The sequence below is a fragment of the Schistocerca gregaria genome, chromosome 11 (assembly GCF_023897955.1).
Source record: "Schistocerca gregaria isolate iqSchGreg1 chromosome 11, iqSchGreg1.2, whole genome shotgun sequence".
Taxonomy (NCBI): Eukaryota; Metazoa; Arthropoda; class Insecta; order Orthoptera; family Acrididae; genus Schistocerca; species Schistocerca gregaria.
In genome coordinates, this window is record NC_064930.1 from 150091735 (window position 1) to 150354701 (window position 262967).

General features: G+C 42.4%; 3 protein-coding genes across 11 annotated transcripts; 2 read left to right on the forward strand and 1 right to left on the reverse strand.

The window, feature by feature from the left end:
- Positions 1-7755: 7755 nt before the first annotated feature.
- Positions 7756-113766, reverse strand: LOC126295480 (protein AF-17-like). Its single transcript, XM_049988027.1, has 16 exons — positions 113588-113766; positions 113144-113480; positions 109377-109456; positions 101570-101734; positions 98844-99059; positions 92824-92935; positions 72264-72525; positions 68059-68354; positions 63671-64034; positions 50639-51025; positions 40116-40302; positions 37884-38046; positions 35405-35554; positions 31541-31793; positions 23725-23821; positions 7756-14126 (listed from the first exon to the last, which is right to left on the reverse strand). Exons 2-16 carry the CDS (start codon positions 113250-113252, stop codon positions 14067-14069), a joined length of 2901 nt encoding a protein of 966 aa, XP_049843984.1. The 5' UTR covers positions 113253-113480; positions 113588-113766; the 3' UTR covers positions 7756-14066.
- A 198-nt stretch (positions 113767-113964) lies between these two features.
- On the forward strand, positions 113965-166645 carry LOC126295486 (transcription initiation factor TFIID subunit 12-like). Of its 8 annotated transcripts, none has more exons than XM_049988045.1 (4): positions 114106-114719; positions 120034-120166; positions 143165-143229; positions 164565-166645. In XM_049988045.1, exon 4 carries the CDS (start codon positions 164611-164613, stop codon positions 165091-165093), a length of 483 nt encoding a protein of 160 aa, XP_049844002.1. In that variant the 5' UTR covers positions 114106-114719; positions 120034-120166; positions 143165-143229; positions 164565-164610; the 3' UTR covers positions 165094-166645. The 8 variants fall into 8 exon arrangements, with proteins under 8 accessions (XP_049843998.1, XP_049843999.1, XP_049844000.1 ...); XM_049988046.1 differs by having other exon boundaries at positions 114125-114719; positions 120091-120166; XM_049988044.1 differs by lacking the exon at positions 120034-120166 and having other exon boundaries at positions 114125-114431; positions 114511-114719.
- A 57331-nt stretch (positions 166646-223976) lies between these two features.
- LOC126295483 (uncharacterized) lies at positions 223977-260704 on the forward strand. Of its 2 annotated transcripts, none has more exons than XM_049988032.1 (3): positions 223977-225463; positions 233271-233379; positions 260415-260704. In XM_049988032.1, the coding sequence occupies exon 1, from the start codon at positions 224015-224017 to the stop codon at positions 225257-225259; it is 1245 nt and encodes a 414-aa protein (XP_049843989.1). In that variant the 5' UTR covers positions 223977-224014; the 3' UTR covers positions 225260-225463; positions 233271-233379; positions 260415-260704. The 2 variants fall into 2 exon arrangements, with proteins under 2 accessions (XP_049843989.1, XP_049843990.1); XM_049988033.1 differs by having other exon boundaries at positions 223977-225336; positions 260415-260698.
- Positions 260705-262967: the final 2263 nt, after the last annotated feature.

A 262967-nucleotide genomic window follows, 5' to 3' on the forward strand; every position in this document is an offset into this window, starting at 1 on the left:
CTGGTAATCTCTCAGCTCCTTCGTTATCCCAATCCCAGAAATACATTACAGTTCTGGAACTGTCGTCTGCTATGCTGATAACGAATCGATCGACACGGAATTCACGAAGGAACCCAGGCGCCACATCATCTCCTCTTTCATGACGTGAGCTCCTGTATCCCACCAGCATTCGGCAGTCACATGTGAAAAAGCTACTTGCGTTAGTTCCGGTCTGCCTGGCAGCTTTAACAGTCTTGTGCTTTCCCTGGCTCAGTCCCTTAACTTGGCTCCAGGTCAGCTCTGCTGGGTTCTCACTGTAACGGTGCAGTGGCAAATGTAAAAATGCAGCATTTGCATGGTGTGCTCATTGCTGTGAAAATGATTACGTTTCCTGTTTCTATGGCACTTATCACTCTGGTTCATGTGAGTCTACATCTGAGGTATAAAGCAATGGACATATTCCAAATAAAGAGTATTTGGTTTTTCATTTTTGCCCTAAAAAATTAAAATGTTATATTTTCATAGTTTAAGCAACACACTTTCATAAAATATCGATAATTAAGTATTTATATTTCAAATGAAACAGGAATTACACATGCAATATGTAATTGGAAAGAAGGAGACATGTATTATTCATAAAAAATGATGATGAATTTAATAATTATGAGATGTAGGTATTTAAAATTGAACGAAAAAAAGGATTACTTAAGGTGAGACCTGACCCAGTTATATAATGGATTGCACTAGGTTCTCAATATTCAACACTACCGAGTCCACTGTTCAGACATTGTGTGTTTGTATCAACTGTATCAAATACAGTCACTTGGAAATTTATGAAAAACATCAAAAACAACCTGTTTCTCGCCTCCTTTTTCATGTTCCACAGGCGTGTCTCACTACGGAGTGGGATTCGATTTCAGCCATTTTCATACTGAAACTTCCTGACAAATTAAAACTGTGTGCGGAATCTGGTAGAATTGAAGCTGTGAGGACAGAGTGACAACGGGTATTCTCCACAACAGATACGTAAGGCACTACAAATAAAACCTAAGGTGTCCGTAAGGAATGCAGAAGATGACGAGGAAATTTAAATCCATGGCTTTCCTGCCGTATGTGGGAAGCCTTTCATCCAAAATAGGAAGGATCCTCACTAAACATAAAGTAAAAGTGATTTTTCGTCCACCGGCGAAGACGGCTGCACTCCTGGGTTCCGTTAAAGATGACTTACTACTCCGCAAGCCTGGAGTTTACAAGATACCATGTGAATGTGGCCTTTCATATATCGGACAAACGAATCGTACAGTCCAAGAGAGGTGTACGGAACATCGCAGGTACACTCGGCTTTTACAACCCAGTAAATCGGCTGTGGCAGAGCATTGTATTGATTCTGGTCACTCTATGGTATATGAAAATGTCGAAATTCTGACTTCTGTTTCATCTTTCTGGGACTCCGTAGTAAAAGAGGCCATTGAAATCCGCTTGACGAACAATTTAATTAATAGAGACAGCGGTTTCACGTTAGATTAATCATGGAATCCGGCACTTTCAATATGGAACTTACAAAGACGTCGCTACAGTTCAGCTCCCAGTAATACATCGACCTCCCAGCATGGATCGAATGCGCAGCCACAGACGTAACTCATGCATATGTTGTACGTCTTTGACGCCGATTAACTTCACTGGCGCCTTGTTTATCTGTGGCCGCATGTGCAGTGGCGCGGTTCGCGAGTTTAAAAGGATGGAGCGAGCGCTGGAGCGTCAGTCGCACGGCTCTCTCTGAAGATGGCTGAAAGGTATACAGCCGAAATATTAGAAGTAGAAGCAGAATTCATGCGGCTGCATTCCCGAAACTTGCTGCAGTTACACTTGTACACATAATTATGAATAGAATGTAAACCCAGTAAGTACACTTACTGAATGAGAAAAGATATTCATAAAGGAATGAGATCTACTCAGGTTGCATTTGTTGTTAATTGTAAATTACAAGGTAAATCAACAACTAGTTAGTTATTTCACGGCAATATAATGAGAGGAGATAATAGCTATTGAGATCAGTAATGACATAGGTATGTAGCAGAATGAATGAGGATGTAAGAATGAATGATCAGTATGACTGAGTCAATATTTATGTTAATATGAGAAGGTCCGCTACTCGTGGTAGCGTTCTCGCTTCCCTAGCACGGGGTCCCGGGTTCAATTCCAGGCGGGGGCAGGGATTTTTGCTGCCTTGAGATGACTGGGTGTTGTTTTGTCATCTTCATCATCATCTTTGATCATTCATCGCAGGAAGGCAACGGCAGACCCCCTCCACCAGGACCTCGCCTGGTACGGCGGTGCGGGTCTCCCGCATCGTTCCCCAACGCTCTGTCACGGAGTATGGGACTTATCATCATCATCATCATCATATGAGAAGGTAAGTTACTGCAAAGTAGTCGATGGAGACACCTGTGTGTGTGTGTGTGTGTGTGTGTGTGTGTGTGTGTGTGTGTGTGTGTGTGTGTATCTCCTGTCCTTTTTTCCCCCTAAGGTAAGTCTTTCCGCTCCTGGGATTGGAATGACTCCTTACCCTCTCCCTTAAAACCCACATCCTTTCATCTTTCCTTTTCCTTCCGCCGGTTGCGAAAGCTCGAAATTCTGTGTGTGTGTTTTATTCATTGTGCCTATCTACTGGCGCTTTCCCGCTTGGTAAGTCTTGGAATCTTTGTTTATATACAAAGATTCCAAGACTTACCAAGCGGGAAAGCGCTGGTAGATAGGCACAATAAATAAAACACACAAACACACACACAGAATTTCTAGCTTTCGCAACCGACGGTTGCTGCTTCAGGAAAGAGGGAAGGAGAGGGAAAGACGAAAGGATGTGGGTTTTTCCAATCCCGGGAGCGGAAAGACATCCCTTAGGGGGAAAAAAGGATAGGTGTACACTCGCACACAGATGATGTTTAACCTTCACTAAGGTAGAAGAAAGTTCATGTTTGAACTCGTGAGAGGAAATTTGGTACGTTGTTATGTAATACACATTATGAGGGACATAATCTCTGTGAGATATATTTTCCATTTGTATAGACGGTATCCACAAGAAGTGGAGATATCGAGGAAGTACTGAGCAGCTATGTTGTTTACTCGTGCAAGGATTTGTTAATGTATAATACACTTAGTCATCTGAACAGTCAGAACACAAACTAAGAATCTGTCACGATGTTACACTACACAGACTTGACGTAAGGACACTTACATTTACCCATGATTTGGTAAATTGTAAGCACCTCCTTTCACACATCCCTTGAAGGTGATGCAGATGTTATAATGTATTATGTTCTCTTTTCATGTAGTAGTTGTAGGATTTGGTAGTTTATAGGTAGTGAATAGTCTCTTCCATTCTATCTTTCTCCATTATCCTACCACCTCCTGCAGCTGGGTATTGTTTGTTTCCGGAATGTGAGAGTATGTTGTGTGACAGTAAACTTTCACGTATGAATAAAAAGACATGAAGAAAATTAAGTATTTTGAAAAGGGATTATTGATGGCATCACAAGCCTGGCCAACCACTAGTCAGGTATGTAATCAAAAGAAAGAAATGAATAATAATTGAAGGAAAGCTCGTGCTTTAAATATTAAGTCTGATATCCCTTGGCACGCCCAAATCTGAATAAAGAAACATAAAATGACCATAAACCCCAATAAAAGAAAGCCAATGGGACTTAGTATAATTTTTTACTGTAAATATTTCACATGCATATTCTTGTAAATTTATATGCATTTGTATATGTGTTAAAACTTTGCATATTATTAACATATTTTGAAATGTGACCAACAAGAGTAAGCTTTCATAATTAACGATGTAAACATGCTGGGACACAGTGAACTTTGTTAAAATGTTAATATGGCAAAAAGTGTTGCGAACTGTGAACATTATAAAAACGACGAATTTTGTGTTATTTGTGAAACTTATGATGCATAAACCAAATAACTGTTCGTAAACCGATATAAACTGCAATTTACTTCGACGATAATGAGGATTTACACACTGCAAATGAACGTGTGTTGGCGAGTGTAAACGTGGTGAAACACCTACCTTTGCGAACTTCGACACCGTTGTTCCTGGCCGGCCTTCAGATCCTTTGGAGACAACAAATTCGGTACCTGTCTTAGGCGATGTGGAGGCTAAAAACTACCTCGACCACACATGCCCCGGGAACAATAGCCATGAAAACGCACAAGAACCTGGACTGTTGTGTCGTGTCGTAACAGAAGACACGGACATTGCTTCAGATCACGGACACGCTCAATCTTATGGTGTCACCGGACTTAACACGCCATTTATGCTGGAATAACAACTTGTAATGAACACTATGTGAAAGTGAATACTGTCACAACACGGCGAAATTGAAACTGCCGCACGCGAAATTCAGTGATTCTAATGCGCATGCGCCAAGACTACGTGCTGCCAGAGATGCATTGCGAAACCAATGCTGGAAGCGCACAATATTAACTGCGCTGATGAGCAGCTTGTTCAAACAAACTCTACGTAAATATATGTATATTAATTTTGTAAAAATGATCAAAACTGTGACAATTGTATTTAGTATATAGGTTTAGAAATTAAGTATTGACAAAGATTATCCCCTATGAACACATGGCCTCTCCTATGAAAATATGTATATATTGACATTTATGTATATCTATTGTATCGTTTGCTAGCCTGCCACGCTAAATGTTTTAGCGTGACAGTCGAGGGGGCGATGTAGCGGGACTTTGAATTTCGCGCGCTACACTCGTTCCATCAGATATATATTATACCGTCACAGATGTATGAGCGCTTGACGGCAGAGAAAATATATAAGAAAATGAAGATGCTAAAATTGTAACTCTCTTGTCTCTTGAGAGCGGAAGACGAAGAAACTTATTGATGTGCAGACGTATTGTGAAAGTTTGTATGAAATTTGGAGGATGGAAGCAGCAACATAAAATACATTGCATTTAATATGAAATCAATTTTGATTTGTATACATTAGTATATCCTGGACAGTGAAATTTATTGCAAAATTTCGGAGCAGCTAAGACTTTTCACGCAGAAATGAAGCAGGAGATTTTTGGAGAACAAGGCCTGGACGCCGCACGAGAGAAGACCTGTTAACATGGTAAAGGATGAACTCTTATCTACGTCATTTCCCCCTGTTAATCACATTTTGTTATTCTCTGTTCTCTTTCAAATAATTTTCTTAGTGGAAACTGGTTTGACTTTTGCTCAGAAATGCCAGAAGGACCACCCCAACAATAGCTTTTTCGAATCACAAAGTCCGATTTGCATTTCAATCTTCCCTTTGTCACGGTCATTAATGATTTTAAAACCCCTTTTCATTCACCATTTCTTCCCACATTTTCAACCTTTTCTTTTCGTCTCTTTTCCTTTTTTATTAACCGCTACAAGTTTCTGTGCCTTTCTGTGACGCTTTCCTGCGAGTCAGATGAGCCCGTGATCGTCCGCGGTGCCTTACTTCGAATACACTCTGAATTCCTTGTTGGTCACATGTCCCACAGACTCTAGCATTATTTGAAGTAGAACTGGAAGGATTTGCAAGCGAGTCTCCTTTGTAAGAATTCAGTATTACAGCTGTTACTCACTATATTATAATCGTAGGATACTATCGTCCAGTAGTTTGTGAAACACAGTGTTTCACATTTCTGTACATCTTAACCAGTAGTCAGTTGACCACTTTGAATTTCACATAACTGCAAAAAGTTTTACATTACTGTTAATATTGTCTGTCAGGTGACGAGCAAGGGTTCAATCACGTTTCCCAGGGGCACCTCGTAATTTGGCACACATGAGAACCACAAAATTCAAATGGCTCCGAGTGCTATGGCACTTAACTTCTGTGGTCATCAGTCCCAGAGAACTTTGAACTACTTAAACCTAATTAACCTAAGGACAGCACACACATCCGTGTCCGAGGCACGATTCGAACCTGCGACCCTAGCGGTCACGCAGTTCCGGACAGAAGTGCCTAGAACCGCTCGGCCACACCGACCGGCTCGAGAACCACACATTCGGTACCTAGCAATATGACAATATTTTGGTTTAACTGCACATTACAGTACCTATCTCACGTATTGTATCTACTCACTGTGAGTACTACTTAACTTTGTTTATTTATGTGTTTAGTACATAACTAATTCTGACTGACTCGTTAACTCGCAACTGAGTAATTTTCAATTAAGCAGTCAATACAGTCACTAAATCGTGTGACTATAAAACATATTTTCTGCTGTTGATATGTAAACAATGTCAGCTCACAGTTCTCTGCAGTAGAAGTCTTTGGATCTATAAAACACATTTTAAGTAACACTAAACTGTGTTCATATTGTACATCTCGCTATAATTATGTAGCAACTTAAATGTTAATTGGAAACGTGGTTAACAAATTTAACTTACAGGACTTCTAAGTGTTAGTGTTTGTGAAGTTATCATTGGAACCAGTACTTTGCACCACACCGGTACTTTTACTGTACTCACATACACTGAATCTCCGAAGTTTCACATATAACGGGACACAGGAGAAGCCACACTGTCACAGTTCTCAGGGAGCCTTCGTACAAGGAGTATTCAAAAAGAAACAAGCCGCAGTCCAGAATGCGCACCACGGTGACAGGAGGGTCATATCGTGGCGTGTGTGCAGTTCCGACCAGAGCTCGGAAGTTCACAGCCCGTCGCTAGAGCGCGTGCGTGAGAGTCGCGTGATTATACAGAGCTAGCAGCCGCATCCGTCAGTCATCGAATTCTGCCAGTCGTATTGCAAACAGTGACACGGATGCACCAACAGAAGTGTCGTTTGTTTTCTGACAGTGGAAGGAGTAAGAGGAATGGACATTCGTCGACGAATGTCGCAAGTGTACGGTGAACGCTGCACGTCCCTCACAATCGTCGAGGCGGGGCACTTCGGGGAAGGACGGGTATTGTTAGCTGACGATGCACCGTCTGAACACCACACTGCACTACCGATGACATCGTCTAGCTAGAGGATGCACTCATTACCCGAGACCGCCGAGTGACAGTGAAAGCCGTAGCTGCTGCGATCGGATCGAGAGTCGGCAGTATTCGCACCGTCGTGAAGGAACGACTGCACGTGCACAAAGTGTGTGCCCGACGGGAGCACCGAAGTCTCTGACCACACCGAGAAGCGTGTCGAATGGCCCACTGTGCTCGGGAAGGGAATGCGTTCCTGGCACGAGTGGTGGCTGGAGACGAGTCACGTGTCATCATTTCGAACTGAAATCCAAACGACAAAGCGTCCGGGCTCACTACCACCAGAAAAAGCCAATGCCATCCTCACGAGTGCAGGAAAGGTTATGCCGACGTTCTTCTCTGACCGAGACGGCCCTCCCTCCTATTCACTTCCTTTAGCGTAGAACAACAGTGAAAGCCCAGCATTACTTGTAAACCTCAACCACCCTTCACCGAGCGATCGAATCGAAACACACAGGCAATCTCACCCGTAGGGTCATTCTGCTCCACGACAGTGCGAGCCTACACAGACGCGGCACACCTACAGAAATTCGACACCTGTCAGCGAGTCTCCATTTGAGATAACGTGCTGCATCGTCACTCCCGAGAAATCTTCAATCCGGTCACAAATTTTGTTCGGTACTCCGTACGTTCGTAGTTTTGTAAATAAATATTGGCCTCAGTAGATACGACCAGTTGTGATACGTAAAGAGAGTTTGCCTTAAACTGTGGAGACTTTCCCAACAGGTTAAATGAACACCAAAAATATATACTTTGTGGCACAATTTTTATTACATTTGTTTATAAAATGGAAGTAATTTGTAATAGAATATTCTCACTAAAGGACAAATTTGCTGTCCATATGTACAACTTAAAAAAAGATTATTTCACATCTCATATCAGAACACTGTTCAATGAATATTTACACCTAGTACCAAAGGACACAAAAATGACAAAAAATGAAACATTTTAAAACCTAGAAGAAAGTTCAAAGAACACATGTTCATCACAATTACATTTACCTAACTTTTCTAAAACAGACCATCAAACACACATTAGGCATAAGATCGAGAGATAAAAAAAGGTCACTAGCTACCACTCGACGGTAATAGTGTACACTCCATCGTCGACACAGTGAGCACGGAGAAATTCAGACTCGACACACGTGAAGGGCACAGAGAGAGATAGTGGGGGACATACGTACGTATATACACGTCTCGTATGAGGAGGCCACACACAAACATACTTCAATTGTACAATGCTATGCAGTTACTGTAACTGTAAAAAATAGCTGTACTGGCTTTAAAAATAATTTATTACATTGTTTAAAGATTTGTAAACATTTGCTGTCACATAAGAAAAATTGAGGCTATCCGAAAGTTCCTAAAACTCCCAGTAGAACTGCACGGTACAGAGGTCATCCAGTATTACAGGAGCGGTTGTCGCGTCAATTTTGAGATCGCAATTTCTGCTCACACCTATACTATCTCTGTCCGCAAAGGTTTAGTTTCACCTAATTTTAATGCGACAGGCTATTAAAATTTCAATCTCTGTTTACATGAAATTGAGTGTCTAATACCACACAAAACACTTCAGCCAAACTGATTCCCGTACAAGGAGCAGACCACAGCGGAGTTCACTTCCAAAAATTCTGCAGTCTTACAACAGTGGTGTACAAATTTATTCGACAAGTATCACAAACATTTAAAATACTGTCTTCCATTATTTAATAAGTGTGCATCAAAACTGATTGACTGGCGACTAAAATTTTGCTAAGACTGCATCAGTAATACAGCTGATTTCAAACGAGAGAAATTCGGATTACTGTAACAACTGGTTCACCCTTTTCTCTACTAATATTCTCTTCCTTTACCTGCATCACACTTACTTGCTCACCTATACGGAAGCCGTACTCACTCTCTCTCGTCCATTTTGTAGAACATTCTGCTGTAACACTCACTTCTATACTGTTTCTTTCTATCTTATTGAGCATTTATTATATATTGTCAGACTTTTGTGCACAAACTAATGGTTACATATTTAGTTATATTCAATCAAATATGCCTCCCATTTTGTACAAAATCGTCAGTACGGCATCTGCACAGGTATTACGAACAGAACAGTGAACAATTATCAAGTCAGTAAAGTAACCGTCATACGGTGAACATTTGGGCTTGCGGGTAAAAGCTGAGGATACAATTATACAACAGATCTGGAAACGAAAGTGACACCCGTCGACAGCCCATGCCTCGAAGTAATAGAATACGCTTCACAGAGAATGTCTTCGGAGCACATTGCGTTATTGTGTGTCTTTCATAGGCTTTCTAGAAATTCGTAATCAATTACACTGTGTTCTAGATGCTACAGTGTGCAAACCCAAAATGAATCTTTTCAATGACAGTTTCCTGTGACAGGCTAGGATTACTAACAAACAGTGTGTGAAGCCCACGAGCTCCACACACAATTTCATTTTTGTTCTGAACAGTACAGAGCGGTCCCAGCTCTGCTCAAAATACCTCCCTCGCCACAACTGGAGCGACACACCTGCCCCTTATTTACTGGACAACCTCCACTTCTTTAAAGCAGTCTTCTGCCAGGTAAAGAGAATGACAGGTGGAAACGAGAATAAAGGGGAACAGGGGCAGCAGATTTTGGCTTCTCACACGGCAGAAGAAAAGCGGCACTGGAATTGTGACCGAGAGGAATCCTACGTTGGGCCGCGATATTACACGTTACACCGGAACGTGTCGACGGGCGGAGTCGAGATCTTGACACTACACTGCCCCCCTACTTCACACATTCACACGACAGTACAATTACAATTAGACCGAGAAATGACATTACGGAACGCGTATGGCGACACGGTGCGCCATTCAACTGAGAGTTACTTCTGCGAGGTACAGCGTACTATCCTATCGCGTGTAGTCCCGAAATAAGAAAGTGGAGGGCGAGCAAAAATCCGACATTTCCGCATTACGAGAGAGATGGACGACTGTCGACAAAAATGCTTCCGCCCACCACGATTAAATGCGAGTGTATGGTAAAAATACGTAGACATATACCGAGGCCAAACTGAAAAAAAAATTACCATTTGTGGAGACGTAATTTTCAGGCAGAAAGCGGAACGAAATCTGTCAAAGAGTAAACAATAAGTTGTGCACTTTTAATAGAGAAAAGTAAACCCGTACCTTGGTTAACCTGTCGAGAGTCTGCGACCGGTAGCTCCGGGCCGCAAAGGATGGAACCGACTCGCAAATCCTTTTCTGTAAGGTAAATGCAGATACCACCACAGGAACCGGCAGCGGCTGCAAATGGCAGTCAAAGTAGAGCTCCAGCCGGCTAGCTAACTACCTGTCTGGCCAGTCACTCCAGCTCACTCGAGGCCGACTTTTCGAAGAGTCACCGAGCCACCATTTTTGTGGGGAGTTTGGGAACGGAAAGGCACGGCACGTTTTATTTTCGACCCGTGCTCCCTCGCCGACTTCACTACCTGTGAAGTGTACGCATTTTATTCCACAGTCGAGCTCAGCTCGCAGTTTTGGCACGCCGGCGAACACTCGGACGTCCGTAACTCGGTCACCTACTCGCCCCGATTAAAATGACTGCGAACGAATGTAATGTACCGTCATGCCTTCTTTTCCTCTGAGTAATGTATTTAGTATTTTTAATGACTCAGAAATTTAGAGCAAAGCCTTTCGTGCCCATTTTGGTCACTGTAAAATAGCACTCGTGCCGACTTCCCGATTCTCGTCCCTCCTGGCGCGTGCGACCTCGAACTCTGCTTTGGCAGAGTGAGGTATTGCAGTTTCTACGACCGGAAAAATCTCAATACGGTGAGGATTTCTGTTCGAGTTTACACCCTTGACAGAAGTAATACTGGATCAAAGTCGGAGGCAGGACGAACTACTCCTATACTGTAATTTGAGAAATACACTTCGCACAATGTCACCTCTAACCAGAAGGTACCGGCAGCGAACTATCGCGCAAATTGCCAGATAACAACCGCTGCCCGTTTACCACACCTGATCTACGCACGGACGACACGACGTGCCTCGGCCACTTCCGAGAGGTCCACATTTCGGACCGTTCTACCCCCCGTTCTGAAGTTGAGGCTCTACAGGCATTCCCTAAAATGGACGACAGCTAAGTAATCATCACTTTTACATTTTTTAAAAATAATCCCTGAAGTTTTCTGCCAACAAACACACCCGACTGTCGGCAAGATCCGTGAAGTCGGACCGTTCTACTCGTCATTACTTAACACTACTATTCGGGAGACCGAGATAGCGGACACGGATTCGTACACCTAATACTTCCGCGTAGAGTGACGCACGCGGCGCGATACAAGTACGTCATTTATCCCTGAGGTTTAAATCGTTTATCCTCCTCTCTCCTCCTCCTTGAAGAGACTCACCTTAACAGTACGTCCGATTACACAGTACAGCAAATAATGGAAATATACAAACACGGCAATCTCTCATTTAAACGCACATAGGCTCTCATAACAGTACCATGAGGGCACAAAAGAGTTACATTAGATTAATGTACTAATGGCCTTTTCCTGGGCCCAGTAAAGAATCAATTAGAGAAAAAAAAATACTTCTGAGTGAATTACCAAATAACAGACAGTCCGCAGCAGGGAGAGTGTCGAGTGGAAGAGGCGAGACTCACATTCGGTACGAGGAATACACGGCACGCAGTGCCTCACTCTGCCATTCTGTGGTGAGGAGAGGACCTGGGGAACAGGAGGATAGGATTGGGTGGGATTTCTACCCTCGGGTCACTGCACTGTGCCAGAGCTTCTCAGTCGAACACACAGTTAAATTTCTCGCTTTCAATCGTATACACTCGTACTGACCTAACATGGTAACCTACTACAAGTAATTGCTCGTTCCCGTGCCGATCTTTCCTTTTGCGACGTTTTGAGATTTGGCTACACCATATTTTCTGCGAGTTCATAAATATTTTCCGAAGTCGCTCAGAGTGACGTGGCTCGGTAAGAGATGCGAAGGTAAGATCGGACGGGGAACTGTGGTGTTCGGTACCTGCAATCTATTTCTCGTGTGCTCTGCAACTGACAACTCGTAATGCTCCCTCGGCACTAACTACCGAATCGAGTGCTCTGTCGCAATACCGAGTTCGAGTCCTTTCTTTCGTCTAGTGTAGCGCACTGTTTCCTTCGCACCCTTTACTACAGTACCACTTTTTTTACTCTGATACCTCGGCTGTGCCCAATGCGCAGTCACCTCTGGCATTCCATTTTATCAAATCCATTTTCTGACGCACGGCAACCCACCGTTAACGTTCCCGAGTGGTGGATTAACGAGGAAATCTCGAACAGTTGGCAACTGTGTGTGATACAGTGACAAGTATCACCCAGGTGTGAAGTGATGTGGAAGTTCCGTTTTCACCTCAGAACAAACTAACGACGGTAGGATGTGACTATTGTACAGGAAACACTAATCTGTGTGCATCCCTTACTCGACGTTTCCCTAAAAACAATACATCGGGCCTTCACTATTTTATTTATTTACTTCTTTGCACAGAATTTTCCATATACGAAGAAGAAATGTGTCATCCTACATTAAAAGAAGGAATAGTGAAGCTAGTTTGCCAGGTAAGTGCAAAAGCTACGAGGAACTCTATACAAAAGACACACAAATTACCTTTTTTCCTTTTAGTTGGATATTTTTCTGCAGTAGGGAAATTTGGATAACAAGAGCGAAGGACTATAGTACAGTCCAGACAGTGGAACTTACATTTCTGTAGAGAAGCTCAATACTTAACAAAACTTCAATCCATCAGAAGCGACTGAAGACACTTGTAAGCAGCAGCCCTCTCAAAAGTGGCAGCCCCAGAAAAATTTACGCATGCTCTCAAATATTGCTGACAGGGGTCACAACAAGAAAGAGAAGAAGAAAAGGGCAAATGAGGACCCGAGCTAAGGTGAAAGTGCGCAATGTGGTAACTCTGCAAAATATCCAACCAGTGCACAAATAATAACGATAAACAGAAAGAATGTCTAGAAATTTTTTTTTTTTTAGAACCAACACACGACTATTTAGCAGACTGGAAAAACATTAGTAGCTACAACATTCCAGATTTAAGCAACATCATTGCGCAATAAATGTGATACGTGCAGCTGAACACTGCTAGATGATGGAAAATGCATAGGTTCTTTCTAAAAAATAATGTGTTTAAAATGAACTTTTACATTTTTATCTTTGAATCTTTCAATTTTATATAATAAAAGGAAACTAGCTTATATTTTACAATAAAAGAAAAGACTTCATATCTTTAGCAGCCATAATGAAAACAACACTTAACTCTTCGTGATAGGCACATACGAAGTGTCTGTGCTTTAGTACAGATAAAACACTGTACAGTAACGAGTCTATTTCACGAGACCCGGCACATCCGATAAACATTTCACTTACTTCAGAAATGCGTGCCTGACAAATCGGCTTCCAAATTACGAGCCACGCCAAATGGGATGTCAGAATTAGGAGTGAATGGGCAGAGTGAGAATTCCACTTACGTCCGTGACACTCGTCTACTTTTCTCGAATCCCCGCAGAATAAAAAACTACACAAATGCAAAAGTTGGGCCCAGGAAAAGGAGAAAGCAGACCTCAGTCATTAGAAAAAGTACGAGGAACAGAAACAGAAAGAATACATATCGTAGTGAAAAAAATTACAGTGAGAATAACGTATCCGGACGTGACGAGGAAATTTCTGACACCATCCATGTTTAAGCATTCCTCTTTACACATTACAAAAGAATGCCGTCTACAAAAACGGGCTAGCAGAACTATACTATGGCACTAACGATAAGAAATGTTTGCACGTCATCTTCACTAGTTCGCTACCAGAGCAAAACATTGTACTGAATATTTAGTGACAGTTGCCGAAGTGAGTCGGCAGCGGCGGCGCCAGTGCGGACGACGGCGGCGAGTGCGCGCCGTCCCCGGTCACCAGTGCCCCGGGGGCGGGGACCGCGGCCCCGGCGGTGGCGGCGACGGCAGCAGCAGTGCGCCCCACACGCGCTTCTCCGCCCCCGGCTGCGCCGCCCACCGCTCGGACTATGGGGGCAGCGGGTGGTGGAGGTCGGGGAGGCTACCCCCGCTGTCGCGCCGCATCATCTGAAACGAGAAGAGAGGGCCGGTGAGCCGTGTGCTCGAAGGTCGGAGGACACGTGCGGGGGCCGTGAATTGCCGACGGGAGTCTCCAGTGGTAGTAACGCCGATTAATAGGCCGATCTACGTATTTCGTACAGCTGAGGGGGTACGGGATTCGGCAGAACTTAATTTTATGGAAATTTAATATCGAGTGAAAGGGACGACAACGTGCAAGTGGTCCGAGAACCACTCTTATTTACACACGGATAATATTTTTAGTACGTTCCGATGCTCATTTGTGTTTTACTATCCTGTCAGAGATATGCCTCGGGCGACACGAGGCAGACGGGGTCAGTCGGCTGAAATCCCGATGTCACGGCAGTGTCGAGGGGACAACAGAATGTATCTCGTGTTTCTGCTTACAGGATGTATATGTGGGGAGAGGGGGGAATTTACTTTGAAAATGAAGCTTTTTGGACAACAATTCACAATATTTTCCCGCAACCTGTTAGAAATAGATTCATTTGAGCAGTTGCCAGATAAGAGGCGTCACCCTGCTTGTGCAGCTACGTATGTTCATACGTGTAAAACATTAAAAGATCTTAAATTATGTCAGAAAAGAAACAAGACATCAGAGGATACTCCAAGAGTGTTGGAATTTCGTGAATCATACTAAAATGCATAGTTCGCTTTAAAGCGCACAATCGTATGTCCAGACTGCCAATGACGTAGGCCTCGACCTGATATTAAGCTTTTTGGTTTGGTTTTCGGGAAGTAAATTTTCTTGGAGTACCAGTACTGTATTAGCTCAGGTTTGGTACTTCATTATGGCTTAATGTCGTACATGCTAGATGATGAAAACGTGTACTTGAAATGCAGCGAATAGTTGAAAGTAGCCAATAGTGTGGAATTAAACACTTCGTTTCAAATAAATTGACTGCCTCAGCTGGAAAGCTTAATAAAAGCAAAATTTCTTTAGCAAACTAACAAAAATACCTTCATTGTTCTGCAAGGCAATTAATGCTAGACTGTCAGAAATGCGGAAATAAAATAAAATCTGAAGTGAGTAACGTATTTTAACCTTCCATAATTATCTGAATGTATTTTAATTCACTTGATAGCTCCCAGCCACAGAAATCCATCTTGTTTTCATTTGACGTTAGAGTAGTAAACGAAGAGGAAACAGAAAAATCACTAAATGTAAACACGGGTCACGTGCAGACTATCCCCCTCCCCGACCATAACTCAGACTGCTATGTGCACCAGAACATAAAAAACTGTTCAAAAATAAGTTCATTTTGTAGCGCACATTTCTGTGAAGAGTCTGATACATAAAACATATATCTTCGAGGAAGTGTAAGACGCGTTATTTGGTCCTAAGTGTGCAGTGCAGTGCCACGTCTCTTCAAACAACTATCTTATACCGCACGTCGCTCTGTGGAACTCAAATGTGTGTATTTTATGATGGATGCTATCAAACTATTTCAGGACAGTGGAAATTAAAATGTTCCATAGTGCCTCTCCTGCTCCCAGTCATCCGGTTTGACTCCTCACAATTAATACTGGATTGGTTTATTTGTAACCAGGAGAACAAGATCTCAGAAAGGTACCAGTTAGTTGAATGTGGTCAATTACAGTCATTGGAAAAGAAATGGACAAGGAACAGTGACACAGCACTACAAGTGGCTAAAGAATGTCTCGCAACAGTAGTGTGTAAAGGTAGGATGAAGCAAAGCTTGGTGGAATGACACACTCAAAGCAGATAGTAAAAGGAAGAAGAAGGCATATCATAAATGGCTACATACTAGAATTCAGGTAGACAGAGAAAGTTATGTTGAAGAAAGAAACAAAGCCAAACAGATAATTGCAACATCCAAGAAGAAATCTTGGGAAGACTTTGGAAATAGGTTGGAGACTTTGGGTCAAGCTGCTGGAAAACCATTCTGGAGTGTAATTAGCAGTCTTCGAAAGGGAGGTAAAAATAAAATGACAAGTATTTTGGACAGGTCAGGAAAACTGCTGGTCATTCCTCTCGATGCCTTGGGCAGTATAGAGGGAATATTTTGAAGAGTTGCTCAATGTAGGTGAAAATACGATCAGTAATGTTTCAGATTTCAATGTACAATGAGACAGGAATGATGATGGAAATAGGATCACATTTGAGGAAGTGGAGAAAATGGACAATAGATTGCAGTGCAACAAAGCAGCTGGGGTGGATGAAATTAAGTCGGAACTCATCAAATGCAGTGGAATGTCAGATCTTAAATCGATACACAGGATAATTGAAATGGCGTGGGAGTCGGGACAGGTTCCATCAGACTGGACGAAAGCAGTAATCACACCAATCTTTAAACATGGAAACAGAAAAAGAGTGTAACAACTACAGAGGTATCTCTTTAATCAGCGTTGTGGGTAAAATCTCTGCAGGTATTGTTGAAAGGAAAGTGCGAGTATTAGTTGAGGACAAATTGGAAGAAAATCAGTGTGGGTTTAGGCCTCTTAGAGGTTGTCAGGACCAGATCTTTAGCTTACAGCAAATAATGGAGAAGTGTTATGAGTGGAACAGGGAATTGTATCTATGCTTTATAGATCTAGAAAAGGCATATGACCAGGTTCCTAGGAGGAAGTTATTGTCTATTCTACGAGATTATGGAATAGGAGGCAAACTTTTTCAAGCAATTAAAGGTCTTTAGGCAGCAGTTAGAGTTGATGGTAAATTGAATTCACAGTCCACAGCAGTTTCAGGGGTAAGAAAAGGCTGCAACCTGTCTCCACTGTTGTTCATATTATTTATGGATCATATGTTGAAAACAATAGAGTGGCTGGGTGAGATTAAGATATGTGAACACAAAACAAGCAGTCTCGCATATGCGGATGACTTAGTTGTGATGGCAGATGCGATTGAAAGTTTGCAAAGTAATATTTCAGAGCTATATCAGAAATGTAAGGACTATGGTATGAAGATTAGCATCTCCAAAACGAAAGTAATGTCAGTGGGAAAGAAATATAAACGGATTGAGTGCCAAATAGGAGGAACAAAGTTAGAACAGGTGGACGGTTTCAAGTACTTGGGATGCATATTCTCACAGGATGGCAACATAGTGAAAGAACTGGAAGCGAGGTGTAGCAAAGCTAATGCAGTGAGCGCTCAGCTACGATCTACTCTCTTCTGCAAGAAGGAAGTCAGTACCGAGACTAAGTTATCTGTGCACCGTTCAATCTTTCAACCAACTTTTTGTATGGGAGCGAAAGCTGGGTGGATTCAGGTTACCTTATCAACAAGGTTGAGGTTACGGATATGAAAGTAGCTAGGATGATTGCAGGTACTAGTAGATGGGAGCAATGGCAGGATGGTGTCCACAATGAGGAAATCAAAGAAAAACTGGGAATGAACTCTATAGATGTAGCAGTCAGGGCGAACAGGCTTAGATGGTGGGGTCATGTTACACGCATGGGAGAAGCAAGGTTACCCAAGAGTCTCATGGGTTCAGCAGCAGAGGGTAGGAGGAGTCGGGGCAGACCAAGGAGATGCTACCCTGATTCGGTTAAGAATAATTTTGAAGTAATAGGCTTAATGTCAGAAGAGGCACCAATGTTAGCACTGAATAGGGGATCATGGAGGAATTTTAGAAGGGCTAATAACTTGTTCTTGTGTGTGACACAAAATTAAATATAGAATACCTAAAACCAGTAAAGACAAGAGACAGGCAAGAAGACAATACACACTTCTTCAATCCTTAGGTCCTAGCAATTTTTCTCTCTAATCTTGCTGCAGCTTTATATGGCGTGCATTCCTTTCTGCGAAAGAACTATTACCTTATCAAAGTTCGTCAATCGTTTTGCTACACGAATGATAGAAATGTCATCGTCTAATACTGAAAAAGCTGTTAATACAAATAGTAACCAAGACCGGTGTAGTTTTTCGATCTGATTACGTCTATTTTGTCACTGTGTGTCGAATAAAACAAAATAGACCTTTCTAACATTGCAGCAATTGCAACACACACCAAATAAGCGAGACTGTTTTGGCAATGATAATCATTTTTATAATAGAACAGAATATAATTCACGAAGTACCTATTTGGCCTACTACAAGCAAACAGTTTTATGTTAGGAAATAGTTCACATTTCAGTCATCTGCTCCAATTTCTCATGCAAGGAACCGAAAAGTAGTAGAACAAAGTTTTTGTATAAATTTGCAATCATCAGATTCTTCCGTAATTTGTGTAATACCCCCATTACTTCTCCTTCCTCGTTCTAACAAACAGTCTCGTCATTACTAATTCTGTAACTATCCCTACCACTGTCAAAACTCTTTCTCCAGTTAACTTTACCAACCCTGCGGTAATCACCGGTTTAATTATCCGGCAATTATTCTCTGGTTAGGTGTTCTTACACGTTCGTACAATGCATTTTCCACGCTACTCCCAGAATGGAGCTAGTCGGGGACTGCAACTGGCCCGGTCTAGTGTAGCGATCTGGCCAAAAATTTTCTATCAAAATTTCACTTTCTTGGATACACCGAGAAGATAATACGTAATCTTTCTTACCTGTTAGTCATTTATTTCCACTCTGTTAGTCCGAATCTAAGGATTTTACTAGTAATTGTAACAACGCTGAACATTCGTAAACCGAATGCACCACATAAACAAGCAGCAGGTGGCATTCACCACTTTGGCTTTATTCCGCTCAGCTCAGCTCGTATAGCCTCGTCCCGTTTTGTCTGTAGGAAAGTTTTTGTCTAGGTGTGCCAAGGATTCCCCTAGCAGGGACATCACATACATTAATCATGCATTCAAAAATCAACTTATTAGTTCATTCAGAAACCAATTTAGAATGTGTTCAAAAACCAGTAGAGGTGCGTTTCAAAATTGTACGCATAATCGATAGATTGACGTGCGCTGGATGCTAGGTGCTCTGTGAAACAAGGTTTTTTCCTCGAGAATATGAATTTGCCCCCTCCCCCTGAAATTGCTGCCCGGTTTGCTCTCACCCCCCACTAGGTCCGGGCCTGCTGCGCACGCGTCAATCTGGCAGCTTGGGTGTGCCGGTAAAACTTTCCAGGGTACCGTGTGGCCGGTCGCTGCTACTGCCGCTTACATGGTCGACAGCCATATTTCTGTAGCCAGAAGTGGGAGAAGGTACTACTCGTACGTGACTCTACTGTGCACGTGCACGAGCCCGCTCGTAACTGACCAAATGAGTCTAATGAAAACAGTTGCGACGTCACGCTCGTCGGAGGCAATTAGTTGTTACGAAGTATTGCACAGTCTTCCGAAAGCCTCCGACACATTTTGCTCTCGGCAGACGCTCGTACGGGCACCGTGTTATTTTATACGGCTCATTTCCTTTGCAACTTAAGTTTTGTTTTTGTTTTTTCTCCCGTTCATGTTTTAATGCTGCAGTATTCTGCAGTAGCGGGATACAATAATGTACTTTGTTAGAGTATTGTTTCTTACCAGTCGAAATTACAAAAAATTAACTGAAAACTAAAACAATGAAAAATTCCCAGAATTATAAAAAAATTCACAGGTTTCTCACGTATGGAAAAATCCCTGGGTTTTTCCCAAATCTCCCGGGTCGTATACACCCCGGTTTACTTCTTCGGGCATCGGAACAGACAATTACTTTAAACTGAAGGCGCTCATAGTTGTTCTCGACAGTCGAGTGAGGGATTAACTCGTGTCTGAACAAATGGCAGGTCGTGAACCGGAATGTGTAAACGGTCTGCACTTTGTCGCATTTTCCACTGACAAGAAATACTGTAACTCAAATCGTGTATGTACGCAGTCGACTATTTGAAGAGACCGGAAAGAGAAATTAGTTACAGCCCTCCTGCATATTATCATTTTCATTAGGTTACCAGACATACGGCTGTCTTTCACAACTGTACACATTTTTATCTGTGCTGTCAAAAGAATTTTGCACTGAAGAGAAAAGACAACAAACGAGAAGCATTTTCGTGCAAAGTCTCTATACAAAACGGAACGTACTTCACCATCAATTTTCTGTGTACAAATTAATTAAATAATTCAAACCTGACATCCACTCGTTTATCTGCTCTAAAACACTCAAAAGGAAATGAGAAAACTCTACCGTCAGTGCTGCTCTGGGGAAGTGTGATACTACCACTCCCGTTCTCTACACACACACACACACACACACACACACACACACACACACACACACACACACACACACACACCCTGACGGACGTGCGAGAGGCAACCTGCAACTGTTCTCTGGTGACGCCGTGTGTAGTGTACAGACAGTGTAGTCGTCGAGTGACTGAGGATATGGGACGACTCTGGCAGAATTTCTATTTGGTGCAATAAATGGCAGGGTGCTCGAAGTCACGAACTTTACAGAGGTGGTATTCCTAGTGGAGAATAACGCTTTACGAAATTGTAAATTTGTCATATTCTTTTGGGACGTAATCTTGAAAGTTAGGGGTCCGTATCAGCAATCTCATCCGTTCGAGCTACACATCCCGCTCACTATCAGACATATCCGTGTGGCAGCCATGCTCCCAGTGCCAGCTCACAAGTGTGGCGGCCCGGCCGCCGCTCCCGTTTTGTCCTCCGGCAGACTTCCGTCCGCAGATTTCGCCCCGAGAGACCGCACGGTCGACACGGGACGTGTGGCCGACTCGCAACTGCCGACCGAGGTCAGTGCGGGAAATCCGATAACAGGTGTCACCTTCTCTTTCTCAAATTGTGCAGGTGTATGCCATTTCCTCGCTAAATAAATGGACCTTCACATTATTTTCCGAGATAAGAGATTACTTCTTCGTCGCGCGAGAATTGCATACGTAAGTGATACTCTACGAGTCGAACGGCACAGACGAGAACGGTGTCTACAACACGGGGAAGTCCGGTGCTAAATGTGCAGTTAATGTTGAATGAATTTGCACGAGAAAGTAACTGACCAGATTCGGTAAAAAAACAAACCGGTTTAAGCCGAAGCGTTAAACACTCACGTCTCCTTTGTGTCCTAAATGCGTGCGGTGCCCGCGTTTGCTCTGCATTTCTGACCGTTCGGTTTCCCGTGTCTACAAATGACATCAGTCACTTCGGTGTATTTAGCTGCAGTACAAGGTTTATGTAAGAGTTGCCGGGCCTGTCACTCTCTATAAAACAAATGCTGACTGTGTGCACCTGTACCTACACGGGGTAACTTTGCTAAACAGGGAAAGACTTCAGGAAACAGGCCTTAACCCTTTCGCTGATACCGACGCGCTCTCTGCATTCTCTATTGCTCACCAAATACTGCTACTCGAGCTGGGAGGTGTCATTCTGGCTGCTACAAAATACTTATTGTCTAACTTGTTTAAGAAAAACTATTAGGTGAAAGAATTTGATTTTTTCGCTTGTTACAGTCCCATATTTTTGCTCGATACAGGACAATCTCTTTTCGTCGTACACCAGAATTACTGTGCTCCACCAAAATTAAGGAAACATTGCGTGAAATTTTAAAGGTTTCGCGTATGTAAAAATGCTCTTGTAAACTTTGCCTGTAGTCGATTTTAGTTTGTATATTGCAGTGTACGAAATGTGAATAAGATATCATTCACTAAGAATTGTAAATCGTACGGTCATAACAATCGCCACATTTCGTAAATGGTCGAAGATACCAAAACACAATTTCTTGCAAACGACAGCACAGAAAGATGCACTTGCATCGTACAATAAATACTCTTAACTTTTTTATCCACCGAGCTATCAATGTAAGTTGTACACAGCAGTGAGAAGCTGGTGGAACGGGACACACAAACGAGTCAGCAGCACCTCAGGAAACCACGGGGCTACGATCCTCGGTATCTGCAGAGTGGCGGAAGACGACGAGTTAACTCGTCCACAGTATTCAAAGGGTTAAGGTGTCAAAGAGGACTTACGGACATACGGGGTGCCCCAGAAGAAATGATCAATATTCAGGGACATAATATGATCATTTTGGAGTTGAAAAGTCCGTGAGCTTTGTAACGCACACCGTAAGAGATACGAGCACGACTTCATCTTTGATACTTTTAAACAAATCTCTTCTACTGCAAAATTTTTGCTTTGGAAGCACACTTCAGGAGCTATGAGCCTTTGTTCATCGGAAGATGTGTGTTTCACAGTAGCGAGATGGCCAAATCCTCAAAGGTATGCGCTTTAGAGCTCACGTAGACCTTTTTGGTCAGAATGCTCGTTCCTCTCATACCTGCAAATACGGAGCATTCCTCTCGGGACACCCCATACGATCAGTTCGTCTCGCAGAGCTCGTTCGGGACTGTGACCACTTTTCTAGTCGTGAAAGCCTTCGACGAGACCTCCGGTGTCAGAAAACGAAAGGTCGGGCAGAGAAGTAGGCCTCGGATCCGGCATTACACCCATGAAACAAATGTCGGCAATAACGTAAATATCGACTGCGAAAGCTCACGATCGCCGGTCGTAATGTTTTTCCTCCTCAGTATCGGCAAGCCTCCGGTGGTTGCGAGCAGATCCCACTGTTCACTGTCCCGAATCTCCGAATTCCTAATTTTGAAATTCGCATAAGCGAGTTGTACATTCTCCGTAACTGTAATGGCAATAAATATAAAAATGTAACCCACTGTAACATACCGGATGCCAGTTTGAGAAAAGTCGGCTATCACAAATATATGGCAGAAGTACACGAGCACTTTTAGGCGACATCTAATCGAACCGTTTGAGTTGTTTAATTTCCGTTACGAATCTGAATTAATGAATAAAACTTCATCAGTTGTTTACAAATAAAACTGGATCAACTGATTATAGTTTTCAACCTAACGTATGCCCGGGTAGAATTAGTTACTAAAATTTGACGCAGTCAAAAATTGTGACACAGATAAGAAGTGAGACGTCAGCAGCGCTTTACCTGTTCAAACCTCACCTTCAGAAGTGAAATAAGCTCCAATTACCGGTAAGCCGACACCAAAATAAGAATCCGACTGTAGTGTCCTCTGCTACACAGAGTGACACGATACGTGTGACGAGTGGTGAACGGAGAACTGCCAGCTGACGACACACTTTTTTCTCTGTTGACACATTCAGCAACTGCCGAACTACAGCCACGAACCAAAGCAGTTATAAATCGATAAATAACATTTCACAAATTGATTTTGTCGATAAAGTCGATGCGAGCTCCGAGATTACACAATTTCTGTGGTAACTGATGTAATTAGGAAATTTTTTAGTTTTAATAGCTGCTCACTTTCGCGTCACAGGTTGTTCTAATAATAGAATCCTATTTCTATCTTCAGTTTATTAATGAAAAAACAATTGAGAATTCAAAATTAACAGGAAGAATAATTTTATCATTTAAGATGTAGTGTAACACTGGAATGAGTCATTATATACACTCCAAGAAAATACACAATAAAATAACAAGACTCGAGGCACGACTCCGGTGGAGCACGTGCACCTGTCACAATAATGCACCAGTCAGCCGAGAGCCACACTCGAGTGTGGACGTGGGACAGAGCGCCCGCTGCAGCACCCCACTAGTGCGCCAGAGTACTTCACATTCACAGTACGTGCCGGGAAACACTGAAGACTCGGACTCTTCAGAGGTCGCCACCTGTACTGTCCCAAAAAATGAGAGGTCCCGTAACAGTGCTCACCTGGGAGGCGGCAGAGGCGGGGCTGGAGGTGGGCGGCGGGGGCGGTGCCGGCTGGTAGGCCGCGTACTGCGGGGGCGCCGCCTGGTGGACACTCGCCCTGCCGACAGAACGCACACGTGAGCACACCGCATCTGCAGCACTACGAGCGATGTCGCCGTCAAAAAATGTGGTACACTAAGTACAACCTCTTACTTCGACCGACGGTAAATACTGTCACTGCAGTAAGTAAGTTTTGCTTAATACTACAGGACTTCGGTGTTTTTGCACCGGTGGAGAGACCTTATCTCACATTGTGTAAACTTACTTTTGCCTCGAAAATGGCAGTGCGTGCTCCTGCTAAAATATCAGCAGTTGTCGATAATGTCACCCGGCTGCACTCCCCAAGTTATCAGAATGAGAATAATTTAATTCATTTTAATAACCGACCTGAGCCACAGAGACTACTGCTAGTTGCTGTGTGGCAATTGTGGAGTATCACCAGTTAGCATAGCAATACTATCAGTAACTGCAAAAATCTTACAAGACTTTGATGAAAACTTTTAATAGCAAAAAATCGGGAGCTATTGTGCCTCTAATGTACAAAAACTTCGTCAATACATGAAATGTCAATGCACGTTTTCACAGTTGTGAGTACAGACAACCGTCAGCCGTATAATCGTATGATGACAACGAAAATTTGTGCCGGACCGGCAGTCGAACTGGCTTTTCTGCTTATTTTGACAGATCACCTCACTCTCGGGATATCCGAGCATGACTCACAGCTGGGCTCAAACTTCCGAATGTCGTCGACAGTGTCTCAGCTACCTGCGCTAGTACATCAGTTATGTAGCTTGGAAAAATAATGCTGTGTCGAGCCACTATTATTTATTAATCCTACGACAATACACACACAAAAGTTGCAAAATTAGTACATGTCGATATTTAAACACTGCTCTCCAGCATAAAATGACACAAATAACCACTATATAGGGATATCAAGAACTTTCATTTATTTTCTCACACTCCTGAGCCACAGAATAGGGGCAAGCAAATTAGGCAGAAAATTTACGTAGAGGATGCAGCATTAAACGTATTTCCCTAGTTGGACCGAAAGGATGAAGGCATTCTACAAAATGAACACACACAGTGTACATAGCAATGTGTACAACCCGACCCCTTGCCTCGGGCCTACGACCTACCGATCAGAATTGCTCGGAACGCTTTGCACTTCAGCTCCAGTCTGCAGCGAACTGCAGTTCCCTCTCAGCAAGCGGATTCCTGCGGGCTGCTCGCGAAACTACGGCGGATGCGTTCGACGTCTGTGTCGGACACTCGGGGACGGCCCAGAGATTTGTCTTTACATGAGCAACTTGTATCTCGGAATTGTTCGTGCCACTGTCTAATGCTGTGTGAGGATGCACAGCATATCTAGTACAAAAGGCACGCTGAACAGTTATCACTGACCTGCACTGCACAAAACATAGAACACAAAATGCCTCCTGTTGCCCTGACACTATTTTTACTGGAACTGAAGTGGGCGCACACAGCTGCTGCCTAGCTGGAACCGTGGGAAACTCTAGAGTTTTCTGTCTCCGACAGTACGTCGTTCACGCACATATCTCAATTGACATAACAGTTACAATTTTTTTTACAACTGGCCGATTCTTTTTGACTCGCTCCCTATTTTTGACTGTGCTAATATATTCTCAATAGCTTGTCATCTGCATAGGACTTGTGTAAATTTTACACTGGCAGGAAAAGAAATACAACACTCTTTAAGTACTGCGTTCAGTGGCACCAAGGTATAATATAGGCTCACAGAGGGGCCGCAGTGTCAGTGATGGCGACCGTATGGCACTAGAGAGAGCTGTCTGTGCACCCTCCGTTTTGACACTGCAGGCAGTAACTGTACCGAGTTTGGAGGTGAACACTGTTTGCAACATTCACTCTGTGGCACAATCGTACCCTGACGACGACTACGTACTCCTGTCATACAATTTCGGCCGTTCAAATGGGGTCACACTGTGGACCCGCTTTAAGTCAGACAGACATACTGACGGACTACCGCAAGCATCAGGCACAATTTATTGGCAGCGTGCGACAGGTTTTGTTAGTTTTCTGTGGAATATTTCCACACCCGTAAACCAGATTACGTACATCCGCGTAGCACGGAGGCATGTCGAGACGTGCGAGCGGGGACGAGACCAGGGCACGTGCCGCACCTGTCGTGTCCCGGGGGACCACCGCGAATGGTCTGCTTGCAGCGGCACCGAAATCGTTTATGCCTCCGGCCGGGCTACCGCCGAGCACGACCGTTCCGGTGTTGCGAAAGTCGATCGGAGTGGCACTCCGTCGTCCCCGGTGATGGGAGAAGGTTCCTTACGTGTGGGAGCGACGGGCATACACTCGTACGGCCCGCATTTCTTTGGCTTTCCGCTAGCAGGAGGGAGAGATAATTTCGAAGCTCGCATCCCCGTGTTACGAGCCAGTAGCGAAACGAAAGTCCACCTCGACAGAGCACCACTCGACCAGATAAGCCCCAGACAACCGAGGTGCAGCGAGTGCCACTCGCCGACGACCGTACAACCTCGACAGCCACGTGTCTTGTCAGTGCGCAACACACCGCGAGATCGAGCGGCTTTATATCGAGGTCTTTACCGTCCGCGCGATCTGGGCGGTCGAACCGCGATTTCTGTTATCTGTGAAATGTGACGTACCTGTACCGCACCACAAAGTGTAACCGGAGCTTACGGTGACCGAGGACCGGTGGCACTTACTGGTCCCCAGCTCTGGAAGCCCGGGGTCGACGACCCCCTGCCCGGTAAACAATTGCCGAGCCCCCGAGTGCCACTTTACAGTTGGGTCGGTGGCCGAGCACTGGAAGCTCGACGGCCAGGGTATCGAGAAATTCGGCCGATATCTCGTGTTGAGAGTTACAGATTAACGTATGTAATCGAAATATCGACGGTACCGAGACGTACTTACTGGTGTAACAAAATTAGCACTGTTCGAAGACGAGCTAAAATTCCTAGCGCGACTGAAACTACCTAATACAATGGTGCTAATAAATAGCAGAGCAATTTAATGTTCACAGAATCTCAATAAAGTCTATTATTGACCACAAATCGTTAATAATTTCCAGAGATACAAAAACACAGAAGCGACATTAAAATTCGAGATAAAATTTTGTATTGCAAAATTAATGTGTCACTGGAAAACTCGGGTAACAGATAATCCAGAACAACTTCCACTTTCCACCAAAGTTGCTGGATTGACGGTTGTCCAAAATAAGTGCGAAATAAATTGCTCGATAAATAACATCTTCGAAACAACTGATTCATCTCGATGTTAACACCAAAACTTCAGGTGCGTTTTTATTTAAAGTCATTTAACACCACTGAAAAACTCACAACTTTCAGAAAACGAGATTAAAATCAAAATACACAAAAGGTATTCGCATCTGCAAGTACGGGCGACCGTCAGCTGCATAACGGAATGCGTGCACGTCCGAAGGAACGGGCACTGCGTCACGCGCAAAGGAACGTCGCACCGTATTTCTGAAAGACGCGGCCACTACAATATCTTATTTATTCCGCCGACACCGGACAAGGGACTTTCGGTTAAAATGTTTCCCCTGTACGGAAATATGCGTAACGGATGTACGAGTGCACACCGAAGACACACACACAGTCGACAACAGGTGAAAGTTTCAAGTCTGGCCATGGAGTGTGCCCAGATGGCCTACCGGTAAAGTAACCTCTCATGATAAGTGGGAAATCCAAACTGAGTCCGGATCTGGCACAAATTTTGACTGATGTAATTACAGCTGAAGGTTGTCGGTATTCGGAATTATGAATACGTTCTGCGTATCTCGTTATGGCTGTAGCTGCCGCAGTGCCTGCTCCTTCGACACGTGTGCACGTCAGAAGGACACTGCGTTACAATCACGAACAGCACAGGTACTGCAGTATCGTGAAATCTTAACATTATCGAGCTTGTTCAAAATTTCACTCTCTAGTAAAGTTACACGTACTCTTAACAAATGAAATCGTAAAAACATTTCCACAACCGAGCACTGATATAACACCATTTAATTTATGTGCAATACTAGTGAAACATTCGCAATGTATTCACTGGATGGCTATTAACCTACCAGTAAATGAAGACCTAGAGGACGCACGAGAACACGGTGGAAAATGGGAGTGAGAATATCTGTGGAAAGGAGAGGTGTGACCTGGCAGCAAGGAGAGGAAGAAAAGTGGTGGGAGGACCGAGCCAAATGGAGAGGACTTGTCAGCACCCAGACCCGGCAGTAGCTGCAGCGGGGTCCGAATATAGATAGATAGTAAATAATGGAGTATTTTGCAGCACAGAAGATCTCTCCATTTATTTGGGAGACGTCAGAGGAAATTAATACCTAAATTCTACTTATAACTTCCAACTTGGAAAACAAATTACACTCCTACAAGACTGAGTACAACAACATAATGAAAGCAAGGAAAAGAACTTTCACCCTTAACTCACTCAGCTAACCCAGCAGAAACAGAGTTCGTGGTGCAATTCACACGACCTATGAGAACACGCACGAGTTCCAGCCTAGAAAGTCGAGTGCCACTTACACTTGCTGAACGGGAGTGAGACGTGGGTCTGACGGCAGTGAGACAGCAGTGCCGTAAACCACTGCACCGTCATCGGCAGCTAAGGTGCCACACCCCCTGTCACAGGTGAGCAGAATGTGACTCGGATACGGTCCAGTTGTTTGCCTGCACGTTCGAGCCAGACAGTCCACGATTTACTCTCGTACCGATCAGACGACTCGTCTGTGAACCTATTCGGTCTTTCAGAATGTCCAGTTTGTCCATTTACTGTCGACGTCGACCGACTGTCAGATCGGCAGTGCAGTTCTACACCGAAAGAAATCCGGATTGTACCGAGCCTCCGCAAATATTATTAAAAAAAGTTTATAGGAACTGAAAATGTAATGAGCAAAACAGACTGCTCGATTTTGTCTCATTCTCATTTATTTCGAAGGAAAGTGGGATTTAGGTCGTGTTAATTTTATTTTTAATTGTACTGGGGATGCGTGATAGATGGTGGGTGAGTAGCTTCAGGTGGTTGTGATACACATTTCTGTATAATATTTTAGTGTTTTGTTTGTTAATGAATGGTGACACTTTGGCTAAACTGAGGTACTAGTATTGACAAAAGAAAAGCTGGCAGCACAGAGAGAGGACTGCAGTGGTGCCGCCTGCAAACTGCCGTCACAAACTGAAGGAAACAGCACCTCTCGCATTCAGTGTGCAAACTGACACAGAGGAAAAGTGAATGTGAAGGAATGACCTGCAGTGTAGTGCGAGTTCTAGACTATGTGGTCAGTGAAGCAAACGAATGCGAACGGAAAGAATACAGCTGTGCTGAAGGACGGATCCATATCGTAGTCGGATTCTAGGTTACGTCGGAACGTTACGGATCGGTCGTGGGTCAGAGAAGCACAAATATTGGCGGAAAAAAACTGGCTGCTGTATCGGATTGTACCACATCGTGAGGTGCAGTTTAACTTCGAATGCAACAATCTTGCTGCTCACTTATAGCAATCGCTATTAAAATGATTATTTTTAGAAACTCTGAGGGGTATTTTCAGAATGTTCTGGTTTCTTAGCTGGGTGTTCCACAGGTGCCTAAAAGTACTGCTTGGATTTTACAGAGCTTTGGGTTTTAATATAAAACATCCCACACCACTATATTTCATTATGTCACTGAGGTTTTTTACCCCCCTAGTCATGACGACACTGTCTTCTGACTGGTTTCGCAATCTTATCTAATTAGTCAACACCACCACCTATTGCCAACTACTATCCCATACTTGTCTAAAAATATAATTTTCGTCACATTTATGCAATTTTTATGATTAGTATTAGTAGATGTTCGCCGACAACATTGTAATTCTGCCAGAGACAGCAAAGGACCTAGAAGAGCAGTTGAACGGAATGGATTGTGTCTTGAAAGGAGGATATAAGATGAACATCAACAAAAGCAAAACGAGGATAATGGAATGTAGTCGAATTAAGCCAGGTGACGCTGAGGGAATTAGATTACGAAATGAGACACTTAAAGTAGTAAAGGAGTTTTGCTATTTGGGGAGCAAAATAACTGATGATGGCCGAAGTAGAGAGGATATATAACGTAGACTGGCAATGGCAAGGAAATCGTTTATGGAAAAGGAGAAATTTGTTAACATCGAGTATAGAGCTAAGTGTCAGGAAGTCGTTTCTGAAAGTATTTGTATGGAGTGTAGCCATGTATGGAAGTGAAACATGGACAATAAATAGTTTGGACAAGAAGAGAATAGAAGCTTTTGAAATGTGGTGCTACAGAAGAATGCTGAAGATTAGATGAGTAGATTGCATAACTAATGAGGAGGTATTGAATAGGATTGGGTAGAAGAGAAGTTTATGGCACAATTTGACTAGAAGAAGGGATCAGTTGGTAGGACATGTCCTGAGGTGTCAAGGGATCACAAATTTAGCATTGGAGGGCAGCGTGGAGGGTAAAAATCGTAGAGGGAGACCAAGAGATGAATACACTAAGCAGATTCAGAAGGATGTAGGTTGCAGTAGGTACTGGGAAATGAAGAAGCTTTCACAGGATAGAGAGCATGGAGAGCTGCATCCAACCAGTCTCAGGACTGAAGACAACAACAACAACAACAACAACAACAACATAGTAGATGTACGTTTCAGTGCTTTACATATGATTTTAATATGTACCAGTCTCTTTCAACTGGCTCTGGATGTGTTCTTAAGTTTTAGCTTTTTTTTCCTTTTGTAGTGCAGATTTTTCTGTATGAAGGTTGATTTTTCTTGGGGAGGGGAGGGGGTAAGCACATTTTTAATTTTTTGTTTGTTTCAAAAAGTATGTCATGTGTGTTTATTTTGTGTAGTGGCTTGTGATTTAGTTGTATATGAAAACTAATTTTAATGAAACTGCATACGGATTTGTGGATTGCTTTTTTCAGTTTGGTAGCTAAGAAGGTTTATTTACACTTGTCAGTTATTGTGGAGTTTGCTCTACTGACACAGGCGAAGTGATGTTTTCGGGACCAGTTTTTGCAGCAAGTTACAGCTTCCTAGTACCATAGATTTTCTTCTAGTAACGGAGGTCGGCTGAAGTTTCTGAGACAAAAATTTGTCAGCGAGACTTGGTTTTCTATGTCAGTGACTTTTCTAACAGCATTTTTGTAGGTCAACCATCTGTTAGTACAGTAAGGTTGAGTTAACCTAACAAGTCAATCGAAGGTGATAATATTGCATCTCGTGGCCTTTGTGTAACGATTTTTGCATATCTTTTTGCTTGGGTATTTTATGAAGCTAGGAAAATTAATTGTTTTCTTTCCTCCCAACCAAAATCCCTAATTCTCACAGGCAACCCTTTAGCTGCACTTTCTTCACCAAATTGTTTGGATTAACACTTTTTGTCGACTTTTTGACATTACAGCTACCATATCGGATACAGGAGAAGCACCCGTGTCCGTCATCTCGATGAAGTGACAGGTCAAAGCAGACAGTTGGTAACAGATTTTTCAGTATTTCCATTAGTAGGACCTCACAGATTCATAAGACTAGGAACCTGATAATATATACTGTCAGCTGCGCAACTCGTGGACAGACACCGTTACCTGATACTTTTATTACAGAGACAGCCACACACCTTCACACAGTTGGTAACGAGAGCTTTTTGTGACATTTTTAGGGTCAGCTTTGGTGACAATATGCCCTCATTAAACAGTGTAACAGTTTGTAATCACATAGCAGAGACACAGAAGCAGCAGACAGCCTACCTGACGCTGGGCGAGGGGTTCCTGTGCGGCTGCGCCTGCGGCTGCGGGTACGGCTCCGGCGGCAGACCGTTCTCCACGATGCCCGGGTGTGCCGGCGGCGGCCCCGGCGAAGGTCCGGGGGCGGGCGGTGGCCCGGCGTGCGCGTGCTGGTGGTGGTGCGAGTGCTGCGGCGCCAGGTAGCTGTTGTTGTGGCGGGGTGCCACCGCCGGCGTTGCCCCCGCCGCCCCGCCGTGCTGGGGGTGCACGTTGTTCACTGCGGACAGAAACAGCGGCGGTACAGTGCGAGCCGCCACGGTGCGGAGCCCGACCGCCACCTCCGGGATACAGTGAACTGGGTACTTCTGTGAATGCGCCCAGTACTGCGCGACTCGAGTTTACCCTCGCGTTTACAGTGCTCGAATAACTTCCGGGGATACGGCCGGGTGAGGTAGTAGACGACAGCCGACAATTCGAGAGGGGCACACCCTGTCATTTTCGAGGAAAAATTGTAAAGAGTACGGACCGTGCGAGTGAATTTAGCGCCTTGTCGTGATGGACCGTCCGTAGGGAACCTGCTCGCACCGACCCTTACATAAGGGCCGACGTCGACGGGTACTTCGGTGCGCGGGAGCTGGGTAATTTCAGAACTCTGGAGTGTGTCAGCCGTGTCACGCCTTCTCGAGTTCACCTCCCGTCAGAACGGATACGGTCGCCGACAGATCTGACGCGCGTCGCACTCTCGACCGATCGCGTACCGGGAGAGTGACGGGGATACCGAGTCGGCGACGAATTCTACAGACTTTTTGCCTTACGTATGGAGCACCTCGGAGGAGAAGTCAAATTTTGCAGAAATATGACGAGAAATGTTTTTCCGACCTACACATTTTAGATTCCTTCGAGGACAATCTCGATTTGTGTCTACCGTATCCCTCGCAGTCGTGACACGCCATCGTATCGGCCTGACTATCGGGAATGGGGAGGACCGGCGTACCGAGCCTGAGTGCCACGTACTTCTACGACAGCCGAGCAGACGGACTACCGAAGAGAACTGTCTCGACAAACTGTCGTCCTACGAAAAATAGCGACACGGAGACTCTGTCACGCACTTCCAGCTAACGAGAGAGTATCTCAGAACGCAGTAGAGATTGAACTAGCAAGTAAACCAGTAAATAGAGATATGTTTCTGCTCAAATTCTGTACGGAACACTGACTCGCTGCAGTTTTGCCTAAAAAATTACACGATGCATACCTGTTGAAATATTGGCATTTGTCACCCGGCCGCATTCCCATAAGTTATTCGAGCAGACAACACTTCACGATACGGGCCCATCCCTCTCGAGTGTCAGTTACTTCTTACGGGACCTGAGAGGGGTAGGTCAGAGCAGATTAAAAAGGAAGGGCAGGACACTTGAAGCTGAGGACGAGAGGAGAGAACGAGGGGAACGAGGTAAAATCTAGAAGTGTGTGCTGAAAAGTAATGCCTCCAAACTCTCTTGTAAAAACTCTTAAAGCGATTTAAATAATACAACTATCTTCATTAACATTCTGTATCTCCATTCTTCACATTTACATATTTATTTCTCGACACAGTCACACTGACGTCGAACTCGTTTCCCAACAGTGAGAGACCGGTCGACCGATACTGTCACCGTACGACATTTCACTCTGTCGAAGGAGACACGATCTCACCTCCGCTCGCACGACTCTGTTACTGTCGAAGTGAAGTCCTCGTAGGAGTTCTAAAATTTTTGCAGACAGGTGACAGGATGTGAGATGACAGTGACCCCGAGGTGTCGGATCGGTGCAGAGATCGTGTGCGGCCCGGCACTGTCGTACCGAAGGAGACAGCGCTCCGTGTGTGTACGAAGTTTACTGCAGTCGGAGACTCGATTACAGCACGTCACACCACACACTACAATTCGGACCCCGACTAGTGTTACGGGTTCGCAACTCGTGTCAGTGAAGCGGGAGAGTTGACCAAATAATTTGCGGCACGACCGATACCGACGACAGAAAAAAATTTCGGAAGCATTTCTATTGAGTGTGCCTTCGTAGTACACTGGTAAGCACTGAGCCTACTTCCACCCAGAGGAGATGAGGGCAGGCTGAAAAGTACAAGTAGGTTACAGGACGGGAATAGTGCAGTTAAAAACTACAAGAAAAGGAGGTGGAAGTAAAAATCCAATAGAGAAATAATAAATAAAAAATGTATAAAAATACAATGAAAGGAAAGAATATCTGTAGATATTAGGAAACAGAAGTACACAATTGTGTGCAAAAAATTAGAGAGAAAATTACAAAAAGAAGGATAGCATTCTACGGACACATCGAAGTGCCCGAGCAGTTTGAAAAATTATAAGCCAACCCGAAGTGGCTCAGTGAAGTTTTCGGGTGGGGTACCGTTTAAGGGGAGAAGGGGAGGAGAGTGTCGCACGAGGACGTGTCGGAGGGCGAGTCACGTCTTCGGAGTCCGGGGGAGCCGGTACGTGGTGGGAGGGCACGGCGACAAATGAAATGGTAGTTAACTAAAGTGCGGGGTAAGACTGATGCTGAACATCTGCACGTACATACCTTGTAAGGGTGCCAAACCTGAGCACCAACTTTCTTAACGAGCAACGGCGGCCAGCTGTCATTCCGATCCCGAATCGTTCACCAGTTTCAAAGTATACGTAATCTGTACACTGGCACGTACCACACATTTAGGCAGAAATTTACGTTATATATAACTGGTGCTTCCATCAGATCTAGTCTAGTTCAGTAATGGACAGTGCCGTCAATCGGAGTCGCCCATGACTGTAGGAAACTGTGTTGCGTACCATGTCGGATCTCCGACTACCTCTAGCCGATTTCCCGAAGTGAGGAGCACGTTCCACACCTTCATCTGTAGAGGTATTCTGCCACCTCTACGACTGGCACAATATCCTCATCTGTCACTGCGGATGTGACTCTTTCTGTACATCTGTTCGTCCCCTCCTTTTTCAGCTCACTGCGAGATCCGTTCAGGTTCTAAGGAATCGTCGTTTTTTACAAATTATTCGAAACTTGTGTCATTTCTCGGTGCAGTCTCACACACTTTATACAGAGTCGGTGCCACAATTCTGCAGTTGCTACAAACGTGCATTTAGTTAGGAAACCATTTTCACCACCGGAAGACTGCCGACGAGACAGTGGCACAACTCGAGGGCGTACTGCCGCGAACTTTGGTCCTGCCAGCAGGAGGAGCTGAAAGTTGCTCACGGCAGGTCTAGTATACGAGGAATTCCCGGACCGCATTTGCTCGACGTGCCACCGTACCGTTCGGAGGAAAGGGCAAACGAGCAGCTTCTCTCGGCTGTTTTGCTTGCTATGTCTTCTAAAAACTTTTCCTTGGAAATATTCCAGTATGTCGAAATGTGGCCCAGCTGCAGAACACAACTGAATCGACAGACAAGTGCGAGTGACAGTGACGCTTTTTCCGGTCCCCACCCACCCACAAACTGTGGGCACCACCGGCCCGGCAGTCGCAGTGACGACAGTCCTTGCGGTCGACCACTGTCGTACGCCGTCATCGGCCGAAACGGTCTCGGTACGCCGGGACTGTGGACTGCCGAAAGTGAGAGGAAACCGCAGCCGTCACTTTTTCTGAGGACTTGAAGCTCTACCGTGCGGATGACGGTATCCTCGAGGCTAAAATATTTCGGAAGTCGAATGGACTCCTGTCGGACCTCCGGATGGGGGACTACTCACAGGGAAAACGAGACTGGCATTCTTGACATCGGAGCTATCGATGTTATACCCGTCGGGTGGGTACGTAGTTCGGACGACAGTTCGCAGTCAGATACGGTGGAAATCGACGAGGACTCGCGGCGAGTTACCGTCTCTGTGACAGCGAGCGCGCATCCTCACCCTGTGCCGGCGGCTGCGAAGCGAGTGGGATGGCGAGGCGGGCGTTGACGGCCAGCAGGTGGTCGCGACGCTGCAGCAGCGAGCTCACGTGCTCCTCCAGGCGCAGGTTCTCGGCACGCAGCTGGTGCAGGCACGACAGCAGGCTGGCGACTGCAACACCACACAACACTCCCTGTCACATCTCCACGTAATCGGGCGCCGGAGGTTACGTGGCAGACAATTTTGTACCGTCGCCGAAGAAACGGTACGGCCCGACCCACTTTATTCTTTTACAGTTACGTGTTATTCGTGTCCTTTCCTTTACACTAAACCAGTTCTCTTATCTGAAACTACATTAGCATTTTGTAAGGTAGAATAATGGAAAATGAAAGGGATACAAAGAAATGACAAACTGTGATAGCAGATTTAATCTGCCAGGAAGTTTCATATCAGCGCACACTCCGCTGCAGAGTGAAAATCTCATTCTGGAAACATCCCCCAGGCTGTGGCTAAGCCATGTCTCCACAGTATCCTTTCTTTCAGGAGTGCTAGTTCTGCATGTCTCGCAGAAGAGCTTCTGTAAAGTTTGGAAGGTAGGAGACGGATACTGGCAGAAGTAAAGCTGTGAGTACCGGGCGTGAGTCGTGCTTCGGTAGCTCAGTTGGTAGAGCACTTGCCCGCGAAAGGCAAAGGTCCCGAGTTCGAGTCTCGGTCGGGCACACAGTTTTCATCTGCCAGGAAGTTTCAAAACAATTCTACTTCACAGACAGTTTCGTGTTTCAGTTACATCAGCTTGTAAACATAGTAGAAATTCAGGTAGTCATTATTGGATTACAAACAATATGATGACGAATATTTTGATGCCTATTCTATACATACATCATAAGTAAACTATGAAATTGCAGGAGGGGATAATATAAGGAAGCTTTACTGCTCAAAAAGCACACATTTTACATTCCCTGCCATATTACACAATTTTTCTGATGTTCCTAGAATAGCGTAAAAGCGGGTTTTTACCTTATACAGAAGCCAATTACAAGACACCTGCCCACTAGCGAGATCCGAGAGTAGCAAACTGGTGACCGGTGGTCGTACGTGCAGACGGCACGAAACACCCGACCTGCTATTAGGTAAGAGCAAACCTGCAAAGAGTGCAGCCCATACAATGCAAAAAGGGAAGAGACACAGTAATGTGTGACTCGAAAAAGGCTTTCCTGTGGAAACGGTTTTGTTCATTTAACAACTGTTGTCAGTATTTTTTAAAATTAGGAAAAAATTTCAAGCTCTTGAAGTGTATCAAAACTGGTTCCCTCAGGAACTTAATAACACATATCCAGATGTTGATCTGTGTGTCCAACTTCGTATCTGCACTATTTAAAATGAAAACCAAGAAATGTTTCGTTTAAGTGCCACAACCTATATTACAATCTGTGAAAGGCTTTTCCCCACAGTCAGTTGTAAGCCCCGAATATTTTGATATCGTATAACTGCGATTTGCAAGGTACCGAGCTCATACTATTGTGCAGCCAACTGTGTCCTTCAGTTCCACCGAGAGGAGCAGAGTTACATTTACACGAGTGCCCGTTCTGCCTACTCGATCGTACTTTGACGAGTCACTACGTTACATTTTCGACCGCATGTAGTCGAGTAGATATTGTAATATAATTTCCCCATGTTTTATTATCCCGCTCTTTCTTTCTCTTTCAAAAAAGATTATTCGACAGTGACCCTTGTAATGACCTATTCGAATACAGACGAAGTGAGCAGCAGTCGAAGTGTTGCACAACGGTTACACAAAAATAAACTATATACTTCTATCTTCAGAAACTAAATCAAAAGGTAAACGATGTGGATCTGAATACCAGGAGTGAGTCTGGACTCGCAGCTGATACGGGATGCACACAGAGAGCACTATCACGAGTGATTTACTCGCTACACAAATTGACTATTCTGTGTCGGTAAGAAACAATTTCACTCTTCGTATTAAGCTTTCTTCCACTCTACTTAACTTACAGAAATATATCACGATGCAACTCTTCGAGTGTGAAAACAGTGTTTTTCTGAAAAAAAAAAATGGTACACTGGCCACATTTCAAAGAATTAAAAATATTAATTGGTTCCCCTCAATGAAAAAATAGTCAAAGACATTAATTTTCAGAGATTCTAACAACGATTATGGAACAAAGAATAGAAATAATATATATTTAGAATATATTACACTAAGTAAGTCCCAAAATAAGTCGAAATAAACTGGCATAAAGCTCTACAATGAACTGTATCTGTCAGTGAAAGACATGCCATACAATTGCTTCGGGAGGTACGTAACGGGCCAGACGCATTTATGAGGTAGAAGAGTTCTATAATAGGGAGGTAAACTAGAATTAACATTTAATTTTTAATGCAAAATACAACTGCAATGTCTACTTATTTTTAATCTGAAATCGTAACAACGTATAAATACCAAACCTGTATTACATACACAATCTGTCGGACTACTCACTGTCGAAGTGCTGGGCCTGCTCCATGAGGAACTGGCTGCCCTGCTCCCACTGCCGCTCCAGCAGCTGGTCCAGGCTCTGCGGCACCGTGCCCGGAGCTGCCGATGACGACGCCCCGGCGCCGCCTCCCGGCTGCCCGTTTGCTGCCGCCGCCGCCGACCGCGCCTGCATTGGACAGAAGTAGCGCCACCATCACTCTCGTTGTCGAACTCCGTGCGCACGTTGAGGGTATCGGTTCGCAAATTCTATTCCCCGCCCACTGTTGCGTCCTCTGACGTCACACAGTAGTTCGCGGCCGGCTTTGGAATTGTCGTACCGAGACCTCGCGCGTGTGTCAGCGAAATGCCTACTTGAAGTTACGCGAGTGGCTCAAAGACTTATCAAGTAATTCGAACGAGTCCAGTTGTTGTCAGATGTAGGAATAACTTTTGGTGTGCCCCGGGGAGATGTGTCGGTACCCTCGGTGTAAATGTCTTATATTAATGGCCTCGCAGACAATATTAATAATGAAATCGGACTTCTTGCAGACAATGCAGTTACCTGCAGTGGTGTGCTGTCTGAAAGCAGCCCTTTAGTGGCGCCACTAAATTGACACCAGTCCCGTGACTGGCAGTACTGTGTAATACTGCTCAACTGTCAATTAAACGAGAAGTGGCAGCTGTAAGAGAGCTCTGAATGTGTGGTACTAGCCACAACTCTCTTTTGCAGAGCTAGCTACAGAACGTACCCGCCAGCAGACTTAAACCCGAGAAACCGCCCTTGCTGACAGGAGACTTGCCTCTTCTGTACGGTAGGAGTTGTAAACAGAGAGAGGTTTGGCAGAAACTACCCCCAGAAAACTCTTGCCTTATTACCAATACTACAAAATGGGTAAACAGTTTCAGTCTTCCGAGGAAACTACAGACGTACTGGAATCGATTCCGTGTGGGCACAGAAGGTGCGGTGACCGTCCGTACTGTCGGGGGGGTCCGATAACGTCCCGTCGTCGACTGCCGGGTCATTGTGCAAACTACAGAGCACTAGACCGAGGAGAGAATTTTGAAAATTTCCTGGTGGACTCTATGGACTGCGTTTAGTGAACAAGATCAGGGAACTATTTAAAACACCTAGATATTCCGTTATAAAGTATATGAGTGCGTGGTTTTTATAATATGTTTGTTTCTATACTACATATTTAATAAGAGTTAATATAAAAATGCAAAATCATGAGATAAACCAAATTAATAATAATAGAATGCAGTGTCTTCTTTTGGACATGTCCAAAACAGCAGACACCATTCTGATCCGGAAGTCATTACGAATTAAGAGACACAAAGAAATTGCAGATATTGGCCGAGCGCGGGCATCGTTTGGAATCGACGGGTAAAGCTGAGAAGTAGTGTTGAAGAACAATTCGAACCCGGGCCTCCCCCTTTCTGGATGGACGCGCTGACCTGAATGCCGTCCGGATTCGGTGGTCATCACAATTGCACAGACTACGCTAGCACGCCTCCCGTCAGACCCAAATTCACAACTGAAACAATGTCTGCCCTTTTGGACGTGGCCGAAAGAACAGACACCTTATATATACATAATTAAGACGAGACTGCCAACGGTCTCTTCAGTGCAGATGCACACCGGGCTTAAAGGCTTGCGAGAATTGGTGAAATGCCACAGGTAATAAGGATAACGGGCAACGGGTACTACGTTAGTAGCGAGCAGATAAGTCGGGAATTTGGATCTGACAGGAGGTGCAGTACAGTAGTCCGTGTAGTTGCGACAGCCACCGTGTCCGCACGGCTCAGTGGACAGAGCATCTACATTTTAAGCAAGAGACCCACGTTCGAATTACGGTGTGGCACTAATTTTCAACGTTTCACGCTTATTTCGACAGATGCCCACTTGAAGACATTAATTTCACAATATACTGAAGTATTTACAAGAGAGTAACACAATGTATGAAACCATAAAGGCTTTAAAGTATCACGGAAAATATTAACTGGCAGTACATTATTACGATGTAATATTTGGCAAGCGAATGCGCAAATAGCATTCCGAGTCGAGTAACGATTCCAAAATTCGAACTGTGACACGCTAAGTAAATAGTCTACTTAAACATAGAACCTGATGCAGGTATTTTCACTCGTACACTGTTAACTTTCTACTAGCATTTCAGAGCACCTCCGGCCTCCGTCTGTTTCCGCAGAATGACCAGTACGTGGCCACCGACGGAGAGGGGCGAGGCGAGTACTCACCGAAGCGATGACCCTCGAGTGCAGCGGCGGCCCCACCAGCGACGAGTTGCTCGAGTCGGCCGGTGCGTACGCGTTGCCGTGCGCCTCCAGCTCCGCCGACAGCGTGTCCGACATCTTCTGCGCCATCGTCGAAGCGGGGTTCAGCTGGTTGCCCAGCATGTGTGGCGCCGACACGCCGTTCTGGAAACTGTTACCGGTACGAGTCGTCAGAGTTCGACGTCTACTCGAAACGTCAAGAACACTCTGTGTCACAACGAGCCGAAATGCGAGGGTCGGCTGTACATTTGGCGAATCTCTGGTTCGAGAGTGGAAGTGGATAACGTTCCGGTGCCAATTCTCGATAAAATGCATTTTCGGTGCTCCCACGTTCTCGGTACGCTGTGGCGCGCCCCTGGGCCCATTCCAAGTGTCAAATCGGTGAGAAAGTGTTTCGAACATTGACCACTAGACGCTGCGCTGCGTCTGTACGGAGCGGAGCTTCCTGAAGGGATTGCGAGTGCCGCACATAGACATCTCCTGCTTTTAGCCCGGGACGTTTCAGTGAGGTGAAATTCGAGTATTCGCCGGTGGGCCCAGTTTTTTCCGCTTCGACAGAGATTTTGCGATCGTAGAGAAATGTAAGTGAGGCCTCTCGTCTGTGAGATTTACACGAGATTGTTTGTCCAGATACAGCTGTAAACTGGAAGTGTGTAATACCAGTGCCTACAACACACCTTTGAAAGTTGCTGCTGAAACATTGTTGTCAATGTAGGGGCACGAGATCTGCAAATGCAGTACGATCAAATTTACTCAGTCATATCTGAAATAGCTAAATAAAAAGCTGTACTCTGAAACACGAGGACGGAAAAATGTCGACGTATTCGCCACAGGAACAGACACGGCAGACGTCTACTGCGCCGTGTCTCGTCTGAGGACTGGTCGTGTTTGTCGGTTATAAAACGGGAAGACCTGTCGGTGGTGCTGCCATTTCTACTTGAACGGCACAGGTAGCTTTACAGCAAACTTTGCAACATATGATGCCAATAGTGGAGTTGTATACGAAACAGAAGTCAATAGCGAGACTTTTTTGTTCAATTTACTTGTGTTATCCTCTTGAAAATTGTTTGAAAGAAATGAGATGTGCTTTTTGTCGATTACAGTTGTACTAGAAGGTGCATTTCAAATGGTCTCACAAAGTAAATGAAATAAGAGCTAAAAACAAAATACCTTTACTAGTTTTCAAAGTAATCACTATTCACAACAACAAATTCCCAAAATCAGTTGTAAAATTGTCACAAAACGTTTCTCACAGAATCGCTGCGAACACAGAGATCCCGTGCTGTCGGATAACTGCGAGGACCGCACGCTCGACTTTCTCGCTCAGTGCGAGGTTGCCACTCTTTGACAACTTCCTTATTCTCCACATTTGGTGGCGGCAGACCCCTTTTTGTTTCCTGCTTCAAACTGCCCTCACACGTGACTGCAGTGCTTCTAGCAATTCTGTGAGGGGCATTTCCTGAAAAGTTCCAACAGCTTTGCAACCGATATTGGAAGCATGTTGTAGTTAATGGTGGTTACTTTTGACAGTAAAGTGTTTTGTTCGTACCTCTCGATTCCTTTATTTTCTGAGACCTCTAACCAGACTCTTCTCTGTACTTGTATTAGTAAAATTAACGTAAGGCCTCTGCGTTAATGGCATTTTAAATAGAAACTTTGTTATTGACATTTAGAACCAGTCCGTTCTCTGGTACGGCACTTAGAATGTTCTTAACGAATTATTTATTCTCTCATTTGTCTCATTATTTTTCCAGTGACGAGGTGGGTGACAGACTCTGAATTCTGGTTATTTTTTAAAATCAAGATTTAGCACTCAGAACCCTTTCTATTTCCACTCTTCAACTGTACTCACAGGAGTGTCGATTACACAGAGCAAACTTTAGTAAGGTAATAAAATGTTAAAAACTTTTAGTTTCCAGTGATTTACTGAAATATGTTTATTCTTTATAGCGGAGGTACAAATGACGTGACCACAAAAGAAGAATAAATAAATCCTCCTAAGAGACAGAAAAGCCATTCAAGTAAGCAGGGCACAATTGTCAGTTGTATGAGCGTAAATTAGAAGACAGATCACAGAAGACCTTTGAGACTTGTGTATGCGCACTGTATCGTTTGTGGGAATAATTAAATTGTTATCTATCTTCTGCAGTTACGCCATACAGGTCCCGAGGAACATTCTCCTTCCTGCCTCTCACATTAAGTGGTGGCAGGTTTGTTCAGAAGTCTCTTAACTTTGCATCAAACATAAGTTACTGCCACTGTGACACATTACTCATTTCACACTGGAGCAAAACACTGGGTACCAGTGAGGCAGGTATTACGAAGTTTCGAAGACCAGTATGTGCCGAACCCCTTCATATTGCCACAGTAACAATTAAGTACACAGAAAGAGGTTCATTACAGCACAGACAGAGGATTTAACCAGTCATTCTTACCTAACACTAAATCCAAATGGAAATTTTAATTTTTATTAATTTAAATAAAAATAAATTTTAATACGTGGTGCAACAGGGTATGCAACATATGTACTCTCAACTGCGATTCACGCAATACAGATGTCGAGTCTCATAACAATCCTGTCACGTACAGTTTCCGTGCGACTTTTGACTGAGACAGAGTGAAGGTAAGTATTTCGTTTACAATGTTTAATGGCAAATGTTCACATATTCTTACAGGAGGCATACGGGTCAAAACAAGAAGAAAAGTTCCTGTAATTATATGTCTGGAAAAGTATATAGACTGAGATATGGGCAATTGAGGATGTGCAATACACAGCCCGAACTTTATTTGCAGAAGAGGCAGGAGACGGCACAGTAAATTACCACTACACGCACGTGTGGGCAGACATAAATCCTCGTGTTGTCAATCGCAGTCGAGACGTCGCAAAAGCTTCGGCATCAATGTAGGGGACGAAATGTCAGCGAAGTGCTTCACTGAACAGATCGACAGGCACCGATTTCTGCACAACACATTACCAACGCTACCGGGGAAAATCACTCTCGCAGGAAGATGACAGCGGATGAAAGAGTGTCAACCCATCTGTGAGGGAATCTCTCACCACTCCATTCCAATAGTGACGGATCACTCGAAGTGATCCGGTAGCACGGCCTTCCAGTTTGCAAAGCTCTAACCTGTCAGATTACTGGATACAGAGACGTTTAAAGGCACCAATGTACGCACGACCTGTCGACAGATACCTTACGGGAGTGTGTGACCGGTGCGATCTGAACAGACTCGGACGTATATCGAAGAGTTCGCGTTCACGGAAAGCAAGGGCCAGTGGACGTGCGGCACTGCCTGTAGTGCCTCCTCTGTGTAAGACAAGTGGGAACGAGAGGACATAACAGCATACATCTCGACACTTATCAGTATGCAGACATATCGTTGTAGACTAATACTATCTCCTTTAGGAAAAGGTGAAAGTCTCTTTTAAACCATCTGTATACTCTATGTTGTTCTTGTTGTTGTCTTCAGTCCTGAGACTGGTTTGATGCAGCTCTCCATGCTAATCTATCCTGTGCAAGCTTCTTCATCTCCCAGTTCCTACTGCAACCTACATCCTTCTGAATCTGCCTGGTGTATTCATCTCTCGGTCTCCCTCTATGATTTTTACCCTCCACGCTGCCGTCCAATGCTAAATTGGTGATCCCTTGATGCCTCAGGACATGTCCTAACAACTGATCCCTCCTTCGGGTCAAGTTGTGCCACAAACTTCTCTTCTCCCCAATCCCATTCAATACCTACTCATTAGTTACGTGATCTACCATCTTAATCTTCAACATTCTTCTGTAGCACCACATTTCAAAAGCTTCTATTCTCTTCTTGTCCAAACTATGTATCGTCCACATTTCACTTCCATACATGGCTACACTCCGTACAAATACTTTCTGAATCGACCTCCTGACACTTAAATCAATACTCGATGTTAACAAGTTTCTCTTCTTCAGAAACGCTTTCCTTGCCATCGCCAGTCTACATTTTATATCCCCTCTACTTCAACCATCATCAGTTATTTTACTTCCTAAATAGCAAAACTCCTTTACTACTTTAAGTGTCTCATTTCCTAATCTAATTCCCTCAGCATCACCCGATTTAATTAGACTATATTCCATTATCCTCGTTATGCTTTTGTTGATGTTCATCTTATATCCTCCTTTCAAGTCACTGTCCATTCCGTTCAACTGCTCTTCCAAGTCCTCTGCTGTTCCTGACAGAATTACAATGTTATTGGCGAACCTCAAAGTTTTTATTTCTTCTCCCTGGATTTTAATACCTACTCCAAATTTTTCTTTTGTTTCCTTTATTGCTTGCTCAATATACAGATTGAATAACACCGGGGAGACGCTACAACCCTGCCTCACTCCCTTCCCAACCACTGCTTCCCTTTCATGTCCCTCGACTCTTCTAACTGCCATCTGGTTTCTGCACAAATTGTAAATAGCGTTTCGCTCCCTGTATTTTACCCCTGCCACCTTCAGAATTTGAGAGAGAGTATTCCAGTCAACATTGTCAAAAGCTTTCTCTAAGTCTACAAATGCTAGAAACATAGGTTTGCCTTTCCTTTATCTAGCTTCTAAGATAAGTCGTAGGGTCAGTATTGCCTCACGTGTTCCAACATTTCTACGGGATCTAAACTGATCTTCCCCGAGGTCGGCTTCTACCAGTTTTTCCATTCGTCTGTAAAGAATTCGCATTAGTATTTTGCAGCATTGACTTATTGAACTGATAGTTTGGTAATTTTCAGATCTGTCCACACCTGCTTTCTTTGGGATTGGAATTATTATATTATTCTTGAAGTATTTCACCTGTATCATACATCTTGCTCACCAGATGGTAGAGTTTTGTCAGGACTGGCTCTCCCACGGCTGCCAGTAGCTCTAATGGAATGTTGTCTGGTACGGGGGCCTATTCTATAGACCACTACAAAGAGCACGGAAGGGGTCGGTTGCTACTGCACAACGTATCGAGGTTTCCTTCCAATCTATTCACAGGAAGGAGGACTGCCTAATGTTCGCTGTAACGAGTCTCGTCCCACGTTCGCAATCTCTTTGGGAGTGATACACCCAGAGCTAAAGTACATTTCTAATTTCTCTTCAGTTTCGAAACTTCTTAAGCCGGCTTCTGCGGAACGGTCTGCACGTATCATTGAATGTCCTCCGATTCGGATGAAGCCCTCTCTCGAGTGTCAGATGCACTTCGCAACGTTCGTGTTGTCCCCCTCCTTATAAGATTGACCTCCCCCGACGGTCCTACTCGGTACAGGTTCCGCACGTTCAGGTAGCAATTTTCTGAGCTACCTCGCTCGTTCGGCACGGTGATTCCTCCCCACCTGTCGAGTTTCTGACTTAGGCTAATAATAGTTTTATTCCCTTTCTCTATTTTTTTGCCAGATTATCAATACTGTTATGCAAGTAATATGTGACGCACATTCTGAAATTTCAAAAATACGATTCAGCTTTCCCGCCATTTACATTTATTATTCAGTTATTCATTTCACGTATGCCACTTCTAAGAGTATTGCTAGTAGCTATTTTTGCTATAAATCGCTGTAACTAAAAGTTACAGCTAAATGAAGTTCGCACTTTGGTTCAATATGTGCTAAACTTTGTGACACAATCATCTTAATCCCGTATAGTGACACACTATTTGAAAACTAACAGTTCCAATGTCCCTTAAATGCATTTTAAATTACCTAAAATTAGTTACCTTTAAAATAATTAAACTTTTAAGTTCATACGAAGCCTAATTTTCTGTCACAGATTATGTCGTACCAATGTTACACTGCAAATCTGAACTACTTACCTTTGTTACCTTAATTTTCCAGTCAATATCACATACAGTAAAAATTCGTTAACAAACTAATACTTTTGCATAATTTAACCTAATTTGCAATACATATAAATGATAAGATTCACATCCTGTAAAAATGTTAGTGCCCACATATTTTTCTAAATTTCTCATCATCTACATTTTCTATCAGCCAAAACAACACTAGCTTTTGTAGTTCCTCTAAAATAGTAACGTCCAAGCTAGCTTATTTTTAAAGCATAATCTACTTTACGAAATAAGTGTTTTCAAGCCTGCCCGTAAGCACACGGATGTCACTCAAAACTGGGAGTTCTCAATCTGGAAGGTTACGAGTAAGAGCTGCATGCGGCGCGCTCCACGAGTGCACGCGGTTGTGCACATTCTTCAAGTAAAATACACCGACGGACAACTGTGTAGCTCTTCAATACTGACATTTAATAACTTTCGAGCCATTGCAATAATTCAATTGAACTGTGCGTGATCGATAGGAAGTGCGGAATGCTACCATCGTAAGAATTAGTGATTCCCGGACACAGCGCTTCTCCTAAGGGCTCAAACTAAATAAATTAATGATGTGTAATGCAGTATCATAAATGTGAACTGTGGTATTTTTTTGTAAATATGAGCTTCGTTTCGTGCCACAACGGAACAATTAACTTCACCACTGCAATTGTAAATTTCAGTCTGTCTGTGTGTGCTAAGGTATTTTCATAGTCGACAAGCTGGTCACCATTTCTAACAATTAAACTTAACGAAAAATAATTGTGCGTGTTAGTGCAAACTGAACTGAGGCGTCGTGTACATCCCACACTCATTCAGATTTTCAGGCTTGCAATTGTAACATTACAAGCAGCCGGTCTCACTGCCACAGAACTGACTGAATACGACAGATCGGTTACGGGCCGACGTGTTTGTCGGGGTGGCCAACTTTATCTGAACGTGGCTGCCGTTTACGTACCGTGCTCTCAAAAAACGAAAACAGTTTCGAGCGATGTTATTATCCTTCGGGATTTTGACCAACAGGTCCGACCTCGGTACATCTTTTATCAAACTGTTTGCTAATATTTCACCACTACTACGAGGTTTCGGTACTGACATTATTATGCTGTGTTGTCGGGATAAGGAGTAGAAGTGTACGGCAACGTCAGTGAGCCACATACGAAGTTAATGGCCGTACTGTGCCCACACCCCGGGGGAATGGGACAGTATGTCGTACGTCGACTGAGCGGTCCTGCCAAGAGAATGAGGTCCGTACCGTACCGTTACAGAATGACTGCATTTTCCCAATACTGTAGCAGTTCTGCAGTCTCCTTCACCTACAACTGAGCAGACGCGAACGAGTGTACAAACCGTGACAGCGATCACTTTAACTGACCGAACAGGGCGATCACGATGCAAACTGGCGTGAGTGGTGACGAGTGTGGTACGCTGCCAGATTCACAGATTCCTGCAGCCAGAGGGAGAGATCTGCGAGCAAACGGCGTAGACCAGCTCTCCGGACTGGGGGTTCGCCAAAATGGCCATATTGTACAAAAGCAACAGAGTTTTTGGCAAAAATAACTGGTAAAATATTCCTAAGAGAAAGTGAGATCAGTCCCAGTCGACTTTAAGAAAAACAGAACCCGAGTGAAGATCTCTATCGGCCAATGCTTTTTATGACGAGTCGTCAACTGAAATACGAGGATATACATTCTCAGCGTGTCAGACGGTATCGGGTGACACTTTTTTCGAAGCGGCAATATTTTTATGAGGGGCAATCAAATGTAAACTTAACACCCATAACAACGGTTACATTCAAAACTAATCACCACGCGTATCGAGGCGTTCATTCCACTGGGAGACGTGACGATCGATTCCCGTTTCGTAGAATGTGGTCGGTCGCTGACAGATCTACAATCGCACCCACTCTCGCACTTCCACGTCTGACCGAAACTCGCGTCTGTCCACATCTTTCTATAAATTGCCAAATACGTCACAATCACACGGTGAAACATCTGGGCTGTACGGTGACGGTGCAGTGTTTTCCGACCGAATCGTCGAAGCGTAGCATCCGAGAAAGAAGGCATCCTGCACTCGTAGAGTTCCTCGAGGGTGAACTGCGATCGGCGTGCACTAAAGCCAAAATCTGCGGTAATGCCGTCACTCACGATCGAATGACTGCTAAACTGCAGTGGTTTGAGTAACAAACACTAACATTCTCCGTACAGCCCTGATTGTTCACCGTGTGATTTTCACGTCTTCGGTAACTTGAAGAAATGTACGGGTCAATGCCGGTTCAGTCAGAAGAGGAACTGCAGACCGCTTTCCACGAAACAGGAATCGACTGTCTTATCCTGCAGTCCACAAAGCTTCTATAAGATATTCGTGTTTCTGCAGTTAGGTACACATGTATTTACTGTAACAATCAGAACACAATAACATATCTGAATATGCCTCATCAATTGCCTATCCACTAATAGCAAAATCTATTATATGTCGTGTACACAGGTGAGGCTTCAGTCGAGATAAGAGCAGTTGATCCAGTACGGAATTAATTACGTTAGTTACTACACCAGCAATTTGTAGAATGAGGAAGCAATAAATAAAATTGCGAACAAATCAGGAAAGTGGATTAAAAGTGCAGGGAGAAGAAAGAAAAATTTTACACATTTACTAATGACTTTTACACTGCGGGACAGGGGCAGGGGCAGAGGGGGGGAGGGGAGCAGTAGCGCAGCATCCTCGAGAAAAAGGTTCGGTGGCACCAGGTACAATACGTGCACACTAAGAGGTCGTAGTGTAGGAGATTAATCAGTCACAACTATCAGAGACCAAACGGTGCTCGGGAGGCCAGTCTGTGGTGCCTCCGTTTCGAATCTGCCGACAGTAACACTGCAGAGTTTAGAGGCAAAGAGTGTTTGCGACATCCGTTCCACAGTATGCCCGTGTCCTGCCTACGAGTACACTTTCCTGTCGGGCAGCTCCAGGCACTTAGCGGCGGTGCCTCACCACTTTCGACAGTGGAACATTCCCGCACCCTCAGACCGGGTACCGGACATCCGTGCAGTGCAGACGCACACAGAGTTCTACGTACCGCGCGAATGGCGACGGCCGACAGGACGTCGTCCGGGGACATAGCACGGGCACGTGTCGCAACTGTCGAGTCGGTAGAGATCGGTGGGAAGTGTCTGCTCGCGGCAGTATAGAGATCGTCCGTGCCTCCGGCAACAATACCACCGAGCACACCTACTCTGGCGCCACGAAACAGTCGACCAGAGCCCGGAACGGTGTTCTGTCATTTACAGATACGAGAACGGGTTATAACGGTACGCGACTGGCGGACGTACGCGTGTACAACGCAGACCTGGTGAGCGACCTATTCCGGACTGCATTCGCCCACGACACGCGGATCTGTCCAGGGCTTCACTGTGTGGGAAGCTGTCAGTTACAGCTCGTGGCCACATCAGGGGTTTTTCTAGTGCCCACTACCATACAGAGCTCCCGCTTCTGCCGCCACTGTCAGTTCTTCGAACGGAAGGTGACGAGCTCTACCGGTGGGCCGAGGAAGGTCTGCGTATGGCTGCCGAACCGTGACGTGCTCTCTGCGGTGTAAGACGACTGCCCGGCCGGCGAGATCGGCAGATCTCTCGCCGATAGCCTACGAGCTGCAGTGTAGCGAGAAGTTACTCGTACTCCGGGGCCCGAGAGAACTGTCACCGAATGGCGACGGGCGGTGTGACGGACTCCGGACGGACTATCGCGGTCTGCCGTTCGGGATTTTTGTGACCGTCTACGAACCTGCCTGGCTGCCGGAGGGGGTTACACTGTGCAGTGACTACACTGTTCGGGTACACTTTGCCGTGACGTGTGTTTCGACGGATCCAAATTTGCTACACTTCACTACTACAGTGATGTAACTACCCATTCCTTCACTTGTCAATAAAATGACTCTGTCCTCGAAGGTCTCACATTTTTTTTCCCCCCCCGACTGAGAAGAGAAGTCAAACAGAATGGGCAGCCCCGGAAACAGGTAACGAGTCTAATGAAAAGAGGTTATACAATTAACAATAACAGAAATGTACTCAAATTGAATCTAAGAAGTAGATTAGAAAATGAGGTGCTAGAAGTAGTAGAATTTTACAACTCGGCAGCTAAATTAGATGTGACAAGTACAAAACGCATGCTACAATTAGCGAGGAAAGCTCTTCTCGATAAGGTAATCTGTTACTGTTAAATATACATTTAATTGTTAGGAAGTCTCTTTTTGAAGGAATTTGTGTGGAATATAGTTTTGTACATGACTGAAATACGAACTGTAAGCAGCTGAAACAATAACAGAATAAAACCATTTGAAATGAAGAATACAGAACTACTCAATAAAGCTAAGCAAAAAATTGACAGCACAACTTCACTAAAAGAAGAGGTCGGGCAATGAGCAATGGTCAATTTGGCAATGAAATTCAGTCTCGTGGGGAGTGACAATTCTGAGGGGGAGACCGAGCCTCGACTGGGTACAAGTGGACGTGGGTCGGACTAGTTGTGCAGAGCTGAAGAGACACTCAAAGAATAGGTTAGCTGGGAGAGATGCACGGAATCACTCTATAGACCCTAATGACCGCCTGCCAGAAACTACCGCACGTCCCGCACTCCGGAGGCAGTGGCTCCTCCCCTCCCGCACACAGCAGCAGTGTCCTACTCACGGCTTGACGTCCCGCTCGTCCTTCTCCCGGCGGGCACGACCAACGCCGGTGACGGGAAGGGCTGCCTTGGCGCAGGCGGAGGCGGCGGCACTGCCGACGGTGCAGGACCTGCGCGACGACGACGAGGCGGCGGGCGCTGACTGCGCGCTTTCCGAGCCGGGGCTGCTCGGCGGGGACTCCTTGACGGGCAGAGGGGGAGGGGTGGGATCGCCGCCCCCTCGCCGGCTCTTGGTGACGGGGGCCACCGTGGGGGCGGACGGGAGACTGCTGCTCCCACCCGCCCCGCGACGCGGTTTCCCGCTGCGGTTTACGGCGACCGGTGCCACCGACTTCGTGTCCACCGGTGGGGTCGAGGCAGACGTCCCCGGCTTCTCCGTCGACTGCGACCTGCACGGGAGGTACGAATTTCGTTACACGTGCTCTACTGTGACGAGGTGTGGATAGGGACAAGAAAAAATAGTTTTATTTCGTGGGCAAGTTCAGTGTTACTTTTTACCAAATTTGGTATAAATTTTTGCGAAATTGGGTGTTAATTATTGCAGAGTTTGGTGCTATTTTTTGTCACATTAACCACCATTTTTGGCCAAATTCTCAGTTATTTTATTTAGTCCAATTCTGAGATACTTTTTCCTTTTTCCGTGTTATTTTTCACTGGTTTTAGTGCTTTTTTCAACTTCAGTGTCATTTTTTGCCAAATTCTGAGATATTTTTTGCCAAATTCTGAGTTATATTTTGCCAAATTCTGAGTTATATTTTGCCAAATTCTGAGTTATATTTTGCCAAATTCTGAGTTATATTTTGCCAAATTCTGAGTTATATTTTGCCAAATTCTGAGTTATATTTTGCCAAATTCTGAGTTATATTTTGCCAAATTCTGAGTTATATTTTGCCAAATTCTGAGTTTCTTTAATGTGTCAAATTCGATGCCCTTTTTTTCCTAATTCAGTGCTAAATTTTCCCTAACTCAGCATTATTCTTTGCCAAATTTTGTGTTACCTTATGTTGAATTTGGTGTGTTGTTAATTTTGTCAATTTTGGTGATTTTTTTCTCATTTCATTGCCTTTTTTTTTGTAACTTCAGATGCCACATCATACTTCGTTAGGCAGGCAATGAACTGTGGTTTTAAGATTATACACACACCTCAGCCTCGAGAGGAAAAAGAAGAGAAAATACAATTTTAGTTTTCAATAACTACCGGTTACGAATATTGTTTAATTGTCATCATCAGTTTTATAACATTTTTGTATGGGAAAAATGACAAATTTAACGATATTGTGAAAAAATCACTTATTTCGTGTTATTTCACTAAACACTATCAGTTTTGCATTATCTTTTTCACAAAATTTTTCTGTCCCTAAGTATCGGAGCGATTATATGCGAGACAATTGCGCAGCAATACAGTTTACATAATTTCCAATAGGCCACAGTGGCTATTCTCGATGTAACCTGAAACTTAATAGTATAATAACGAATGATATATAGTCGTGAGAGATGCTATCACGGTGTAATTTTTAAAATTTTCCTGTAGCAGTCTCGCACCAGAGGAAGTTGGTACCATCATATCTGTTCTCGTACCATTGTTGATATTATTCTAATTTTTTTTTCTTTCTTTATTTGATCTCGTTACACAAATGGCACATACATAACAGTTTCACACATTGGCCACCTTCCATTTGAGCAGGAATTCATAAAATATTATTGTTAACATTGTAATTTCCCAATTACAATAGTGTAATTTGTTTATCTTTAAGTAATTTTTTAAAAAGAGATACCAAGTATTTAAATTTGGTAAAGAAGACATATAGTTCAAATTTTAGTGAGCAAATAGTTATTTGTTTATAAAGTGATATAGCTTGGGGAAACAGCACTCATTCATCTCTTCTCAGTAAACATCTTACTTTTTACAAAAATGTCTGAGCCCCACACGTGACTCGTGTTCCCGCCATCACGTATTTTACACCCTGTTTTTAACATATTTTCACCTCACCACGTTAATTTAGATTACTACTGCCACCGAGCTGCTGCCTTGCCCGACTGTGAGCGGCACTAGCAGCGCGTATCCATATGCTCCCCCTCGTAGTGTCTTTGCTTGACTGCTGTTACTTGCCAGTTGTCGTCAGTCGTAAGCAAGTCAGGTCTGCCGCTCAGCTGGAAAGCGTCTGGAGCGCAGTCCGGAGAGTTGCAGTGTGGCACCGGTGCAGTCGGGTCGGAGCAGCAGTGAGGTCTGCGCCGACATGGCTCGCCCCACTATTGCTGCAATGCGTCACTCGAGACGGGCCACGGTATCGACGGACCTTCGGTCGGTCGCCCTATCAGACGACGCGTTTCAGCTCGCCGATCGTTATAGAGTCAGCAGTGTGTGTGTGTGTGTGTGTGTGTGTGTGTGTGTGTGTGTGTGTGTGTGTGTGTGCTTAGCTACTTTCGGGTATCGTTCAGGTCTTCGTGCAAGTGTCTGTCAGGTTCCAATGACAACCATTTTAGATGCTGTTGGCATTCTGAGCGAGTCGGTCGTTCGCTGTGGACCGGGGAAGTTCTCTCCGCACAGTGCAGTCGGTTGGGTCCGCCGGCAGTCCCCTCAGTGTCAGGGCGTGTGTCTCCGGGACGTCAAAGTCGAGTAGTGGTTTCGAGTACCCGAGTGACGTCCATTCACGTTGTGTGATTCGCTATTGGGGAGGTTTCCCTGTGAGCTACACCGAGTGTTTCTATTGCTGAAATTTAGTCGCAGTGCAGTGGAACTAACTGTATCGGTTGACTACAATTCGAGTGCACCGGCAGAATTTTCCGCCTTGTGGCCGTTAGTATTCCGGTTACCTGCCCTGGCCACTGACGTATTTTCAGGCAGTGTCCTTTCCTCACCAGTTGTCGCTGTCCGAACGGTGGGTAGTTCGATAGCATAATACGTATATGTATTTGATTGTGGATAATCGTGGCCGTATCATTTTGTGTTTCAATTCTAGCGTACCGATCGGTGGCAAGTAACTCGTTGTCGGTCGGTCCGTGGCTGTCACTCGGTTGTGTTCTGACAGATCACCACCTGTCTCACCGACGTGAACAAGGGCAGACCGACCCCCTGGAGGCTTCAGAGTTGTGTTGTCCCTACTGTCTTTCTCACCGGTGTTTAACTGTCTGTTTATAATATATCAGAGCCAATGATAAAAGAAAAATTCTCAGCTGTACTGTGTTTTATGGAAGTAAGTTTGAATTCCGTGACGTAGTATTTGCCGAAAGGGTATTGCCGTTGTGTTGTCTTTTCTTTTAGTCTGGTTTCATCTACTAAAAATTTGATGTTTATGGTCAAATTTTTTTAAAAAATTTTGTGAAATTAATTTTGAGCCTTCAAACTTGGAACTGTATTCTTAAAATTACCTTTCAAGATTAAACATTTCGAGTTTCTGCCTTTGAACGGTTATGGTAATTTACTTTAAAATCTTGCAAAATTTATTGTGGGCCTTCAGCCATGTTGTTTATGTTTGTCTAACCACCATTGCCTTGAGGCTTTCAACCTAGCTGTCATTAATAATGTTATTTTCCATTTTAACTGCATTTTTTTATCTTGTTAATTTTTTTGGATTTCTTGTTTGGAGGCCTTCCGCCATGAAAGAATTGCATTTTGAAACTCGTAGTTTTAAAGGCTCGGCTATGTGCCGCTTTGGTTGTAAATGTGTTATTAAATTACAATTTTAAGATGAAACTGCCCCCAACCTTATTTGGCCCTTTCCACAATCCTAATTACCTGTTCTGCCCAGTGGTTTAGCAGGCATACCAATGTCCTATTTCAAAAATTATTGTAACAAACATTCTCGTGTTCCAGAACCTTCGAATCTTAAATAAGGTTACTTCCAAAAATAAGTGCCATAGTTCTGTAGCCATTATTTTTGTGATTCCAAAAATGTCTACTTTCTTTAGAAGAACTTGTTATTTTACTTATCATTCAATTTAGAAAACTTCACTCATTTACTGAGAAGAGAAGAATGAGTGCTTTTCACTGAGCTATATCACTTTATAAACAAACAACTATGGACCCTGTGATCCCAAGCAGAAATTGTTTACATGAAGTTCTTATAATTTTCTCAATTTTTTCTTTATCCAAAGCACAGTTAAACAGACTTACTTACTTCCTAATTATAATTTTATTTTCACTAATTTTGGCTCTTTTAGGTTAATATTAAAAACATAATAATTCATTCTGCTTTTTATTATTATGCTTATTTGTAAGTATATGTGCACAACAATGCTTCTGTCAGTCGGAGGCGAGCACCGAATTTACGAACAATGCAGTCAGTCACAGGATATACTTTGTTATGTGGTCAAGACGTAGTTGGTATCAAGTTAACGTGTGTATTACAATTATTTGGCCGCAACCAGTAATAATGTTAAAATGTATGCAGCCACGACTCCGAAACGAACATTTAAACGTCAGAAACTCCACTCGACGTAACGTAGATGGGTTCCATTAACCAGTTTCCGATACATGTAAAGTGACTTGGTATGCACATAGTACCTTCCGTGTGTTATCTGTAACACATACTCGGTACCACTGTGCCACCTCGCTCGGTGCACATGGGTAGTTGTGGTCGGAAATTACTCTCGTGTACACAACCCCAAGAATGTTTATAGAACAAAGTTTGGAACATTCGATAATTTGGGATACTCGACATTATTGTATCTAGAACTGAAATGTTTATTACGTTGTAAAAAATTCCCACAATGTATTTCACAATCTGGTACATCTCATCACCTGTCGGGATGTGATAATGTCAATAGCTGGCTGTCCTGTCACTCGACAGGAAGCGGTTTCTCACACATTTAATAGGGAATTGCGTATATTGGTGGGCACAGTCACTCTCTGTCATGTTGCGAGGGCGGCTGATAAGATTTCTGAAATGTACGTACCTTCTAAATCGACTGGTAGATCAAGTACGCAAAACCGAGCTGACAGAGGACAGAAACTGTCTGTTCGGTAGGTACAGAAACAACAGACATGGCTGACGAAACTTTGCACAAATAAGAGTCAGATTTAGTTGACGACGACAGTGTGAAATGGGACACTGACAGTTCAAGTAACGATTCTGACTCTGTGCGAGTATAATTGTGTCGAACTTTGATTGAGTATTTCCCAGTCTGATTTTGTAAACTTTTGTCAAAACAATTGTTTACATTCATTTGTCAGAGATTTTTTATTTTCTAAACTATGGAACATTTGTTCTCTGTTATGCATTTGGAAAATAAAGTGTAAAATGGTTTTCTGCAAAGAGTCAGTTGCGCGCACACACACACACACACACACACACACACACACACACACACACACACACAGAGCGAGAGACACTCTACATGTGAAAACTGTTTGCACTAATTTATAATTGTGGTATCAATGTGTTAAGTTTTGAATTACTGAAAACAGAACAGTAGAGTCTTAGGACTAGAATGGTCATAATGACTTATTTTGACTTACATAAAATTTTAAGTGTTTTGCAAAACCTAACATTCATTAAATACAGTAAGGAAAAAAGTCAATTCAAAGAAGCTGGAAACGCACAATACAGTGGTAATGGTTTACACAGACAGCAGACGAAGTGTTAAAATGGCGTACAGTAAAATGTGTTACATATGCAGCACGTTTGCTGTTGCACATTGTGTATCTTACAGGTTCCATGGGCAACAAAAATTTGATTTTCAGTAATTAATACAATCCTCCCCCCCATGAATCATGGACCTTCTTGCCGTTGGTGGGTGGTGGGGAGGCTTGCGTGCCTCAACGATACAGATAGCCGTACCCTAGGTGCAACCACAACGGATTGGTATCTTTTGAGAGGCCAGACAAACATGTGGTTCCTGAAGAGGGGCAGCAGCCTTTTTAGTAGTTGCAGGGGCAACAGTCTGGATGATTGACTGACCTGGCCTTGTACCATTAACCAAAAAGCCTTGCTATTGTGGTACTGCGAACGGCTGAAAGCAAGCGGAAACTACAGCCGTAATTTTTCCCGAGGGCATGTTGCTTTACTGTATGGTTAAATGACGATGGCGGCCTCTTGGGTAAAATATTCCGAAGGTAAAATAGTCCCCCATTCAGATCTCCTGGCGGGGACTACTCAGGACGACGTCGTTATCAGGAGAAAGAAAACTGGCATTTTACAGATCGGAGCGTGGAATGTCAGATCCCTTAATCGGGCAGGTAGGTTAGAAAATTTAAAAAGGGAAATGGATAGGTTAAAGTTAGATATAGTGGGATTAGTGAAGTTCGGTGGTAGGAGGAACAAGACTTTTGGTCAGGTGAATACAGGGATATAAATACAAATTCAAATAGGGGTAATGCAGGAGTAGGTTTAATAATGAATAGGAAAAGCTAGAAATTTTGTGTGAGTGTTTGTGTGTTATTTTATTGTGCCTGTCTACCGGCACTTTCCCACTTGGAATCTTTGTTTTTAATATACAGGGTGTTTCAAAAATGACCGGTATATTTGAAACGGTAATAAAAACTAAACGAGCAGCAATAGAAATACACCGTTTGTTGCAATATGCTTGGGACAACAGTACATTTTCAGGCGGACAAACTTTCGAAATTACAGTAGTTACAATTTTCAACAACAGATGGCGCTGCAAGTGATGTGAAAGATATAGAAGACATCGCAGTCTGTGGTTGCGCCATTCTGTACGTCGTCTTTCTGCTGTAAGCGTGTGCTGTTCACAACGTGCAAGTGTGCTGTGGACAACATGGTTTATTCCTTAGAACAGAGGATTTTTCTGGTGTTGGAATTCCACCGCCTACAACACAGTGTTGGTGCAACAAGACAAAGTTTTCAACGGAGGTTTAATGTAACCAAAGGACCGAAAAGCGATACAATAAAGACTCTGTTTGAAAAATTTCAACGGGCTGGGAATGTGACGGATGAACGTGCTGGAAAGGTAGGGCGACCGCGTACGGCAACCACAGAGGGCAACGCGCAGCTAGTGCAGCAGGTGATCCAACAGCGGCCTCGGGTTTCCATTCGCCGTGTTGCAGCTGCGGTCCAAATGACGCCAACGTCCACGTATCGTCTCATGCGCCAAAGTTTACACCTCTATCCATACAAAATTCAAATGCGGCAACCCCTCAGCGCCGCTACCATTGCTACACGAGAGACATTCGCTAACGATATAGTGCACAGGATTGATGACGGCGATATGCATGTGGGCAGCATTTGGTTTACTGATGAAGCTTATTTTTACCTGGACGGCTTCGTCAATAAACAGAAAAGGTGCATATGGGGAACCGAAAAGCCCCATGTTGCAGTCCCATCATCCCTGCATCCTCAAAAAGTACTGGTCTGGGCCGCCATTTCTTCCAAAGGAATCATTGGCCCATTTTTCAGATCCGAAACGATTACTGCATCACGTTATCTGGACATTCTTCGTGAATTTGTGGTGGTACAAACTGCCTTAGACGACACAGCGAACACTTCGTGGCTTATGCAAGATGGTGCCCGGCCACATCGCACGGCCAATGTCTTTAATTTCCTGAATGAATATTTCGATGATCATGTGATTGCTTTGGGCTATCCGAAACATACTGGAGGCGGCGTGGATTGGCCTCCCTATTCGCCAGACATGAACCCCTGTGACTTCTTTTTGTGGGGACACTTGAAAGACCAGGTGTACCGCCAGAATCCAGAAACAATTGAACAGCTGAAGCAGTACATCTCATCTGCATGTGAAGCCATTCTGCCAGACACGTTGTCAAAGGTTTCGGGTAATTTCATTCAGAGACTACGCCATATTATTGCTACGCATGGTAGATATGTGGAAAATATCGTACTATAGAGTTTCCGAGACCGCAGCGACATCTGTTGTTGACAATTGTTACTACTGTAATTTTGAAAGTTTGTCTGCCTGAAAATGTACTGTTGTCCCAAGCATATTGCAACAAACGGTGTATTTCTATCACTGCTCGTTTAGTTTGTATTGCCGTTTCAAATATACCGGTCATTTTTGAAACACCCTGTAAATACAAAATCAAATAGGGGTAACACAGGAGTAGGTTTAATAATGAATAAAAAAATAGGAGTGCGGGTAAGCTACTACAAACAGCATAGTGAACGTATTACAGTGTCCAAGATAGACACGAAGCCCATGCCTACTACAGTAGTTCAAGTTTATATGCCAACTAGCTCTGCAGATGACAAAGAAATGATGAGATAAAAGAAATTATTCAGGTATTGAAGGGAGACGAAAATTTAATAGTCATGGGTGACTGGAATTCGAGAGCAGGAATAGGGAGAGAAGGAAACATAGTGGGTGAATATGGATTGAGGCTAAGAATTGAAAAAGGAAGCCGTCTGGTTGAATTTTGCACAGAGCATAACTTAATCATAGCTAACACTTGGTTCAAGAATCATAAAAGAAGGTTGTATACATGAAAGAATCCTGGAGATATTAAAATGTATCAGATAGACTATACAATGGTAAGACAGAGATTTAGGAACCAGGTTTTAAATTGTAGGACATTTGCAGGGGCAGATGTGGACTCTGACCACAATCTACTGGTCATGAACTGTAGACTAAAACTGAAGAAACTGCAATAAGGTGGGAATTTAAGGAGATGGGACCTGGATAAACTGAAAGAACCAGAGGTTGTGCAGAGTTTCAAGGAGAGTGTAAACGAACAATTGACAGGAATGGGGGAGAGAAATACAGTAGAAGACGAATGGGTAGCTCTGAGGGATGAAGTAGTGAAGGCAGCAGAGGATCAAGTAGGTAAAAAGACGAGGGCTAGTAGAAATCCTTGGGTAACAGAAGAATTACTGAATTTAATTGATGAAAGGAGAATATATAAAAACGCAGTAAATGAAGCAGGCAAAAAGGAATACAGACATCTCAAAAATGAGATCGACAGGAAGTGCAAAATGGCTAAGCAGGCATGGCTAGAGGACAAATGTAAGGATGTAGAGGCATATCTCACTAGGGGTAAGATAGATACAGCCTACAGGAAAATTAAAGAGACCTTCGGAGAATTGAAAGCCACTTGTATGAATATCAAGTGCTCAGATGGAAACCCAGTTCTAAGCAAAGAGGTGAAAGCAGAAAGTTGGAAGGAGTATATAGATGGTCTATACAAGGGCGATGTACTTGAGGACATTATTATGGAAATGGAGGAGGTTGTAGATGAAAATGAAATGGGAGATACGATACTGCGTGAACAGTTTGACAGAGCACTGGAAGACCTGAGTCGAAACAAGGGCCCGGCAGTAGACAACATTCCATTAGAATTACTGACAGCCTTGGGAGAGCCAGTCCTGACAAAACTCTACCATCTGGTGAGCAAGATGTACAAGACAGTCGAAGTACCCTCAGACTTCAAGATTTATATAATAATTTCAATCCCAGAGAAAGCAGGTGTTGACAGATGTGAAAATTGCTGAACTATGAGTTTAATAAGTTACGGCTGCAAAATACTAATTACAGACGAATGGAAAAACTAGTAGAAGCCGACCTCGGGGAAGATCAGTTCAAATTCCATAGAAATGTTGGAATAGGTGAGGCAATACTGACCTTACGACTTATCTTAGAAGCTAGATTAAGGAAGGGCAAACCTACGTTTCTAGCATTTGTAGACTTAGAGAAAGCTTTTGACTATGTTGACTGGAATACCCTCTTTCAAATTCTGAAGGTGGCAGGGGTAAAATACAGGGAGCGAAACGCTATTTACAATTAGTGCAGAAACCAGATGGCAGTTATAATAGTCGAGGGGCATGAAAGGGAAGCAGTGGTTGGGAAGGGAGTGAGACAGAGTTGTAGCCTCTCCCCGATGTTATTCAATCTGTATATTGAGCAAGCGGTGAAGGTAACAAAGGAAAAATTCGGAGTAGGTATTAAAATCCATGGAGAAGAAATAAAAACTTTGAGGTTCGCCAATAACATTGTAATTCTGTTAGAAACAGCAAAGAACTTGGAAGAGCAGTTGAACGGAATGGACAGTGTCTTGAAAGGAGGATATAAGATGAACATCAACAAAAGCATAACGAGGATAATGGGATGTAGGCGAATTAAGTCGGGTGATGCTGACGGAATTAGATTAGGAAATGAGACACTTAAAGTAGTGAAGGAGTTTTGCTATTCGGGGAGCAAAACAACTGATGATGGTCGATGTAGAGAGGATATAAAATATAGACTGGCAATGGCAAGGAAAGCATTTCTGAAGAAGAGAAATTTGTTAACATTGAGTATATATTTAAGTGTCAGAAGTCGTTTCAGAAAGTATTTGTATGGAGTGTAGCCATGTATGGAAGTGAAATGTGGACGATAAATAGTTTGTACAAGAAGAGAATAGAAGCTTTCGAAATTTGGTGCTACAGAAGAATGCTGAAGATTAGATGGGTAGATTACATAACTAAGGAGGAGGTATTGAATAGGATTGGGGAGGAGAGAAATTTGTGACACAACTTGACCAGAAGAAGGGATCGGTTGGTAGGACATGTTCTGAGGCATCAAGGGATCAAAAATTTAGTACTGGAGGGCAGTGTGGAGGGTAAAAATCATAGAGGGAGACTGAGAGATGAATACACTAAGCAGATTCAGAAGGATGTAGGCTGCAGTAGGTACTGGGAGATGAAGAAGCTCGCACAGGATAGAGTAGCATGAAGAGCTGCATCAAACCAGTCTCAGGACTGAAGACCACAACAACAATTAATACAATTATTAACAGAATTTTAAAGATATGAATGATGTCACAATCTACTCATGATGAGGTATAATATGATGTCAAACGTTTAACAAAGTAACACACGTATTGCTGCTAGAAACTGGGCCTACATCTCGAGGCAGTGTAACTGATGGTACACAAACTGCTCTCTTTGCAGGGCTAACCCAGCATTCGAGAATCAGAACACTCAGTGACCTCTAACAAACTTTATACATAATTTCAAAGTTTCACAAAAATTATTTTTCTTGCCAAATCCATCACCCAGAGAGAGGTGAAAAAAAAGTTTATACTTTACTACATGTTTGCTGTTCTCGCAGTAAAACTTTTGCACCAGGTGTGACGTTTTGATTTGTTACTTATTTACAGACAGTAACCACATCTATCACCGAATGCAGCTGCAAAATTAGATCACCGTGTGATGCGCGGTTCATGTGGTGTGACGTCACAGACATTTAGATGCGTGCCAAACCAGCTTTCAATAGAAACTGAATGCAAATTAGCTGGACTACGCTCGTCGAGTGTTCGGTAATGGGAGTACTTCACTACTTCCGACAAACTGTAAATGTAATTTCAAATGTTTTATAAACTTTTTCACGCTTGTATGCTTAATGTCAAATATTAATTATAACATTAGCTCATTTTTAATCAGGTGTCCGGAGACACCCTGTTCGTGGGAGTTTGTTCTTTAAGGAACTGGAGATGGTGGGTTTAAGATTAAGTTACATATGTCACAATAATGGAACTGTGGTGGATACCACTGGAACAGAAATAATTTTTGGAAACTACTTGAGTCACAATAAAGATTTCACCAGCTCTTTGATGGCATGCAAACGGAAAAGTTCTTCTACCAAAGCTGTGAGTCACAATCTAAAGAACAATTTGGGATAGGATACAGTGCAATCGGGAGGGGCAGACGGATCACGAATAGACCGGAAGGTGGGGGTGGGGGACGTCGCATAGGCAGACGGAGGGAAGGGAGGGGGGAGGAGAAGCGGTCCGACTAACGGAGCGTGTTCACGTGTCCGGCCGAGTTACCGATTGCCAGCTGTTCTCTGGCTTGTACGACTATTGATGGCCGAGTTCGACACCCTGTGCCTGCAACACATTTAGGTGCTCGTTCGTTTTTCGGACTCTGCACTGATATTTGGTGAAAATGACACGTCTTTCTCAGCATTTTCCAGCCACAAATGGCACTTTCTTAATAAACAGAACATCGGGTTCCGAGCTTCTGTTTAAATTGAAACCTCTGACCAAATTTATTAGGTTTCCCCGATACGACAAACTTGTTTATTACTCTTCCCCAGAAACTGCGAGTCACGACTGCAGTACTCACCTCCTCCATATTTTACTTCGTGATTACACTCGAGGCGGGGCCTGGTGACAGTCGTTTTAGTCGGGTGTGTCACTGTTCTTCCTCGACATTCTAATAGCCTAACTCAAACGGCATGCGACACATCTGCACTGAATGCAGCACACACACACACACACACACACACACACACACACACACACACACACACACACACACACACACTTACACCTGCCTGTCTTCCTGAGACCTACGTTGCCTTGAAGATTACAAAGGAGACTTCTTTTTATCATCACTTAACATGAGGGGTACATAGCGGGTGTCACGTCTCTGTACACGTTGACCCATGTTTCCGGATGTTGTGTGACAATAAGGGACGTAAGCAATAATTGGCATCTCTTTCTCTGCCTCAGTTGAAATGTCTCCCACAGTCACTGATTATGGCAGCAATACCTGTATAATTTCTCCATCTGAGCACCTGTAACATCAGAATACTATTCATAGGTGTTGTAATTTTTTGTGAGGCTCTTCTAGTCTAGAAGTGCTTGAGTTCTATGGTCCAGAGTATTTAGCAAGAAATTTCTTTTTCAGGGATGGCAATGTCCCAAGGTACAGGGATTTCGGTCAGTTCGCATAAGTCGTCTTTTAATCACTCTCAACTGGCATTTCAGAAAAGGTAGCCGGTCTCCTTTTCACGTTTCACCATAAACGAACTATTACCACATCACTGGCTACTTCACAATATTTGCCATCTGAGACATAACGAGGCGACACGAAAACCAGCCCACCGAGTTCGGTCGAACAAATGCCTGATGTTTACGCAACTAGTAAAATGGGAGAACACAACGAAGCAGACTGTAACTTCTGTGTCTCAGAGCCACAGTAGACCGAGACGTTCTACAAAGTGAGCAGAATTGCTAACGTAGAATACTCTACGAGAATATATTTTAGGTGGAGACGTGTCGCCCGAACACCCAAACGTACACCACGAACTGACACTGCCCAGGGCGACCGAGACATTTTGTGAAGGAGAGCCCCACCCACCTCTGCCTCTTGGCCGGGTGGTGGTGGGCCGGCTGCGGCTCTTCCACCATGACAAGCGTCGACGTCTGCTGCGGCGACGGCGTGTGGCGCGGAGGCGGGGGCGACGGCTGTGGCGGTTGGATGTGGTGCGCCGAGTGCGCCATCGACTGCTGCAGCTGCTGGAACAGCGTCGGCTGCGCCGCGGGCGGACCCTGCGGCGGAGGCGTCAGGTCCGACGACGTCGCCGCAGCGTCTGTCGCGGGCGGAGGTGCGGGTGTGCCGGAGGCCACGGAGACGGGGGCAGCAGTGGGCACCGCCGCACTAGCGGCCGACAGCGGCACCGACACAACGATGCCCTGGTGGGGGCTCGACACGCCACCTGGAACTTGAATGCGCCGGAGTTCGTTCCGATAATCTCTCGGAATGAGGTCTGAGAGGTCGTGCGTGCAATCGGCACCGATCCAAAAAATGTAGTAGGCCGACTGCCGTATCGATTCCAAAAACTGTTAATTTTAGACAATAGTATATCCGTAAGTTTTAGTCTTCACGGCGTAGCAACGTGCCACAGTTCTGCGTGCGTGACGCCCGACCGTGACGAGTGGCGAGCGGTGGGGCGCATCTGCCGACTGTCGAGAGTGGCCGCCGAACGTACAGTACTTCAGTGTTTTCGAATGCCCTAATATAGGGGCCTTAATACCGAATGGTGTGTTTTATTGTAACAGAAGTTACACGACTGAAACGGACTGGTTCTATTGCATGTATGTGGACAATTTATTCTGTTGAAGTAGAGGAATGTTACAGGTAAGTACTAATGTTTTATCAGATGTGAAGGGTCGGCACAAAAGCAACTGCAGAGAAGTGAAAACTGATTTGGAATATGTGGTCGAAATGTAATACAAATAGGGGAGAGATAGAGACAGAGATAGAGAAGTCTTAACGGAATTAGTGGTCGAGAGGATTAAAGAGGATTGCTCCTTTACTTTGGAATCTTGCAAGCAGTTACTGCTCATACGACACAATGTCATCGTCATACAGCTGGGGCACTTGTCGGCACAGAAATTGTGCCTTAAGTATGGGAAGGGGGATCCGATACACGTGCTGTCACTGATACTGGGTACATGCAAGTTTAATCTCACACACACTGACACGTGGACATTGTTTCCACAAGTACATTATTATTATTATTATTATTATTATTATTATTAGTATTATTATTAGTATTACTATTTTCTGGGATATCTTCCACCGCAGCTGCACAACGGAAAATACTTGTATCTTACTCGATAACATGAACACAGTATTCAAACTACAGAAAAAGTGCTATTACTATAACAAACTGGACAACCAAATTATGTTGAAATATAATGATTCCAAATTCTTTACTCTGTTCTCAATATTGTTTAAAGTATTACATGTTAACGCATATTACTTTTTCAACTTTCCCCCTTCTCTGAGAAGAGTTTCAACCTAGACGATTCCGAATTATAGTGACATTTCGGTTTGTATCGACACTATATCTGCCTGCGTGAAACGGTGTGCCGTATTCAAGTTTCTAACGGCTGAAAGTGTCCCTACAAGTGAAATCCACAGAACGACGGGAGTCACGTGCATTGATATTATATCAACACCGGTAACGTGCAACACCTGGTCGTCCGTGCTCTTAACAAAGCAGAGGGCGACACTAACCTCGACACGCGCAACAGTGATCATCAGAGTTGACAACTGCTTACGGAGACGGATGGGGTCGGTGCACTCGGCAGAGAAAAATTTCTGACCCAGAAACGGATCCCAGGTGAGTGTGAGAGAATGTACGGGCCACCACGGCAGAACAGCAGTACAGACACCTGGCTGCAAGGGGAGAGGGGAGGGGGGGGGGGGGGGGCGGCTCGCCGAGGCTCATTCCTGACACGAAACGCAGGGGACTGGGCTCCATCGACAGTCCCTTTTGTGTTAGGAGTTAGAGGCTGACAGTTTCCTCCGCAATACTGTGACAGGTGGTGAAAGGCGAGATCACCATTTCGTTGCGAAGTGATTCCAATATTGTAAGAACACCTTCACAAACTTCACTTCGGTAGTGACAGAGTGGTGCCGGCAGAGGTGAGGTCGCAAGACGGTACCGACAAACCGGTCTCGGAGCGGGAGAAATGTCACTGGGGTGACTCGTTAAAAAACAAATATGCGGACTAAGATTTCAGTCACAGCACACGAGTACTATCTAGCAAAGCGAGCTGGACGGTGGGAGTGCCGTCACGTTTACGCTCGTGAGAAAGAGAGGAGGTGACGGTATAGTGCACGGCCCCACAACCCTGAAAGTGGAGCACCGCCACACGCCATACGACTGTACGTCGATTTCCCACGCGGCTGACACTCCCGCTTGCTGTACGGCTCAGGCTGCTATTATTCTCAGAATTATACGTACAAACAGACAATTTCGCTAAACGAAACACCACAACTGGCTCACAATATATCTGTTAGATCAAATCTCTAATACTGCTCGACAGCCCGGCACACTTACGGTTTGCAAAGGAAATGAGGAAGGATACAAAAGATAGTACCCTCTGCCACACACCGTATATGCACGAATGTGCAGAGTTTGTAACACGTCCCGCGACCTTCTCACAGCTAGTTCTGGACTACCGAAGTTTGGAAGGTATTGGAAACACAAAACCGGTGTTTAATTGCAGTGTAGGTTCAGGTCAAAGGAAGACTGTTCCTGGCCGCGACCACCGAATGCTGTTACGCAGCCCCAGTGTCTGTTTCTGCTCTGTCCGTAGTGTCCCGTGTCATCTTTCCGTGCGTCCTTTTACAAAATGGATGGGACGAGAAATGAGATTTACGAACTGGTCACACTCTGGGAAGCAGAGTAGTGCCCTGGAATGTTTGAAGTCAAAGAATATTAAACATACGCACAACTCCCTACAAAGAATTGTCGCAGAGAGAGAAATTAACTTTCTCATTTCTCAATGCTGCAGCCACGACGGGACTTGTTATAGGAGTTTGATAAAAATCTGCCGTCCGTAAGTTATGTGGGCTGCCGCCACAGGAAAGGGCAGTGACAAAAAAAGTGTACGACGCTTTCTCCGAGGCTCAAACGGATGTACCCAGAAGACAGCTGTTGGCAGTGGCAGGAGAACCATCAACAGCAGAGCCACTGTCACGTTCACTGCAAGTGTGGGTGCCACTGAGGCTGAAACTGACAATTTGGGTTAATTTTAATATGAAAATAAAAATAAATATATATTCGATTAAGTAATTGTTTCAGTGTTTAACATATTTGAATTATAGTTTATATAAGAAACGAAAGAATGGAAGATTTGAATTCCACTGACCACTATCCGATGTCCGTACTTTTCAACACAGAGATTGGTCGCATTGAGACTCCGCACATAGTGATGTACCGATTTGAAAACACAGGACGTCTTCAGCCAATACCGGTTGTTGGAGGAGTCCACCATTGACGGTGCCAAAGTGCAGCATTATCTCCATTTTGTATGGTAATGCTGACAGACAAATAACAGTGCATTAAGCACTATTATTTATTACATTTGATTCTTCTGTGATTGCAGTTCGATATTTTTTAACTTTTTTTTTGTGAGTGAGCACCGAAGACGGCTCAGGTTGTCTGCTGCATCCAGCACCAGCTACTGTATATAACAAACTGAGACGTAAGGCAACAGCCTCAGATAGGGGGAACTCGGGACACCACTTTATTTTCAGCAATGGTCTAACAATTTTCAGATATGAAATATGTCATTCATAATATCCTATAATTAGACACATAATGACAATTTTACACCCTTCTGGATTATGCTACGAAAATTAGTCTTCCTACGAGTGTCACGAGAAAGTTCAAAATATGATCTCTGTTTTTATTTCTGCTTCACAAAAATAACACAGTTTGTAAGAGATGCCTTTTACATTAAATTAATTCACAAACTCGTATTAAGTGATGCTTACGATTTGGCATATTTCAGAAAAATAGTACTTTATTTTCATAATCACATAAACATCTTTTATTTCTATTACCTTTCTAAAAGTTTTTCGTTCACAAAAAGTATAACTTCATTCAAATCTGTCTTTATTCTGAAAAGCAGAAATGATCTCTTAATTAATTTGACTCACAAAATGTTCTAAGGGGGACACTACACATTGCGCTCGCCACGTGGGCTACCGAAGTTTAGAGGACGAGCCCCGGGACACCACACTCACACCGTTCATCATTTTAACGATAATTATTGTGAAATTTTTTTCTCGGTCCAACGGAAGACGTCTGAACGAAAGGAATAGAGCCCCGTTAATTAGCTCTGTTCCGCAGCATACGGCACAGACAAAGACAATATTAGACCGAAGCAGTACAATTTGAAAAAGCAGCGACACCCTCAGTACGGTGTCGTCACACATTTACTCACCGGGGCCCCCTGCCGTGGCGATGACGTTGGGCGACCGCACCACGACGGACGGAGGCTGCGCCCCCGGCGGGACCGCGCCCCCGCCCCCGCCGCCCACCGTCACATTGGCACCCACCTCCAGCTTCACCTTCCGGCCGCCGACCACCTCCGGAATCGCCTCCCCGGGTAGTACCGGCCCCACCCCTACGTCCGGGGGCGGAGTCGGCGTCGACGCGGCGGGGCTCTCCGAGGCGGCGGTCGGCGTCCGCCGACCGCCCGTCTTCCTCTTCTTCCCCGTGGGGCCGTCCGTCTCGTACCTGCGACAGAGACGTAACAGTTCGGAGGCGTATCGTGGCAGTGAGTTTACTGCCAGAAAAGAGGTACAGAGACGTACGGTAGGGTGCTGGGACGGGAGGTGACGGCACCTGACCCCTAGAGAGATGAACGCCCAAGCGACACTCTGCGGCTTCGGATCGCCACCGAGTCAAGCGCTGAAGACTTCGTAACATGCATCAGGAACTGATGTAATGGTGCTTTTATTATAAGTGAAAAGTAAGGGGCACTATAATTGCGGAGCACACAGTAAAGGGCTATTACAATTAAACTTTTTATACTCGAGCCAGAGCAGACAAAAAACTATTTACCGTACGGGTACCCAACTTTACAGGAATGACGTTCAGATGTGTGCGGCAGGATCTGTGTCGTCAGGAGCGTCAGTGCGACGACTAGCCCTCGGGCACTGCCACTGCTACGGCAACGTAGGGTCAAAGCGTGAACATCAGTGTGCGTTACGGTCGCAGTCGGTGTGGACCCGGACGGGGTGAGCGGGGCTTTACTCGAACATTTATTTTACCTTTGGAAGTTGGAATTAACTGGTGATTTGGGAATTGCTCCTGGGAGAGACCGACTTCCAACGGAGGCACAAATCATTTGAGAAGTTACTGGAGCCACGGCCGAGAATGACGGACGTACTGTGTGACCTAAAGAGCTCATCACAACAGCTGAACATTCTGTGGTCCACCGTTCGAAAAATGCTATGGACAATTGTAAAATGATATCTGTACAAACGATACAGAGATGGTTGTCACACTCGAGTGACATTTGTAACCGAAATGTAAACACGGTAAGTAATTTACAAATGTTACCTTCCCGTGTTGAAGTAAAAATATCTTTCTTTCAATGGTTTATTCATTATTTCTCTTACAGAAGTTTTCACCGAGTTTCAATGGCCTACGATCACCTGACGAGCAGTGAAAATTTAATCCTAACCACCCTGTATTTGGAGCACGGTCTACTGTAGTCTGTCCTCAGAGTACAAAATGGGAAGACGCAAACGACAATCTACTACCTTATTATTTCCTACGAGCAGAGATGTTAATTCTTACGACTGTAACATGGTGTACTGAGAACGATAAAAGAAATTCTGTTAGTGCACAGCTAGCTCAAATATCGGGCACAGGCTCCGGAAGAGCACAAGAGAACGGTCAAAATCCAGTAAATTGAAGCCGGTACTCGAAGATAATAATACGTGACAACTGAGAGCAGAACAGCCACTCACAGTACTCGCACACACACGACACCGTCAACTTATTTTGGTATTTGGACATATTCACCATAAAGCTACCTACATTACATTCACACAAAAATTTATCTAAGCCTTCATATTATGTCATATTGTTTGTTTATAGCAAATAGTCGACACCAGTTCCTACTTTCTGGCCAGATTTTTCTAAAAGGGTCAGTAAATCTTTTCAGTGACTGTCACAAAATTGAGGGGGGAGGGGAGGGTGGGGGGGGTGGGGTGGGGGGAGGGGGACGTCGCACCATGAATGAATTACCCAAATGGGACGGAAATCTGTAGATGTGAATACAAGTACAGACAAACAAACGATTACACTCTCAGAAAAATTGGACAATTTATTTACGAGAAAGAGATTCGCGCACTGAGCAAGTCAATAACACATCGGTCCACCTCTCGTTCTTACGCGAGAAGTTATTCGGAGATCGGTACCGATTGCCGAGGTAGGGTTCGGAACACGAAGACGAGCAGCAGAAACCCTCGCCGCTCGCAAGTGGGCACTGTTTCGCCGTTTGACGGGGATGGCTCAGCACGAAAGAGGTCAAAACGAGTTGTAGTATATCATTAATGTGCTGCTGTGCTGAAAGGGAGCAGCAGATGACTAAAAGGGTCCCGCTACGTAGAGAAACAGCATCCCAGACCGTCACTCCCAGGTGTTGGGCCTTACGGCTGTGACTGTCACATCAGAATCCCGTCGCTGTCCGAGCCATCTCCGGGTACGTCTCTGGCCCGAAAACTTACTGACTGGATTAGAACAGTCTCCAGTGACGCGTCCCACTTCAGAGTGAACACAAAGACTAACAGAGAAACTTCTGAAGATGCCCCAGACGGCAGAGCAACATCGATACGACTGTCGCCCGCCGTACGGCCCGTCAGCCGGGACTGGTGGCCCGGAGTGGGATTTCTTTACACAGCGGGACACCTTCGGTTGTCGTCTGTGGCACTCTTTCGGAACAGTAGTACGTCGACGGTATTCTACACCCCATTTTGTTCCCCTTCACGGCACGTAATCTCGAGCTCGCATTTCGGCAAGATAATGCCTGTCCGCACACAACGGCTTTCCACTGCTGGAGGTTTGTTATTAATTTACATATAAAGGTCCTAGTCATACAGATAGCTGCATCTCACTGCAGATACAATAACTCTGTATCATTGATTCCTGGGTATTCATGTTAATGCCAATGATGATTTCTTTTTTTTGGGAGGGCGTTGGGGAGCTATAAACTGCCTGTATTATATGTAATATACAAATAGAAATACGATATCAGTTCACATGAAGGTTGTTCTTGTAGTAATTTATTTATTTTAATTTGAGCTCTCATGTTATCACCAGCCTCATTAAAATATTTGCCCTTATACCGACTTTAATGCACGTAAAGAAGAACAAATTACATCTCTGTGCAAAGTAGGCCTCTGCCATATCTTCCTGTCAAGATCTTTGTTACAAGCAACAGTTGCAAAGCGCACGCCGGAAAAGTCTCGCTGTCAGAGTGTAAATTAACATAATTTGTGTGGAAATATGTGTAGTGATATAACAACTGGAGATCAAAATGGAGGCAGACAGACGGACACTAACCAAAAAAAAAGCCGCCTATACTGTCGCATTAAGTAAAGAAATAAATTTACACCTGTAACGACAGATTATGGTGATACATTAAAGTGTGTTCCATCGTTTTGTCAGAGTCGGCACCCAGCATTTTGCTAGCAATGATTATGCGACTTCCTGAAACCGTCTGAAGACGAACCTGAAAAGGTTCGAAAACTGGTTCACGGAATAAAACGTAATTATTCAAAAAAGTGACTTGTTGCAGTTTTGTATAACTTATTTACATTCAACATACAGTCACAGTTCCAAACTATCTGTAACAGATAAGCACAATTTTCTACTTCTCGTCTCTGTGCTCGGCGAACCCTACCTCGGCTGACCAGGTCAGCGGATCTCTCCACAACCGAGAGAGCACATTTGGAGCATTACGGGCAAGACACTCCGGCAGCTCAGATTTTGATGATCTAGTATACAGACTGAACAGAATTTGGCACAATGTCCCTCAGTAGGACATCCGACAACTGCGACAGTCAATGCCGAGCCGAGTAACTGCTTGCGTAAGGACCGGAGGTGGATCGGTGTATTATTCATGTGCTTAATTTGTGAGTCTTTTGTCTCGAGTAACTCATTCAACTTTCCTGAAATTTAATTATTCATTTGTCTATGCATGTACATCTACTGACTTCCACCCTAAGCCGATGATTTCTTCGAGGTACTTTTTTTTTTTTCTTTCTTTCTTCGAAGGTATTTAACAAAGTTTTGCAGAATTTGAGAAGTAATCACAAAATGTTTATTTTTTTATGTTCAACTCAATGAAGGAATAACAACAATGTTGGAGCATACAGTCTGCTGCTTACTATAAACAAGATACATTAAGTTGTAGTCGGGCACAACTAAAAGACACTTACTTTTTTATGTTACTAGCCAGAAACAAGTGGAGGTCAGAGTGACACAGTTTCATATGCCGGGGTGAGAGCGGACTGTCACCGAGTTTGTCCGAGGATGTATTCGGCCGACTGCCGGCCACAACAAAGAGTTACGAGGAGAACTCCACTGCAGAATTTATTTTAACATACGACTAAGCGCGCTTGGCGCACGCACCCGCTGGCGACGAGCCCCGGCGCGTACTTGAGCCCGTCCTTCGAGTCCCCTCCCACAACGAGCAGCTCCGCCGCGGGCCCCGCCACTGACAGGGGGCTCGAGCCGTCGGCAGCACGCCCGCTGCCGGCCTTGGACACGCTGCCCGGCACGGCAGGGGGCGCCGCAGGTTTCACTCCGCCTGCCGCCGCCGCGCCGACCGCTGCTCCCGAGGACGGGCCGCCGGAAGTGATGCCAGATGCCGTCTTCCGCTTCGTCCCGGTCGCTGTGGAGACAGAGCACTAGGGTTTAAAAATTGCTTTGGGGAATATTGTCTGCAAATGAGACTCACTAAACATATAAAAGAAGAAACATGTACACACTCTCTCTCTATCTCTCTCTCCCCCCCCCCCCCCCCCCCCCCCCGTATATATATATATATATATATATATATATATTCCAAGACTTACCAAGCGGGAAGGCGCCGGCAGACAGGCACATGAACGAAACACACAAACACACACACAGAATTACTAGCTTTCGCAACCGATGGTTGCTTCTTCAGGAAGGAGAGGGAAAGACGAAAGGATGTGGGTTTTAAGGGAGAGGGTAAGGAGTCATTCCAATCCCGGGAGCGGAAAGACTTCCCTTAGGGGAAAAAAAGGACAGGTGTACACTCGCACACACACACACATATCCATCCGCACATACACAGACACAAGCAGACATATTTAAAGGCAAAGAGTTAAGGGCAGAGATGTCATTCGAGGCGGAAGTACAGAGGCAAAGAAGTTGTTGAAAGACAGGTGAGGTATGAGCGGCGGCAACTTGAAATTAGCGGAGGTTGAGGCCTGGCGGATATCGAGAAGAGAGGATATACTGAAGGGCGAGTTCCCATCTCCGGAGTTCGGATAGGTTGGTGTTGGTGGGAAGTATCCAGATAACTCGGACGGTTTGGGAAGTATCCAGATAACTCGGACGGTGTAACACTGTGCCAAGATGTGCTGGCCGTGCATCAAGGCATGTTTAGCCACAGGGTGATCCTCATTACCAACAAACACTGTCTGTCTGTGTCCATTCATGCGAATGGACAGTTTGTTGCTGGTCATTCCCACATAGAAAGCATCACAGTGCAGGCAGGTCAGTTGGTAAATCACGTGGGTGCTTTCACATGTGGCTCTCCCTTTGATCGTGTACACCTTCCGGGTTACAGGACTGGAGTAGGTGGTGGTGGGAGGGTGCATAGGACAGGTTTTACACCGGGGGCGGTTGCAAGGGTAGGAGCCAGAGGGTAGGGGAGGTGGTTTGGGGATTTCATAGGGATGAACCAAGAGGTTACGAAGGTTAGGTGGACGGCGGAAAGACACTCTTGGTGGAGTGGGGAGGATTTCATGAAGGATGGATCTCATTTCGGGGCAGGATTTTAGGAAGTCGTATCCCTGCTGGAGAGCCACATTCAAGGTCTGATCCAGTCCCGGGAAGTATTCTGTTACAAGTGGGGCACTTTTGGGGTTCTTCTGTGAGAGGTTCTGGGTTTGAGGGGATGAGGAAGTGGCTCTGGTTATCTGCTTCTGTACCAGGTTGGGAGGGTAGTTGCGGGATGCGAAAGCTGTTTTCAGGTTGTTGGTGTAATGGTCGAGGGATTCAGGACTGGAGCAGATTCGTTTGCCACGAAGGCCTAGGCTGTAGGGAAGGGACCGTTTGATATGGAATGGGTGGCAGCTGTCATAATGGAGGTACTGTTGTTTGATGTGGACGGATGTGTGCAGCTGGCCATTGGACAGATGGAGGTCAACATCTAGGAAAGTGGCATGGGATTTGGAGTAGGACCAGGTGAATCTGATGGAACCAAAGGAGTTGAGGTTGGAGAGGAAATTCTGGAGTTGTTCTTCACTGTGAGTCCAGATCATGAAGATGTCATCAATAAATCTGTACCAAACTTTGGGTTGGCAGGCTTGGGTAACCAAGAAGGCTTCCTCTAAGCGACCCATAAATAGGTTGGCATACGAGGGGGCCATCCTGGTACCCATGGCTGTTCCCTTTAATTGTTGGTATGTCTGGCCTTCAAAAGTGAAGAAGTTGTGGGTCAGGATGAAGCTGGCTAAGGTGACGAGGAAAGAGGTTTTAGGTAGGGTGGCAGGTGATCGGCGTGAAAGGAAGTGCTCCATTGCAGCGAGGCCCTGGACGTGCGGGATATTTGTGTATAGGGAAGTGGCATCAATGGTTACCAGGATGGTTTCTGGGGGTAACAGACTGGGTACGGATTCCAGGCGTTCGAGAAAGTGGTTGGTGTCTTTGATGAAGGATGGGAGACTGCATGTAATGGGTTGAAGGTGTTGATCTACGTAGGCAGAGATACGTTCTGTGGGGGCTTGGTAACCAGCTACAATGGGGCGGCCAGGATGTTTGGGTTTGTGAATTTTAGGAAGTAGGTAGAAGGTAGGAGTGCGAGGTGACGGTGGGGTGAGGAGTTTGATGGAGTCAGGTGAAAGGTTTTGTAGGGGGCCTAAGGTTCTGAGGATTCCTTGAAGCTCCGCCTGGACATCAGGAATGGGATTACTTCGGCAAACTTTGTATGTAGAGTTGTCTGAAAGCTGACACAGTCCCTCAGCCACATACTCCCGACGATCAAGTACCACAGTCGTGGAACCCTTGTCAGCCGGAAGAATGATGATGGATCGGTCAGCTTTCAGATCACGGATAGCCTGGGATTCGGCTGTGGTGATGTTGGGAGTAGGATTAAGGTTTTTCAATAAAGATTGAGAGGCAAGGCTGGAAGTGAGAAATTCCTGGAAGGTTTGGAGAGGGTGATTTTGAGGAAGAGGAGGTGGGTCCCGCTGTGATGGAGGACGGAACTGTTGCAGGCAGGGTTCAATTTGGATAGTGTCTTGGGGAGTTGGATCATTAGGAGTGGGATCAGGATTGTTTTTCTTCGTGGCAAAGTGATATTTCCAGCAGAGACTACGAGTGTAGGACAGTAAATCCTTGACAAGGGCAGTTTGGTTGAACCTGGGAGTGGGACTGAAGGTGAGGCCTTTGGATAGGACAGAGGTTTCGGATTGGGAGAGGGGTTTGGAGGAAAGGTTAACTACTGAATTGGGGTGTTGTGGTTCCAGATTGTGTTGACTAGAATTTTGAGGTGTTGGGGGGAGTGGAGCTGGAAGTGGGAGATTGAGTAGATGGGAGAGACTGGGTCTGTGTGCAATGAGAGGAGGTTGAGGTTTGTTGGAAAGGTTGTGGAGGGTGAGTGAGTTGCCTTTCCGGAGGTGGGAAACCAGGAGATTGGATAGTTTTTTGAGGTGGAGGGTGGCATGTTGTTCTAATTTGCGGTTGGCCTGTAGGAGGATGCTATGTACAGCCGGTGTGGATGTGGGAGAGGAAAGATTGAGGACTTTGATTTGGGATAGGAGTTGACGGGTGTGTTCATTGGCCGAGTCGATGTATAGGTGAAGGATTAGGCGGGTGAGGGCTATGGATTGTGCTGTTTGGAACTGGTATAAGGACTGATGGAAAGAAGGATTGCAGCCAGAGATGGGAACTTTAAGTGTGAGGCCCTTGGGAGTAATGCCAAATGTCAGACAAGCCTGAGTAAATAAAATATGGGAGCGTAATCTGGCTAGGGTGAAGGCATGTTTGCGGAGGGAATGTAAATAAAATTTAATGGGGTCGTTGTAGGGATGTTGTGAGGTTGACATGGTATTGGTAGGTGGAAAGGGTAATATGAGGTTAAAGTGAAAGTAAAGAGAGATTTGTATAGGGAGAGATAAAGGTGTGAAAAAAGTCGAAAGAGTGTTGGTTGAGATGAGCTATGTTGATCATGTGCTGAACTTAGGTTGGTGAACAACAATGGGTGCAAAGGTTGGGTAGTTATGTTGTCTCCAGATCACGTTAAAGGGTGGGGAAATTCAAGAAAATTTCGAGAAATTCAAGAAAATTTCGACAAAAAAATTTTTTCCAAAAAAGTTTCGAAAAAATAATTTGCGAAAAAATAAAATTCGAAAAAAATTCTCGAATAAAATCTCGAAGAATATGTGTGTAAATGTATTCAAAGTACTGGTTATGTACTGGCAGGTTATGATAATGAGGCTAACAATTGTTTGATGAAGAAATAATAACGTGTAAACCTGTGGGAAGCTGCTAAAAAATGATCGGTTTTGCCACGAAGAAAAACAATCCTGATCCCACTCCTAATGATCCAACTCCCCAAGACACTATCCAAATTGAACCCTGCCTGCAACAGTTCCGTCCTCCATCACAGCGGGACCCACCTCCTCTTCCTCAAAATCACCCTCTCCAAACCTTCCAGGAATTTCTCACTTCCAGCCTTGCCTCTCAATCTTTCTTGAAAAACCTTAATCCTACTCCCAACATCACCACAGCCGAATCCCAGGCTATCCGTGATCTGAAAGCTGACCGATCCATCATCATTCTTCCGGCTGACAAGGGTTCCACGACTGTGGTACTTGATCGTCGGGAGTATGTGGCTGAGGGACTGCGTCAGCTTTCAGACAACTCTACATACAAAGTTTGCCGAAGTAATCCCATTCCTGATGTCCAGGCAGAGCTTCAAGGAATCCTCAGAACCTTAGGCCCCCTACAAAACCTTTCACCTGACTCCATCAAACTCCTCACCCCACCGTCACTTCGCACTCCTACCTTCTACCTACTTCCTAAAATTCACAAACCCAAACATCCTGGCCGCCCCATTGTAGCTGGTTACCAAGCCCCCACAGAACGTATCTCTGCCTACGTAGATCAACACCTTCAACCCATTACATGCAGTCTCCCATCCTTCATCAAAGACACCAACCACTTTCTCGAATGCCTGGAATCCGTACCCAGTCTGTTACCCCCAGAAACCATCCTGGTAACCATTGATGCCACTTCCCTATACACAAATATCCCGCACGTCCAGGGCCTCGCTGCAATGGAGCACTTCCTTTCACGCCGATCACCTGCCACCCTACCTAAAACCTCTTTCCTCGTCACCTTAGCCAGCTTCATCCTGACCCACAACTTCTTCACTTTTGAAGGCCAGACATACCAACAATTAAAGGGAACAGCCATGGGTACCAGGATGGCCCCCTCGTATGCCAACCTATTTATGGGTCGCTTAGAGGAAGCCTTTTTGGTTACCCAAGCCTGCCAACCCAAAGTTTGGTACAGATTTATTGATGACATCTTCATGATCTGGACTCACAATGAAGAACAACTCCAGAATTTCCTCTCCAACCTCAACTCCTTTGGTTCCATCAGATTCACCTGGTCCTACTCCAAATCCCATGCCACTTTCCTAGATGTTGACCTCCATCTGTCCAATGGCCAGCTGCACACATCCGTCCACATCAAACCCACCAACAAGCAACAGTACCTCCATTATGACAGCTGCCACCCATTCCATATCAAACGGTCCCTTCCCTACAGCCTAGGCCTTCGTGGCAAACGAATCTGCTCCAGTCCTGAATCCCTCGACCATTACACCAACAACCTGAAAACAGCTTTCGCATCCCGCAACTACCCTCCCAACCTGGTACAGAAGCAGATAACCAGAGCCACTTCCTCATCCCCTCAAACCCAGAACCTCTCACAGAAGAACCCCAAAAGTGCCCCACTTGTAACAGAATACTTCCCGGGACTGGATCAGACCTTGAATGTGGCTCTCCAGCAGGGATACGACTTCCTAAAATCCTGCCCCGAAATGAGATCCATCCTTCATGAAATCCTCCCCACTCCACCAAGAGTGTCTTTCCGCCGTCCACCTAACCTTCGTAACCTCTTGGTTCATCCCTATGAAATCCCCAAACCACCTCCCCTACCCTCTGGCTCCTACCCTTGCAACCGCCCCCGGTGTAAAACCTGTCCTATGCACCCTCCCACCACCACCTACTCCAGTCCTGTAACCCGGAAGGTGTACACGATCAAAGGGAGAGCCACATGTGAAAGCACCCACGTGATTTACCAACTGACCTGCCTGCACTGTGATGCTTTCTATGTGGGAATGACCAGCAACAAACTGTCCATTCGCATGAATGGACACAGACAGACAGTGTTTGTTGGTAATGAGGATCACCCTGTGGCTAAACATGCCTTGATGCACGGCCAGCACATCTTGGCACAGTGTTACACCGTCCGAGTTATCTGGATACTTCCCAAACCGTCCGAGTTATCTGGATACTTCCCACCAACACCAACCTATCCGAACTCCGGAGATGGGAACTCGCCCTTCAGTATATCCTCTCTTCTCGATATCCGCCAGGCCTCAACCTCCGCTAATTTCAAGTTGCCGCCGCTCATACCTCACCTGTCTTTCAACAACTTCTTTGCCTCTGTACTTCCGCCTCGAATGACATCTCTGCCCTTAACTCTTTGCCTTTAAATATGTCTGCTTGTGTCTGTGTATGTGCGGATGGATATGTGTGTGTGTGTGCGAGTGTACACCTGTCCTTTTTTTCCCCTAAGGGAAGTCTTTCCGCTCCCGGGATTGGAATGACTCCTTACCCTCTCCCTTAAAACCCACATCCTTTCGTCTTTCCCTCTCCTTCCTGAAGAAGCAACCATCGGTTGCGAAAGCTAGTAATTCTGTGTGTGTGTTTGTGTGTTTTGTTCATGTGCCTGTCTGCCGGCGCCTTCCCGCTTGGTAAGTCTTGGAATCTTTGTTTTTAATATATTTTTCCCATGTGGAAGTTTCTTTCTGTTTTATTTATATATATATATATATATATATATTAAAAACAAAGATTCCAAGACTTACCAAGCGGGAAAGCGCCGGCAGACAGGCACATGAACAAAACACACAAACACACACACAGAATTACAAGCTTTCGCAACTGGCAGTTGCTTCGTCAGGAAAGAGGGAAGGAGAGGGAAAAAATGAAAGGATGTGGGTTTTAAGGGAGAGGGTAAGGAGTCATTCCAATCCCGGGAGCGGAAAGACTTCCCTTAGGGGAAAAAAAGGACAGGTGTACACTCGCACACACACACACACATATCCATCCGCACATACACAGACACAAGCGGATGGTATGTGCGGATGGATATGTGTGTGTGTGTGTGTGCGAGTGTACACCTGTCCTTTTTTTCCCCTAAGGGAAGTCTTTCCGCTCCCGGGATTGGAATGACTCCTTACCCTCTCCCTTAAAACCCACATCCTTTCATTTTTTCCCTCTCCTTCCCTCTTTCCTGACGAAGCAACTGCCAGTTGCGAAAGCTTGTAATTCTGTGTGTGTGTTTGTGTGTTTTGTTCATGTGCCTGTCTGCCGGCGCTTTCCCGCTTGGTAAGTCTTGGAATCTTTGTTTTTAATATATTTTTCCCATGTGGAAGTTTCTTTCTGTTTTATTTATATATATATATATATATATATATATATATATATATATATATATATATATATATAAAACAGAAAGAAACTTCCACATGGGAAAAATATATTAAAAACAAAGATTCCAAGACTTACCAAGCGGGAAAGCGCCGGCAGACAGGCACATGAACAAAACACACAAACACACACACAGAATTACGAGCTTTCGCAACTGGCAGTTGCTTCGTCAGGAAAGAGGGAAGGAGAGGGAAAAATGAAAGGATGTGGGTTTTAAGGGAGAGGGTAAGGAGTCATTCCAATCCCGGGAGCGGAAAGACTTCCCTTAGGGGAAAAAAAGGACAGGTGTACACTCGCACACACACACACATATCCACCCGCACATACACAGACACAAGCAGACATATTTAAAGGCAAAGAGTTAAGGGCAGAGATGTCAGTTGAGGCGGAAGTACAGAGGCAAAGAAGTTGTTGAAAGACAGGTGAGGTATGAGCGGCGGCAACTTGAAATTAGCGGAGGTTGAGGCCTGGCGGATATCGAGAAGAGAGGATATACTGAAGGGCGAGTTCCCATCTCCGGAGTTCGGATAGGTTGGTGTTGGTGGGAAGTATCCAGATAACTCTGACGGTGTAACACTGTGCCAAGATGTGCTGGCCGTGCATCAAGGCATGTTTGGCCACAGGGTGATCCTCATTACCAACAAACACTGTCTGCCTGTGTCCATTCATGCGAATGGACAGTTTGTTGCTGGTCATTCCCACATAGAAAGCATCACAGTGCAGGCAGGTCAGTTGGTAAATCACGTGGGTGCTTTCACATGTGGCTCTCCCTTTGATCGTGTACACCTTCCGGGTTACAGGACTGGAGTAGGTGGTGGTGGGAGGGTGCATAGGACAGGTTTTACACCGGGGGCGGTTGCAAGGGTAGGAGCCAGAGGGTAGGGGAGGTGGTTTGGGGATTTCATAGGGATGAACCAAGAGGTTACGAAGGTTAGGTGGACGGCGGAAAGACACTCTTGGTGGAGTGGGGAGTATTTCATGAAGGATGGATCTCATTTCGGGGCAGGATTTTAGGAAGTCGTATCCCTGCTGGAGAGCCACATTCAAGGTCTGATCCAGTACCGGGAAGTATTCTGTTACAAGTGGGGCACTTTTGGGGTTCTTCTGTGAGAGGTTCTGGGTTTGAGGGGATGAGGAAGTGGCTCTGGTTATCTGCTTCTGTACCCTTGTCAAGGATTTACTGTCCTACACTCGTATTCTCTGCTGGAAATATCACTTTGCCACGAAGAAAAAAAATCCTGATCCCACTCCTAATGATCCAACTCCACAAGACACTATCCAAATTGAACCCTGCCTGCAACAGTTCCGTCCTCCATCACAGCGGGACCCACCTCCTCTTCCTCAAAATCACCCTCTCCAAACCTTCCAGGAATTTCTCACTTCCAGCCTTGCCTCTCAATCTTTATTGAAAAACCTTAATCCTACTCCCAACATCACCACAGCCGAATCCCAGGCTATCCGTGATCTGAAAGCTGACCGATCCATCATCATTCTTCCGGCTGACAAGGGTTCCACGACTGTGGTACTTGATCGTCGGGAGTATGTGGCTGAGGGACTGTGTCAGCTTTCAGACAACTCTACATACAAAGTTTGCCAAGGTAATCCCATTCCTGATGTCCAGGCGGAGCTTCAAGGAATCCTCAGAACCTTAGGCCCCCTACAAAACCTTTCACCTGACTCCATCAAACTCCTCACCCCACCGTCACCTCGCACTCCTACCTTCTACCTACTTCCTAAAATTCACAAACCCAAACATCCTGGCCGCCCCATTGTAGCTGGTTACCAAGCCCCCACAGAACGTATCTCTGCCTACGTAGATCAACACCTTCAACCCATTACATGCAGTCTCCCATCCTTCATCAAAGACACCAACCACTTTCTCGAACGCCTGGAATCCGTACCCAGTCTGTTACCCCCAGAAACCATCCTGGTAACCATTGATGCCACTTCCCTATACACAAATATCCCGCACGTCCAGGGCCTCGCTGCAATGGAGCACTTCCTTTCACGCCGATCACCTGCCACCCTACCTAAAACCTCTTTCCTCGTCACCTTAGCCAGCTTCATCCTGACCCACAACTTCTTCACTTTTGAAGGCCAGACATACCAACAATTAAAGGGAACAGCCATGGGTACCAGGATGGCCCCCTCGTATGCCAACCTATTTATGGGTCGCTTAGAGGAAGCCTTCTTGGTTACCCAAGCCTGCCAACCCAAAGTTTGGTACAGATTTATTGATGACATCTTCATGATCTGGACTCACAGTGAAGAACAACTCCAGAATTTCCTCTCCAACCTCAACTCCTTTGGTTCCATCAGATTCACCTGGTCCTACTCCAAATCCCATGCCACTTTCCTAGATGTTGACCTCCATCTGTCCAATGGCCAGCTGCACACATCCGTCCACATCAAACAACAGTACCTCCATTATGACAGCTGCCACCCATTCCATATCAAACGGTCCCTTCCCTACAGCCTAGGCCTTCGTGGCAAACGAATCTGCTCCAGTCCTGAATCCCTCGACCATTACACCAACAACCTGAAAACAGCTTTCGCATCCCGCAACTACCCTCCCAACCTGGTACAGAAGCAGATAACCAGAGCCACTTCCTCATCCCCTCAAACCCAGAACCTCTCACAGAAGAACCCCAAAAGTGCCCCACTTGTAACAGAATACTTCCCGGGACTGGATCAGACCTTGAATGTGGCTCTCCAGCAGGGATACGACTTCCTAAAATCCTGCCCCGAAATGAGATCCATCCTTCATGAAATCCTCCCCACTCCACCAAGAGTGTCTTTCCGCCGTCCACCTAACCTTCGTAACCTCTTGGTTCATCCCTATGAAATCCCCAAACCACCTCCCCTACCCTCTGGCTCCTACCCTTGGAACCGCCCCCGGTGTAAAACCTGTCCTATGCACCCTCCCACCACCACCTACTCCAGTCCTGTAACCCGGAAGGTGTACACGATCAAAGGGAGAGCAACATGTGAAAGCACCCACGTGATTTACCAACTGACCTGCCTGCACTGTGATGCTTTCTATATGGGAATGACCAGCAACAAACTGTCCATTCGCATGAATGGACACAGGCAGACAGTGTTTGTTGGTAATGAGGATCACCCTGTGGCTAAACATGCCTTGATGCACGGCCAGCACATCTTGGCACAGTGTTACACCGTCCGAGTTATCTGGATACTTCCCACCAACACCAACCTATCCGAACTCCGGAGATGGGAACTCGCCCTTCAGTATATCCTCTCTTCTCGATATCCGCCAGGCCTCAACCTCCGCTAATTTCAAGTTGCCGCCGCTCATACCTCACCTGTCTTTCAACAACTTCTTTGCCTCTGTACTTCCGCCTCGACTGACATCTCTGCCCTTAACTCTTTGCCTTTAAATATGTCTGCTTGTGTCTGTGTATGTGCGGATGGATATGTGTGTGTGTGTGTGTGCGCGCGCGAGTGTACACCTGTCCTTTTTTTCCCCTAAGGGAAGTCTTTCCGCTCCCGGGATTGGAATGACTCCTTACCCTCTCCCTTAAAACCCACATCCTTTCATTTTTCCCTCTCCTTCCCTCTTTCCTGACGAAGCAACTGCCAGTTGCGAAAGCTCGTAATTCTGTGTGTGTGTTTGTGTGTTTTGTTCATGTGCCTGTCTGCCGGCGCTTTCCCGCTTGGTAAGTCTTGGAATCTTTGTTTTTAATATATATATATATATATATATATATATATATATATATATATATATATATATATATATATATATAATAGAAAGAAACTCCCACATGGGAAAAATATATTAAAAACAAAGATTCCAAGACTTACCAAGCGGGAAAGCGCCGGCAGACAGGCACATGAACAAAACACACACACAGAATTACGAGCTTTCGCAACTGGCAGTTGCTTCGTCAGGAAAGAGGGAAGGAGAGGGAAAAATGAAAGGATGTGGGTTTTAAGGGAGAGGGTAAGGAGTCATTCCAATCCCGGGAGCAGAAAGACTTACCTTAGGGGGAAAAAAGGATAGGTATGTGCGCGCGCGCGCACACACACACACACACACACACACACACACACACGCACGCACGCACACACACACACACATATCCATCCATACATACACAGACGCAAGCAGACATATTTAAAGGCAAAGAGTATGGGCAGAGATATAAGTCGAGGCGGAAGTGTGGAGGCAAAGATGATTTTGAATGACAGGTGAGGTATGAGTGGCGGCAACTTGAAATTAGCGGAGATTGAGGCCTGGTGGATAACGAGAATAGAGTATATATTTAAGGGCAAGTTCCCATCTCCGGAGTTCGGATAGGTTGGTGTTGGTGGGAAGTATCCAAATAACTCTGACAGTGTAACACTGTGCCAAGATGTGCTGGCTGTGCACCAAGGCATGTTTAGCCACAGAGAGATCCTCATTACCAACAAACACTGTCTGCCTGTGTTTATTCATGCGAATGGACAGTTTGTTGCTGGTCATTCCCACATAGAAAGCGTCACAGTGTAGGCAGGTCAGTTGGTAAATCACATGGGTGCTTTCACACGTGGCTCTGCCTTTAATCGAGTACACCTTCTGGGTTACATGACTGGAGTAGGTGGTGGTGGGAGGGTGCATGGGACAGGTTTTACACCGGGAGCGGTTGCAAGGGTAGAAGAGCCAACTCGTGAATACTATTTTACAGCTTCAGTTCCTTTCACCCATTAAACAACCATCTCAGCTATTTCCAACAACTTTCGTTTTATTTCCTTTCCCGTTTTTTCCCACATAACTGATCTTTTTTAGCAGCATCCCACAGGTTTAAACATTATTATTTCTTCACCAAACAATTGTTAGCCTCATTCTCATAACCTGCCAGTACAAAACCAGTCCTTTGAATACATTTACACGCATATTTTTCGAGATTTTATTCGAATTTTTTTTTCGAAATTTTATTTTTTCGGGAAATTTTTTTCGAAAAATTTTTTTTTTTTCTTTCGTAACATTTTTCGAGAAATTTTTTTCGAAATTTTCCTGAATTTCCCCACGCTTTAACGTGTTTTGGAGACAACAACTACCTAACCTTTGCACCCATTGTTGTTCACCAACCTAAGTTCAGCACACGATCAACATAGCTCATCTCAAACCAACACTTTTTCGACTTTTTTCATACCTTTCTCTCTCCCTATATAAATTTCTATTTATTTTCACTTTAACCTCATATTACCCTTTCCACCTTCTAATACCATGTCAACCTCACAACATCCCTACAACGACCCCATTAAATTTTATTTACGGTCCCTCTGCAAACATGCCTTCACCCTAGCCAGATTACGCTCCCATATTTTATTTACTCAGGATTGCCTGACATTTGCCATTACCCCCGAAGGCCTCACACTTAAAGTTCCCATCTCTGGCTGAAATCCTTCTTTCCAACAGTCCCATACCAGTTCCAAACTGCACAATTCATAGCCCTCACGCGCCTAATCCTTCACCTATACATCGACTCGGCCAATGAACACGCCCATCAACTACTATCCCAAATCAAATTCCTCAATCTTTCCTCTCCCACATCCACACCGGCTGTTCATAGCATCCTCCTACAGCTCAACCGCAAATTAGAACAGCGTGCCACCCTCCACCTCAAAAAACTATCTAATCTCCTGGTTTCCCACCTCCGGGAAGGCAACTCACTCACCCTCCACAACCTTTCCAACAAACCTCAACCTCCTCTCATTGCAAACAAACCCAGTCTCTCCTATCTACTCAATCTCCCACTTCCAGTTCCACTCCCCCCAACACCTCAAAATTCTAGTCAACACAATCTGGAACCACAAAACCCCAATTCAGTAGTTAACCTTTCCACCAAACCTCTCTCCCAATCCGAAACCTCTGACCTATCCAAAGGCCTCACCTTCAGCCCCACTCCCAGGTTCAACCAAACTGCCCTTGTCGAAGATTTACTGTCCTACACGCATAGTCTCTGCTGGAAATATCACTTTGCCACGAAGAAAAATAATCCTGATCCCACTCCTAATGATCCAACTCCCCAAGAAACTATCCAAATTGAACCCTGCCTGGAACAGTTCCGTCCTCCATCACAGCGGGACCCACCTCCTCTTCCTGAAAATCACCCTCTCCAAACCTTCCAGGAATTTCTCACTTCCAGCCTTGCCTCTCAATCTTTCTTGAAAAACCTTAATAATACTCCCAACATCATCACAGCCGAAGCCCCGGCTATCCGTGATCCGAAAGCTGACCAATCCATCATCATTCTTCCGGCTGACAAGGGTTCCAGGACCGTGGTACTTGATCGCCGGGAGTATGTGGCTGAGGGACTGCGTCAGCTTTCAGACAACTCTACATACAAAGTTTGCCAAGGTAACCCCATTCCTGATGTCCAGGCGAAGCTTCAAGGAATCCTCAGAACCTTAGGCCACCTACAAAACCTTTCACCTGACTCCATCAAACTCCTGACCCCACCGGCACCTCGCACTCCTACCTTCAACCTACTTCCTAAAATTCACAAACCCAAACATCCCGGCCGTCCCATTGTAGCTGGTTACCAAGCCCCCACAGAACGTATCTCTGCCTATGTAGATCAACACCTTCAACCCATTACATGCAGTCTCCCATCCTTCATCAAAGACACCAACGACTATGTCGAACTCCTGGAATCCTTACCCAGTCTGTTACCCCCGGAAACCATCCTTGTAACCATTGATGGCACTTCCTTATACACAAATATCCCACACGTCCAGAGCCTCGCTGCAATGGAGCACTTTCTTTCACGCCGATCACCTGCCACCCTACCCAAAACCTCTTTCCTCGTCACCTTAGCCAGCTTCATCCTGACCCACAATTTCTTCACTTTTGAAGGCCAGACATACCAACAATTAAAGGGAACAGCCATGGGTACCAGGATGGCACCCTCGTATGCCAACCTATTTATGGGTCGCTTAGAGGAAGACTTCTTGGTTACCCAAGCCTGCCAACCCAAAGTTTGGTACAGATTTATTGATGACATCTTCATGATCTGGACTCACAGTGAAGAACAACTCCAGAATTTCCTCTCCAACCTCAACTCCTTTGGTCCCATCAGATTCACCTGGTCCTACTCCAAATCCCATGCCACTTTCCTTGACGTTGACCTCCATCTGTCCAATGGCCAGCTTCACACATCCGTCCACATCAAACCCACCAACAAGCAACAGTACGTCCATTATGACAGCTGCCACCCATTCCATATCAAACGGTCCCTTCCCTACAGCCTAGGCCTTCGTGGCAAACGAATCTGCTCCAGTCCTGAATCCCTCGACCATTACACCAACAACCTGAAAACAGCTTTCGCATCCCGCAACTACCCTCCCAACCTGGTACAGAAGCAGATAACCAGAGCCACTTCCTCATCCCCTCAAACCCAGAACCTCTCATAGAAGTACGCCAAAAGTGCCCCACTTGTGACAGGATACTTCCCGGGACTGGATCAGACTCTGAATGTGGCTCTCCAGCAGGGATACGACTTCCTAAGATCCTGCCCCGAAATAAGATCCATCCTTCATGAAATCCTCCCCACTCCACCAAGAGTGTCTTTCCGCCGTCCACCTAACCTTCGTAACCTCTCGGTTCATCCCTATGAAATCCCCAAACCACCTTCCCTACCCTCTGGCTCCCACCCTTGCAACCGCTCCTGGTGTAAAACCTGTCCTATGCACCCTCCCACCACCACCTACTCCAGTCCTGTAACCCAGAAGGTGTACACGATCAAAGGCAGAACCACGTGTGAAAGCATCCACGTGATTTAGCAACTGACCTGCCTACACTGTGACGCTTTCTATGTGGGAATGACCAGCAACAAACTGTCCATTCGCATGAATGGACACAAGCAGACAGTGTTTATTCTGATTTTCGTCAACGAAGTAAGAGATTAATGTTTGTCACATAATTACATGATACACTGGTGCATTTACGAAATTCTATACTGTTCTAAATTTCTCTGTAACATAGTAACAGTACCGTAAGTTTGTGTGTGATAATGCTGTGCTACGAAAATTAACTGTCATGCGGATTGTGCTTTGCAGTAACCTAAATAGAAAATGAAAAACACAATCTGGTTTTTATTTGTTCTTTCATTTGTAACTAATACGATGGTCACACCACTATTTTTCATACTTAATTTACTTAATGTTAAAGAAAGCTTTGTTGCTCATTATATTATTTATACTCAAAGTCACAGAAATAACTTATGTTGTTGTTAAAGTTAAATACAAACAAACCTTGTGATGTAGCATACTTTGAAAGTAACTAAATATTTTTCATAATTGTAGAATATCTTTTGTCTGTATCATATAGCATGGAATTTTGCAGTCATACAAAATGTATTTTACCTTACATTTGTCACAATGCCATAAATCAAAAATTGGGCAACCTACTAATTTGATGCACTGAAATTCCTAAAACATTCTGGAAGCAATAGTGCTTTATACAGGGTGATCCAAAAGTCGGTTAACATTTGAATATGCACTAATTCACGGAATAACAGAGGTCAAAATAAAAATTTACACACACACACACACACACACACACACACACACCTGAAATGATGTAGAAGCCAACCTCAGGGAAGAACAGTTTGGATTCTGTAGAAATGTAGAACGCGTGAGGCAATACTGACCCTACAACTTATCTTAGAAGAAAGATTAAGGAAAGGCAAAACCTACGTTTCTAGCATTTGTAGACTTAGAGAAAGCTTTTGACAATGTTGACTGGAATATTCTCTTTCAAATTCTGAATGTGGCAGGGATAAACTACAGAGAGCAAAAGGCTATTTGTAATTAGTACAGAAAGCAGATGGCAGTCATACGAGTTGAGGGGCATGAATAGGAAGCAGTGGTTGGGAAGGGAGCGGGACAGGGTTGTAGCCTCTCCCCGATGTTAATCAATCTGTATATTGAGCAAGCAGTAAAGGAAACGGAAAAAGAATTTGGAGTAGGTATTAAAACCCACGGAGAAGAAATAAAAACTTTGAGGTTCGCCGATGACATTGTAATTCAGTCAGAGACAGCAAAGGAGTTGGAAGAGAAGTTGAACGGAATGGACAGTGTCTTGAAAGGAGGATATAAGATAAACATCAACAAAAGCAAAACTAGGATAATGGAATGTAGTCCAATCAAGTCGGGTGATGCTGAGGGAATTAGATTAGGAAATGAGACACTTACAGTAGTAAAGGAGTTTTGCTATTTAGGAAGTAAAATAACTAATGGTGGTCGAAGTAGAGGGGATATAGAATGTAGACTGGCGATGGCAAGGAAAGCGTTTATGAAAAAGAGAAATTTGTTAACATCGAGTATTGATTTAAGTGTCAGGAAGTCGATTCAGAAAGTATTTGTATGGAGTGTAGCCATGTATGGAAGTGAAATGTGGAAGATAAATAGTTTAGACAAGAAGAGAACAGAAGCTTTCGAAATGTGGTGCTACAGAAGAATGCTGAAGATTAAATGGGTAGAGCACATAACTGATGTGGAGGTATTGAATAGATTTGGGGAGAAGACCAGAAGAAGGGATCAGTTGGTAGGACATGTTCTGAAGCATCAAGGCATCACTAATTTAGTACTGGAGGGCAGCGTGGAGGGTAAAAATCGTAGAGGGAGACCAAGAGATGAATACACTAATCAGATTCATAAGGATGTAGGTTGCAGTAGGCTCTAGGAGATGATGAAGCTTACACAGGATAGAGTAGCATGGAGAGCTGCATCAAACGAGTCACAGGACTGAAGACCACAACAACAACAACAACAACCTGAAATAAACCAGATTTTATCCACACACACACACACACACACACACACACACACACACACACACACACACACACACACACACAAAAGAGGATAGAGTGCAAAGCTGGCCCACATATCACTGGACAACAACACATTAGTCACGCTGCACCAGAATCACGTGTAAAATGAGCTGTTGCGAGAGAGGGAGCCAGAAACGTCAGCAATCGCACTGTGACAAGAAAGCCAGTGCAATGTGAATTTACCACATCGATCGTGATCGGACCCTTTCTGTTTGCGGAAATGTGGGGTGCTGCTTTTTAAACTGTCAGTGAGACGGGTACACGGTATGTCAGTAAGTTAGACAATTGCACGATCTCCAGCCTGGCCGATAAACACCTGTCAGAAGATATGACTTGTATGTGGGATGGCACTCTTTCCAATATTGCTGCACACACGGAACATCCCTTGCGCACGTCAGTCAGTGAAAACCGTGTGCCGAACTGCCACTTTTGTCATGCTCTTCCTCCCGGATCACAATCTCAGTGATTTCCGGTTGGGAGGTTACACGAAGCCGTATGGCTACCACAATCGTCCGACCTCATTAGGGACGCTAAAAGGTAATGCCCAACGGCAACTTCTCAATGTACCTACCGATATGCTGTGCAATGCTGTTCACAACACTGTCCCTCGACTACAGGAACAGTTGACGAATGATGGCTGGTGTGTTGGGCACTTCTTATAAAGAACACAATCTTTGCTAAAAATTAATTGTTATGCCAATTGTTTTTGTTTCTTCTTTGATATGGAGTCCCATCTCTTAGTCATGCTATACACTCTTTGTATTGATAAAACCAGTGTCATTTTATGCACGAGTCAATTTTTCCCCTCTACCTACATTATTCCGTGAAGTACTGAATGTTCAAATGTTGACAGATATTCAGGTCACTCTGCATACAGACTACTACTACTTCTCATTCTTCTTCACTCTTAGTGAGAGTCAATCAGCTGCGGTGTGTAAGAACTTGTACTACACATACAGAAAGTATATTTTCTTTTTTTTTTTTCCTTTTTCTTTCTTCAAAAAGTTTTACACAAATGGCACGGTGCAGTGTGATTCTGTGATCAAATCTTCAGATAATCAAAAGTGTGACTCGAAATCACTGGCATAAAAATGTCCAAGTTAAATCTCAATTAAGTGATTCAGTATTTTGAACATAAACCTGGATGAACTTTAATACGATGAAGATTATTATCTAACAATGGAAAACCTAGGATGGAGCAACAACAATATTCTGAAAAGGGCAGACTGCTACTACCGTATACCGGATACGTTCAGTCGCTGACAGTCACGACAAGAAGACTGCTAAGCAAATAAGGTTTCAGCCAAGAGGCCTCCTTGTGAAATAGATACTCACTGGAAATGCACAGATGAAGTTTTAGTAGTCTAGCTACAAAGGGGTTCTTATATCTCCCTGTCTGCTGCAAATGAGGTATCCACTTTAAATTGTCGCAACCTGTATAGAAAAAGGACTGGGTTCCAATTGTGCAGAGGAACCGTTTGAGTTTGGAAGTGGATACACTACCATACGGTTCAGTACAATGTAGTGTGCTGCTCAGTTTTCTAGAAATGTTATCTGAATGTGGATTTGGTCACATCCTTTGTCTCGTTAATTTTCTTTTTGCGATCTGTGCATATATATGTTCACACACACACACACACACACACACACACACACACACACACACACACACACACAACCCCCCCTCCCCCCCCCCCCCCCACACACACCTGATACAGCGTGGAGTTTCACGAGCACGAAGACAAGCAGTAGAAGCTCTCGCCTCGGGCGGACAGAAATTATCTTGTCGAAATGTGAGACCGGCACAGTTTGCCACAGAGGGGCACATATTGGGGTGTAGATTACTGTCGGTATACTGCCGTGCTGTAAGAGTGCCGTGATTGACAACCAAAGGGGTCCTGCCGTGAAATGAAACGGCTCCCCACTCCTGGCTGTCAGACTATACAGCCGGTGACAGACGGTACCTTACTGCCGGCCGGGGCGTCTCCGGACGTGTCTTTGACAGTCGTGGGAGCTCAGTTTGAAGTGGAACTCTTCACTGAAGTTAATACCGTTCCGGGCGACAAGATTTGAGGTCTCTATCACCAAAGGCCCGCCTGGAGACGAGCTGACGGCAGTCAGATACTGATCTATCACCACCGTACACCATGACAACCGCGAGTGGTGCCGCAGGTGACGACCGGAGGGCTCCTCCCGTGAAAAGAAACGGCACCGCCGTCACTCCCAGTTGTCGCACTCTATAATGCGTGACAGACTGGTATCCGACTGTCGTCAGCTCGTATCCAGACATGCCTCTGTCGGTCGATGCCTCTAATCTCATCTACTGGAGCAGAATTATCTTCGGTGGAGAGTCCCGCTTCGAACTGGGCCCCCGTGACCCGTCGAAGACTTGTCTCGGGACAACTCCTGACTGTGGCAGTATACCGACACGAATGTCACGTGACGTAAGGCCCCGACAGCCGGGGGCTGACGGTCTGGGGTGTCATTTTTTCGTAGCGGGATCCATTCAGTCGTCATCCGTGGCACCCTGTGTTCTACGCTCTGTGTCGTCCTCATTATGGTAAGCCGTGCCGGTCTCACATCTCAGCAAGATGACGCCCGCCCACACACGGCGAGAGTTTCTACCGATCGCCTTTGTGCTCGCCAAACCCCTCCTATCGGAGTATCACGGGGAGGGTCCTGCGACAAAATCACAATTTTAACATGTCGATCGGACAGAATTTGACACAATATACCTCAGGGAGATGTCCGAGAACTCTCTATTGGTCAATGCCGAGCTGAATAACTACCCGCATAATAGCCAGAGGTGGATCGATGTGTTACTGTTCTGCTCAATTTCTGAAACCCATTCTCTCGAATAAATAATAGAATTTTTCTGAAGTTGTGATCATTTGCTCGTATGTACACGTACGTCCCTTCTACTCAAATCCACCCCATCCCGATAATTCCATTGCGGTGTCTTTTTTTGTCGTCGAGTGTTTAACTGCGATTGTTACGTAACTGTGCAAATATCTAGCACACGACACGAGGAGTGGAAGACGTGACACATGCCAGACCATAACGGAAACGAGAAGGGGGCGGGTGGAACACACAGCCGGGAGGACGGGAAGGTAGACAGGGTCGCAGTCACTCCATTTCGCTGTGGCAAACACCTACAAATTTTCGATGCGAGATACGTCACATGTGGAGATATAAAAATTTTATGCCCGCACTTTATACACAAAACGTGACACATTTAAATCCGACTCTCAGAGCGTCCGCAGCACACTCGAACCTCACGTGAATGGGAGTTCGGGCAAAGAAAGAACGCTCACAAGTTGTAAAGTGGCAGCACACAGTATGAGGGTAGGAGAGTTGCGTGCCGACCTTTGGCCGAGGTGTCGATGACGAGCTCCTTCTCCGGCGACGAGCTGGGAGACACTCCGGCAGCCGGGATCGGCTTGTAGGGGGGAATGGTCTTCACGTTGCCACCTTTCTTCTGTAAAAAGACACGCACAGCACTGAAAAATACCATACAGGTTTAGTCACTCAGATACACGTTACGAACATGTTTTTCGCTATTTTTATCCCTACATTGCAGACAGAGTTAGTTTATAAGCTACATTCACACAATTTGTTTTGGACTATAGCTACACCCATGAGATGCAAAGTAACTGAACAGCATACTGGCCTCAATTTAACAAGAATTATCACAATGGTCTTTAATACTATTCATATAACTAGACTAAGAGAAAGGACAAAACTAATTAGCTGCTCAATTGTAGTCCTCTGGCGAAGGAGTTGTCATCCACATTTTCCTCTAGTGCTTCGGCAGATATTTGTAATCAGCTGTCAGCTCAACAAATACTGCTCGTCACGACTTTAATGCGACGACCGGTGTTGACGCAAAGTGTCTGTTTCTTTCCTGTTGGCGACTTAATGTTTTTAAAATAGAAGAGTGGACTTTTATGTAGCCATTCGATAAGAGTGGCCTCAAATTACTCTAGTGTGATATTCGGTTTAGACACACGTATTAACAGGGACAGTACGACTTCTGTCCGCCTCACGTGTCACCCAGGCCCTCACTGTCCACTGCCGACCGTCCTGCAACAGCACTACCAAGTCCCTGCTGCCGTTCCATTTACCTACGTTTACATACGTACTCCGAAGGACACTGTACAGTGTGTTCCGGAGGATACTTCGTATCGCTACATGTCATTTCTTTTCCCGTTCCACTCACAAATAAAATGACCGTCTAAATTCCTCCGTTCAAGTCCTAAAGTCTCTTACCTCTGCTGTCCTCGTGCGGAATATACCTCACTGCCGGCAGAATCGTTCTGCAGTACTTCGAATGTAGGTTTTCTAAATTTTCTCGACCGTGTCCGTCAAAAAGAACGTTGCCCTCCTTCGGGGGATTCCCACTAGAGTTCGCGGAGCATTTCCGTAATACTCGTGCATATATCGAACATACCGGTAACAAACTTAGTGACCCACATCTAAATCACTTCGACGCCTGCTTTTAAACCGACACAGTGGGATCCCGAACACTGGAGCAGCACTCGAGAATGAGTTGCACTAATGCCTTATATGTGGTCTCCTTCACAGAGGTACCACACTTCCCAAATTTGTTAAGGATAAACCGAACTAGACCATTTACCTTCCCTAATGCTGTCCTTACGTTCACAGTCCATTTTGTGTCACTCTGCAAAGTTATACCTAGATATTTAATTGACACGACTGCCGAGCAGCGTGCCATAGTCGAACATTATGTTTTTGTTTTCCCTACTCCTCTGCATTAACTTACATTATTCTACATTTAGAGCCCGCTCTCGTTCATCAAACCGACTAGAAATTTTGTTTCAGCCGTCTCGTGTCATCCAGAAACCACGATCGAGGATTACGTACCAGTTTCTGTTACTCGAGAAGTCTCGTGCCACTCGCGTATCTGGGGACACTTTTTGAAATTTAGGATTGTGGGATCTGCCCATTCCCCCCCCCCCCCCCCATAAGATGTTCGCAGGTTATCGAATGAGAAAAGGGCGGGCCGTGTTTTGCACGAGCGACTCTCTCTAAATCTGTGCCAATCTGCCGACAGAAGGTTTTCTGTCTCGAGGAAATATATTATATTTGAAATGAGAATACGTTCGAGAATTCTGTAGGACTCCACTATTAAAGATATCGGACTGTAATTTCGTGGGTCTCTTCTTTTACCATCTTTATACGTACGAGTCAGTTGCGCCTCTTTCCAGTCACTCGGGACTCTCACAACAAATGCTAGTTATATACAAGGCCGATGCTGCAGAGTGTTCTCTGTAAAACGTGACTGGGATTCTATCTGACTGGTGACTTAGCGTTTTCAACTCTTTCAATCGCTTCCCTACACACCGGTGACAGCCACGCCCTCAATGTGAGAGTCCGCGACAGTCAAACGACAGTATGTCCCAAACATTCCCCTTGCATAAATGATTGCTTAAACGTGAAACTTAGAACTTCAGCTTTCCTTTTGCTGTCTTCTATTACTTCTCTCTCTCTCTCTCTCTCTCTCTCTCTCTCTCTCTCTCTCTCTGTATTCCGTCTCGTCATCACCTTCCTCTCCTATTCTCCCCTCCCTCCCCCGTCACCCTCTCTACCTCTTACACGCTCTATCCCCCAAATGTTTGCCATCCTGTGCAGCTGCTGAGTTACTGTGTTACAAGAGCTGCCTCACACTACCCTGTTACACCCTACTTACCTCACGCATTCTTCCCTACCGTATCCCCGACTCCATCTACGCACGTAACGTCTTTCCGTACTAAATATTCAACCGCCGTTAGCACGGGCACGGGTGTGTACGTTTGGGAGTCTGTGTGCGTGTGTGAACGTGCGTACTATAGCTATAGTACTATAAAACAGCGAGAGCTCTGTAGTTATAGTTAACTGTTTTCTGTTACTTTTTTCTGTGTGCTGTAGGTAAGTGGTTGCCTTTCTCTATTTTACAAAAATATTATTATGTTAAAGTAAGAGAGTAAAGGTCTCATCAACCTGAAGGTTGTTTCAACGGCAGTATTCTACCTAATAGGCACAACCCTCCACAGTGTGTTCTAGTTGTGAAACAGTTGAAATAGTGAAAAGTATTTACAGTAGTGACTGTATAAGTCTTTGGTGCAGGCGGGAACAGTCACCACGGCACATCCCGTTCTCTCGCAATGCCCACCCCCCTATCTCTACCTCTCATGCGCTCTACCCCCTGCACTCCTTTCGTTTCGTCGCGCAGCCTCCGATCTGTCTCTCCGAAGACCACCACCACCACACTACCCAGCTACCCCTCCTTGCCTCCTGTGTCCTTCCCTACCATCTCTCAAGTGTGTCTACCCGTGTTACTGCTGTCGATAACCGGCAGTCTCACCACGAGTCTGCACTTACCGGCACCTGTGCGGTCACGTGTACAAACGTGCATACTTTTGGTAGAGAAAGAGCGAGAGCTCAGAAGCCAGTGCGAATACCATTTTCAGTCGCAAGTTTCTATATGCTGCACGTCAGTCGGCTATAGGAGAGTGGCTCCCTTTCCCTTATCTTCTGTATTATCCGTTTAGGAGTTTCCATTGTTGTTATACTTAAACACTGTGCAGTTATCGGGAGTCTGAATTTATCAATCATTATGCAAAGATCACAGTCAGTAAGTAATAAGCATCTGAAAGTACAATTTTTTCTCGGTCATCGCCACCTGTAGACTTATCGAAACTTCATCGAATAAGTGTAGCTCACTCACCTATGTTAAAATAGTGAGGCCGCCACATTTTAAGACGCCAGTCGTCACAGTAAACTGTGAGGTAATAAACGAAAAACAATTATGTAATGTCTTGTATTTTGTACAACATTTAATAACAGCTGAACACAATCAATAAACACGAGAGGAAGAATTTAGGGAAAGTTCGACGAGGAAGAGGCGTACAAGAGACGTCGGTAAGCTGGGACACTGTACACCCCTCGCTCGAGAGCTGTGGTGCCGAGAAGGACGTGTGGTCGCAGACTTAATTGTCACAGGTCTGCAAGAAAGAATCTGAACGGGATTTTTATACACTTTCTTATAGATTTCAAGTTAGTAAAAACAAAACACACACCAAAAAAATTGCACCAGGCAATTTTTTTGTGCCAACCAATTTTCTGTTTATTTTAGCATAAAATTCCTAATTAATAAATTTTAAGCTATTCATTTTTATTTAAAAAAATAACCTTTCAACCAAGTAATGGTGGGCCCTTAATGCAAAATTTTTTTTAAGGGTCTAAGAGAGTAGGGTTAGAGGGAAACATGTAAAGTAATTTCTGTGTTACGAGGAATGCAACACGATTCTGTCAAAACAGGTTAAACTAGTCTACAGTGGGCAGTACGTGTTTCGGGACGTTATCTGTGGTACTAGGAGCAAACATAAAGAACCTGCCGTTATATCAGATCGTGTTTCGACAAGCTAAAAATGATCACTCAGTCACTGCCCATCGAACACCTCACTCAGTTTATACTCAGCACTCGAAACCTACTGTGCTCGTGTTTTTATTTCTGGAGTACGGCTCACTCACAGAGGTCATACAATTTCTCCCGCACGCTACTGTTACGTTTCTGGTGAATACACAGTGAAAAGTCAACAAACAGACTTAAAGTGAGTTTGTCGAGAAAGTTTATTTTGCATATTTCAAACTGAAACTTGCAGATCAGGGCAAGGGAGTCTTATTTGGTTCCCTCTTTTTGAAAGCAATGGCAGACAAGGAAAAAGAAGAGTGGAACTCTTTTGAGAATGTAGAGCACAAGTTTCTGGGAAATACGAAGAGCCCCGACTACAAAAACACCGTACGACGCACGTCGGCAGTGTACGAAGCTGGAGGATGCGAAGTGAGCTACTATTTCATTTCTTACACTCCCATATTGACTATTTTCCAGAAAATTGGGAATGTACAGCGTAGCACAGAGTGGAAGATCGCACCAGGACGTCCACAATACGGAGAGACAGTACCGAGAAAGATGTAGCATCAGTACGTTAGCAGACTACTGCTAGCTGCTCAATTAAGGAACTAGAGAAGGAATTCTGAAATGACTTCATAAAAGCACCAATGAGACAAAGAAAAGAATGCACGAGGGGAAAAAAAAAAAAGTAGGAAATTGTGTACAAATCAGAAACAATTTTTCATTATTAGAAAACATAATTTGCCGATTCCACCGTAAAGGTTCACAAACACTAACCCGAACAACAGCTGACAAATTCGGCCAAACGAAGGTCGCCAATGCACTGGCATCGGGCCTGTCATCCTCACCAAATCGAGGGTTTGGGACCAACGGATCTGGTCACGTGGAATCACAGTTGACTCTGACAATGAGCCAGGGTCACTCCTGTTCCGCTGTTCTAAGGAACTTGTGTCTCAATAACAGTTTCACTGGCAGATATTGCGAGGAACAAGGAGGATTTAGTAACGGCCTCACACGGAAAGAAATCGAAGGAAAAAATGACAGAGATGGACGACGTCTCTTTTAAACCGTATAAAGCAGTGTGATGGGACAAAAGCAATGTCCACCTTAAAACTGAATTGCAATACGGGCCACTTCATATTTTTTGCAGATCAGAGATACAGATTTGGAATTGTTATCGGAATCTGTGGGCCCTAAAATTTCCAAAGATTACACCCTTTTTAGGAAAGCTGTACCTGCACCAAAACTTTATCCACAGATTCCCTTTCCTTCTTCACACTGTGCACATTATTTTCTAATAGCTCACTTACTTTCCTTTAAGCACCTCATCTTCCTTTTTTTTTTTTTTTAACAGTCTGTAGGACCTCCAAAACATTCCCACATACAATAAGACTAAGTTTAATGCTATCTTCGTATTTCACTCGATAAACCCATATTTTTAAGACACTATAAATACGTACTCGTTTAAGGGACACTACCGAACCGACAAGATTTTGAGCCGGCGTCCACACCAGGGGGCGGGTCCCGATCTCGACTCGACACCGAGGCTCCGAAGTTAGCGCCGCAGTCGGAATCTCGACCGACGCCTACCGCTCTGTCGGCTCCAATTTGGCACCTTTACAAAACTGGCAAGTCTCGAGCGACGAAGTGGGCGGTTGCTGTGTTTACCACCTTAATAAATAAGTGTTTATATCAAAAAGTAGTTGTTGTTTTCGAAACAGTTTAATAGTTTATGTGATGGGATATTGTGGAAGATGTTTTCAGATTCTGTGACCTTCAAACCCTACAATTCGTGCAAAATATCCTGCGCAGTTTTTTTTCCCAGACCTGTAGAACGGAATAAAGTTTTCCATACCTGCAACAGAACAGCCGCTGCCAGACGGAATAAGAGCTAAGGGGAGAGAGGAGAGAGAGGAGAGAGAGGAGGAAGGCAGGAGGCAGGGGGCGGGTGCAGAGCTGTGGGCGTACGCACCAGCTTAGAGTAGTGGTGCTGGCAGTAGCCGCAGTACTTGACGTTGTCCAGGTAGTTGCCCGCCTCCTCGCAGAGAAGCCCCAGCGCCTGCGCGCACGTCACGTGGAACTGCTGCTTGCAACCCGACCGGTTGCACTGCATGCACGCGCCCACGGTCGCCCGCCCGCCGTTGCCGCCGGGCCCCGCCTTGCCCTGCTCCTCGCAGATGTAGCACACCTGCCGACAGGGGTGCGGGCTGCCGTCAGCGGGACACTCGCACGCGCGCTAGCGGGGGGATGGGGGTGGGGCGCCGACGCCGGTCGCGGTTGCACGTCCGAGGAGGACGTCGGTGACACACTCTCGACAGAATTGTCGAGGAATTTGCTGTGGGAAGTTTGGGGAAATTGTGGAAAATCTAAATCTGGACGGGAACCGATTTAGACAACCGAGTCGACACGTAGTTTACAGAATGTCGACTAGAAAATTTCTAAATAAAAGAAATTGGAGTATAGATTAATATTTCTTCGACTACACTGGATTTCGAGAGATGCCTCGTCCTCCGGCAATATCTAGATGCGATCGAGCTATTCTCGGTGTAGGTATATCGCGAACTGGAGGTGATAGTACGGATTAAAGATGGGAAAAAGAAGTCTAAACAATGCGTACGTTAAGAGCTGTGAGAAGTTGTTCATCTCTGATGCTGTAAAATCTCTCTCTCACTGCACCCTCTTTCATTTTCGTATTTTGGGAGGTGGTCTTACGGACCGAAACAAGAAAAAATTTCCCGTAAACGGCTCCAAAATCTATACCTTAACACCTGTGACTACTTGTTCGGTAGAAGAAAAGTGTTTCCAAGTAGCAAGGATGAACAAGTACAAGGTACGCATTTTAGAGCCCCGGTTCACTGGACTTCCTTTTTCTCGTTTTGGTCCGTATTTGAACTCTGAAAGTTTGTCGATGGAGTTCTGGTATACCACACACACACACACACACACACACACACACACACACACACACATCCATCCGCACATACACAGACACAAGCAGACATATATATATATACAAACTTCCACATGGGAAAAATATATTAAAAACAAAGATTCGAAGACTTACCAAGTGGGAAAGTGCCGGCAGACAGGCACAATGAACAAAACACACAAACACACACACAGAATTACTAGCTTTCGCAACCTTTCTGAAGAAGATGGAAAGACGAAAGGATGTGGGATGTAAGGGAGAGGGTAAGGAGTCATTCCAATCCCGGGAGCGGAAAGACTTCCCTTACGGGGAAAAAAATGGACAGGTGTACACTCGCGCGCGCGCACGCGCACACACATATCCATCCGCACATACACAGACACAAGCAGACATATATATATAAAGAAACTTCCACATGGGAAAAATATATTAAAAACAAAGATTCCAAGACTTACCAAGCGGGAAAGTGCCGGCAGACAGGCACAATGAACAAAACACACAAACACACACACACAGAATTACTAAATTCTGTGTGTGTGCTTTGTTCATTGTGCCTGTCTGCCGGCACTTTCCCGCTTGGTAAGTCTTTTTAATTGTGTTATAATTTTTGCTTACATTATACAATCTCAATTGTTATTTTTCGAATAAGATCTATTTTTCTTTCCATATTTGTATTGTTACAATACTGATGTGTGTGTCAAAGATAAGGTTTGTTAATTGACTTATATGTAAAATTTAGGATAGTCTTTTGTTCTGTATTATCTACGACCATTAAGAATTTTGTTGAAAGTCTCCACCTCTTTTTTCCTGATGGTCGTAATTCATCTTTTACACATTATTCAGATTGTTTCCCTTAAGTCTATAAATTTCTATTTCCTCTAAGATATTGGAGTGTCTTCCTTTTTTGCCTCCAAGAAGAACAACAACATAAGTGGTAAAATAATCTACTGTAGGTAATTCACAACATAAAGAGAACCCTAAATTGCACATACGATATAAATAAATAATCACTGAAGAAACAACAAACCTCATCTTTGACACACAAATCACACCTGTAGCAACCGCGTACAAATGTAACAAAACTTAAGTTGATCATATCTGAAATACAAAATTTAATATGTCTTATTTTATGTATGTAAGTGCGTGTGCACGAGTGCAAACACACACACACACACACACACACACACACACACACACACACACACACACACACACACACACACGCTGGAATGTACGTTAAGTACGGCCCGAGAATGAGCCATTGCTCGAAACTGATAACGGCAGATAAAATACAAAAAAGTTGCTCTGTTGGACATTATTACAATAGGACGCACTTCGTAAAATTTGTTGAGGTCACAAAAAACCGTACAGAAGACAAATTTAACAAAAAAAAGATACGAGGATGAATAATGCAGCACAAAGAGCAAGGATTGTACTTCATATACAGATAAAAAGGCGAGGTATTATTTGATTTATCTGACTAATTTCACCCTTCAGATACAAGTGTCCTCCGATATCTGTCACCACGTGGCAACACGAGTGAGCCCGAGTTACACTACGCTGTGTCAACAGTGCTCTAATTGGTGCTCTCTTTAAACGCTAATGTTATCCCACGGGGGGAGACAAATATCGGAGAACTCCTTCAATCATACGAGTGAAAATAATCCAGAATCGCACATAACACACAGCTCATACGTTAAGCAAAACAAAGCACCGCAACCGGTGACAGCATACTGCTTTCACCCTTCACGAGACAGACAGAGGCTCACCTTGTTGAATCTCTCTGGGGGCACGAGCTGCAAGATGATGGGCTCCATCGTCGTCACGTTCCCGAAGCGCACTTCGGGGATGTACAGTGCACACACCACGTGCGCCCAACCATTGTTGTCCGTCCGCTTCAGCGCACCGTCCCGGCTCGGGCACAGCTCACACCTCTGTGCAGACGTCGCGAGTTCAGGCGAGCACACTCTGGGGTCCACACTTCACAATACTACTGTTTTGCTCATTAAGCGCCTGCAGGACTCCAGGTAACACTGAGGAAAGGTGAGAGGAAGCAGATGGAGACGTGATACAGTAGCACGAATCTGACAGAGCACCGAAAGACCTGAGCCGAAATGAAGTCACCGGAGTAGACGACACTCTGTAATTACCCAGATCCTCGGGAGAGCTAGGTGTGACAAAACTACTCTATGCCGTTACCGAACCGTCAGTTTAATAAGTCAGTGTTGCAAAATGCTGAGGGCAGTTAGTTATAGGAAAATGTGTAGAAGATGACCTGGGGGAAGGTCAGCTCGGGTTCACGATGACCTCTTATGAGATAAGAGTGAAGCATTTGTAGATTAAGGGAAAGTTTTTGACAGTGTTTACTGCAGTACACCCATTGAAATTCTAAAGTTAGCAGCAATAAAGTACAAGGTGCATAAGATCATTTATAGCTTGCACAAGAAGCAAACTGGAGCTATAAGAATCTAACAAAACGAAAGAGAAGCTGTGGACTAGACGGGAGTCGTTCACATAGCATACTCCATTTTTATTTGATTTGTATATTGGGGAAAAGGAATTAAATCTGACAGATACAAAATAAAAAGTTTGGGATTAGCAGACTAGTCTGTAATTCTGGGAGATAGTGAATGACTTGCAAGAACTGTCAAATGCGACCTGTAGTGTATCAAAGGGAAGTTATACAGGAGTAAAACAAAGGCAATCGCATATAAGTGAATTACATTGACGAAAAACATTACATTAACTCTGAGGACATTGGACCCACATAATGTGTAGTTAAGATTTTTTCATCCTTATCTGCATTTGGAATTGTACCTCATTTGTGCTTATTGTACAACTGGGTAACAACTGATTTCTTTTAGCCACTGGCAACAGGAATTTGTTGCAATATGTTTAACTCTCTCTCTCTTTCACCTCGTCATTCAGCCAGACTCTATTAAGTCGTGTAATCGCAGAGCGAAAAAAGGCCACTTTATGTGGAATACAATCACTAAAATCTTTCCCAATAATGATATCAGATTGTGCCGCTTTATGAAAGATAGAGAAGCCTACATTTTCTCCATGTATAAATAAAAAAAATATTATAAGCACCACTTTAAGGAACATAGAGCTGAGCTAATAAGACAGCATACTTCCAGTATTTAAAGAGACAAAAGCGATCCACAAAGTGCTATCAAGATAAGGACGGAAGTGCTGCATCGTGTGTGTAAGGGTTCGTGTCTCCACTCCAAAAGAAATGCACACTTTTTTTTTTTTTTTAATCCGTCTTTTATTCTACATGCCTGAAAGTTTTACAGTGTGTAGATACATCCTTTAGGAACAAGATTTTAATTTCTCCACATAATATCCATCCCTCTCAACTGCCTTATGCCATCTCAGAACAGACGCCTGTATACTCGCATGGTAAAATTCTGGACCAACCTGTTCGAGCCACTGTTTCGGAGCGTGCACAAGGGAGTCATCATCTTCAAACCTTGTTGCACGAATAGAGTCTTTCAGTTTCCCAAAGAGATGATAGTCACACGGAGCCAGGTCAGGACTGTAAGGCGGGTGTTTCAGTTCTGTCCATCCCAGTTTTGTGATCGCTTCCACAGTTTTTTTGACTGACATGTGGGCATGCATTTTTTAACGCCAACACTTTCAGTATTCTGCAAACACTTCCTTCCCCTGTCCCAATGTAGCGTGACAATTCGTTCACTGTGATACTTCTATCAGCAGTCACCAATTCGTCAACTCCCTACACATTGACTGGAGTGTGTGCAGTTCGAGGCCTGCCGCTGCGAGGACAATCCTCAATTTTGTACTGCTCGCTTTTGTCACGTAACCTTCTTGCCCACCGACTAACTGTACTGCGATTGACAGCAGCATCTCCGCACACCTTTTTCAACTTCTTGTGGATGTTTCAAACTGTCTCGTTTTCACAGCATAGGAATTCTATGACAGCACATCGCTTCTGACGAACGTCAAGTATAGCACCCGTCTTGAAGACGTGAGACTGAAGCCGTGCTTACACGAATGAAATTACAACAAAACTTGCAATAGGTCTGGCGCATAAATGGCTCCAAAGCTAGGGTTATCGATAAGCTCGTACTTGCACAGCCCAGATTTTATCGGTGAAAATACACAGAAGAACCTCCGACCCGAGTCCCCTTTGGACGATTCGAAACGGAGGAGACAATTTCTTGACGAACATTCCGACAAGCGTCAAAAGCCCATTCCACCGTTATGAGGCCTAAACGAAAAACTACAGTGTAGAGTGGCAACGTTCCAATTCCACATTAAATAAAATGGTCAGGGTTGAGTGGTACTCGTGCTCCAAGGGTTCCACACAAACTCAATTAAGTATACAGAGAGTTCGTCCGTAATGGGAGTCAAGAACCTCGACAATTTTTGCCTGTCACTAACAGTGCTACTGGCAGTGGAATTCTACTTCTTGCATAAATATTTTAATTTTAACTATGAAGTCATATAACAAGAGAAAAAATAAATATTTTTTGCACGATATAATTAGACATTGGCAATTTTTTGGATTTTTTCCCTTTATTTCAAATGTGAAATCTTTCTTTTAGCCAAATTTCACAATTCTACGTCAACAGGAAGTACCCTTCAGGCTCCGACGAATGAGTCTGCGACTATCAAAATATGTATTTGCTGGGTGTAAACTGTGTTCTATGTGTCACTATACTTTAAACGTTTCTGTAGTGTATTCTCTGGGGCAGAATTTTGGGGTCAACACAGCATTTGCTTAAATGAGCGATGGAGACTGTGCAGTGGCTGGTTTCAGCCTGCAATCTTTGATACGCCGAGGATTCGATCCAGAAGTGGCTCACTTCCCGTCTCATAGGTTGGCACACCGTGTGTTACACTATATGGACAGGTTATTAAGATAATGTATGTAGTTTGTCTACAAACTAAAAACTAACTTTGACAGCATTATGTCACTCACAACTTGCAGTGTGAGCCTCGTGAAAAACACACACGAAAAAAAAATTGAGTTTTAATTAGATTTGAATAAAAGTAGCAACGATAACTCATTGATTGCACCACTGATACAGAAAAATTTAAACAAAGTGGTGTTGTTTTACTGCTCCTTTTCATAAAACAAAAGAAGATGGCCTCTTGTGTGTGACTGAAATATTTGTAGACTTGTAACTGCTACAACAAATGAATAGTTAAAAAGCTGTACTTATACAACAGTCAAAGTATCTTCTGAAAACTCTTCTTTGTACATCACTGTCACTATATTAATCTTTGTCCTATGGAGGTATAATCATGTTATTTGAGTAAAAACAATGTATCGCTTTTTTTCCCTTCTTCTTCCTGTTTTAGCAACAGCACGATACAGATGTAAGTGTGTCTACTGCAAGCTTTTTGCCAATAATAAATGGTTCACTATCATAGTGCATTTTTATCTGTGAAATGCTCTACCTTTCAGCTCTCCTGATTTGAGAGTATGTAGTACACGATTTTAGGCCATTTAATTTAAGTACCTGCCGTAACCACTGTATCATCAGTTCTTTATTTTTTGAAGTCCTTCATACGCATACGAACGATCTGCAAGTTTGTTCATCACCGAGTGCGCTGTCAGACGACAATGACTATTTTGGTGTGGATTTCACCCCCCCCCTCTGGCTGTACATTCAATAAGCTAGACTTTATATCAGTGTTAGTAAAAATGTTAATAATTGTGCCTTTGCGTGATTTACAGCCTTTGAAGTGGATTCCCCATCTTCAAAACCTTATGATACAGGCCTATAAAAATTCTCATCTATTTACACACGGTGGCCGGAAATACCTGTTACGAACTTCTCGTCCTCATAGAGGGGAGTGAGTACATAATATTCTGAAAAGGAACCCACGTCTGGAAATTTACCATTTCTGTGCTACAGCATTCGAAAACACATTTTCTCAGCAGGTACACGCAACACGGTAATCGAGGTGAGGAACGGTTGTGTCGGATTAGCCAATGTCATCTGTTCTCTATCCTAGCTCTCTGACCCAGTTCGAGACCCATTCACGTGTCTGTGAGTGTTAGAACAACAAGGTCGAGCAAACGTTTGCAGAATACACTGACACGATCCTCGCAAATGTCGAAGTTCGAGGTGGTGGAGCAGCCGCGCGTCGCCTTTATCGAGATCATTCTCCACGACATCCGACTCCACAGCGTACCCTTTTCACTACAATTATGTGACGGCTTTGAAAAATGGTATCTTCAACTCCAGTGGGTGCAACTGTGGTGCTCGGAGGAGATGTCACATACCCCAATTGGAAGAGGCCGTACTGCATCACCTTGATGAGTACAGGAGCTATTTCTTTGGCTATTAACGAGTGGAATTGTATAACAAGTGATCTACTGGGTCACCCTTAATCAATTAATTGCAAAAAATGGTTGCATTACACACAAAAGTTTTCAAATTGTTGTAGCAGAGAAAGAGTATGGGTTCCAATTCAAAATATTATGTACTCACTCCTCTCTACAAGTCAATTTTGGGGAACAGCATTACATGGAAGACTAACTAAATGAAATGTGAAGTTAACATAAATGATACGTAAGATGGGAGATTTCATGTGAGGGAGAATATTATCTAGTAATATTGAGGACTAGTAATATTGAGGACAAGTTCGTAGTAAGGTGCTATTCAAGTTTAAAGTGGCTCAAACGGATCAAGCTGGATAATCGAGTGTGAACGATGAGAACCAATAATTACCCTGTGTGACGTTTCAGCTAAATCTTTGTGAGGAATAATCCAGAATGACACCACCCAGAGTTAACGCCGTACAGCATTGTAAAAGCAGTGATGAGAGTGTGACTGCAACTGAAAACTGTGGGGTCAAATGCTCGCATTACAGTAGTTACAATTACATTTTGTCCGACTGAGTTACTGAATGTAAACTGTGGACTGCTACCTATCAAATTAAAGTAAACAGTCAAATAGTTCCGGAACGGGGTACTTTTCGCTAGCAAAAAATGAGGCACAAGATTTTATTTCACTTATTACTCTGAAACTATAAACCCTGTTGAAAATTTTACTATTAGCAAAATGAAAGAGCATTAAATCTGGCGTCAAAATGATCTATTTAAATGTCAAAATTTATCATGTTAATGACGGTTGAGCTCGGTGGCTGTGGAATGAATAAGCTGAAGAAATGTAATGACTAGACACTTTCTGTCACTTCCCCTTTAACTCGTTGCCCCTTTTTCCAACATAAAGAAACACATGAGCTCAAAACATGGCAAAGGCACGTGTTTCAACGAATCTAAAAGTGTTTTTACTGTGCACACACACGCAGGAAAGGAACAAATTTCAGAAACAAAGACACCTACAGCATTTAAAATGCAATCAACAAAAACATTTTCCTGACAAAGATATAAAATGTATTAAGTACACCAGAGATAGATGAAAGCCTGAAATGTGTCTCGGCAAAACGAAGCGTACAAAAAGTGACTGTTTGCTACTTCAGCTAACTGTGTACTGTGATTCAACAGAACGAGGATACGGGTCAGGGCACACAAACACAGCACTTAATCTTCCTCGTTCACCCGTGTGCGAGTTCTCCCGCCTCCCCCACACTACTAAATAACTGTCTGACCACGTTCGTGTCCGACGACGCCTCTCAAACTACGAGTCATGGCAACGATGCACGCTTACAGTGAATCGTATCTGACAGTTTTATTCCTGGAACTTACTGTACACCAAATTACATGAGGGCGTACTGAAAAGTAATGTCCCTAAACTTTTTAATGCAGGAAGTCTTAAAGGTTTTTAAATAAAACAATTTTTGTTAACGATCTACATCTTTATTCATCACGTCTAACTATTCGTTCCTCAACACAGTCTCCCTAACGACGAACACATTTCTCCCGACAAGAGACCAGGTTGTCGATACTGTAGCTGTAGAAAGTCTGATTCTGTCGACGGAGCTACGACCTCACCTCTGCTCGCACCACTTCATAAATATCGAAGTGAAGTCCTCAAAGCATTTCTTTAACTTTTGAAATCAGATAGGGTTCAGTGGGGATCGTACGGAGGACGCTCAATAACGGCGAACCTGCGGCGTCGGGCAGTCGCCAGTGTCGCGGTGCTCGCGTGCAGACCGGCACTGTCGTGTCGGTCCACACGTGGACGAACTCGTGGGACGTGAAACTCTTACGACACGACATTTCTTGTGCACGGACACAGTTGCGTTATATGCCACCACATTATTCTGTATATCTGAGATCTCTAGTGCCAGAGGGTCATACTTCAGTGTTCACAAAGTGGGAAAGCCTATAGAGAAATACACAGGACATGTAATACCTCGACTGATATTAAAAACAGAATACAAAATTTGGAGGCACTACTTTTCAGCAGGTCCTCGGAGCTGCACCCTTGCTGTGTGATACCCTGCAGCTACCGGAACAAGTTTTATGCAGTAATATAAGCACTGCCCCAGGAGGCTGTGGACTCAAAGAGTTTGTGGTACGAGCAGCAGGGTTCGAGTGTCGGCAGGTGATGTAGACGACCATTCTGTTGTACGACACTGGCTGAAGGGTAAAGTCTAAAATTATACAATTCTTTTTGACAAATGCTGAAAGGTCAATCAGTAAAAAGTAGGCAAAAATAAATAAATAAAAACTTTTAAACTTTTCTTTTATTAAATCATAATTTGATCACAGATGTTCTGTGTCATAGAATAATTATTATTACAATTAGATTATACTGTAACTTACTCAACATTAAAAGACTTGGAATTGTACGAAGTATTATGAGCCTTATATTGTTGAAAACATACTCTAAATGTATCAATAAAAAATCTAGTTACCACATGGCAGCAGTGGAACACACACACAAAAGGGTTTGCAGTTTGAGCTTCTTGTGGACATTAAGGAAGTTGCTATATAAAAAAGAGCTTTATTTATGAATAATAATTAGAAGTTAAATTGTCACAGATGAGAATAAGCGTATCAGTTGCAATACATCAAGAATACAGTTGCAAAATGAAGAAAACTAAGTTTGGTCCTTTTCATTAAGCAATACTGAAAAGAAAAGTTAATTCTTTCAAAATCTAGGTGACACTGTCAAGAAAGAAGAGATACAACATCGTAGCTATAAAAGAAGTCTGAAGAATTTTCCTCGTGCACGAAATAAAATCACTGCCCTAGGGCTCCGTAAGAAAATACGAGAAACTGTAGGCACCTTTAATGAAATACAAGTATTCCACAAACTGACTGACTGACTGAAGAATCAATTGTAGCGAATTTTGTAACGTACACCTAACATTTGGCCTCAACAGTCAGAGACTGTGGTCATGAATGTGAGTTGTGTGTCTATTTTGTCTAATTCCAATGAAGGCATATTTGGCTGAGAGCTCTGGCAGTCTTTTTGTTGTGCCTATCTGAGCATCCCCACTATGTGGTGAGTAGCAACTGCCCTATTTATAACACTGTCATAATAATTTTGTAACAAACGTCTAACTTTGTGAGGTCAGTCACAACACTGTCGTGTCACCGACCGCCATTACCGCTGTCACAGCAGAGCGGCTGCGCGCAGTGCTGACTCTAGGGCTACGGCTGCCGCTCCGCGGCGTACTCACCACTCTTGCCGACCTCTCCTGACTCTCACACTTCCGGCAAAACCACGGTCCAGTCGGTACAGTCACTATCCCGTAACAAGCTGCAAAACACGAGAGGGCAGACGAGATTAGTGCCGGGCTCCTGTAGATTTACAGTAACTGACAGTAAATAAAGGTGCACATACACAAACTGCAGTCCTATTTATTTATTTATTTATTTAGTTTATAGTGAACAGATTGTATATTAACTCCCATTACAATTACAGAACTGTACAACAGAGGGTCGTCTGGTGTATCTGGATTTACTGCAGTGGGAACCAGTACAAACACAATGTGATATTGTGCAAAATACTGAGTAAAAGATAACGTTCAGCCACAAATTGAGAATTTACTTGAGCCACAAAGCACGGCATACATCAGCATAGGTTAACTGTTGCATCACCGTGGGAAACCTAGTAAAACAATACTGTGGTGCAACTGTTTATCCGCAAACCTTTCAATGCATCAATGCCCAAATTTGGCATTAGGGAAGCGTCCAATTCTGCCTATCAACTCTGACCTGTTACATCATTAATACCACGCAATGACAACTTCCAGTGTATATTAAATGACAGTGATGTTGACACTACACAAACACACCAGCAAATATGAACAAAAACATGAAATGACAAAAAAAGTCTCACTTCGACAATAAAATGAAACTAATGGGACAACCATGGGAAATGGGGGGGGGGGGGGGGGGGTTAGGGTGGAGACAGGCTAAAATATAGAGCAATACAAAACACTGCACCATCTGAAAACAAAAATAAATAAAAAGTTACAAAACTTCAACTTACAACAAGATGCTACACCTACAATAGTAACAAGAATCATACATTTCTTGCAACCTATACAGCTCAAATGAAGCCCACGGTACCAAAAAACCGACACTTACAACTTCGAAAAGTGGACTCGTACATTCCCCTTGCCTTATACAGCTCTAACACAGCTCTTGATACCCACTAGCAAAACCATAAATTAAAAAAACCTACAACCACAAACTTCACAAAACAGTACTGGAACAACAATCTCAACAACTCAAAAAACATATTCACTAGATCAATTAAAACACAACCCAAATACCATAAGTATAGGCTACAGCAAGCAAAACAAAACTTAATTGCCAACAAAAGCCTCCTCCAACAAAATCTGGCCACTGCCCCGCCCCCCCCCCCCCCCAGAAACACACACACACACACGCACACACACACCACATTGCAACAAGCAATAACCTACTTATAAATTGCTCTCATACACATTACTGACAAAAGAAAAACACTATTAAATTTCTGCCCCTAACAATCACTCGGCATTAACAGTACCAATCACTAATCTGCCACCCATAACAAGCATAATCAAAAGTAAATCACTAGGGAACCAGAACAATCTCTTCCAATGACAATCTCACACACTCAGCTAATAAAAGCAAATGAATCACTAAAATATTTAACAAACAATGACATGACATCTACAAGTGCGAACCAACTCAAAAACACCTTGCCACAGTGGCGTCACACGCCACACCACCATTACATCCAGGGTCGAAGCAGAAGGGTAAATCTGATGGTTCAGATGACCCACAAATTCTTGACTACCTTTCATTTATTTGCGACGGTTACTGAGTGCTAAAAACTGAATTCATATTTAGAAATTAAGATATTGTCTTAAAAATATTAACCACAGACAAAATTATCACGAGCACTATGTAAAATTGTTCATCATCTATCGTTGGCAATAAATTACACTGGAACACCCACACAGAAAATCTCTGCAGTGAGCTGACAAGGGTCATGTGAGCGGAGTGCTCATGATCACGGCATACACTGCCCTTTTCCGTACACAAATCACAGAATATTTCTTTAGCAGAACTCCCTGGGGCAAAATAAACCTGCCTCTGGCAGAAGAGAGCCATTAAACATATTTTTGGTTCAAATAACTTCTTGCAGACAATATGTTTGTTGCACATAAAATACTTTAAGTCTTCAGTCTATACACACCCTAAGTATTTACACATGGCAAATAGAATGTCTGTGTGTCTGAAAGCAGACTGCGTGTACACTCATGTGAAACCAGAAACAGGAAATTACTAGACACTCTTCAGACTTGATTAAGTAAAATAAAAAATAAAGTTGTACAAGCTAGCAACATATTTTTCAACAACATACCATACAACACAAGGGAATTGCAAACAAATTTAAAATGATTGCAGAAACATGGCTAAGAAGAAACATTCTACGACATCAATGAGTTAATGAAATAAATTATCTTTTTTACAAATGTGGACTGTGAACAAAGCAAATTGTACCAATTATGTTACATACAATCTAATTTGTAGCCTAGCATATGCAGTCTGATAAAACAAAAATAATTATGTACAAGATAAGCAAAATAAATCAATCTCAAGAAGGGGAAGAAATGTATTTGGTACCATACATTGAGCATTTTAAGTTGCTTGTAGAACATTAATTTCAATCTGTAAGATAGAAAGAACAACATGCCTATGTCTTTCACAGGGGCATACAAATATCTTCTGGCCACCAAAGCCAGAAAGAAAGATATTCTACCCACTTTCCTTTTAACAACATATTATTTAGGAAAAAACCTCAGAAAGACTGAAAACATGAAACAGATGAGTAAGTGTAGATTATACTGACTCAAACAAGAATACCAATGAAAGAGCAACAAACTAAACATTTAACCGAAGTTACAATAGCACTGCAATTAAATGTAGCAACTGAACGCCAGTATAATGGTGTAGCCTAAAATAATTATTATTTGAGCAACTAGAAACACTGCAAAGGCAGCATTATACTTATAAAAATCACACACTCTGGCAGCATTAACATAAATTAAGTACCAATCACATAACATAAATATGTGCACCTGAATTTTCATAACAGACCATTCTTCAGAAATAGGTAAGTGAAGACACAGACACTTATCAGACATTATCTCCAAAATCTTTACTGCATTAGGCCTTTCTTTTTCTCTGTTGTTGCCTTTTGATGCACACCTCGAAGTTACAGCAATTATTAAATAATGAAATTACATATCAGAGTAGAACAAATTCTCCTTACCTATTTTAATTCCTTCCTCAGACATAGAATCTCTTAATTAACACTTTTCTTGGTCTCCTAATCCCAAATTATGTCAGAAATATCAAATATATGATGTTCAATTGTTAGCAAATTACATAGGCCTACATGTTATATATCGCGATTTTTCTCTAAGGCACTAATGGAGCAGTTGGCTATGATTCCTATGCTCAATTTTGTCCAGGAATAGCGGAGAGGCGGGAGGGGGGGAAAGAAAAGAGGAAAAAAAAATCCAGCAAAGCAGAGTTTTTCCAACAGAGAATCTTGGGATGATTCTACTGAAAGGCATAGGCCTTTTATATTTCCACTGCAGGCCTCTTCAACGGCAAAATCTGGACAAGAAAGTACTCTAAAATATTCGTCATAGCACGAACTTATGTAAATATCCTGCAGTTTTGTTCACTTCATTCCTCATAACGCAGACAGTAGTTCTACATTATGTAGTTAATACCAGACTTAACTGCTTTTAACACAAAATGCATTAGAGTAAGTAGCACGAAGCAAATAAAAAAAAAAAAACAAAGGCTAATAAATGGATAAATTCGAACACTGTTTGTTTACACTCTCATGTGGACAGCGTTGAGGTTATGTTAGCGCATATGTCCTCTGCAGAAGCACAGCGTATACAAAGGTATTTACGCGACTAAAACTCACCCTGATGTACCGCCACAGTGCATCCTTGACCATCACAGTAGACGAGTGGGTTTTCAGCCCACCCTCTCTCATCTGAACAAACACAGCACCCCCCTACCATCTCCTTCATGCTTGTCTGGTCTGCACCTTGCTGTGTTAGCCCATTGTCCCGTCCGCCCTTCTTTCTCCGCCGTCCTCCAGCGCCCTTGCCCTTTCGTGTCTCATTTTGACCCCGCGTCTTGGATGTGCCTTCGTCGAACAAAAGGCTCGTTTCGAAAAGTCACCTCATCCCGGGGCTTTCTTGTATAACCCGGTCTCGAGGGGAGTCCGAGCCGGATGCCACGCTTGCTGAGCTCTCCTATCCGCGTAAGAGTTGTACAATTTATAAATTATTAATTCCCTTTTAGCTACAGCAGAAAACGGGAAAGTATGAAATAAACAGTAAGAGTGATGTGAGCTTCCAACCGTGGTGAACAGGTCAATTCTGGCCTTCTCTGTAGTACCGTTGCGACAGACGTCTCGTCTTCAACGGTGTTTACCAGCGGAATCCTCCCTCACTAATCAGTTCACGTAAATATTGACGGATTCACCATTTTACGCTCCACACTTTCGCCTTTCCAAACACAATAAGAATTGTACGCGAGCAAAACACTATCGCGCATGCGCGTTGGCGGGATAGTTACTCGATCAAAGATACGCTGCCGACTTTCTCTTTTATACCGACCTCCATAGAAAGCTAAGTAGCCCCGTAATACTTCTATTTTTCTTCGACAAGTGTATCAGATCAATGTCTACAGTACCAAATACCACCTACCATATATAAGAACAAGTCAGTCAGTCATAAAACTAAATTTTGTTCACACTTAGACTTACCGGCATGGTCTTCTGTAGCGAAGCATTATCTTTGATTGATGAGCTTTGGGACGCTAACATAGAAGACAACGATAGTAAAACGTAGGTATAAGTTTTGAGCAAAAAATTAGAAGTCGTTTTTCATTCAACAGTCTATCTTGTAGACACTGGTGAGGAAGCTACATACTTTAACTAGTGTGTCATGGCAGTGGCTATAATGTTTCAGTAAATATTTCGTTTCCCATTCGAGATGACGGGAGGCTACATACTCCCTAAAATTTTAGACGCAGCAGAATGATAAGCATACTATTCCGTACAAAATGAAAAGCATTCGTCGAAATATCAGATTTTCAGAAGCCTTTGCAACCACGTCTGTAGTTTGCAGTTAAGTTCATTGTGTTTTAAACTGAAACACTTGCTCATTTACCGTCTCGTATATTACAACTTACGTAAAATGGTACTTAGAAGCGAAACGTTATCACACGAACATAATAGTTTAAATGCAGTAAATTTCAATATATCATGCTCTCTTTTAGTTTTATCCCGTGGAAGATCATTATGAAATATGAAGCATCATCTGTGCTTTGCAAAGGAAGTTTTTACTTTGACGTGTTGTGAAAGCTGCACGTGTTTACTGCAATACCGGTATCTTACAAAGAGTGAAAGTTTAGCTCTGTACTAAGTTTTTAGACGTCGACAAACTACTATTGAAAAGTAGTAGGCAATTTGAATTAAGTCTTTCATGGTCAGTATTTGTGAAAGTTAAATGTATTAAATATATAATAATATAATGTATTGGAAATGTGTCACAAACATAACTTATATCTTTGGGAATGTGGTGCCCACTGCGAATAGATTCATGATGATGGGTTGGAATCCTTAGGGACAATCTTTATTATCTACCCGCACAAGGTAGAAGTTACAGATGCTTGAAGTAGAAATAAAGGAGACTTGAGTGCGATGTTCTTTCTGTTATAGCTGATGGTTATTGTTCCATAAGTCACATTTATCTTAACATTAGGAGAATTTTTATGTTGCTTTGTGCTGGTCACTTACAGGCTCTTTTCTGTAAAAATGACTATTTCGATTCAAGAATTCCTCTATGGTATGGGAGCTGTAGTTGAGGAGAAACATCTTTAATCTACATTTCAAAACATATATTTCATTGAACGTTAATCCATATCTTTTTCCTTTTAGTGTTGCAGTAGGAAATATCTATGTTACTTGCACTCACACATGGCGTTTTGATGGTAAATTCTGTGAGTGAATAATTGTACAGCGAGATTAGTCCAGTAGTCCCAGATTCTTAAAGAGATGTGCATGAGATGTTTGTCTGTGTGCCCCCCACACATTTCAAATTACTTTCTTTTCTGCAATGAATACTTTTTGCATAAGCTAGGAGTTACCCAGAATATTATCCCATAAGACAACAGTGAATAAAAATATATTAACTCACTTCCTAAAGTTATTCTTATGCCAGAATTAGCCAGACTTAAATGTTTTAACAGTATTATCGTTTTGTTTTGTTTCCATCTGTATTCGCACATAAGAAGTTGAAATGTTGTTCTCAGTTTGTTTCTTATTTGTATGTTATTTGAATAGCAGGAACTGGGATATTTTGGCCAAAGCAAACGTGGAATAGCTGTGTTTTTCCAAAATTTTAAAGCTAGCCCATTTGTGCAAAACCAGTTATTATTTTTATGTTATGCTTCCTGACTTGTTCCACACTCTCAAGAATCACCTCATTTTTGGGATGGAATGAAAACTGAATCTATTCTAATTAACTTTCAGAAAAACATTATTTAGGTTATTGTTTCTTTATAACTGCTTGCTTGTTCAGCTTCAGAACAATACTTGTATCATCTGCAAACAGGCCTAATTAATTCATTAACATGAACAGAGAACAGCAAGGGCCCAATAATCGAACACTGTGGGACCCCGATTGTAATTTCTACCCGTGCAGACAATGTATTGTCGCTCTTTGTATTACACTAATGGCCTAGGCCAAGTTCCTGCAGTCTGTTTCTAAAATAACTACTTATTCCATAAGAACTTAATTTCTATAAGAGGCTGTCGCAATTGCCCAGTTCTGTAGTAGAGTGGTGGCTCATTGGCTCCTATTCTGAGTACGCAGGTTCAATTCCTGGTACTGTTTGTGATTTTTCCTCAGTGGTGGTAGGGGGGGGGGGGGGGGGGGGGGAGAGAGACCAGTGGTGCATTCTTGATTGTGCCGTCAACTACTCATCTGAGATGTAGTGACTCAAAATGTCTGCCAAACTGGCAGTGGCAGAGTGATGTAGTAGCCACGTTGCCCCTGTAGCCCATCCAAATGGTGTCTTCGGCAGGGGATGACCCTGCAGTCCATACCGAATGATGTGGCAAAGCCTCAGCGTTTTAATTTTGTGATTGACACAATAGAGTTTTGTTACTAAGTTACAGAAGGCCCAGACTGGTAATATTTTATTCTGTACCCATCTGAGGTATGAATAGGGTCTTTAGTAAAACAGCCCTTTCGAAATTCAAGCTGTGAGTCATTACATATCCCATTATTACTCAGGTGGATTCCAGTATTCTTTTACATTAACTAATCAGAAATTTTGGAAAATAATGTAAGGAATGAACACTAGATCGCGTGTTTGACATCGAGTCACATTTTTCTGTAGAGATGCCTAACAGTGGCATATTTTGATATGTCTGAGAAGAAAACCTGAACTATTATCACATTACACATGTGACTGAGAACGTATCAGATTAGAGAGATACGAGCTTTTAGTGTCTTTGAGATTTCGTCAACTTTGTATGGACTTTCACTTTGGAGGTTGACGATTATTGTCCTTAATCCAGATGTGGATGAGTGACAGATTGTCATTTCACTGAATCTCATCTTTATCGATTCCCCAGTGTAGGCCAACTATTTTACTTTCACCTCTGGAACAATTTTTGCACATACTTATTTAAAGAATCTGTTGAAATCTCCTCCTTTTCAACACTTACATTGCTACCACTCTCTTCAGTAGAAATACTGCCATCTTCTAAGAGCAGTTCCCTTGCTCTTTTAACAATATTCCATGTTGATTTGATTATGTTGTCTGACCTAAAATTTTCTGGGATGACATAATGTAGCAGTTGGATTGGGTTGTACTTCATTCAATGGAGATTTAATGTTGTTCTGCTTGTTATTTTATCTGACAATTACTTGGAGCACTGTTTAAGTAAGAATGACCTGCCTTCCATAGGGGTGGAGATAGGGTGAAAATGGGGTGACGTACGAGCGTAACACTGAAAGGTCATCGAACGAGGTGGCATAGTGGTTAGCACATTGGACTCGTATTCGGGAGGACGACCGTTCGATCCCGCGTCCGGTCATCCTGATTTAGGTTTTCCGGCGATTTCCCTAAATCGCTCCGGGCAAATGCCGGGATGGTTCCTTTGAAAGGGCACGGCCGACTTCCTTCCCTAATCCGATGACCTCGGACTTTAGTCTCTTCCCCTAAACAAACCGACCCCCCTGAAGGGTCTGGAGCAGATTCAACCTAATCTTTGTATTCATCACTTACTATTGTTACGAAAGTACTGTGGACAGTTTCCATGTGCCTGCATGCTTAGGGGTGAGGGTGTGGATGAGAAGCCCCAATATATAAACATATTCAATAAGATTGATATTAGTATTGAATCCGTAGCTCCAGGGTAACAGTCCTGATAGCGTTTCACCCCAGGTGCGTTTCAGCAATACCTCCATAGTGCCCCAACGACTGAGGGTGGGGTAAGAAGTGCTGACGTAAAAGCATAAGTAGGAGACGCCTGAAGAAATTTCAAGAAAATTTGGTATAGAAAAAATGGAGTCCCATAGCTTAATCAGTAAAATTGAAATCCTTATAAGATTGCTTTGTTGTCTACCTGCCCTCCTGCCTGTGTATCTGTTAAGAACCCTTTTTTTCAGGAGTGGTAAGCGTGTCAAATTGAAATTTATGGCATATACTAATATTTACGGTTCCTCGGTGGTGCCAAAAATTAAAGCTCCTAAGTCAATACAATTAAGAGATATGGCCATTTATGTTACATATTTTAATATTAGCAAACTCGCTCCTCGAAACCTGTAGGGTATGTCCCATTGACCTAGCATAATGAAATTTGGCAAGAACTGAGGATTCGTAGTACAAGTAAACGAATCATCATAATCTAAGACTGATTATGCCTTTCAGCGTTCAGTCTGGAGCATAGCCCCCTTATAAAATTCCTCCATGATCCCCTATTCAGTGCTAACATTGGTGCCTCTTCTGATGTTAAACCTATTATTTCAAAATCATTCTTAACCGAATCCAGGTACCTTCTGCTTGGTCTGCCCTGACTCCTCCTACCCTCTACTGCTGAACCCACGAGTCTCTTGGGTAACCTTGCTTCTCCCATGCGTGTAACGTGACCCCACCATCTACGCCTGTTTGCCCAGACTGCTACATCGATAGAGTTCATTCCCAGTTTTTCTTTGATTTCCTCCTGGTAGACACCCTCCTGCCATTGTTCCCATCTACTAGTACCTGCAATCATCCCAGCTACTTTCATATCCGTAACCTCAACCTTGTTACTAAGGTAACCTGAATCCACCCAGCTTCACTGCATTAGCTTTGCTACACCTCGCTTCCAGTTCTTTCACTATGTTGCCATCCTGTGAGAATATGCATCCCAAGTATTTGAAATCGGCCACCTGTTCTAACTTTGTTCCTCCTATTTGGCACTCAATCCGTTTGTATTTCTTTCCCACTGACATTACTTTCGTTTTGGAGATGCTAATCTTCATACCATAGTCCTTACATTTCTGATCTAGCTCTAAAATATTACTTTGCAAACTTTCAATCGAATCTGCCATCACAACTAAGTCATCCGCATATGCAAGACTTCTTATTTTGTGTTCACATATCTTAATCTCACCCAGCCAGTCTATTGTTTTCAAAATATGATCCATAAATAATATGAACAACAGTGGAGACAGGTTGCAGCCTTGTCTTACCCCTGAAACTACTCTGAACCATGAACTCGATTTACTGCCAACTCTAACTGCTGCCTGACTATCCGTGTAAAGACCTTTAATTGCTTGCAGAAGTTTGCCTCCTATTCCATAATCTCGTAGAACAGACGATAACTTCCTCCTAGGAACCTGGTCATATGCCTTTTCTAGGTCTATAAAGCATAGATACAATTCCCTGTTCCACTGATAACACTCCTCCATTATTTGCCATAAGCTAAAGATCTGGTCCTGACAACCTCTAAGAGGCCTAAACCCACACTGATTTTCTTCCAGTTGGTCCTCAACTAATACTCACACTTTCCTTTCAACAATACCTGAGAAAATTTTACCCACAACGCTGATTAAAGAGATACCTCTGTAGTTGTTACACTCTTTTCTGTTTCCATGTTTAAAGATTGGTGTGATTACTGTTTTTGTCCAGTCTGATGGAACCTGTCCCGACTCCCAGGCCATTTCAATTATCCTGTGTAGCCATTTAAGACCTGACATTCCACTGTATTTGATGAGTTCCGACTTAATGTCAGCCACCCCAGCTGCTTTGTTGCACTGCAATCTATTGACCATTTTCTCCACTTCCTCAAATGTAATCCTATTTCCATCATCATTCGTATCCCATTCTACCTCGAAATCTGAAACATTACTGATCGCATTTTCACCTACATTGAGCAACTCTTCAAAATATTCCCTCCATCTGTCCAAGGCATCCACAGGACTCACCAGCAGTTTTCCTGACCTGTCGAAAATACTTGTCATTTCCGTCTTACCTCCCTTTTGAAGACTGCTAATTACACTCCAGAATGGTTTTCCAGCAGCTTGAAAAATCCAAAAATTGTTATACTATAATTATATAACAGAAAAATATCTTTTTGCTTTTAGAGCTTACATTGCATTTATCATCCATCAAAAGCTTATGAGGAACATATTACTGCATGTAATCATAAAATGTAAGTTGTATTATTTTTGAAAGTAAATATAAAATAATTTATTAAATTTTCCCTTTCTAAATGTATATGCTGAAGTCCACATCTCTTTGTAGAGATTTTAATATAGTATTGGAATTCCTGGGCGCAATATCTTGCCACTATCAATATAGATAACACCTCGACTCCAGGAGGGAGGAGGATTAACTGTCAGTGTACGCAGTCAAGTTTTCACGGAATCCTCGCCACGTAAGTCCTACTTGCAGTTGGCTAGTTGTTATAATAAAAGTAGTGTGGGCGTGAGGTAGCTCTGCTGCTCGCAGGGGTTAGGGTGTGGATGAGAGGGGAGCGTCGTATGTAAAACTGTTTAAAATGATTTAACATCCCCTCTGGGTACTGTGGTGTAAAGGAGCAAAGAGTGAGACGTGTGTGCAATGTGTGTGACATACACAAATACATTTGAAACCGGTGGTAAAAAGCCAGCTGAGATATGTAGTAACAAACTTGGCCAAGTCACTGAAAGCATCTTTTTCTGAATGAAAAACCTCTATAGACAAAACAGTGGTTGGACACAAATATTTTTCTTTCATAGTTGCAGCTTTAATGGTGTATTAGAGTTCTACAGAGGGACACAGATTCATAATGAACCTTGGTTTTTTCTTTCTTCTCCCCCCCCCCCCCCCCCCTTAAGTTTTGACTTGACGATTTTTGTTACAATTTTATATATATATAATAGAGGGAAACACTCCACGTGGGAAAAATATATCTAAAAACAAAGATGATGTGACTTACCAAACAAAAGCGCTGGCAGGTCAATAGACACACAAACATACACACAAAATTCTAGCTTTCGCAACCAATGGTTGCTTCTTCAGGAAAGATGAAAGGATGTGGGTTTTAAGGGAGAGGGTAAGGAGTCATTCCTATCCCGGGAGCAGAAAGACTTACCTCAGGGGGAAAAAAGGACAGGTGTACTCTCTCTCTCTCTCTCTCTCTCTCTCTCTCTCTCTCTCTCTCTCTCTCTCTCTCTCTCTCTCTCGCACACACTCACACAAGCAGATATATTTAAAGGCAAAGAGTCTGCTTGTGTCTGTATATGTATGTATGGATGGATATGTGTGTGTATGTGTGTGCGCTCGAGTGTATACCTATCCTTTTTTCCCCCCTAAGGTAAGTCTTTCTGCTCCTGGGATTGGAATGACTCCTTACACTCTCCCTTAAAACCCACATCCTTTCATCTTTTCTTTTCGTGACGAAGCAACCGCCGGTTGCGAAAGCTCGTAATTTTGTGTGTGGATTTGTGTGTTATTTTATTGTATATACTCTCGCGTGCACACACACACACACACACACACACACACACACACACACACACACAAGCAGACATATTTGAAATATGTCTGCTTGTGTCTGTGTATGTATGTATGGATATATCTGTGTGTGTGTGTGTGTGTGCGTGTGTGCGTGCGCGCGCGCGTGTGCGTATACCTATCCTTTTTTCCCCCCCAAGGTAAGTCTTTCCGCTCTCGGGATTGGAATGACTCCTTACCCTCTCCCTTAAAACCCACATCCTTTCATCTTTCCTTTTCCTTCCCTCTTTCCTGACGAAGCAGCCGCCGGTTGCGAAAGCTCGAAATTCTGTGTGTGTGTTTTATTCATTGTGCCTATCTACCGGCACTTTCCCGCTTGGTAAGTCTTGGAATCTTTGTTTTTAATATATTTTTCCCAGAAGAAACTTCCACATGGGAAAAATATATTAAAAATTCCAAGACTTACCAAGCGGGAAAGTGCCGGTAGATAGGCACAATAAATAAAACACACACACAGAATTTCTAACTTTCGCAACCGATGGTTGCTTCTTCAGGAAAGAGGGAAGGAGAGGGAAAGACGAAAGGATGTGGGTTTTAAGGGAGAGGGTAAGGAGTCATTCCAATCCCGGGAGCGGAAAGACTTCCCTTAGGGGCAAAAAAAGGACAAGTGTACACTTGCACGCACACACACACGCACACACGCGCACACACACGCGCACACACACACGCGCACGCACACACACACACACACGCACAAGCAGACATTTGTATGTATATATATACATAGATGATGTGACTTACCAAACAATCCCAATTTTGTTTGGTAAGTCACATCATCTTTGTTTTTAGATATATTTTTTCCATGTGGAATGTTTCTTTCTATATATATGTATATAAAATTGTAACAAAAATCGTTATATTTGTCTTTCGTCATTTCCTTCGATTGTAATTATTTTCCTTTATAGCAGCAAAAAAAAAAAAAAAAAAAAAAAAAAAAGGGCATTTCATCATAAATTGGATGATGGCATAGGTCTCTCTCCATTCCATTCACATATTGAGTGTGGAAAGAATGACTGTTTGAATGCCTTTGTGCATGCTGTAATTATTATAATTTTGTTGTTATGGTACATATGAGAGTGATACGTAGAAAGTTGTAGTATATTCCTAGAGCTCTCATTTAAAGCTGGTTCTTGAAACTTTGTTAGTAGACATTCTCAGGTTAGTTTACACCTATCTTCAAGAATGCCAGTTCAGTTTCTTCAGCATCTGTGTAACTCTCTCCCACGGGTCAAACAAACCTGTAACCATTTGTTGCCCTTCTTTGCATACGTTCAATATCCCCTGCTTTGTACTGTCCCACACACTTGAGCAGTATTCTAGAATGTCACATTAGTGATTTGAAACAGTCTCCTTTGTAGACTGTTTGCACTTCCCCCGTATTCCATCAATAAACCAAAGTCTACCAACTGCTTTACCCATAACTGAGCCTATGTGATAATTTCAGTTCATATCCCTGCAAAGAGTTACACCCAGGTACGTGTGTGAGTTGGCCAATTCCTGATATTGTAGACATAGGATACCACATTCTTTCATTTTTCTTTGTTACCATTGATTCCAGTTCCTGCCTCACTCCCGAGTGACTGGGCACTTACTTTGTCACTGAGAACCTTTATATACAACCAGAATTTCTTTGAGTTTTCCAAAAGATCACTTGACAATGTTCTGCTACGGTAATGATTGAAGGCTCTCTTGACAGCCAAATGATTCAATCAGCATCTCTGCATTTATTGTCGTGTGCTTGTTTTTACACCTATTGTGCAGTGAATCTGTTTCTTTAAAAGTTTCTTTACAGTGGCTGTACACCATGGGGGTTCCCTTACATTGTGGACTGTTTTTCTGCATACATATATGTCCTGTACATGGTCAGCTATTCTTTTAAACTTGAGCTAGAGTTCTTCTACATCCTCCTGACATGTGCTGAAAGTTTCAAATTTCTCATTGAAGTACAAAACTGTTGATTTTTGTAATCTAGTTTACTGAACATGTGTATCTTTCTGCATGTTTTAGTTGTCCTTTGGAATTTCATAATTATTGTTGCTGCAACATCATCATGTTCACAGGTACCAGTTTTGGTGGACATCCTCATAGAGGTCAGGTCTATTTGCTGCCATTAGATCCAATATATTTTCATTGTGAGTGAGGTTTTAACTATGTATTCTAGAGAAGGCATTTAATAATGTTTCGCGGCATGTCGTATGGTAAGAAGTCTGAGGATACAGACAAATGAAACATTAGAAGTTCAGTGAATAAACATTACAAACAGCTAGAGTTTGCTATATGCTCTGACTCAGAGATCGTTGCTCGACAGAGCCGATCACAAATTGACTGCTCGCACAACTCGGAGCATTCTGTTGCACGACTGAGAATTTGGTGCTCTGTATGACGAAGAAAAGGCTGATTTTGATGCCTATTCTTGCTTCACCTGATAGTGATATACTTCTACTTTAAACTGACTACGGAAATTCATTTTCATCAATTTTTGGACTTTGCTGTTTTGATGCTAGACATCTTTGTGGTATTATAAGTGTCAGCTTAATTCAGCAGTAGAAGATAATTAGAATGTAACAGGTATATAATTAGTTCAAAGCCTGGTTAATTCCAAACCTTAAGTAACAATATTTTTTTTTGAACTTTCCATCATGGGTCATTGCAGACCCTGCTCACATAGCTTTTCAGCTGACACCAGGAGCACACTGAATCCCCTGCCTCTTGCTGTACGTTTGCATTCCTATCTCTCGGCATCCCTCAGTATTTTGACACTTTTGGTCTGTGTTATATATGTCTGTACTCTGCAGACAGAGTTCACGGCTGAGGATATTTCAGTCCCACACTTTATGGTTTCTTCCCATTCTGTTTGTATACAGAACACGGTAAGAATGATTATTTAAAATCCAGTGTAATGTTTTCTTTGAGATCCCTGCTGGAATGATATGCACCCACTATAGTTGTAAGAAAGATTTCGTGGGTCAGTTTGTATCCACCTCAGAATTTCTGCCAAGTCCAGTATTCCCGCACCTCTGTGGTGCTGTCCTGTCAGTCGGATGATCCGGTGACTGTCTGTGCTGTCCTACTTGCTGTAAGTTCAGTATCCCTTCATCGGTACGGGTCTGTGATTCACTAGAGCAATAGTCTCGGATGAGTTGAACGAGTGTTCTGGAAGTGGTCTTCTCTGTATACTGACTTCATTTCCCAATATTACCCTACAGTGTTGCACCTTCTTAACCTACGACTGAGCCCGGGTAATTGTTCTGCTTTGTATGCCTACAGAGTGTTACAGCAGGTATTTGTAATAGATGACTGATTGCAGACGTGACTGGTGGATACTGTGATCAGACAATATCACTTTCCTGCTTTTTTTTTCGGTAGTGCACTTTTACATTTTGCTTTTGTGTGTGTGTGTGTGTGTGTGTGTGTGTGTGTGTGTGTGTGTGTGTGTGTGTGTGTGTGTGTGTGTGACATGTAGTACTTTAGTATGAAATGGGAGACAGGAAAGTGAACTTATGATTGAAATTAACATAAAAGCAATTATACAATTCAATATATGCAATACAAAATTGGGTGGCGGGGGGGGGGGGGGGGGACAAGTTTGCAAATGTGCATTTGTGCATTTATTTCTGAAACACAAACTGGCGTCTTTTGTTGATCAAATTAGGAGTTTGTACTTTCTTCACAATTATTGATATGTCTTCTCAAGACTTGTCTTCATTTACTGGCCAAATCCAGCTTGTAGTCGAGAAATACTTGGTTAGTTTCCTCCTCGTATTCCTTCGCTTTTGCCAAATAGTCTTCCTCCCTCCTGGATCTCCCCACTGCAGTACAAAGTCTCCTGGCTAGGTGGTGCTGTGTTCTCTGCTGGATGGGGACTTTTCTGTTCACGCTTCTACCGCCACCAAACTGTGATGGACTTCACAAAGGGATGGGATCGGTTGAGGATTTTTCCAGAGACTACCCAGAAATGATGCCGATGACTGAACTACTCCTGTTCTTGTGAAAAGAAGCGTTAAACCTTTTTAATTCTGTTTTGCACATATACGTAATTTGTATGGCAAGTTTACTGTCTACCGAGGTAATTTTGACATTTGCCAAACGATTCTTTTCGTAGTTCCTCCGACACCGTCAACCTGCCTCTTTGCCGAGGGAAGTGGCAGCGTATTCCGGTCGGAGCAGAAATGTCAAATTCAGACTGAAAATGTGGAAGATAAGAAAGTGTAAAGTGATTCTTGAACTGTGAAGCACAACCGTGGGAAAAATTTTGATACGCTGAAAATTCGACTGTTTTTTCTTCAGATCCTGAACGAGGGTTTTAAAGAATGCCCATATGGGACATATCGTCACTTACAATGGCACAATTAGCAATAATATGACAATTTAACCAAACGCCAGCAGTGAAAAGAGTAGACTTGTGCTGGTCCCAGTGAACACTTTCAATTTCGTCTCGGCTCACAGTGGTATAGTGTTGCGCAAAATCTGTCCGAACAAGTGCATTACAATTTACAAATGTTGTCTTCACATCTTCAGAGTGCCGAGTCTGTTTTCTTTACACATAACAGTGAAGTTTTGAGTGCTGGGAACTCTAGGTGTATCTTTTTCACACAGGCAGATATGAATCCAGTTTCCGTTATAGTTTGGGGTGCCCGTGAAAACCTTCCATTGGGTACATTGTATTTCATTAAGAATTGTTTCTTCGTCACTGAAGATATGTGCAAAGTTGCAGGTGCCTATTTTCATCCTGTCTGACATGCAGTCAAAGTTTTCAAGATCACGCAAACAGAGGGCTATTAATTATAGTATTCTACGTGGAAATACTCCTGTTTAACTGCGTATTAGTGTGGTATCTACGTGCACATGTTACGGAACGTAGAGGAAACGGGAAATACAAATGGTGGGCAAAGCTCACAAAACTTGGATTTTTCAACCACACAATCAGAATACTACTTCATAGCCTTTAGCAGTAATTATCATATATTTTTGAACCACTCCTTTCTTCCCAGTTTGGGTGGTCCTTATGGTAACTTTGTCCTTTTTATCTGGTTCTGTTCTGCCAATGTCATCACAAAGATAAAACTGTATCGCATTAGCTTTCATTTGTTCATTCAGATGTTTACAGCCTTTCTTTCAATTTATGGCACTGATTCAGATTACTCACAAATTCTGGTACCTTGTCAACAAACAGTTTTTCTACCACTGTTTTAATTTCCTTGGGGTGTTGGCAAACTTGTCATTGCCTTATCAGCTGCTTTCCCTAGTGACATGCTACAGTACTGCTTCAAGAACACTTTCTAGGAATCCTTTGCCTGTCTTGCCGAATGATTTTAGCTTTTCTCTGTGCTGCTTCTGTCTTATCATATCCCACTAACACTCGAATATTAACTTCGTTCCATCATTTGAAATGCTCGTTTTTCTTTCATCCTTCGTAATTTAAACCTTTTGACACTTTTGATTGATATTCTGAATACTTGACTGCATTCTGTTTGAGTTATTGTATAAACACATGTGATCTTTCTAGACATCTAGGAGGCAAACAAAGAAATAACTGTTTATTTGATGTATGACATTGAATCAAAAATGTTGATATAATGCAGTAAAGTAGTGTCGCACACCATCACAGTTTTAGGTACGAGAGAGTTGTGCTATAAAGAAACGGTGTTGTAGAAAAATGCAGATCTTGGCATAACGTCACTTCCAAAAGGTTTCAAAAAGGAAAGAAAAGAGCAAGTGATCAGGGCAGTCCACAAGCTGTAATTTCCCTTTGCTGGGTAGTTGATGATGAAATCGAAATAACTATAGCAAAAAAATAATAAAGTATGTTTTTTTAAAAAAAATAAATTGTTTACTTGTGAGAAGGAATCTTCCACTGCAGAAAAGTTATTACAAATACTTTGAACTACTTCAGTCCTTTGGTATAAAGGGCCCTTTCACAAGGAATGCGACGTTTGACTGGTACCGTGATACTGGGTGGCAAAAGGGTCTGATCGGGAGCTAAGACCTGCCATTATTTAACCCCTTTCACCATACTTTGCCACTGTCGTCAACATCTTTCAGTTGTAATTCTTTTCTTGAAGTACTGCAGCTACTGCTGGAAGTTGAGAGTGCAAATCCAACTTTCAAAATAAATTTGACAATTCTCGTTAACGATGTCTTATTTGTCGTATTCTCGATTACAGTAACTGTGCATTACAAAGTTGTTACATTTTGCGGAACGTCGCAAAAACATTGGCTGATACCGATAAAGTCCAAAAATGTTCTGTCTTCATTAACAGATATCGATTAACTGTAGCTATATAACAAGTTTTCTCTCGGCCCCACGATGTCACAGGCACCGTCTCGGCCACTCTTCCTCTGTGGCGATCGTCTATTCTCCGAGGCAGGAACCGACGGTGCAGAATAAATTGCCCAACTGGCAGGTAGCGCGAATGCGATACGTGGTTTTATCGTCATCCTGGCTTGCAGTTATCGTCCGTCCGTCACGTGATATGTGCGCGTAAATAAAACTCTAACCGCATCCCCGTACATTCCCCTCCTCGACGGCATCTACGACGAACGAACGAACATTTCAGATTTCTGTCTCGGAGATGTGTTCTTGCAGTTGTGCTTAACATAAGGTGACCATGTGATGTGGACTGTTGTGTGAGAAATGTATGACTACTGTTAATACTAGCACTAGCTCCTTCCCCACCCCGTAAGCTACTGATACTCTGGAAGAGCATATAGAGATATAAAATAGGCCGACTTTATTTATTTGGCACTAGGTTCCGCACATATGACAAAAGCAGAACAGGAGAGCCTCGGCGGGAGCAAGTACTGCTGCCACACGCAGAAGTGAGTGGGAAGTGGGGACTGTCCCTGTTGCTACCCACGCCCCCTCTCCCCTCACAGAGCCCACATGCATTGCACTGGTCTGTACGTATTCTCTGCCAAATGACTTTCGCTGCAGCGTACGGATGAAAATGCCTGTTCGTATTATTTCTGCCAATATGTACCTTTGAAATGTGAAGCCATTTGCGAATGTCAAAATATGACCTATATTACTTGTATCAGAGTGTAGGAACTCGTCGACTGCACAGAGATGTGACACGAATGTCGGAGTAGGTCAGACTTCGCAATTAAAGGGGCGGTACCGAAAAGAGTGCGTCATTTGCCACTCGAACAATTCGTTGGAATATATGGTTGTGTAGATGGAAATTCTGCACACTCGTAACGTCGATATTAAAAAGATTTTTACTTTTGCTGTACACAGGCAACTAATAACAGATGTGTGAAGTTGTGTGAATGCTTTGTTTGAAGCATTGTAGTGTACAGTATTGCTAACTGACTTTACCTGTTCATTCATTTGTGTTGTGTAGATCCCACACGGAGGAGGAGGAGGAGGAGAATCTTCGAGGATGTGAAACAACTGAAGGTATACATTAACATGAAACAGAGGCACAACAGAAACTTCACCTGTATACTGTATTAACAGTAAACTATATTTGTACTACTTCGTGCTACTCGTACCTGTGCTACGTACATTTCACCGAGTAATATATGAAAAAAGTTGGTGGCTCTTCAGTTACTATTTGGCTGCTGTCAATCTGCTACGATATGCGGATTGAAGTAACTTTCAGTGTGGCGGGAGCATTTCGGCTGGCCGATCGCAGTTCCCTTCGGCTCGCCGCACACTCGACGTGTCGCACGCTTTGTTGCACCTCGCCGAGTGTGGCTGCCCATATTCCGGCAATGGCACTCCCCACCACAGCAGTTTGTCAGTAACAGAACTATTTTTACTTAAGAATAGTATAGCAGCTTAATATTTACTCGACCATTGGTTCTTTTCAAAGAAAATATTTTTTGCACGTATCAGTGCTAAGTCCTATTTATAGCACACCAGTAACCCCACCCAAATTTTTCCGAGACTCGAGCTCCAGTGTGTGAAATAGTGCCTCGAAGTTTGTGGCCACGTACCTAGACTGCCTGCCCTGCGACAGTACAGTGTTGCAGGTGCGCTCAGTGGTACACGTGAACGCTGTCTACAAAACGCGTCCCAAATAGAGGTTACTGAAGAAGTAGTAAATTAAGAGTCTCGCCTGCTGGTGAGATTTTATTTGTCAACAACAAAAATGTAGTAACCGATGAACATTTTTCCTTTAATTGTTGTTTTCCTTAAAGATTTGCAATTATCCTTACACTGTTTTTGAAGTCGCCGGTTCTTCTCGTTCTCGAATACTGGATGAATATCTTATGCGTAATTTGCAATCCACGAGCCACACTGTCTTGCGATATATGCGTACACGTGAAAACCACCGTGAAATGCGTGGCAGAGGGTATGTCCCGATGTGCCAGTTATTAGGGTTTCTTCCCATTCCATTCACGTATGGAGTGTGGGAAGAATGGTTGTTTAAATGCCTCTGCGCATGCTGTAGCTATTCTTATCTTATCCTCACGATCCCTGTGTCAGTGATACCCGGGTTGCTGTTGTATATTCCCAGTGCCACTATTTAAGGCTGCTTAAAACTTTGTCAGTAGACTTTCTCAGGACAGTTTACGTCTATCTTAGTCTTCCAGTTCAGTTTCTTCATTATCTCTGTCACACTGTCCGACAGATGAAACAAACTTGTGACCGTTTGTGGTGCCCTTCTCTGTATACATTCAATATCTCCTGTCAGTCCTATTTCGTACGGGTCCCACACATTTGAGCAATATTGTAGGATGGGTCGCACGAGTGAGTTGTAAGCGATCTCTTTTGTAGACTGATTGCACTTCCTCACTATTCTACCAGTAATCTGAAGTCTAGCACCTGCTTTTAAACAAGCAGGATCAGTAATACGTAACGTGAACAGCGAGGCTATCGATACACTTTGCTCTCTAATGACCTCATTATCGATGGGACATTAAACAGTAATTGCTTCCTCTTCCCGGGGGCACACCCAACGTTACTTATGCGTCTGACGATGGCTCTCCGTCTGAGATAAATTACTATGTCCTCGCTACCAGAAAGTCCTCAGCCCAGTCACAAATTTCAGTCGATTCCCCCATATGATCATAATTTTGACAGTGTAGGTGTGACACTGTCAAATGCTTTTTGGAAATCAAGAAATACTGCGTCTACTGACTGTCTTGATCCGAAGCTTTCAGTATGTCACGTGAGAAAAGTGAGAGTCTGATTTCACATCATTGATTCTGTTTGAGCTCAAGATATGTCCTAAGATTCTACAACATATCCGTGTCAAAGATATTGAATAGTAGTTTTGTGGTTGACATCTACTACCCTTCTCGTAGAAGGATATTAGCTCTGCTTTTTTACAAGAACAGGGCACGAGTTTCTGTCAGAGGAATCTACGATAGAATATAGGAGGAGGGTAACTCGGCCTCAAATTCAGTATAGAATGAGAGGGGGATTCCATCGGGCCCTGGAGCTCCGTTCAGTTTTAAAGATTTCATCTGTTTCTCAACATCACTGATACTTCACTCGTCTCTTCAGAGGTACGAGGATTAAATTGGAGCAATTCTCCTGGGTAATTATTTGCAAAGAAACGTATCAAAATGGAGTTAAGCATTGCAGCTCTTTCTGTGCTACCCTCTATTACAGTTCCTGTCTCATTCAATATGGATAGATCACTAACTTTGGTGCCTAACAGCCTTTACACACAACCAGAATTCCTTTGGGTTTCTGACTGTAATAAGTGTCTTATAGTGTTAAACCTTTTAACACGAGGTTCTAATTTTAATAAGTAGTTTAATTTTTTAAAGTTACTCAGTAACTACTTGAAGTACTGAAAATCAAACTTTTGCTGCCACTGGAAGCTGCTACACTGGCAACACGTTACAGTGGCAGCTGTCTGTTCAGTGATGTTCTACAACTTCGCAACAGACAGCTAACAGAACTTTGCAGTCTTCGAATCTAGGTACTCGGCTCATTTGTCCAATAAGAGGGAGAATTTCCTTCTCAATGGTGTGAAGGTACCATTATTCCTGTCCTGAAACTGGGAAAGGATCCACATATTTTAACTAACTATCTGCCAATCTCTCAGGCTAGTGGACTGTACGAGCTATTCGAACTTACGGTCAGCCACCGTCTTTGTCAGTACCTCGAAGCCTGAGGGCATATATCACAATTCCAAAGTGGCCTTTCCACTCCACCACAGATCACGTGGTTTGTTTGGAATCTGCAGTGCACAATGTTGTCGCACATCGGCAACATAGTCTGTGTTCTTTGACCTACAGAAGGCATACGGTGCCACCTGGTGACATCACGTACTATCTACGTGGCACGAGTGGGGTTTCCAGGACAGTTTACCCATTCTTTTCTGTAATTTCATATCTCTCTGAATTTTTTGGGTCCAGATTTAATAAACTCTCGGCAGCCGTTATATGCGGGAAACTAGAGTCCCTCAGAAATAGGTTCCGAGCTTAACAGTGTGTGCTATGACCACCAGTGGTACTGTAAATGCAGGGGGCCCCACAGTCTTCTCTGTCACTGTACGTAGACGATCTTCGCCTGTGCTGTGCCTCTGCATCACTGCGGGCTGCCGAGTGCCAACTTCAGGGGGCCGTCAGGGGAGTACGTGACTGGGCTCTGAAACACGGGTGACATTTTCTCCTGCATTATCACGAGTTGTGCATGTTCGCCAGTTCCGGACTCTGCACCCGCACCAATAAATTTATCTCGGTGACCAGTTATCTGAAGTCATTGAAACTTTTCAGTTCTAAGGTATTTTATTTGACAAGAAGCTGACTTGGCTGCCACACGTCTGCCGGTTTAAGGTAACTTGTACAAAGATGCTAAGTTTCTCCACTTTTTTAGTAACTCCTCATGGTGTGAGGACCGCACAGTTCTTCTGAGATTTTACATACCCCCTACTTTATCGTGCTCAGACTACAGATGTCGCCTACAGTTGGCATCACCGTCTCTAACAAGTGTGCCGAACTCCGTACACCACACTGGCGTGCGGTGGGCCCCTTGTTAAATGTTATCTGTGGTTGTTTCAGTAAAGCGTGTGAACTATCCTCTTTACTCTAATTATAACTTCAGAGTAGGCAGGTGGAATCTGCCTCACTCTGTTCCCTTTGCATCTATGCCGACTACACATTACGAGCAGTGGGTGGCGAGAGGGAGCCCTAGGAACGCAGACTAAAGGAGACTCTCGGAGGTTCTTTGGTAGAGTGAATAGAGTCGCATCTCAGGCGGTCTATACAGTGTCTGGCAGTGTGTGTAAAAAACAGTCCGAACAGTCGGTTACGGGACAGAGCTAGTGACACGGGAGAGTAGGCATCTGACACATTGCTATTGCATAATTAGCCAGTAGAAGCTGTTGTCTAACCCGCAGTGGTGGGACGTCGGCTTCTGCCGGGATGCTGTCGACAGGGCTCGTACGGGTGTCCCGCGATACGGACGGATCTCTTTTTGTGGCTCCGAGGAGGACGGTTATTCTACCCTTCTCCGACTCCCGTCCTCTTCGATCCTCGACTATTATTCTAATTTTCTCTGCCTTTACACGGGTGGATCGAAAGTTGACAGCAGGGTCAGTCGTGCTTTTGCACGTGCGAGGGGACACCGGAAGCACAATTTGTCGGTGCCCGCACGCACTGTATACCCTGCAGAGTCGGTTGCCGTACCTCGGGCTTTGCGGTACATCTAATTGCCGGCAACGACGAACTGTCTATTCTGTGGTGATTCCCCGAGTTCTCTCAAAAATCTTTTTGTCACAAACACCCCGGACTTACTGGCTGACCTCTACAACTCTGGAAAGTCGGCGACCTTCATCCGGACGTTAAGCCACCTAGACATTCCGGGAAATGAACTTGCCGACGGTTCAGAGACATGACTATGGGAGATCGTCTCCACATCGAGATACCTGGTACAGACTTAAGATTGCAACTTTGACGCAACTTGCCAACCGTCTAGTCAGAGATGCAATTACTGGAGATCATCGCCACACTGGGATACCGATTGCAGACTTGAGGCTCTGGCAATTGGAAGGGCAGGTTACTACAACCCAAATCGAGTTAATAGCGCTTCAGGGGTCCGTGGCATACATCTTCCCAGGCCTCTCACAAAGGTGCCACCGTGTCGTGCCGACTATGTGTCAGCCACACGAGACTCGCCCACGAGTTCCTCCTGTGTCGGGAGGATCCTCCTCGCTTCAGCTGCGGTAGTCTACTGACGGTAGTGTACGTTCTCCTCGAGCGTTCCCCGTGGCCCGTCTGCAGCACACTCTCAGCTGGCCTACATCAGTACCTCGGGTGGTTGCTGAAGACATGGTTTACACTACACTGTAACACTCTCCCTCTGAGTGTTAGCGGTGGTCAGGGGGGGATCCCCTTTTGTGCAATACTGCCTGTGCTATCTCAATTTTCTTTTACCTATCGTGTTACAACTACTGCCTCGCCCTTTTTTAAACTCTCCGACTTGCTTATATAGTTGAGCAGCCGAGGCCCCCACTTTTTCACCATTTGACTTTCTACGTGCTTCTCCTGTGAAACGGAGGGACTGATGACGCAGTAGTTATTGAATATTTTGTCACTGGAGTATGTGACTGTACTCTCCTCTGCCAAACTGGCAGCACTTTATTTACTTTGGTCGCACTGCCGCAGAAGGTAATTCTGTAAGATAAAGGACAGTGGAAATGACCCGTCCGTCACTCTCGTCAGCTCTGTGAGAGATTTGTCTGAGGCCAAAACAGCCACAAAACTTGGAGCTTATTGGTTAGCTTATATATGTACTGACTAACTTTTAATTTATACAGCTGGGCCCCTCGGAATTTTACGCACACTGTTTCAATTATTGTATTATATTACTGTTCATTTCTTGTGCTAGCCGATCGTTTTTATCTGTTTGAAATAGAGTAATAAGTGAGAACTTGTGATATAAAGACATTTACTGTTTGCAGAATTAATTTTTCACAGTGCAGCAGAACGTGTGCCGATACGAAACTTCCCGGCAGATTAAAACTGTGTGCCGGACCGGGACTCGAAACCCGGGCTTTTGACTTTTTGAGTCCGAGTTCTGCTCACACTTTTTAATCTGCCGGGAAGTTTCACATACTGTTCACTACAAAAGTGTTAAAGGCCCGTGTATCTCTCTTGTAGGTAAGCCGGTCGGAAATTTTTTTGTGGCTAGTTCACCAATTTTAAATGCAGCAGTCGGTCAGCTCCGGCACGTGGGTGTTTCGATACCCCGTGCAAACGAATGGCACCGGTAGGTGGAAGTATCTGTACTGTCGAGACTTTGAAATACAGTTTCCAGTTGGAGGTGCTGACGGATTTGTGGTGTGGGATTGAAGTGCAAAATTTAATAAGATTTTTTTCATTTAAGGCTGATGTCCTGCCTGCAGTTTGCTGCCAATTAGTGGGAGCTTACGGAGTTAATGTTCTGTCACAGAAACTGTCTTCAGTGCCGCCCCAGTCCTCCACCCCAACGCCAGACGACATTCACATTGAGGTGTTGCAGAAATTGCACCGAGCGCTTTCTTCTTCGTACGTACAATTGGATCTGGGCAGAGAGCACTTTTCCCAGATGCCAGTGTGAAGCCACTGTCATTCCCGTACCTAAGCTCGACAGGGACAAATGTGTTCCTTTTAGTTATCACTCCATTTCTCTCACCGGCTGTGTTTGAAAGGTGACTGAAAGTACGATTCGTGCCCACCTCTTGCGGGGGCTCGAGTCTCACAATTTACTAATGACTGCACAGTGTGAATTTATAGGACACTGCTGCGCAGTTGGCCGTCTTTGTCATTGTGGTGAGAACGGTTTCCTGCAGAAATATCAGTCTGTGGCCACGTTTTTACTTTTGTGGAAAGCTTGCGACATCTGCCGGAGTGCCAGTATCCTGTGTAACCTCTACACGTAGGGCTTCTGTGCCCACGTGCCCCGTTTTCTTCACGAATTTTTAGAAGCCCGAGTTTTTGAGGTAGGTGTGGGTTCTGCCTTATTGGACACCTTTATCCAGGAAAACGGTGTGTCTCAGCGTTCCATCCTGAATGTCGTCCTCTTTGCTATTGTCATTAAGCCCATAGTGGCCTGTTTCCTGCCAGGCATCTTCTACTCACTTTTCGTTAACTATTTTGCGATCTATTGCAGTTCTCCACAGACTTGTCTCCTCGAGCAGTGTATTTGGGTTTCACTTTTCCACTGACAAAACCATTTGTACGAATTTCTCGTGGCGCAATGTGTTTCTACCACTGTCTTAACATCTCGGGCGTACTGCTCTTCCATTCATTGAAACTACAGTTCCAGGGGCTCGTGCTCGACAGCAATCTTTCTTGGTCCTCCCGTTTGTCTTATTTAGCCGCCCTCTGTACACGGTCCCCGGACCTCCTACGTGTCCTCAGTGGTACGAGGGTGCTTTGAAAATTTCTCGGAATCACAACGAGAGGGCAGCGCTAGCGCACCGAGTTGTTCACGTGATATTCATTGTCTGTAAAAACGTGCCATGTCAGTGCTCTCGGAAGAGAGCTGTGGCGGTGACGTGGATCTGTTGTTGTTCCCGCGTAGTGATTTGTGAAGATGGAAAAAATAGAGATTCGAGCAGTGATTCATTCGTGCCGATTTCCAGCATACACTGGGGACTCTGCCCCTTCGTATTCAACTGTTGTCAAGTGTGCAAATTAATTTAAATTTGGTCGGAAGAGCTTAGATGGTGATCCGCACAGTGGGCGGCCGAGATGTGTCACTACTCCAGAAATCATTGTGAAAGTGCACAAAATGGTCACGGAGTATCGCCGATTGAAAGTAGATGAAACTGCTCAGAGTTGCCACGTGTCATCTGAAAGGGTATATCACATTTTAACTGAAGAATTAGAAATGAAAAAAATTATCTGCGAGATGCGTGCTGCGACTCTTGACGGCGGATCGAAAACACATGAGGGTGGACATATCGGATCACTGTTTGGCCCGTTTTAGGAGAAACGAACGAGATTTTTTGCACCGGTTTGTGACTACAGATAAAACTTGGGTGTGCTACTATACCCCAGAGACAAAACAAAGTCAAAGCCGTGGAAACGTGCCGAGTCTCCTGCCACCAAAGGAAGCAACGACAATTACTTTGGCGGGAAAGGTCATGGCATCAGTGATCTGGAATGCAAAAGGGATTCTGTTTGTAGATTATCTCCCCACTGGGCCAGCAATTACTGGAGAATACTCTGCTAAACCCGTGAACAAAAGATACACAAAAAATGGCCAGGTTTAGGAAGGAAGAAAGTCATCTTTCCTCAAGACAATGCGCCCCTGCTCACGTGTGCCATCGCCGTAAAAAATTACACGAACTGAGGTACGAATTGTTGCCACACCCACCTTATTCACCAGATATGACTCCGTCACATTTCCATCTCTTTCCAAAACTAAAAATTTTTCTTGGTGGAAGACGATTCACTTCAAACAAAGATTTGATAGCTGAAGTATGCAGCTATTTTGCAGGCCTCCAGGAACTCTCTTTCGAGATGGGATCGAGGCACTGGAATGTCAGTGGACCGAGTGCATTAATCTACGAGGAGACCACACTGAAAAATAAAAAAAAGTTTCAGTGGAGCAACTACATTTTTTTCTATTCTGTTCCGAGATCTTCGCAAACCACTGTTGTACTTCCAGGAGAACGGATCGAATCACCTTCCTCCCTTTTTATCAGTCCTTGGCGATTCAAAACTAGACTACAGGTGTTTCTTTTACGCATCTGCGCGTCTGTCCATCTTACACCATTTCGATACACTGTACCACGGTGTCACCCGTTTGGCCACTGGTGCCTTTTACACTGACACGGTCGAGTCCGTGCGCTGAAACTGCCGAACTACTACTGTCGTACTGCCACGACTTTCTCCTCGGCAGGTACGCGTGGCATTCGTCTGCCGTGCCCAGCCACCCGTCCTACGTCTCCTCCTCCGATCGCCATAATGGGGCACGCCCCTCTTCTCTGTTACCTCGTGGAGTTCGCTTTTGACTCTTTCTCCGGCAGCTTAACTTCACGTTACCTGCCACTTTCCCAGTGGGTGTGAACTCTTCACCACCTCGGCTCCGTGCAGCGACCCGTGTTCGCTTTGGCCTTCATTTTCTTACTAGAGACACTACTCTGGCCTCACTCTATCCCCAAAAGTTTCACGACCTTCGCACAGAACTTCGCTACAGTACTTTTGTGTACAGTGACGGCTCTCGGATGGAGTGTGGAGTTAAATGTGGCTCAGTCATTGGCGCAGAACACTGCTCAGTATTTACGGCAGAACCCTTTGCCACGCAGTACATCCGGCAACACGGGATTTTCAGTTGTGTCACCTGCTCCGACTCCCAGTGCCCTTTGGAGCGTGTGTGTGCTGTACATTATCCGTCACTTAGTGCAACGGGTCCAGGAAAGCTGTCACATGCTCACTCGTGATCGACCCACTGCGACATTTACGTGGGTTCCCGCTCACGCCGGTCTGACGGGAAACAGGGCTGCCGATGCTGCAGTCCTCGCACGTCGGCCTGCCAGTTCTTCCGCTCCCTCCGATGATCTCTGTGCTGCTGTCTGTGGGCAGGTGCTCCTTCCTCCATGGAAACGAGCTTGGGGGTATCGAGCCTCTCCCGGTGGCTCGGACGACCTCATATCGGTCCTCTTGCTGTGAGGGGATCATTTTAGCTGGGTTGCGTATCGGGCGCTGCCTTTTTAGCCGTCTCCATTTGGTAACTGGTGCTCCTCCGCCACTTTGTAATCGTTGCGCTCGACCTCTGACGGTCTGCTATTCCCTAGCCGAATACCCTTTTTGACACTTAGGTTCTCATTTTAAGTTTGCCATCTGAGTTATCGGACATTTAGGGAACGTCACGCAGGCTATCGACTGCGTTTTACATTTTATCCATTGTAGCAATATGGCGAAAGACATTTAATCTTTAGTTCAGAACCTCCGTTTCTCTATGGCGTATTTTATGGACCTTTCTCCAAGTCCCTGTTTTTAGCTGTCTTTTCCTCAATCTATTGTGCTTAATGTGTAGTGGTCTTAGCTCTCTCTCTCTCTCTCTCTCTCTCTCTCTCTCTCTCTCTCTCTCTCTCTCTCTCTCTTTCCCCTATGTTCTGTGGTTCTGACGTGGCTTCTTATGATCCTCGTTGTTTTTGCTCCCTAAGTAAATAAAAAAATAAAATAAAATAATGGAAAGTCCAGGATGGAATGTAGTAATTTTATGAAAAGGTAAGTTGCTACTCGCCTTATAGCAGAGATCCTGAGTCGCAGATAGGTGCAACAAAAAGACTGTCAACAGTAGACACACACACACACACACACACACACACACACACACACACACACACACACACACACACACAGAGAGAGAGAGAGAGAGAGAGAGAGAGAGAGAGAGAGAGAGAGAGAGAGAGAGAGAGACTCAGCATCTCCTCTATATGGTGAGCAGCAACTAACTTTCCTTTTCATAAAACAAACAGTTTGATAGAGGCAAAACAGATGTGTGAAAGGGGCAAAGGACAAGTTTGCTAGGCACGTGCAATTCAGATTATGGAGCATGCCGCATCGAAGAGTCGATTCGAGTTGCTGGTTGTGACTCTGTGTGGTGTACGGTACACGATCAGACACGTCTGTTGCCATTATAGAATGATATCATGCACAAAACACTACAATATGAAGAACTGCCCTCGCTGAGCACTGGAGCGACTTTAACGTAAGTAGAGCTGAGCGAATAGTGTCGTCTCCCTCATTTAGTGCGGTATCGGGTAGAGAGTGGTAAGGTCCTGCACTGTATTCTCAGGAGGGACAAAATGGTGTTTGGGAGGCTGTTGTCAAGTAGCTCTTATACCTGGATTCAGTTTTCTTTCGTTCTGATTTTGACAGGATGGTTTGCTGATGGCACCAATGCTTAGAAAGTGGTGGTGACCGTGTGGAAAACTAAAATGGACCAGTAAATTAGTAACTTTGTGTATCTCTCTGATTTCTCAATAAGCCTTTTGTTACAGAGGAATTATTACCTTTTTGAACTGTCATTGTATTTTAGCTTTTGTCTCAATTGAGCACTGTTCCTATATTATATCGAGTTCGACCTAGTCTGTGTTTGACATTTGAAAAAAGCTGCATGTGTGTACAATAAAGAGAATTTTACGTGACAGCAGGTGCTCACTTGAACACAAAGCTACACGTGTCATTACAGTAGACTCTGTGTGCAGCCGAGTCGTTGCCGCCAGATGACGCCTCCGTCTGTAGGTTTTGTGTGTAATTTCGTACAGAGTGATAGATCCCGTAATGGATCAGTTTGCCTGAAGAAAAGATAAATTGCTACTCTATATTTTCTTATATTGTAGGCTTCTTAAAAAGTTATTTTAACTCTTTTCTTCCCCTTTTAAAAATTAAAATACAGCATTTGTACTGGTAAAAAAAAAAACCCTCTGTATTGCATCGCAAAACGTGCAGTTCTGAATTTTTTTGTCTCGAGATTTCTTTTGGCACCGAATAAAATTAGTACATCGTTCTTTCAGTTTGCGTCGAACGGGAATGCCAAAAATTCCCGGGGGCTCAGAAGTGTGTGCCAGACTGGGGCTCTCAATCCGGAACCTCTGCGTCTCTGGCAGGGCTCTGACATTTGGGAGAGCTTCCGTGGAGTTTGGAAAGTGCGCTGTGTGATCAAAAAGTCTCCAGACACATACTTTGTGACAGTAATGTGGGGTGCCAGCTTGAACAGCTGGGGACTTTCCGTGAGGCTGTGTCCAGATGTCTGTGGCAGTACGGCAGCCAGAGGTGATGATGGTGGACAATGGGATATTCACAGCACACCACCACTCGCCGTGCAGCTTCATAGCAGACATTGCTGCTTGACCTGTGGCTGACAGAACTTTTCAGTTCCCGAATCAAAAAGTGTTCCTAATGAAAATGTTTTTTAATTCTCTTCTGAACTGGTAGAATTATCAATTGCTTGTGTCCTGTTAGATGGCAGCTTATTGACTACCTTCGCATCAAAGTACGTAACTCTATTCTGAAGTCTGGACAAGAGGGCAATGTCTACAAGAAAATTGTTTTTGTGTGTATTTAATATTTTGCTGACAAATGTAGTGTGCATCACAGTTTAGCTGAAACTTGTTTGTATCGTCACCAATGTACACCGTTAAGTAGTAAATGTATTGCGGAAATGAGGGTAAGAACTTAGACAGCCTTAAAAAGCCTTCTGGGTAATCTGCTTTACGGACTATTTTACTGCTCGCCTCTGCTGAACGAGCTCTTTATTTACTTTTTCTTCACTCCCTTATAAGACAAGATGACAGAGTGAAAATATGCAGAATAAGCCAATATTCTTTCACGTTCGAGTTGGCGTCAGCAGGACATTCTAATGGTGCAACACGCCGAAATGAGTGTCTCGCTTAGTTTATCCATGTGTTGACTCCATTTTAGCTTCTTATGCAGCTGGACCTGAGGAATTTTACACACTGTGCTTCATTAACTGTGTGACCATCCTAGCGGGTTTTATCTGTGGTGTGAAACTGAAATATGTGAGTGCTTGAGATATTACGGCACGTGCTGCTTGCTGCGGATGCTTTAGATGCCTGTTCGTCTCGCCTCAGACACTCTGCTGCAAATGATATTGAGGCTAGCGTGTAAATTTTTACTGCAGCAGATTCATTGGTCTGTCTTGTTAAGAGTGTGGTTGAATAGGTAAGATAAGAAATGATAGTACAGTATTGATGACCATCAGACACGACTTAATGTAGGTAGTCATGGATGTTTAAATAATCCACACGAATGAATGCCACCAGTAATGGAGAATGATGTACTGTCACACTTCAAAATACGGTTTTGGCAATGAAGTGTGAAGTATGATAATGTTCTGCATTCGAAGAAAATGACCGCACCTGTAACCTGCCATTAATTACCGGACATTTACTGAGTCTGTGAAATGTCACGAAAACAGTCCTGGTTGTAGTGCCAGGAGTTTCGTAAAGACGAAACAGAAATGTGAAAGGGGCAAAGGTCGATGCAACTGAACATCTCAGTAGACGGAAACGTGCCGCATTGGGAGATCGATTCTGTCCAATCGTTACATCGGCATTTGCTGTGCGGCAGATGAACTGTACACCTGCTTTGTCGGTGTAAAGGACTTTGTACCGGAATTGTCGAACTGCTGGATGTCTCCCAGCAAGGCACTGCGGCAGCTTTCGGGCAAGGATAAAGCCTAGTGAATGGTGTTGTCTCGCCGTCACTTAATGTGGTATTGGGTGGAGGCCATTACATTTCTGCACCGTATCGTTACGAAGGGTCAGATGACTTTTGGTAGCTGTTGTTAAATAATTCCTACACCTTGGTTCACATTTCTTTCATACTGGTTTGGCAGATTTTTCCCAATGGCACAAATGCCTAGAAAACTGTGGCATCTGCATGGAAATGTAATATGTACCAGTGCCTTAGTAACTTTGTGTACACTGTGTGATCAAAAGTATCCAAACACCTAGCTGAAAATGACTTAAAAGTTTGTGGTGGCATCCATCGGTAATACTGGAATTCAGTATGGTGTTCTCCCACCATTATCCTTGATGACAGCTTCCACTATCGCAGGCATACATTCAATCAGTTGGAGGAGGAGAGGAGGAGATTAGTGTCCCGTCGACAACGAGGTCATTAGAGACGGAGCGCAAGCTCGGGTGAGGGAAGGATGGGGAAGGAAATCGGCCGTGCCCTTTCAAAGGAACCATCCCGGCATTTGCCTGAAGCGATTTAGGGAAATCACGGAAAACCGAAATCAGGATGGCCGGAGACGGGATTGAACCGTCGTCCTCCCGAATGCAAGTCTAGTGTGCTAACCACTGCACCACCTCGCTTGGTTTCAATCAGGTGCTGGAAGATTTCTCGGGGAGTGGGAGCCCATTCTTCACGGTGTGCTCCACTGAGGAGAAGCATTGATGTCTGTCAGTGAGGCCTGGCACGAAGTCGGCGTTCCAAAACATCCCAAAGGTGTTCTAGAGGATTCATGTCAGGACTCTGTTCAGACCAGTCCATTACAGCGATGTTATTCTCGTGTAACCACTCCGCCACAGGCGGTACGTTACGAAAGGGTGCTCGGTCGTGTCGGAAGATGCAGTCGCCATCCCCAAATTGCTCTTCAACAGTGGGAACCAAGAAGGTGCTTAAAACATCAGTGTAGTTGGCCTGTGCTGTGATAGTGCCACACAAAACAATAAGGCGTGGAAGCCCCCTCCATGAAAACCACGACCCCACCATAACACCACAGCCTCCAAATTTTACTGTTGGCACTACACACGCTGGCATATAGTGTTCACCGGGCATTCACCATACCCACACCATGCCATCGGATCGCCACATTGTGTACCGTGATTCGTCACTCCACACAACGTTTTTTGACTGTTCAATTGTCCAAAGTTATATGTTCCTTACACCTAGCAAGGCGTCGTTTGGCATTTACCGGCGTGATGTGTGGCTCGTGAGCAGCCGCTCGACAGTGACATCCAAGTTTTATCACTTCCCGCCAAACTGTCACGGTACTTGCAGTGGATCCTGATAAGTCCGTGAGTTCCGTGGAGCACCCCACGATGTCTGTTGATTACTGAGGTGGCTGATATGGAGTACCTGGCAGTAGGTGGCAGCATAATGCACCTAATATGAAAAAGTATGTTTTTGGAAGTGTCCAGATAGTTTTGATCACGTAGTGTATCTGTTTGACTTCCTATGTCCTTTTTGAACCACCCTTGTATTTTAGCTTTTGTCTCTGTTTACCATTAATCCAATATGATCTCAGCACATAGGGCGGCAGGAGTGCTCGGGGCTACACAGTGTTTGAGGTGTCGAGCGGTTGTGCCATAAAGTGTAACGAAGCTGATTCATCTGTATTGCAGCACAGCACAGTTTTCATATTTAGCCGTTATTTAATTTAATTTAATTTTTTTTTGGCAGGCAGGAAATATAAAGCACGAAGCTGTTTGTGTTGTTACAGGTTCCTCTGTGGCCGGAGCGAAGCAGCGGGCAGACCTCACTGCCGGACGACGACGTCACCTACAGGTTTGTGCGTACTGAGTGATAATTCCTGTAATTGTAATGGGTCTATTTGCTCCAATAAAGTTTTAGGGTCAATCCATATGAAGTGGTCCAGTGATGGTTGCTTGACCATTTTTAAATATTTTCATTTTTTGTGTGTGATTGCCCTGTATTTGGAAAGTTCAAAACGGTTTTTTAAAATAATTTATCTTGCACCTTTACTGGATGGTGGCCATTTTTATTTATAGGTGTGCTACGATTTTTTGGTCTGCAGACATTAGCAAAAATTTTTAATATCTCTGCGGTGGGTTAAGTTACAACATTGCAGTTGACATGATTGTTTTTAGAAAAGTGTCCTCTACGACATTGTCTATTACACAAAATACCCTAAATTCAAAAATAACCAGTCAAAATGAGCTTCAGAGTTTGGTATCCAAATTTTCAAAAAACCACTTTTTAGGCTCAAAAATAACAAACAAGGAGTGATTTATGAGTGTCTATTTTTTTCCTGTAGTTAGATATCATACAGTACCAGCCTCGTATAGAGCAAGAACACTTACAATTGCTTCCTTAATTTTTTATGAACTTTTGAAATTTGAGAATTTTCATTTTTTGTAAAGTTTGGGGTTAGTTATCTCAGGTGGGACTGAGTATGAAAATATGATTTTCGCAAGGTATTTACACCTATATGATAGCAACATTCTGTAAAAATTTCAACATTGATATCTGACGGTGAACAAAGATATTAATCTTTGAAAATGAGGAGATAATTCACATTACTCTACAACTGATCTTATGGCTGTTGCCTATTTAAATGGTTTATTGTTTCATTGTAATAAAATTTAATTGTGACATCTATTTAGTTAACACTATCATCCAATATTCATTTAGTTTGTTTACTTTTAATAATGAAATATTAAACAATAGGAACTTTGGCTTTTGTTCTATCGTAATAAAAATGCCCATTTACATTTAGGTTTATTGTCATTAAAGAAGTACATTATTGCTGGGTGTGGCATTGTTGTAGGCAGTCTGTTCTGAAACCTTTGTTGGAGTGGATGTACTTACTTCATCGAGAATGTAAAATTTGTTGTGTGCTTTGTTCTCTGTGAGATTTGTAATTAATTTTGAGAGATTAACTGGAATGCAATAACATGGATGAACAGTGCTCTTTTTGACAGGTAGCAACTGAAGTGTGTCACAGAACAGTTTACGGTTCAGTTTTAAAAAACTTGAAGATGTCGGTGACTTTGATGAAGTTAGACAAACTTGCTTTAAATTTCGAGTAAGTTCTTCTGTAACATTGGTGTGTGAGTATCATGAGAAGAAATATATTCTGAAGTAAAACGACGTTTTTGGAAGAAAGTACTGTGATCCACTTAAAGTCCATAAAAGCCTATTACTGACGGTTTGAGGGAAATAAAACTTGAACATTTGTCCTTGTTTTGTCAGAGTGAAACAGCTTCCCAAGTGAAACGTTATGTGATTCCTGGGAATTCGTTGTGCCCAAATTGTTACTCAAAAATATTTGTTGTGAATCCAGAACCTGAATCATGTAACCTTGTTAATCACATTTATATTCCTAATGAGGAAGCTGTTAGCATATTGGATTTTTCTTGATCTAAGTTAGACATACCTCCTGCTTCGAAAATAATAAAATTAAGTAGCAGAAAAAGAAAAGCAGCTATTGGAAATAAGGCACAACAAATTTGAGACATAATTAGAAAAAAGATTTGGAATCGTGCTTTAATAATATAGATACCTACATCCTTCTGAATCTGCTTAGTGTATTCATCTCTTGGTCTCCCTCTACGAGTTTTACCCTCCATGCTGCCCTCCAGTGCTAAATTTGTGATCCCTTGATGCCTCAGAACATGTCCTACCAACCGATCCCTTCTTCTAGTCAAGTTGTGCCACAAACTCCTCTTCTCCCCAATCCTATTCAATACCTCCTCATTGGTTATGTGATGTACCCATCTGATCTTCAGCATTCTGCTGTAGCACCACATTTCGAAAGCTTCTATTCTCTTCTTGTCCAAACTATGTATCGTCCACGTTTCACTTCCATACATGGCTACACTCCCTACAGATACTTTCAAAATGACTTCCTGACACTGAAATCTATACTCGATGTTAACAAATTTCTCTTCTTCAGAAACACTTTCTTTGCCATTACCAGTCTACATTTTATATTCTCTCTACTTCGACCATCATCAGTTATTTTGCTCCCCAAATACAAAACTCATCTACTACTTTAAGCGTGTCATTTCCTAATCTAATTCCCACGGCATCGCCCGATTTAATTCGACTACAATATTTTAAAATGGTAGAGCAACTAACTTAATTTTTATTGGACCACTTCACTTGGATTGGCCCTTTTAAAGTAAATTTCCAAAGCTAGATTTGTGGACAGACTGTAACTGAAATTGCAGTACGTTTGTTTTGCTGTCAACAGAGCAAATTAACAGAGTGTCCATACCGATGAGGGAATGCCAAAACTTCCCGGCAGGTCAAAACGGCCTGCCAGGCTGGGACTCAAATCTGGAACCTTGCATTTGCTGGCAGTGTTTCAGTACACGGGAAAGCTTCTGTAGGATCGGAAAGTAGAGAAGTATCCAGGCAGCTATTTATACACATTAGTGTAAGGTGTGCAGCAACCCCCCCCTCCCTCGAGCTTTACAGCACCTCAATAATGCTTTCAACGAAGTTCTTAATGCCTGCAAAGGAATGGCAACCCAATCTTAGTCATCAAAACCTGAAGCCGTGGAAGGTAGTGATGACCGGTGCAGGGTCCGGACCGAAGTCAATGTTCAGGTTTCGAAGGTTTTGCAGCGAGTTCGTGTCGGGTCACTGGGCCGACTGCTCTATTTTGGGAGGGTTGTTTTTCACAGACGATGCCTTATGACAGGGTGCACTGTCGTGCCAGTAGAAACAATTTCATCTCCGACTGTTCCTGTACTGTACGTAGTACACAGTGCTGTATAATGTGTTTGTATCCCTTTGGATTTAGCATTGTCTTAAGCCCAGTACTGGGACCACACTCTGTGAAAAATGTCCTCGTACCTTAACCCTGCCACCATCTCCTTCTTTAACTGCTGCCACCACACACTGTGGCAGGAAGCGTTCTCCAGGCATTCGCCGTACCCGATCCCTTCCGTCGGATTGCCTCGTAGTATAGTGTGACTGATTCCTCAGAATAACTTCTTCCCACTGAGCAGTGGCATTGCTCTTTATAACACCTCCAACTTTAACATAGGTTAGGCACACTGAAGTCAGTCACAATCTCATTAGGGTTTTTTTATGCTCACAAATCTAGATTTCAGCTATAAATAGCCATCTTCAGTGCTACTGGATCAAAATTACTTTACTGTACGTAGAATAATAAGTAAACACCACATTATTCAATAGCAGCTATTTTTGAACAAGAGTGGATAACTGAACACGGTGTTTGCTTATTGTGTGACGTACAATAAATTAATTTTAATCCTGTGATTTTTTAATTTTTTTTTTCTTTCATGTTAGCGTTGAAGATAGCTATTTATAGCCAAAATCTAGATTTGCGAGCATAATAAAAACTAATGGGATTGCGACTGACTGCCGTACGCCCCTCCTTCCTTAAAATCTACGGTCACCGAGCACGTCGGTTTCTGTTCGAATCTGAGTCGGTGGACCCGAGACTTTGCCGACTACAGAAACGAGAGGCCCGACTGCCATGCCTCATTCTTTTTAATTCCCCACACACAGTTATCGTGCCAGTCAGACTGGTCGTAGCACTCGGGAATTCGTGAGCGATTCCTTCTGCCGATATCACGCAATTTCTCGCGACTGTCTTCCACTGCACTAGACGGTCCCCCTCCATCCTTACGCTAGGTGTCGGTTTAGCTCGGGTCGTTATTTCACATTTACATTCGGCAGTCACGTCACAGACAGTCGACTGGGGTGGTTTTAGAGCGGTTCGAATGTCTCCTGGTGGACTCGTTACTCGGCTGACATTGGGTGACTGCTCGGAGTTTGGAGTTAGTGAGCTCTCTCGACTGGCTCGTTCTGCCATTACTGTTCCTCTGTCAGTGACACAGTATTCCCCACCTCCGTTTACATAAGACTTCTCCTGTGAAACCTAGTAGTCTATTCCACATCAGTTAAGAACGTTCGGATATTTTTCGTCACACAGTGTGCGAGATGCACTGGCAGTCGTGAAGCCTCAATGGAAGATCGCAAATCGACTCCTGACTGGGCGGCTGAACTTCTCCGAGCGTGGACTCCCGGCTGTCGGTGCTGTACGGTCATTTTTTTGTGCCCGGGTAGGTAGTCGGACAAGAATGTTGCTCGCAAAAGGTGAGGCTCTGGGTTTGAGTGACAGTCTCGCACACAGTTTTGGGCTGCTAGCAAATTTCAAATGGGGAAGCGTTCGATAGGGGGGGGGGGGGGGGGGGGGGTTGGCGGCACTGTTTTTTTTTCAATTCGGATAAATTGCAGGTTCTGCTAAGACCGACTAAAAGATGGTATCCTATTTATGTAATTTTCATATCTAATGGGTCAATGAAAGAAAGTGATAACGCACAAGAGAGTATCGAGTCCATACGTGCTGTATGCTCGGTTAAATCCGGAGATGAGAATATAAATACAAAAAATATGAAACAGCTTATGTAGTAGACAGTATGTAGTACTGCTAGTACATACGAAACTTCTCGTTACTGGCGTGTATTGCATTCCGAATAACTCCAGATTTTTATTTATGGATATGGAGACAACTGGATGAAGAGGAAAAGAAATTTTATGAATTTTGGTTAGGGTAGCATGCGCAGCACTGAAAACGCGGGGAACTAGTGGCCTCAGTCCACAACAAACATACTCGTACCCTTTGACACCCGACATTTCATCCAGTCTCTCTCTGTCGTGAAGCTTCTCCCCTCTCCCTCCCACAGTCCCCTTCGTGTCCCACTGGCACTTTCTCCGCTCTGCCTCTCCCACTCTCACTGTCTTCGTCCCTTTCTCTCACTGTTCCTTAACACTGTCTCACAACTTTGCCAATTTCACTCTCTCTCTCTCTCTCTCTCTCTCTCTCTCTCTCTCTCTCTCTCTCTCTCTCTCTGTCCCCCTGTCTCTTTCGTTTCTCACTTGCAGCCCTCTGTCTAAAATTGAATATTTTTAGATTACATTTGCAATTTATCAAAAAATATGGTGTTTGGCTTGCAAGTACAAAGAATTTTGTGTGAGAAAATAATTTTTTGTTTGGTGTTTGCTCTGCCAGGTGGCACTATAGACTAATTTCTGGGTCGAGGTAAGAAGGCAGCGTGTGAGAAACTTTTATCGGTGACCTCTTAACCCTTGTGATGACCCCAGAACTTTTGCCATTTGTACACTACGTAACTTAAACTACATTTATGCATAAGTACGGAAACTTTTAACCTCTAGATCTCGCAAGTGGATAATGGTATAAAAAAAGTTCTGAAGTTCCCTGAGAACATGCGGTAAAAATGTGACTATTTGCCACAAACAGAAATTATAGGTATGGCCGTCCCCAGGATTAGTAATTTTGGTACCCGAGAATCGGGAACCACCCACGAACAGATGGTGCTTTTTGAAAGTCGTTTGAGGCCCGTACTAGATCTTACATAATGGAAAAGAAAGAACTGATTTGCTCGATTTGCCCGTATCAGACTTTTTAATGTTTAAATTTTGACCCTGCACTATAAGGTACCTACTGTATGCCAGTTCTTCGGCATGTGTACAGACGGTCGTTAGGCCAAGGGCTGTCCGTCCGAAACACTCGACCCCTTATCTCTCCGTTTGGTAGAACCCGACATACGACTCCCTGAGAAATCGTGTTTTCACTCGCGGCTTTTCGGAATGTGTCAGTACTGTGCACTGTCGTGCTCGATTTGAATTACTGCCTCTTAAATATCTCACCCGGATCCCGGACACAGGTTGCCTATCTTACAACTTCCGAGGGCAATGAAAACCTGATTTTCAATATTTCGTACAGTTACTGACTGGATGTAAAAAATTGTACGTGCTGTCATAATCTACTCATTAATAAGTGTAACCTTACATTAAAGGTTCAACAGTATAAGACAAGGTTTACACTTACATTCTGTGCGTATTTTTAGTCGCAGCATAACTCGTGACACACACATTATTCAGACTGTGTTCATCCGTTGTTTGGGAATGAGAGCACTTACCGACTTCGACAAACTTTACACACCATTTCACACCGTATGATACTTTTTGTTGCTGACACCCTACTCCCCCAGGAAATAATGAAATAGAAAAAGTTCATTACTCGCTAACCATGTTCTGTTTGTGCAATAAAACTTCAACATCAGGTGTGACATTTTAATTTATTACTTCTCTTCTGTTAACTGATTTGCAATGCATTTTGCATGTAATATGCATGTAAACCACTGACTCTGCCTGCAAATTACACTCCTGGAAATGGAAAAAGAACACATTGACACCGGTGTGTCAGACCCACCATACTTGCTCCGGACACTGCGAGAGGGCTGTACAAGCAATGATCACATGCACGGCACAGCGGACACACCAGGAACCGCGGTGTTGGCCGTCGAATGGCCCTAGCTGGGCAGCATTTGTGCACCACCGCCGTCAGTGTCAGCCAGTTTGCCATGGCATACGGAGCTCCATCGCAGTCTTTAACACTGGTAGCATGCCGCGACAGCGTGGACGTGAACCGTATGTGCAGTTAACGGACTTTGAGCGAGGGCGTATAGTGGGCATGCGGGAGGCCGGGTGGACGTACCGCCGAATTGCTCAACACGTGGGGCGTGAGGTCTCCACAGTACATCGATGTTGTCGCCAGTGGTCGGCGGAAGGTACACGTGCCCGTCGACCTGGGACCGGACCGCAGCGACGCACGGATGCACGCCAAGACCGTAGGATCCTACGCAGTGCCGTAGGGGACCGCACCGCCACTTCCCAGCAAATCAGGGACACTGTTGCTCCTGGGGTATCGGCGAGGACCATTCGCAACAGTCTCCATGAAGCTGGGCTACGGTCCCGCACACCGTTAGGCCGTTTTCCGCTCACGCCCCAACATCGTGCAGCCCGCCTCCAGTGGTGATGCGACAGGCGTGAATGGAGGGATGAATGGAGACGTGTCGTCTGCAGCGATGAGAGTCGCTTCTGCCTTGGTGCCAATGATGGTCGTATGCGTGTTTGGCGCCGTGCAGGTGAGCGCCACAATCAGGACTGCATACGACCGAGGCACACAGGGCCAACACCCGGCATCATGGTGTGGGGAGCGATCTCCTACACTGGCGGTACACCTCTGGTGATCGTCGAGGAGACACTGAATAGTGCATGGTACATCCAAACCGTCATGGAACCCATCGTTCTACCATTCCTAGACCGGCAAGGGAACTTGCTGCTCCAACAGGACAATGCACGTCCGCATGTATCCCGTGCCACCCAATGTGCTCTAGAAGGTGTAAGTCAACTACCCTGGCCAGCAAGATCTCCGGATCTGTCCCCCATTGAGCATGTTTGGGACTGGATGAAGCGTCGTCTCACGCGGTCTGCACGTCCAGCACGAACGCTGGACCAACTGAGGCGCCAGGTGGAAATGGCATGGCAAGCCGTTCCACAGGACTACATCCAGCATCTCTACGATCGTCTCCATGGGAGAATAGCAGCCTGCATTGCTGCGAAAGGTGGATATACACTGTACTAGTGCCGACATTGTGCATGCTCTGTTGCCTGTGTCTATGTGCCTGTGGTTCTGTCAGTGTGATCATGTGATGTATCTGACCCCAGGAACGTGTCAATAAAGTTTCCCCTTCCTGGGACAATGAATTCACGGTGTTCTTATTTCAATTTCCAGGAGTGTATATCAGTGCACGAGACGTGGTTCAGGTGGTGTGACATCGTAAGATCCGAGATGTCAGAAAATAGCTTTTCGGACTGTACTAGTAGTGTGTTTGATAATAAGAGCAGTAATGACTTGCACCGAATTTAAACATGACTTCAACCCTTTTTTAAACTGATTCTCTCTTGCACGCTTAATGTTAGATACGTAACACGAGAACCCGTTTGCAGAGTAATTAGAAGTTGTGAGCCATTTTATACACAGGAGCTCGGCTTTTTAGAGAGTTGGGGCCCTGAGGTTTTCTGGTCTAATGTAAACTGATCAGCACAAGGTCCTGTATTTATTTTTTTAACATACAGGGAACTCTTGTGACTGATATTGTAGTGTGTGCGTGCGTGTTTGAAAATCATTCTGGAATTGCGTGTGCTCGGTGACGAATGTAGATATGCACATCAGCAGTTGCTGTGAGAGGTAAATGCACGAGGCAACAGGCATAACATTGGGAGAACGGACAGATGGCAGGCAGGGAGTTGGAGTGTTAAGCGGTGCAGTGATGGGAGTTGGGGTGGGAGGCGGGCGATGTCGGGACACGTACGGGAGATGCGTGGGTGTGCGTGGCCAGTCGAAGGGGAGGTCGGGACTGATGTGGTGGCCGGCTGTGTCCAGTGTAGATCGACAATTTACAGAGTGTGCCAATTTGTACGGATAGGATGTTCCTAGTGGGAAAGAGAATTGATAAATTTTAAACATTATACGCTTTAATTACATATGGTGAACGCAGAGGATTGTAGCTTCAAAGTTTTCCTTAAAAGTGGTTGTGAAATAGAGCCTCGGGAAGTTAGAAGTGGGTGGAAAATTCGGAACGCAATACACTATATGATCAAAATTATATGGAGTGTTATTAGTGGATAGATATGTTGCCTCTATCCACCCTTCACCTTGAACTGTGCTCACTTTTGGTAAAGTGTCGTAGTGTCTGTGCCTCAGAGAAACTGGAGAGGGTATCGATTCCAGACACTGGGGTCTGGAGCTGAGTAGACACTGTGACTCGTCCCGAAGCTGTTCCGTCGGGTGTATGTCGGGACTGAGGTTGTACCGATCCATTTCGTAAATGTTTACTCTATTTGAAGAATCGATTTGCAGACGGTGTTTTGTGACGCTTCCTGACAGATTCAGACTGTGTGCCAGACCGGCCTCGAACTCGGGACCTTCACCTTTCGCGGGCAAGTGCTTTACCGACAGAGCTTCCCGAGTGCGACTCACGACCCGCCCTCACAGCTTCAGTTCTGCCAGTACCTCGCCTCTAGTTCTGCAAGGTTTGCAGGAGAGCTTCTGTGAAGTTTGAAAGGTAGAGGCAATATACTGGCAGAACTGAAGCTGTGAGGTCGGGTTATCGGTCGTGCTCGGGTAGCTCGGTCGGTAGAGAACGTTCCCGGAAAAGGCAAAAGTCCCGTGTCGTAGTCTCGTTCCGGCACTCTCCGCTGCAGAGTGAAAATTTCATTGTGCTGTTTCGTGATGCGCTGCACTGTCGTGACGCTACACTGAATCGCTGCCTACAAACTTTTCCTCCACCATACACACTAGATGGCACTGTAAAATGTGTTTGTATCCTTCCATGTTGTGCGATGGGGACTGTGCCGTAGTCGGAGAAAAAACATTTGCTTACCGTAAGACCACCTTCTCTGTACTTCTCTCTCGGCACTGCACGTAACGGCAGGTAACTTTCTCACCGGTTGCAAACCCTCCCGTTTGACTGCCTCAGTGTACGGCACGATCGAACACTTCAAATCTCTCGTTTCCAGTCATCCACTGTTCGGTGGCGTCACTCTGTACACGGTCCCGAGTGTCACTCGGCACTGGCTACAGACGGGTACAGCTTACGAGGGCTGCTGGGTCGCGCCGTACCCCACCGTGTATGGGTGTACGGTCACTGTGCTAGTTCTACTGCTCCTGACAGTTTTACGACCACCCTCCGCAATGTTAGGCGGTCACCGTCTCTGTGCATGAAGACTGCACCGTCTCAGTTTAGCGGCAGACGTTCCTTCGCACTTCCACTTCGCGGTCAGATCGCAGACTGTCATCTTCGGCAGCTGTTGGAGGGTCTGAATGTCTCAGACAGATTTGTTACTCGCGTGACGTGTGACGACCGATCGCCGAGCTCTCGTCGTAACTCGATAATGACGTATATTACTACGGGATCCACAGTTTTGGGGATTGCTAGGCCCTTTAGCAGAAAAGTGGCTTCTTTGATAAAAGCCAGTGTTCCCCCTTTTACAGTATTGTTTTTACATGAATTCTTAACACAGAATTCATCTCCCATAGTCCAAATATTATGATAAATTGTGAAAGTTGTGTACTTTGTCTTTAAGTATTCAGGGATTTTCATTTTCCTGCTCTGTTTGCACTGGCAACCTGTTATAGACTGTTGCTAGAGAACATAAAATTCCATTCTGAAGCCAAAAGAGGTATGCACAATCTACACAGGAATTATCTCTACTTTGGATACTGAGATTGTGAACTGCTGAATTCACCCATATCCACTATTGTCATTAACGACAAATACCATTAAGGACTGTAGTACACTCTGAATTCCTCAGATTCTGGCATTCTCGGAAGCTAGTGCCGAACCGTCTGTCAGTCCGCCTCACGTACCCGGTGGGACAATTGTCATGACAAGTGCGGTACGTGTCGGAAGGAACTTACTTTTCAGGAGTTACCTTTTCTCTGTATAAAAGTCTCCGGTCAAGATTCTGTTTAATAAAGAACACTTGCTTTATCTATTTTGTCCTTAGCTTTTTGCTTACTTTCCGTGAAATTGTGCCAAATTTGTAAGAATCCCTAAGTCCCTTAACAGGTCTCCGTAAGATGTTCAGTTATCAACTTTCCACAATATTTTTATTGCACACTTCTGCCAAACAAACATTTTTTACACCACAGCTGTAGTGTCAGAGTAGATTACGTCAGAGGACAGGACCGACAACGAATACCGTGCACATTATCATTTCCCGCACTATTCGTGTATTGAAATGTCTCGTAGTTGACCACCGTTGTTACATTGCCAGTAGCACAACCTCTGATGTAAATTGTTCGTGGCATATATGTGTGTAGGAATGTTTCTGATTTCCACACAATTGTGTGTAGATGTGTAGTGTACACCCTGTGTTTCGGGAACAAAGGAAGCAATCATAGGCCGATAAGTCGGGAGATCTGGGAGGCCGCAGGACATCACCACACGGTGTGGTGCACTGCTGTCATTGAAATTTGGGCACAGTGAAACGTGGCAGGGTCTTACCGAAAGAGGTACTCCCATGCAGGAAAGTGTGTGAGTTTGGGCACGAGGAATGTGTCAACTGCGGCAGTGTACTGCCGAGAGGTGAGTCCGCTCGTCCGTTTCTGTTCGTCTGTGTTTCTCCTCAAAAAGGAAAGGCCGATTGTGCCCATTAAAAAGGCGGCGCACCGTGACCTGACTTTCCGGGTGCGTAAGGGGTGTCGCCATCTTTGGGCCCCTCCAACACACTAGTACTGTGGTCGAGCTTTTGATGGGCATCATCGCCATACCTTTAGAAAAAGGAGCAGAAACTCATGACGTCTGCCAAACTTGAGATTTGTGGTGCATCTGAGATACAGTAATGATACCGAACGGATGCACGATCGTACTACGCTGAGAGGGCAAAAGTCTCGGGATACCTCCCAATACTGCGCCGGACCTCCGTTTGCCCATTCGACGTGCCGCAGACTCGTCAAATTGTCGGGAGTCCCCTACAGAAACACAGATCTGTGCTGCTCCTTTAGCTGTCTACTGTGAAGGTGTTGCCGGTGGAGGGTTTTGTGAACGAATTGACCTTCGATTGTGTCCCGTAAATGTTAGATGGGATTCGTGTCTGAAATCTGGGTGGCCCGATCGTTTGCCGAATTGCCCGGGCCGTTCTTCGAACCCGACTCGATCGATCGTGGCCCGGTGACGTGGGTCGTTGTCATCTGTAAAATTTCCGTCATTGTATGGCAACGGGATGTACGTGAATTACTGCAAATTGTCTCATAGTAGCTAAACGTATCCACTTCCAGTCAGTGATCGGTTCTGTTGGACCAGAGGACCCAGTCCATTTCATATAAACACAGTGCACACCATTACAGAGTCGTCACCAGGTTGCACAGTGTCTTTTTGACAGCACCAATCCACAAGTTCGTCGTGCCTGTGCCACACGAACCCTACCTTAGGCTCTTGCTGACCGAAACTGAGACTTGTCTGACTGGGCAACAGTTTTTCAGTCGTCTGCGGTCCGACAGGTGTGGTCACGAGCCCAGGAGAGGCACTGCAGGCGATGTCGTGTCGTTAGCGAGGGCACTCGCTCCATTTGTCTGTTACCGTAGCCCGTAAGGCCACATTTCGCCACACTGTCCTAACGGATACATTCATCATATGTGGTTATTTCGTGCAGTGTTACTTTTCTGTTAGCACTGAAGCTCTATGCAACCCCACTGCTGTCGGTCATGAAGTGCAGGCCCTCAGTCACTGTGTTGTCTGTGGTGAGAGGTGTTGCCTGGAATTTGGTATTCTCGGCACAGTAGCGACATTGTGGGCCTCGGAATATGCCGTTCCCAAATGATTTCAGACACGGAATGTCCCACGCTTCCCAACTGCGTCTAATATTCCACGTTAGAAGTCTGTTAATCCCTGTCGTGTGACCGTAATTGTGTCAGAAATCTTTCCACACGAATCACCTGAGCACGAATGGCAGCTCCACAAATGCACTGGCCCTTTTATAGCTCGTGCACGCGTTCCTACTGCCCTCTGTATATGCGCACATCACTGTCCCGTGATTTTGTCACCTTAGTGTATGTTGCAGAGGGGCCCGAAAGTAGTAGATTGGATTGGAAAAAACAGTCGCAATGAAGTAAAAATAATACACACAGCCGATGGAGTTGTTATTGCTACATGCAAATTAAAATAAATGTTGTCCCATTATCCATTAAAATTTGGGTTTTCACAAATTGCATCTGCTTTCCTAGTACTTGTTTCATGAGATCATTCCGTGAAGGTTGCACTGGATTGTACCTCATCTTTTATAAATAAAGATGATGTATCTGTGTCTTGGGTGGAGATCTGTGGTGTGCTCATCTCTTTGTTGTTCCTGTGCAATGGTTTGAAAAGATGAAAAAAATGATTGACTACTGTAATGATTAAATACTGTGTAAGAAGAGTATGGAAACAAAGGAAATTCGTGCCAATTTTACTGGGGGCTCGTATTCTGTTGTTTGCAATCGAACAAATAAGTTTAAATTTGGTCTCGGCAGCTCAGATGACGATTTGGGCAGTGTTCAGCTGGGTGAGCCATTAGCCCGGAAATGGTTGTGAATGTGCATAAAGTAATCACAGAGGCTGGCAGAGTGATAGGGTGAGGTACTGTTGAGGCTGTACAGATACTGTGGAACGAGCACCGTGGATTTTAACAGTGGAATTGAATACAATAATACTATCTGCTAGACTGCTGCCGCTGCTCTTAATTCGAGATCAGAAATGCGTCGGAACGAAAGTATCCGAACAATGTTTAACCGATTTTCAGCTCGACTGACAAGTTTTTCCCACCAGTTTGTGACTGCAGATCAAACTTCGGTGCACTGTCGTACACGAGAGATGAGACAGCACTTAACAGCAACAGACGCGTCGACTCATCGGAAAAAAAAAAAGTGCGATACAGTAGATTTTCTTCCCACTAATCAAACAATTACAGGTCACCACTACACTAACCTTCTATACAGACTATAGAGAAAGAGAGACAAAAAAGGCTAGGTATTATGAGGGAGAAAGTTGTTTTTGTCAATACGTTGTGTGCCGACACACTCTTGTCAGTCGTGGCAAAAATACGTGAACTGAGATACGGAATTTTGCCGCACCCGCCTTATTCGCCCGAGTTGCCTCCGTCGGACTTCTGTCTCTTCAGAGAGCTCAAAATTTTCCTCAGTGGGTGGAGAATCTTTTTGAATAAGGAACTGACTGTCAAAGCAGGTGCAGGTGCAGAGAAAACTAACTTCAGAGATGGGATGGAGACCTGAGAACATTGCCGGGTCGAGTTTGTTAGTGTACTGGGAGACGACAATGAAAAATAAAGTTTCACTGAGGCAAGATGTTTATTTCTATTCCGTTACGAGAACTTTTCAAATTACCCTCCTGTTGTACATTTAAGGTCAGCTGCCAGTTCAATGCTGTGTGCAGGCACTGCTGCGTTCTTAGCCGACGATGTCGTCTCCAAATAGCCTCGTGGAGCTTCCAAAATTTTCTAGTAGAGCATTTGTATGTACTGTAAACAGTAATAGCCCTATTACACTTTGACGGGCTACTTCTGGAATTACCTTTACATCTGTCGATTAAGAGTGAAGTGTTCAGAATCCATCAAAAATTTTGTCCCCCCCCCCCCCCCCCCCCCCAACTAGAAGGCAATGGGGGATGGTGCCTAAATGCTTTCCATTGTATGAAGCGCTGCAGATCTCGTTGAGGACCAGAGGGAGCTGAGTTTCACAAGATCTCTATTTGCAGAATTCGTGTTGATTTTTTATGGAGGAGATTTCTGTTCTCTAAAAATAAGGACTGGACAAATGATACTCACATTCGAATGGGCTAGAGTTTTCCCACCGTGCCGCAGCATTCAGTATAGTATCGAGCTCATTTGAACATTCGTGTGAAATTTGACTAGCACGGCTCATTTTAATATATTGTACAGTCTTTTTATTTTTCACATTAACAAACCCGAAATTACATTGTTCGCACAAAATACAAAAATATGTCCGATCACATCAGAGGTATGCTTCCTACTGACCCACTCAGCAGAAATAACAGTATTCCAAAGGGTTTACAATTTTTCCTGACAAATGAATTTCTATTAGTTTCAATTATTATTTCATACATGATCCAGAAATAAACGTGGTAAAAAGTACTAAATTGCGTAATTCATAGTATAAATTTTAAGTGTGCGAAATAATTCGTAATTTCAGATGTTCCTAAAAATAATAATAATAATAATATTAATAATAATAATAATAATAATAATTTGACTGTACATTCAGAAGTAGTACTTATTGATCAGAACATCAAAATGAAATAATTCCTTTTCGTAAAATTTAGCTTGATATATAACATACTGTGTATAAAATTACATAAAGTTTTCAGAAAAGCAGCTACGGCAATATTGATCAGTCCGAAATTTGAAGAATAATACTGGTATCGACAACTACTGTTATGGAAAAGTAATGCTAGAGGATGATGTCACAGTACGACGAGAGACTGTTGTTGTTGTTGTTGTTGTTGTGGTCTTCAATCCTGAGACTGGTTTGATGCAGCTCTCCATGCTACTCTATCCTGTGCAAACTTCATCATCTCCCAGTACCTACTGCAACCTACATCCTTCTGAATCTGCTTAGTGTATTCATCTCCTGGTCTCTATCTACGATTTTTACCCTCCATGCTGCTCTCCAATGCTAAATTTGTGATCCCTTGATGCCTCAAAACATGTCCTACCAACCGATCCCTTCTTCTAGTCAAGTTGTGCCACAAACTACTCTTCTCCCCAGTCCTCTTCAATACCTCCTCATTAGTTGCGTGATCTATCCACCTGATCTTCAGCATACTTCTGTAGCACCACATTTCGAAAACTTCTATTCTCTTCTTATCCAAACTAGTTATCGTCCATGTTTCACTTCCATACATGGCTACACTCCATACAAATACTTTCAGAAACGACTTCCTGATACATAAATCTATACTCAATGTTAACAAATTTCTCTTCTTCAGAAACGCTTTCCTTGCCATTGCCAGTCTACATTTTATATCCCCTCTACTTCGACCATCATCAGTTATTTTACTTCCTAAATAGCAAAACTCCTTTACTACTTTAAGTGTCTCATTTCCTAATCTAATTCCCTCAGCATCACCCAATTTAATTTGACTACATTCCATTATCCTCGTTATGCTTTTGTTGATGTTCATCTTATATCCTCCTTTCAAGACACTGTCCATTCCGTTAAACTGCTCTTCCAGGTCCTTTGCTGTCTCTGACAGAATTACAATGTCATCGGCGAACCTGAAAGTTTTTACTTCTTCTCCATGAATTTTAATACCTACTCCGAATTTTTCCTTTGTTTCCTTTACTGCTTGCTCAATGTACAGATTGAATAACATCGGGGAGAGGCTACAACCCTGTCTCACTCCCTTCCCAACCACTGCTTCACTTTCATGCCCCTCGACTCTCATAACTGCCATCTGGTTTCTGTACAAATTGTAAATAGCCTTTCGCTCCCTGTATTTTACCCCTGCCACCTTCAGAATTTGAAAGAGAGTATTCCAATCAACATTGTCAAAAGCTTTCTCCAAGTCTGCAAATGCTAGAAATGTATGTTTGCCTTTTCTTAATCTTTCTTCTAAGATAAGTCGTAAGGTCAGTATTGCCTCACGTGTTCCAACATTTCGACGGAATCCAAACTGACCCTCCCCGAGGTCCGCATCTACCAGTTTTTCCATTCATCTGTAAAGAATTCGCGTTAGTATTTTGCAGTTGTGACTTATTAAGCTGATAGTTCGGTAATTTTCACATCTGTCAGCACCTGATTTCTTTGGGATTGGAATTCTTGAAGTCTGAGGGTATTTCGCCTTTCTCATACATCTTGCTCACCAGATGGTAGAGTTTTTTCAGGACTGGCTCTCCCAAGGCCGTCAGTAGTTCTAATGGAATGTTGTCTACTCCCGGGGCCTTGTTTCGACTCAGGTCTTTCAGTCCTCTGTCAAACTCTTCACGCAGTATCTTATCTCCCATTTTGTCTTCATCTACATTCTCTTCCGTTTCCATAATATTGTCCTCAAGTACATCGTCCTTGTATAAACTGTCTATATACTCCTTCCACCTTTCTGCCTTCCCTTCTTTGCTTAGAGCTGGGTTGCCATCTGAGCTCTTGAAAATTCATACAAGTGGTTCTCTTCTCTCCAAAGGTCTCTTTAATTTTCCTGTAGGCAGTATCTATCTTACCCATAGTGAGATATGCCTCTACATCCTTACATTTATTTTCTAGCCATCCATGCTTAGCTATTTTGCACTCCCTGTCGATTTCATTTTTGAGACATTTGTATTCCTTTTTGCCTGCTTCATTTACTGAATTTTTTATTTTCTCCTTTCATCAATTAAATTCAAAATTTCTTCTGTTACCCAAGGATTTCTAGCAGCCCTCGTCTTTTTACCTACTTGATCCTCTGCTGCCTTCACTACTTCATCCCTCAGGGCTACCCATTCTTCTTCTCGTGTGTTTCTTTCCCCCCTTTCCTGTCAATTGTTACCTTATGCTCTCCTTGAAACTCTGTACAAACTCTGGTTCTTTCAGCTTATCCAGATCCCATGTCCTTAAATCCCCACCTTTTTGCAGTTTCTTCAGTTTTAATCTATAGGTCATAACCAATAGATTGTGGTCAGAGTCCACATCTGCCCCTGGAAATGTCCTACAATTTAAAACCTGATTCCTAAATTTCTGTCTTAACCATTATATAATCTATCTGATACCCTTTAGTATCTCCAGGATTCTTCCATGTATACAACCTTCTTTTATGATTCTTGAACCAAGTGTTAGCTATGATTAAGTTATGCTCTGTGCAAAATTCCACCAGACGGCTTCCTCCTTCATTTCTTAGCCCCAATCCGTATTCACCCACTATGTTTCCTTCTCTCCCTTTTCCTACTGACGAATTCCAGTCACCCATAACTATTAAATTTTTGTCTCCCTTCACTACCTGAATAATTTCTTTTATCTCATCGTACATTTCGTCAATTTCATCATCATCTGCAGAGCTAGTTGGCATATAAACTTGTATTACTGTAGTAGGCATGGGCTTTGTGTCTATCTTGACCACAATAATGCGTTCCCTATACTGTTTGTAGTAGCTTACGTGCACTCCTATTTTTTTTTATTTTTTTTATTTTTTTTTTATTCATTATTAAACCAATTCATGCATTAACCCTATTTGATTTTGTATTTATAACCCTGTATTCACCTGACCAAAAGTCTTGTTCCTCCTGCCACTGAACTTCACTAATTCCCACCATATCTAATTTTAACCTATCCATTTCCCTTTTTAAATTTTCTAACCTACCTGCCCGATTAAGGGATCTGACATTCCATGCTCCGATCCGTAGAACGCCAGTTTTCTTTCTCCTGATAACGACGTCCTCCTGAGTAGTCCCCGCCCGGACATCCGAATGGGGGACTATTTTACCTCCGGAATATTTTACCCAAGTGGACGCCATCATCATTCAATCATACAGTAAAGCTGCATGTCCTCGGGAAAAATTACGGCTGTAGTTTCCCCTTGCTTTCAGCCATTCGCAGTACCAGCACAGCAAGGCCGTTTTGGTTAATGTTGCAAGGCCAGATCAGTCAATCATCCAGACTGTTGCCCCTGCAACTACTGAAAAGGCTGCTTCCCCTCTTCAGGAACTGTTGTGTTTGAACAAATTTACAAGTTCTCATAAAGTGCCGGTATGAATGGATATATTAACATATATGCTGATTTTGATGTAAAGGTAACATAGACAAAAATGTCCTCCAAAAATATTGCTTGACTGAAACTAGTATAATATTTTCTTTGTTTATAACAGAACATAATGTTTTACCAAGTGAGTTGCAAGTAAGTAATTCAGTCCCAGTTCGTATATTAGAATAACAATTAAAAACTTCAATACATTTTAATCAACCTGAAAACAATGTGGTAAAATTCAGATGAATCGACGAAGAAAATTAGTCAAGAATCAAATGCCAAACAAACGAAACGTATTGTAACAAAGTGGCTAATTTTATTGCATGGCAGCAAGACCCGTTGTGGTAACATTACCATTAGACATCACAAGGTAGTGGGATGAACAAAAGCTCCAGAAGTGAAGAGAATCATGTTTGCAATCTTTTATTTATTTATTAGCTGCCATTGTTAACCATGATCTGCACTCGATAAGATATTTCAGCACTCATTTCGTAGTAATTTTTGTTATTAAAATCGACAGTGCATTTTAAATGCTAAGATTGGTTGTTACAATAATTCCAACAAAAGTCAATAGATCACAGGTTGATCAAAAGATCGAACGGCACCTTAGATTTCCCAAACTGTGACATAAACTGTTCGAACAGTTAGTCGTGTTGGAACGAGGCCCTACCAAAAATATAGTAATGTGTTACCATAACATTTATCGTATTTCTACAAGAGACTAGTGTGAGCAATATAGGCGTACATCCTGCAACCCTTCTTGAAAATGGAAACAACCTGCACTTTTCCCGTGTGCTAGGTACCTTTTGTTGCTGTACTGACGTGAGATAAATTACTTCCAGAAGCGTAGTGAGTTCTTTTGCGTAATTTGTGTGCACCATTACAGCTCTTTCAGCATTCCCAGATGCCTTTCCACATTTGAGCAGCATCAATCATCTTTCTGTTCTGCAGTCACTTGTCAGTGTCTACCATTTTGGCATTTGTGTGACAGTTGAAAGAGACTGTGTTATGATTTTCCACATTAAAACAGTTTCACAAGACCAAATTCAGTATTTTGCCCTGCTTTGTCATCTTCCATTTTGGTTCCAGTACAGTAACTGAGTGACAGAATACACAACTTTGATCTGCTTACTGTTTGTACATAATACTGAAACTTCTACAGGTCGGAAGTCAGATTTTTTGACAAAACTTTTACTTTCAAAGTCCTTGTTCTGCTTTGGCTCATTTTGCTCATTTAATTGTTTGTTTGTAAGCTAGGCTTCGACTTCGCATAAACCTGTTTGACAGTGTCAAGCGTTTTCGTAGCAAGTTTCTAATGCAGTACTATCGAACTGTGGTGGGCTTTTTCTATCCGTCATGACCTTGTCCAGAACATAGTCGTCTAGGGGATATTGATCAATGCTTTTGAATTTTATCAATTTGTGCTCCACATCTTTGTCCTCACAGCAAAATATTTTATGTCTACAACTCAGATAATCTTCAATTTTTGCCCATTACGCTCACTAAGGAAAAATATTTTTCTATCTTTCTTAACATTCCTCGACAGCACGGAGATCACCGATGTCTCCTGTTCGTTAACCTATTTGAAAAATACACTTCTGTCTGCAGCTAAGAGATCTAGGACATGACACGCAGTTCATTTCTGTAATTATCTGCTCGAACAAATTTTTAGTTCACACTTTTGCAGTAAGACCATCTCCGTAGCTTAATCGTCTGTAGCTCGGAAGGACCGGAGTTCAATTGCCGGTACCTCCTCAGATTTTCTCTCGGTAGGCACGTTTGGTACGGGTTCCACCTAGCCATTGTGAGGCTAGGTGAGTAGTTACACAAATAAAGAAGCAGTAGGATTTGTCTACCGGCAGGAAGCGACGACGTGCCGATCGCGTGTCCCACTATCTTAGATCGCTCCTCGTACTCCCCGGTAAGGAGCAGGCAGGCGTTCGGAACAAACCCGAGGCCTAATCTGCATGTGATGTTTACATTACTTTACACTTTCGGAATAATGTCGTGCGAATCCCTGTCTCCGACACTATATTTCATTGCAGGACTCGGCCATTCTGTAGTGGGAAAGCTGTAGTGCCTCCTGTTACGATAACACAATCGTGAAACTTGTTCACCATATTCTGCAAGTTCTCTCTGAAGTGCTCCCCCCACTATAGCTTGTGACATAAGTAGTCTATATAAGCATCAGAGTGTCATGTCTGACCCAGATTACCGTATTATTGGTCAAATGTTTGCGTGTAATGACACACTCTATAAATTATGCAGTGGGTTGCTCTCAGAGTCTGAATTTTCGTAGGCTAATGAAGAGTAGGAAATGTCAAATAGACCAGTGTGAGGTGTAGGTTTGCTTAATAATAAAAAATATATATATATTTATATAAATTGCTGGAGAGAGATCGGGACAATCAAGAAATAATTAATTGGTAATTTGAGGGACAGAGAAATATTTCAGAAACAGCTATCCATTTAAATGGAGTGTCAAAAAGTCCTCACTTCGAGGCAGGCCTAACAGTATCACAGAAAAAGTTGCATTGGGGCAATATGTAACTATCGTTATGGCCTCTTTTGAACCGAGCACTAAATTTTGAACATTTCGAGAACAATTTTCTGAACTAAGCTTCAAAATTAAAATGGAAAAAATAATAAAAAACCCCCAATCAAATGTTTAGTGAAATGATTTGTCTAAAACTAAGAAATATAATAAATTAGAGAAACATTTGACACACCTTTGAACAGTGCTCGAAATCTTGTAGAGCAAATGATACGTCAACTGAAATACACATATTCTTTCCTGATATTTCGAGCATTCTCCATCAAAGAATTGGAAATAGCAAAAATGTTGAACTTTTTTTACACCTCTGGGTATAGACGACAGATTTGGGTGTGCATCGGACATTTCTCTCATGTATATTATTTCTTGCTTTGAAAGATCGATCCACAAAATATCTGGCTGTAGTTTATTTATTTATTTATTTATTTATTTTTAATTTTTCCACATCCGTTTTGCCCCGTCGTCCCCAGGAGCCGTAGGACGTAGCGTCTCGGCGTAGTCTCGGCCGAGCGGAGCATGGAAACGGAGGCGGCAGCGGCCTCCGGCAGCTCGGCCGCCGCGGGGCCGTCGGCAGGCACCTCCGGCACGCGGGTCCCGACATCGATGCCGCCGTTCGACGTCCCGCCAGCGGGCGGGCCGGCGCGGAACCCGCCGCCGGGCCCCGAGGAGCCGGGAGCGGCGCCGCACGCGCGGACGCGGCTGCACGACATCGTGAAGGAGCTGGACCCGAACGAGCGGCTATCGGACGAGGTGGAGGATGTGCTGCTGGAGTTGGCGGACGACTTCGTGGAGGCGACGGTGCGGGCGGCGTGCCTGTCGGCGCGCCACCGCCGCTCCGCCGTCGTGGAGGCCCGCGACGTGCAGCTGCACCTGGAGCGCCACTGGAACATGTGGCTCCCGGGGTTCGGCACCGAGGAGGTGCAGCCGTACGCTCCGGCTGCCGAGGGGGAGGCCCACCGCCGCCGCATGGAGCTCGTGCGCGAGGCCGTCGGCAAGTAACGGCGGACGCGTCCGGGGAGGTGACTGTCGAAATTGTACTGGGAGGGAGCTGGCTTTCATTTCATTTACAGTCGACACTGAAAACGGCGGAGAGGTGTTCGGTGCGGTATTGCAGTTCAGAGTGTGACGACATTTGAGGAAGAGTGGTACGTTAGGAGCTGGTAGTGTGCCCCCTACCCCCTCCCCATCCTTCCACTGCGAGAGGACATAAGTTTGTAGACTATAAGAAATTGACTCAAGTACGTACACAGTGCCGTCTATTAGTGAAATGAGCCTACTGTCATGCGATATTGGACACAATTTTTTGCTTCAAATTCTTCGTTTGAGAAAACTGTAAACTTTTGACAAGACGTAACAGCTAGGTGTTACTCGAGTTGGCGAGGAGAAATTCGGAGTGCTGCCGGTAGGTGTGTCGAAAAGTGAAGGAAATGACTATCTAGTTCTTGGAACTTCGATACTGTGGGCAGAGGTAGGTTGCTAGTTAACGTAAAGAAGATAAGTTAAGTTCCAGACAGATACAATTAAAAGGCACTCACGTATAACTTTCAGCCGCGGCCTCGATCGGCAGAAGAGAAAGGCGGACCGTTCGTAACGCTGGCGAGCACACCTAGTGCATGTGTGACCGCGAACTCTGGCAGCTCTGACCGAGGTATCGGAGCTGGCAGCCGTGTGTGCACGAAGTAAACTGCCTCGTGTGTGCGGACGGGATACGTCTGTCTTCTGTTGAGGCAGTGGCTGAAAGCTTTATGTAAGTGTATTTTAATTGCGACTTGACACATCTTCTTTACAGTAAATAGCACTCTGTCTTTTCCTACACTGTCAATATTCCTCCCCGGAGTTTAGTTCTAGGAACTGTTCGATAATTCGTCACGGGGGATAGGTTTCGGAATTACGACGACAGAGGCGTACCCGTCACGAGGATGGGGGAGACGGGTGGTGGAGGTGGTACGTAACATTGTCGTTCATGCTTGTTACACGTTTCGGTCACCAGTAACCGGAATTTCCCGCCACGATTTGTGTGCCGGTCACCCGTACCGTCTTTCGGTGGCTGTACGAGTGTACGGTTTAGCTACTAGCTGTAACTTCCTTTCAAGTGGAGGACCTCGGTGACATCACAAAATTTTACCAGTCCCTGTGCTGTTAGCGTGTAGAGAAATCATAGACTGGAAGTTTTGTGCATACACTTTATTTCTCTTTTATGTGGGACAAATTTTGGTCTCTCTGCTGAAATCCTAGAAACATTTATCAGTGGTAGCTTTTGTGATATATTTATTGTCCTGTGTAATTTTTGTGTGTGTTCGTAAGATGTACACGACTTGTAATTGCTTAACAGGCATACTGTTTTAAAACACTGAAAAACATTTGGAGGACGGTTTCAGTAAAATATGTTTGACATTCTGGTCAAATACAAATAATAAGGTAATAATTGTCGTCGGAGTGTTGTGTTATATTTCTGAATTTTCATATTTCTTCCAAAGTTAAAATTTTTTAAAAAAGTTATGAGATGCAGCAGTTGCTACCTAATTGAAATACAGTGTTTCCATAAACTGTCTGACAACTTTAGACTTTAATAGTGTGGAAGTTATAAAAGAAGGTAAGAATGTAGAAAACTCGTAAAATTCTGTTTTTGTCATTTGTACAAGTCATCTGCATCCCTAGTGTCTCAAACATGTGGTCAGTATTGAATTTCTCTCTGGAAGCACACCAGAAATGTCAGATCGCACAGCAAATGCACGTCCCGAGTCCGAACCTCGATACGGTAGACCCGATCCTGTCAGGCAATTCGCGGTGGCCGCAGAATTGGGCCGTTCGGAAACTATCCATTTGCAAATTGAAAGATGTTTAGGGACTAGTAAAGAGATTAGAATGCAGAACGACTTCGAATTGGAGTTATTTTGAACAGATCGGTAACACGACTGTGCAAGAGTCCGCACCACACGTCGACCTCGATACACACTTTCGACTTCACGTCAATGTGAGGACGCTCAGATAGATGGTAGGATAGTTCATTTTGCCAGATATGTGAAAAGTTCACCCGTCAGAGAAAAAATCTTTTTGAAAAAGTTACTGTTCGTGTCAGTCATGGCTAGTGTATACACTGAAAACTCGTGGAGCCTCAGCACCTCAAGCAGCTGCACCTCATAGCCATAAAGGTGTAACTTCTGAGGTGGAGATCTGTGCACTTTTGCTCGTGACACCTTGGACTGCGGCCACTGTACGCAGTGATTTTGTCAGATTCCTCGCAAATACCTTGCATACCTCATTCACGTTGCTGTCCGAAATAGACGAGTGACAAGTTACAAGTTTCTGTAAATCTGATGTGCCAAATGCGAAAATTGTCATGGCAGTGGCTTCCAGCAGTACTGCGTCTGAACATTTTGCCATGCTACAGTATTGGAACAAACTACACGTTGAGGTTTCTCCTTTAGCGGCCACAGTTTTTTCCGAATTTGCGGAACCTGAAAAATAAAATATAGCTTTGAATTGTTATCTCTCTCACATTGCAAATAGATTGTTTACCTGTACTACTATATAAAGGTAAGTCTTTGTTTAACACTGTTTGCAAAAATCTCGAAGTTCTTGACCAGTTTTGTTCAAATTTTTACATGACACGTAATAAATGTTCAGACAGACACAGGCTACACATCTTTTAAATGGAAAATCCGGGACGGAATAATGACAACGATAGATTGCTACCCGCCACATAGTGGAGGAGCTGAATCGTAGATAGGCACAACAAAAAGCTTGTCAAAACGAGTAAGCTTTTGGCTAAATCGGAGTTAGACAACATCACACACACACACACACACACACACACACACACACACACACACACACACACACACACACACACACACAACCTGCCTCCCTCATGGGATACAACCAGCCTACCTGTGCCTAATATTTCTTACCAGCAAACTGTGTATAGTGTGCTCCACTCTCAGGAGGATGTACCGGAACAAAAGCATCTGGGTTGCTTAATGCATTTTCATTTATCATGGTGTTTCCACCACTAACATTATCAGATCAAAACTTCTTCAAATGTACAAGGGTTGTTCTGAAATTAATGCCTCCTGTATTTTTGTGTTGGCTGAGGCCTGAATCATATTGTGTCGAAGAAGAACTTAACTTTCTGCAGATGTCCTGTCATTTTCGTTGTCCTGTGACTGACGGCAACAGTAGAGGAGCTTTCCAAAATAGTATCGAATGTTGAGCTGCGAACAGAAGGTGGCGCATCGCACAATTCCCGACTCCCGGACAAATTGTGCAAGTCGAAGCCTGTCGACACTTGCCAGAGGTTTACGGAGATGGTAGGTACTGTGTTTCAATTGGGGTGACAGGATGTGCGTTAACCAGGCAACTCAGTTCAGCTCCTATCCGTCTTAAATGTGGGCACCTCGGTTGACTCGCCTGTGACGGTCGGCAGATTATGACTGGGCACAGCCGAATGTCAGCTACGGAGTCTCGGACGAGATGTCGGGCAGCCTGTGTTATCGCAAAGTATGTGCGAGGTCAGTCCTGCTGCGTGCTCGCATGAGCAAAACGGAGTCATTAAATAGAAATTTGTCGGGGACCTGCCGGAACAGTAAAAGGCTGGAGGTGACAGTCGATGAACGCGTTCCTAGCTGGAGATGAAATGTGGTGTCACCAGTAGCAGCTAGAACACGGAAGACAGTCGACGGAATGGCAACTTACGAATTATCTGACAAATTAGTTGTTCAAGGCACAGATGCCTGGAGGCAGAGTGATGTGCACAGTCGTGTGGGAGATGAAGGGTATCTTCCCTCCCCCCCCCCCCCCCCACCCCCTAGAGCAACTGTAAGTTAGGTTCGCAACGAGACTACGACAAACTTACACTCGCAACCCTGTCGAGCCGGACCCCGCAACCGTTTTGAGAATGGTGCACCTTGTCGCCAAATTTATCTGTACTGTTCTACCACGACCACCGTTCGATCCCAATATATCACCTTTGAACTTCTGTCCCTTCGGATCTACAAAAGGTGGACTGCGTGCCAACATTTTACAGTTTTGGGTGCTTTCAGCAAAGGTGTGATACGGAGGCTCTCCTCGACCCATTTCTCGAGTCGCCAGTTGACTCCCCGCCGGGTGTAAATTTTATTGCGATGGACACGGCGTAAGGTTATCGACGTGGCGGTGTCACTGCAAATTTTCAGTGGAGCGTGCAGAATTTAAGTCTCTTATCCTGGAATTGCTTTAGTTGGTAGTCTCGCAGTTCAATGACAGCTATAGCACCATTGCTTTTAATTTGATATTTTTGCACCTTTTGTGCAAATTGAATTGCACTCTAGTAATGGCCGTTACTCACTACATTTTATCATATATTCGTCAGTTCGTTAATGAGAATTTTGTTAATAATACTCATCTGTTCATTTCATTTGCCCACCAGTTAGTGAATAAATGTAACAGATATTTACAATGGCAGAATAACTAATCATTGTGTCTTTTTACACAGGTCTGAACTGCAGTATGAATTCGTTGATAGCTAGGCACAGGTCGTGTCACAGACACATCAATAAAATGATTGCTGCTTGATTATTATGTTAACTTACAGATTTTAGCTGTGTGATAGTCAAGTGCTAAACATAATACTGAAGGTGATCAGAATGAATGTCACTCACAGACTCACTTTTCCCTATAGTAGTTATATGAACAGACACGGAGATTTTGACTATGTTATAGCTCGAATCCGACTTTTTTACACAGCAGAGCAGATGTTAATTAATCAAATTCTAGGCAATGCTTAATGAATTCTAGGCATCAATTGATGATTTCATCTACAGAGGTTTATATAAACACAGACCTATGGATAATTTGTGGAATTGGTTGTTATGTTTTAGTTTATAGTTTTAGTTTAGTTTAGTTTATAGTTCAGGAGTCAAATTTATTAGTACTGTTGTTATATTAAATCAAATCACAATCTCCAAAACTTCCTGACAGATAAAAACTTTGTGCTGGACTGAGGCCCCAACTCGAGAGCTTTTGCTTTCACGAGCAAGAGCTCTACAGACTGACTTGGCTCATGACGCCTCCCCACAGCTTTACTTTCGCCAGTAACTCGCCTCCCACCTTCCGAACGTCACAGAAGCTCTCCTGCAAAACTTTCAAGACTTAACACACATTTTGTTTCACAGTGAAAATTTCATTTTGAAGTACTAATCTTGTTTAAAAGTGTGTGCTACATATTTAAAATGATGTTGAAGTGCCAGGTATTATTTGACTGATACACTGTATATACACGGAGGAGTACTAGGTTTCACCAAAAATTCTCAGGGTTGTAAATTCTCTACTTTATGCAGTTTCTTAAGTAGTGGCTTGTTTGAATAACGAAAGACAGTATCTGATTCAGAAAAATTAACACAACAGAAGTATAACATCAGATCTGGAAATTAAACAAGCCTAAGGTCTCACAAAGGTAGTGTTCCTATGTGAGTGAAAACTTAGTTACGAATAATTTCAGACCTAATGAAGTTTCAGAGTAAGTAAACTCATTATTGGAGGCAATGAAATTTGGGATTTCTAATAAGGTATGTCCCTGCTAGTAAATAGTTATTACCTGACCACATTTTTACAATCAACCGTCACGGGAATATAATAGACTACCACTTTCTCTTAAGTAAAAGGATTTTAGGCAAAACTAAATTCCATTACAATAAGGAGATAGTGAATTAAAACTTTAACAATATTAATATGTTGCAAAATACTGCACGAATAATAATTTAGCAATTTTGTGTAAGAGATATACGAATTATGTATATAATCGAAAACAGACGATAATAGGCTATCTAAAGACTTCCAGATACCTGTCTGCTGTATGACCACGTCTACACCCCCACAAACCTCCGTACGGTGTGTGGTGGAGGGTACTGCGTGCGGCAATGTCTCCTCTCCCCTTTCCTGTTAACTAGATAGTTATTTGTGTGTTTTGTGCATCATTGCTGTGAGCTCTGGTAACAATTCAGAATGAGTTGCTTTTGCAACTATATTACAGACTGGTGGAAAATGTGGCTTGATGCTGACCATTTGTATGAATTCTTATTGGCTTTTTTCCTTGCATACAGCGATTTAGACTTGACTATGCTCAAAACACACACACACACACACACACACACACACACACACACGCAGAAGTAGCTGCAAAACAGATACCGTTTCAGTCTGCATTTGAAGTTGGTTTTGCTCTCTCTCAAATTCTATATGTTACCAGAGAGGTGGTCGAAGTTTTTTTATGACTGAATACCTCACTCTGTTCTGGGACACACTAAAGGTGACTCGTAGTGTAAATCATTTCTCCGTGTAGTATTATACTTATGAATGTTGCCTTTTTTTTTCCCCCTGCGTGTTGATAACTAACTTCATGTGGGGATCAATGTTCTGTGAGGCTGTTGCCAGCACGACAAAGAGGCTTTAGAGTTGGCAACAAACATTATCCTCATTACACGCTTGTGTGTGACGTGGGTGCACGCTCGTTCACTCACCCTTCCTCAGTGACAAGTTACCCCAGAATATGATGAAAACACAACAAAGTCAGTTGTTTGACAGTTTTATCTGTGTAATCTAATATCTGCAATGCAAAAGTTGCAGAGCTTAAACATTTAACATGCCATCCAATATGTGACTTCCTATTCAAGTACTTATCAATACGAAGAATTTAGAAAATTGTGTTCCAGTTACTGCCTTACCTTCATGCATTATTTCTAATGCTGTTGTCAGCTCATTAGCAGTACTGAATTGCACATATTGTTTTATCTGAGTTCACTGATCACCTATTTCCACAAAACCAGTTCTTCATTTCCAAGAAAATAATTTTTACATATTCAAGTACTGAAGTTGCTCCATTGGTCTCGACTAAAGTAGTCACATTGCCAGCTAAGAGGTGTACTTCTGCTTCTTGGACATTCGATGAAAGGACATGCATATACAGGGTGCTATGGGCATAACTGCAAATTTTTCTGTTGATGAATGAGGAAACTGTACTGAACCACATTACCTCTGTGTCTACGTTATTTGCAGATTAATAATTATAGCTATTACGAGTAGTTTTTTTAGGTTGGTTAGTATCTCCAAGTACATGTATCGCAAACCAGTCATTGATGTTTATTTTCCCCGGGGCAGCAGGTTGGGTATTGAAATGGGAACACGTGGAAGCAAAACGGGTAGTCTATTGACGAGAACAGGCCACTTCGTGGCACAGTTACATGGGTGACAATTGTGGAACTGCACAAAAAAACATAAATTATATTGAACATGTAAATGTCGCTACAGATATTCAGATTTCGGTTATGATACGTCTGATACACCTGCCATCATTTAGCGATGATGTGACGCAGACGAATAGTGAAATTCTGCGTGACCGGCTGAAGTTGCGAAACATTGATGCTGAAAGCCTATTTTCAGCTTGGCAGTGTGTTTTTGGTTATTGCTGTACACTTTGTCTTTAATGTATCCCCACAAAAGGGAGTGGTACGTGTTCAGATCTGGAGAATATGGTGGCCAATTGAGGTCCATGCCAGTGGCTTTGGATACTGCAGAGCCGGAATGCAGTTCCCAAAGTGCTCTTCCAGGTCATCAGACACACTCCTGCTTTGATGGCGTCAAGCTCTGTCTTGCACGAACATCTTGTCTCGGATAATTGGAATGAAATCATCTTCCAAAACTTGCAGTAGTTACCGTACCATCGAGGAATATTGCACCTATTATTCCGTGACTGAACACTGCACACCACACAATCACCCGTCGAGGACGAAGAGAGTTTTCAATCGCGAAATGCGGATTCTCAGTCCCGCAGATGCACTAATTTTGCTTACTGTAGAACCCGTCCGAGTGAGAGTGCACTTTTGTCACTAACCCAAACTGTATTCACATCGAACTCGTGTTCGTCAGTTCTGTGGAGAGTAGTGTTGGTGAAACATGACCACTGTTCCACGGCCGTGGAGCTTAATCACTGATGAGTTTGAATTTTGCATGGGAAGATTTGCAGATCTTCAACAATAATTTGTCACAGTGTCTACCGGTTGATTCCCACCTGTTGTGAAGCTCTACTAATCGATTTCCTGGGGCCGGTTTGAAAGATAGCGCACGTCATCTTGATGTTTTCAGGTGTTTTCATCCTTTTTGGATGACTGACATTGCCAACACTGTCCTCACAAGCACTGCCCATTCTCTCAAACTTGTGAATCACCTTCTTGATTGTTAGCACATTTTGCCCTTTTGTCTTCAGCTTGAACTCAGTCACAAACTTCCTTTAAGCCAGAGCTGGGCTTTTATTGCTCGCATAGTAGGCCTTCTCAAGCGCTATACGCTCGGCACACTGTATCGTGGCATTTTCACGTGCACTTGCCCTACAGCCTTTGCGCGCACATACTAATTCTCGCCATGCCCCACAGCCAACAGTGCAGTTTGAACATCCTAACACAAACCGTTCCTGAAGTTACAATGATTTTATTTCGTATACTTCATTAATTATCACCCTGTCCGGCCGTAGTAGCTGAGTGGTGAGCGCAATGGAATGTCACGCTTAACATCGTGCGTTCGGTTCCTGGCTGGGTCGGAGATTTTCTCCGCTCGAGGACGTCGACACGCAAGTCACTGAATTGGCGTCAACTCGAAAGACTTGGCCAGGCAGAGGGTCTACCCGATGAGAGGCCCTAGCCACATGGCGTTTCCATTTACCTTGTAGGAAAGTCGGGTAGAAAATTGACATGTTTGCAGAAAAACTGTTACTCGCAAGGAAAAAGCAACTGATGCTCTGAAATGGTTACATATTAATTAGGGTACCAATGATCACAAAATTTGAACCTATACCCCTAACACCCTATGTAAAACAAACAAGAGCAGATCCTTTTCCAGTCATGAATAATGGTAGGGAATAACAATTACTTAGGAGAACAACTACTGTTTACCCTAGATCACTATAAAAAACTTCAGTGTTGATAATCTTTATGAAGATGTGAAGATGTTAACTTAGTTTTACTGAAACCAGTTATGTGGAATAAAATTTTTTTATAGTGATCTCAGGTAAGTAGTCCTCCTCATCAGTATTTATTACAGATTGCCCGTTTGAGCCCAAGCATGATTAAACTGATGGAATAACTGTTGTTGGTGAGCCCCCATGTGATTTCTTAACACCTCAAATAGTATCTTCATGGTCTCTTTGCCAGTCCCTGCATTGAGCATCAATCCTGTGATGTCATCCAGTTTTCTGTGTTTCAGTTTCACCGTATACGACAGCATCGTCTGCAAAAAGTCTCACAGTATTTCCTGCGTTATCTACTAGGCCATTTATATGTATTATGAACTGTAATGGTTCTGAAACTCTCACTTGAGCTAGCCAAGTTATTTTTACTTCTGAAGAATTCTCTCCACTCACAATGATCTGATGTGTTCTGTTTGCTAGAAACTCTTCAGTCAAGTCACACAGTTGGTCTGACATTCCTTACATCCATATTTTGTTCGATAAGCAGCAGTGCGGAACTATACCGAATGCCTTCTGCAAGTCGAGGAACGTCGTTTCTACCTTGCCGCCTGTATTTACAGTTTTCTGTGTGTCGTGGACGAGCAGAGCGAGCTGGGTTTCACACAATTGTTTTTGGAACCTATGTTAGTTGCTGTAGAAGAGATTTTTCGTCTGCAGGATGATAGCAAAACCGTGTTCTAATTCCGATCTCTGGGAATGCTTCGTTCTTACAGAAAACTGCAATACTTTGTTGCTAGAAGAGGAAACATTTCTTTCATATAGGTGTCCTTTTAGGGCCAGTTGCCTTTCCTCTGTTGAGCAGTTTTAGTTTATTATTCTATCCTAAGGTCACTTATTTAGATGTTTTTGAGTTTGACTTTAGTACATCAATTAAAAGTGGTATCCATATTATGGTCTAGATTTAAGTTCTCTGTACTTTCTCTGCATACTGCTACTTTTGCCCCATCCAGAGGGTTAATCATTTCACAAAAAATTATCGATCAAACCACTACCGTAAAACTGTAACAGCTACTTAGGACAGCACTTGTTCGTAGGAGAATCATATCTGTTGTTACCAACTAAATATCTTCATTAATTAGATCCATTTAATTTGATTAAACTATTCTTCATGTTTACTTATTCTTCTGTTACTTCTTGGCAAAACAACGTAATTATGAATAAAAAGGACAGCAGCGTGTATTTCTAAGGAAGTAATTTATTCACTTAACCGATTTAGTTTGCTGGCCCCTGTTTGTTACAGGTGAGACGTTCGTCCAGTAATCAACAATGGAGTCTTATAAGGCTTTTGAGTTACTGCCCATTTAAACAGATAAATATATGGATACAATAAGCGTTATTATAGCTGCTGGGGATAGCCAACTCAAAAACATGTGAGAACAAATAAATAAAAGAATGTATATATTAAATCGTAAACTAGGTAAACAAATTGGAGAGTACCAAATTGGATTTAGAAGTAGTGGATCCTGTCGAGAACAAATTTTAAAGCTTAAATAAATATTTAGGTATTTGGAAAAACCAAGTAAAAGGATAGTGCTAATATTTGTTGAATCTAGAAAGCTGTATGATTCAAAAGACAGACTGTGTCCTCAAACATCGATATCATTAGCAGTGAATGGTAAAACAACGGAAATAATTAAACTCTTACAAACACAGTATCTAACGTTACATTTCTTGGGACAATTTCTAGTGCCTTCCAAATTGTATCAGAAGTTACACAAGGTGGCTGTGTCCCACCATTATTATTCAATCGTGTGCTGCAAAAATTTATAATAGAGGAAGATAAACAAAAAATTAGTATCTACATCAAGCTGGGTAGATCAAAGGAAGTAATGAATTGTTTGGTCTTTGCAGATCATCTCATAATAATAAACAGAACATTAGAAAGCTCAAGGAAAATACTCAAAACTTCTGAAGGAGACAGCTGAAACAACATGTCTGTAAATATCTTTTGAAACTACAAATATGTGACCAGTGAAAGCAACTCGCCAACAATTTTAAAAAGCAAATATGGCAACAAGACAACGGGTAACTTTAAATATCTGGGTGAAGATACAAACATAAGTGAAAGAGAAGCAATTGAAATAAGAACAGAAGAGCCTGTGTGAAATTTAGACTTGTGTAAAATTAATTCTTTCCCCTAAAGATGTTAAATTAAGGCATTATAATAAATGTGTAAAACTAAAAGCCCTCTGTGGTTTGAATACACTTTTTATTTGGATGCAAAATGGCATTAGACAATTTAGAAAACAAACAAAAAAAAAAGATCTTCAAAAAAATACTATGTCAATTGGGTTTTGCTGTAGAGTAAGGAAATGTACTCATTCTGCCCAGAAATAACATAACAGGAAAAGATTTATTACATTCTACAGACATCTAGAGAGAATGGAGGAAGACATATTAACAAAGAAGATAAATGTGACAGCCGTGTAAGAGACAGCCGACCAATATAATAATAATACCCGTGGAGGCCCGGGTAAAGAATAGGCCTCCGCTATGTTCTGCCAGTCGTAAAAGGTGACGAAAAGAACAAACCACTAATAGGGCTAACCCCCCTTTTAGTGTGATTAGTTGGTTCAGGACACAACTAATGAAACCTCGGACAAGGGCTGTCATGGTCGGGGACGACGCTTGAACCCTATGCCCGCCCACAATGGTAACGACACTGCTAGCCACACGGGAAAGGATTTAAATCCAAATAGAGGTGTTTTGCAGGATATGCTTCCTGCAACCTCTCTAGAAGGAAAACAGAGACAGGGGATGAGATGGTCAGATGAAGTTAACAGACACCTCATGTTCTGTTATTACCGAGCAAAAAACTTAGGAACCAACACAACTGGATACAGATCACAAGTATACACAACATTTATTACCAGATACCCAGAATTAAAATTTTTAACAGAACAACGACTAGCTGATCAGATTCGGGTAATAATCAAAAATAATGGGATACCCCAGTCAGAATTAGAAAACATCAAACAAAAAGTACAACAAATACTGGAACAAAATAATATGCAATCAGAAGAAGAAGAACAAGAAAATACAGTAATGGACTCAAACATCCCGGAGCAAACAAAGAACAACACACATCAATTAAACAATCAGAGGGAAACGAAATGTTAAGACAGCCACAAGAACAAGAACAAGCACAAATAGAACACGAAGTGACACACATGTTAGATATAGAAGAAAAATTTCAGCTGACATATATAGAATACAAAGACACAAATACAGACATTAGACCATTCTTGCATAGATCACCAAATAACCCACAAGTCTAAACAACTACTATCAACACAATCATACACAACAAAATAAATAAAAATACAGCTATGGAAGAGTGACAACTACTGGTTTATATAGGAGCACTCACTACACTAAATATACACACTAGGCAGAGATCAGAACCAACCAACACACACAAGAAACCCACAAAACCAGCATGGCAACACAGGCTACAGATCAGAATAGAAAAACTGAGAAAAGACATCGAACAGCTAACACAATTTGTTGTTGTTGTTGTTGTTGTTTTCAGTCCTGAGACTGGTTTGATGCAGCTCTCCATGCTACTCTATCTTGTGCAAGCTTCTTCATCTCCCAGTACCTTCTGCAACCTACATCCTTTAAATCTGCTTAGTGTAGTTATCTCTAGATCTCCCTCTACGACTTCTACCCTCCACGCTGCCCTCCAATACTAAATTGGTGATCTCTTGATGCCTCAGAACATGTCCTACCAACCGATCTCTTCTTCTGGTCAAGTTGTGCCACAAACTTCTCTTCTCCCCAATCCTAATCAATACTTCCTCATTAGTTATGTGGTCTACCTAGCTAATCTTCAGCATTCTTCTGTAGCACCACATTTCGAAAGCCTCTGTTCTCTTCTTGTCCAAACTATTTATCGTCCATGTTTCACTTCCATACATGGCTACACTCCATACAAACACTTTCAGAAACGACTTCCTGACACTTAAATCTATACTCGATGTTAACAAATTTCTCTTCTTCAGAAACGCTTTCCTTGCCATTGACAGTCTACATTTTATATCCTCTCTACTTCGAACATCATCAGTTATTTTGCTCCCCAAATAGCAAAACTCCTTTACTACTTTAAGTGTCTCGTTTCCTAATCTAATTCCGTCAGCATCACCCGACTTAATTCGACTACATTCCATTATTCTCGTTTTGCTTTTGTTGATGTTCATCTTATATCCTCATTTCAAGACACTATCCATTCTGTTCAACTGCTCTTCCAAGTCCTTTGCTGTCTCTGCCCAGAATTACGATGTCATCGGCGAACCTCAACATTTTGATTTCTTCTCCATGGATTTTAATGCCTACTCCAAATTTTTCTTTTGTTTCCTTCACTGCTTGCTCAATATACAGATTGAATAACATCGGGGAGAGACTACAACCCTTTCTCACTCCCTTCCCAACCACTGCTTCCCTTTCATGCCCCTCGACTCTTATAACTGTCATCTGGTTTCTGTACAAATTGTAAATAGCCTTTCGCTCCCCGTATTTTACCCCTGCTACCTTTAGTATTTGAAAGAGAGTATTCCAATCAACATTGTCAAAAGCTTTCTCTAAGTCTACAAATGCTAGAAACGTAGGTTTGCCCTTCCTTAATCTTTCTTCTAAGATAAGTCGTAAGGTCAGTATTGCCTCACGTGTTCAAACATTTGTACGGAACCCAAACTGATCTTCCCCGAGGTCGGCTTCTACTAGTGTTTCCATTCGTCTGTAAAGAATTCGCGTTAGTATTTTGCAGTTGTGACTTATTAAACTGATAGTTCGGTAATTTTCACATCAGTCAACACCTGCTTTCTTTGGGATTGGAATCATTATATTCTTCTTGAAGTCTGAGGGTATTTCGCCTGTCTAATACATCTTGCTCACCAGATGGTAGAGTTTTGTCAGGACTGGCTCTCCCAAGGCCGTCAGTAGTTCCAATGGAATGTTGTCTACTCCGGGGGCTTTGTTTCGACTCAGGTCTTTCAGTGCTCTGTCAAACTCTTCACGCAGTATCGTATCTCCCATTTCATCTTCATCCTCTTCCATTTCCATAATATTGTCCTCAAGTACATCGCCCTTGTATAGACCCTCTATATACTCCTTCCACCTTTCTGCTTTCCCTTCTTTGCTTAGAACTGAGTTTCCATCTGAGCCCTTGATGTTCATACAAGTGGTTCTCTTATCTCCAAAGGTCTCTCTAATTTTCCTGTAGGCAGTATCTACCTCACCCCTAGTGAGATAAGCCTCTAGCCATCCCTGCTTAGCCATTTTGCACTTCCTGTCGCTCTCATTTTTGAGACGTCTGTATTCCTTTTTGCCTACTTCATTTACTGCATTTTTATATTTTCTCCTTTCATCAATTAAATTCAGTATTTCTTCTGTTACCCAAGGATTTCTACTAGCCCTCGTCTTTTTACCTACTTGATGCTCTGCTGCCTTCACTACTTCATCCCTCAAAGCCACCCATTCTTCTTCCACCTTATTTCTTTCCCCCACTCCTGTCAATTGTTACCTTATGCTCTCCCTGAAACTCCGCACAACCTCTGGTTCTTTTAGTTTATCCAGGTCCCATCTCCTTAAATTCCCACCTTTTTGCAGTTTCTTTAGTTTTAATCTACAGGTCATAACCAATAGATTGTGGTCAGAGTCCACATCTGCCCCTGGAAATGTCTTACAATTTAAAACCTGGTTCTTAAATCTCTGTCTTACCATTATATAATCTATCTGAAACCTGTCAGTATCTCCAGGCTGCTTCCATGTATACAGCCTTCTTTTATGATTCTTGAACACAATTTATAAGAAATTAAATATCAGACAAAAAACGAAAAAGGTTATGTAAAATCTCACAACAAGAAGCGAAAGAGCAATTAGATGACAAGAAGCAGAAATTACAAGCATTGGCCAAACGACTTAGAAGATACAAAAAAAAAGTGAAAATAGGACTCAAAACCAAACATTCAACACAAACCAAAAGAAATTTTACCAGACGATAGATAATACACACATTAAAATAGACAATCCACCAAACATAACACACATGGAACACTTCTGGAGCAACATATGGTCAAACCTGGTACAACATAACAGGGACACATACAAGATGATACCACAAATGCCTGAAGTGATAATTTTGCAACATGAAGTCACCGAAGCAATTAATTATACTCACAATTGGAAAAGATAAAATAGAAAATTTCTGGCTAAAATAGTTCACCTCAACACATTCACATCTAACTAAATTATTTAACAGTTACATTGCAGACACATACACATTCCCTGATACACTTACACATGGGATAACTTATCTGAAACCTAAAGATCAAGCAGACACAGCTAAATATCGCCCCATAACATGCCTACCAACAATATACAAAATATTAACTCCAGTCATTACACAGAAATTAATGACACATACAACACAGAACAAAATTATAAGTGAAGAACAAAAAGGCTGTTGAGAAGGAGCACGGGGATATAAAGAGCAAATGATAATAGTTGTAGAGGTGACATATCAAGCTAAAACTAAACAAAGGTCACTACACTACGCATACATTGATTACCGAAAAGCTTTTGATAGTGTACCCCAATCATGGTTACTACAGATATTGGAAATATACAAAGTAGATCCTAAATTGATACAGTTCCTAAACATAGTAATGAAAAATTGGAAAACAACACTTAATATCCAAACAAATTCAAATATCACATCACAGCCTATACAGATTAAGCGTGGAATATACAAAGGAGACTCGTTAAGTCCTTTCTGGTTCTTTCTTGCTCTGAACCCACTACCCAACATGCTAAATAATACAAATTATGGATACAATATTACTGCAACATACCCACACAAAATCACACATTTGCTATACATAGGTGATCTAAAACTACTGGTAGCAACAAATCAACAACTCAGCCAATTACTGAAGATAACATAAGTATTCAGCAATGATATAAATATGGCTTTTGGAAACAGACAAATGTAAGAAAAATAGCATAGTCGAGGGAAAACAAGATTACATACTGGATAACCACAGCGACTGCATAGAAGCGATGGAGAAAACAGATACCTATAAATATGTAGGATACACAGACAAAAAAATAGGAATAGATAATACAAATATTAAAGAAGAACTAAAAGAAAAATATAGACAAAGACTAACAAAAATACTGAAAACAGAATTGACAGCAAGAAACAAGACAAAAGCTATAATGCTATACCAATATTGACCTACTCATTTGGAGTAGTGAAATGGAGTAACACAGACCTAGAAGCACTCAATGCACTTACACGATCACAATGCCACAAATACAGAATACATCACATGCATTCAGCAACAGAAAGATTCACATTAAGCAGAAAGAAAGGAGGAAGGGGATTTATCGACATAAAAAACCTACATTACAGAGAGGTAGACAATTTAAGAAAATTCTTTATAGAACGAGCAGAAACTAGCAAAATACACAAAGCAATCACTCATATAAATACATCGGCTACACCACTGCAATTTCATAACCCCTTCTACAACCCTTTAGATGATGTAACATCAACAGATACGAAGAAAGTAAATTGGAAAAAGTAAACACTACATGGCAAGCACCCGTATCATCTAACACAGCCACACATCGATCAAGACTCATCCAACACTGGCTAAGAAAAGGCAATATATACAGTGAGACGGAAGGATTCGTGATTGCAATACAGGATCAAACAATAAACACCAGATATTACAGCAAGCATATTATTAAAGATCCCAATACCACAAGAGATAAATGCAGACTTTGCAAACAACAAATAGAAACAGTAGATCACATCACAAGCGGATGTACAATACTAGCAAATACAGAATACCCCAGAAGACATGACAATGTAGCAAAAATAATACATCAACAGCTTGCCTTACAACGTAAACTTATAAAACATGTTCCCACCTACAAGTATGCACCACAAAATGTGCTGGAGAATGATGAATACAAATTATACTGGAACAGAACCATTATAACAGAGAAAACACCACCACATAACAAACCTGACATCATACTCACCAATAAAAAGAAGAATTAACACAACTAATCGAAATATACAACAAACATAAAAAAGAAAACAGGAGAAAAAAATTGAAAAATACATCCAACTGGCTGAGGAAGTCAAGGATATGTGGCATCAGGATAAAGTTGACATTATACCAATTATACTATCAACTACAGGAGTCATACCACACAATATCCACCAGCACATCAATGCAATACAGCTACATCCAAACCTATATATACAACTACAGAAATCTGTAATTATTGATACATGTTCAATTACCCGAAAGTTCCTAAATGCAATGTAACATATACCGTACAGTTAAAAGGAAGTCACGCTTGATCAAGGTCAGCGTCACTTTCCATTTTTAACCAGACATAACGCCTGAGAAAGGAAAGAAATAATAATAATAGGTAGCTCTGCATTCAGGCTGCCTGGGGCAAAAAATCAGACATTATATATACATATATTTGAAAAACAAATTACATATAATGTTTTTATTGTGCTGTTCTGATTGCTATGAGCTCATTTTGAACCTCATGGTCAATTTAAAGCTATGTCCAAGCTACATCTTTAGTTATTGCTGGAACTGTCTAAATGTTAATACAGGTGGTGATATGATAACCTTCATTTTATGCAGGTACTGCATATTATTTTTGAAATGGTCCCTTATTTTAGTTTTTGTAGGTACTGAAGGATAATACATCTCTACCTATATTAACATTTTGCCTGCTCCAGCAGTAATGATGTACTACGGATATAGCTTGCAAATGGCCGTGGGGTTCGAAATGAGGTCATAGCAATTGGGACAGCTCAATAGAAACATTATAGCAGTGTAACTGGTTTTTCAAATATATACCATGTCTTTATAAGACATATACAACACTGCTGGCCCCAGTGAAATAAAAAAAGGTCAGACATCAGCCAAAGAATGACTTTATTGTTCATAGGTAAATTTTGCAATTTATCCATCATCAAATACCTAGGAGCAATTGCTGCATGTAGGTATTGTGTCTGCAGCAGGTGAGGTGAATCAATTACAAGGTCATCTTAAATGGCAATTAAGTCCACTAAGTGCTGTAAAACTCAATAGACCATGTATGTGTTCTTTGTGAATAGTGGCACAGGATAAACTAGTCTTGTTTGTTATCCATATTCAATTCCATTTGTGTTTTATTCCATTAGCCTGCTTAATTTTTGCCCAGTGTAGTACGGTATGTGAAAGTATTACAAACTAAGCACAGTAGTTAAAAATGATGAGTATGCAAAGAAAGAACATCACAAATACTGCCAAGAGTTGCTGATAAAATTTGTTTGTTTAACAAAAAGTTTCAGTTCACAGTCTGTCATCAGGTTTGTGAAAGCATTTAGAACATCTTATTAAGTGATATAAAATCGTTGGTGTCACTTAGTAAAACCCATCAGTTGTCAGTGTTGGCATACAGTAAAATAAATTACATTGTCTATCAAACTGTGTTACACAGTGCACTCATTCACTAAAGTATGCAGAGTATCTCTGTCGCTAATGTTACACAGCAGACAAAAATTATTTGAAGAGAATCATTTTAAGCACACATATAACGTGAGAAATAAAGCTGTCAGCAGTTCCAGGCGCAACACTCCGTCCACGCGCTCTTCTCCAGGGGCTTCTTCCCACAGCAATTCTGACACGTTCCACATTCTCGGAAGTCTCTTGTCACCTCCTTTCCCTGTTGTTACACGGACATTTTCAGAGTTTTCGATCGAAGTTTTAATCGAAGGCACCGGCCTATTACGATTAATTTGAAAATGCGCCCAGAAGCGAAGCTGAGTGGCTACGTAGCTACCGCTTTGGTAGAACGCTTTCGCTGCAAACGACCGTTGTTGCTTAGTCCACTGCTCCGTGGCTACTGAAATGCTTTGTGTTGGGGAACGCAGTGGTGACTTCATTTACCCGCCACCAATTTCTTCCGACGCTTCCGTGCACTGATAACAGATGCATGTTTGACTGCCACGCCCTGCATAGGTTGTGAGACTAATTAACCAGGATTCATACTAGTGAGGAGACAAGAATAATATGAGTGACTTGCGTTACATAAGGTGCCTGAAGCCTATCCTAAAAAAAAAAATCTCACTGACAACCTAACATTACTCACAGGAAACCTATAATTTATCGATTTTGCTAGAATTTTTAAATTTCACAATACTGCCGTGGAACGAGTGCTTTTGAACATGTTAAAGGAAGCTCTTGGCAATTGTAAAGCGCTGAGAGATTTCTTTAGAATGCGACAGTTTGCCCGAACTCTTACGGGAATAGTCACCTTAGTGTGCGCGAGTAATGAGTGGATGGGCAAATATCTTATTAGGTACATAGAGTACGTAGATTGTGGACAGTTGGGAATGTGGGTCTCACAGGAAGCGTGCAAGGGACAAGTCCGTGCAGTCGCGCTATTCGTCTGTGTCATCGGTGGCTCAGGTGATAAGCCGGCACGGTAGCTCAGCGTGTTCGGTCAGAGGGTTAGCTGCCCTCTGTAATAAAAAAACTGAGTCAACGGCTCAATAACGAACTTCTAAATTTTACCGATTATTTGCAGAGGAAAAAATTTAATTATGTACAACATTTAATAGGTAATGAGTTTTAATGAGATAGATATAAATATGTTTTGACATAGCAAATCACCTTCTTGCATTATGCATGATATGTTTACTCTTTGTAAGAACAGAAGCTCACGTGTTGCTCGAGTGCGCGATGAAGCAGTCGTCGAGTGCGGATCTTCTGAATGGGCATACAATTGTTAATTTACAACTCGGAATTGATTTAAAACCACAGCCCTACTTTGGTGCAAACATATCGCGCGAACTCTCCAATATCGGCGCGGAGTTTAAGATGTTGTTGTTGTTGTTGTTGTTGTCTTCAGTCCTGAGACTGGTTTGATGCAGCTCTCCATGCTACTCTATCCTGTGCAAGCTGCTTCATCTCCCAGTACCTACCGCAACCTACATCCTTCTGAATCTGCTTAGTGTACTCATCTCTCGGTCTCCCTCTACGATTTTTACCCTCCACACTGCCCTCCAATGCTAAATTTGTGATCCCTTGATGCCTCAAAACATGTCCTACCAACCGATCCCTTCTTCTAGTCAAGTTGTGCCACAAACTTCTCTTCTCCCCAATCCTATTCAATACCTTCTCATTAGTTACGTGATCTACCCATCTAATCTTCAGCATTCTTCTGTAGCACCTCATTTCGAAAGCTTCTATTCTCTTCTTGTTCAAACTAGTTATCGTCCATGTTTCACTTCCATACATGGCTACACTCCATACAAATACTTTCAGAAACGTCTTCCTGATACATAAATCTATACTCGATGTTACCAAATTTCTCTTCTTCAGAAACGCTTTCCTTCCCATTGCCAGTCTACATTTTATATCCTCTCTACTTCGACCATCATCAGTTATTTTACTTCCTAAATAGCAAAACTCCTTTACTACTTTAAGTGTCTCATTTCCTAATCTAATTCCCTCAGCATCACCCGATTTAATTTGACTACATTCCATTATCCTCGTTTTGCTTTTGTTGATGTTCATCTTATATCCTCCTTTCAAGACACTGTCCATTCCGTTCAACTGCTCTTCCAAGTCCTTTGCCGTCTCTGACAGAATTACAATGTCATCGGCGAACCTCAAAGTTTTTACTTCGTCTCCATGAATTTTAATACCTACTCCAAATTTTTCTTTTGTTTCCTTTACTGCTTGCTCAATATACAGATTGAATAACATCGGGGAGAGGCTACAACCCTGTCTCACTCCTTTCCCAACCACTGCTTCCCTTTCATGCCCCTCGACTCTTATGACTGCCATCTGGTTTCTGTACAAATTGTAAATAGCCTTTCGCTCCCTGTATTTTACCCCTGCCACCTTTAGAATTTGAAAAAGAGTATTCCAGTCAACATTGTCAAAAGCTTTCTCTAAGTCTACAAATGCTAGAAATGTATGTTTGCCTTTTCTTAATCTTTCTTCTAAGATAAGTCGTAAGGTCAGTATTGCCTCACGTGTTCCAACATTTCGACGGAATCCAAACTGATCCTCCCCGAGGTCCGCATCTACCAGTTTTTCCATTCGTCTGTAAAGAATTCGCGTTAGTATTTTGCAGCTGTGACTTATTAAACTGATAGTTCGGTAATTTTCACATCAGTCAACACCTGCCTTCTTTGGGATTGGAATTATTATATTCTTCTTGAAGTCTGAGGGTATTTCGCCTGTCTCATACATCTTGCTCACTAGCTGGTAGAGTTTTGTCATGACTGGCTCTCCCAAGGCCGTCAGTAGTTCTAATGGAATGTTGTCTACTCCGGGGGCCTTGTTTCGACTCAGGTCTTTCAGTGCTCTGTCAAACTCTTCACGCAGTATCGTATCTCCCATTTTGTCTTCATCTACATCCTCTTCCATTTCCATAATATTGTCCTCAAGTACATCACCCTTGTATAAACCCTCTATATACTCCTTCCACCTTTCTGCCTTCGCTTCTTTGCTTAGAACTGGGTTGCCATCTGAGCTCTTGATATTCATACACGTGGTTCTCTTCTCTCCAAAGGTCTCTCTAATTTTCCTGTAGGCAGTATCTATCTTACCCCTAGTGAGATAAGCTTCTACATCCTTACATTTGTCCTCTAGCCATCCCTGTTTAGCCATTTTGCACTTCCTTTCGATCTCATTTTTGAGACGTTTGTATTCCTTTTTGCCTGCTTCATTTACTGCATTTTTATATTTTCTCCTTTCATCAATTAAATTCAATATTTCTTCTGTTACCCAAGGATTTCTAGCAGCCCTCATCTTTTTACCTACTTTATCCTCTGCTGCCTTCACTACTTCATCCCTCAGAGCTACCCATTCTTCTTCTACTGTATTTCTTTCCCCTATTCCTGTCAATTGTTCCCTTATGCTCTCCCTGAAACTCTGTACAACCTCTGGTTCTTTCAGTTTATCCAGGTCCCATCTCTTTAATTTCCCACATTTTTGCAGTTTCTTCAGTTTTAATCTACAGGTCATAACCAATAGATTGTGGTCTGAGTCCACATCTGCCCCTGGAAATGTCTTACAACTTAAAACCTGGTTCCTAAATCTCTGTCTTACCATTATATAATCTATTTGATACCTTTTAGTATCTCCAGGGTTCTTCCACGTATACAACCTTCTTTCATGATTCTTAAACCAAGTGTTAGCTATGATTAAGTTGTGCTCTGTGCAAAATTCTGCTAGGCGGCTTCCTCCTTCATTTCTTAGCCCCAATCCATATTCACCTACTATGTTTCCTTCTCTCCCCTTTCCTACACTCGAATTCCAGTCACCCATTACTATTAAATTATCGTCTCCCTTCACTATCTGAATAATTTCTTTTATTTCATCGTACATTTCTTCAATTTCTTCATCATCTGCAGAGCTAGTTTGCAGGGGTAACAGTCTGGATGATTGACTGATCTGGCCTTGCAACATTAACCAAAACGGCCTTGCTGTGCTGGTACTGCGAACGGCTGAGTTTAAGATACGCGGCTGGATATCGGGCGTTATCGTCACGTGTAGGATTCAGTAACTTTAAAACGCGATACTGGAGCGAGCCCATTTCATATCAGGAAGTAATACGCATTCTTAAGGGAAGATTGCCAATTCATATTCGCGAAAAACTGATAAATGTACGTGATTGTGATGTGGAACAGTTTTTGTCTGTAGTTGATTCTATTGATCTGGTTATGGAAAATGCGAGAATTTGGACTAATAATCAATGGTCTATTACACAGTGTAACGATGCAGGTATTAATAATCGTGGTGGTGGTTGTAATTACGACAACAGTGATAGGAATGCTAAACCTACATTAATAGAAGGAAAGCAAACGACTATGACTATCATAAAAGTAATAATGAAAGGAATCGATATAAAAGCGACTCTTTTGATACTAAGAAAACGTATGGGAATAATGGTAATCGCGCAAATTATGTCAACACGGGAAAGCCTAATCGTAAATGTAGACCTGATAGATATCTGGAAGAAAACCCTGACAGGCTACAACTGCGGGTACATTATCCGCAAGGTAATGCCCCAGCATCACAACTGCAAGGACCGATACCACTGAGTGACAAACCAATACTGAACTCAGAACACAATATTCGTATTATTGGAAGTTTCTGAACCACTGATGAAGACATCCACCGAAAGGTTAAACTATAAACAGTCTCCAAAAGCCTTCCTAGGATGACCAGGGATGTAAAGGAGGGCAGGCATCATTTTTCAGTAGACTTATTAAGATATAATAATGATTTGGACTTAGGAGTTGAGTGAAGTAGTGCCGAATATTACCAATAAATGTGTACGAATTCAAAAGCTGTCGGGCAAGAAGTACTAAATGGTATCGATTCCGGCGCATTTGGTGCAAAAGCACAGAGAATCTCAAAACAAGCACGAGTCGACTTTATAATGCAGGGGCTACTATAGACAGTACCTTCCTGATTCTTTGGAATCTTGATTTTTTTTGTGTAGAGCCAAAGCAGTAATTAATTTGAAAGAAGGAATGTTGAACTCCAGAAGCGAGATTATGAAAATTCCTATGATGAAGGGGCAAGTAGTCCCAGAGCGCAATGTTGTATAAAGCTAATGGTTAGCTATATTAGTGTTAAGTGTGATTCAGCAAATCAAAATTATTTTATCGAATCTTCTGAAGAAGAAATAGATCAAGACACAATACGAGACAAAGTCGTTGAATCCGGATATCTGACATCACATCAGAGTGAAGACTTACTATGTTTGTTAACTAATTATGCACCAGTATTTAGTAAACGTCCAGGAATCATCAAAGAGTCGAATTTAATATTCAATCCTATCCTCATGAAGCCTTTTGTTGCACTTCATACTCTATTGTGTGGTCTAAGAGAGGGGCAGTGGAAAAAGAAATCACTAAGATGTTAGAGTGGGGAATAATAGAACCCTCTAATTCTGAATATTCAAGCCCTCTCGTCGCTGTCATAAAATCGAATGTTGATGTAAGACTAGTTCTTGACACTAGGGATATTAACAAAATTATTATTCCACTACAAACGAGACCCGAGAATATAGAAGAACTTATGAATAAGTTTAATGGTCTCTGCTTTTTGACATCCCTGGATAAGAGGAGTTCCTGCTGGCAGACGAGAATATCACCTGAATCTCAAAAGAACACTGCTTTTATCTTTCTTGGGTGAAGATGTCAATTCACGGTTATGTCATTCGGCTTAAACATCAGCGGAGGTGTGTTTACTTCCGCATTAGATACCGTACCAGGATGAGATCTCCTTGACAAAGTTACTTCATATGTAGACGAATTCTCAGAGTATGGACTGACAGTGAATCTGACGAAGTCAAAGTTCCCCAAGAATCAAATAAAGTTTCTCGGGCACATAATTACGTTGAACGGAATTATGTCCGACCCCAAGAAGATGAATGTTATCAGAAAGTGCCCGTATCATCGCAGTAAAAAAGAATTAAAGTCTTTTTTGGGTCTTGCTTCATTCTTCTGTTGATTTCTACCAGACCAAATAATTAGCTAAGACTGTCTACTACAACTATTGCGAAAGAACATTACTTGGAAATGGACCCAGGAATGCATCCAAGCGTTTGATAAAATCCGGCATGCTTTGTTTAATGCACAACTTCTGCAGTGTCAGAATCTTGAACAAGACGTTTGTATTGAAACGGATGCTTCAGAAACAGGTTTAGATGCCACATTATTTCAAATAGATGATCCACATGACCTGAACACCATCAAAATTATTATAGGGTCTGCAAGCAGCACATTGTCTAAATCACTGAATTAGAGGTTTTAGCTGTCATTTGGGCACTCAAGAAGTTCAGATATTTTGTTTATGGCAAGAGGACTGCGATATACAGCGATCATTAGGCTTTATCATTTATCTTGACAGGTCGAATTTTTCATTCACAGTTAAGCCGATGGGCCGTGCTGTTACAAGATTACAACATTTTGGTGCAATACATAAGGGAAAAATACAATGTAATTTCGGATACTTTATCTCGACTACCAAAAAGAAGAACGAATGAAGAGGATGATGAACTGTCTTTAAATTTTAAAGTAATGGGTATATCAGTAAATTATTATGAAGAACAAGTTTCAGAGCTGTGTCAAAATCTGCCACAGTCGCAAGACGACGACCTACATTGGAAATCTATTAGGGACAAGATTAAGCACAAAGTCCTACTAATACTAAATATCAATATACTGTTACAATCTGAGGTATTATTTAGGAAAGAATCTATCAATACCAGCTGGAAAGTTTGTGTCCCACAGGGCCATATAGACCCATTACTTTGGTATAATCATTTGAAGTGGGGACATTTTGGAAGCCAAGTTGGGTGAATATTGCTACTATCCGAATAATATTCTAAAGAAATGCTAACTATGCCAACAGACCAAACCCATAAATTATTGTCAAAAAATCGAACTACATCCTATACTTCCTCACCAACCTTTAACATTAATAGCTTTCAATGTGTGTGGTCTGTGTCCAACTGCATGAGGAAGATTTAAGCATTTACTGGCTTGTTACGACATTTTTCAAAATATGTCAAATTATATCTGTTACAGAGTCCACATGTCTGACCAATATTAAGGAGATTTATCATCAGTTACATTACTGATTATGGGAAACCGAAAATGTTCTGACTGACAATGCAGCATATTTCACTAGTGGATTGTGAAAATGACTATGAAGGAACATAACACAAACATATATACATATCCTGGCTTTATCATTGTGGGTATCAAGTAGAGAGACTATTTAGGGAATTAAACTACGTTCTATGGGCACATACACCACAGTGCAAATATCAATGGATTGATTGGTTGCCAGAATCCGAGAGGATCTACAATGATCTACCACATGATTCTACTGGATATTCACCGAATCACATAATGCGTGGAAAAAACGAATTTAATGATTACTTAGGGGATTAGCCCAGAAATCAAGATGATGATTGTACATAAGGGGATATTATGCAAAAATTTTATGAGAACCTACATCAGGCGAAACTACAGAAAGCAAAGTTTGACAAAAGTGTAACAATATTAATCACATACACAGTAGGTGAGAAAATACTACTAAGAAATCATCCAAAACCATGTAGCAAGAAGAAACTTAACAAAAAGTGGCAGTATTTGTGTACCGGGCCTTACAAGGTAATTCAAATACCACATAAAGGAAGTTACATCCTAGCTGATTGTGACTCAGATAGCATATAGGGACTGTTTCACCATACAGAAATTAACAAATACTTTCAGTAAGAAGAGAAGAACAATAATATGGAAGTAAACTGCGAGAAAGCAAAAGAAAGAAGGAATTTGATACTGAGACATCATTAATGTAATGAAGCCTTATGAATAATACAAAGGCATATCATGAATGCTATTGTCTGTTGGTAAGATACAGTTAAGAAGAGTATTTTGTTTTTTTGTTATAAAAATAGTATATGTACATAGTAGAAAGTATTGATATGCATAGATATGTTAAGAGCTGCGCAGGATTAGCCGAGCAGTCTGAGGCGCTGCAGTCACGGACTATGCAGCTGGTACCGGCGGAGGTTCGAGACCTCCCTCCCTCGGGCATGGGTGTGTGTGTTTGTCCTTAGGATAAATTAGGTTAACTAGTGTGTAAGCTTAGGGACAGATAACCTTAGCAGTTAAATCCCATGAGATTTCACACACATTCGAACAGATATGTTAAGAGGAGATGGAATGAGAAAAGTCATAAGAGGCAAAAAGAGGAATCACAATTGGAAAATAATTGGATAACAGATTTCTAGTAGTGAGAGAGGAAATGCTAACGGATTCCAAAAGTGTTATTCAGGGGAATGAAGAAGTGACACAATGTAAAAATGACTTGCAAGCATAAACATAATAAATATACTCATTGTCACTATGAAAGATTAACTAATTGAACATTGAAGAGAACTCACAACAGATTCATAGAATGTACCACACGATAGTGAAGTCTGTATTCAACAATGAGCAAATGCACTAGTGCTAAGATGTATTAATACTGACAATATCTCTTATTAAATAAAAGTTGGAAATCATTCGCCATATAATTGTAGATAAAGCTGGAACAGATTATGTTACGACATGCAACAACATGTTGATAATCATGGAATGTCAAGGATACAATACTGATACAAAAGAAAATCGAAACTCACTCTATAGAGCAACATATATGGCCCTATCAGCTGAACTATTAAATAACCTGGCAGTATGAGTGGCTTGTTTAAAATCTGTAATCGCCGACCGACGAGCAGCAGTATCGGGATCGTCAAACAACGGAGAGCCAAAGACGATGACCAAGCTGTCTTTAGCAGCCTGAACAGCTCGGTGGCAGCCGCTGCTTGGGTCATTTTTCCAACGGAACTGGCTGTAATCCCTGCTTTGTGCAGTCAGTTAAAGAAGGGCTTATCAACTAATAGTGTTGTGAAGTTAGTGCAGTGATGTAAAAATGTAATATTTGTGTGAAAAAGTGCCTAAAAATGTAGACAAATATTATGACGTTTGTGGTTTATTTAATGGGCAAATCTTGTTAGGCCCCAAATTTTATTCAATGTTGTAAAGATCGATGTACGATGTTCATAACTTGTAGTATGAGTCCGGAAATGACTTGTTCAAAAATAACAGTACAAAACACCATATTACCATCGCTCAGAGAAACCTCTACTATCTGTGACCTTTCAAGTATATTAAGGTTTTGGGAGGGGGGGGGGGGGGGGGCGATGTAACTTCACATGAGTATGTCCAACATAGTCAGATCTACTTTGCGGCACGTAAGTGTAGGAGTGTCTAAACAAATAGTGACTTATGACGTCATATCAGCTTTAGATTTTGTTTTATTCATGTAATTCATTTCTAAATTTTATCGATTATTTGCAGAGGAAAAAATTAATTATGTACAACATTTAATAGGTAATGAGTTTTAATGAGATGAAAAGAATGGAGCAAAAAGAGAAGGGGAGGTCACACCAGTTCAAAAAACAAACACATAGCAAATCATCTTGTTGCATTATGCATGAAATGTTTTCTCTTTGTAAGAACAAAAAACTTCCGTGTTGCTCGAGTGCGCGATCAAGCAGTCGTCGTGTGCGGATCTTCTGTAACTTTCGCGAATGGGCATACAATTGTTAATTTACAACTCGGAGTTGATTTAAAACCACAGCCCTACTTTCGTGCAAACATATCGCGCGAATTCTTAAATGTCGGCGCGGAGTTGAAGATACGTGGCTGGATATTGGGCGTGTGTGATTCAGTGACATAACCGCAATTTACGGACATTAGCTTGATAATAACTGTCAAAGACTTACATGAGCGGCATAGTAATCGTCATTATGCTTAAAGCAAGCGAAAAGCGATTTACAGTCGGGATACGACTAATATTAATCATTGCAGAATCAGCTTGTTAATACGTTGCTTAGCAACTCATAAACGGACAGTGATAGAATTACTGAAACGATTTCAATGACCACTACACACACATCAGAAACTAATTACTCTGTGAGTGACTTCTGGATTGGATGAGTTTTTTTATTTCAGCTAATTGGTATTATTTAAACTTATTTCTAGGTAGACACTTCTTCAATGGTGTCTCGATCATTCAGTTTTGTAGAACAGTAGATAGTACTAGCTACCCTAACATTTGTAGTTTTAAAAGAAAAGACTGCACCTACCTGTTTTTCTTTTGAGAAATGTTCGTACTTCGGTCGTCAGTCTTCTCAAACCAGAGGCACGAGTGGCGCTCCCTCACAGCACTATGACATCGTGAACCACCACACACGTGTGCCCCCTCCTCACTACATTTCTGCATTGAAAACCCTGAGATGTAGCCACAGTACGAAGCAGGAAGAAAGAAGAGGAAAGATCAATGAAAAGAAATCATCTTGAAGCATGTACGAGGGTTGGAACTTAAATAGTGGAAACTATTTATTCACAACCGATACAAAAGAGTTACATGCTTGCACCTGCTGCTGTCATCAAAGTAGTTACCTGCGTTGTGTAGAACGCATTGCCAGCAATGTGAATGGCGTAGTATACCGTTAGCAGAGCTTGTTCTGCTGATGAAGCAAATGGAGCGGTCTACTGCCTGTCGAATCTCTGGAACAGTTCTGAAGTGGTTCCTTTATCTTCGAAATCAAATCAAAGTCACAAGTACCTAAATCGTATTACTGTTCCTTCTTGGAGCATCGGCTGCGACCGGCTTCGTGAAAGAAATGGCGACACTTTCTGTGCAATCCACCCATCATCTTGCTCGACAATGTGCGGGTGCATACAGCGCAAGCTGTGGCTGCTCTGTTCGGTCAATGGGACTGGGAAGTACTGTACCATCCATCACGCTCCCTGGACTTAAGTCCTCGTGACTTTGATTTGATTCCGAAGATGAAGTAACCACTTTGTGGCATTCGCTCCAGAACTGTGCCAGATATTCGACAGCCAGTAGACCTCTCCATTCGCTACATCAACAGAACAGGCTCTGCTAATGGTATACTACGCCTTCCACATCGCTGGCTAGGGGCTCTACACAACTTTGAAGGACAGTAAAAGGCGCAAACATGTAACACTTTTGTGTCGGTTGTGAATAAATAGTTGCCACTAGCTAAGTTCCAACCCTCGTACATTTCCATAGTAGGTATAAGAAAGTGACTGGGCATGACCTACATTCAATAACTTAATGGAAATAAAAATTGCACATAGTTTATTAAGAAACCATAGAGAAGCAATTACAACATGACATATACCTTTCGAATCTGTATCTGTACTCTGCAAACCACCATGAAGTGCACAACAGGAAGTATGTTCCACTGACAAGGGTTTCTTCCCATTTCATCCACGTACAGAGTACAGCAAGAATGATGCTTCGAATCAGTGTGCGTGCTGTAATTAATCCGCTCTCGTCCTCACAGTCCCTATGTGAACAATACGTAGGGGGTTGAAGTATATTCGTTGAGTCATCTTTTAAGGTCAGTTCTCAGATCTTTGTCAGCAGGCATCCTCTGGATAGTTCTCCCCTACCTTCAAGATTCTGCCAATGCAGATTCTTCAGCATTTCTGTGACACTCTCCCAAGGATCAAACAATACAACATGGCATTAAAAGATAACTAAAGCTAAACACAACAAACCAGAGAGTGCAATGGACAAGAATTGGAGTATTGTGAAGACATAACAGTATTGGCCAGTTAATATGAGGACACACATAGTAGGAATGAGCAGCCAATGAAGACTCATATGTACAAGTGAGTAAAGACATGTAAACCTGCAGAAGATTTCTAATAGTCTGTACTAGGACAAGTTTCTTCAGCATTTCTGTGACACTCTCCCACGGATCAAACAATACAACATGGCATTGGAAGATAACTAAAACTAAACACAACAAACCAGAGAGTGCAATGGACAAGAATTGGAGTATTGTGAAGACATAACAGTTTTCGGCAAACGAGGGGGTCGTTTTTTTCCTGAGTACAATGGGCAGTTTTGCCACTATCTATAATGCTAAAATACTAAATGGCCAACCGCTTGGAAAGTAAAAGTCACACTTCGCCTATCGAACAACTTCCACGGGCGACAAAAATTTTATTTTCAGTATTCGATATGGTTATTGAGCCAATTTAAATGCTGCCATAATCTACTCATTGAAAGCCACAAACTTCTGTTAAAGGTTCGACACAATTATTTGAGTATTAAAGTCAGATAATGCACACTTGTCTCAAAGCAGTGTTGTTCACAGTGCACAATTTCCCCGGGCTCTGTTAGTCTAGTATTTTACTGTGAGAGAACTTACACTTCTGACAAACTTTACACACAATTTCAAACATTAATGACACATTTTCTCATTCACACATCTCACAAAATGAAGAAAGGAAAAAAAGTTTGTCACTTACTACAGTTCCGCTGTTCGTTTAGTAAAACTGCCACATAAGGTGTCGTGTATTGTTTTAATCTGTCATTTATTAACTACTAACGCCATTTGTAACACTTCTGCATGTGGTGTCATTTGTACCACTGAATGTGCGTGCTAAATTACATTATTGTACAAAAGATAGTTTGGGAGACACGACTTTTATACACAAGAGTTCAGTTCTCTAAAGAATCAGGTTGGAGGTTTCCCAGTCTCCGCTGAGTAACTTTTGCTTCAGCATGAAGAGTCACATTCGAGCCGCAGTCTACGTCGAGAGAACCATTATTGACAAATTACCCCAGCGGCACGTGGAGCAGACCAATATTCGCCAAACAGCTTGCAGCGCAGCTCCGTGGGTGACAGCTAGCTGTCACTCCCCGCAAAACTTAAAATGCACCACGAGGATGACGAAGCTCAGGACCCTGGATTTGTGTAACCACCTGACTTACCTAACAGGACATTAACATCTAAAATACAGGGTTCATAATATCTACCCGAACTATTTCTTGTACATCGCCACACAACTGCCATACCTTTGTACTGAGCCACGATGCAGAGACGTGCAGGAGTTCCAGCACATTCCTAAGGAAGGAGGAATGGTTGCAGCTGGGAGCTGAGGGTGAATTGCAGCCGATCCATCATCACCTATCGAGCACCCAGGAGTCAAATCCATCTTTAGTACCTTTGTATGTAGGCTCCTCGGATGACGATTCTATGCTTCATAACCTTTGTATCAGCACTTCAATCAACATCCTACAATTAATTAACGCCATGAAGGTACCAAACATACTTCACACTATATGGAGTCACTCTAAAAATCAAACCTCATGTGACTAAAAAGCTGTCTATAAAGTAAACTAACACCTAACACAAATTATGCAGTACACACACACACTAAAATTCACAAATGCATTTATTTGACAAAAAATATTTTCTGTAACAAGTATCTTGTATAACAGTAACACCGATTCTAATAATATTTTTGCATTGTACAAAATACCTGAAATATTTAAATTTTCTTTTTTAAGCTATAATAAATGGTCACATGTATTACTATTTAACAGTACTAAATTGAAATACTTAAGAAATTTATCTAAGTTATCTTCAAATTTAACTGAGATGTTAGTGAGTACAAAAATGTATTTAACATCTAATACAGTTTTATGATAATGAAATATGTACTATGAAGATTTTCTTTTTTGCAATAACAATTCGCTACCTTAATGTCAAGTGTATGTGATTCATCTATAAGATTTAAAATACTTGAATTATTTAACTCGTACAAGTGACTAAAGACAAGTAAACCTGCAGAAGATTTCTAATCGTCTGCACTAGGAAAAGTTATTTTAAAATTTCAATTACAAATATAATTTTAAAATACCAGCCTGGGGGTCAATGTGAAATAACGCCTCCCATGACTCGGTAGAAATAATTAGTTGTTTATGTCAAAGGAAAGATATATTTTGCGTTAACTGCAGCGATCGTGTAACGCTGCTTGTCTGAGTGTTAATGCCCAGCTTACTGTGATTGGAACGGCATTAACATCTCTGATAAGTTCTAGTGTCCAATTCCACTCGTTGGCTTTGAGCAATGACGTCATAAATAAGGCAAAGACGCTAAGTATACTCAATGTATGAAAGCAATGGATCATGCTCCCAAACAAACGAATGTAGCATGCGATAAAATTACAATCACATTCACGCAGTTATTTGCTTAGTCACGAATTATATAGAAGCGAACTGAAGATAACGAAAATAATTAAGAACAAGAATTAAAAACAAATTTTCATGTCTGGTCAGAAGTATTCTCATAACTTATGATACTAGAAAAGCACACAGAACCTTTAAATTGCGTTGCATTGAAGTGCATGGTAAAGGCATACTGTAACAAAATTGTGTTAATTTTATATTTATTGTTTAACCTAACGCGAGAAGCACAGGAAAATGGGAGTTTTGGGTGGGGAGAATCCAAAACGTAACAGAAAAATGGGAAGATTACATGAATGACAACACATAGATACAGTAGCATAAAATGTGGAGAAGCAACACACTAAATTCTAACAGAAAACAGAGTACATAATAAACGAATTTCCACAAAAAAATAAAGAACAGTGGAATCGATAACTAGAATTCACATATGTAGGTAAATTCCAGTTACAGATTCCAACTGCTCCACGATTCATATGTAATTTTTTTGCAGTTGTATAACACTGAAAAGTAATACCATTTCTACATTTGTAACTGCTTTCTAAAATTATTGTGGTGTATAACAAAACTTGGAATTGGTAACTAGAACTGGACTTCTACATAGGCCAATTATAGTTACTGATTCCAATGTTTTTAATCTTTTTTTACAGTAGTTCAGAAAACAATTACTAATGTAGAAACTATATTAGCCTACATTTTAGTGCACACACGTTCTGAAGAAACGATCGAATTAATAAAGCATCGAATGGCTAGATTTAGTAATTAGAATTGACCTATATAGGAGGTCAGTTCTAGTTGCCGATCCTAACTTTTGGATGGTTCATAATTTTGGAGATTTTTGCAGAAAACTTGTGCCCTGTGTTTTTCTAGGATTTCTAGATTTCTTATTTATCTCAGAACTACTACGAAAAACTAATAAATATTGTGAGTACAGTTTCCCAATTTTTCTCTTTTTCATAGTAATGAAGATAGTAATACCATATGTAGAAATTCTGTAACACTTTAGAGCACACACTTGTTGTTGAAATTATCTTTATAATGAACCGTGGAATGGTGGGACTCGGTAAGTAGCATTAACCTATATAGGTCAGTTCCAGTTAGGTTCACACTAATTCATAATATTATGAATTCACTATGTGCTATACTATACAGGATTTAAAAGTTCTCTGTGCTTTTCTTACTCACATAAATTACTACAATAATTTATTTCAGACATAAATATATCTCTCGTTTTCCATTCTTATTACTTTTCGTTACATTTTCTTCTTGTCAGTATAATTTATGGTCAAGTAATTAATCACATGAACTGTTTTTGTAATTTTATCGCATGCTACGTTCGTTTGTTTGCGAATATGACCTGTTGCTTTCAAAGACACTTGTGTCTACAGGGTGACAAGTCACTGTGGAACCGCGAGCGTTCGTCGATGCAGCCGACGACACGGAAAATGGCATGTTCGGCGAATAGCGGCTTGATGCTAGTAGCCTATGTGGTCTATTGTGTATGTGTCGTGTTTGTAGTTTTCGTTGTCGTCATGTGAAATCTTCGAGGTGTTGTCAAAGTGTGAAGGTTTTCTCCTTCTTGGACTGTGATAGCACCGTCAGAAATATGATGAATCCAGAAAAGAGATACACATGTTCTAGTGTGGAAAAAGCTATAGCTATAACAAGACTCTGAGGAAACACGTATCACAGGTACATCCAGGAAAGTTAAATGATATCGCTCCACAGTTAAAAGTGCTAAATGTTATAAATATTTGTGTAGTTTGTGTGGCAAACAGTTCAACCATGAGCGCAATGTAATGTGCCATGAAAGAAAGGAACATGGACTGGAAAATAGTTTTACGAAAGTGAAATGCCCATTGTGCGTTATTTCAGTTCTTTTGAAGAAAAACTATTATGATCACTTGTCAATGAAACATGCTGTGTCAAATGAATCTGATGAGACTGAATTTGCATCTTTCCAGGAATTCAGTGAGTGGAAGAAGCAGACTGAGAGAAAAACGTTGTCACTTTACGTCAAAAAGTGTGGGTCGTATCGTACTTCGGACAATGTCATTCGGCATTCCTTTGTATGCCATCATTCAGGACAATATGTATCTAAGAGTAAAGGTATTCGCCGCATGAAAATCCAAGGCACTAACAAAATAGGAGGTGTATGTCCTTTCAAGATGGAAGCAACCTAAGCTGGAGAGGGTAAATACAAAGGAAATACGTGGTTACTCATGTGGGTCATCAAAATGGTGTTAGACATTTAGATTTGACAGAAGAAGAAAGAAACACGTTAGCCATTGACATCGCAAACAAGGTACCATTGCAAGCGATACTCGACAACGTACGAGACACTTTATCTGATTCCATGGTAGAACATATCCATCTACTGACAAAAAAAGATTTATACAACATTGAGCAGTGTAATAATTTACGTTCCGAGGTCATGAGACATAAAGACCATGGCATCAGCATAGAAGCGTGGGTAATCCATGCTAGCGATAATCCGTGTGTTTTATTCTACAAACCACAAGATACAAGCAGCCAAAGTGATCCTTTCCTGAGAAGTGAAGACTTTCTCCTCATCATTATGAACAATGCTCAATGTGAAATTCTGATGAAGTACGGCAGTAACTATATTTGCATCGATGCAACTCAAGGAACTAATGGTTATGGTTTCGAGTTAATTACACTTATTATGCTTGACGACATGAGACAAGGTTTTCCTTGTGCTTTTCTTATATCAAACAGGACTGATCAAGATGTGCTGTCATTATTTTTTTAATGAAATAAATACCAAAGTAGGAAAACTACATCCTCAAGTGTTCATGTCAGATTTAGCTGAGTCTTATTACAATGCTTGGCTTTCACATATGGAAGAACCAGTGAGAAGACTTTATTGCTCGTGGCATATTGATAGGGCATGAAGGAAAAATATATGTATTAAAATCATATCAAAGGAAAGACAAGTTGAAACTTACAAATTAGTGAGGAGTTTAATGCAGGAAAGAGACATCATAACATTTGAGCATGTATTTCCTTTAGCTCTGGAACGCCTGGTTTCAGATCCTGTACCTCCAAAAACATTATGCTAAAAGCACCAGGTGCCAGGCATATTGTTACAGAGCCAACAGTGGAATCAATACAAACATGCATATAGAAAGGATGCATCGAAAAATGAAATACATATATTTGCGCGGTAAACATGTAAAACGACTTGACAAATCCATTCATGCATTAACGAGCTTCGTCAGGGGCAAATTACATGACAGGCTCATTATTCTGACCAAGGGAAAACTGACACTCAAACTCCAGGATATTCGCTCAAAGCGTGACTTAAGTTCTGAGGTGGTTCAGGAACGCACAGTTGAAGAAGGAAAAGGTTGGCTATTACCATCTACTTCTGAGGTGGGGGTGTCACTTATTTTGTACAGCAAAATATGCAAGACTGCAGCTGTAAATTGCTTTTGTATTGACTGTCAGGCCTGCATATATCAGTTTACATAGATTCGAGTGTCAGATGTAACATGTGTAAACATATTCACTCTGTCTGCCTGTACAAAAGACGACAGTCATCCAGTTCAGTGAACGTCAGTAATTTTCGTGATGTTAATGGTGACGAGGATATATTACATATTTATGAAGAAGGATAATCAATACCAAGTGAAAAAGAAAGTATATTGGTCGAACTCAGCAAAGGAAATATTGAATCTTCAGATTTAACTGAGGAGAAGGAGAAAATCTGCTGAAGTGATTGACACAATATCTTATTCAGGGCAACTGGAAGTGTGGTAGCGTTCTCGCTTCCTACGCCTGGGTTCGATTCCCGACGGGGTCAGGGATTTTCTCTGTCTCGTAATGACTGGTGTTGTGTGATGTCCTTAGGTTAGTTAGGTTTAAGTATTTCTAAGTTCTAGGGGACTGATGACCATCGATGTTAAAGTCCCATAGTGCTCAGAGCCATTTGAACCATTTTTTTCCCAAGAAATATCATAAAGGAATCGGCCCCTGCACTGCTTCATCAAAATATACAGCATCAGAGACAGTTGTTCTCTACAAAGAAGAGGAGGAAAATAGTGCACCATTTCTAGAAACCAAGTACAGCTGAGGCGCAAGACATTACTGTTTCTCTATCATAAACAGTCAATAGATATTGATGTTTATATAGTGAAAATTTACCTTACCTAATTCCTTTGTTTGTGACGTTTTTTTATATTTTGCAGTTCACGTTGTAATTATGCTCTTGCTATTAAACTTCAGCCGGTGGCATAAGAATGACCATCATGTCTTATTAAATATGAAGAAATTAATTTAAATCAGTGCTGTATGTAGGACTTTCTTATTTAAGTTTTATTTTCTGCTACATTCGTGATTAAAACAGTAATTAATACAGTAAGTAAAAAGTCTCGCTTGTCGGCCACAGTTGCGTGTGGTCTGCTACCTTCTGCATCTTCGGTTCTTTCCGTGAAAGGTCTCTCGGCTCCAGTGCCATAGTTGTTTGTCACTCTGTAGACTCAAGTTTCAAAGACTGCATCTATGTAACGTCTCTGCCTTAGGTATGACGTCACTGCTTAAAGCTGACTAGTGTCTATCGGACACTAGAATCAACCCAACATCACTGTTACTACAATAAATTACGATGTGCAACCGAGTTTATTTATTTATTTGTTTTATTATCCATCTTTAGGCATTAAAATGCAATTGATGTCGTCATTTGTGTACATATACAGTTTACATAACTAACAGAAATGGTGTAATATATTGTAGATCATTATTGTCTAATAAGATACAAAAATTTGTCCTTGATGCTGCACAGGGTATTTGCATTATATTTACAGGTATAAGTTTAATCTAAGTAAAACTATATTAGTACCCGTACTTAAGATCATCTTTTGTGCACATTACAAACTCTTCTATTATATAAAAAGCTTTTTCTCTAAGCCATGGCACTTTTAAACTCATTCAGTGACACATTATGTGCCTCTATTGGCAACATAGTTTTACTCCCACGTACCTGTAACTATCTTGAGTTTTCTTTAGTCTAGCAACTGGGATGTCAATTTGCTGTTTTATACATGTGTAATGGTGATGGATAGATTGTCGTAGTTTGTGACTGTGTTGGTTTTCTTTTGTGTGTATCTTACAACTTAGTATAAAGACGGCTGCAACTGTTAGTGTTTTTAGATTTTTGAAATATGGTGTACAAGATTCGTTATTTCTGACTCCATGGATGCATCTGACTGCCTTCTTTTGCCAAATGAAAACTTGTTTTGCTCCAGGTGAGTTTCCCCGTAACGAAGTGGCATATGTTAAATGGGTGTGGAAAAATGCATAGTATGCATTGAGTAATAAATTATCGCTAACACATGACCTTACCTTACCTAACAAATATGTCACACGTGCTACCTTAGTACAAATATAATCGGTATGACTCTTCCACGTTAATTTTGAGTCAAGATGGATCCCAAGTAGTTTAGTTAAGACACAATCAAGCTTATCACTCTTAACACACAAGCTAATGAGAATATTTACAGTTTTATCATGATTTATATGCAAGTCATTGAGTTGGAACCACTTGATGGCAGCTCTGAGATGAGCCTCACTTTCCTCGTTTAATTTTCCTAAATCTTTCCCTGTGGTAACAAAAGTTGTATCATCTGCATAGAGTGTGCATTTACATATATTATAAAAAGTAAAGGTCCAACCACAGAGCCTTGTGGTATGCTCTGCATGATATCCAAGACATTTGCACTCTCTATTCTTCTAGCGCTATTCTGTTAGCCTCTCGACCTATCAGATTCTATCTTGTCAGACATTTTAGCCCTAGTGAGCTCTATTTCTTAATTTTGTAATTATTATTTTTGTCTTATTGCGTATTATTCATCGCAATTACCGCGATATTATTATTTCCCACAATGATTTGCTATGCTGGTAAGCATTCTAATTTCTAAACAGGAAATATTAAACTTTATTAACGATAATTAGTTTTCGCCGTAAGTTGGCAAATTCCATTATGTTTTCTTTGCAGAAGATGTCTGCCATGATACTTGTAAATGTAAAATTAATTTTTCTAAATAATACCCTGAATTGTTGTAAAAAAAAGGATTTTCACAAAATTATTTAGTAGTTCGATTTCCAGAGTTTCAAATATACTATATTTCATCAATGGTCGACCCACTCTTCTGGACACCAATAAAAAAATACATTTCTTTGCAAAGTTTTACCCTGCTCTTTGAAAGCTAGCCATCATACAAACCAAAAACGATATATTTACCAATGTATGACTTCTTCCTGAACTTTTCTACAGAAACTACAGAATGTAAATCTCATGTTGCTAACCTAACTTATAAAAGTTACTATTTACTGTCAATAGAAGTCATCTCAGTTATAAAATATTCTCTCTATTTAACAAGATTTAACATTCTTTCAAGTAACCATTTTGCAACACTGTCGGTGATACTGTAATATTCTAACCTACTTTAGAGAGCACTATCATTCACATATTCACAGGCATTTGACATGTCACAGAAAATGCCAGTAGACTTTAATTCTTTATCTAATGAATTAAGTACATTCTCATCATACATGTAAATGGCTTTCTCTATATCTCAACCCTCAACGAACTCAAACTGTGATTTAAACACTATATTATTTACAGTCAGACGATTTAGAAGAGGCTTCAACCCAACCTTTCAACTATTTTTGGAAAAAAATGGCAGAAGTGAAATTGGTCAATAGTTTGATGGTGTCTCTTTATCCCCATGCTTGTAAAGAGGCTTAACTTCACTATATTTTAGCAAGTCTAGCAATTTTTCGCTGATAGGAGATTAATTATACTAATTACTTAACTCACATGAGCAGTCTTTGATTAACTTCGATGATATGTTACCATACTCACTAGAATACTTAGATTTTACGGATTTTATGATGGAAGGTACTTCTTTGAGAGACATGAGTGTCAATTCCATTTTACTGAAATTATTTTCAAAGCTTTGTCTCAGATGTACTGTTCACCGAACCCGATAACCCCAAGCTGTCAGTAATAGAAACAAAGTACTTGTTTAAGAGGTTTGCAACACTGCATTCACTTGTTACTAATGCCTCATTTATTTTTAGAGCTAACTATTCCTCTTCCATTTTGGCCTCTTCTGTCTCTGTCTTCCTGTATCTCATTCAGTTTTTATTTTGATGCCTAATGTAATTGTCTTTTGCTCATAATGAAGCTGTTTTGATTTCTGGATGACTTGCTTCAATATTAAGCTGTATTCTTCTAATTATTCAGTCTCATTTTTGTCCCTTATTATACCTTTCTTCCTTGTGTCATCCATGGTTTGTTTTTATGTTTGATTTGAATTACCTTTAGAGTGAAAACTTCATTAATGTATCATTTGTATTTTCAATTTGAGTCAGAAGTATTGTAAACGTCTATGCAATTCTTGTCTTTGAGCAATCTCCTAGAATTCTCAATTTTTGACTGATTTATTACCCTTCTGTACTCAGATTTAATACATTTTTATCTTGATAATTTTCAACTTTCATACAAGATGCTGCATGGTATGATCAGAAAGTCCATTTACTATTGGTTTTGTGATATGACTTTTTTCCCTAGATTTGTCATCAAAAATATTATCAATAGCAGTCTCACAGCATTTAGATACCCCAGTTGCAAAATTTACAGTAGGAATTAAATTGAATGACAGTGTTACTGATTGCAATAATTGTTCACTGACACATTAAAATCACCAGCAACCACTATTTCCTTGTTTTTTTACTGTGAGATAGGACAACAGAGCTACTAAATTTTTTATTAACAGTTTAAAGTTTCCTGAAGGTGCACTGTATATATTTACTATTATAAACGACTTGTTATGAAATACCATTTCTAATGCAGCTTCTAAGTGCTGGTCTGAGCAAAATTTATTAATATCAATATTCTTGAAAATCGAAACAGTTTCTTACAAATGTGGCAACTCCTTCTTTCTCCATATTTTCTCTACAGAAGTAAGAAACAAAAATGCATCCTGTAACATGTAACATATCTATACCAGTGGTCACATGATGTTCAGAGAGGCTGATTATATCTACTGGTTTGCTGAACTCTAATTCTTCAACATAAATAAGCAACTCATTAAGCTTACCCCTTATGATATTCTTATGCAATAAGGATAATTGTTGTTTTTTTTATTTTTGCACTGGCTGTATGACAACTGGCTGAATCTAATTTTTCTGTCAATTCTCTAGTTTCAATCAGAGGCTGCCTACATGAATTGTGTACATGAAAATTTGCTTTCTTGCTGCCAGTTTTATCACTGTGAATGTCATTTTCAGCCTGTCTCTGAACATCTTACCAATTGTGACAGTGCCGCCTCCCCCGCTCTGCTAAGTTATTTGCAATTAGCCCAGACAATTTTCCTTTCCCTTTCCCGTTGAGGTAGCTACATTTGCGGATATAGTCAGCAGGAACTTCACCGATACGAGACCCTATACCTGATCCACACTGCTGTTCCAACTCTACTCCTAAGAGAAGAGTTTAAATGAGGCCGGTCATGGCGCCTCAGAACAGATACAAGCCTGACACCAGTATGTCTCATTGCTGAAGCTGTCTTTATCAGGTCACTATCAACTGAATAATTAGGGTCCCTGTTTATGCTGTTGCCCACCCCACCGATTACTATCGTACTCTTTTCCTTCTTTGCAAAGTTAAGCTACGTCCTCTTATCACCTGACCAAGACTTACATTATGTTAAAAAAAACTTGTCACCTGGTAACCTGACCCTAGTTCATCCCGCAACATTTGGCCAACACCTCTACCATGTGAACTACCTAATGACAAAACATTATTGTTCTTCACAACTTTTTCTGACTTGTTGCTGAAAGCTCGTTGTGTCCTGTCTACTCATACATCTGCTTGCGGCTCTTCAGCTTCCAACTGTGACAAAAGATCAAGTCTGTTTTCCACATTCATAACAGTACTATATAAGATGGTCCATTCCCATTTCTTCTATAACCTGTTGTCACATCACATTGCTGTACAAAGTTACGCAAGCATTTGACAGTGGAAGTTAGGTTCACACTTCTTTTATTGTGATACTGGGTCTGTGTTTTGCCCATGGCTATCTGCACATATTTCAATTTTAATACCAGCAGTTGAATTTGAGCTACAAAATCTTATGTAATAGTGCAGCCAAAAATGTAGCCTCTATTTATTCTAAAGAAGGGTTCAGTCATAATATTGTGTTAAGCTGATAATGGTAGTTATTGCAGCAGTGCCTTCAGGGACCTAGGGGTAATTGCACTTGTTTTATTTGACACAATACATGGTACATAAATGTGAGTGCATTAAATGTGAACTGTAGAATTCACTACCAAAATACTAGAAGTAAAATTTTCGAGATTGGCTATGAATCCCTGAGTGTCTAAAATTTAGAATGGAGTTTTATATTCAAGTATCTGGTTGGTAGTCGACTTCAGGCTGCCAATTAATAATCTAGAGTCAAGCCACATCTACAATTTCACGAAAATACTAAATTTCAAACACACCTAAAGCCACAGTCTAACATAACAGTCGTGACACTCACTGCTGTAAAAGTGTTACCGTTTGACAGATGGAGCGACACTAGCGCTCCAAGCGGCGGGTAAGGTGAACGTCAGACCCGTCGTATGCATAATGTTTGTTTAGCATCCATTTCCTAGGTAATTTACGAAATATTTGAGTTATTTTCTTGCCTCCAAGGGTTTGTGTAGTATCAGAAGGCACACATGTCTCTAAAAATGATTCTAAAATAAGCGCAAGTATGGAGAAAAAACGTGAATCGAGTGGCAACCTACAACACATTTGTGAAGAAACACTTGTGACGTTGCATAGAACTGCAGCTTACCACGTTGATATCAAAAGAATATAAACACACAGATTCACACGTAAGAAGCACAGGCGTGTACCTCTACATGCAGAAGCGACCCACAGCTCATTTATCGTTCTGTATGCCTACTCTGTGTGTCACTGTCGTCGCCTGTTGCCACAAGTATGACCTGTTTCTGTGTCAGAGAACTATTTTACAGCTTTATATGGATTGTCGAATCTTTGTGGCAGTTTCCTCTTCATCGTCAGTTGAGGTGCCTTATTTGCGATGTCAAACAGTGTGGGTAGTGCGTTCCACACGAGTTTATTATTGTCTGCGTTCGTGAACTGGTTTTGTTCAAAATGCAGCGAACAAAACTTAATATAATTATACAGGTAAAAATGCCTCTTTTTCATCTGCTATTAACTAGCCATTTTCTTCTCTTAAAACGAAACATTACTCATTAATACGTATGTAGTTTGCAAATGAATCCTGACGATACAGTTTAGTATCATGATGGTATATACCTCTCATGATCCTTAGGAAATCTAAAAAAAAAGGACAGCTGTGGTGTCTTCTTCCTGTTGTTGCTGCAAGTTTTTGCACTACAAACGCTCCCGCTTGTGAAAACCATTGTAGAAATCAAAATAAACAACTACTATTCGCTTTCACGATCGCGCTGAACTCATAGTTTGAGTTACTGGCGGTTTGGGGCGCTGCTGGCACGGTAGGCAACAAAATCGAGGCAAAGTGTCGCGACTGTACTGTGCCTAAAACCGTAAAAAAATACCAGATGGCAAGAACTTCTGTCCTGTAACATGAAAGTGACAACACCTTTGCAGCGATTTATTGCATGCACGGATATTTTCGCCGGTGGAGGGCCTTTAAAGGTCAGTTTTAGTTTGCGATACAATTATTCTTCTCATTCAAAATTGCGTGTTGTTTGCATATTATTTTTATTTACAAGTTGTAAAAATGAGTTCCTTGCGCTAATTAAAAATTTATGTGATATCAATAAGGAGTAATCATAAGGTTCGTATGAGCAGTCGCCAGCTGGATTGTGCACATGTGTAGAGCTGAATTCGCGTATGAGCAGTGCCTTCCTCCCGCTTCTGGCTACTTGAAGCGTGCCTGTTTCCTGTATGGGCAGTAGGATCAAGTAGCCAGATGCTACCCGGAAAAATTTTCCTGGCGCGCCCAAGGTGCCAGATTCGCGCATGCGCTGAGCAATCTGAGTTATAGTGGGGGGAGGGGGTCCTTCCCCACGTGACCCATGTATATGTTTCGTGTCTTCGTTTACAGCTCTCATGTCAAATGAAATCAAAACAGATTTCTGTAGCCGGGAGCCATCAAGTGAATTAATATACAGTCTCATAACCATGAAAGACCAAAATAAGTTAGTAGTTTCAATTGATTTTATATTATTTCCACGTTATTAGCAATCAACCAATAATGTCTTAATGAAGCTGTTCTTATTTCAGTTTCCAGGAGTGTACGTACGAACATGCGTAAACATTGACTTGAATCTAAGTAGGCAAATTTGGTCAGTAGTTTTGAACTAAATATTTTGTTTCGGATATAATGACAGCTGTAGCAGAATTTTACAAATCGGCCTTCTATGAAACAGTGTTTTTCGATCAAAAGGCACTTGTCTAATACTTCCTCTAGGCCTGAAGTTATTTCTTAATTTGTGTTTACGTCTTAAATTTATAGAATGCCATTCTATGCTACATTTTAGACTGGCAGCATACCGTGTTTTATCGTTTTAACTTCCCACATAGCTTCATATTTATTCCTAGAGTAGAATATAAACTGTAAGTTGTACAGTTTCTTTGCCTCACAGACAACCATGTTAACTTTTTCACATTTTGAAATAGTCATGAAATTTATTGTCCTTTATTCTGGTGTAAGCTACACAAGGAACTCTCATTTTTTTTATTTTTGCATTAAATTTGTATTTCATCCTACTAGGTTTTGGCAGTGCTGTTTAGATGTAAACCCGTTGGAAATGCTGCATAACAATATTGAAGGGGACGAATTAAAAATAAAAAAAGTCTGTCAAAATCACCCCTTAGCAAAATTTTATGGTACTTCGAGCTGTGGAGTCTAATTTTGAAATGATATTTTGCCAAGAACTGCTTGCTTATTTGCATCCTTTATCTGTGTGGGATATTATAAAACAATTGCTCTAAGTACAAACACAGTCTAATATATACAGTCGCGACACTCAATGCTGTGAAAATTGTTACCATTTGACAGTTCAAGTGACACTAGCGCCCCTAGCGGACAGAAAGCTCGCCTTCCTCTGACGGCAGATGCGACATATAATTAATGTTTCTCTTTAATTCGTTTTGTACGTAATTTACTTGTGTCCTGTGACACTGTGGTTGCAGTTTATTCTTAAGATGGCCACTTTCCTCGTCAGGTAGTAATTTTGTGTGAAGTCTAATGATTTTCACGTTTTTACGTTTCATGTAATCTAAGCATTTCATCTTCAAAAGATGTCTGTGTTGCAGATTCCGTCGTTAGTGATTTTATATATGTCTCTCGTGTAGGAAGACTTGTGGTAGCTGCTTTTTCTGTGTGAGAAGACAGTTTTATCGTTTTTTGCAGTGACACATTCACGTTTCTATGGCAATTTTCTCTTCATCATCGCTAGTCGTGGCTTATTCGGCACGTCGGATAATGTATGTACTGCATTCCATACCAATCTCGTCTTTTCCGCGCTCATGAACTTCACGTTTTTGTGCAAATAAAGGACATCTTTTTGCAGCAGGTCCTGCCTTCTACTATTTATTAACCATTTATTGCTCCTAAAAAAGAAAAACAAATTCAGTATTTCAATACAGTTTAGAAAAAAATCGTAAATAAAGAGCGCTCTAATGTGATGTTTCTTACCTCTCAAGGTCCTTAGGAAACCTGAAGGATGACATATGTGGCGTCTTCTTCCTATTATTACTGGAACTGATTGCGCTACATATGCTGCCTTTCGTAATAACTGTGTTAAAAATGAATATAAATGATACTGTTTACATTTACTGTATACCGTATTTAGCAGCGCAGCTTCTCCACCGCTTGGGGCGCTGTTCTCCCGGTGTATAACAAAAATCAGCGAGTGTGTCGCGACTGTATATATTAGACTGTGGTACAACTCAGTATGTCCTCTCGACAACATGCCGCAGGGCTGCACATGGTCCACCAAACATACGACGAAAAGCGTATGAGCAGTGCAAGCATCAAGCACAGGCTGCCTGCGTCATCATAGCTGCGCGTGCGCAGTACAACCTGTTGTCTAGCGCTCTCTGGTAACTACTCAAACGAGCTACAGAAACACCTGCGCCCACGGGACGCCGAGGAACTGGCTTTGCGCGCTGTTCTTTAAACGAGGCCGTTCGACTGTCGATACTTTGTGTGGCTAACTCGTTACAGTTCTTCACTGTTGTGTGTTCTAGGCCTATGTTTATAATGGCAGAGTCCGACGCATGTTTTGTGTGCGGTAAGGCACTTCAGCTTCGAAAAACTTTATACTCGCAAGTTAGGAAAATGCACGATGTAGAGTCAAATACAGAAGGTGCCCACAAGACGACTGCAGCTAGTTTGAGAGCACATGTGGAGAAAAAGCACATGGTTCGAACTGTGGATGAAATGTTTGTATTCCAGTCAATGGACTAGATAATAAGTTTTTACTATTCAATAGTAGGAATGTTTCTGGTAAAACTATAGCATTTCGTTCTTTGTTCATTCAGTAATCTGGTACAATGTTGTACTGCAAAATTTCTTTCAGTTCACATGAAAGGACTATTTGTATTAACGGCCTAGTCTTAGAAGACATTAAAGTCACAATCATTGTAATCCACAATGAGTAACTAATAAACCTTATTTTTACAGTCCATAAATTGTGTAGAAACTGTTCTTTTTCGTATCGCTCAATTCATGGAACCCGATTGGAATTCAGTTTCATGTGTAACAGATTTCTCTTAGCAAAAGAAACAATTTAGACATACCGGGAAAGAGTGGGCAAATTCTGAAGCTGTGGGAAGAAATTGCTGTCACTTGTTAACTCTCGCTCCAAGAAAGAAGGTCAACGCTGTGCCGGCAACGACAAGGTGCCAGTTCCAAGCAGAGCTTCGGTCCAAAAAGTGTCCTTGGTAAACCAACCCTGGCTGAAAAGTCAAACGTTGCTGGTGCTTTGGTGCAACCTGACAGTGGAGTGTTGAGTGTACATGTTGGCTTTGATCACACAAACTCCAAGAATTAAATTTATTTGTCCTACAGTTGTGTGTGCATGTTTGTGTATCATGGTTTACAGGCCTACTGGGGAAACTCGCCATGTAACAAAATGAGTAACGCCTCATACTCGGTACCTGAGGGTGATGTGGAAATCCGAGTGTACTTAATAAAGAAAATGTCACTGTCTGTGTGTTTCTTCTGACTCATTTATCCTATTGCATATAGTTAACAAAATGTAACTGAAATATCTACTAAATTATAACATTAATTTTACTATGTACATAGTCATTTCAAATGGTTTTGCCATTTTTCACCAGAATCCTACAGTATGAATGTTTTCCAGTTGACAACTGAATGAAGTTAAAAAGCAAAATTTGCTTGGACAAGCTGAAAATTGTTTATTCAGTTCCAGTTATTATTTTTTATATTAAAACAGTCCCTGAGAATCTATTTTGCTGACTTGCTATCTTGGCCTTTGGTGACAATACTACAATTGATGTGTTAACAGCTTTTCGGGTCTTTGGGCATGAAGTATATGCATCTAGAAATCTTGTTTAAAAAGTGCAGCCAAAATTCTAATGTCTGTCTGAGCAATTTTCCTTTAATGGAATGTTTTTGCCCAATAATTCAGTTAATGTCTGGTAATTACTTAATATGGTAAGTGCTGTGAGGGCAACACCAGCCATGGCAGAGCCGTCTGCCATGGCTGCTGGCAACTTTGTGACATTTAAGGGATAATATATAAAAGTGGGCTGTGCAAGAGGTTCAAACTAGTTTTCTTTGGTTAAAGCAATTAAAATCAAACTTGTGAAGCATGTTAAAAATCACATACTCATCACCATAAATTAAATGTTTACATTGAAATGGTTCTGACATGTGCATAATGTATGGAAATGTTATATTTTCTTGAAACCTTAAGAACCAAACCTGTCGGTTGAATAAACATATGAGTAAACCCATCACAATGGCACTATGTCATGAATCAATTAGCTGTAGTTACAGGATAAGTAAACATGTACAGAAAACTTTTCTTATAAATTGTATTATAAAGCTCACAAAGGTTATAGAAAAGATGGACAACAAGATAAACTTGTGTAGGCATCATTGTAAATACATTTTAAGTTCAAGAAAGCTGAATAGGGTAATAATCTTAAGATGTCTTAAATTGCATGACACATATCACCAATCAGGTATTTTCTGTTGGAGAAATAGTCTTATTTTTCAGAATTTTTCATTTGTTCTTGTGAAAAACCTTGTACCAAACAGCTGCTTTTCTGTGATCAAGCCATTATTACGTGCATGTAGTTTTGGTGACCCAATGGCAGTCATCTTAAGGCTGTATGCAAACCACCAGATAAACATGTCTACATAGTTGGTCTGCATTGTGCAGTTCCCAGCAGTTTATTATTAGATTCTGTGAAAGTGTCCTTCAGTTCCATGTGGATGCCTCTGACATAAAAGTATTATGATAATTTTATTAAACGCTTTCCTGCTGTGTTGACCTGTATCAATGGTGACAAGAAAATTTTTACTGGATCGGGATTTGAACCCGGCTCTCCTGCTCTCAAGGCAGCTGCACTGGCTACTTCACTACCCAGACACAGTGCCCATCACAACCATGTGGATTACCTCAGCAAGTCTCCTAGCTGACCAAAAACTCCACATGTCACTACTACTGCAGGAGTACCGTCACTACAGCAGTCCATCTCACTCACCGTATCCACGAGATATTCTTGCAAATGGCTCTCACTGTATGAGTGCATCTGAACTGAAGAAAGTTCCCCCGATGCCAAGCTAAGCTATGTATAGATACAATTGTATGCACGGTGACTGCTCTTTCGGCTGTCTGAAAGAATGTATAGCGTGCATATAATTGTAGAAATATAACTAGTTGTCTTACGACTGAGGTGTCCACGTCAGTCTGAAGAAGTCTGTGGAATCTAGTAAACAAACTGGTGGCACCTGCATAATGCCGACCAACTATGTGATGTATTTATCTGGTGGTTTATGAATAGCCTTAAGATTAATGGGATTTGATCTAAAAATTACCAACACATTTTTCAAACATAAAGACATTCATAAATATACTTGGCAAAAGAACACCAAAGAACTTCGTTCTATAATAGATTATATTGTCATTAGGCAAACAAGTAGTTTCAAAGCAGTAGATTTCAGATCTTTTAGAGGAGCCCAGTATGGATCAGACCACTATCTAGTTAAAATGAAGTTTTCCTGGCCATGGAAGAATGCAAGGAGTGGTACAAGTAACATAAATAAAACGAACCAGACTGAGAAAGATGAAAATTTGCCTTTTAATATTGACAGCCTACAAGACGAAAGTATCAAAACACTCTTTGCGGCCAGGATGGAAAGGAAACTGGTTGAATCATTTGAAGGAAGTACAGAGGAAATATATAACTATATAAAAGCTAATGTGAAAATGATAGCAACAGAGGTGTTGGGTAAAAAAAAATAGCAACCACGACCGTGCAGCAGAGTGGTGGTCAGAGGAATTAGAGGTCCTCGTTAGAGAAGAACGAAATGCGTTCCTTCAGTGGTTGAATGATAAATCAGGAGAAACAAGATCAATATACAAGGAAAAGAAGAGTGAAGTGATGAAAAAAATAAGGATGGCAAAAAATGAAGCATGGGAAAGAACATGTGCCAAGGTGAATAGCAAATTAGGATTTGGGAGAGCAAAAGAAGCATGGTCAGTATTGAAAGGGCTTCGACAGGATACAAAAAGCAAAACTAATCTCCAACTGATAACACAAAAGGAATGGGAAGAGTATTTCCGAAAATTATTAAATGAGGACAGAGAAGAATATCTAGAAGAAGGAACAGGGGAAGATAAAGGATATGAAGATGATGAGATCCAGATTTTAGAAAGTGAAGTACTTCAGGCGTTGAGAACAGGAAAGAATGGTAAATCACCAGGACCAGGCAATATCAATCTGGAATGTCTGAAATATGGTGGTGACAAAATTGTGAAACTGATAACACAGCTCTTCAACAAAATGATACATGGAGAGTCAATACCCAACGAGATGAAGCTATGTTACATTAATACAATATTTAAGAAAGGGGATCGCAAAATTTGTTCAAACTATCGAGGAACATTAATGAGAATTTTTGCGAAAGTAATTAAAAACAAACTGGAAAAAGATTTTAGAACCCAAGAAGAACAATGTGGATTCACGGCTGGGAGATCATGTGTAGACCATATTTTCACATAACGACAGACTTTGGAGAAACATAGGGAAAAATCAAAAAATATAGGATTAATTTTCATAGATGTAGAAAAAGCGTATGATACTGTTCCAAGAAAATTAGTTTGGAGAGCACTATGTATGGCAAACATAAACCCTTCGTTGATTAAAATAATACAACAGATGTATAAAGACAACATTTGCCAAGTGAAAGTTGGTAATAAACTTTCACAGAAATTTAGAACAAGCAAAGGCCTTTTACAGGGCTGTCCCGTATCACCATCATTCTTTAAAATCTATATAGATATTAGCCTTAGAACATGGTCTCGTAAACGTAATAGTATGGGATTAGAAATAATAGATGGAGTTTACCTACATCATTTATTATTTGCTGATGACCAAGTAGTCGTAGCACAAGATGGGGAGGATGCTAACTATATGTACATCAACTAGCAGCAGCATACAAAACTTGGGGTTTGAAGATTAATTACCAAAAAACAGAATATGTGACTAATGATTCAGATGAGCTATACATTGAAGGAAAGAAAATCAAAAAGATAAACACTTTCTGTTATTTGGGATCCATTTTAGAAATCGAGGGAAAATCAGAATCAGAAATGAATAAAAGAATCAGTAGCGGATGGAGGGTCATTGGGATGCTTCACTCAGCAGCAGGAATGTAATGAGCAGAACTAAAAAATTAATATACAAATCCATATTAGAGAGTGTGGTTCTGTATGGAACGGAGACCTGGACAATTAACATGAATCACATTAAAAAATTACAAGCTGTAGAGATGGACTTTTGGAGAAGATCGGCAAGAATCTCCAAGATAGAAAAGATAAGGAACACCGTAGTAATAAGGAGAATGGAAATAAAAGAAAGAATATATGACGCAATGGATAGGAAGAAATTACAGTGGTACGGGCATGTACGACAGATGGAGAAAACCAGAATACCAAAATTGATACTGGAGTTGGAACCGGAGGGGAGAAGAAGAAGAGGACGCCCTATGACCACCTTGTAACCTCGCCACAAAATAAAATAATATGAATAATATTCTCATTTAGTGTAACCTCAAAACACAAAAATTCCTAAACCTCTCAACAGTAAAAAAATATTATTTGTCGTTCACATTCAGTATAACCTACCAACAGGAAAATTGCATAATGTATCAATAATAAAATGTGACTAATCTCTCAATAAAAAAAAATGTGGGTCACTTATAACCTTTCAATAATTGACAGTCAATTTAATCTGGTAAATTTTGGACGTCAGCAATGCTGCGTCATGACCCTGATACATCATTCTGAATAAACTGAAAAATCTTACCTTAATTAGATCGCCGGATAACGCGTATATATCTGCTCCTATAAGAAATTTTCCTGGCGCAGCTAAGTGCAATACTGGCCGATAGATTTGTCTTATATAAAAGAAAAGAACTGATTTTTCTTTTCAATAATCGGGATGGCCAAGGATTGGAGAAATTAGTGAATTCTTTAAATTGAGATGAATGTCAAAAGCTACTTTTTATGAGAAAGATTATTATTAACAGATTTTTTTAAAAACATTTACATGGGACTTGATGTAACAATACTATATATGCGCGACGTTGCTTTTACCTCATCCTACATCGCTCAGGCTCCGCCATCGCTGCACACGACCGGCGCAGCCAACACGATACACCAGACACGACTGATCGCTAGCAACAACTTACTGCTACTAACACACAGTTCTTACTGCAGTCAATACTGCTCTTTGGTCTCAGATTCTCTTCTAGCTTACATATCACAGGCAGCGCGTGAGCAATACATCGAAATTACATCAGCTCGAGTGCGCTAGCAACAAATTCTTTAATTATGGACCTGTTACATAACCCTCCACTGGGGGCAAAAATTTGGCAGCGATGGAGAGTCAACTGGACTTGCCATGAGCAACAAATTTTTCTATAATCTATTTAGCTACTTTGTCTACAATCACAGAGTATATACATCATTGATAAGTGCAGAACATATTAAGAAATTAAATAGAGTGCACATGCACTGAGTACAAAACATATTCAGAAATGGCAAAGTATATACGCAATGAGTACAAAATATATTAACAAATGACATAAAGTGCACACGTACTGCATAAGTGTTTAGCATTTTTACATGAACTGATCACATTAACAAATGAAATAAAGTGCACACACACTATAAAAGTTTTTTAGCATTTTACAAGTATTTAAACAAATTGAGAAATGAAATAAAGTGCACACTCACTGTATAAGTCTTTAGCATTTTTACATGAACCGATCACATTAACAAATGAAATAAAGTGCACACGCATCATAAAAGTTTTTAACATTTTGTAAGTGCTGAATTCATTAAGAAAAGAAATAAAGTGCACACGCACGATAAAACTTTGTAGCATTTTGTAACTACTGAATTCATTAAGAAAAGAAATAAAATGCACACGCACTATAAAAGTTTTTAGCATTTTGTAACTACTGAATTCATTAAGAAAAGAAATAAAGTGCACATGCACTATATATGTCTTTACCATTTTACAAGAATTTAAATGCACTGTATAAGGCTTTACTATTTTACAGGAACTAGGAAAGGAATGGGAAGGATTGCATCATGGTTGTAGCACAGTAGGTTGCACGTAGCTGCACTGAAAGTCCATATCTTTCTATAGAAGCACAACACCAAGTGAGACAATCTGAAGTTCTCTTCCCTGAAGTATTTATCAGTGTAGCCAGGAAACTGAAATGTTGTATTAATATTCAATGTTATCATTTTGGTAGTACATTAGGTACACCAAACAGTAGGACCATAATAACATCTCCAGCGTTCAAGGTGGTGGACAGCTTGATACGTCAACACCATATTCTTGTAGAATCCATACTCTTACAGCAACGTAGAATTAGTGCAAAAACCAATATAGTGCTTCATGATCATGAGGATGGACAGGACAAACGGATATTGAAGTAATTGCTGGTAATTAGGTCAGAAGGTGAAGGACATTAACTCTTATACTAGTCATCATAGAATTACACTAGTGTATCAACCGATATGAACAAGTATTGGCACTCATTGGCTAGTTACTAAAGATGTAGTAAGTATTGAGTATTACAAAACACTATTCATAACTCATCTGATTGAATCAGTGGCATTCATTGGCCAGTTACTAAACATGTAGCAAGTATTGAGTATTACAAAACACTATTCATAACTCATCTGACTGAATCAGTGGCATTCATTGGCCAGTTACGAAGTACTCATATAGTGTTACAAAACATTATTCAGTGTTATTCACAAGTCATCATTTAAAACAGGAGCTATTGAATGTAGCATAAAGCTACTGGTGTTTATGTATGATATCAGGTAAGTGACATGAGACATATTTAAAATGTTAGACATCAGAACTATTACTCAAGGTCGGTAGTCCAATAATACATAGACATAATGGAATCAATACACAGAAAATTTGCATTATCTTTAGGACTAAAAATATATCTTAAACTGGTAGCATTATTTAGTTGTATACTGGTAATAGTTGGGACTCGTATTTTTTTTTTTTTTTGGCAATTCACTGCACTGGGATCGATAATTAATTGCTGGGGCATGAAAATATTTGCTTTTGACTTATTGCTGGAAATAAGTATTATTAACGTCATTCGTCATGAGTCAGCTGTGATCACATTCATAAATGATAGACACAACTGGGTAAAAAAATGCAAGTACTAGAACAGGTTTAATAACTAACTACTTATAGCATATTATGTCACGAAAAGCTTCTCCTGGAAAAAATACAAAATGGATTATTGAGGTGAAAGAAGAAATGAATATTATGCTGAAAAATAGTGAACTTCGAATTAACAGGTAATGAAACGTGTACTTAATATGTATGTACTCTAGCTGTCTTTTGCAAAACATTCAGTCATTATACTATGCGACATAAGACATACTGTCAAAACGAACTGCAACAAATACTTAAATAACTACATAGCATTTCTTAACTAACAGTAAATATATAAACTACATAATTATCATCATCTGCAAAGAAAAACTTCATTATTCATATTAGCATATTCTTCATATAACTATTCATCATCATTTATTATCATCTGCAAGAAATAGACACTTCATTATGCATATTCATATTACCATTTATTTCATACAACTATTCATTATCATTTATCACTTCATATCGTATAGAGTTTCTTACTTCTAGCATATTTCATCAGTAAAATTAACATCTGTAGTTCTGTCTGAGAGTCTGCATCAATCGCCTTGTATTCTGAAAGAAAAATAATTAGTCAAGACTGCTATCATACGATGTGTATAGTATATTCTGGTTAATGCTTGTTAATTCTGATCCATTTACTCTTCATGACAATATATTGCATTTTCTTTCCTTCATTCTGATAGTAAAATGTCCATTTCATTGTAAACCACTGTGGTCGTTTAATTCATTTCTTTTACATGGTATTGCTTTCTGAAAAATGATGAATATGGATTAATATCTTGCATTTAATTCATATACCCATTAAATAAAAACTTGTTTCTAGTAATATAATTAAGCATACAGCATAGCATGACAGAAAACATATTAGGTCAAAAACATAGACAGGTTTCAAGTGCAAAAAATGTACACACAGTATCATAATGTAGTAGCAAAAAATGTAAAATAGTCAAGATGTTGAGATATCTTAATGCAAAATGTCAATGTCAACTGGTGTTTGTTACATCTGAAATATTTCATAGTGCATACAGACAAAAATTCTACTTTCGATAGGAAACAATCATACATACACAAAATCGAAAATGTGCATGGTCTGATATATAACAACAAGAAAAGCGACCTGCTAACCTTACCTTGCCGGGCACTTGCCAGGAAAAAATATGATAATTATCAGTAAGTGTTCATATCAATAACCGGAAAAGGCATTGCAATGTGATAAATCATAAAGTATGTTCATTCAATAAAGGGTTTAATATTGGAGACATGGTGATTGCCTTTGCTTTTTCTAGTTCTCAAAGTTTTAACATGTACCACATTGAGATGAGGAATGCTGCGAATTCTATGTGGACCTGCGTATAGAAGTTCAAATTTACTGCATCTACTCTTTCCTCTGTTGGATAAATAGTGTGTGCGTACTAATATCTTCTGTCCTATGTGAAAGTCACGGCGTGTACAAACCTGTTTTTGCTTTTTTCTCCGGCGCTTTGCGGCACGTTTGATGTTGTTGAGCGCAATCTCAATTATTTCATGGTGGCGCAGTCGACGAGATGTAGGAAAGGATACTAATTCTTTGATTTTGTTAGGTGGTTCAACATTTTTCAATATAACAGTCGGAGATAGCATAGTAGATTCATTTGGTATGGAGTTAATTACATCCTGGAATGAGAGTATGTGTATATCCCAATCAATATGTCTTTTATGGCAGTATATTCTACATCATTTACCAATTTCTTTCATCAGTCGTTCACGAGGGTTCGAAGAAGCGTGATACTTGGATATATAGATCGGAGAAATGTTTCTAGCTCGTAACATACGTGTCATTATTGCAGATCGAAATTGTGGTCCACTGTCGGAAATTACTTTCAATACATGCCCTACATGAAATAAAAAATGTTTTACAAATGCATTCGAAATAGATTTAGCAGTAGCTTTGCGCAACGGAGTGAAGGTAACAAATTTCGAAGTGAGTTCAACAGCGACAAAGATGTAGCAAAAACCTCTATTAGTTCTGGGAATCGGCCCAAAAATGTCTACAGCGGCCATGTGTCTCAATTTAACGGGTACAATAGGATGTAACGGAGGAATATGTGAAGTGGTGTCTGATTTAGCTTTCTGGCAGATTTTACATGACGCTAAAACTCGTCGAATACGTTTCTCCATGTTGGCAAAATAACAGTTCTGTCTCAGCATAAGAAAACATTTTCTGGCTCCATAATGTGCTTAACTCAAATGAGTATACCAAATTAATTTGTTAACAAGTTCGTCAGGAATGCATAATAACCAGTTGTTGCCGTCAGGGTGAGAGCGGCGGAACAGAATGTTATTGCGTACCGTGTAATGGTTTCTTATCTTGCCAAAGGTGTTTAATTTCTTTCCATACGTTGTCTTTACTCTGCTCTTGTGCTATGTCTCGTAATGACGATGAAATGAAATTTTCAAATGCGACATGTTGAATATACATGACGCTAGAATTTGCTTGGCAGAAGTTGGTTGCGATGTCTTGCTGATTGTTGCAGAGAGAACGGGATAGTGCGTCTGCTACAATATTTTGTGTACCGGGAATGTGAACAATTGTAAAATTAAATTCCTGTAAATAAAGTTTCCAATTGCTTAATCTGTCGTGTGTAAATTTAGTGGAAAGTAAAAACTGGTTAGCTCTGTGGTCTGTGTAAACGGTAGTATGTCTTCCATAAAGAAAATGCCTAAATCGGGTAAATGCCCATACAACACATAATGTTTCAAGTTCTGTAACAGAATAATTGCGTTCAGCAGGTGACAGAATGCGACTTGCAAAGGCGATGTTTTTAATTACTGTATTACCGTCTTCTTCAATTTCCTGAAAAATGTGTACGCCTAAAGCTGTGTTAGAACTGTCGGTGGCAATGGAAAAATTTCTAGTGAGATCTGGGTGTGATAAAAGTGGTGTGTTCAACAAAGCTTGTTTCGAATTGACAAATTCAGACTGCACTTGGCTATCCCAGGACCAAATAGTGTTTTTACCCGTCAGTTGGCATAATCTAGAGGTGTCTAAAGCAGAGTAATGAATAAATTTACGGAAAAAGTTAATTAAACCCAGAAAGCTGCGTAGTTGTTTCTTCGTCGTTGGAACAGTAATGTCACGTAAAGCTTGAAGTTTTTCCGGGTCAGGCGCAACGCCTGTCCAAGAAATTTTATAGAAGTTTTGCCAAAGTGTGATTTGCTAAGATTAACTGTCAGTCCTCGTGCACGAAAAGTTTGCAACAGTTGTTCCAGAATCAAATTGTATTCAGATCAGTTAGCTTCTGCAATAATAATGTCGTCTACTTACGTTGTGATTCTGTCTTTAAGTTCTGTCGGAAGTATAGTATTCAAACCGCGAATAAATGCTGGTGAAGAAATTGTTAAACCGAACGGTAATTTGCAAAATTGATAACAGTCACCAAAACAGAGAAATGCTGTGTACTTTCTGCAGTTTGGATGGAGCTGAATTTGCCAAAATCCCGATCTCAAATCTAATGTGGAATAAACAGAACGGTTCAACATTTTTGTACTTAACAGTTGTATATATTTGTTGAGTGTTTAGAGTTTGTGGTCAGACAATAATTGCGGGTCTTCACCTCACTGACGAAGTAGTCACATCCTCGTACAATTGCAGAATTTGTTTGTGATCCTCGTAGTTGATGAATAAATTCAGGGGCGGCTGTGGTAGCCATGTTGTAGCGGGAGCTCGTCGCATGCAGTCTGCCAAACCGAAGTTGGCCGAGTTCACCCGATCGGCTCTAAAGGCCCGTCCACACGCAAGGATCTGTCATCTGTCTGCGCAAATGTCTGCGCACATCGTATCTGCGCAGACAGATCTTTGCGTGTGGACAGAAGATTTGCACCAACCTGAGGTGTGTGCAAACCTGGAATTTGGAGTTGGAGGTTTGAGCGAAACCTCTCAAATCTGTGGGTTCATACCATATCTGCGCAGACAAGTTGGAGCGTGTGGACAGGAGATGGCCCCAAATCTGGCGCGAAACAGCTGTTTGTTCAGTCTAGTGTTCGTATTTGTGCGCACAGGTCGTTAAAATGGCTGATACTCGTCAGTGTTCTCGAGAGTTTGTAAGTGAATTCACTGAAATATATAGAAACCACCCATGTTTGTGGAAGATTAAAGATAAAGAATATAGTGACCGAGACAAAAAGACAGCAGCATATAATGCTCTAATTGAAAAATTGCGGGCAGTTGACGCCTCGGCAAACAGAGAAACGGTAATAAAAAAAACGTTGCGAACTGGCGAAATTATTTGCAGATGGATGTCGAAACTTATAATTATCTCTTAAAGCTTGTAACCCCTCATATTATGAGAAAAAATACTTGTATGAGAAGGGCAATTTCTCCTCCTGAACGGCTGGCGGTAACATTAAGATTCCTAGTAACAGGAAGGAGCTACAAGGATTTGGAACTTTCAATTGCAATATCGAAACAAGCGTTGAGTAAAATAATACCCAACACATGTGAAGCTATTTACGCTGTCCTGAAGGATGAGTTCATGAAGACAAGTCAAGTAAATTAAGTCTGTCAGCGAACTGTTTACCGAAAAGAGTTATCCAAAGTTCAGAAATCTAGAAGATCTGGTGTAAGAGTCGATTAAGTATACCAGCCAACGTTATGGTATTTTGATCTGCTTGGCTTTCTTAATGATCAAGAAACGCCAAGAGCAAGCAGGAGTAGAATTGAAGATGAAATTGGAGTGTCAATCTGCCAGGAAATGGAACACGAGGTAATGTAAAACAAAACAGTTTTGCCCTGCAACTCTCACTGTAAATGTACGTGAGAAAACTGGTTTCGCTTTAACTGCCACTGTCTACACCATTTTGACCGCCTTCTCTGTTTCCTGCGGTTGGTCTGAAAGTTTTTTGCAACACAAGTTGCGAACACAGACCACAACAGAACTTCCTCCATTTCTGTATTTCAAAATAACTGAATTAAGTTTTTGACCTTTACGGGGAGCGTAGTTGCTTGCCGCTAATATTTCTATTTTACACCGACAGATGGCGGGCGAGAAGTAGATTGGGGTTTGTGTCGTGTGAACACACCACATTCGCAGCGATCTTTTGCATGTACAGACATCTGCGCCAGTGTTTGCGCAGACAGATAGTTGCGCGTGGACCGGGCTTAGGTTTGTCTGTCGGCGTTCTTCGATCTTTGACTTCCCGGTTCCCACGCTGTGTGGCGAACATGGGTGATTGTAGTGTGTATTGTGTAACGTGTTTGTAATGGATGTCAGGCGTGACGCTTGTTGTAGTGTGGGCAATCGCCGGAGAAGAGACTCGTCGGCTTCGTCGTGTAGTGAACGATGTGAAGATGGAGACTGTAGGGATCAAGGAGTTGCGATGACTATTGTGACTCTAAATGCTGTTTTGGACGATAATAAGCGTATGTTTGAATTTCTGAGGAGTTTTGGTGTTCTTGGTGATAAATATATATGTGCTAAATGCCGGAAGCTCATGTCCTGTGCTAAAGTCCCACTAAAAAGATGCAGAGATCGGCTTATGTGGCGGTGCCGAAAAGACGACGTATGGAGGTCCGTTCGCAAAGGGACATGGTTTGAAACTGCGAGGCTTAGCATTAGAACTATTGTTTTGATGTCGTACTGTTTTTGTATGCGCAAGTCTGTTATATCTACAAGTCGCATGACAGGTTTGAGTGAGAGATCAGTCGGAGACTGGTTTTTGTCATGTAGGGAAATTTGTTCGGCGTTGTTGAAGAAGAGAGGGAAGATTGGTGGCCCAGGAGTTGTGGTTGAGATGGGTGAATCGTGTTTCGGAGTTGCTGAGAGTCGTAGAGGAAAGTGGTTACCAGAACTTTGGGTTTGGGGAGCAGTCGTTTGTGGGAAAGAACGTGGGGACCTGGTTTTGAAAATAGTTGAGAAGAGGAATGCAAGGACTTCACAACGCCTTCTTGAAGAACATGTCGAGGATGGGACTGTGATATGTTCAGATACGTGGAAGAGTTACGAGGATGAAGGGGCAGTGGACTTTGAGACTTTTGCAGGCGATCACAATTACCAATTTCGTAATGAAGTGATTGGTGCCATGGAGCAGTGTTGGGAGGAAGTAAAGAGAGTTGTGGGGAGAGGGAAGAGACGGCGCAGTGGTTTGCAAAGTCATTTGGATGAATACGTTTGGAGGGAGAGTGTATTTGGAAACGGGTGTGTGTTTCATTCTTTTATGCGAGGTGTGGGAGCAGTTTATGTACCGTGTGTAGAGGACCCTACGCCTGTAACAGAACATCCTAAACTGCCAGCCAGAGCCATGGCGACAGCAGAAGGAAAAGGATGCCCTTCACAGTCATCAGAGGATCCGCCCTCGCCAATGGCAGCCCGAGACTCTACACCAGTAACAGTCAAGCGATACCCGTCACTGTCAGCAATAGGTCCATCTTCAACACTAGCACCTACAGTGAACTTCACAGTGGAGCCAAAGGGAACACCTAAGAAGCGCAGAAAATGTGTCGTATGATAGAATGTTTGGTAACCCAAATCATATCGGAGAGGAGGAGTTGGGGATATAATGTTTTTCTTTTATTCATCTGCCAGGTATGGAATACCTCAAGAAAGACTTTAGAATCTGTTGTTTTGAAACTTTCTATTTGTGATGGCCCTTTTCTCGTTTGCACTACCAGTTTTTCTTACGGCATTGATGTGAAGACTGTGTAACCTTGTGGTAAGTACTCTGGTGTTTATCCTTCCGATTATCCTTCCATTTACATTATTGATTCAGCATCCTTTGCCGCACTGCAAAATAGAACCCGTGTTCCGTGTTGTATTGTAAGATCAACAGCGAACTGTGAAAGATCGGCTGTTTTTTAGAAAACACTGCCACCCGTCTATTTTATGGTACATTTTTATAAACACAGAGACTTAAAAAAAGTTTTTGGGTGTGTAGTGCTTTTATAATGCTGTCAGAGTTTTTCTTTTATGGTGCATATCTTATAGTTAGTTAGTGCCATCTTCCGTACATACCATATTTGTGATAGGTCTCAATGCATGTCGTGCGTTATATGAGTCAAAGATTGAGGGCTAATTATTTATAATATGGGGCTACATGCTGGATGTATTTACCTTTTTGTATTACAGACTATCTCTGTGGTGTCTGACTTCTCAAGAACAAGCAATTTCAAATGACATTTGAATTTGCTTCTGCATTCTCTTAAGCATTCTGTATCTTTCTCTGTCAAAATTAGGTTCACTAATGGGAAGGTTAGCTACATTATTGTTTTTTTGCAGTATTGTATAAATGGATTACTCTCAAATTATAGTGAATTTTTGAAACCAAATTTCATCAGTAAATAAATCCCAGGTGCTTAAACAGATGCCTGGAAAATGTAGATTTGTGAATCCCACACATAGTTCTTATCATTTTCTTTCTCTTTAGTGGGGAGTTTACAGAAATCATCCTGTAGGACATCAGTGAATAAATGTTTGAAAGAAGTGTTCAATGTGTCGTTTTATTGAGGTGTCTTATATCCCTTTTATCGGGCCAGTCCACTTCAAATCGACCTAAGGTTTGCACTTTGTGTTACTTTATAGTTATTTGTATGTACCCTGAGACTAAACAAAATTGCATACTCTTCAATGCTTCAATAATTTGTTTTTCAAATATCAAAAGTTAGAAGTATGTCATTTTTCTGAGAGTACCTACTGTGAACAGTCAGTAATTTCAAAAGTGTTGATGCTAGCCAATGTCATTCGAAAGATCTTGCTTTAAGTTTGTTTTTTACACAGCAAAACTATGTTACAACAGTTGCTTGAGTTTGGTGAAATTTCGAAAAAGAAATTATTTTGAAAAATCTCAAAACACTGTTTTTCTTAAAAAGGTGTAATGTTTCTCATATAGGTCTGCGTGTGTTCAAGCAGTGCTTTAAATTTCAAAATGATGAAGGAAGGAATTACTGTATTATGTAAAAGAAATAGAGATTTTAGTGGTAACTATCGATGAAATGGGTACTTTCCTTGAAAAACCAAACTGAAATATCTGTATTACTAATAACCAATGTCTATGTTTATTAATCTTAGGTCTGTATTTGTACTGATACATAAATTATGGAATGAAAGTTACTTGAAATATAAACAGCTGTGTAAGAAAGGCTTTAATGCATACAATCTGTATTTTGTTTGATGAATTGTAAGTGACCACTTTCCCACACAATAAAACAAGAAAAGCTGCACAAAGCAGTCTCTCGAAAAATGGTACCGGAACCCTCAGGTGGTAGGATACCTTCCTATTCGGAATTTTAAGCATCAGAATGCTGCCGAGAACTCTTCCGGGTCGTATGGCCGTGCTCCACGGAACTCTTCTACCCCTGATGTTTCGTCCGAGGCTGCGTCGGGCATCTTCGGAGGTGCACCTGGTTGTGCCAAGCCTCGCCGACTCTGCATGACCGTCAGCACCTTCGAAGATGCCCGACGCAGCCTCGGACGAAACATCAGGGGTAGAAGAGTTCCGTGGAGCACGGCCATACGACCCGGAAGAGTACTCGGCAGCTGAAACATCCAGTTGTGGAAGCCTTCATTCCATGACCGGCATCAGAACTCTTTCTCACATATTCTGTTTTCTTTGTATGTACCTGTAAAGTTTTGAGTATTATTTCGCTGCATGTTATTTTCCTCTTCATATTTATGACGATATTCCCTCTGTCATTCTGGTAGCAAGTGGAAATCTTTTAACTAAGTTTCAAGATTTCTCATAATTTTTCTTCCATATTTTGCCTTCTTTCCCCCTGTTCTTGGATGTCATAGTTCAAAGTTTGTGTATTCTGACTGTCTGCAGGGTTCAAAACTGTTCCCTCCTCTCTGATCTTTCAGGAATAATCTACAATTCTGTGAAAGAGTCTTATTGTAGACCCTAGTGTCTCCTCGACTGTAATTACCCAAATGAAATAGTGCAAAACCACACCCAGCTTAATTACCCTGTGGTAATGTCCGTACTTGACGCATAGTTCTAAGCTTTTTGGGAAAATTTTAACTGTAAATTAAATGGAAAAAGAATTGTAGACAATCTGAATCAAAAGTATTGTCTACACAGGCACAGCGGGTGATATCCTGTGAGCCAGATATGTTTGATCAGAGACTTTTGTTCGTGTTGGGCACAATCGTGATTTTATTGTATAATGTTACACTGGCGCAACTTCAGTGTGTTGTTGTGAAGTATGTCTGTGACTAAATGACAGTGCACTTACCCCCCCCCCCCTCCCTCCCCCCCCCCCCCCCCTCCCCCTGCAATCAGTGCAAATGAACTTCACCAGGAAGATTACTACAGTATTCAATTTCAGAGATCGCTCTTCGGCTGACAGTGTTGGATAGCCACAAAAGTATATGATTTGAGGATGTTTCCTGCTCGTAAAATTAAGGCTAGAAATACATCTGCTAGCACAAGAATACACTTGTTGCATAATTTGATTATATTTTTCCCAGCACTAAAACCTGCACTAATATAATTATATTTACATCAGTACGCTGAATTTCACTTTTAACTAAAAGTGATTGAAAGATGGACTGCTAAATGGAATATCTTATCAGGAAATGATGCAGTGTTCTCATCAGTCTAGATTTAAAAGAGGTACCTTATTTTCATTTAAGGGCCATACATCTACATCTATATTTATACTCTGCAAGCCACCCAATGGTGTGTGGCGGAGGGCACTTTACGTGCCACTGTCATTACCTCCCTTTTCTGTTCCAGTTGCATATGGTTTGCGGGAAGAACGACTGTTTGAAAGTCTCCGTGCGCGTTCGAATCTCTCTAATTTTACGTTCGTGATCTCCTCGGGAGGTGTAAGTAGGGGGAAACAATATATTAGATACCTCATCCAGAAACGCACCCTCTCGGAACTTGGACAGCAAGCTACACCGCGATGCAGAGCGCCTCTCTTGCAGAGTCTGCCACTCGAGTTTGCTAAACATTTCCGTAACGCTGTCACGATTACCAAATAACGAAACACGCCGCTCTTCTTTGGATCTTCTCCACCTCTTCTGTCAACCCGACCTGGTACGGATCCCACACTCGAGTATAGGTCGAACGAGTGTTTTGTAAGCCGCCACCTTTGTTGATGGACTACATTTTCTAAGGACTTTCCTAATGAATCTCAACCTGGTACCCGCCTTACGGACAATTAATTTTATATGATCATTACACTTCAAATCGTTCCGCACACATACTGCCAAATATTTTACAGAAGTAACTGCTATCAGTGTTTGTTCCGCTATCATATAATCGTACAATAAAAGATCCTTCTTTCTATGTATTCGCAATACATTACATTTGTCTGTGTTAAGGGTCAGTTGCCACTCCCTGCACCGAGTGCCTATCCGCTGCAGATCTTCCTGCATTTCGTTACAATTTTCTAATGCTGCAACTTCTCTGTATACACGTGGCCCATCTGGCCTCACTCGGCTATTGCAGTGACACAGTGCGATCTGTTTACAGTAAGTTCACTGTGGTTATGTTCGATGAAGTGTCACTTTGTATGAGGCAGAAACAAACTTGGGGACTCATCTATGCCGTGTTAGAGGTAACGTGGCCAATAAAAACTGAGAGAAAGTACGGGCAAAGGAGTGGCTAATGCAAAAGAAGAAATCACCCACACTCCTGTGTTTAAGGAGCTGGGGGCCAGTGATTCCCAGAGTTACCTAGGAATGAATGACATATGCTTTTCAGAGCTGCTGAACATCATGAAACTATTCTGAGCTTGGGGAGGGGGGGGGGGGGGCGCAGAATATGGGGAATGCAATAGTGTGATAGGCTGCAAGCTGCGAGGGTGCGGGCTGTTAGCTACACTACAGTTTCCAGCCTCTGGCGGAAGGTAAGAGGACCTCAAATTCAGTCTTGTCGTATCTCTACACCGCGATTATTTATTAGAAAAGTTCCTGAAACCTGCAATGCAGTTTGTAGTCACTGGTGGAAATACGTCGTGATAAAGCAAAATAAATAAATCAAATGATGTGCGTGTAAACTTTATTAAATTATTTTTGTGTACAGCATGAAAGATGTCCCTATAATTTTAAGAAATTCATTTCAGGTCATGAGAAGAAAGGCTACAAATGGTGTTGTCTATAATTAATAAATACAGAAAGATATGCATAAGAAGTGAACCATTTAGCAATTGTCAGAACTGGAAAAATGTTCTACACTTCGCCCTTCATAGCAGAAATCTAGGCAGGATTTTCTGTAACATTTCTAACAATGTAGCAAGTATATTTTATTCATAAGTCCTTCATCTGTCTATAGTTCTGTTTTTTGGGTTTTATTTCCGATGTGTATCAGAAATGAAATCTCAAATCTATTCTGTCTGTATCTCAGCATTTAGAGCCTATTTTCAAGAAGTATCGGAAATAAAACCTGAATACAGAAGGTTATAAAAAATATCTTTTGCTGTCTCTGTGTCCCAAGTTCATCCATTAAATAATGAATTTCTCGAAACATCTGGAACATTTAAATTTCTCTTGAAACTCTGGCAACAAAGTTTCGTCCACCTTGCGTTCTGTTACATTAGTAGCATTTGAACAATGTTTAATCCTGCACGGAGTGACAGAAGACCAACTTTTGTCAGGTGGTTGGCCCACATCTTATCGGGTGAAGTGATCAGGGGTTTCAGGTGTCGGCTGGTCGTACCCGACTGATAAAGTGTAGGTGCTTTGGCCAACTGACTGATCAATTTTCCTCAACAGGCAGTCAATTGGGTATGACTGCCCTACAAGAAAAATTGATCAGTCAGTTGGTCAAAGCACCTACGCATGTCCAGTCTGCCTGTCGATTGGCGAGTTTGTGAAGCTCTTTATGCTTTGCATTCTGGTGTCACTACGTGTGCTATGTACAGTTCTTTAGTGTATGTTTGTGTTTAAATGACGATTTGTTTTCAAAAAGTTCAGTTCGATGCACCCTGTGTGTAAGGTTGTTGTTACAGTCAACACATTTTGACCCCAAAATATTGTTACAGCATCTCAAATCAGCTGTATCCCAATCTCTACATCCACATCCCCTGAGAGCTCCTACAGACATTGCCGATTTGTAGTTTTAGAGAACATTGACAGCTCCTCGTAAAGTTTCACTAATGTATTGATAGGGTTCTCAGTCCAAAAGTCCAGGAACACCAAATCGTTCAGATTTTCTCTGTCCGTTGTACTAAGGAAATTGTGTGAAATGATTGTAAGTTGAGTTTAGTGTGTTACATATTTTTGGAACCTATTGCGATTTCCGTGAAGGTTCACTTATGCTCGATAGTTCATTATGTTAGAACTCTGTTTCTTGCAAAATACTAGAGCATATTTATATAAGAATGATATAGGATAGTAATTCTGCCAATAAGTTGTACCCACATTTTTGTTGACAGTGTACCTTGTGGTTTTTTTCCAAATGTGGGGAAAAGTAAATCTGCTATAAAGAACACTCGGGAGTGGAGCTAACTCGGTTACAAATTCTGTGCAGAACTCGATACAGTCTCCGTCAGACCAGAGGCCCTAATTACTGTTCGGGATCGAAGCCACTCGTAGTAATGACGCGGGGAAGCCACTAGCTGTAATATGCCGGCGCAGTAGCCGTTTAGGTGCTTCGACCCGGCTGTCGGCCGGTGACGGGCAAGTTACCGAAGCCGGAAACACTTCGGCATGTGGCGTACTCTAAGTTTGCGGCACCGTTAGAGACTCTCTTTGGCTCTTATAAATACCGGGTGACAAGCCTCCGAATTGACCCGTCAGTGTCTGCCGCAGTGTGGGTCTCCGCTCCACTGCCTGTCACCGGGAGACTGGACCGCCTCCCTACGGCCCGGTTGTGTCACCTGGCTCCGCAGCAGTGCCCACTGCCCGAGCACGTGCGCGTCGGGAGGTCTCGGCGACACCGTGGCAAGTTAGACGTAGCTGCAGGCAGCCGAGTCACTACTACACCTCGTGTGACGGGGTCCGGGGCGAGACGCTGCCGTACTAATGTGGGCTGACCCGACAGGAATACGAGTTTGCAGTACACTCCGTGAGGGAAATAAAGTTTTTGGCAGTGACTGGCCGTTTTTGACTCGACCCCATCTCCTCCCCCTCTAGAGGACACCCACACCCGTTATATTATCGGCACCGCGAGTAACGTTTGTCGCGTCTCTCGTTTTGGCGGTGGTGCGGCATTTAAATTACAGTAGGAGCATTCCTCGATTTTCCTTTTTGAAGGATCGTTTGACGCGGAATCCTCGTATCTGAGGTTTTCTTTTGTTACTTTCTCTTGAACTTTTGTGTCTCGTCCACTGTTGTCCGGACACAGATTTTTGAGCCACCTACAACCTCAACACGTGATAAAACGTCTCGTTAATTCTGTGCTAATATTTTACTTTTGCTGCTACCGAAGGCTTCGCGCTTTGCCTCTGTGGCTGTGGAACGAGTGTCAGTTAACATTTGCCTGTCTGTGAATTTATCCTTCTGTCAGATGCTATTCGTCAGGACCTTAATTTAACTATACTCTGTGTGCAGTCACATTCATTTTATGTGTACGCATCTCGTTACATTAATCGTTGATTGTCAGTTAAATTGAAGTGATTTTGTTTCTGTTCATAGTGTTTCATATTGCACACCAACTTAGGAGTTAAAAAAAAAAAAATATACTGTGGAAGAGGTGTGCAGATTTGTGGCTCCACAATAAACTGCCGGAATTTGGACCTGAAGATCTCAGGTTTGCTCCGTAGTCATTTGTAAGACTTTTATCAGTAATTTGTCACATTTTTTCACCTCTGGCTTTGTTGAAAATGCGGGATTGCACAGTGCTTTATTCCGCATCGAATTGTAGGTCCTGATTTGTAAAAACTGTCTAGACGAGTCAATTTAGAGGTGAGGCCGTACGTGTGGCGGGATCGTACCCGGCAGATGAACGTAGCACTGTCTGCTATTTGAAATTACCCTCTGGCTGATGGGAGCTTTATCTTTCAGTAGGTGAGATCTGTGAGGAATTTGTGGTGGCTTTTTAAATTCTTATATTCTTTCTGTGTATTGCACAGTAGTGAACTAAAAAAATTACCACGAAGTTCGAAGCATTTCCTTCTTTTGCAGGCCTTTGGTGCATTTGGGAAAATTGTATTGCATCACGTTTGGGTTTGTCACACTTTCTGTCGTCCAAATGTTACGAGACGAGTAACAGTTGTGAATACATTTAATTGCACAGTGTAGTACACACCTCGCATTTCATTTTTGTATCTGTTACCACAATTCCCAGGACCACATTGTCTTATTTCCTGCGACGTTTGACTATAGGTGGATCAGTGCCACCTTTATATTCGGTTGTTCAGATGCAGAGAGCTTAACGTCGGACGCTGACTGGTGTGTTTCCCTTTGTGTGCAGAAGACAGGACTCGATTCTAGCAGCATTTTATTTTAGCACAGTTTAATGGGTGCTGTTGTTGACACAACTGTAGCCGCAGCACAGGTGTAACATAGAGCAACTATTTTCAAATAATTTTTGGAAATTTGAGTAACGTGGCCTTACGTAAATTTGTCTGTTGCAGGTTACCTCACTTGACGGTCATCTGAAAGCGTCGCTAATATGGAGTACCAGCTATAATAGCCGAGCCAGAAAGCACAGTGTGATACCACCGAATAGCAGATTTGCGAAAGGTATGTAATTTTTCAGTCAACGAGTTGATTGAAGCAGTGAACTGAATTACATACAGAATTTAGTCAATGTAGGTAAATTTGCTACCTGCAGTATTCCAGTCACGATTACAATGTAGCAAAACTGTAGTGCTGTTTAGTCATTTGCTCTGGCCGAATATTTACACGGTACTGGTAGTCCGACAAAAATGTGTTTCAGTATCATCTCACTTTTACATCTCCAAAATTATCATTTTTATTTGTTTACAACATTCTTTATAAGATTCTTCAAATTTTTGTGCCTAATGTTAATGAGCTCCTGCCTTTGTGTTCGTACACTTGGATTCCCCTCCATTTACACTTAACGAAGCAGTGTTTGCGCGGAAAGGAAAACTGGTCAATTTGCGTAGGTGGCACTGAGTCGGGAGCATTATTTGCAAATGTTACGCGGTTAACTTCAATTCCTGGATTCCGTAGTTTCGAACTGGTAGAAGTCGCAGCAAGCTGTGCATTTAGTGCTTTGTCTACTAATGCTGTCAACTACGGAATAACTGTACTACGTGTGAGCGTCCTTGGAATCTTTCGCGGCGGCACGTCCGAATAAAATCTTCTCGGTTTTCGAGCTGCGTAAATTTGAATAAAATTTTCGAGTTTTCGATGGCTGTTTCCATAGTAGTCGGCAGTAAAACTACTGACTGGCTGTGCCGGAACAGCTTTCCACTTGTACAGCCATTCCTGCCGCCTTTGGCGCCACTCGGAGAGGAGCAAAATGACGATCTGGCAGCTCGTAGCAGCTCCGGTCTGCTGCGGCATCGAGGTCTGGCACCGTGTTTGATATCTGTTGAAATCTCAGCCTCCTCTTTTATAATGGAATTCCAGCATGTTGCCCCTCAAGCTGAGACTGTCACGTTTTCAGACAGTGTATGGTTCTCTCTCTCTCTCTCTCTCTCTCTCTCTCTCTCTCTCTCTCTCTCTCTCTCTCTCTCTCTCTCTCTCTCTCTCTCTCTCTCTTTTAAGGCGGTGCTTAGCAATGGCCAACTCATCGTCGAGCTTCCTTTTGTTTAATATGTCACCTGTGCTCGGTACAATGCACTGCAACTATAAATTCTCTAATCTGTATAGATTCTGCCGCATCCGTGAGGGACACGGCGTACACCCGGCACACGGAAAGCTGTGTCGTCTTTAACAGGGTGCAGCACATCTCGTGTCTCAGGGGTGGTCCAGAACACTGGTCTCTGTCCGTGCCTCTGCAGCACGTGTCCCAACTTGCTGCCGGTTGCCCCACCGAATCGTGAGGTGTCCTTCTGCGATGGCAAGTGAAAGCATCTGCAGTATCTCTCTTGCTGTAACCATACTCTCTGAACACATGTCTCGAGTGCAGCAATTCCGACTGTAGGTGGTCGTCATCAGAAATAACTTTTGCTCTGCGTATTAACGTGTTCGGGACCACTTTCTCATGTACGGAGTGGTGCAAACTGTCGGCGTTCGGGTATCGGTCGGCGCGTGTCGGTTTCCTGTACACTGAACGATTGAGTCAGTCTTCTGCCACCTGTTTGACTAAAACGTCCGGGAACGGTAGCTGGCCACCGTTTTCGATCTCGATTGAAATTTTGATTTGGGATGGACTCTGTTCGTGTGATACTGCTGCAGCAACTTTTCACCGTGGGACCGTATCGGGAAGGAGTTGTAGACGTACCACAGGAAGTGAGGCGGACACGAGCCGGCGAGTTCGGAGCCTGCTCCTCAAAGTGCTCCACGAAGAAATTTTCGATTGCTAGAGACAGTAGTGAACTCGCCACTGTGCTGTCCGTCATTTCGTAACATTCCTTATGGTACGAGAAGTATGTCGTCGTCAGAATGTGGCGGAACAATTTGTCGATTCCAGGTGGAAACTGTTAAGTTGAAAGGTCCAGTGTGCCTTGTACTTTCATCCTCGTAAAAAGTGACACTACGTCCAAACTAACCGTTACGGCTTTTTGACTGTTTCCATTTTCTCAAGTGTTTCAGCAAATGTCTGCGAGTTTACAGCACAGTGTTTGCCACGTCCCAGTTTTGGCGCTAATAATCCTACGAGATGTGTTGTCCGTCCGTAGGTGGGGAAACTAATTGCGCTAACAGTGAGCGTAAGAGGGACATTTTCCTTACACATCTTCGGCAATCGGTAAAGCCCGAGAGTTTTGGCAGCTCGAGGCATTAATGTCTTCACCACGTGATTTATTAACTTCCCCGTCTTCTTGGTGATAACGTGTGTGAGGTCGTGACCGAGCTTCTGGTACGCGTCATTTTCTAACGTGTGTAGCACCTTTAAGTGGTAGTCTTCAGTGTTCAAAACCACAGCGAGCGTAAGCCACGTCATTGCTCCCGGCTAATATTAGATTTCGCTGACACCTTTTGCCAGTGTACGGCCAGCGGTTAGTCTGACGTCCTCAGCTGTTCAGATGTGGTCCTTGACCACAGCAAAGTGAAGAGTTACCTCCTCGTCCCAGCAGCATTGCAAAAATGCTAAAGAACTCGGCAGATGAGATTTCTTTTCCTGCCGTTTTTTCGGCAGTCTCAGACGGCACTTTACATCTCCTGACCGTAGAGGAAAGATGTGCGTCCTCAGTCTTTCGCACCGGCCCGTTCGAATAAAATGTCCTCACTTTTCGAGCCGTGTCGATTCGAACAAAATTCTCCAGTGTCCGACGGCCGTCTCTGCCTCTGTCGTCGGGAGTGAAACTGCCGACTGCAGAGCCGATATGATTTTGCTCTTACGTAGCTGTAGTCGTAACCTCTAGCACCGATTACCGAGGGCGTGTGTGTACGGCGTCCCTCGTGAATGTGGCGGTATCTGTACAGGTCTCACAGTTCGTACAGTCGCAGAGAGTTGTACCGAGCACAAGCGATATAATAAACAAAGTGAAATTGACGAGTCGGCCGTAGCGAGTATCACTCGGGAAATGGACTCGAAACACTATTCGAGAGAACACGTCTTGGCTCACGAGTCGATGTATCGCAATTCTGTTATAGAGGAAGTGGCTGCAATCTGAACGGATGGTGACAGTTTTAGTAGAGACCGGGAGTACACACTCGGTAGGGCGAGGAAGAGGCCTTTAAATGTCGAAGAGAGCAGAGACGGACTGTCGACACTCGTAGTGAGCTGGGAGCGGCACTTTCTGACATGGCACCAACGGACGTAACTCGACCCAGCAGCTGCCCAATGCTGCTACGACCTGCCCGATCACCGCCGCCACGTGTGCCATTTCGGCCCTCTCCGGTCGGTGACAGAGATCGCAATTGTGGCTACAGGAGTGGAAAGCAGTGCCAGCCTCGACAGTCGGTAGTTTTACTCCCGACGACAGTGGCAGAGACGACCGTCGAGAAGCTAGAGAATTTTATTAGAGTTGACATCGCGCGAAAACTGACAAGATTGTATTCCGTACTACGTGTTGCAACTTGTTTCGCCAATAATCTTAACTGACAGAGTGTCGTGAGGGCCAGACTTTGGTCGGAACGGTAGGAAAGTTGGCGACATAATGTGAGAGCACAGTGAAGCATTCTCCAGACGACAGACAAATCAGTTTTGGACTGTCAATGCGTGCGATTCCTCTTTTATTGAATGTATAAACCACAGTTCGAACGAAAGAACGAGACGATCGACGCCGGATCACGGTCGAGCGCGGGAGGGGGCGATGTCGGTTTTGCCGGTGGGTGCGCGCGCCGTGGCTGTAGCGGCTACGGCTGTGCAGTTCCTTACTGAATATGTTCTCTTGCTGCCTTTAATGGGCAGTATTGAATTTGTGTTAAAAGATCGTAATATCATCGTGACTTTGTGAATGCGTTCCTCCGTGTAAATTGATACTGTGTTTATACTATTTGTTAATCTTGACAAAAGTCACTACCTTTCACAATAATTGGAATTAATCACATTCGATTGTTGTATTCGATGAAAGGACTGTTAAACTGTATCTGAATTGAAACTTCCTGGCAGATTAAAACTGTGTGCCCGACCGAGACTCGAACTCGGGACCTTTGCCTTTCGCGGGCAAGTGCTCTACCAACTGAGCTACCGAAGCACGACTCACACCCGGTACTCACAGCTTTACTTCTGCCAGTACCTCGTCTCCTACCTTCCAAACTCCGCTGCAGAGTGAAAATCTCATTCTGTATCTGAATTGTTTGTGTAAATACGATGTCTCACATCACTAAAATAATGTGAACTGCGTAAGTACTTACTGGTCTCTGTAGAGTGCGTGTAGAGCTTCTGCCTGGTCACTTGCAGACCTGTCTGTGGCGGCAAAAGAAAAACTCTAGTTTTAATTTTCAGTTTAAGAAATTATTTATGCGAGAGAACTGCACGAACGTAACACTGACTGTCGTGCCGATTCCTCAGTCTAGGTAAGCGGCTGGGAAGAGTTGTAAACAAGTAAGTCCCGACAAAAGCCCAGTTCAGTTTTACGGAGAGTACTCTACAGCACCGGCCCCATACTCAGCCCGCATTTATCGCAAATCTCTCGCTCGGCAAAAAGTCCCTAGCGAATGGGAAAAGGCGCAGGTGATTGTAGTGTATCGGAAGGGCCGGACGATACACCTGCAAAGTTACAGACCTATATCCCTAACTTCAGTTTGCTGCAGAATCATTCAACATATTCTCACTTCAAATATAATAATCTTTCTTGAGACTGAGAAGCTTATGTCCACAAATCAGCACAGTTTTAGGAAACATAATTAGTGAAACTCGGCTTGCGATTTTCTCACACAGTAACCTGAACTGTGGAAAAATGGATGAGTGGAAAGAACAGTTGTGTGACATTCGAATACAGCATTACTAGAATGCAGCTTGACACAGTCACTTTGATTAAATATCTAGGTGTAATTTTGCAAAAAATACGAAATTGAATGAGCACATCAGGTTGATAGTACAGAAGACAAATGCTCGACTTCGTTTTATTCGGAGAATTTTTGGAGACAGCTTATAGAACACTAGTAGACCCATTCTTGAGTACCATTAGAGTGTTTGGGAACCTCGCCAGATCGGGTCAGAGGAAGACATCGAAGCGGTTCGGAGGCGTGTCACTAGATTTGTTTCCGGTAGATTTGATCACCGCGCATGTGTTACAGAGAAGCTTTGTGAACTCTGATGGGAATCCCTAGATAGAGAGTGATGGTCTTTCTGTGAGGCACTGTTATGCATACTTAGGCTGACTGCAGGATGATTCTACTGTGCCAACGTACATTTTGTCAGGGCTGTGAAGACGAGATGCATGAATTTAGGCCTCGTACTGAGGCTTTTAGAGTGACTTTTTTCCCTTGCTCTATTTACCTGCAGATACTTTTGGAGAGGAGCATTTCTTAATACGAGATTTATTCTGTGAATGCAGAACACACCATTATGCCAAAAATCTGAAACAGAAACACAGAAATGTGAGGAATGACGGCAAAGGGTAAAAGCCACTTAGTTCGGGATAACTTTTTCCTCGAGACTGTCATTATCTGAGCTCTGGTCTGTGGAAGAGTCACTGGAATTGCCTGAGGATATAATTATGTTTTCAGTGTTACTAGCTTCGCTTCACTTTTGCGTCCTTCCTTATCAACTCCCTCTTCTCTGGCGTTAATTGTTTCACTGCTTCCACTAACAGTTTTTAAATTTTCGCCACAGTGAAACTTTTATCTTTTGTTGCCGAGTAACGTTTAATCTGCGTCCACATCATTTTGACGGTGTGGAAATGGCAGTGGTGCTGTGGAAGCCCAGAGTGCTGTGACCACAGTCTTCAACTGCCTCATCAGCGACGTGCCGTTGAAACTGTGACTTATTTTTTGTCACCGTTCCCACGAGTTCTGCTGTGCATAAATTGTGTGGAATTTCCAAACTGTCGCATTTCAACTGTTAGACATCGTCATCTTCTTTTGTTGCGGTGGTCGAGACTTTATCGTTAGTAACTGAATGCTACGGGGCATTACTCGTTACGATGATAGGTGGCTGATCTGAGTTTTCAAATAGCTATACCTCGAACCACTTCAGAAAATTATTGCAATTCATTCCTTCGTGGTAGTCAGTTGTTTTCCTCGATTTGTAAATGAGGAGACAGACAGGTACGAAACCGGATGAAACTCTGGTTTGCGAGACAATAATTGTTGCACTGTTGCCTACGGGAACAGCAGAACTCACACATACATTATCATCTGTTCTGTATTTTCTGTCTGAATGACAGACATTTATTCAGGTTTCTTCGAACTGCAGCTTAATGACGTTTCTCAAAACCGACACTGCCACGCTACGATGTCACTCTCTCAGTTATAATTTTTTGTCCGTCAATTTTTTGTATCGAAAACGGAGAGCTCTGTCGACCGTTACCGAAGAAGTCTCGCCGAATAACTCTGCCTCGTGAGGAGTAACACACAGTTTTGTTATAGTGGAATGTTTTTGTCTTCCATAATATCCGTGTATGTGATGACGAACAGCAGCTTGTCGAAAAGGGCCGTACTTGACTGCTCGTTGTTCTGTTCGTCCTCCTTTACCAGGTGTTTGCAGTTTGGATGAACTGGGCTCCTCCCATTTGACACGGCATTTTCCTTCCAAACTCTGATGACAGTATTTTCGTGTATCTTCTGAGTGTCTGAAGTTCTTGAGACTACCTTCATTACGGGCAGTAAAGTCGCATCGCCATCTCCTCCTCCGCCTCCTCAAAATATTCCCGCATCGAGCACAAAGACTCGCACGTTTGACTATGCAAAATGTGAGCAGATAGATGAATTTCCTGTGTAGTGATTGCACACTCCTACTGGGAGCTTCAGACATTTTGTCGCACAAAATGAGCTCGACACACGGAAAAACAGAGCGCGTGACTACTGTTTACATTACTAGCTGCAAGCGTCGTGTGGTAACGGCTACAGTAGCTGCTACCTGCAGTATAAGTAGAAATCGTCAGAGGAAATATTTCAAGCAAACTATTGTTCTGAATTTTTTGATTAAAAAATAGGAATTTTAGTGGAATATTATGCTTATTGTAAAAATAAGCATTTTTAATTGTAGACTAGTACTATTACTAAAATGGCTTAAGCAGATTTTATAGAATGTACACACAAAAAGTGAAGTCCCCGTTTCTGACTATAATGCTTTTGTACACCAGCCTCTTTAACTGTTTCAAATACAGAAACCTCTTGCACTTACCAGGCTAGTCTGTGACCTGTATGCCTCATCTACCAGTTTCCATTCAGAATCACAAGAACCAGTCACAGTCGTGCAGTGTTCTTAACCTTCGGTCTAAAGCACTCTCCCTTCTCGAATTATCTGTTTTATCCGAGGGTCTCGCTTTCGGCCCTAAATCCGCATTTAATCGTGCCGCTTCGGTGAAGGACCTGCTTTCCTTCACACGTAATGTAAACTGGAAGTATCACTTTGCAACCTGACGCCAAAACCTTTCCGACAGCGAGCCCGACGTCGAACACGGCCTCTTACAGTTCAGGCCGCCGTCCCACTCGGATACGTCACCACGACCTCAGAATCGTCCCTTACGTGCCTTCCGAGAGTTCCTCGCGTCCGGAATTGCTTTTCGACCTCTCTCGGGACTCTACAGTGTGACCCTAACCTGTCTTCTGCAGAACTTCGGGCTCTCCGTTCCCCGAAAGCCGACAACTCCGTTACTCTCGCAGCAGACGAGGGACGTGTCTGCCGTCGAAAACCCGTCCCTACGACACGGACTCGCCTACGGTCGCTCCTCGAAACCTCGGTACCCTCACGAGGACTGACACCTCAGTTCATAGAACTTCTTATCCCGTCCAGACCGCACCTTCCTGCCTTTTACCTCCTTTCCGAGATCCACGTACCCAGTCACGCCGACCGTCCCGTAGTCGCCGGCTCGGTAGCACCCGCCGAACGTATACTTGCCTCTGTCGATCGACACCTTCGACGTATACTACAGACACTCTTCTCCCGCATTAAAGGTACCGACCGTTTCCTAGATCGTCTGAAAGCCGTGCCTTCCCCACTCCCACCGAACACCTCGATTGTCACCACCGGTGCCACGCCCTCTGTACGTCCGTCGCCCACGTACGCGGTCTGTCTGCTGCTCGACATTTCCTCAGTCGGCGCCTACCTGATTTCAGACGTACGGTATCCTTCCTGCTCACCTTAATCGACTTTAAACTTACAGACAACTACTTCAACTTTGAGGGGCAAGCGTACAAACAGATCAGGGGTGCAACAGTGGGCTCCTCCTTATGCCCACCTTTTTGTGGACCGCATGGTGGTGGCTTTCCGGGTATCCGTAAACCTTCAGTACCTGGTTTGATTTAGATATGTAGATGACACGTTTGTCGTACGGACTCGAGGTGAGGCAGACCTGTTAAAATTTCTGTAATCTCTAAATAACTTCTCCCAATTAAATTCCACGTGGTCGTATTCCGAATCTCTTACCGCTTCCCTCGATGTCGATCTCGTTCTCGTCGAATTTCAGCTACGCACTTGCGTCCACGACGAATGTACTAACGAATGACAGTACTTACATTTTGACGGTTACTGTCCTTTCCGTGTCAAACGTTCTCTCCCGTGCGGCCTCTGCGTTCGAGGCAAATATATTTGTTTGGATGGAGACACTTTACAGCAATACACCTCCTCTCTCACTTCAGCCTTCACCGGGTGTAATTGCCCCACCTGCCCAGTTCGAGAGCAGACTTCCCAGACTGCCACGTCCGGTCCGGCTACTGCCGATCCCTGCAAAAAAGAAAACTTCGGAGCACACCATTTGTCACCCAGTATTGACCTAGTCTCAAATGTACTAATCGGCTACTTTGCCGAGGCTGTCACTTTCTAAAATCGTGCTCTGAAATGAGGTCCATATTTTCTGTACATCTACGGTACATAAAGTCCTGTACCCTGGTGGGCCGAAATACTGTTCTGTCAGTTGCAGACCGATACAAAACGGAATGCCTGCCACACGGCAGCTGCCATGACTTCTGTTTGAAATGAAAAGTATTCTGCACATCCGTGATGGCAGTGGTTCACTTCTCCCATTGTTTGTCCAGGTCTCTACTTGCAACTAACGAAGTGCCGCCCTTCGTTCCCGGCCTCGGGTGCGCCATTACGAGGGTCGTATTCTGAGTGTTTATAACCGTCACTACATATTGCTGTTAGGCTGGACCGTCCCTTCTAAATTTATCTTCTTTTGTTAGAACAATGGTAGCCCACAAATTACAAGAGTAATTTGTTTACACTGTGGATTTAAGGAAATAATGTTGTGAAAAATTTGATTTTTTGTGCAAAGATTTCAATCAGGTGACTTTTTTTTAAGAGTTCGATACGGGCTCAGTCGACGGTAATGCTTCGGATCGCCTTTTGGCATTTGTAATGACCCTGCGTGGGAGATGCCATCAAATGGTCCGTCTTCAGTTTTGTTGAAATTTGTACGGGCTGTACTTACGAGTCCAGCAGGTACTGGAGCCACCTTCACGAGGGTCACCCTCTTCGGAGCTCAGAATGCACGATAATGTCTAGAGTTTGGTGAGTCGTCGTTTCTAGCTCGATAGAGCGAGGAGCCGGCTACTTATCGTCTGGACGACGTTTTGTTTCGGAACAGAGAATTGCTGTAAATGGAGATCAGAAAGCGATGCCCCTGGCACTGTCTCTTTTCAAATGTGCTGGAAAATTTTGAATTGACGCAGTGTATATCTTAAAGTTAAAACCAGTAGACGCTCTTATTTTCACTTTTGTGTTGTTTCGTCCGAGCTGCAAAAGTATGGCTTGCATTTGTAAACAGAAAAACAAGAATTACGTTAATTGTCGTATCCGTTCCCTGCCGGTCACATTCAATTCTGTCATTTAGTCAGCGTACGAACAGAGTGTACAGTCACGTGCCACTTTGGATGTAACTGACAAAATTTTGAAAATTTAGCCTCAGATCCATTTCTGTTTTGATAATCAATAGACATTTCTTCCAGATAGTGCTGTAACAGCATGTGAACAGCCTCATTTGTTGGACAAATTTGACTAATCTCTTGATCTTAAAAACATTTCGTAACCTTTTGCCCTATGGTTTTGATAAGGTACTTTCCACACTTACTTTTTGGATGTGCAAGTATTCCTGCTTCCTAACTTCATTCTGATTTTACCTTTCTTTCTGAAACACCTAATTTATTCCATAGTCTGTATGATGGATTAGCTCTGAGGTCAAAATGAAACTTTTTCCACAACAATTAGATATATTAGAGTTTTCCTTCATTTGTTTGGCCCGTTAGTTCTGATGTAAACAATTAAAACATTGTGTGCTTGCACCATTTTGCTTAAAATCACCAAGATTGAGCCCACTTGTGGCATTTTTATGACCGCAACCTCTGACTACGTCTCGTGCAGTGTTGCGGTACATCAAATCTGACAGGAGCTGCATTTAAAATAATACACTTTCAAGGCAATTGAACATTTCAGTTATACTGCCCACAAGTCTTTTCTATATAAGAACTAACTCCGACAATGGAGAATAGAGTAACAGTACAAATAGGGATAAACTGCTACTGTAAAAGTGAACTTGCAGTGTCCACAGCTGTCTGGTCGCGAGCTGGTATCAGTGGGTAACTCGAGGGCACGAACGGTGGAAATAAAATCGAATCAGTTCGTGACTCAGTTGAGGTAGCCAACCACAATGCTCATAAATGAAGTTAACTGATATTTTCTTTTATTAAATTAGATTTTGACCATGTGCAGAACTTTGACTATTTCGGTTATAATATTAGCAGTACAAATTCCGTGTCAACTGAAATCAAACTGCACATCCTAAGCAGATAGATGCTTCCACATGTTTAAGAAATTGTTGGTCTTAGGTTCTGAAATAGGCAGCTGAAGCTCCATCTATACAAACTCACGATCAGGCCTGTTGTAACATGCGGGTGCGAAACATGATGCTAACGACTGCTGACTAGCAGTAGCTCAGGATATTGGAATGTAGAGTTGGACTGCCTCGTACGAGGAGCTGACATCGTAAGAATTATAAAAGGTAGAATAATAGCCTGGCTTGGGCATGCCTTCAGAATGGATACTGGAAGAACAACTAAAAGATTTTTGAATGGAGGCCAACCTCGTGTTTCTGCTGGACTATGGTATGATCTTTTCATTGGTGTTAATAAGAATAGCCTTATGTGGTGTCAAGTATAGATAAAATTAAGTATTTTTGGAAACTTAAGGAGCTCACAATGTAGTGAATAGATTTGTGGGAAACTTAACAGTTCACTAATTTCCTGGCAGGATGGCTATGACAAATGATCGTGTTTTCAGTAGCTTTCATTCTTTACCTATTCATTGTCAAAAATGATACAAACTTGTTGTAAGGTAACTTTTCACGTAGTATGAAGAGAGATTGTGGCGTGGCCATTGCTTTCTTTCATTTCTGTGTTCTGTCCAAAATGTTGCTGGAATTTCAAGTCGGAGTTGCCCAACTCTATTATGTCAGAAATAGTGGCTTGCCGAACATAAGGAGCTTACTGTGTTTCTCATTTTGAAGAATGTAGCGTGTTTCCCTGTGTGTCCTTTAGGGACATTCTGCACAAATTTCAACAAAACTGAAGATGCTAGAGTTGTGACCCTACGGTTATGGAATGCTCGTAATAAAATTCTGTCATCCTTCCCATTTGCAACACATTTGGAGGGGATTGTCATGTGAGAGATAGGTGGCATAAGGCATACCATTACATTCAACATTGCACCAACATTTAGCCGTGAAATAGATGTGTTTGCAGTAGATCTGCAGAATTAGACTGGTGCTGAAAGACAGGCCTATCTCAATAGGTGTAAAGAAAGACTCGAAAAATGTGACAGAACAGATGGGAAATCTGTGTACGACACTGTAAGGAGAGGTGAGATATATGTGTTGAAAGCTGCAGTCGAAAATTTAGGCACACTGAGATGAACCGAATATTACAAATTTGATTCGTTCGCAAAGCAGTTCCGAGAAAATGATTGCCTTTTCCTTTGGTTAAACTTATACATTGTGACCTTTGCTTTAGAAGATTGAGGAACAGTTAATACCAAATGCTATACAACAAATTGTTTGCCATAAGTCATTACTAAAATTGGGGGAAAAATGGAAATGTTGTGTCATTCTTCATTGTCACACACATCACCCCAAACATTTGCAGATTTGATGGATGAGAAAACCATTGGATTAATGTCTCGATGTCTATAGTCACTTGACTTATCACTTCTTCTTCTTTTTTTAAGCCAGAGATTTTCAGCACCTCAGAACGATGACCTGCTGAATGCTTCCGAAACTGTGTTACTGAGACAATAATAAATGAATTTGAAAGGTGGCCCCTGAATCTCCGAACAGAGTACAAGAAGTACAAGGCACGTACACTCCTGGACAATCAGGAAATCTGCGTGCAACTCAAGAATTATTTCACTTGTGATTTTTTTTTTCTTTTTTCTTTTTTTTAGAATTTTGGAAATTTTTTATTGTTTCAGTTTCCAATTAAACTTTTGTAATTTTGACTTGTCTATACTCTAAGAATTTTACTGTAGCCTGCTTCTGCAGAATATTACTGCAGCAGTAAAATGTAAACAAGTGAATAACATCAAAATAAAACTTACGTCATAAAGAAAACGCACCATTTACAACAACAAAACACAGTGCACACGCAAACGTCTCCGACAGCTAAATGTTTTGGAGGCTTTAGGACGAGGGCTTCTTGACAACAAACTGCTTCTGATAAGTGTGACATCACAACTGTTCACACATCTGACTGGATGTGAAAGAATAGTAGGGATGGTGGACGGAGAAGGGTTACTTTCAAAGTAAACGTCCATTTACACAAGATGAGTTACACTCAGAAAGATTTTGGGCCCTGAAAAGAAGCCATTTATGCAATTATTTAAAATTTTATTAGCACATTTGAATTTGCTATATCTTAAAGGCTAACCGAAGCTTAAAAAAAAAAGACAGAGCTTAAAGATTAGTTTTTCATATTTATTTTAGTTCTTTCATGCATTGCGAATTATGCAGTAAAAATGGCAACAAGTATAAGTATACAGCAGGTATGACTTTTTTAAATGGCAGTCTGTATATTTTATTCGGTTATTCATTTCCTCTCCTAAAGACCTACTCAAAAACGCATCACAGTGTACCGTTTACTGAAACACAATGTTATTAATTACATAACACAACATTGACTATAAGCTCGGGATCACAAACTCGTCCACTTGCTGGAGTTGTCAGAAAACAAATGAAAACCAAGTAAAAACGTAACACAAAATTGACTTTGACTCTCCTGTACCATTGCCCAGGAGTAGAACATTCAAAGGTGCACAAAGTGTTGACCCCGAACGCCGATTCACTGGTGCACTCACTGAAAGAATTATTTATTGCTTCCAGTGTTGCCTGCTTAAGAGAACTGCAGAAACTCGCAATACGTTCCTGCATGTCCTCTGGAGTTGTTGGAATATTGCGATAGACTACATCTTTCGTGCTTCCCCAAAGAAAAAAGTCCAGAGGATTTAAACCGGAAGACCTAGCAGGCCAGGTAACTGTTCCTCCTCGACCGATCCGTCTGGCGGGACGCCTTCGGTCCGGAACACGACGTGCACGCAAGGACATCTATCTGTTGATACCACATAAGCATCCTGGTTCTTAGCGGCACTTCATCTAGAAGAGGAGGAAGAATTTGTCTGAGGAAGTTGGCATACGCTGTGCCGTTTAGACCACCGTTGACGAAATAAGAGCCAATAATTGTAGTACCGAGTATCCCACACGACACGTTAACTCTCCATTGACGCCGATGTTCCACCTGTCTGAGCCATCGTGGGTTGACACTGGACAAATAATTTATGTTCCTTGTATTTACCTGTCCTCTGTTTGAGAAGAAACATTCGTCAGTAAATAGAACGTCGGAGAAGTAGTACAGGTTGGCAAGGATTTGCTGCTGTGCCCACTGACAGAACTGTACACGATTCTGGAAATCATTCCCGTGCAATTCTTTATGTAGGTGTATTTGGTAAAGGTGCAACTGGTGACGCGTAAGATTATATGTACACTGGTTTTAGGAATGCCAATCCCGTGTTGTGAATGCCCGTCAGTAAACGAAGTACAGCAAGCAATAAAGAAATTAAAGAATAACAAGGCTTGTGGCGAGGACAAGATGTACGCTGAGTTATTAAAGAATGCAGGCCGACAACTGGAATTAGAAATACAGGCGTTAATAGAAACAATTTGGGAGACGGAAACCATTCCTGCAGATTGGAAAACTGCAATTGTGTGCCCCATATTTAAGAAGAATGATCCACTAATTTGTGATAACTACAGAGGAATGGCCTTACTGGATGTCACCTACAAAATCTTATCGAGCTGCCTATTAAACGGGCTGATACCAATAACAGAAGAAATGATTGGGGACTGCCAATGCGGTTTCTGCAGAAACAGATCCACATTAGATCACTCACTCACCCTAAGACAAGTAACTGAGAAGGTGTGGGAATTCATTGTAGATGTGCGCATATTATTAGTAGATTTTAAAAAAGCCTACGATAGCATACACGGACAGACACTTCTAAATATAATGAAGGAATTTAAAATACCATCAAAATTAATCAGATTAGGTAAAATGTGTGTAGATGAAACTTCATGTTGCATAAAGACACCGGTAGGAGAAACAGAAGATTTCAAGTTGTACGCTGGTCTGAGACAAGGGGATGCCATTTCACCTATTTTATTTAACCTTGTCCTAGAGAAGATCGATAGAGATTTTTCTAAAACCAGTCCGCAAGGGATCCAGCTACAGGATGTGAACATTACAAGACTTGGCTATGCCGATGATGTAGCACTAATAAGTAGCTCTAAAAGAGAATTAATCAGAATGATGCAAAATTACTACAAAATTGCTGAGAAAACAGCATTACATGTTAATGAAGAAAAGAAAGAATACCTGCCCATAAGTAAGAAAACCAGAAAAGATGCACCTCTGACTGTAGATGGATTCAATTTCAAGACTGTTGACCACTTCAAGTATCTAGGAAGTTTTTTTAGTAATAATAACAGAACAGATATAGAAATAGATGCCCGTTTATGAACAGCAAACAAGACACTTTTTAGTTTCATCAAAATTCTAAGAAAAAGATCACTTAGCAGTAACTTCAAAATCCACCTATATCAATCGACCATTATACCTGTGATGTTATATGGATGTGAAACATTAATATTTAGAAAGAAAGATGAAGAAAAACTGCTAATATTCGAAAGAAAAGTATTGAGGAAAATTTTCGGACCTGTATACGACAAAAGTAACGTGGAATGGAGAATAAGAAGAAATGAAGAATTAAGAGGGCTGTACAAACACCATAACATCGTCAAAGTGCTCAAGAGGAGAAGGCTGAATTGGGCAGGCCATATAGCAAGAACGACAGAGAATAGACTACCTAGAATGGCATTCAGCAGAACAATAGATGGAACGAGAGGAAGAGGGAAACCCAGAATCAGATGGCAGGATAACATTTGGGAGGACACAACTAGGGGAACAGCAGCAGCAACTGGACAAACAGCGCATTGGACAGGCAGAAGTGGAGGAGGCTCGTAGAGCAGGCGTATGGTCGGTAAGGCCCTTGCCACATAGTAAGTAATCTCATGTTCAAGCTGTCATGTGCTCACATGTGGATTCATAGCAACAGAAGTGAGAACAGTAACTTTGGCAGCTTCATCTGTACGAGTCCGTGACGATTGCATTGTCGTGGGTTGAAACTTCCTCTTTCCCGAAGTGTCGCAACAGGAAGAGAAAACGTCTGTCGGGAAGGTGGGTTCTTGTCACGATATCACTCTCTGTACAGTTCCACTGCCTGCGTAGCATTTCACCTACCTTCAACAACAACAACAACAATAAAACAAACGTTATGTTGATGCAGTTTGTGGGAAGGACAGCCTTTACTGTATGGCTACTCTGCACAACAGTATTTAAAAGGACTAACCTGCTGTATTAAATGTACCCGCACATAAGAAAACAGTACTGCAATTACTGTTCTGCTGACTTATATCCCCTATAGGTGAGTAGCATTTCTACCTTCTCTTTGTCGGTGTACAACTCTTTAACTGACAGTGGTTGACGGAATGACAGGTGTGCATTCTACGTACGTTTAAATTTGTCCTCTTTCAATGTCAGCACGTGGATGTGTTCCATTACCCCAGTACCTGCACTAAGCACTGGGAGTGTCAACGTCAGTGTTGTGTTTGTAATTAATAATGTTGTGTTTCAGTGAATGGTACACTGTGATAGTTTTTTGAATAGGTCTTTAGGAGAGGAAATAAATTACTGAATACAAAATACAGCGTGCCATTTAAAAAAGTCATACCGCTGTTCATGTTGTTATTGTTGTGGTCTTCAGTCCTGAGGCTGGTTTGATGCAGCTCTCCATGCTACTCTATCCTGTGCAAGCTGCATCATCTCCCAGTACCTACTGCAGCCTACATCCTTCTGAATCTGCTTAGAGTATTCATCTCTTGGTCTCCCTCTACGATTTTTACCCTCCATGCTGCCCTCCAATACTAAATTGGTGATCCCTTGATGCCTCAGAACATGTCCTACCAACCGATCCCTTCTTCTAGTCAAGTTGTGCCACAAACTCCTCTTCTTCCTAATTCTATTAAATCCCTCCTCATTAGTTATGTGATCTACCCATCTAATCTTCAGTATTCTTCTGTAGCACCACATTTCGAAAGCTTCTATTCTCTTCTTGTCAAAGCTATTTATCATCCATGTTTCACTTCCATACATGGCTACACTCCATACAAATACTTTCAGACATGACTTCCTGACACTTAAATCAATACTCGATGTTAACAAATTTCTCTTCTTCAGAAACGCTTTCCTTGCCGTTGCCAGTTTACATTTTATATCTTCACTACAACCCCCCCCCCCCCCCCCCCCCCCCACACACACACACACACCTTGTACCTTGCCGTTGGTGGGGAGGCTTGCGTGCCTCAGTGATACAGATGGCCGTACCGTAGGTGCAACCACAACGGAGGGGTATCTGTTGAGAGGCCAGACAAACGTGTGGTTCCTGAAGAGGGGCAGCAGCCTTTTCAGTAGTTGCAGGGGCAACAGTCTGGATGATTGACTGATCTGGCCTTGTAACATTAACCAAAACAGCCTTGCTGTGCTGGTACTGCGAACCGCTGAAAGCAAGGGGAAACTACAGCCGTAATTTTTCCCGAGGACATGCAGCTTTACTGTATGATTAAATGATGATGGCGTCCTCTTGGGTAAAATATTCCGGAGGTAAAATAGTCCCCCATTCAGGATCTCCGGGCGTGGACTATTCAGGAGGACATCGTTATCAGGAGTAAGAAAACTGGCGTTCTACGGATCGGAGTGTGGAATGTCAGATCCCTTAATCGGGCAGGTAGGTTAGAAAATTTAAAAAGGGAAATGGATAGGTTAAAATTAGATATAGTGGGAATTAGTGAAGTTCGGTGGCAGGAGTAACAAGACTTCTGGTCAGGTGAATTCAAAATCAAATAGGGGTAATGCAGGAGTAGGTTTAATAATGAATAAAACAAATAGGAGTGCAGGTAAGCTACTACAAACAGCATAGTGAACGCATTATTGTGACCAAGATAGGTTTGGGGCTAAGAAATGAAAGAGGAAGCCATCTGGTAGAATTTTGCACAGAACATAACTTAATCATAGCTGATACTTTGTTCAAGAATCATAAAAGAAGAGTGTATACATGGAAGAATCCTGGAGATACTAAAAGGTATCAGATAGATTATATTATGGTAAGACAGAGATTTAGGAATCAGGTTTTAAATTGTAGGACATTTCCAGGGGCAGATGTGGACTCTGACCACAATCTATTGGTTATGACCTGTAGATTAAAACTGAAGAAACTGCAAAAAGGTGGGGATTTAAGGACATGGGATCTGGATAAGCTGAAAGAACCAGAGGTTGTACAGAGTTTCAGAGAGAGCATAAGGGAACAATTGACAGGAATGGGGAAAGAAACACAGTAGAAGAAGAATGGGTAGCTCTGAGGGATGAAGTAGTGAAAGCAGCAGAGGATCAAGTAGGTAAAAAGACGAGGGCTGCTAGAAATCCTTTGGTAACAGAAGAAATATTGAATTTAATTGATGAAAGGAGAAAATATAAAAATGCAGTAAATGAAGCAGGCAAAAAGGAATACAAATGTCTCAAAAATGAGATCGACAGGGAGTGCAAAATGGCTAAGCAGGGATGGCTAGAAGACAAATGTAAGGATGTAGAAGCTTATCTCACTAGGGTTAAGATAGATACTGCCTACAGGAAAATTAAAGAGACCTTTGGAGAGAAGAGAACCACTTGTATGAATATCAAGAACTCAGATGGCAACCCAGTTCTAAGCAAAGAAGGGAAAGCAGAAAGGTGGAAGAAGTATATAGGGGGTATATACAAGGGCGATGTACTTGAGGACAATACTATGGAAATGGAACAGGATGTAGATGAAGACGAAATGGGAGTTAAGATACTGCATGAAGAGTTTGACAGAGCACTGAAAGACCTGAGTCAAAACAAGGCCCCGGGAGTAGACAACATTCCACTGGAACTACTGGCGGCCTTGGGAGAGCCAGTCCTGACAAAACTCTACCAGCTGGTGAGCAAGATGTATGAGACAGGCGAAATACCCTCAGATTTCAAGAAGAATATAATAATTCCAATCCCAAAGAAAGCAGGTGCTGACAGATGTGAAAATTACCGAACTATCAGTTTAATAAGTGACCGCTGCAAAATACTAACACGAATTCTTTACAGACGAATGGAAAAACTGGTAGATGCGGACCTCGGGGAGGATCAGTTTGGATTCCGTAGAAATGTTGGAACCCGTGAGGCAATACTGACCTTAGGACTTATCTTAGAAGAAAGATTAAGAAAAGGCAAACCTACGTTTCTAGCATTTGTAGACTTGGATAAAGGACCTGGAAGAGCAGTTGAACGGAATGGACAGTGTCTTGAAAGGAGGATATAAGATGAACATCAACAAAAGCAAAACGGGGATAATGGAATGTAGTCAAATTAAATCGGGTGATGCTAAGGGAATTAGATTAGGAAATGAGACACTTAAAGTAGTAAACGAGTTTTGCTATTTAGGAAGTAAAATAACTGATGATGGTCGAAGTAGAGAGGATATAAAATGTGGGACTGGCAATGGCAAGGAAAGCGTTTATGAAGAAGAGACATTTGTTAACATCAAATGTAGATTTATGTATCAGGAAGTCGTTTCTGAAAGTATTTGTTTGGAGTGTAGCCATGTATGGAAGTGAAACATGGACGATAAATAGTTTAGACAAGAAGAGAATAGAAGCTTTCGAAATGTGGTGCTACAGAAGAATGCTGAAGATAAGGTGGATAGATCACGTAACTAATGAGGAGGTATTGAATAGGATTGGGGAGGAGAGGAGTTTGTGGTATAACTTGACCAGAAGAAGGGATCGGTTGGTAGGACATGTTCTGAGGTATCAAGGGATCACCATTTTAGTATTGGAGGGCAGCGTGGAGGGTAAAAATCATAGAGAGAGACCAAGAGATGAATACACTAAGCAGATTCAGAAGGATGTAGGCTGCAGTAGGTACTGGGAGATGAAGAAGCTTGCACAGGACAGAGTAGCATGGAGATCTGCATCAAACCAGTCTCAGGACTGAAGACAACAACAACAACAACAACAACAACAACAACAACAACATCTTCTCTACTTCTACCATCATCAGTTATTTTGCTCCCCAAATAGCACTACTTCAAGTGTCTCATTTCCTAATCTAATTCTAATCTAATTCACGCACCATCACCCGACTTAATTCCACTACATTCCATTATCCTCGTTTTTCTTCTGTTGATGTTCATCTTATATCCTCCTTTCAAGACACTGTCCATTCCGTTCAACTGCTCTTCCAAGTCCTTTGCCGTCTCTGACAGAATTACAATGTCATCGGCGAATCTCAAAGTTTTTATTTCTTCTCCATGGATTTTAATACCTACTCCGAACTTTTCTTTTGTTTCCTTCACTGCTTGCTCAATATACAGATTGAATAACATCGGGGAGAGGCTACAACCCTGTCTCAGTCCTTTCCCAACCACTGCTTCCCTTTCATGCCCCTCGACTCTTATGACTGCCATCTGGTTCCTGTACAAATTGTAAATAGCCTTTCGCTCCCTGTATTTTACCCCTGCCACCTTCAGAATTTGAAAGAGATTAATTATTTATTATTAAACCTATTCCTGCATTACCCCCATTTGATTCTGTGTTTATAACTTTGTATTCACCTGACCAGAAGTCTTGTTCCTCCTGCCACCGAACTTCACTAATTCTCACTATATCTAACTTTACCTATCCATTTCTCTTTTTAAATTTTCTAACCTATCTGCCCGATTACAGTAAAGCTGCATGCCCTCGGGAAAAATTATGGCTGTACTTTTCCCCTTGCTTTCAGCTGTTCGCAGTACCAGCACAGCAAGGCCGTTTTGGTTATTGTTACAAGGGCAGATCAGTCAATCATCCAGACTGTTGCCCCTGCAACTACTGAAAAGGCTGCTGCCCCTTTTCAGGAACCACACGTTTGTCTAGCCTCTCAACAGATACCCCTCCGTTGTGGTTGCACCCACTAGGTTTAGTTTTCTAAAGACCCAGAAAATGATCTGCTGGTGTAAAAAAACTTTTACCATTCAAAGGATTGATAAGTTTTACAGCTTCGAAGGAAAGTATATCGTCACTTAACGTGGAAAAAATGTACCTTCAACCTGGGTTATAATGTATTTTCACTTGGGAAAAAGTGTCCGCATGTACACCCTGTACTGACTATTCGTGGAATAACTTTTAAAATGTGTGCTTTTTAAAAAAATAAATTACAAATTTAAATTTTGTTTAAATTTTTTTTCTAATATTAACCGTTGCGGTGTTTGTGTGTTATAGGAAAGGGGATTCTGTGTGTGTGGCTCATTTAGGAAATTGCTGCCAGTAAATCTTTCAGGCAATAAGCCCGTTGTCCACAACCTGACACCTCGATAGGTTTACCAGCAGTTAATGTCATCCGGTCTTGAGAACGTTCATTCTGTCACAAATTATGAAAGCTTTTACAGCAGTTTCCAAAATGGTCATTTCCTGTTTTTGGGCTCATTTATGACAATTTTACAACTTCATAATTAAAAAACAAATTGACGCATCTCAGTAAAATTTCATATTTTTTCAAGTGTACACCAGTAGTACACCTGTGCCAAATTTCAAGAAAAAATGATTTGTGAGGTTGAAAATGGTCTGTTTCTGCATTGATTTGACGTGGAATGACCCAAGAATTAAAGTAAGTTATTTAGGACTACCGTATATTTGTAAATATTTAGATTTTGTAAATTTGATGTCAGGAATCACTACAGATCTTTAAGAAAATGTGTAGAACTTGCTATATGTTTGTGCTTTGCAATGGAATTTAAAGAAGGGCCTTTGCATACCGTCACTTTTTATGGTTGTGTACCTTGTTCGGTAGAAGACAACCCCAGGATCTCTTCATCAATAAATCCGTTTTCCCTAAACAAGAAGTCAATATAAGTAAAAAATATTGAAAAAATAAAGCAATTTCATTAAGTTTTTGATACAGAAAGCAAAATCAGTAAATCCTTGTATCCTATTCAAATAAATTCAGTGTTAGTTGACATCCATAAAGATAATTTTGTGGCACTTAACTCTGTTACTGAGGTTTTTTTATTATAAAAAAAAGTACCAACCATTTGTTGTTTCTTTGGTGTACTACCCCTTATGATCGTGTCACTGCAGTTGTAAACATCCAAACTACTAAGCTTAGCAGTCCCCTAACACTTTATATTAGGAGGTTGTTGTTATTATTAATAAATCTAATTATGATGGAGGTAAAGGCTGTATGTTGCCCCAAGCTACCCTCAAGTTACCTGACAGAACCTTTTTCAAATTCATCTAGTTGTTTTGGAAATTAGTGTGTTTAGACAGACAGACATGACAATTGTAGATTAGTCTTTATATTACAATCCCTGTTTTTAGCTGTGATCATATTTTGAAGAAGTAAAGCACATATGTTGCACCAAGCTGTTCTCAAGTTCCATCTTGATAATTTGCCTAGTAGATTTGGAGATTAGCATTTACAGACAGACAAAGAGACATGACAGTTTACATGAGTGATTACAAACAGCTATAACTACTTAATTCCTTTCGATGTGTCGATAAGAATTACAGACAATTTAAAAGAAAGTCCAAAACAATTTTTGTACTTACTTTATAGGTGTTCTGTACTACATCCCTGAATCACGCAGATGACATTTACCAGTAAGTCATTACCCATTTCACACTGTACATCCTTCAGTGAGTCACGAGGATGTTCAGATGCACACAAAGACTTTTCTCCACGCTGTGCTCAAATAATGTGTCGGTTAATCTCGCCACTCGTACACAAAGTTACCTTGTCTCAAAAAATGAGACTTCTGATATTGCCATAGTGTAATTTGTACATTATGAAATTCGAATTACCTACAGTTAAACTGTTTACTTCATTTTCAGAAAATACCAAACCTCCGTTTGTGGCGTGTGGTGCTGCTTACTGACCTCGTAAGTTGATTTCCTCGGACTGTGTTCAGGTGAAAGGCCCGTTCTTTTGAAGTTTTGTGCCAATAGGTGTAACTGACCAGTACTTTTTCCTCTGCTCACTCATCCCATTCCTTGGACAGTACCAATGCTGTCTGTGAATGTCAGCATCCGTAGGTCCTCGATTGTATTGTTGACAAAAGCTTAATTGCACTGCAATGGCAGAAGAAGAATTATGTGAAATGCATTGGCAATTGCAAATGTGGACAACTGTAAGCTGTGTAATGGAATGCCGATAAAAATTTATGTCTGACCGGGACTCGAATCTGGATTTCTCATTTATTGCGAGTGGTCGTCTCGCTATTAGGCTATCCGTGCGCACTTCACAGCCGGACCGAAACTTCCATCCATCGTCAACCGTGTGTGTATACATCGGTTATGTACATTCCCATACAGGATAGAGATTGTAATTGAAAGCCACTTGCCCAGTGTCGGTGGATAAATACGATATTGCCGACACCGTACTTGGATGTATGGTATAGCTACACGGTAATGTGATGTTTCCTTTAGTACACTTCCGGTCAAATCTGTGAATGTGGAAAGTAGGAAACGTGTATTGAATGCAATACCTACATTATTAAATGTACAAAATAAGCCACTGCAACTGTAACTGAAGGGAAAATACCACTGGTCTGATATAAAACATCAAAAGCAATAAAACTTCGTTCAACACAAAAGAAAAAAAAAGCCAGTTTCACAGTTGTCACTACATCGCAGCCCCAGACACAGAGGATGCTAAAGACATTAGCTTTTGAAGCAACAGTAATTATATGTACAAAAATATTCGTGTATTATACAGTAGAGTGAAGCGTAAGACAGTGCAAATCGGTAGACTACGTACAAAATTGTTAGGTTTTGAGGAAAGCGCCTATTACAATAAGAACAAAAAGCGACAGAAGTATACGCTTCCCGTCAATGAAATACGTGTTTATATTCTCTCGCTGTCAGTAGAGTAAGCTGCAGTTGTACACAATTGGAAAGTATTTCTTAACGAATAAGTTGCAGTTCGTGTCACCGAATATGGAAATCGGCCATTCTTACATTTATTTCGCTGCTTTACGTGTCTCTCGATAATTTACTAATACTGAGAATGCAAAAATACAACAGCGATTTTGTAAGTTAACTGTAGAGTTAATTAAAAAGCGAGCGTTACCCTTACGGCTTTCTAACCACCGTGGGCAGTGGTGTCATTCCAACTGTCAGGTAGTAACGATTTCATCAGTAGCGAGATCACAGCTGTATCCTTCTATATTTAAGTAGATACTGCCCTTTCAGAAGGGAGATTCCTTGATGTGCACTTTTTAGGTGATTGCTTGCTGTGTTGAAAGATGAATTATTCACTGCACAAATTCACAATGATGTTTATACCGAAAATGACTACTGAAAGGAAGTGTGCACTCACTCGAAATAAGTCACAAAGTATATTGGCGCAATACCAGATCTGTGGAAAGCGTCATCCCGTACACCTGTAAGGTGGCATCTGCGAGGGACTGTACAGTGTACAAACCTGCCGTCTGTATACGGCTCGGTGTCGTGACGCGTGTCTCGTACGAGTACACGATCGCCGGAGGTGGGAAACTTTCAGACGACGGGTAGCCGACTCGACCGAGACTGAGATGTCGGACTGGCAGCAGTGGTACGGAGTGGTTGTTTTAATTCGAAATGACTAAATATGTCGAAAAATATGTACTGTGCATAAAAAATGTTCTCAGAGAAAAATTAATATTAGTAAAAAGGACGTCTGTCCGTGCTACGACTGGCCATCTCTGACTGCACCTCGTGTGTGGGAGGAGGCGACTTTGTATTTTTAAATGGAAAACCCCCTCCCCATTTTTATTGCATATCCGAATTTTGTTCCAAAAGAAATGTACTGTTTACTTGAACCATTCTCATATTTGTTGTAGATGGTGCTGTAATTGACAAATGTTGTGTTTTTGAAAATTATAAGATGGTCTAGGTTGCAAAGGCACATCTATTACAAGGTTTTTGAAATACTGAGTGTGCGTGTTTTTGCAATTGAGAAAAGACGCATTTGATTCTACATTTAATTTACAACATAAATGTAAACCTTCGATTTGTAATGGTCGATACTGACGGTCAAACGTTACTCGAGTTTCCCAAATGTGATTGTACTGTACAAATAATGTGGCTAGAAATTGACATTCCCGGCAGACGAGATGCTCCTACGGAATGCTAGATTTCGGTGGCCACCCTCGGACCCTGCCCTCAGCGTGACCGATTTCGGTGCTCGTTTACGTCCGACCGCCGTACGTTTCACACTGGCCGCTACGTGGTCACCGGCGGAATACAAATTGCTGCGACCGTAACAAATTAGAATGTCCGCGAAGCGTCAGTGAGAGGTGCCGTGGATGCTCGTCGCAGTAGAGCGGCCCCAGTGGTGGGTGCCGAGGGTCACACCGATGTCGGCACCCCGGCGGGAACAGAAAGTGATTATGTCCGCATCGTCGCTTCTCGATCACACTAAATATAGTTTCTAACCGGACATTGAAAGAGCGAAACATATTGTCTTGTACAGTCACATTTGCAACACCAAAGTAAATATCAACCATTAAGACACAAAGGTTTATATTTATATTGCAAATTAAATATAGAATCAAATGTGTCAGTTCTTAATTGCAAAAGTAAACACACTTGATATCTGTTGATTACAGAGCCGTCTATCCTGAAAGGAAAACAATGTTTTGAGTACATATTTTTTGGCATAGAATGAATGCTGCTCTCAAAATTGAACCACATAATTGATTATTATTTTTTATGTCTAGTGCACCGTGTGAAGCTCACGACAAATTGTACTCTCTCAGACTAGTGAAAGATCTTGCCGAGATACCGAGAAAGCTCTGGTCCTACATAAAATCACCTAAGTGCATCGAAGGTCTCTATTCGGTCACTCGTCCAGTCTGTTATGACAATAGGGGAGGACAGAAGGGTACTGAAGTTTTAAATTATGCTTTTAAAAAAAAATCATTGACTCGGGAAGATACGATAGGTGTGCCATTGTTTGACTGTTGCACAGACTCCCATACGGAGGAGGTGGAAACGAGCAGCCTCGGCACTGGTAAGTACCTACAGGAGTTGAAAACTAAGAAGTCACCAGGTCTGTACGGAATCCTGGTTTGGCTTTGCAGAGTGTGCTATTCCACATTGGCCCCTTACTTAGCTCACATTTGTCACGAATCTCTCAGCCAGTGCGATGTCCCAATTGACTGTGGGTGACTGTCGTATAGGAGAAGGAGAGAAGAACAGACGGTACCCATATCTTTGATTTGCTGTAGAATTAGTGTGGATATTCAAAGTTAGAGTTTAATAAGTTTCCCCAAGATGGAAAAGCTCGTATCTCCACGTCGACACAGATTTAGAAAGCTTCGCTCGTGCAAAACTCGACTCGCCCATTTCTCGCGCGATATCCTGTGACCCGCAGGTGGAGGATGATGAGCAGATTTTGCATTCCTAGTTTTTCCGAAAGCATGTGACACAGAGCCTACCAGACTGCTAACAAAGATCCAAGTGTATGGAACGTGTTGTCGTACACGTGAGAGGCTCGATGACTCTTTCAAGCTGTAGAACCCGGTACTTTGTTCCAGGTGACGAGTGTTTGTCAGAGACCAAATGTGGTGTGTGTGTGTGTGTGAATAATCTGCTGGTGGGGTGAGCAGCAATCGACGACCGTTCCCCAGCCCTAGGGTTCGGAAAACTATTGTCAAAAAGTGACTGTAGAACGACACGGGGTGATTTAGACAGAATTTCTATTTGGCGTGATGACTGGGAGCTTGTTCTAAATGTCATAAAATGTAAGCTATTGAAGATGAGTGTGAAATACACTCTTGTAATACTCGGTTACTTTAGCGGTGTGCTGCTCGACACAGTCGCATCGGTTAAATATCTCACACTGGATAGTGATACAGATAGAATGAACATGTCAGGGGAGGCAGAGGGTCGAATTTCGAAAATCATAGGAAAGTGTAGCTCGCCTATAAAGGAGAATGCATATAGAACACTCGTGCGACCCACTCTCGAATACTGGTCGAGTTTTTGCGATCCCTAACTAAAGAGACACCGAAACGGTTCAGAGGTTACCGGTACATTCAGTCGTCGCACGGGTATTAAAGAAATGCTGTGTGAACTCAGGTGGGAATCACTCGATGCGAGGTGGTGCTCTTTTTGCAGAACTTGACCAGTAAAGTTCAGAGAACGGGCATTTGAGACTGACTGCAGTACGAACGATCCTACCACCACTGACGTACAGGTTGTGTGAGAACTGCAGGGGCAGCCGCTCTGCACCCCAGCCCGCACTCTGTATTTTGAGACGTACAGCAATTGTGACAATTTGTGTGTGTGTGTGTGTGTGTGTGTGTGTGTGTGTGTGTGTGTGTGTGTGTGTGTGTGTGTGTGTAGATGTCTTGTACATGAGAATGTTTTAACCATTTTTTATTATGATAGTGTGCCCTTATATTTTCATTTCAGGATACCAGTTCGACCCAGTCGAGTTTAAAACTGACAAAACACCGGAGAATACCACTATCTACAACTGCCAAACAGTTTGGTCCGTGGGCCGCTGCAGATAAAGTAAAAACTTGGAAGTGTCTCACGTTGTGCCTCTTGAAAAGTGGGTAACAATTTTTGCTTCTGAAGAACAGAACCTGGAGCTACACGTACGGATCAAATCTTGAGGAAAATGTAAAAATGATAAATTGTAAACGGTGTAAATTTTAATTTACACTTGTCAGAATAAAGTACTGGTATTATGAACAAAACTGTTACTTACAATGTGTGGTTCAGAGTCATACAAACCCTGCTTTATTTTGTCTGCAATACATTTCACTTTGCTGCCTCAAACAATCTGACGGAGAGGAGGTGACACCCGGTCGATTTAAAGTGCCGTGCCGTGCCGTACGGAGCACTGCAGAACGGCCTCTGCGTCTGCCCCGTCTGTCGTCAGTTGTCTTCTGTTTGCTAGCACTGGGGAGTGGGATGTAGACATTCTTCGTTCTCGTTCCCGTTTGTGAATTTTCATCCCTTCGTACTCGGGCCGGCAGTCAAACGAAGAGGACGACACAGGAAAGCACAGTCTGAGGCGAGCTATCTGGCTCAGTTTGTTATTAATGTTCTCACTGTGTGCTGGACCTTACTGTTTCGAAGTAAGACCCAGTGTATTCAAATTGTAGTTGACATTGTACATTAAAAGGAAAAAATATTTTTTTCCTGTGTGTTTTGAAAGTTTTTGCACACTTTGGTAAGGAGTGTGACGAATTCTGAGACTTACCATCCTCCCTCTTGGCAGGGCCAGTGAAACCACAAAGACGTGAGGGAGAAAATCTGTGTGAGCAAAATGTCTGGAGTGAGTCGTTACCGTAATAGGAATTACCGAGTCGACTGAAATTCGTCGTTTCTTAATAGACCCTGCTTGTGTAAAATTTATTGACAACAAATTATGAACGGTGCTTGTAATGACAATTACAGGAAATTACTTACAAATTACTTTATACTGTATGTACGAAAAGGCTACCGATTTGAAGAAAGGGCCACAGCTCTTCTCTGACTAATCTGCTGCTGCTGTTTCAAACAAACCAGTTATGCAACTCCAGAAACTACGTCATCCGTTATCGGTCTCCTGTCAAAACCTGTTTAATTTGAACACTGGAGCTAAGCACAATTTGCATCTCTTAATGTAAATACTGAGATAAATTGTGGCACTGCCTAATTGAAGTGTTTTTCTTGTCAGTTTAAGGTTTTACGTAGATACTGGTTCGCTCTTTGTAGTAGTTGAAGCTGATGAAAGTTTATTACTACACTGCCAATACTGGAGCCTGTGTGACGGTTAAACAACAGTATGTGTGTACGATTCTCCTGCACGAATGGTTTCTTAAACACGAAATTTAAAACTTTGGCTTTAGTTTTGCCATCTTCAACTGGTGCAGCAGACTGGTCGAGGAGCGACTGCATTGAAGCCTTAGACCCACTAAGCAATTTTACACGGGACCAGAATTTTCTCACGTTCTCGGCTAGATCTCTCGCTAAGGTATAATGGTGGTAGTCGTCTAACACTGTGTATAGTTTTTTACAGACATGTGAATCTCTACTAATCTTTGCCTGTTGTCATTTGTGCTCTCTCTTTTGAACCGAGAGTGCAACAGCCTCTTCCTCAGCACCTCCCTTCCAAATTTTGTTATTAAACCCTGGTGATTTTTTTCCGTTTGTAATCCATTTACTACACACCTAGTTCTACAGATCTCGATTTACAATACGTTTAAACTTTGCCCATAATTCCATCCATCATTCTGTAACTAAATAATTGCAGTTCATTGTCTATGTAAGATTCTAGCTGCTTATCTGCTCTTCTTACCAGAAACACTATTAGCCTTCTCGACTGATTTATTAACTTTTGTAACTATAGTCGCTATAATGACACTGTTATTGCTAGTCAACGTTTGTGTACTGGCACTGTCTAAGAGGTCCACCCTATCAGTTGCTACGAGATCTAAGATATTTCCATTGTGTGTGGGCTACTCCCCAAGACACTTTTTGGAGAATGTATTCAAAAGTACTTTGGAATACTGTCTGTCTGCACCTCCTGCAATAAATCCACTGACGTCCCAGTCTATACTCGGTAGGTTAAAGTTACCTTCAGCAAGTACTGAGCAAGCCAGCGACAACATTCCGTCCGAGGCAATACGACAGGAGCCTGTGACGACACACTGCCAGAAACAACACAAAAGGTACATCACTCTGTTCTGTTGTCACTGATAAGCATCATTCATTGTGAGCATACCACCTCAAGTTTGACCTCAGTGTATGTAACACTAAAAAATTATCTTTTATATCAGCTTCAATTAAAGGGGTATTCATTTTCAACGAGTGTAATCGCTGTTTTGCGACAGCCTTTGTACTTATTCTGTGGCATTAACCTGGTACGTGATTTTTCTTACATATAAATTTCACGTGGAAACTCTGTTAGAGAATACAGGGGACAATATGTTAATGATTTATTTGGGAACTAAATTGGAAGCTGTCAGATTT

Excerpts from the sequence above, each read along its gene's own strand:
- LOC126295480 (XM_049988027.1), bottom strand. The coding sequence starts at position 113,252 with ATGAAGGAGATGGTAGGGGGGTGCTGTGTTTGTTCAGATGAGAGAGGG. Across the intron at positions 109,457-113,143 it reads CACTGTGGCGGTACATCAGG|CTTGTTACGGGATAGTGACT; the intron begins GTGAGTTTTAGT and ends CGTGTTTTGCAG. Across the intron at positions 35,555-37,883 it reads GCAGGCCCAGCACTTCGACA|TCGCCAGCCTGCTGTCGTGC; the intron begins GTGAGTAGTCCG and ends GTGGTGTTGCAG.
- LOC126295483 (XM_049988032.1), top strand. The coding sequence starts at position 224,015 with ATGGATGTCAGGCGTGACGCTTGTTGTAGTGTGGGCAATCGCCGGAGA.
- LOC126295486 (XM_049988041.1), top strand. The coding sequence starts at position 164,611 with ATGGAAACGGAGGCGGCAGCGGCCTCCGGCAGCTCGGCCGCCGCGGGG.